Source organism: Lynx rufus, unplaced genomic scaffold (assembly GCF_022079265.1).
Source record: "Lynx rufus isolate CCGP_SWC_20201006 ecotype Redwood Valley unplaced genomic scaffold, mLynRuf1.p SCAF_2, whole genome shotgun sequence".
Taxonomy (NCBI): domain Eukaryota; kingdom Metazoa; phylum Chordata; class Mammalia; order Carnivora; family Felidae; genus Lynx; species Lynx rufus.
Genome location: NW_025814834.1, coordinates 136165333 through 136453690, shown reverse-complemented (window position 1 = coordinate 136453690; position 288358 = coordinate 136165333). Strand labels below are relative to the sequence as shown.

General features: G+C 38.0%; 4 protein-coding genes and 1 pseudogene across 21 annotated transcripts in view; 3 read left to right on the top strand and 2 right to left on the bottom strand.

Annotated features, from left to right (window-relative positions):
* Positions 1–14285, top strand: part of VCAM1 (vascular cell adhesion molecule 1) — a 17602-nt gene extending 3317 nt beyond the window's left edge. For 2 of the 3 annotated variants that reach the window (XM_047085981.1, XM_047085982.1), the window contains exons 3-9: positions 41–361; positions 1614–1880; positions 5521–5796; positions 7648–7968; positions 8847–9113; positions 10623–10889; positions 14125–14285. In XM_047085981.1, coding sequence (XP_046941937.1) covers positions 41–361; positions 1614–1880; positions 5521–5796; positions 7648–7968; positions 8847–9113; positions 10623–10889; positions 14125–14285 — 1880 coding nt within the window. The remainder of the gene's footprint in view (positions 1–40; positions 362–1613; positions 1881–5520; positions 5797–7647; positions 7969–8846; positions 9114–10622; positions 10890–14124) is intronic. The other variant, XM_047085983.1, reaches the window with a different exon arrangement.
* Positions 14286–126094: 111809 nt separating this feature from the next.
* Positions 126095–151326, bottom strand: EXTL2 (exostosin like glycosyltransferase 2). Of its 7 annotated transcripts, none has more exons than XM_047084099.1 (6): positions 151066–151326; positions 150199–150363; positions 147765–147842; positions 131595–132022; positions 130882–130952; positions 126095–127977 (listed from the first exon to the last, which is right to left on the bottom strand). In XM_047084099.1, the coding sequence occupies exons 3-6, from the start codon at positions 147767–147769 to the stop codon at positions 127489–127491; spliced, it is 993 nt and encodes a 330-aa protein (XP_046940055.1). In that variant the 5' UTR covers positions 147770–147842; positions 150199–150363; positions 151066–151326; the 3' UTR covers positions 126095–127488. The 7 variants fall into 7 exon arrangements, with proteins under 7 accessions (XP_046940055.1, XP_046940056.1, XP_046940054.1 ...); XM_047084100.1 differs by lacking the exon at positions 151066–151326 and adding an exon at positions 150873–151038; XM_047084098.1 differs by lacking the exon at positions 151066–151326 and having other exon boundaries at positions 150199–150559.
* Positions 151327–151438: 112 nt separating this feature from the next.
* On the top strand, positions 151439–232616 carry SLC30A7 (solute carrier family 30 member 7). The gene is made up of 11 exons (XM_047083409.1): positions 151439–151687; positions 151909–152010; positions 165420–165533; positions 169806–169893; positions 170552–170678; positions 179452–179595; positions 184270–184320; positions 188267–188402; positions 216718–216808; positions 223140–223289; positions 231906–232616. The coding sequence occupies exons 1-11, from the start codon at positions 151608–151610 to the stop codon at positions 231951–231953; spliced, it is 1131 nt and encodes a 376-aa protein (XP_046939365.1). The 5' UTR covers positions 151439–151607; the 3' UTR covers positions 231954–232616.
* On the top strand, positions 195216–199229 carry LOC124514966 (receptor of activated protein C kinase 1-like; annotated as a pseudogene).
* On the bottom strand, positions 229316–285303 carry DPH5 (diphthamide biosynthesis 5). 10 transcript variants are annotated; one of them, XR_006962707.1, is made up of 12 exons: positions 285018–285302; positions 284572–284723; positions 276081–276205; positions 268421–268529; positions 256447–256567; positions 253631–253670; positions 252089–252192; positions 247761–247886; positions 238491–238655; positions 236359–236634; positions 234712–234854; positions 232230–232387 (listed from the first exon to the last, which is right to left on the bottom strand). XR_006962707.1 is itself a non-coding variant. In XM_047083415.1 (9 exons), the coding sequence occupies exons 2-9, from the start codon at positions 284704–284706 to the stop codon at positions 229859–229861; spliced, it is 792 nt and encodes a 263-aa protein (XP_046939371.1). In that variant the 5' UTR covers positions 284707–284723; positions 285018–285303; the 3' UTR covers positions 229316–229858. The 10 variants fall into 10 exon arrangements, 6 of the variants coding, with proteins under 6 accessions (XP_046939371.1, XP_046939370.1, XP_046939367.1 ...); XR_006962709.1 differs by lacking the exon at positions 234712–234854; XR_006962708.1 differs by lacking the exon at positions 236359–236634.
* Between the last annotated feature and the right edge of the window lie 3055 nt (positions 285304–288358).

The window sequence follows — 288358 nt, the reverse complement described above, 5'->3', positions numbered from 1 at the left end:
ACAGAAAGCCTGCTCATGTGTATTTGTTTGACCTTTGCAGCTTTCCCTAAGGACCCAGAGATCCATCTGAGTGGCCCCCTGGAAGTTGGGAAGCCAGTCACAGTCACATGCTTGGTCCCTGATGTTTATCCATTTGACAGGCTGGAGATGAATTTGCTGAAAGGCAACCATCTCTTACAGAATAAGGACTTTGTAGAACCTATGGAAAGAAAGTCCCTGGAAACCAAGAGTTTGGAGGTAACCTTCACTCCTACCAATGAAGATATTGGGAAAGCTCTTGTTTGCCAAGCGAAATTACACATTGATGAAATTGACTTTAAGCCCAAAGAAAGGGAGACTACGAAAAAACTGCAAGTCTACAGTAAGTACTTGGGTGATGTAGTCTCGTCTTTATGGGAATTCAGTCTTGGATGTATACAGCATTAAACTTAGCAGCTAAAGTCAGGAAGGCATTTGTTTATAGTTTTTACTCCATTTTTATTCATTGAGAGCACAGTATTTGCCAACAGGATAATTCAATGAAAAGAGCATTGGATTTGGATTGGGAAGACTTCTGGCTCCATTAACTGTGTGAACTTGGGTTGCTTAATTTTGTTATTTCCCAGTCTATCAAAGGAGAGTAATAATACCACCTGGGTAGTATGTAGTAGGCTCAGAAGATAAAATGTTTTAAATTATAAGTTCTTGTAACATACCTTGAAATATTAAGTTATAGAGATTTTACAAGGTGAGCGCTTGTTCTGTGTGTGTGTGTGTGTATACACACATATACATGTGCTCACACACACATATATGCATTGGGCAGGAGAGTGGAGATGATTACCTTCACATTCGCTGAAACTGTGGGGGACTTGAGGCAAGCTTGTAGTCCCAGAATTGTGTAGGAGTGGACTCACTGTACTCTGTTCTAGACCCAAATGCTGTGTTTTTCTTTGCACACTACATTTAAAAGGAGCACTGTCAACTATAGCATGTTTAGCTGAAAGAGAATGAGATGGAAAGGCATTTATCAATATTTTGAAAAGAGTAGTCAAGACAGGGGATATTTTTCCTAGAGAATACAAAACTGGGAAAAGAGAGCTATCATTAAGTATTTGAAAGACAGTGGAAAAGGGACTTGATTTATTCTGTAACAGTGAAGGACTGAACTATGGCCACTGCATGAAATTTACTTACAAAGAGGAAGGTTTCAGCTCAATTGTTCTAGTAACTAGAGCTGTTCCCAAATCAAAAGGACTGCTTTTCAAGGCAGTGATTCCCTCAAGCAGAAGTGTTGACGCCAACTTATATGAGCACTTGTCAAGTATTCTAAGATAGGACTGCTACCTTATCTGGGAGATTGAACCACATTATTCTAAGGGTCTTTCTTAATTTCTGAGTATCTAGGGCCCTCTGAAAACACCAAACACCAAAAAAAGTACCTCAATCAGATTAGTCAGAAATTGGATCGACTGACTTTTGTGACCACACAGTACTAATTTTACACTAATTTGGCAGATTAAGTTTGTCAAATTTGTGAAAGCATGTAAATACAGACTTGCAGAGAAATACGTTATCCTTGTGGGATCAAGATGATGCCTAGCAGTTACTAATGTTGTGCCCTGCCTTTTCAGTCTCACCCAAGAACACAGTTATCTCTGTGAATCCCTCCACAAGGCTGCAGGAAGGTGGTTCTGTGACAATGACATGCTCCAGTGAAGGTCTACCAGCTCCACAGATTTTCTGGAGCAAAAAATTAGATAATGGGAATCTACAGCTCCTTTCTGGGAACTCAACTCTCACTTTAATTGCTATGAGGACAGAAGATTCTGGAATTTATGTGTGTGAAGGAGTCAATCAAGTTGGGAAAAATGGAAAAGAGGTGGAATTAATTGTTCAAGGTAAGTAATCTGTGAAAAATGAATGGTAAATGTGCCTTGATTGGGGTTTGTGCAATAGTGAAACAGCTTCAATGCCACAATCGCTTCCTTAGGTTTTATTGATGACCCATCTGATGTCATGTACTTTAGCACAATTGTATGTTCATCTTGCTCAGACTTCTCAGAAGTCTTTCCTCCCATGGCTCTGCTTTTCTGATTCTTTTCCATCTCTCACCATTCCTTCCCTGCTTCCTTCTTTGGCTTTCTCTTTTCCTCCCGCCCCTTGAATATTAGTATTCTCAGGTTACCACATCTGTCCTCATCTCTACTCACTCTGGACTCTTAGTATTTGGGCCACCATACTCTGCTTACTCCTAAATTCATGTTGCCATTCCATATCACCAAATCCTGTCCATTCTTCCTCAGAATAATCCTTAGAATTTGAGCTCTTTTTTTTTTTTTCAACCCTCTTGCCATTGCCTTAATTTATCACCTCTGACTTGGACTCTTGCAAGATGTTTTTAAATAACGGCATTCATTGAACACCAGCTGTATGCTAGGCACTTTACATATGTTAGCTATAATCTTCAAAAATCAACTAAACAGTAGGTATTTTATACTCATTTTATAGATGAGAGCATATTGTCTCATACTAATTAACAGAGGCTCCTACAGATCATACACCTGATATTTGCTGGGAATTCTACTTTCCACTTTATCTATGTTGTCTTCCTAGCCTTTACCACTACCTTATGAGGTGAATAAAAACTGGGGTTAAGCATAGTTCATAATTTGCCTAGGTCAGATCACTCGCTAGTGGCATTGACTGTGATTTTAATACAAGCCCATTTTAATCTAAAACTCCATGACTTTTCAACTAAATAGCTAAATTGTCTTCAAATGGTCATCCTGCTATCATTCTGACCTCAAGACAATCAATCCTGTGCAATGCTACCAGAGTATATACCTCAAACAAAAAAAGTGCTCATTATATATGACTTCAACCAAGCCCTAACTGCATGTAAATTAAAATTCACATTTAAAATAAAACTCTTGGGGCGCCTGGGTGGCGCAGTCGGTTAAGCGTCCGGCTTCAGCCAGGTCACGATCTCGCGGTCCGTGAGTTCGAGCCCCGCGTCAGGCTCTGAGCTGATGGCTCGGAGCCTGGAGCCTGTTTCCGATTCTGTGTCTCCCTCTCTCTCTGCCCCTCCCCCGTTCATGCTCTGTCTCTCTCTGTCCCAAAAATAAATAAAAAACGTTGAAAAAAAAAATTAAAATACTCATTAAAAAATAAATAAATAAATAAAATAAAATAAAATAAAACTCTTTATAATCTGGTCAGAAACTACCTTTATAGCTTCGGTGGTGTCCATGTTGTTCCTTCTGCCTGGAGCACCATTCCTTCACCTGGCAAAGTCATAGCCATTCTTCAAGACAAAGTTCATGTCAGCCTTCCAATTCCAGATTGTGTTAGGCAAATCTGGCTATTCCTTCCTTTTTCTACATTCAACACTTCTTATCGAAGTTTATGTACCTCTGTTAGGTCAGCATACATTAATTAAGAGCCCTTGTCCAAGAATCCAAGAATTGTGCTTGGTGCTGTGGGGGCAGACATGAAAAAGTTATGGTGGCTGCCCTTGAAGAGCTTATAATGTAGGGAGGAAAGGCAGGCATGTAAGTGATAATTTAAACATACTTTAGTAAGAGCCAAAATAATGTATTTATTTAAATGTGGCTTTCCATTAAACTTTAAGTCAAGAATCGTGTGCATGTGTGTGTGTATTTTAATATTTGGGTGTCTGCCACAAAATAGGTGCCCAGTATATGCCAGTTGCATAAACTATAAACATGAGCAACGCAAAATTTTAAAATATGAAAATATGATCTAAACGTGATGATTAAAAAAAATAAAATTGGAACTCACCATCAATAGATTAACTCAGTTGGGTGTTAGGTTACCATTCTCAAGAGACCAAGAAAGTATTACACTAATAAAATCATATGCAACTAATCACCCATCCTGGAAAAATTCCACCCATAATAAATTAGATCCCATTTCAGTGTGAAAAGAAAATGCCCTGTGGGGTTAGGGAGGGTTGTTTTGAATTTTGCAACACAGGATACTAACCACCTTAAGTACTGAAGAGAGAATGGAACTTTGAAAAGACCTTTCAGTGACCTAAGAACTACTCCACAGGGGAAAAGTGTTCGCCTGGTAATATACGCAGCCACTGGAAAAAAAAATGGTCTGAGAACACTTCACAGGCAGGAAGTGGGTCTATTTTCAAGTTCCCTTTTCTCACACTAGCATATGAGGAATTCAGAAACTCTGCTTATTGTTCTCGGTGATCTTTTTCAAAATCTAATAGCATATCAGTGTATTGAGGTAATTTGAGGAAAGCCTTTTTTGGAAGATACTACAATGTCACAGTGAGACAAACCAAACAGAAGAATAACTTCTCTTGGCACAGATGAGAACCTTGCAAAATGTGGTGTATTTGGATGACTTCTATGTTGAGAATTCTTTCCTCCCTCTCCAGTCTGCTACTTACAGGAACAATTTTAGTGATTTTCTGTGGAGTCTCAACTGTCACTCTCGGGATTGTCCAAACACTCCCAGTTTCTTCAGGGAACAGGGAGTGGAGATTTGAAATTCCCTTTCTCCCCAGACAGGAAGGATCCCAACACAGACTGTGTGTCCAGCAGGGATAGGACTGGCAGCCAAAGAGCTTTTGTGGATATTTGAGACATAGGACTCTGCCCTCCGATCTCAGTTTTCAACCCCTGAATTAATTCAAAGTAGTTTTGTATTTCATCAAATTCTAGAGGTGGTTTGTGTGTCATTTTCATGTTTAGATTTTGGCTTTGCTCTCAATGTGATTCTGTGTGCTTTCAATGGTATAACTATATTGTTGGCACAGAAACTCTAAGCACAGGTCCATTATGGCTATGGCATCTAATCAGAAGACATATTTTTGTAGCTGCTTTCACAACCTCTCTTAGATCTTGTTTTATCTCCTAGTGAGGATGATTTGATTCAGTTGTTGAAGCAACTGAAAAGCTAGGGTCTCAAATCAGACCCACCTGGCTCCAAGTCCTAGTTTTGCCACTGCAAACTAGATAAAGTTATCTAGCATTTCTGAGCCTAGGTTTCCTTAAGGAGAAAGAGGAGGAGGAAGAGGATGGGAGAAGGAAGAGGAAGAAGAAGAGGAAAAGAAAGAGAAGCAGCAACAGGAAGTGAAAGAGAAGAATTAATGGTAGCATTTCATGAAGTTGTGAGGATTAAATGAGATAATATATGCAGAGTGGCTTACACAATGCTTATACACTAGAACCTCTTAAATTATTTGCCGTTGTCCACTACTGCAGGGATTTGATAAACTACAATTGAGCAGAGACTGAATTACTATCGTGAAAAGATGTCAGCTTCTGTCCTAACAAGTCTTAATCCACATTCATTCTGTTAAATGAATGACTCAATGAACTCTTGTGGGTTTATTCTTTAAAAATGCCTTTCAGGATCGTCCCAAGGTAGAAAGGAGTGATATTTTCTTACACAGCTGTTAGCTGTAAAGAGATGAAAAAAAAAGACCATATATCGGAATGTGGTGAAGGAAGAAAAGGATCTTACCTTCTTTTTGTCTTGTTCTTTTTCCTCCAGAGAAACCATTCACTGTTGAGATCTCCCCCGGGCCCCAGATTGTTGCTCAGATTGGTGACTCAGTTGTGTTGACATGTGGTGTCACAGGCTGTGAGTCCCCATCTTTCGCTTGGAGAACCCAGGTGGACAGCCCTCTGAGTGGGAAGGTGAAGACTGAAGGGAGCAAGTCCACACTGACCCTGAGCCCTGTGGGTTTTGAGAATGAACATTCTTATCTGTGCACCGTAACCTGTGGCCGTAAGAAAGTGGAAAAGGGAATTAAAGTGGACCTCTACTGTAAGTGGTTTTCGGAATTGTTCGCTGTTTTTTTTTCCCCTCAATTCTATTGAAAGAAACAGAATGCAAGTATGATATACAATGCGATCCATGTATTTAGAAAGGGAACTTAGCATTGTGAATTGTTCCTAAATCTCTGGACCGGAATTTTTGATGCAACCTAATTGCCTAAATCTTAAGTATATATTACGTATGTACACAGCATCCACAATCCTTACTTTGTGTTTTGTCAATACTCTTGTCGTCATGCACTTGAACACACTCCATGTTCACTGCTTCCCATCGCCTGTGTGTATAGGGGGTATTCCAGAGGTGACAGTGAGCAAGGAGAGGAGTCAAGGCCCATTCATATGACTGCCCAGCTCTTTGAACAGAGAGTGAGGCCCAAGCCTACTGTTTTGAAGGCACATTTGGAAAGTTGATTGGCAGGATGGGAAAAAATGAGGCAGTGGGGAGCAAGACAAAGCCAAAAATGAAAATAGGTAGTAATATTGGCCATAGGGAATGGCCCGTGGCAGCAGCTCAGATGAAAAGCAGAGCCAGGACTTAGCACGAGATCTTAATACTGATTTACACTACATACACCCACCACACTCTTTCTTGGTGTTCCTGTCACCTTAATGAAGAGCCTTTACAACCTCGAACCTCTATGAATTTGACATTGCTAGAATTCTTCATTGTATAATGAATGAGGGACAAAATATTCAAAGTGCTCTGAAAATTGATTACGTTGAGAGAGTTATTCTGGCTTGTGTTATTCAGCAGAATTCAAGAGAAAAATAGAACATTCTCTACCAGAAAGCCTGCCCAAACTTGTGTTACCTATCAGGATTTTGTTCAGCATGAGTTAGAGTATGTCTGTAAAGGGATTTGAATGTCTCAAAATAAGGGTGAATTTTGTTGTGTTATCATATTACCTGGAGTCCAAGATCTGCTGATGTAGGCACATTCCCAGCAGAAATGAGAACCAGCAGTACAGTCTTACTGCAATATGGAAATAGGTGAGAATGTATCACTTTAACAGCATTTTGCGTAAGAAAAAAACTTTTTAGCATTGCTCTTGCTCTTGATAACTATTTTAGTCTTATTTTTATTGGTTGGCCTAAGATGCATTATACATATTATTCAGAATGTCAAGCTCATAGTTTTTTGTTAACTGCAAGTATTGCCTGAGAAATACTTAAAATTTGGTATCTACACTTGGCCATTGGAAATGAAAATGTCTAAATTGAGAACTGCACTGTGGGTCTTATTTGATACCCAGAGGCTTCACAGCTCTCTGGGTTTCAAGCTCAGAGAGATATGGGTTCTGATCTCAACTCAGTGACTTAACATAGATATGATGCCTAATGATGGTCTCTGAGCTTCTATCAGGTTTGTAAGTTTTCCTAGCTGTAAAATAAGTTCTTTGTAAGTTTTCCCACCTGTAAAATATGTTCACTAATACCTATTTTATCGGGCTGTTTTGAAGACTGAGGTAATAAACATTAAGGGATTAACCCATAGCTAACTTTCAATACAGCATGGGAAATAAACATTTAAAATACATAGCTAGAAATAAGATGGTGGAAACTCATGTTCCTTGAAAAAGATCAGTCCAGGCTGTCAGAAAGACTGCATCACTAAGAAGAGAAAAATAGGAAGTATATTTATTTCTTGATTAATTCAAGTGCTAAGTATTTTTGTTTATATTTAATATCACAAATGTTTATACTTGATGGCATTATTTATACATTGGTGATCATTCTATCCCACGTGAGTTAAAAATGTCATTTTGAGACCCTTGCATTTAATAGTTACATTTTCCTTTGAATGTCACATATAAACATCCGTTTTCTATGATATTTGCAGCATTCCCTAGAGATCCAGAGATTGAGATAAGTGGTCTGCCAGTGAATGGAAACCCGGTGACTGTAAGCTGCCGGGTTCCTAATGTGTATCCTTCTGACCGGCTGGAGATTGAATTACTTAAGGGGGAGAGTATTATAGGGAATAAAAATTTTCTGGAGAACATAGACAAGAAGTATCTAGAGACTGAGAGTTTGGACATGACCTTCATCCCCACCACTGAAGATACTGGAACCGTTCTTGTTTGTCTGGCTAAGTTACATATTGATGAAATGGAATTTGAACCCAAACAAAGGCAGAGTACACAGACACTTTATGTTAATGGTAAGTACATGTGTGATGTATCCACACCTGAATATGGGTTTCTTATCATGTTTGCCGGGCAATAGTTAACATGAGGTTAATAGTTAAAACCTCTGTGGAAAAAAAAATAACTGGAAAAGAAATTTTAAAATAATTATAACAAACCACTCCCAACACTTCAGACAGCAATCATTTTTTATCTCATGATTCTATGAGCTGGCAATTCGAGAAAGTTTCATCTGCTCACTGTGGTACCAGATGAACTCACTCATGCATTTTCAGTCATTGGCAGGTCAGCAGGGCATGGCTGGTCCCAGATGGACTCACTCATATATCTGGGGTCTCTCTGGGGGTTCTGGGCCTCCCTTTCTCCACGTGCTATTTCATCCTGAAGGAAAGGAGCACAGGCTTAGTCACCACAGTGCAGCATTTTGAAAGAGTGATAATGAAAGGAGGCCTTTGAGACTCAAGCCTAGAAGTCCTATGGTGTTACTTCTTCCATGGTACATTGGTCAGAGTGAGTCACAAGGCCAGCCAGGTTCAAGGGGTGGGAAAATAAACTCCACCTTCTCGCAGGAGAGTCAAATAATTTCTGGTCATGTTTAACGTACCATAAATGTTGATACACACTATCAGTGATCATCCATTCTTAGGTAGTCAGGGACTTTCTACGGAACTTATTTCTATTAGAAAATACCCATGCTGGGTTCATATTCTACTCTCTATCATTCTATACTTGCTTAAGTAAATGGGGACAGAAATCCTCCTTTGGTAAGGGTATCAACATTAATAAACTGTTCCAATCCATTGAACCATAGCTCAGTTTTGCCACATTATTAAAACTTTTTTGGAGCTCAAGGTATAAAGGGTCAAGCTGACAAGTGTTCCTGCCTTTTCAGTTGCCCCCAGGGATACAACCGTCTTCATCAGCCCCTCCTCCATCCTGGAGGAAGGTAGTTCTGTGAATATGACATGCTCCAGCAATGGCCTTCCAGCTCCAAAAATCCTCTGGAGCAGGCAGCTAAACAATGGGCATCTACAGCCTCTTTCTGAAAATTCAACTCTCACCTTAACTTCTACAAAAATGGAAGACTCTGGTGTTTATGTGTGTGAAGGGATTAACCAGGCTGGAATAGACAGAAAAGAAGTCGAATTAATTATCCAAGGTAAGTAAAACATGATTAATGAGTTATTTTCACTAGTATTATTTTGGTTGTCACCGGTTTTCAACAAAGCCCTCTCTGAAACCAACACTTTTACTAAAAACATATATTGAGGGTTTTGAAGAGCCCATGGTGTTTTCTATGCTTGGAAATTTCCTGGAATGGAACTTCCTCATAAACAATTCCACGTCAGTTATCCTAAAATTCTTTTAACCTCCAGCGGAATGCTGGCTGTGGGAACGGTGCCAGGAGTTTCTAATACCGGCACCGGTTATGGTGTGAAATAAGGGTAGGAAGAGGTATGTATGTATTTGGAAATTAGCTAAGGTTAAAGCCACCATATGTACTGAATTGGACTCTGAGTGGTAATCTCACAAGGCACATACTAGTATTTGCTTAGAAGCCCAAGAAGGCACGTAAGCCTTTTGTAAATTTTGAGGTTGAGTAGCAGTGACCATGCCCTCTGGTTCATCAACTTTGGGCATACAAGTTCCTTTTTTTTTTTTTTTTTTTTTCCTTCCTGGAGCTGTCATTTCCTGTCTTATTCCTTGGTATTATTTTCACTAAGGCATTAGTGACTTTCTTGTTACCTCACCTCGGTGATCATTTGTATTTTAAAGAAACGACCTTGGAAGGAAGGGCAATGCACAACTTTAAAGAAAGTCTTTAGGATAGATGTCATGGTACTACAGCTCTTGTCGGGGAAAGAATCTCAAATCAAGTCACAAAAATAGATGGAAATCTCACTTATAAAATGGTGATATGATACCTTCTTCCATGGGCTGTGTATTAATAGCGATGTTGTACTTTAAATACTTAGCCCAGTGCCTGGCACCTAGTGAATAATAGTCGTGGTTGTTAGAATAGTAAGAAAGCCATCTCTGTACAACTTGATCCAGGAAAATCCAACCCAAACTCAGAAGCCTGTAAAGACTTTTTACTTCAAGGAAAAACTGCACAACATTGTCACACAAAAAAATTTTTTTTCACATTTGAATTCTATTGCTGTTTATCAAACACCATTTTTTGGCTAGTCTGGGTAAAGAATTAGATTTAGGGACATGAGAGAAGTATAGACGTGTATTCTCTCGTTAAAAACATGGCCATTTATGTGGGCACCTGGGTGGCTTAGTAGATTAAAGGTCTGACTTTGGCTGAGGTCATGATCCCGAGGGTCGTGGGTTCAAGCCCTGCATCAGGCTCTGTGCTGACAGCTCAGGGCCTGGAGCCTGCTTTGGTTTCTGTGTCTCCTTCTCTCTCTGCCCCTCCCCTGCTTGCACTCTGCCTCTCTGTCTCAAAAATAAACAAACATCCAAAATAAATAAATTAAAGACACGGTCATTTACAAAAAAAACAGTCAATGCTTGACTTCTTTGCTTGCCTCTGTAAACATTTAATGCAAACAGTAAGCACAAATAGTTCCTTGACAGCTAATTGTTGCTGTCATTAAATTAATATGGAATTGGTTTATATTTCACCCAGTCAGAGGTGCATTTTAAATTCTCTTTACAGTTGCTCCGAAAGACATACAACTTACAGCTTTTCCTTCTGAGAGTGTCAAGGAAGGAGACACTGTTATTATCTCCTGTACATGTGGAAATGTTCCCAAAACTTGGATAATCCTGAAGAAAAAAGCAGAGACGGGAGACACAGTGCTACAGTCCAGAGATGGTGCATATACCATCCACAAGGTCCAGTTAGAGGACGCTGGAGTGTACGAATGTGAATCTAAAAATGAGGTTGGCTTGCAATTAAGAAGTTTAACCCTTGATGTTAAAGGTTAGTTAGAGTTTTGTTTTTATTTTTTGATTATTTTTTACAGTAGTCAGAGGTTAGATGGATTGTAAAGATTTTCTAGGATTAGGTGAATGAGTTGGCAAAATGGACCTGAATTCCATGTTGATTGTGGTTATTGCTCAGTGTTTCCTAAAATAATCATGCACAGCTGCCCTATCCTATGGAGTTTAGCCAGGAAGTTGACATTAGTCATTAGTGAGTACAGAATTCCCATTTGCTTTTCTCAGAGTTGACAATTCATCATTGGTCTCTGAAGTCTTGCGTTTCCTAAGCATTTAAACATACTTCTAAAACCTTTCCCTGGAGGTTATAAGGAAACTAAAGTAGGATTGGCACATGGAAGACAAAAGTTTCTATCCAGATTCTTGTCACTCCTATCACAAGAGAACGCTATTCTCTGGACATGGAGTAACTATGTATTTTCTGGATTGACTCCCTTCAAGATAACAATTAAGAGTGCCAATCTTGATGCTGAACAACATAAGAGAATCTCTAGACTATAGAATTGCCTTCTTAAAGATCCAAGCCCTTGTCCATCCTACCCTATTCTGATAGTGGGTGGGGGTGCAGAGCAACAGCCTCAGCAGAGAAACTTCGGGGGCCCTTTCATTTCCTACCCCCTCTTGTGAATGCCTGGTAGGATCTGCTGATCTTAATGGTGAAAGCAGAATATGTTAGCCTGTACTAATTAGTCTCCATGCCTTGTGTGCTAATGAGTTCTCACTGTGTGTTGGGAGCCAGGCTTGGAGCAAACAAATGCAAGTCTTGGAGCCTGTGGCCCTTGGCTATCAGAGTTTGCAACCACGGGTCAGTGTGAAGAAAATTTGAACTTAGGTCAGAAAATGGGTAAAATTGTTGCTCATCTGGCCAAATTTCTTGACATTTCAAGGCTTACCATATGTTTTCTGTTGTCACAGTACCATAACAATACATCTATCTAGAAGTGTTAAAGAATGGGAAAATACCATGATTACCTGTAAAACTTATAGTCATCCACCTGCAGTGATTATCCTGAAAAGAGTTGATCTGGCCAAAGAAATTACCATATGCTCAAAGAATGGAACATTTGCCTTGTGTCATGTCACTCAAAATGACACGGGGGTGTATGTAATCAGTGCTTGTAATGAGGTTGGGGATGATTCTGGATGGATTGGGATCTCAGTTATGAGTAGGATGAAGTCCACTCATTCCTATTTCTTTTAATCTTTGATGCCTCTAGTCCACTTTTAATTAAGCCTAGCCCTGGAAACTTAGACTCCTAACATTTTTGTGATTCTGTTTGTAGTTAATGATTCTCTTTTAAAGACATATCAAAGCGCTTTCTCTACTTTTTAACTCTCTCTCACACCTTGTCTTTTCTAATTGCTTTATTAAATTAGTGACTTACATATTTGCCATTTTTCACTCATTACTTACATGAACTATCCAAGCACTTTAGGCACTCAGCTAAGAAATTCAGGCCCCCAAACTATGGTTTAAAGTAACTGCAAATGAATGAAGACAAAAATTTGACATTTTTCCTTGGTATTTGAATTAGCTTACCTTTCTGTGTAGCTGCGTTTTAAAATTAATTTTGTTTTGGCTTGAATGTATTCCAGTGATATAGGAATGGTTGGGAGTCTTTAGGATTTTCAGTGTTTATACAGCTAATGAAAATAGTGTTTGAAGGTTGCCCTGGTAACCGACTCAACAGCAAATTTGTGTTTGACTGCAGATGCCTCAAGGAAAAACTAAAAGCAAAAGATAATATTTATTAAGTTGAAAAGAAAACAATAGGAGTATAAATACCATTGTCCATCATATTGTCAATATTGATGCCTAACCATAGTTATGATAATGGACATCCCATTAAAATACTATACTTTGACTAGTTCTACTCTAATAGGGAAAAGTAGAAAAATGAGGCAGTTATCATTATATTTAGGGCTAAGTGCTTTTATCATCAATAATTTGAAAAGATCAACTTCTCATCATCTGATTATCATGATCCTGTTCTACTTAGTTGACCTCCAGTGATTAGAAACTTCTAGAAGGAATGTGGTAATCGCCAAAGTCAGATTTCTTCAAAGACAGGAAACATACATGCTACTTTAAGAAATTTAATACTTGTGAGGTCATATGATTCCAGGCAAACATTAGTATAGATAGAGATGAGCCTCTAGTAAATTTCACTCTATCTTCCTCAGATGTTCTTATAAGGTTAAGTGTTAAATAGTATTGCAGTGATCACATGATTTTTAGTAGACTAGAAAGTAGTAATTTTTGCTTTTGTAAACTATTACCTTCTGTATCTAGTTACAACGCAATGACAAAGTGACAGCATGTAGAAAGAAATGCATTACTATTCAAAAAATATTTATTGGGTATCAACTACTCCAAGCAATGGGTCATTTACTACCTATTCAGTGGTGGACTAAAAAGAAATTGATAGGTGGTCTTATGTAACCTATAGACCAAAGTTAATAGATAATCATACAAATAAATGTATAATTACAAGCAGTGATAAGAACTATGAGAAGGAAATTGCAATGAGTTGTAAAAGTATATCAGGGTTCCTAATTTAAGCTGGGGAAGATGTGGGTCAGAGAATGCTCTGAGTAAGTAATATTCAAACTAAATATACTATTCAAAAAACTTAAGTTTATCAAGAGATGATATAAATGCTGAAGATGAATAACATATATTAAGATGTCCTACTTCAGAGATACAAAACATAAAGTTTTTTATATATCTCTGGAAAAGCCGTCAGCAAGAATTTTTTTTTTTTTTTTACTATCACACATGCTGTTTAACTATAATGATTACACTTTAGATGTTACAAAGATTTTCTTGGAGAACTGGTTAATTATTTCAGTTCATGGTCATCACAGTCCTAGTTCTTCAATAGATTTTTGTATTTTCCAAAGCAAACACTCCTCTCCAATTCTTGCTTTTGTAAAAGAGTCCTAGAATGTCATGCTCTTGTTTCCATTCTACAATTGAACCTGATTCTATTTGGATGCAACAACTGTCGTCTTAGACCCATCATGGCCATAGCAACAGCCAACTGAGTATTTGGATAATTGAAAGAAGTGTGTATTTGGTTCCTGTTAGCCCTTATCACTGCTTTGATTCATTCCTATTAAGAGAACTAGTTGTACTGTTAGAATAAAATATATAACTATCAAAAAATCTTTTTGAACTAGACATTAATTGCATCCATTTTGTTATTTTCCAGGAAGAGGAAATTACCAGGACTATTTTTCTCCTGAACTTCTCGTGCTCTATTGTTCATCTTCCTTAATAATACCAGCCATTGGAATGATCATTTACTTTGCTAGAAGAGCCAACATGAAAGGGTCATACAGTCTTGTAGAAGCACAGAAATCAAAGGTGTAGCTAATGTTTGAAATGTTCAACCAGAGCCACTATTTATCAGTCCACATTCTTAATACTGCTCATCATTCCATGAGAAAAACAACAAGCTCAGAGTCCAGACTTCCCTGAATGTAGTGACTTCTTGGAAAGAAATGGCTTCCTGTGTCCCATGCTGTGAGCAAGAGGCCAGAGGAAGACTTTCTGCCTAAAAAATAGGCACTACCATTGAGATGTGTTGACTGGAGTAGTTCCTTGATGTGTATATACAATAACATGATGTGTACATATGTAAAATAAAATTATGCCATAGCAAGATGGCTTGGAATAGCAGCCCTCTGTAGTCAGATCTTCAAAGTAATTTAATAGTGTTGCCTGGGCTGATTGTTATAACTGAATGCATCTTAAGAAAATTTAACATTAATATTGACTGGCAGCTGACCTATGTCACCTTTTTAATATTTTCTTTTCCTTAACAAAATTTTATTTCCATAAACTTGATTGATAATAACTTCATGTTTTGTAAAGATGCCAAGCTTTTATCTTTTTATAGGCAAATGATAAACCAAGAGGGCACTGGGTTCACTTTCAGGTACTAAACACTTCAACCTATGGTATAATGGTTGACTGGATTTCTCTGGATGGTACTTGCATGGTACGGAAATGTTTCAGGATGTTTATCAGACTCTTGTGTAACTTTTCTGATGTGGTCTAAAAATGCAACGTCTTTTGATTTTCTTTTGTAAATGTTTAGAATTTTTTTTTGTACAGTAAAGTGATAATATCTGGAATTGGAAGAATTGCGTGTTTATTTACTGTAAACTGTCACGTTTAATCATAGTGTTTAAAATGCCAAGTTCCAAAAGTATAGAGTTCAAACCCATAGAGATAATAAAAGATTGCACTTGAAGTACACTCCTCAGACTACTTCTATCAGAATCATTATGGGAACTTGATAAAAATTCAAGTATTTTAAGACATGCTATCCTATTGAAGTTAAATGTCTCATTTTGTGTCCTTGGGATCTGAAATGAAATTTTTTTGCAATTAAAAAAAATGGAATACACAAAAAGAGTGAATGCAGATGAATGTGCACATGTCAAAGAGTGACAAGCAAACACGTATGTACGTACCACTACGACCAAGAGACGGAGCATTACTATTCCCACCAGAGCCCATCAGGTCACTCATGCAGAGAAGTCAAGTCAGTTGTCTTCACGGGCCTTCTAATAAAGAGCTGTCTGTAAACCTTGTTTATTTTCCAGAAGGATGCCTAACTATGACCTGAGACTTCACTGAACCCCAGCCCTTGTCAGTAGCCCAGGCCACTTATAAAATCCCTTTAGGAAGAGTTGGATTATCTACTCCAGAAGTTCAATAATGACCTGGGGAAAAAACAGTGATTCTTTCTCCCCTAGAGACCAGAGAGGTCCCACCTCCTCTTCCTGATCTTGTTTGTGAGCATTTTTAAAGGCAAGTGGCAGAAATGAGATCAAAGATAGGTAAGGAAGACAGGTCTTACACCTTGAGAGTAGGTGCCAGATCTTTGGGAAGAAGGGAATTTTTCATCTGACTCCTGGTCTCTGAAGTGGGTGTGGTTTGTATTAGACACTACTTCCAACTTTTTTCTGGCTGACTGGCTGACAGTGAAGCATCAAAGGCAACTGCCAGGGCTTTTCCTCTCAAGTAGATATCCTTCCTATTGTCTATAAATCTGAATTTGAACTAACTCATTCATTTGCCTAATATTCTGGTGAGAAGGAAGCAAACGGTTGATTTGGGGAGGTACATAAGCACTTTCAGGATATTGGCAAACTTTCATTTCCCTCATAATATTTCATAGTCTGATTGTTTTAGAAATAGGTTCAAATCTGACTTTTGGTAGTATTGGTTCTCAGCAACCAGAACATTCTTTGAATTTCCGAGACTGGCAAGGTTGCCATCTCTTACACTGATACCGTGATAGTCAAACCAAGACTAATTAACAGGTTGAAAAAAAAATCAGGACAGTTCACCTCTGATAACCATACCATCATCTTTCCTGCTCTAGGTGAATGACATAGGGAAATTATGAAGTAGAACTGAAGATCATTTACAAATAAAGGTAGGGACTACTTTGAGGTCCCTACCAGCTCTCAAGCACAATGGTTCTTTGAAAATTTACGTGTGCCTTGGGTAATTTTTTTCACTTCTTTTAGAGACTCTTTTTGTATTAAGCTAAACAAAGACCTAGGGATCTTCTTTTTATCTTTTACTTGCTCAACTTTAACAGAACTAGAGACCAAAAACAAACGTTTAAATTAATCCCAACATTAGGAAGTAGTTTCTGCAAAGATTTTATAATAGCCACTCTTCCCTGCAAAGAGGAAAGGGACATTTGTAATGTCTTTTGAAATACCTTTTATTTTAGCCATAATGATAATGAAAATTTCACTCCTGAAAAAAAAATGTATGCGGTGGCTTTTCAAGCTTTGCTGCTATTGAAAAAATAATTTCTCTCAACAGACTAATCTTTAAGTCTTACTTGAGAAAAGTACAATGAATTGACTGGAACTCAGTGTTCCATTCTCTTGTCACTGGCAGGGACTCTTGGGGGTATTGCAAAGAAAAGAAAAGGTTGATTCAGTGATTGAAAAGCAATAGTTCAGAGGCACCTGGGTGGCTCAGTCTATTGGGTCTCTGATTTGATTTTGGCTCAGGTCACAATCTCACGGTGCATGGATTTGAGCCCCACATTGGGCTCCACTCTAGCAGTGTGGAACCTGCTTGAGATTCTCTCTCTCCCTCTCTCTGCCCCTCCCCTCCAAAATAAATAAATAAACTTTAAAACAAGAAACAGCAGTGGTGCAATCCTGAAAAGAATGAGCAGATGACACCAACTTGTGGGGCAAAGGCTGGAAGGTGAATCAGTCCTACTTTGAATTGTGTTGTGAAGAAATTCAACTCACCTTCTCAAATGAACGTTTCAGTCTGTGAAAAGGATGTTTAAAATCACAGTTTGTACTTAAGAATGCTATTACTATCTTTCTTTAGTCCAACTTGCATGCAACTAAAATTTATTTAAGTACCAGGATATTGAATACAACCATGCTGAAAACCCAAAAGCGGTAGTAAATACAGAATTTCGAACGCATGGCAAAAACGAACTTTAATGCTCCTGCTCAGGTCATATTTACTATTTAGATATTTAGAAATAGTCACGTGAAACCCACTTAAAAAGCAGCAGATTCAAGGAGTTGTTTTTCATAGAAATTTCTGTCATTGTTTTGTCAAGGTGTGTGGCTATTTTCTACGTTGCCATGAAAATCGCTTTATGCTCCCGGGCAGAAAACTGAACAAACAAGTTCATTTTTCCCTTGCTACAATCTCATAAGGGCCTGCTTCTCCTTATTTGTTTGAGTTCCTCTTATTTAAGTGGTCTAGTCATTTCAGAGTTAACCCTTAGTTTTCCACTTGCATGATCTATGGTGGTGTTCTAGTAGTATTTCCCAAACTCTCTTCATCATGAGAATTTCATAAGGAACTGTAAATACACAGAGTCAAGAGCTCTATCCCAGACCTACTGAATTAGAATGTTCAAAGTAAGACCTGAAAAATCCAAATTTTTAATGAATATCCCTGATGATTCTTATGTCTGTATCTGGGAAACATTCTTCGAATAAAACTATTTAGCTATTCAGTAGGTTTTCATTCCCAGAAAGCATTGACTGAACCCTGAATTTTTGGAAGAGTTTCTCCAATCTGCAACCATTTTTCTCACCTTTTCTGGAAACTTGGTCTATCATTCAAACACTTTTCCTGTCTTCAGCCTCCTACTCTACTAGCTCCTATAAGAGTCCAATCTCTTCCACCTTGAAAAAAAAAAAGCTAACAAAAATTTATTTCTTAATCCTGTATCTCCTGCTAGGCACAGCCTAATTTCACCTCTTTTTTTCACAGCAAGATCCTAGAAGGGATAACCATCTAGCTCTCTCAATCCCTGTGCAACAAACTCTTATCTGGCTTTTGAATCCGCTCCTATCAAAGTCAGTACTAATCTCTTCACTGATATAATGGGGGTAATTTTGAAATAAGAAACCAGCATGTTTTTATTTCTAATGATCTCTAATTCCTACTTGTCCCAGGGCTTCCCCTCTCAACAATTTCTTGTTTGTGGAGACAGAGAGAACCTAGGTGAGAAGAATGAATTATAGCTCAGTTTCAAATTTCAAGCCAGGTTTATCTGAATCCACAGGAAGACCATGGTTTTAGAAGGCAGACTATGTAGAGAAAGTAAAGCACTTTCCTGCATTCCAAAAATTCCCCTAACACAGCAAGAGCTTATAGTGTGTAGAAGACAGAGGATGGAAGGTAAGACCAAGGCACACAGCTGGGGGGAAGTCTGTCCTAGAGCGGAGAGGAGGAACCAAGAAAGGAATGGCAAGATATTGGACACAAATATCCTCGCCACTTTCTGCTTTGGGGTCAAATATTATAGGAGGATCACTACAGCAGAATCACTCAAATAAGAGTGCAAGAAAGAGGGAAGCATAAGGGTTAAGATCTCCCTTCCCCCGAGGTTCTCACAGAAGACGGGTTCAGCATTCTCTCATGAGGTGTGGGAGCGGAAGAGCAGCATTGGAAAAGAGGACTGAGGAGAGATTAGTGAACCAGAAGTGGCCTAGAACTGGAATTAGGGCAACAAAAGTGTGGGGATATTAGGACCAGACACAATGGCAGATCTACAGGTGTCAGTAGTTAATAACATGATACCTAAAAAAGACAAGGACCAGGTATACCAACTTCACTGAGCAAAGGTCATCCAGCAGACCTCCAGCCAAAAGGGACCAACCAACAGCATGGGGACCACAAGACACCTACTGCGTCCAAATGACACCAGAGGAGATGACAAAGGGCAGTCTGAAAGGCTGAGTAAATATGAAAGGACTTAAACTAAAAAGAAATGCTTTCAATTATTAAACATTTTTTTTCTGTTATCACAGAAATGGTGACTCAAGCGCAAGAGTAAATCAATATTAGATAATAAAGTTAACTTTTTTGTGCATGTGAATTATCGTATCAAAATCTCAGCCTTGTTACAGTACTAAATGGGGTGAAAAATTCAATCTCTTTTCAGCATTGACAGTTGACCATTCCTTAATTCTTAAGTCTCTTGTGGTTTGATTATATCACATCATATTGTTTTTCCTCCTATTTCTCTGGCTCTTCTTTCACATTTTTAAAAAATATTTTTTAATGTTTATTTATTTTTTTGAAAGAGAGACAGATGGAAGCAGGGGAGGGGCAGAGAGAGAGAGAGAAGGAGACACAGAATCTGAAGCAGGCTCCAGGCTCTGAGCTGTCAGCACACAACCTGATGCGGGGCTCGAACTCACAAACCATGAGATCATGACCTGAGCTGAAGTCAGACACTTAACTGAGCTAACCAGGCGCCCCTCTTCACGTTTTTTTTACACTATCTTCTTCCACATGGCCCTTGCAGGTTGTTATACCATGGATTCCATACTGACTCTTTTTTCATTTTAAATACTTTCCCCAGTGACCGCATCCTTCTTATGATTTATATGGTCATGATTTCGAGTATACATTCAAAGACTCAATCTGTTTCCTGAGGTCCACTTGTCATCTTCAGTAATATCTCTTAAGCGGTTCCATTTAGAGTTCTTCATATTTCTGTCTTCCTGTTCTATTGCAAGAGGGTTATTGAAATTTCCAATTATAATTTTGGATGTGTCTATTTCTCCTCTCAGTTCTATCTATTTGGCTTCATATACATTTAAGCAAAAGTATGCTTTTGCTGCACCAAACTAGTCTGCCTTCAGTTTCTCCCTCCTTTCATCCTACACTCTGCTACCATTGGTTTATGTTACTAATCTCTGAAAAGTTTTCAGTGATTCCACAAAACACACTGAATAGGGATTGCATTGAATGTGTAGATTGCTTTGCGTAGTATTAACATTTTAACAATATTTATTCTTCCAATCCATGAGCACGGAATGTTTTTCCATTTCTTTGTATCTTCTTCAATTTCCTTCATAAGCTTTCTATAGTTTTCAGCATACAGATCTTTTACATCTTTGGTTAGGTTTACTCCTAGGTATTTTATGCTTCTTGGTGCAATTGTGAATGGAATCAGTTTCTTTATTTGTCTTTCTGTTGCTTCATTATTGGTGTATAAGAATGCAACTGATTTCTGTACATTGATTTTGTATTCTGCAACTTTGCTGAATTCATGTATCAGTTCTAGCAGACTTTTGGTGGAGTTTATTGGGTTTTCCATGTATAATATCATGTCATCTGCAAAAAGCGAAAGCTTGACTTCATCTTTGCCAATTTTGATGCCTTTGATTTCCTTTTGTTGTCTGATTGCTGATGCTAGAACTTCCAACACTATGTTAAACAACAGCGGTGAGAGTGGACATCCCTGTCGTGTTCCTAATCTCGGGAAAGCTCTCAGTTTTTCCCCATTGGGGATGATATTAGTTGTGGGCTTTTCATAAATGGCTTTTATGATGTTTAAGTATGTTCCTTCTATCCTGACTTTCTCGAGGGTTTTTATTAAGAAAGGATGTTGAATTTTGTCAAATGTTTTTTCTGCCTCGATTGACAGGATCATATGGTTCTTATCTTTTCTTTTATTAATGTGATGTATCACATGGATTGATTTGTGAATGTTGAACCAGCCCTGCATCCCAGGAATGAATCCGACTTGATCATGGTGAATAATTCTTTTTATATGCTGTTGAATTCAATTTGCTAGTATCTTATTGAGAATGTTTGCATCCATATTCATCAGGGATATTGGGCCTGTATTTCTCTTTTTTTGCTGGGTCTCTGTCTGGTTTAGGAATCAAAGTAATGCTGGCTTCATAGAATGAGTCTGGAAGTTTTCCTTCCCTTTCTATTTTTTGGAACAGCTTGAGAAGGATAGGTATTATCTCTGCTTTAAATGTCTGGTAGAATTCCCCTGGGAAGCCATCTGGTCCTGGACTCTTATTTGTTGGGAGATTTTTGATAACTGATTCAATTTCTTCACTGGTTATGGGTCTGTTCAAGATTTCTATGTCTTCCTGTTTGAGTTTTGGAAGTGTGTGGGTGTTTAGGAATTTGTCCATGTCTTCCAGGTTGTCCAATTTGTTGGCATATAATTTTTCATAGTATTCCCTGATAATTGCTTGTATCTCTGAGGGATTGGTTGTAATAATTCCATTTTCATTCATGATTTTATCTAGTTGTGTCATCTCCCTTTTCTTTTTGAGAAGCCTGGCTAGAGGTTTATCAATTTTATTTGTTTTTTCAAAAAACCAACTTTTGGTTTCATTGATCTGCTCTACAGTTTTTTTAAATTCTATATTGTTTATTTCTGCTCTGATCTTTATTATTTCTCTTCTTCTGCTGGGTTTAGGCTGCCTTTGCTGTTCTGCTTCTAGTTCCTTTAGGTGTGCTGTTAGATTTTGTATTTGGGAATTTTCGTATTTCTTGAGACAGGCCTGGATTGCAATGTATTTTCCTCTCAGGACTGCCTTTGCTGCATCCCAAAGCATTTGGATTGTTGTATTTTCATTTTCATTTGTTTCCATATATTTTTTAATTTCTTCTCTAATTGCCTGGTTGACCCATTCATTCATTAATAGGGTGTTCTTTAACCTCCATGCTTTTGGAGGTTTTCCAGCCTTTTTCCTGTGGTTGATTTCAAGTTTCATAGCATTGTGGTCTGAAAGTATGCATGATATGATCTCAATTCTTTTATACTTATGAAGGGTAGTTTTGTGACCCAGTATGTGATCTATCTTGGAGAATGTTCCATGTGCACTTGAGAAGAAAGTATACTCTGTTGATTTGGGATGCAGAGTTCTAAATATATCTGTCAAGTCCATCTGATCCAATGCATCATTCAGGGCCCTTGTTTCTTTATTGGTCCTGTGTCTAGATGATCTATCCATTGTTGTAAGTGGGGTATTAAATTCCCTGCAATTACCACATTCTTATCAATCAGGTTGCTTATGTTTTTGATTGTTTCATATATTTGGGGGCTCCTGTATTCGGCACATAGACATTTATAATTGTTAGCTCTTCCTGATGGATAGATCCTGTAATTATTATATAATGCCCTTCTTCATCTCTTGTTACAGCCTTTAACTTAAAGTCTAGTTTGTCTGATATAAATATGGCTACTCCAGCTTTGTTTTGACTTCCAGTAGCATGAGAGACAGTTCTCCATCCCCTCACTTTCAATCTAAAGGTGTCCTCAGGTCTAAAATGAGTCTCTTGTAGACAGAAAACAGATGGGTCTTGTTTTTTTATCCATTCTGATACCCTACATCTTTTGGTTAGAGCATTTAGTCCATTTACATTCAGTGTTATTATTGAAAGATATGGGTTTGGAGTCATTGTGATATCTGTAGGTTTCATGCTTGTACACATTCAATGCAATCCCAATCAAAATGGCACCAGAATTCTTCTCAAAGCTAGAACAAGTATTCCTAAAATTGCATGGAACCACAAAAGACCCCGAATAGCCAAAGTAATATTGAAGAAGACAAAAGTGGGAGGCATCACAATCCCAGACTTTATCCTCTACTACAAAGCTGTAATCATCAAGACAACATGATATTGGCACAAAAACAGACACATAGACCAATGGAATAGAATAGAGACTCCAGAATTGGATCCACAAAACTATGGCCAACTAATCTTTGACAAAGCAGGAAAGAACATCCAATGGAAAAAAGACAGTCTAACAAATGGTCCTGGGAAAACTGGACAGCAACATGCAGAAGGTTGAAACTAGACCACTTTCTTACACCATTCACAAAAATAAACTCAAAATGGATAAAGGACCTGAATGTGAGACAGGAAACCATCAAAAACCTAGAGGGGAAAGCAGGAAAAAACCTCTCTGACCTCAGCCGCAGCAATTTCTTACTTGACACATCTCCAAAGGCAAGGGAATTAAAAGCAAAAGTGAACTATTGGGACCTCACGAAGATAAAAACCTTCTGCACTGCAAAGGAAACAATCAACAAAACTAAAAGGCAACCAATGGAATGGGAAAAGATATTCGTAAATGACATATCAGACAAAGGGGTAGTATCCAAAATCTATAAAGAACTCACCAAACTCCACATCTAAAAAACAAATAATCCAGTGAAGAAATGGGCAGAAGACATGAATAGACACTTCCCTAAAGAAGACATCCAGATGGCCAACAGGCACATGAAAAGATGCTCAACGTCACTCCTCATCAGGGAAATACAAATCAAAACCACACTCAGATACCACCTCACGCCAGTCAGAGTGGCTAAAATGAACAAATCAGGAGACTATAGATGCTGGAGAGGATGTGGAGAAACGGGAACCCTCTTGCACTGTTGGTGGGAATGCAAACTGGTGCAGCCCCTCTGGAAAACAGTGTGGAGGTTCCTCAAAAAATTAAAAATAGACCTACCCTATGACCCAGCAATAGCACTGCTAGGAATTTACTCAAGGGTTTTAGGAGTGTTGATGCATAGGGGCACTTGTACCCCAATGTTTGTAGCAGCACTTTCAACAGTAGCTAAATTATGAAAAGAGCCTAAATGTCCATCAACTGATGAATGGATAAAGAAATTGTGGTTTATATACACAGTGGAATACTACTTGGCAATGAGAAAGAATAAAATACGGCCTTTTATAGCAACGTGGATGGAGCTGGAGAATGTTATGCTAAGTGAAATAAGTCATACAGAGAAAGACAGATACCATATGTTTTCACTCTTACGTGGATCCTGAGAAACTTAACAGAAGACCATGGGGGAGGGGAAGGAAAAAAAAATTAGAGAGGGAGAGAGCCAAACCAATAAGAGACTCTTAAAAACAGAATAAACTGAGGGTTGATGGGGGTGGGAGGGAGGGGAGGGTGGGTGATGGGTGTTGAGGAGGGCACCTTTTGGGATGAGCACTGGGTGTTGTATGGAAACCAATTTGACAATAAATTTCATATTAAAAATATAATAAATAAAAAAACACACTGAATAAAATCTATAATTTTAACCTGGCATTTGAACACTCCTCCAAATCTCTTATTAGGTGCAAAATTGTTTTGAATTAGCATGTCCTCTTAATGAATTGATCTTTTAATTATTATGTAAAAGCCCTCTTCCCTTGTAATAGTTTTTTTCTCTGACATCTAATTTGTCTCACACAAACATAGCCACCCCAAGTGTCCTTTAATTAGTATTAGCATGTTATATTTTTTTCTATCAATTCTTTTTTTTTTTTTAACTTTTTTTATTTATTTTTTTGGGACAGAGAGAGACAGAGCACCAACGGGGGAGGGGCAGAGAGAGAGGGAGACACAGAATCGGAAACAGGCTCCAGGCTCTCAGCCATCAGCCCAGAGCCTGACGCGGGGCTCGAACTCACGGACCGCGAGATCATGACCTGGCTGAAGTCGGACGCTTAAGCGACTGCGCCACCCAGGCGCCCCTCTATCAATTCTTTTATCCATTTACTGTCAACCTACATTTAGAATGGATTTATTGCATTTGGTTGGGTCTTGCTTTTATTACCCACATGACAATCTCCTAATTGGAATGTTTAGACAATTTGCAATATTGTCAGTGATATGCTTAGGTCTAAATCTACCATAATATCATTTGTTTTAATGTGTCTTGTCTGTTTCTTTAAGTTTAATTTTATTTTAGTAATAAGAACTCCTAACATGAACCCTCTTAACAGATTTTAAAGTGTACAATATTGTTAGCTATAGGCACAATGTTGTACAGGAGATCGCTAGAATTTACTCATTTTTCATTACTGAAATTTTATACTCTTTGGTTATCCACTGACCATTTCCCCCTTGTTCCTGCCCCAGGAAATGACTGTTCTATTCTCTGCTTCTATGACTATTTTAGACAACTCATATAAATGGAGTCATGCAGTATTGGTTTTTCTATGATAGGCTTATTTCACTTGGTATTATGTTGTCAAGGCTCACCCATGTTGTCACATATTGCAGGATTTCCTTCATTTTTAGGATTGAATAATTTTCCAGTGTATGCATATACTATGTTTCATGTATCCATACATCTGTTAATGGATATTTTTGAAGATGCATATATAGCTTCAATAAAAAACAGGAAAGTTAATGATTAATAGATCGGAAATTTGGGGAAGCCTCTGAAAGACAAAAGGCACAGAGACTTTGAAGAAAAATCTATAATTTAGGATGCTTATACTTATTCTGTAGACAGTGGAAGGAAACACCAATACCAATACGGATAAAAATTAACAACCCCAAAACTAGGTACAATATGGTAAAATTTTAGGACATTTCAATAGAGGGAAAATCCTCAAAGTTGTCATAGACAAAACAAAGCTTATCTATAAAAAGGAAGAAAATCAGATGGACAATAGACTGACCTTAGTCTTTTGCTTAGCAATACTAATGGCATTAATATAATAAAGCAATACCTTCTGATAATAACCAACATTTATTGAACACTGTTGTAAGCATTTTTTTTCATTTAATTAGCACAACACTATTATGTAAGTACTGTTATTATTCTAGTTTTATAGACGAGGAACTAAAGCACAGAGAAGTCAAGTAACTTGCCCCAGATCACATAGCTAGCAGATGATATGACATGGAGTGGATGAAGTGCATCATACTAAGTCAGAATCCTGAATATATGTTCTTGCTGATAGTAGCTAACATCTCTTCCAGTTCTAATAATCCATACTTACGTAATTCTGCCATATTTAAGGCACTGTGGTAGGTGCTGTGGGCAATTAAAACTTGAATCAGACACTAACCTGAACTCAGAAAATTAAAAACCCACAGTAGAGTCTCCAAACTCCGGTAGTCAAAATGTGGTATATATAAAAAAAAAAAAACACTTAAAAAAACTTCAGTAGTTTATTATTTATTTTCACCTTCTACTTTTGTCAAAGCCAATTCACAAGGCTTTCCACTTATGAGAGGGATATAATATTTCATTAAAATGGATTTGTTGGAGTAAAAATGATGTAGTTAATCCTGCATTGAGTATGAAGATGTGTCCCAAATCATGCAGGTCATATATAAAACACTTGCTTTGAAAAGCTGAATTTGGGGGTGATTCTCCCCACTACTATATGTGGAATACTAGTATATACAACACACACTTCTCTGTTGGACTGCCAGGCTTTGATCAACACATAATATTAATTATTTTTATTTACTGTTATTATTACTTACTATTATGGTGATACTTTTCAACCATTCTTTGCTGAGTACATTCTGAGACAGGAAGCTTGTTAACTTGCTTACAATAAGAGCTAAGATGGATAGAGTAACATCAAGGCATATTTGTATTAGGTTGAACTACATGGAATTGCCAAAAACTGTCCAATATCAGCAATTCACATGCTTTAACATGCATATTGCTTAGTGTTTTTTTTTTTTAATGTTTCTTTATTTTTGAGAGAGAGAGAGAGAGAGAGAGACAGAGGGTGAGCAGGGGAGGGGCAGACAGAGAGGGAGACACAGAATCTGAAACAGGCTCCAGGCTCTGAGCTGTCAGCACAGAAGCGCAACACGTGGTTGAGTCCACGGACGACCAGATCATGACCTGAGCGGTAGTCGGACACTTAACCAACTGAGCCACCCAGACACCCCTAAAACTGTTAGGTTTATCTGCAATGTAATACACAGCAAAAATTCTGTGGTTTAACAACAATCATTATATCATGTCTACTGGTTCTTGGGCTGACTAGGGTCAGCTGCATGGGTTTGGATTCTTCTGCTTGAGGCACCACCGCCAGCAGGTCCGTCTTCGAGGGGCTGCACTACACATGAGTATTCAAGTTGATTCATCACGTGGCTGGGAGTTAGAGCTGGCTGTCATCTGGGGGCTCAGCCATAGCTGTCAAACACAGAACTTTGCTTCTTCCCTTTATAATGTGGGCTTCCCCCAACATGGTCTGGACTTGGAAGTCCCAGACTATGATTTCCACTGCATTCTATTTGTCAAAGCCAATTCACAAGGCCAGTTCAGTTACTGAGGATTGGAGGTAGGAGGTAGCTCCACATCTTGATGTGTGTGGGAGAATGTATGTATCTGTAGAGTGAAGAGGAAATATTGAGGACCATCTTTTTGGAGAACAGTCACCATAAAAAAAAAAAAAACAACCCAAAACCCACAACATTTCTCTGAGGAATATGGGAGATGAATCTGGGCAGTTTTTATTCATACAAGGACACATAATGTGATAAATGAGTAGTATAACTGTGGATGCTAATAATTCCCTAGTGTCTGTCAATATAAACTATAATGCTTGAGGTGCCTGAGTGGCTCAGTTGGTTGGACATCCAACTCTTGGTTTCTGCTCGGGTTATGATGTCACGGTTTATGGGTTTGAGCCCCACATTGGGCTTTGTGCCGACAGCATGGAGCCTGCTTGGGATTCTCTCTCTGTTTTTCTCTCTGCCCCTCCCCTGCTCACACACTCTTTCTCTCTCAAAATAAATAAATAAACTTTAAAAAAAGGGAATTATAATGCTCAAAAGGATACTGTGACACAAAAATGTCCACAAACTTTGATCCATAACGTGAGAAGAGTGATTAGACGTGTATCCACATAGTCATAATTCAAGTTAATTTGATACATAGGTAGAGATAAGAACTGAGAGGAAGAAAACATTCGCTCTGGCCAGGAGAACTTGAAGGAATTTCAAATAGCTCCATGGTGCTATTGGAGCTGTGCCATGAATCAATGGATAAGACGCAGACAAGTCACTATGAGGAAGAACAGACCTTCAAGGGGAAAGAGTGAGCATAGGTATGGAGGGAACAAAAGCCTTCAACTTCCACGTAGAAAAGAGTAAATTGGTCCATTTGGCAGAAATATGGGGGAGCGTAACAGAGTACAGTGAGAACTAAGGTTGGGAAGGTGAGTTGTAACAAATTGTGGAAGGCCCTGAATGCCAGACTTGGGAGTTTGGGCTTTGTTCAGGAGTAGGAGCCACTGAAAAGGACTAACAGGATCAGGAAGTTGGCACCTCATGTTTGTCTGATATTTTCTATCTATGTCTTTATCCCCTGACTATTTCCAGACTCTCTTCCCAACTTCCTGCCTTTAGTGGTAATTTCCTCTCTGATGTTTAGTTCTAGGGCTGCCCTATAGTGAGAAATAGAAGAATCATTTTTCTTATGCATGGATACAACACACTATTATTTAGCTATTAAAATAAAGTTTTGGGGGCACCTGGGTGCCTCAGTCGATTAAGCATCCCACTCTTGAGGTCATGATCCCATGGTTTTCAAGCTCAAGTCCCACACCAGGCTCTGTGCTGACAGTGCAGAGACTGATTGGGATTCTGTCTCCCTCTCTCTGCCCCTCTCCTGCTCCCTCTCTCCTCTCTCAAAATAAATAAATAAACATTAAAAAAATAAAAATAAAATTAAAATAATAAAATAAAAATAAATTTAAAAATAAATAAAAATAAAAAACTAAAAAATTAAAATTAAAATTAAAAATATAAAAATTTTCAAAACATATTACTTAGCTAGTAAAATGACACTTTCAAAAGATATTTATTGACATGAGGAAATGCCTATGTTCCATTATGAAATAATAAAATAACAGATTAATAAAAGAAGAATTAAAATTATATATAAAATTTGAAAGCATCTAGGGGCGCCTGGGTGGCGCAGTCGGTTAAGCGTCCGACTTCAGCCAGGTCACGATCTCGCGGTCCGTGAGTTCGAGCCCCGCGTCAGGCTCTGGGCTGATGGCTCAGAGCCTGGAGCCTGTTTCCGATTCTGTGTCTCCCTCTCTCTCTGCCCCTCCCCTGTTCATGCTCTGTCTCTCTCTGTCCCAAAAATAAATAAATGTTGAAAAAAAAATTAAAAAAAAAATACAATAAAATTTGAAAGCATCTTAAAAACTTGGACGCTCTGTGTCTACATGCATGTACTATAAATATATAGAAAGGGAAAGAAATCAAAGTGTTAGTATGGGTAGTGGGATTATGACTATTCTTACTTTCTTATTTGTATGATTCTCCACTTTCCAAATTAGAATGTATTACAATTATCATCAGAAAAGCTATTGTCTAGTATGTTAACCATAGCAATTAAGTCTTCAAGCAGCAACCAAGTAAAAATAGCCTTCTACCTGAACTTGAGACTTGGAATTCTCAAAGACCTATAAATATTCAGGACTTTGAGATCCAGACGTGGGGTGAGTTAGCCGCTTTGGCCTTCTGAGTATGTGAATGTTTGAGAGAATAAAAAGGAGGGAAAAGTACTTGAACAATCTTTCACCACTAAGCCGCCTCTGGAATTTCTAAATAAGGCCATAGGCCTTGGAGGAAGGGGGCCTGTACACCATCACTCCACACTGTCATGGGACCTGGAGTCAGGAAGAAACCGGCCATCACTGTGTGGTGAAAAGTCACACTGAAGTGAAAGAGTGAGGCTTAACCTCCAGGTTTCACTAGCCATCCAGCCCAGAACCTAGGCCTCCTGCAAATGTTGACTTTGTGTCTCAGGAATCACATGTTCACTCTCTTCCAGTCTTATGTAGTTTACTACTGTGGACATTTGGCAATACTTCAGCAAATAAAGAAGGATTTAAAAGGTCCTGAGAGGAGCTCCTAGGTGGCTGAGTCGGTTGAGCGTTCAACTTCGGCTCAGGTCATGATCTCACGGCTCCTGAGTTTGAGCCCCGTGTCGGGCTCTGTGCTGACAGCCTGGAGCCTGGAGCCTGCTTTGGATTCCGTGTCTCCCTCTCTCTCTGCCCCTTCCCGCTCATGCTCTGTCTCTCTCTCTCAAAAATAAATAAACATTCAAAAAAAATTTTTTTTAAAGTCCTGAGAAAAGAGAAAAACTGCCCCGTCATTATTTTAAATTACTGTATTTGAACAACTGGATTTATTAATTCATTTGATGTGCTCAGAAATTACTAGCCAAGTAGCTCTGGAATTTTTTTCTATGTATCTGACATAAGATAATGATCCTATGTCTCTCCCAGGTTCACCCTTGCTACCAAAGTCTTCTTCTTGGCCCCTCTTTCTGCCACGCAAAGGAACATGAGCTCCTCTAGGACTTATCTGGATAACTGTAGTCCTAATTTTTCCAGCTCTCCAAACAAGGTAAAGAAAGTTAAAAAAAAATTTTTTTTTAAATTTTATTTTAGAAAAGGAGAGAGTGTGAGCAGGGGAGAAGGGCAGAGAGAGAAAGAGAGGGGAGAGAGGGAGAAGAGAGAGAGAGAGAGAGAGAGAGAGAGAATCTTAAGCAGGCTCCATGTTCAGCCCAGAGCATGATGCAGGGCTCGATCTCACAACCCTGAAATCATGACCTGCACCAAAATTAAGAGCTGGACACTCAACCAACTGAGCTACCCAGGCACTCCAAGGAGAGAAATTTTAGGAGTCTTTCAAAAAAAGTTTTAATAGCTTTACCAGGAAGACAAAAGAGAAGCATGAATAATATGAATAATAGTAACAGAGAAAATATAAAGGACTAAGTCTTTTTTACTTTTTTTTTTTTTTTTTTTTTTACTGTTTGGAGAAATACATTCTCAGGATCTTAGGATAATGATTAGCATAAACCAACTTGTTTCTTCTTAGTCAATAAATGAGGTTGAAGCCAACATTAATGAAATGTATTGGGAATAAGGGTCCTGCTCAGTGGTCCCACTATGTTACTCCAAGGTATATCTATTATTCAGGTTGACCAAAGCTGGAGAACAAATCTGGTTGATGTGTCTGGTATATTTCTAATGGGACCTGATAAAAAGAAGGGATGCCTATATTTACTAAGAATTTACTACATTCCTATCTTGGATTAAGTACTTTGCATAAATTATTTTATTTAATACTCACAACAATCCAGCTAAGTTCTGTTATCTGACCAATAGGAAAACTAAACTATAATACTTAAGTAATTTCCCCAAGGTCAGTAATAGATGAAGCTATGGTTGACCCCAGTTTGTCTGATCCCAGAACCTGCACTGTTATTCTCTGTGCTGTGCTACCTTCAATTCATGGACATAAAATAGACTTCCACAAGCTTAGACATCTTTGAAGGACAGATGGCAAGTAATAATAAAAAAAAGACATTTATCTTAGGTCCTTGGTTTGTTATGGGAAGGAAGAAAGGCTGATAATATTGCCCAGATAAGTTCTTACTTTGTGTTTGTCTGGAGAGCATAAGAATCCCGGATTACTTATGCTAAATATCCAGTTTTGTTCACTGGACACTTATTTTCTTTCTGTTGAATCTAAAAGAAACATATGGGTTACTATGTTTAAACAGCCATCTGCCATCATAAGCAAATTCTTGAGGAAATTGCTTTGGACCTAAAGTACAATACATGTTTGATCTTTATGTCTTATTTGTATATTTTGATTTTGGAAACTTTCAAATAAGGAGGTAAAAAGGTATCAGGAAAGAAAATGGAACAGAAAAAAAAATTATTTTAAAAAGCAAAACGAGTGCTTTGTGGCATCTGATACTAGTGAGAGTAAGAGAGAAAGTATCGAAGCTGCCCAAATAGACCCAGCCTGATGCCAAATCGGCAGTATTGCACCAAAGAGAACAGGCAATAAGGCACAGATAGCAAAAATAATTAGTTAATGTGATTAGCTGAAACAGATTATTTTGGGAAAGAGATGCTTGGCCTGAATCCTTGTGTGGCAGGCTGAATAAAGACATCCCCCTCCCCCCACCCCCGAGATGTCCGTGTCTAACTTAATTCCTGGAACCTCACACGGTTAAAGGCATTTTTCACATATATGATTAAGGATCTTGAGATAGGAAGATGATACTGGATTACTGAAGTGGGTCCAATGTAATCACAAGGATCCTTATAAGGGAGACAGGAGGGACACAGAGGAAGGAGCCACAAGTCAAGGAATGCAGGTGGCCTGTAGAAGCTGTAAAAGGCAAGAAAATAGCTTCTCCCCTGGAGCCTCTGGAAGCAATGCAGACACCTTGGATTCAGTCCTCAAAGACTCATCTTGTACTTCTTACCTTCAGATCTGCAAAATAATACACTTCTGATGTTTTCAGCCATGTAGTTTATAATACTTCAGTACAGTAACTGACAGAAAACTAATATATATGGCTCAGAGGATTCTAAGGATTCCCAATGGGAAAAAGATCAGGAACTCCTTGGTCGTCTCTCTCACCCCTCCCATCTAGTTCACCACCAAACCCCACTCACTGTTTCTCACTCCCTGAGCATCTCTCCTTCCCATTATAGCCCTGTTGGCCCCTGTTCTTCACACTCAAAGGACTGTAGGCAGGTCTCCTGTTTCTTGCTCCCACCCCATTCAGGGTAACTGGAGTGCCCCACACCTACCACCAGACTAACATTAATAAGGTCTCTGCCCCAGACTGGGTTGGGTCCATTTTATCCATAGACAAAAGGCCCCAGCTTTGCACAGTGGCATCCCAGACCCTGTACCCCTCTATCTTCTCCCACTATGACACACACTAACTCCCAGTGCTGCCTCTATGTCTGTGCTCGTACTGGGACCTCTACCTGCAACGCTTTCTTCCCTCTTGGTTTCTCCCAACATCCTATTGGGTAAGGAGGAAGTGTGGGAACATGGAGAATAGTGTTTTGGTAGAGGGATTCTTGCTTGGGGAAAAAGCTGAAATCTTTTTTTCATATAAACAATAAATTAACACATGCCTGATAATGGGGATAAGGGAAAGAAATGTAACCATTAATGGAAGAGTAAAATGCAGAATTCCAAATTAAAAGGGGAAAGATAAGAGAGAGGGATGAAAAATAGCTCTGTAAAATAAATAACCATAAATAAGAGAGAAGGGTAAGTTATGCCGTTCATTACTCTAAATGTTCTAGACTGCTTAAGTCAAATGAACAGTATGTAGCATATGCCTTTTATAGGAAACAAACTTAAAACAGAGGTGAAAAGAGGTTGAAAACAAAGAGGTGACTAGGCAGGGATGTGAACAGGCAGTTCACAGAAGAGCAAAGCAAAATGGCAAACATTTATGAAAAGATGCTCAAACTTTTGTAGTCAGGGAAATGCTAATTAAGTAACAGCTATCATAACATTTCTATTGGATGGTAACAGTTGAAAATAGCTATAAAGCTATTGCTGGAAAGGATGTTGGAATAAAAGGAACACTCATCCTTTGCTGATCAAAATGTTATACAAACCTTTAGATGGCAAGCTATCAATATCTATTAAAATTAAAAATACATATTTTCTTCGACCCAACAATTCCATTCATGGGAATCTATTCCATAGAAATAAAAGTCTCTGGATACAAAGTCATGGGAAGAAAGATCCTTTATTACAACAGTGTTCATAATAAGAAAGCAGTAAAAATAAACTGAATGACCATCAACAGGGGATGAAAAATTATAAAACATCATGAGGGGATACTATGTAGCCATTAAAAAGAAGAAATTATAAATTAAAAATTCAAAGATAACATGATAAAAATGCAATTACAGTGGAAGACAGTAACAGACCACTATCAGAACCAGTCTTCTGTAATAGATAAAATATTAGTACAGTCACAGAGAAGTCTGATAGTTTTGTTGAAATAGATACAAATAAATTTGTATCTCTCAAACATAGAGGATACACTTGGCAGAATATTTACTAAGTTGGCCATGTATTTTTCCAAAATAACTTCATTCTGGAGACTCTCTACCATAAAAATAAAAGCATCAGTCCATGGGGCACCTGGGTGGCTCAGTTGGTTAAGTGTCTGACTCCTGCTCAGGTCATGATCCCAATGGTTTGTGGGTTCGAGCCCCACTTTGGGAATTGTGCTGACAGTGTAGAGCCCGCTGAGTCTGTTTCGGATCCTCTGTGTCCCCTTCCCTCTGCCCCTCCAGCATGCTCTCTCAAAAATAAAGATATTTTTTTAAAAAAGGCATCGGTCCATGAGGGCATATGTGTTAGGATATATGTTGCAACAGTATTCATGGTGGAAAAAGCAATAAATATACATATATAAAATGTGTGTGTGCTCTCATTCATCCATTCAGAAAGTGTCTTTATTGAACTTCTGCTACGTGCTTTGTTCTACATTAGAGACTATGAACTTTAATAGAAGGCCCCCACCCTCAGAAATCTCTAGTTGTAGCTGAGGAGCCAAGGCACGTGGGCACAGTTACATAACAGCACCAAACAGGATATTTTAGACAGAGGACCCTTTAAGCAAAGGCAGGTGGGGGTGGGCAGAAAAGGCAGGGTGTGTTCTGGGGATGGGGAATGTTATCTCATCAGAGAAAAGAATCACATCCCAATTACTAAAAAAAGAAAGAAAATCACTAATTATCACTAATTCTTGATTAATCCTACTGAATGGAAGCAGATTGCCAAACAGCATTGAATGGGGAGCTTGACATGGACCTTGTTAAGGTTCTAAAGCTTTTAAAATAAAAATAGAGCAGTAATAGCCAGGATTTGAAAGGGTAAAGAAAGTTATGCCAAACTAAATTAGTTTTCATATGTCACAAAACCTCTAGAGAAGAATGTAATAGACATGATTAAATCAATTTTCACAAGGGTTTGATAGTTTCTTTCACCTTTTGGGGGCAGATGTGAAACAGAGTAACTGATTTAATGACTACACTGGGTGAATGGGTCAGTTACCTACAGAAAGTTTCATCTGTGGGGGAATCTCATCCGTGACAGACAGACACACTGGCGCTTCTCAGTCAGTGTGTGTGAAAAGGAATTTGCTACTAATACTGAAAAGTAAATTGACATGGATTCCAGGGTCTCCCTTGAATAATCTTTCATTTATGGGCATTCAGATGGTTTAAGTGAACCAGAGAGAAGTGCGTGCTAGAATTAGCAGGAGAGACATGTTCCTAATCCTCAACCCCCCAGGCCCTCAGAACATCTCTGGTTCTACCCCCCAGCTATCTGCTGTGTTTCTATACAATTGCTGCAGAGAAACTAGTGAAAGCTGCCGGCCTCAGGGTGAGGCATGGTGCTCTCTGATCCCACATTCCTGATGCAGATCTGACATGAGGCTGAAGCTAAAGCAGGAAGCACTTAATACATTGATTCACAGCCTGCATCATGGACCAGGCTAGGCAAAATTGATGGTAAATAATATAAAAAACTATTCTAGTCTAAACTGGTCAGAACATAACTGGGACATTGTTTTAAAATTCTGTCCACCACCATTATAGAAAAAGGCAGTAATTAATTAATTTTTTTTTTCAACGTTTATTTATTTTTGGGACAGAGAGAGACACAGCATGAACGGGGGAGGGGCAGAGAGAGAGGGAGACACAGAATCAGAAACAGGCTCCAGGCTCCGAGCCATCAGCCCAGAGCCTGACGCGGGGCTCGAACTCACGGACCGCGAGATCGTGACCTGGCTGAAGTCGGACGCTTAACCGACTGCGCCACCCAGGCGCCCCGAAAAAGGCAGTAATTAAAATGAAGCTAATTAAAAGGAAATCAATCAGGCCAGGGACAGTAGCTAAAGGAACTGAGATGTTTAGATTAGAAAGGTTTAGGGATATGAAATCTGCCACCAAATGTTTGAAGTCCTATTATAAAGAATGGCAAAATACCAGAAAGAACATAGGGCTTTTTAACTCAGATAGGGGTTGTGCTGTTATGGACTTTAGGATTCCTTATAAACCTCAGCTTCTAGGAAATCTATGGTGAAATTTTACAATAAATTAGGAGGACTAGGTTCGGAACATCCTGGGCCCACCCCTCCGGTATCAAAGCCAAGGAATAGAGTAGAGCCCAAATTGCTGGGGTCAGTGCCAGCTGGGTTTCCTGTAGTGGTAATTCTAAAGAGGGCATCCAGGGGACAAGCCAAAGGGTTAGTTAACAAACAGGAAGACCGGGCAAATGTCATGATGATGAGAAGACAAAGCTCAAAAAAAAAAAAAAAAAAGTGGCAAGAGGCAACTTGAGAAGCCAAAAAATCAGGATAACACAATCATAGGGACTAAAGAAGAAGGGAAGTAAAATAATTGAGCTGGTGGTTGGGTGGGATGACAGAGTGACAGAGCAAGAGTCGGGTTAGGACCAGCATTACTTTCAGGTCAAGTCTTGTGTCATCAACAAGGATGACTTCTTGCCTGGCACAGAGTAAACACTCAACAAACATGAGATATTATCATTGTCTGAAATTTTGCCCTGATCAGTTGAGTTGGAATCAAATATTCACAATGATGGGGAACATGCTAAATTAGGACCCGAGCATGGAATGTCAGGTGGTATGGATGTTATTCTACAGGCAAAAAGAAACACAAAGTTATTTGAACTGGGATGCACTTTAGCAACATTTCTCACTCAGCACTGCCAAGAGTAGAAGGGTATTATAAGAAAGGAGGCAGAGCAATTAGGTAAGGCTTTTGCAAAAATAAAAAGGAGTAATGATGGCCTTAACTAGAAAGTGGTGGTTTGGGAATGGGGTGTATAAGAAAGAGCCTAGGGTGGGAATGTAAGGGCACATCACCTAATTGAATCACAGAGCTGGCTGTGTACAGAGTCAACATGATGAATAAAAAGATATTCCATGACATAGTTACCCTTATCCAGGATATGACAGAGCAGGGTGAGAATAATCATCCCTGTTAAACACTACTCATTCCAGCTGATCTCAAGGGAGACTCTTTAATGCAAGTTTGGTTCTTTTCAGGGCTTCTTTCTTCATTTGAGTACATTCAAGGAAAAGTTAAATTTAAAATTCTGCTTGAATCTGAGTTGATCAGGGCCCATCCACTGTGGAGGTAAGAAAAAAAGAAAAAAGGTTCTCACAGAAGCTAAAGGAAGAGGGATTTTTCAAGGATGGAGTGATCCGTCTCAGATACTATTGAGTGGTAATGTAAAAGACTGAAAAATTGCCATTCAAGATCAAGGCAGAAGGCCTACAGATTAATATGTTAATGCTACAATCATGAGAAATAATGTGAACCTTTTAACCCTCAGTGGTAAATAAAATCTTGTAATCATTATTGCAATTCAGATGGATGAAATTCAAAATTAGAACATAATAAAGGAGGGATATTTTTTAACATTGTAATAGACAACTTAATAGGGAAGAAAAAATTGTCAAGAAGATACACATCTGAGCAGATACCCATGGACCTAAAGGCAGAAGGATCTTGGAGAGTATATGGATGAGTATAAAGTGGATAATAAGTGATTTAATGAATGCAGCATTGGCCACTGACACATTCTTAAAAGAGCAAACTCATGGGAGACTAATTCATTTGTTTCCTCTTGCATTAACAAGCTGTGTGTGATGTTAAGGAATAAGAGTCTCTTCCCTTAAGTCGCTTAAAGCATACCAGAGACTCCAGAGATGGTGACACATAGGTTGGGTCTTGAAAGATGGCTAAATGGTACCAAATGAAAGAGGGTAGGAAGGAACCTCCAAGCAGAAGTCCCAAGTTAAAAGAAGTGGATGGGTAAAAGCAAGGCTATAGTGGTGAGGACTCTGGTTACAGATGATAGAAAACTAATTCAACCTGATAAAAGAGGAATTCTTTGAACCTACATTAACTAAACCTTGGGAAGATTAGGGCTAGATCACTGGAACCACAAAGTCAGGACTCTTTTTTCCATCTTTCATCTCTGCTCCTCTTTATGGGCCAAATTTCTTCTTTCAGATGAGATTCTCCATAAGATATGAGGCCTGGTTGACAGAAGCTCTGGGTTCAGTGGCTTATTGTATTCTGACCTAAGAGGAGAGACACTCTTTTCTTTCACATTTAGTTTGCAAATTCCTAGGAAGGAATCTAATCAATCCAGATTGATCCTTCCCTTACTACTACCCTAACACAGAGAGGCAGGGGCTTCTCATTTGATGTATAACTACCGCAAGAAGTGTATCTGGTCTCTGAAGGAATAGTGAGCAGGCATCTCTGCTTATGTCTATTCCAACAGCACATTCAGGCTACCATAAGTGATTCAGTATGACTGAATTGTGAAAAAGACTGAAAGCAGATATTCCAGTTAAGAAATTATTTCAGGGGCGCCTGGGTAGCTCAGTTGGTTAAGCATCCGACTTCAGCTCAGGTCATGATCTCACAGTTTGTGAGTTCAAGCCACACATCAGGCTCTGTGCTGACAGCTCAGAGCCTGGAGCCTGCTTCGGATTCTGTGTCTCCCTCTCTCTCTGCCCCTCCCCACTCCGGCTCTGTCTCTCTCTGCCTCTCAAAAAATGAATAAACGTTGAAAAAAAATTTAAAGAAGTTATTTCAGTATACAATTCAGAAGTTAGTTTAGTACACTATCAGAGAGAGACTGAGGGATGGATATAAGAAAATTTAGAAAGAAAATTTGAGTGGGTTAAGCGACTGGCTCTTGATTTCAGCTCAGTTCATGATCTCACAGTCATGAAATTGAGCCCTGGGTTGGGCTCCAAGCTGGGCATGGAGCCTGCTTAAGATTTTCACTCTCTCTCTCTCTCTCTCTCTCTCTCATTCCCCCTGTGCCCCTCCCCTCACTCATGTGCTCTCTCTCAAAAATAAATGAAAGCAAGCAAGCAAGCAAGCAAGAAAGATTTAATAGAAAAATTCCAAGGTTTGCATATTTGGACTTGACAAAGGAAAGATTGGGATAAGTCACTAAAATAAGAAATAAACAGGATTTAATTACTGGGATTATATAAATAAAAACACCTGCCACATAAGTGAATATACAGAGCAGAGTTAGGAAAGAAACCAGAGTTGAAGACATAAAACTGCAAGTCAGCAGCACAAAATGGTGGAAGAAGTTAGGAAATGGGTTTGCCCATCTCTTTCTCCCCTGATCACTCTACTTCAGTCATTCGTCTGCCTCTTCAAGTGTGTCTGGCTTGTTTCCATCTTGGATCTTTACACTTCCTCTTCCCTCCTCCTGGAAAACTCTTCCTTTGGATTATGTTGTGGTTTGTTTTCTCACTTCCTTCTGAACTCTGCTTGAATTAGACCTCCTCTGAGAGGCCTTTCCAATGCTACCTAATGTGGGTCTTCACAAAGCCGTGTACTCTTACTCTAACCTTTTATCCTGCTTTATCTTTTTTTCACAGCGCTTACTACTTGCTGAAATTATTGTATTTATTTACTTATGTGCTCTCCGACCACTCCTCAAGAACAGGAGTGTTGTCTTGTGTTATTGCTCTATTTCCAGGGCCTAAAACAAGTGCTCAATAAAGATTTATTGATTACATGACTATATTAAATATAGTTTTCCTATTTTGGGTTTAATTATCTACTGACCAATTAAGATGGGAAAACAGAATATAAAAGAGCCTTCAATTATCTTCATTTTTGCCAAATAGGGTTTTGTTACAGTTTACATTCTCAACTGCTAAACAGTATTGGAAAATATCTCAAAGAACCAGTCTATTTAGCCCAAGGAATCACTAGCCATGTGAATAATTTTTTGTTTATTGTAGAGAATGCTAAGGTCAAGTAGAACCTCCATGAACTTCTTATTTGGCTTTTTGCCCTTCAAATGAAAGAATATAGGAATTTTTTGCTTCCTCAGTTCACACTGAACTTCTTGTTTTCAGAAATGCTGAATTCATCCTGAAGTCTGCCCACTGAGCATTTTAGATTAACTGCCTAAGCAGTGGATTTATTATAAGACTTCTACATTTTATTAAAAAGGGCTATCTAGTCCACTCAGTGAGATGGCTTCCCTTAGGAACCTGTAATCAATTTATCTAAATCTAAATAATCATGTGACCCCTTCTTAAGGGATAGATTTTACTTCATTTACATAGTTTTGTATTTAATTTAAAAACTTTCTGAGAGTGGGAATTACTTTTTATATATGTACTTGTTAATATACATATCAGTGTTAATTAACTTTATAAAGATAAGCACTAGATTTTTATATAGTAGTGTGATATTGTTCTAAATATAAGTGACTAATTCACTGTAGCTTTTTGGGAAATAATATCTTTTCTAAGTAAACTATCAAGTATAAACTATAATGTAATGTGGATGGATATTTCAGTGGATCAGCAAGTGAAATTTACATGGTTAACTCTTAAGAGTCTGTAAGATTTCAAACCACAGTGAGTGTGTCTTGAAAATTTTCTGGCTTTAGAAAAGCCATTAGGTTAGATCCTACATCCACTTTTTTTTTAATCATTGATAGATTATCCATAGCTACCATGTTGACTCTGTTTATAATTTTTTTTATTTTTTAATGTTTATTTATTTTTGAGACAGAGACAGAGAGAGAGGACGAGGGGCAGAGAGAGAGGGAGACACAGAATCTGAAGCAGGCTCCAGGCTCTGAGCTATGAGCACAGAGCCCTGACATGGGGCTCCAAGTCACAAACCATGAGATCATAACCTGAACTGAAGTTTAACACTCAACCGAATGAGCCACCCAGGCGACCCAAGTCTGATCATAATTTTTAAATACAGAGGGTTATTTTTCTAATGATAAGAGTAATACATTATGGGAAATTTTAGAAAAAAATAACAAAGGATGAAAAATGTATTAAATTGCCAACCCCCAAATAACTAGAATTAGCTACTATTTATTCAATTATCAAACCATACATCATTATATTGATACTAAAATAACTTTATATCCTGTGTTTTCATTAAGCACTATATCATACGTCTTTTCCTATGTTAGTAAAAAGAAGTTCTGTAAACCTCAAGAAAAAATTTTTAGTATAGTTGACATACAATGTTACATTGGTTTTAGGTATATGACTTCATGATTTGACAAGTTCATACATTATGCTATGTTCACAAGTGTAGCTACCATCTGTCACTATATGACACTATTCTAATACCATTGACTACATTGCTTACGCTGTGACTTTTATTCCCATGACTTATTCATTCCATAACTGGAAGTCTATATGTCTCCCACACCCCTTCACCCATTTTGTGTGAACATTTTTAAACGTTACATAATATCCCATGGTACGTGTGCACCATAATATACTTATATTTTCCCCTCATGCTTGACACTTTGGGTGTTTCTAAATTATAGATATTTTAATGAATGCTGCACTAAATTTTTTATGCATAAAATTTTTTTTATCAATAGTTCCTATTTATTTAGAAGAGATTAATAAATTAGAGGTACTAGAAGAAAGTGTCTCGACACATATTACCAAACTGTTTTTCAGATAAGCATTACTAAATTGTAATTCTACTAATACTAGATGAGTGGACTCATCCCATCACACTGTCAGTTAGCTAAGGGTATAGCCATTAAATAGGCCATTGCTTTTCAAGGAAGCTCTTTCTTTTCCCACATAGATACAAAGGAGCCCAATATGAAAGGCTTGAGAATGAGGGGGCTTAAGACTGAAACAAAAGCAATTACCTCTATTCTGCAAAATAATGTGAAATACTAACTCCAAAGAGAAATACACACCTCACAAATTTGGAGGCAATTAAGACTATATTTCTGCTTCTCCCACATAGATAGTTAGTATGCATTCATGAGAATAAACAGGTGTCTGAGCCCTATTGGTAAGGAAAATTTTGAAGGGGGCTAAATTCAGAGTGCCCACCTATTCTCATTCCACCTGGCTTGTTGTGTAGGACTTTGCGTATCAACTGCTGTCACTGATTGTCCTATGCTACGGCCTCCTGGGAATGACGCAATTATAAAACCATCATTATGATAACAATTTATTTTCCTAAAAAAAAAAAAAAAGCCATGATGGAAGTTAGAAGGTGTTTCAAGAGATCTAAAACATGATGCTAAGGGAGACCGAGTCTTGTCCATGGATAGAGTCCCTCTGAGGCTTTCAACTCCTTGGGTTTTGTTTTCTCTAAACCTGAGATGAGCCATATTTAGCACACAGCATTCTGCTTTCCTTTAACCTCACTGCTTCAGTAAAATTTATACCCCCTGGGGGGCTGCTGTGGAGGACAAGGAGAGGGGGCAGCAAAGGGAAATGCAGCTGACTCCACACTAGTTCTTTCGTGGTTCATGTAAAACAGCAAGTAGCATCCTGTTGAAGGTTATCTAAGGGCTTCAGAGGGTGATCCAAAGAGAAGCACAGGCATTAAGATGTTCTGCTGACTAGATGTTTCTCTAGGAAAACCTTCGTTAATGAATATCTCCTCTTCCCCTACTTATGCTGGATGAGAAGTCATCCTTTAGTGTTGGGAGAGCAGTGCAGGGCTGGTGGAAATACTTGGGGCATACATGTTCAAATGTGCATAGAGTATGCACAGAACTGTTAACAAAGTGAGAAGTAGGTTGTAGTTGGGGAGGAAAAGTCACTTTCACTTTTCCATGGTTATCTCTGTACTGCTTGTATATGTGTGTGTGTGTGTTTATTTTTTTTAATGTTTGTTTATTTTTGGGAGAGAGACAGAGACAGAGTGTGAGTCGGGGAGGGGCAGAGAGAGGGAGACACAGAATCCCAAGCAGGCTTCAGGATCTGAGCTGTCAGCACAGAGCTCCACGTGGGGCTTGAACTCATGAACTGTGAGCCAAAGTCAGATGCCTAACTGAGCCACCCAGGCATCCCTATGTGTGTTTTGCCATAACCAATTATTGCTTTGGCAATTCAGAAGTATATAGAAAATTAAATACTATATTCCCCCCAGCCTGTTGTCTACTTTTTACACTCGTTTTTTATTTTTAGAAGTTTTTTAGGTGATATTTTTATTTTTATTTGCAATTCCATGCATTGCATTTAAACTTTCCCTGTCCACTGATCGGATTACTAGTGTGTATTTATGTTTATGTGGACTGCTCTCTGCCCTATGCAGAGTAAAAATTGCAGTAAAATACCATCTGGGGTCTGTCAAGCAATGTGTTTAAAAGCTCTTTAGCAAAGCAGGATAAAATGAGAAAGATACTAAGAAATGGACATTTGCGATTATAATTAATGGGTTTGGTTGTGCTCCAGTGACTCTACGCCCCCCCCCCCCCCCCGGAGTCCTGTGAGGAGCCTGTGGTCTCCAATGAAAGGTATTGTTTTGATGGCAACTCAGAGAGTCCTTTGTCATACAAATAGGAGATCCTCTTTGGCACACATCCTCTCCTTTGCCCAGGCTGCACTTAGAAAATTGGAATTAGGGCACTCAAGTCTACTGGTGATTGCTTCTTAGCCTCCTACCAACTCAACCTGTTTGCTATCTAGAGCAGAAACCAAAGTAAAGGAGGCAGCCAAACTCAGAAGTCAGCATTAGAACATAAGAAAAACAGCTCTGTGCCAACTATATGCTCTGCAGAGTGACCTCCAGTTTCTCTGACCATATGTCTCATTGCAAAATTTATGAGACTTCCCAGATCCGGGGTCAAATATTTTCCTGCTACTGTTACAAGCCTTCCTATCCTGCTTCTCTTTCCTTTCCCACAGTTTTCCTTCCATCTTTCTTTGTTTTGGCTTTTAAATTTGGAATTTTCTTTTTCTTCTCCTGAACCCTCTATCCCAAAGTCATTCTTCTGTTTCTGATTTTCTCTCCATGCTTTATTTTAAAAAAATTTTTTAATGTTTATTTATTTTTGAGAGACAGAGAGAGACAGCATGAGCAGGAGAGGGGCAGAGAGAGAGAGGAAGACCCAGAATACGAAGCAGGTTCCAGGCTCTGAGCTGTCAGCACAGAGCCTGACGTGGGGCTCGAACTCACGAGCCGTGAGATCATGACCTGAGCCGAATTGGATGATCAACCAACTGAGCCACCCAGGCGCCCCCTCCATGCTTTATTTTTATTTTAGTCCTTACCCACCAAGTCCCCATCAACACTGTCCTCACTCTTTTTTATAAATTCCCTTCTCTATATTCAAATTCTACTGCCAGTGTTTACATTATTGAACAATCCTTAAAATCAAATCTCATTCATTAGTACTGGATTGTAGGTTTGGCTATGAGGCGTTTTCAGCATCAAAAGGAAGCACTTTTAGTCATCTATTAACTAGAAAGCAATTTCAGGAACCAGTCCCATAGGCAGAGCTAATTTCTTCCATTCATCGTCTGAAAGATCCAATGATTATTTAGAATTATGAAAACTTCTGGTTTTAAGGAAAAGGCCTGATCATCCTGTGGGAACTGTCAGCCCTAGCAAATGACTAGTTTTGTTCTGCTAATAACACGCAAAGTAGAACGTGTCTGATATACCAGAGAGGTACAGTTTGTGCCTAAAGGTACTGAGCAAGTCTGTTCTTTAACGATTTCATGATTTGACTGGTTTTTCCTCAGAGGCTACTCTAGTCTATGTGTGCAGACACATCCAAGTCAACCCATTTCCTACCTTCTTGTCTTTCTCTGCTTTGAGAGCTTTGAGGGATTGTCTCTAATGGATTCCTGCTCCTCCTCACATGGTGTTCCTTTTACCCTAAAGATCGCATGATGGGTTTTATAAGGAAGGAGTCCCTCTATTTCCCTCTATCCTCTCGACACCAGTTTTTCTCATTTTATCCATAAAACCAAAATAAAACTCTGCCTTCTTGTTCCTCCCCTTAAAAGCAATCTTAGCACCTTAATGTAACCAAAAGTTCACACAGACTATTGCTCAAAAAAACCCTGTGGTGGGATAATATTGAGATCCCAATCTGACTCTTATTTTACCTTTATTTCCCCTTTTCCTTCCCTTTGTTCAATCTGATAACTGATTCTATTCTTTGCCCCAGAGGAGGCTTTTCATTGGGAGTTTCTTTCCTACTCCCTAAACCAAATCTCAGACTGGAGACGCCAGAATTAAATTTGGTCTACAGATATGCTTTATTGGGTTCATACAGGATTTTTTTTTTAAACCTGAGGCAGCATTTACTAATTAGACATGCTTTACATAGAAATCTGAATTTCTGACTTCTCTAGAAAATTGGAAGATCTAGCCATACCAGGCTGCTGTTTTCATGGGGCCCCAATTACCTGGAGTCTTGTAGAGGCTGTAATCTTATGTAGGTTCAAGCTTCCCATTTTTCCAGAGCTCCCTCGCTATCCTTTTCTTGATCTGGAAATCTTCACTCACTTATGTCACTCACTTATATCTTGCCCCCATCAGCTTTGCTTGACTCCTTGTTTAAATCCTTAAAGGAGATATACTAGGTGCCCTGGAGAGAGACACCTTAAGAAAAGATAATTTGTATCCATAGGCAGAGACTGTTATGATGGACCATCCATCATGCATTCAACAAGTAAGCACATATGTGCCAGTCAGTTTTTTGGTGCGGAAGATGAAAGCAATTAACAAAATAGAAATGTTTCCTGTTCTTATGGAATTTGTATTCTAGTAGATGATAGCAATAGACAAACACATATTAACAAGATAGTTTTGAGTAGAGATAAGTATATGAAGTGATACTTTATATTTCATAATTTAATATAATGATGAATATATGAAAGGAATAAAGCAAAGTTACGGGAAGGAGTGCAGTGGTGGGAGAGGATGGGGTGGATGATGGGTGACAAGTCCCACCGAGGAAAATGGGGCAGTGACAATCAATCAAAATATTTTATTTTCCAGAACCAAGGCATGGAATCAGGAGAGATCTGAAGGGACCACACAGTAAAGGATGGTGGGTTCTCAGCAATCACTTCAGTGGACAAAGAACCAGACACCACATAGGTTCCTCTCCCCACACACTCTGTGGGCATGATAGCACTTCACAAATCTGAGATTATGGGCTTTGGAAGGAAGACACACAGAAATGACTAAGGTCAGGTTGTCTGCCACTACAGCCGTATGGAGATTCAGAGACAGAAATTAGTTGTTCCAGAACTCATCTCCTTTCCCCATGAGACAGCTTTTGGGATATAAAATTCCCCCACAATGCAATTTCTGAAGATTGACTTATTCATTGTAGCTTAACCCATTGGTGGAGCGTTAACAAGATAGCTCAGAGTGATTTTGACTCTGAGAGTGTGAACCCCTTTGAAATCTCCCCACAATGTGAGATCCAGCAAAGAATAAGCCATACTGGTCATCCAGTCTAAGTCAATGAATCAAATACACATGTGGACAAAAACACTTCCTAAAGACATATATTTATTCTCGGAAACAGGGCAACCTAGTTTCAAAGATTAAAAAGGAAACATTTCCCCTACATGCAACAGAATCTTAGCAGACTCCTGCCTACAAAAGCAATACCCCTTACAGCATGAGCAAAGGTGTTGGCTGTACCTACTTGCTCATCATTTTGGTCATCATCTGGTTTCTAAGCTCTGTCCAGGGATAAATCTGAAAGAGAAGTGAACTCCTATTTCAAATCCATCTACCTATCAAAGACCAGGCAGAAACTGCAGTTAGCAAATTTTGCCACTTTGGGCCAAATAACATTTCTAAGCATAATCACACTCTGTGAGTTGAAGGGAGAGAATATGTATTTAGGAGCCCTGTACATGCAACGCCCCACTAATGAGTGGGGAGGAATTCTGTTCCTCCAGTTACATGCACATACATAAGGTTTTGCCAACTCTCACCAAGTTCAATGGCAAAATGAAGGAGAAGGAGAAGAAGAAGAAAAAAAGAGGAAGAAAAAGATGGACAGGTTGTTAAATATCATTTTGAGTTCAATCCTCTCATTTTTAAAGCTATAAAAATAGATTTTTAGAAACGTAAAGTTTCCCAAATCTCACAACCAAATTTCCCTGGACCTATAATGTAGGTCTTCTTACACCCAGTCTGCTACTATTTTACTTTTAATATAAAAGTTGCTTCAGGAATGCAGCTTTGATAATCCAAACTATATAGTAAGGTCTAATATGAATTTTTATTAGACAAAAAAAGACACCAACATGCCTTTCATCTTTTTCATTATGTGCATAATATAATATACAAATATAATTTGCAAATATATATACCTGAACTCATAAAAATGTAAAATCTCATCTTCTCCTAATTTCAGTTAGCAGGGAACTCGAATGGTGGTAACATGCACATGTGTGTTGTAACATTAAAATGCTGATAAGTCAGCACAGTGGGGGTGGGGCACATTCTTAATGCTGAACCGAGTAGATAACCTCAGAATCATGCTTGCTATCTAAGACTGCGTGTGTAGGAATGAAAAGCTATAAACAAGAAATAAACCATAATAGCTGTTAGGCTTGGGATAATACTTTGTTCCCAAATATTCTGGCTGTGTGTGCAAAGAATATAATCAGCTATGTAATTTTAAGGTTTAATTAGCTAAGTTTAGGCAAACTGTTGATTCTGAACTGCTACAGCAGAATGAGTCAATCCATATGTTCTCTGTTACTGGAATATGAGCATATAAACAGATTTGTCTACAAGGGGGAAAACTCACAGATGACTGATAAATGAATTTTGGCAGCGTCCTATTATCATCATTGGCAATCACTGGGGGAAATATTGACAATGGTAAGGACTGAACCCCTGGAAAGAGCGGCTCAGAGTCTACCTCATACTGCAACTGTGGCTGAGCAGTGGAAGCAGCTCTCGGGACCAGATAGATTTTCAGTTGGGCCTTTATGGAAGGGAAGAGGATAATAAATGGAAGCAAAATTTTCTAGGAATGTGTCCAAAGTAAATGACTGCAGATGTGTGTGGTTTTCTTACTCTTGCCATATATTTCTCTTCCTGAGCAGAGACTGTGTGTGTGTGTGTGTGTGCACACGCCTTGATCTTAATGAATATTCATGCACCGATGGAGAAAAGTGTTCTGTTAATGCAAAGCTATGAAGCTTATCTATCAAAATCCAGCACAAGAACTGTGCCATCTGTCTTGATTTGTTCTGAATCAGGACACTTCTTATAGTTGGGAGGCCTGCTCCAAGGGCAGCCGGGGGGACAGAAAGGCAAACAGCAGTGGTAGCTCACAGAGCTTAAACTCCTAAATCATCAGTGCCAGCACAGAGCTCTTGCTACATTGCTCTGGAGACAAGTGGGGGATGACAAGAGGCTCAAAATAGCAGTGCTGCTTACCTAGGTATTTGTGTCAAAACCCTACTGGAGAACGGCCTGGTTTGTTTCAGTGGAACACTTGCGAAAATTCAGTTATCAAAGGCACAAGTTATTGTGATGGGACTGCTGCATCTGTGTCTCATGATTGAGTTATCATTTTGGACCAGCAATTTCTGTGTGAAGGGGAGAAAAACTCTCTCCTTTTATTCAGCAAACAAACATCTTGGAGCATTAGCCATGCGCCAAGCACTGTGCAAGTCACAGGAACAATGCATAAGATATTTTGGCTCTGCTCCCAATGTAGTAGAAAAAGAGACCTATAAACAGCTAAGTTATAACACAGTGAAGCTGCTGCTGTAAGTGGGAGCAAAGTGCTTTGCTGGTCCCATACAGAGGCTGATGAACTTTGCCTGGGGCTTTCTGAAGAGCTGATATTTGAATTGGGTTTGAAGAATAAGTACAAGTTTTCTAGATAGAAAAGTCATTTCAGCCAGGTTCCAAATCAGGTAGACCTCAACAACCATGAGGTACTCTGGAAAGAGAGGGGGTCTGTGACTGACTTGCCAGGTGGCTGGTTGGAGCAGGAATGGGGGCAGGAAAGAGGTCTGGAATGGAGTGTCAGGAAAGGATGATCAAGAAGAAAGTGGGGACTGGATTGATAAGCAACTTCTGTGTTAGGCTTGCTTATTTCCTCCCTGTGAGTAGCAGAACGCCAACAAATACTTCTTTAAATGTTTACTTATTTATTTTGAGAGAGAGCATGAGACGGGGAGAGGCAGAAAAGAGGGAGAGTGAATTCCAAGCAGGTTCTGCCCCATCAGGACAGAACTTGACATGGGGCTTGAACCCATGCACTGTGAAATCAAGACCTAAGTCGAAATCAAGAGTCAGACAGTTAACTGACTGAACCACTCAGGTGCCCCGCCAACAAATACTTCTAAGGGTAAAAGAAATATAAGCAGATGTATGCTTTATGATGCAAATTAAGACTACACAATTCAGAAAATGCACCAGAGTAAAGAGATACTGATGGCATGGAGACCATGGCTTATGGCTGAGCCAATGGCAATGAGGACAGAGAACCCACCACACCTGAGAGGGAGGGACTATGGGTAGTTCCAGAGCAGTGTGATTCCAGGATGAGATCTATTTAGGAAACACACTATGGGAAAGCCAGCCTGAGGTACTGAATGTAAACAAAAGAAGAGTTTGCCCATGTCGGGCATGCATTCTTCTGCCTTTACAGCTCTAGCATTTGTTGAGTCTCTATCCTAAATCCAGTCGCATAGGGTCTGAGTTTCTCCATTTGCCTGCTTACATTGGAGGGGTCCAATTAAGTGAGGAGAAAAACCACCTGCAAGTCAAGATGAAGTGAATGTACTACCTGTACTACCAAAAAATATTCTCAGATGATTACATCCTCAGTCTCAGGGGTAAGTTGAATAAATGAGAGAGAAAGATTTAAAAATGCTGAATTAAAAGAGCAGCTTGGATCTAGTGCACAGAACGAGGGATGAAGATGCCTGATTCTTGGTTAATGTGTAATAATTGCTTGTGAAATAAATTTAGTGACTACCCGTACCACCGAATAGATGCTATGGTTGAAACAGAAGGACAATGGGGAAAATCTCACAGGAATAGTTTCTGACAAAAAGAACTTACTGGCTACTGTATTTAGCTTTGCTGGAGGTTTTCTTGGTTTCATACAAAAAATGTTAGTTATCTTGCCAACAGATGCTAGATTCCTAATGCTAACCCCTTCATAGCACCTGCTACAATGCTGAGCACTTACGGACTTTGAAATAAGACCTTGATATGAATCCATATCCATCACTTACTAGTGTGTGTCTTTGGAAATTCTTCTTAAACCCTCTGAGACTTAGCTTCCTCTTTGTGGACTTGCTGTGGTAAATAAATAAGTCAACATATGTAAAGCACCTAGCATAATGCTTTGCACATAAACACAATAAACTGTCAATATCACCAGCTCGGGGAGATCACAATACCTGTCCCATAAAGTTTTAAGAATTCATTGAGAAAAGTGTTTAAATCCAAGCACAATATACTTAAAAAATAAGTGGATTTTTTTTTATCTATAAGTTTGAACTCCTGAGTTTAAATATATATCTTTTTTTTTTTAATTTTTTTAACGTTTATTTTTGAGACAGAGAGAGACAGAGCATGAACGGGGGAGGGTCAGAGAGAGGGAGACACAGAATCTGAAACAGGCTCCAGGCTCTGAGCTGTCAGCACAGAGCCCGATGCGGGGTTCGAACTCACGGACCGCGAGATCATGACCTGAGCCGAAGTCGGCTGCTCAACCGACTGAGCCACCCAGGCACCCCAAATATATATCTTTTTTTTTAATGCTTATTTATTTTTGAGAGAGAAAGAGACAGAGCGTGAGTGAGGGAGGGGCAGAGAGAGAGGGAGACACAGAATCCGAAGCAGGCTCCAGACTCTGAGCTGTCAGCACAGAGCCCAACATGGGGTCGAACCCAAGAACTGTGAGTTCATGACCTGAGCGGAAATTGGACGCTTAACTGACTGAGCCACCGAGGCACCCCTAAAGATGTATCTTATATAATGTTTGTCTCCACCATTGTGCTGAGTGTGGAGTTGAATTAAATTCAGAACTACAGAGAGTTCACCTCAAGACATCAACATATTTTAACCACACTATTTTTAGGCATTACTATGTTATCTCTTGCACAGAGCCCTACTGGGAAGCTATCTGAAAAGCATGCGGAAGTATGCCACTGTTAAAGGAATCTTAATGCCAGTCTGAGCCAAGTGAAGATTGTGAAGAGCGATGTCTAACAATCTCTGTGGTCAGACATGTCCTTCAACTCAAGGTATTTTCCTTCTCCTGTTACATCCAACTAGTAATTTATAACTTTACTTCTTCATGAACATAGACATCAATAAAGGCAGGTTAGAATGACCTGGATTAACAATCAGCCCCAAAAGCTCAGTGGCTTAAAACAGCAAAGATTTATTCCTTGTTTGTGTCTCATGTCCATTTGGAGGCAGTGGGGTCAGGGTAGAGGGTATTCACCTAGTCACTAGTCATTCATCCTAGTCACTCAGAGACTCATGGTGATGGAATAGCCACTATTTTTATCCTAAAATTACCAATCATCATGCACAGGAAAAGAGAAAGATCTGAGGGTCTCTCTGTGAAAACTAAGTGTTCTAACCTGGAAATGACACATATCATTTCACTTCTTCACTGGGCAAAACTGGTCACATGATTTCCTTCCTACTAATAAAAGAACATGGAAGTGTAAGCCTACCATGTGCCCAAAATGGGGTAGAAACAGGAATATTTGGCAAATAGCACTAGTGACTACCACTATCATTGAACCTGAAATAAGATTAATTTCCTTGGAATAATGAACAACTAAGTTTGGCCACTTAAGAGAATCTGTTTCTAAAACTACTTTGCATGATTCTATATGTTCCTTATATTGATTAAGTAAACAGATTTTTTTCCTTTTTTTTAATTTAAATTTTAGTTAACATACAGTGCAATATTGGTTTCAGGAATAGAATCCAGTGATTCACCACTTACATACAACACCCAGTGTTCATCAACAGGTGCCCTCCTTAGTACCCATCACCCATCTAGCCCATCTCCCACCTACCTCCCTCTGTCAACCCATAGTTCATTCTCTATCATTAAGAGTCTCTTATGGTTCGTTTCCCTCTCTTCTCTGTATCCCTTTCCCATATGTTCATTTTCTTTCTTTCTTTCTTTCTTTCTTTCTTTCTTTCTTTCTTAAATGTTTATTTTTTAAAGTCAGAGAGAGCATGAGCAAGGAAGGGGCAGAGAGAGAGAGGGAGACACAGAATCTAAAGCAGGCTCCAGGCTTCACACTGTCAGCACAGAGCCCAATGTGGGGCTCAAACTCATGAACCCTGAGATCATGACTTGAGCTGAAGTTGGACATTTAACTGACTGAGCTACCCAGGCACCCCCATTTGTTTTGTTTCTTAAATTCCACATGAAATCATATATTTGTCTTTCTGTGATTGACTTATTTTGCTTAGCATAATACATTCTAGCTCCATCCACATCATTGCAAATGGCAAGATTTCATTTTTTGATGGCTGAATAATATTCCATTGTATATATACCACATCTTCCTTATCCACTCATCAATCCAAGGACATTTGAGCTCTCCCCATAGTTTGACTGTTGTTGATAATGCTGCTATAAACATTGGGGTGGATGTACCCTTTTGAATCTGTATATTTGTATCCTTTGGGTAAATACCTAATAAGCGCAATTGCTGGATCATAGGGTAGTTCCATTTTTAGTTTCTTGAGGAACGTTCATACTGTTCTCTAGAGTGGCTGCACCAGTTTGCATTCCCACCAGCAGTGTAAGAGGGTTCCTCTTTCTCTGTATCCTCACCAACACCTGTTGTTTCTGAAAGTAAACAGACTTCTGAAAGACTTTGCATGAAAGAGAGAGGTGAGAGCCACCTGAGATGAGCAGAGCAGTAACTATTTAGCCATGCTCCTCTAATGCTCCATTAATGGTGACATATTACAGAGAACTGCCAATACATCCGTGAAGGACAATTCTTCGGGTAACAAACCTGGAAGTAAAATACTGTCTGCTATGCATTGACCAAATATGATGCCTTAATGAAAACATCTGTGATTCCTTAAAATATTTCCATTGTCACCAACACCTTCTTATCAATACTTTCCACCACTTTTCATATTCCTAAATATTAAACCTATGAACACCAAGATTCTTGAAGAAGATCCTCTTAGAACTACCAAACAACAGAAGAGTAAAACAAGGAGAACACATACTGGTATTGAAAATGAGACGATGAGCAGTACCACAGAGGAAAGCTGGTATTTCACTAGGGAGAGGAAGACTGTGTTTAGAGTGGAAAATGGGGGGATGCTGAACTTGGGATTTTGGTGCTTGCAGCTCAGCTTTGTAAAGAAACTAACCTGCTTTGTATTTCCCCATTCCTCTCTCATTCCAGGCTAGACACAGAACATTTGCTATTGGGATGACTATTAGCTGCAGCCTCTAGAGAGTTTTGTCAAATTCTGCTGAAACAGGAATTTGTCAAAAGAGCTGACGAACATCCTTAGTGTGGTCCTAAGGAGGAGGATGGCTCACCTCATCTGCCCAATATCGATGTTCCCTTTGGTAGTCCAGTCCAAATGGGAGTGCACCAGTGCGGGTATACCAGACCAAAGTCAATGTCATGAGAGTGTCCTCGATCACTGATTATCTGGTGACTTTCTTGTAAGATAATTTGACACCACTGACACACTTGTACACAAACATCTTTCTCAGAGTGCCTCAGACCTTGACTGCTTTAAAAGCATTATGAGGGGCACCTGGGTGGCTCAGTCAGTTAAGCGGCCGACTTCAGCACAGGTCATGATCTCGCGGTCCGTGAGTTCGAGCCCCGCGTCGGGCTCTGTGCTGACAGCACAGAGCCTGGAGCCCGTTTCAGATTCTGTGTCTCCCTCTCTCTCTGACCCTCCCCTGTTCATGCTCTGTCTCTCTCTGTCTCAAAAATAAATAAATGTTTAAAAAAAATTAAAAAAAAATAAAAAAGCATTATGATAAAAAAGTTTTAAAAATATTTAAAAAAATAAAAAATAAAAGAATTATAATGTCTTCATTACTTTTATTGTTTTAATGATTTAATAAAGTGATTAAATCTGGTATCAACTTTTGAGTGTTCGTGTGTGTGGTATTTTTGTCAAACTGTAATATTTGTGAGTGAGTGACTCACAAATCCTTTGTCCTTTGAGAAGGGAAAAGAAGTTCAGTGTTTTCATTGTGGTGTTTGTTAATTTTTAAAAAACCACACAGCACTTACACACTACTGTTTATTTTTTTATACCTACATCGCACATGATTTGATGAGGGTAAAGCAAGGATGTGTTGGAAGAGAGAGAAGAATATGTGATGGCATAGACAGACAGAATACACTAAAATGTGCAGCTAAATTATACATAACCTGGTTTTTGAAGTATCAGATACTCAGGAGTACTTTTAGCACTAACTTTTCCTTTTTAAAAAAAAAAAATCTGCCTTGATACAGCCACATAACTTTAAAACATTCCTCTTATTTTATGGTTATTTTTAATTTGTATTCTGACCCCACACTGTGTTTTATGTTAGCATGTTTTGTTCCAATAACAGAGACCAAATAATTTAGTCAAATATGGTTCAGCTTTTACAGTTGTGTGATTTTTTTTTTTTAAAGTATCTTAGTCACAACGGGGCGCCTGGGTGGCGCAGTCGGTTAAGCGTCCGACTTCAGCCAGGTCACGATCTCGCGGTGCGTGAGTTCGAGCCCTGCGTCGGGCTCTGGGCTGATGGCTCAGAGCCTGGAGCCTGTTTCTGATTCTGTGTCTCCCTCTCTCTCTGCCCCTCCCCTGTTCATGCTCTGTCTCTCTCTGTCCCAAAAATAAATAAACGTTGGAAAAAAAAATTAAAATAAAGTATCTTAGTCACACCAAATTTCTATGGTCCAAACATTTGCCTGCCATTTGTTTTCTTTTTAGGTTTAGAGTAAATTTGCACTTTTAATCATACATACAGGTCATTTGAGAACTTGTTCTATTATACTTTGTTTTATTAATGAACTTATAGAAGAATTAATTTAAAAATTTAAAAATTCAAAGATTTTATTCACCTGAATTAGTTTGTGAGGGAACGAGTAGGATGTTACATGTCTTACACTGGTTTGAAGAAGAATTCAAAGAGTGGATGCATACACAGGCAATCAAGAATTGAATCTGTGAATTTGTTACACTGATGTCAAATTGGTCAACAGTGAGAGGCAATGATAAGCAACCATCCCATCAGACAATTACATACATTACTTTGGTTTTTCTGCAACTTAGAGTTTTGTTTTTTTCAGTAAATATTGTCTTATTTTATGAATAAATAATTTAAAAATTCTGAATTAGTACATATCTGCAAATTTATAAGTGGAAATTTCAATGAAAAAACAAATTTTATAAATACCACCAATTAGGTTGGGGTGCCTGGGTGGCTCAGTTGGTTGAGCATCTGACTTCAGCTCAGGTCATGATCTTACAGTTCATGAATTCAAACCCCACATCAGGCTCTGTGCGAGCAGTGTGGAGCCTGCTTGGGATTCTCTCTCTCTCCTCTCTCTCTCTCTGCCCCTCCCCGACTCATGGTTTCTCTCTCTCAAAATGAGTAATAAACTTTAAAAAAAAAAACACAAACCAGGCCACATAAATGTCTCTTCAAAGAATGAACAGGTTCAAATGCATAAAGAAATGACAGTTTCTTTTTTCTTCTAGTCCTCGGGGAGTGTATCTGCTTTCATGCAAATGATAACACCTAGGGACATATCAGACACTACCTACCAGGACACTTAGTATACCAGTCACTGCATTACTTCACCCAGATGCCCTCAGATTCCTTTTATGAATTCTGGGTATCCATCTCCCATTTCTGCATGCTTTACTTCTAAAGGCTGGCATGTGAACGTCTTCACATGCTCCTTAGGCTCCTGGGAACCCTTGTCCAGCTTCCCTGAGAACAGGAAGTGCCCAGCAGCCTAAAGCTAATAACTGCTCAGTGCAGAAATATGAAACTTCAGCTCTTTTACCTCAAACTGACCAACTAGCTCTGGCCCCAGGGAGACCAGAGGAGAAGAGATGCAAAGCCAGTCATGGTAGGGCTGTGGGGGTGGATATGGACAAGGATGGACACAGAGGGAGGGGAATATCTAGCAAAACACAGTTTTATCTCTCCCTCCCAAATGACTTACACTATATGATTCATAAAGTATCAGGCTGGAGCCATTTTTTTTTCAGAAACAGAGTGTCATATTTTTAAGGTTTCAAAGAATCAGGCAAGTTGAGGATGTACAGTTATAAGAATATTCAGAACACCAATTACCCAGGGGAAGGACTGAAGGAAAGGATTGTTAAGAAGGTCAGAACTAGCAGGGTAATCAACATTAACACACACACACACACACACACACTTTGAGAATGACACGGTATTTGGGGCACAGAGGCAGAAGTTCTGAAATTTAGAAGACATGCTAGTCAAGTCAACAGCACTATGAAATGAACCTGATTTTGAAGCTAGGTCATCCTTAGGTACTTGACTACCATAGCAGGACAGGTGCACAGACCTTGGGCTCAACTCCTGAAGTTATGCCTCAACAAGATCTTGTACCATTTCCCACCTTTCAACTAATGAAGATTCAAATAACCACTGAATTGCTGGAGATGCAAGGGAAGCTCATCAGAGCCAGAATTTCTATGAAGTTTCAGTATTTGTTGGTACTTCACACTACAATTGTGTGACACAGAGCCTCATGTAGGAACTAGTACAGAATACTGCTTGTGAAGTGATTTGTATGGCTGTATTTTTATCTAAACATATTATTTACGTTTATATTAAGTTAAATTTAAATTTTTTTCCTAAGCAATCACATTAGCCCCTGAGTGTTATAAAGACCAAATAGTTACTGGTGAGAATTATATTACTTGTGATAATCAATTTATTTCTGTTTAAAACAATCTTATACTTGTAGCAGGCCTGAACACAAGGATGCCAACATATGCAATCCTTAGAAACTAGTATCATTTTCTATATTGAAAGTATATATGTGAGAGGTAAATATAACCAAGTTCAAGGTCTGTAAAGTTCAAATGAACAGGAGAAAACACATAAAAATAGACCACACAGGAATTTAAAGTCAAGGAAAAGAGATAGAAAGAAGGAAATATGCCCAAGAAAACAATTACCATTGTTACAGTGATGGAAAATTAAAAAGAAAAATAGAAAATAAGAAAGAACAAAATAAGAAACTTAATAGAAAAGTAAGAAATTGTGATCCTTTTATGTAAGATTGAAGTCACACATAATTGTCATAGAGAAAATAACTCATAAGACCTTACTAATATGTATTAAAAATAGGAGTAGGCTATTTCTGAACATATAAATAAGCCAAGCCAAGACTATCTTGACTGGTATTGACAAGAATGTCAATCACTGGTATTTACTAAATCCATTTTTTATTTTTTATTTTTATTTATTTAAAAAAAATTTTTTTAATGTTTATTTATTTTTGAGACAGGGAGAGGCAGCATGAATGGGGGAGGGTCAGAGAGAGAGGGAGACACAGAATCTGAAACAGGCTCCAGGCTCTGAGCTGTCAGCACAGAGCCCGACGCGGGGCTCGAACTCACGGACCGCGAGATCATGACCCGAGCCGAAGTAGGACGCTTAACTGACTGAGCCACCCAGGCGCCCCCTAAATCCATTTTTTAAATGACGAATTGAATGCTTTTGGTAAAAACCTGCCTCTGTATAAAACAGAAGTAAAAACTACATTTGTAGCAGATTTCATTGGGGGATATTCTGCTTTGCAACATGTTGAAAACCAGTTAAAAAAGAAAAAAATAATGACCTACTAACTAAATCAGGTCAATACAAAATAAACCAGCAAATAGACCAAATAGATTTTAAATATGGAGTTCATTATGAAGGACATTTAGAATCCAAGGAGAATTATCAGACAAATTTTGAGGCTGCCGGGTTGATTTCAAAGAAATGTAGTATCAGAGTTTATATCTTTTGGCCATTCATAAATAAACAATATAACTTAAATATATAATTTAAACAATATAATTTGTTCATTCATAAATGAACAATATAATTTAAAGGAAGAAACTTATGATCTATGCTTGGTTTTATATTTTGATACTTGGTTTCATCTAATTTCATGTTACTACTTCTTCATAACATACATTTCTATAGAAGAGATGCAGAAATTGAGCCCTCCTGAGTAGAGGAAAAAGACAATAATCCTTGAGATTTTTGTCATTACTCACAGGTCTCAACATGCTTTAACAGGATTACAATATTCACCTGTAGAGTACACGACCTATATTGCACATGACATCTATGTTACCAGAAGGGATTTGGAGAAGACATCACAGCTCCCAATTTATATATGCCACAAGGACCAACTCTCCAATTATGAGCTTTGCTTTCTTCTCTTGCCTCTTATTGGATGCCACATTCCATTCTCCCTCTTAGAATCAGAATCCCACCCCTCTCTGGTATTACTCTATTCAAACTGGGCTAACTGAAAGTCTAACCATTTCATAGCTTATGCTCAAAATCATGAATAAGTGTTCATGTTTTTTAAGCACATCCTGCCTTAGTAAGCAAAAATAAAATCTATAATGGGATAAGTATTGGGTTTTCCAGAAGTGGTGATGAGATCATTCGATCCAGCCCTACCCATTATCCAATCACAGAGTATCAAAGGCCTAGATACCCAAGAGGCCTTAGGTTGGGACAACATAAACATAGAACAGAAGGAAGCTTGCAGGGGTGTTAGGAGAAAGGGTGCTAATCCTCAAGCACAGCTCATAAATACTTACTTTAACCAATAGACTTAAAGGAGACAGACTGAGGGTGACAATGATGACATAAATGTGTCATTACTATTTCTAGGAAGTGGTGTGTTTAGAAACAGCGATAGAAATATTAATAAAGACAAAACCCATCAATCCTCTCATCCACATTCTAAATTAATAAAAAATATTAGCAAGTTCCTTTGAGCAAGCATTGACTCCTATTCCACAAATGCTCTCTCATATCATACTTTGTTCTTCATTCCTGTCTTTCCTTATCTCTCTCTGCTCAGCACTCACTTTCTTATTTCTGTTCTCTTGTTCTATTCTCCTCCCTCCTTCCTTCTCGCTCTTTTCTTCTGAAACACAAATGTTTTCTACCATTTGATGCCAGTAGCTCTCATGAAGCATGTCTTTGTCACGTCTGAAGGACCACTATTACCTCAACTTCCTCAGCCACAGTATGTGCCCATCCTTACATGTAGGACAGAGGTGGTACCTAACAAATTAATAGGACACATTTGAACATAAGCCACTTCACAAGATACACATTTTAACAAATCAAAGCCACACTAAGATACCACCTCACACAGTCAGAGTGGCTAAAATTAACAAATCAGGAAACTACCGATGCTGGTGAGGATGTGGAGAAACGGGAACCCTCTTGCACTGTTGCTGGGAATGCAAACTGGTGCAGCCACTCTGGAAAACAGTGTGGAGATTCCTCAAAAAATTGAAAATAGATCTACCCTATGACCCAGCAGCAGCAGTGCTAGGAATTTACCCAAGGGATACAGGAGTGCTGATGCATAGGGGCACTTGTACCCCAATGTTTATAGCAGCACTTTTAACAATAGCCAAAGTATGGAAAGAGCCTAAATGTCCATCAACTGACGAATGGATAAAGAAGATGTGGCTTATATATACAATGGAATACTACTTGGCAATGAGAAAGAATGAAATCTGGCCATTTGTAGCAAGGTGGATGGAGCTGGAGAGTGTTATGCTAAGTGAAATAAGTCAGGCAGAGAAAGACAGATACCATATGTTTTCACTCATATGTGGATCCTGAGAAACTTAACATAAGACCATGGGGGAGGGGAAGGGGTAAAAAAAAGTTACAGAGAGAGAGGGAGGCAAACCATAAGAGACTCTTAAAAAACCCTCAGAGAAAGAACTGAGGGTTGATGGCGGGGTGGAGGGGGGGAAGAGGGGAAAGTGGGTGATGGGCATTGAGGAGGCCACCTGTTGGGATGAGTACTGGGTGTTGTATGGAAACCAATTTGACAATAAATTATATTTAATATAAAAAAGATACACATTTTAGCTTAAAAGAGTATATCTGTTTAGCATTGCCTGAATTGCACCTGAATTCTTACCACTATCCTTATCCTTTCTTTTATCTGCTTTTTTATCTGTTTTATCTGCTTCTTTTCTGTCTGCCAATGAGGATGTCATTTTTTATCTGTTTTCTCAGTTTCTACTAGTGCATGTGGAACAGCCATTTCCACTTAGAGGCAGTACAGGGTAGTGGCTGAGAATACAGACTCTGGAGGCAAAGCTTGTGGATTTAAACCCCGACTCCATCACTAAGCTAAGCACTGTGTGACTTCAGACAAGCTACCTTAATGGAACCTATTTCCTATAGCTATGGGGGGATTAAATGAATTAATACATGTAAACCTGAGCACACAGGAAGAAATCCCTCTGTATATATTCAATGTTACTCTGTAGAGGTAAAAATACTGAGTTGAGGGATGTAGGATGGTAGGGACTTTAATACTACAATAAGCCTATAAAGTAGTATAGGGTTGTTCAAATGAAATCCCATGTAACCTGGATTCAGTAAGCAAGACTAAGCCATCAATATACAATTTAGAACATGAAGCAGAACCTGGGGTACTTCGTAAGGACCTGGAGCTAGGCATAGGTGTGAGGGGTGATACAGACTATTTGAAGAGTTACAGAATGTATAATAAAAGACACTGAAAGGACATATGGAGGCCACATCTAGATTCTAGAACCAACCGGAAAATCCAAATGAAGAGTCATTCTGAAAAGGAGGGAGACAGAACTAGCCTCAGACCAGCAGAAAGCAATCAACAACATTAAGACCAGCAGGAAGTGAAAGTAAGGATGAAACTTTGAGAAATTATTTGAGACCCTGAAGTAAAAACTTTGGTCTCATCCATTGATGAGGAAGTGGTTGGAAAGATTCTGTGCCCAGAATCAGTGTTCTTTATAGTATTCCAGTTCTGATATTGCTATTAATTAGCTACAAGGCCATGAGCAATACAAGCAACCATCCTGTGACACAATTTCAAGATCGATAAAGTCTCTTCCAACTGCAATGCAATTCATTCATTCAACAAGCATGGGTGGGAAATGGTGCCAGCCAGAACACTGCCTCTCAGGGCAGAGCTCCTAGAAGCAAATAATCTCTGCCCTGTGTGGCCAAGGCATTTTTCAGATTGCTGTTTCAACACAGTTCTACGCCTGGGTTATCTGCCTGCCTTCTTTCCAAGAGCAGCACAATGTCCTCTAGGCTCTATCCCAGCCAAGCCTGCTGCCCTTTAACACTCCAGTGGTGTGAGCAGGGGCCTGAACTGGTCTTCTGGGGTCATGGGGGGCACCACACTGGGACTGAGTCAAGCTTGACTGAGAAGGGCAGTCCCACCAGAGCACAGTCGGGTGGAGCTTCCTATAAGCATTCTGGCAGCCAGTGTTGTCATTGTGTTGCCTCCTGCCACTGGCTCAGTGTTTATGGTGAGGGGTGGGGAAGGGAAATGGCACCAGCCACCTCCACTATTACGGGAGAGGCATCTCCATGAATGTTGCCTTCCAGGGATGCTTTACAAGACCAGCGAATAATCTCCCCACAGTGTGCCACAGGCATTCCTCAGGTCACTGTTTCCATCCTGTCTGCCCCAGCGTGGTTTGCCTGCTTTCTCTCCAGGAGCAGCACAGTGCCCTTCAGTCTCTATCCCAGCCAAGCCTGCGGGCTTTGATTGCAAGAACTCATAAGATTCAGCCCCTCTCATTTTCCTACCCAATGGCTTTGGAGAAATGTTCTCCTTATGTGTTCTCCTGTGTGCTCCTCTCTCATTTGCCCTTCTCTGTGACCATGGCTCCCCCTGACCCCCCACAGCACCCACGATCTGTGATCCGTTTCTCCCCCAAACCATGTCTGCGCTTCCTACCTTCTTCTATGGGCCTTTTCTCTCCCTCCAGTTGTGGAGTGTGTTCTTCAGGCCAATTTCTGGGGTATATAGGATGATCTGATAGTTATCTAGTCATATTCGTGGGATGAGATAAGCTCAGGGTCCTCCTACTCCACTTCATCTTTTCCCTCCTCTGCACCTTAGAATAAACACAGAGCCACCTGAAGGAAGCATCTCAGTGCCATCACTGGCTGCCTACCTTGTTTACATCAAGTCCTAGCACCCCTACACCCACACTCAGTCCCCATGTTGCAGGCCCTTCCCCCAGAAGACTGGCACAAACCCCTGTCAACACCACTTCTCCCAACCAGAGAGTTCTTCAGGGCCTCAATTCTGGTGGAGTTGGTATCAGGTCTCCTTTCACAAGCAGACAAGAGCACACCTAGTTAAAACTCACCACATTCAGGCCAGGGACCAAACACTCCTCACAGCAGGCACAGAGAGCCTCTCTCTGCAGATGACTGGCCTGAAGGGTAGAGTAGCCAAAACACAACAGCAGAGCACAGGCAGCACATACCAGAGACTCTTCCTGAAGCACCAGGCCCTGGGCACAACATGCCCTCTTCTTCATAAGGCCATTACTCTCAGGAGCAGAAGACATAACTGGCTTTTCTAATATACAGAAGGCACAGAGACTTAGACAAAATGCTAAGATGGAGAAATTTATCGGGAATGAAAGAACTAGATAAGGCCACAGCCAGAGATCAAAGCAAAACAGATATAAAAAACATGCTTGATGGAGAATTTAAAGGAATACTCACAAGGATACTCACTCGGCTTGAGAAAGGAATAGAAGCTAACAGTGAGACCCTTACCACAGAAATAAGAGTTAGAAAAGAATCAATCAGAGATGAAGAAAACAACAAATGAGATAGGAAAAAGGCTTGATGCAATGGAGAGCAGGCTGAAAGAAGCAGAGGAATGAATTAGTGATCTAGAAGACAAAATAGGGGCGCCTGGGTGGCGCAGTCGGTTAAGCGTCCGACTTCAGCCAGGTCACGATCTCGCGGTCTGTGAGTTCGAGCCCCGCGTCAGGCTCTAGGCTGATGGCTCAGAGCCTGGAGCCTGTTTCTGATTCTGTGTCTCCCTCTCTCTCTGCCCCTCCCCTGTTCATGCTCTGTTTCTCTCTGTCCCAAACATAAATAAAAAAAAAAAAGTTGAAAAAAAAATAAAAATAAATTAGAAGACAAAATAATAAAGCTGAACAAAAGAAAAAAAAGAAGAATTATGCAACATAAGAATAGATTTAGGGAATTCAGTTACTCCATCAAACATAATAATATTCATATTATAGGAATCCCTGAAGAAGAAGAAAGAGAAAAGAGGGCAGAAAATTTATTTCAAGGAATAATAGCAGAGAACTTCCCTAATCTGGAGAAGGAAACAAACATCCAGATCCTGGAGGTATAGAGAATTCCCATCAAAATCAACAAAAGCAGGCCAACCCTAAGATATATTGTAATTAACTTTGCAAAATATAGTGATAAAGGAAGAATCTTAAAAGCAGAAAGACAAAAGAACTCTAACTTACAAGGGAATACCCATAAGGCTAGTTGGATATTTCTCAACAGAAACTTGGCAAGCCAGAAAGGAGTGGCATGATATATTCAAAGTGCTGAATGGGAAAAATCTACAGCCAAGAATACTCTATCCAGCAAGGCTGCCATTCAGAATAGAAGGAGAAATAAAGAGTTTCCCAGACAAACAAAAACTAAGGGAGTTCATGACCACAAAACCAGCCCTGAAAGAAATATTAAAGGGGACTCTTTGAGTGCAAAAGAGAGACCAAAAGTGACAAAGCCAAGAAAGGTTCAAAGAAAAACTCCAAATGACAACAAAATAGGTAATAAAATGGCAATAAATACATATCTATCAATAATCATTTTGAATGTAAATGGACTAAGCATTCCAATCAAAAGACATAGGGTGTCAGAATGGATAAACAACAACAACAACAACAAAAACAAAAACCAAGACCAGTTTATATTCTGCCTACAAGAGACTCATTTTAGACCTAAAGACACCTGCAGACTGAAAGTGAGGGGAGGAAGAAACATTTATCATTCAAATGGATGTCAAAAGAAATTTGGAGTAGCCATACTTATATCAAACAAACTAGATTTTTTATTCTTGTATTGTTTTTCTCCTGTTTTGGTATTAGGGTAGTACCAGCTTCATGGATGATTTTGAATGTGTTCCTTCTATTCCATTATTTGTAAGATTTTGATAAAGATTGTCATTAATTATTTTTTTAAATGTTTGGTAGAATTCACCAAAGAAACCATGTGGTCTTGGGCTTTTCTGTCCTGGAAGATTTTTTATTCCTAATTCAACTCTCATTTTTGTCAGTGGCCAAAGAAGATTTCATATTTCTTGGATTCAAGATTCATGATTCAATCGTGGCAACTTTGTGTTTTTAGGAATTATATGTTTTTTTTTCGAAGCTATCTGATTTGTCAGCATGTAAGTATTTATAGTAATCTGTCATCACACTGTAATTCTGTGGCTATCTATTGTATTATTTTCTCTTCCATTTCTCATTTTGGTTTTTGACTGTTCTCTTTTTTTCTTAGTTAATGTAGTTAAAGCATTGCCAATTTGTTTACTTTTTTTTGGAAAAACTGGTCATTACACTCAGTGTTGTGCTATTGTTTATTCTGGTATCTATTTTATTTATTTCTGATTTTTCTTTGTTATTTCCTTTCTCTACTAAATTTCAGCTAAGTGTCTTCTTTTTCTAGTTCTTTATGGTGTAATTTTAAGTTGTTGATTTGAACTTTTTTCTTAATACAAACATTTATAGCATAAATTTCACACTAACATCTGCTTTTGCTTCATTCCATAGGTTTTAGAATATTGTTTTCTTTTTCTTTTGTTTTGAGACATATTTTGATTTGCCAGTTGATTTCTTATTTGACCTATTGTTTGTGCAGTAGCATGTTGTTTAATGTTTACATATTAAATCATGAGTGGAGTGAATCAGGTCCTGAGCTGGGCACTAGGAATACTGCAGTGAACAAGACAAACATTGCCCCTGCCTCCCCAAAGCTATAGTCTAATGGGAGGGATTAGGCTCCATGTTTGAAAAATGGAGCTTATGATGGGGGTGGTGGTGGGTAAACCTCCCTAGTCCAAGGAAGCTTTTCTTGAAAAATTGACATTTAAACTGAGAACTGAAAGATTATAACGTTTAGAGCAATGATAATGCTCTAGGTAGAAAAAGCAACAAATAAAAAGGCCCCCAGATGAAAGAAGATTGAGACATTCAAAGAATTGAAAGAAAGCTAGCAAAGATAGAACACAGAACAAGGAGAAATGGAAGGAAGTGAGGCTGGAAAGCAGTGTCATCCTAAGGGTGCTGTCAGCCCCACATAAATAGGAAAGGCAATATGTTTGCTGTTTTATCACATCTTCTAAAAAAGTCTCTTGGCCTCACTTTCCACATCAATTCTCCTAATAGAACTCTAGAAACACAATTGCCAGAGTGGTAGGCAGATGTCTGGAGGATCTCAAAGGTTTTGTGAGTATTTAGGTCCTTATCCTAATAGCAATCAGCAACCATTAAAGTGTTTTAAACAGGGGTATGAGATGATCACATATTCACTTTAATATCATTTAACAGCCCTGCAGAGGATACATCGGAGGGGACATAAGAGTAATTAGCAGTATCATGAGCAATAGATGATAGTGATATAGATCAGGGTAGTAGCTGCAGAACTGGAGAGAAATGGATGGAGTATAGATGGACATAATCAATTTTTAGTATATGTGCTGCCGAAGCAAGCACCAGATGGACATATTCAAGAGGTACAAGAATAATTGATTCAGTGTGGAAGATAGGGGATGTAGATGATTTAAAAATATTTCCTGAGGCTCCTATTAAATAAAGACTCCTGTTTTATAAAATTATTCGTTCATCTTAATTTATTCAACCAAATCTTTTCAGTGCTCTATACATCTAAGGCATGGTTCTATCATAGTATAATAATATTATACAAGCTAAACTTAAGAGTAGTAGCCACTGATCTAGTCTGAGTTCACATCAGAAATAGGGATCACCAAAGAATAACACTAAGAAGTTCCATAACCAAGGGCTTAGAAGAAGGAAGTACAAAAGTGTTCTATCTACTGTATCAATTTGACTGAATGGCAAGCTGCAGATGGATGGCCTGTATCAGATAGCTTCTGCTGCACAGATAATCTAAGAATAAAATATGCCTTCTTAAAATAAAATTTTAAAAAAGGTTAATGACTTCCAACTTTGGTCTCATTAATACCCAGATCTAACCAAAATGGGTTAATCATGCTGGGAATTGATTGATGACTGATTTCAATTTGGACAGTTTCCATTTTAGTGAGAGAGACTCAGCAACATTTTATTTGGTGAAGACTATCAGGCTAAATATTAATTTTTAATAGGGAAGATTAAAATAAATGTCTCTAACATCTGACTATCAAGTGGAAATCAAAACTTCTAAGTATAAACCCAGTGTCACAGTTTGGTCCTGTGATGAGTTCCTAAGGGAGACTTTATGATCTTTCAACTGATCCTTGCTTCCAAGTTGATTCCAAGTGTCTGACTGGTCTCTTCAAGGGATGGGGCTGAATATGGGGCACAGTTGCTGGAAAGTTGGACATTTGACAGCAATACTACCTAGATCAGCTACTGAATGGGAGCCACCTAAGCCCTGCACATAAGCCTTCATCACTGTCATGTCTACTCCATTCACATGTCCATTGCGTTAGCCTAGGAGTGGCTGTTGACAGGCTGGATGATGCCAACTGATTGAATCATTCAATCTCCTTGGTCATTTAGTGCCTCTTCTGTAACAGGTAATCTCTGTTAGATGCTAATATGTGATAAAAAGATCTTCAGATTTCATACTCACTTCCTTAGGATATCCGCATGCTTCTCCTCCAGACTTCCTTATTCCTGATTTTCAAATATTTCTTTTTCCAGGCCGTTAAATATGCAGCAAAGCAATTCACCATTATCCATGAGTCTATGTGTACTCTTATTTGGGGCCACTTCTACACAAAGAAAAGTATGCACTTCACAAAGCTATGCCCAGTGGGAGGGTTTCCCCTGGTTGCTGAATGTTAGGGCCACCCCTTAATAGGACCTAGGGCTTCCATAGTCCTTTTTTAGCTCATACCCACATGTTGAGCCAACATATCCATAAAGGGAATATCTTATCCCTCCACCTACTGTGGCTATAGATGTAAGGTTAAGGCCCACGCAACAGTGTTTAGTGATATAAGGCTGTGGGACACTTAGTCATGTACTTAGTTGTGCCCCTGACCCATTCTCATGGCTGCTTCCAGATGGTCTATTTCTATCTTACAGTGAATTGTTGCTGGGTCCACTTGATATTTTGACTTGGTGGTTTTGACAAAATTCAACTTGTGACAAGCAGCTCTGGCTACCTGGTTACTTGTTGCTCCATGGTCAGATCCTCTGTCTTTAGTGTGTCTGGTAACATGCTTGGAGCTGTTTTCTGAATGATGTACAATTTCCCCTGTTGATGGCATGATTTTGCTATAGAACCGTAGGGCTCTATGTTAAGATTCTCCTAACTCTGGTACAACAACTCATCAGAATAACCACAAGGGATATTTTATAAACATCTCTTTCAAACCAAAAGATGAATGTAAGAGGTTAGCTTTTTTATTAGATGGGTAAAACATGGATCTGGTATTTTATACTTGCATATAGGCTGGCCACTTTACAATGAGCAGTATTTCAATATTTGGACAGTGTCAGTTAACACTGAATTTTAACTTTTGTATGATTAAACTCATTTTCATAAATGTCTAATGTTTTTGTCTCTCTTCCAATTACCCCCTTTCAATCCCGTAACCTACCACCAACACCACCACCATCACCATTATCCTATTTGTTAAAAGAAATGGAAAAGTATGATTTTATCTTAATTTTATGCTTCAGCAGTTAGAAATTGATTTGTATTTAATACAGAAATTTTCATGACAATTTGATGTTATTGGTTAGGTGGTGGTCATTTTTTTTTTTGTATATGCCTAGGTATGATGGTTGCGATAACAACAGAACAAGAAGCAGAAACATAGATTTTTAACAGATTTGCTGACGCTTATGAAAAGGCCTTATGGGACAAACTTTCACAAAAAAGCTCATAGGCTTAATTATTTAAATTGTTGGGTATTTGTAGGAATAGGCTGTGACTGTATTCCATAAACGTGAAGGCAGTAATCAGTCTGTCACTAAGGGCTGAGCACCCATAGCTCTATTCTAGGCTTATAATTCCTGAGTTATTTTGTACAATTTAATGGAGTTCCAGTGATTCAGTACTGACTGATCCCTGTTCATGAGGGGTAGTCAGGATCTCCCCAAGTGCTCTTTGAGGATTTTAACAGGAAGAAAAGAGAAGAGGAATTGTAATTAATTTTCAAAAAAAGATGATTCTTTTAGTAAAGTAGGAGCACATAAAAGTTTAAAAAACACAGCATAAAAAGGAGTTTTTTGTTTTATGATGACTCTGAGATTCTATTCTGTGCTAATTTCCCTATGCATGGCTTAGAGCATGAAAAAATGTGTAGAATTTTTATATTTGAAGAAATCATGATTTCTTCAAGGAAAGAAATGGGTGTTGGGCACTAAAGAGAGTGTGTGTGTGTGTGTGTGTGTGTGTGTATACATGTATATATATGTGTGTATACATATACATATATATGTGTATATACATGTATATATATGTACATGTGTATATATATATGGCAGGCCCCTTGATTTCTTAAGAGACTACTTTATGCTGTTTTCATATCACTTAGACTTCAAAGTCATTTCTCCCTTTTTTTCTGTCAATTACTGATAATAGAGGTATGGATTTTCTATATATTGTAAACATGTTGAGTAATTAAATATCTTACTTTGGTCAGTAATATCATGGTTCCTAAAATAACCCTTATTGGGTGTCTCTGGGAAATGTTCCTAGGGCATCAAAATTCTGTCATTCACCTTTTATAGAAAAACTATGAGTCTGGCACATACCAAAAAAAAAAAAAAAGCAGCAAAATAAAAAGCTGATGAATGTTCAATTTAGTGAGAGTTATTACTACAATATTAAAATCAGTGTAAAAGTTATTTTATCACCTGGCAGTTCCTTGTTGCTACTACAGATCAAGCTTGCAATCTGGTGGTAGATGTAAGATATAGTTTATGGATAAGAAACTAAGGAAGAACACCTGGATGGCTCAGCCAGGAGAACATGCAATTCTTGATCTTGGGGTACTGAGTTCAATGGAGTTCCAGTATTTCAGTACTGATTGATCCCTGTGCATGCAGGGTAGTCAGGGTCTCCCTAAGTGCTCTTCAAGGATTCTGACAGGATGAAAAGAGAAGAGGAATTGTAAGTAATTTTCAAAAAAGAGATGATTCTTCCAATAAAGTAGGAACACAGAAAATCTAAAAAATCGCAACATAAAAAAAGGTGTGTGGAGTAGTAAGAGATGAGACTTAAGCATAAAACATTTTAGTGGTATTTAGAAGATGCAAAGTTTATTTTAAAAAGATGAAAATGTGTAAACAGAGAAGAGGACAATCAGAAGAGGATTGTGCCATGAAAGACAAAGTAAGAGCAAAAAGATGAAAAAGTATTACCAGAGGCAGGATTAGTGGAAAAGGAAGAGAAGGTGCAGTAATTATTCAGGAAATAATCAAGTGATTACTGTTCCTGGCTCTAGTGATCTTCCTTCATAAGAAGCAGGTCTGATTCCAGTACCAATTAATTAAGAATCCTTGGGGGAGGAGCCAAGATGGAGGAAGAGCATGGAAGTCTTTTGTGTGTCTCAAGTCCATGAAATAAAGCCAGACCAACACTAAACCATCCTACACACCTAGAAAACTGACTGGAGGATTAACACAACAATCTGCACAACCTGAACCACAGAATTCAGTAGGTATGTGGTGCAGAGAGGTGAACTTGGGGAGAGAGAAGCCGGCGGCAGGCAGGGAGCCACCTTTGCAGGTGGAGAGAGGATGGAGACCAGGGCATGAGAGAATACAGGAAAAGCACCCCTCCCCAAAAGCAGGTGGAGAGAAAGTGGAAAATTGGAAACAGCCGCAGGGACTAAACTAAAAAGGAGAAAGAAGAAAGGAGAGGGTTTAAATTCCATTAAACTGTAAACAAGGGGACCACAGTTGGCAACTCCACAGCTAGATACCTGACGGTGCTCTGATGGGAAAGGTGAATCTCCAGGAACAGAGTGGGATCGAGGAAGTTGTCAGGCCACACAGGGAAAAGCAGTTCCACTGCCAGAAAGACATTTGGTAGAGACTGTTGAAGCCATCTGGTCCCAGCAGACCCCAGAAAACAGCCACATTCACTGGTGCTGGAATAAGGTCCTTAAGGGTGAAGGCTGGTGCCAGACATGTGCCAGATTTTCCATAGTCCCTGGAACACTGCTGCTACACTATCTCGTGAACTTTTTCTGGGGTGGTCTGGCACCTGGCCACAGTCTTGGGGCACCAGCAGCAGCAGGGTCCATCAAGCGTTCCTGGGTGCAGCTGACATTCGGCCATTGCTCATTCAGCCATTGCTCGGTGAGACCCTCCCACAGAGGGGCGGAACAGGTCAAAGCCACAGTGCTTCAGAAGTAAGGGGCCGGGGAAAACAGCCACATCTGAGACAAAACTCGGAGAGAGTTACTGCCTAGGGCCTGATCATGGAGAGTGAAAAAGCGGGGAGTGGATGAAAGCTGAAGACAGAGGTCAGGTGCATGATTACTGATCCGGGAGAACAGAGTTCCAATATGGGTGATGCCATTTTCACCACTCCCATGCATGCGCATATGCACCTACGAGCGCCAAAACAATCCATCCCAGTAGGCTGGCAGTGCCATCTAGTGGAGAACGGAGCTGTTACACAGAGCCCCGCCCAACTGGGCCAACCTCCCTCTTCAAGAACACAAGTCTCACCGCCTACTTAGTTTATGGACTATAAAGTGCTACATAGTCTGGCTTCTAGGGGAAAAAGAAATAATTTCAGTCCTATTTCAATCTGTTAGCAGATCCATCTATTCAGTTTTCTATTTTTTTCTCTTTTACACTATTCTTTTTCTTGAATACAGAAAGAGAAAAAAATTCATTTTTATTTTCAATTTTTATTAAAAAGTTTTTTTTTAATTTTTTACTATATTTTTTTACTTTTGTTTAACTTTTTTCAATTTCTATCTTCCATCATATTATTTTAGTCTACTTCAGTGTATTCACCTTTTCAAATATTCAAACGATTCCTTGTTTTCTTTTTTCTTTTTCTTAATTCTCTTTTTTGTGTCTTATCTTTTTCTTGAATGCAGAAAGTGAAAAATTTCATTTTTACTTTCAATTTCTATTAAAAATATTTTTCTTTAATTTTTTTCCTATATTTTTTGATTTATGTAAATTTTTTCAAATTCTATTTTACTCCCATCATTTTATTTTAGGCTACTACAGTGTATTCACTTTTCAAATTTTTAAATGATTTCTTTTTTTTCTCTTTTCCCTTCTTTTCTTTTTCTTGAATACAGAAAGAAAAAAATATATTTTTATTTTTAATTTTTATTAAAAATATTTTTAATTTTTTTCCTACTATATTCTTTACTTTTGTATATATTTTTTCAAATTCTATTTTACTCCCATCATCTCATTTTAGTATCCTTCAATGTATTCATCTTTTTCAAATTCTCATATGATTCCCTTCCTCCCCCCCTTATTTTTTCTCTAATCTGTCAAACCACTTTCAACACCCAGACAAAACACACCTAGGAGGACCTAACATCATTTATTAGATTTTTGTGTGTGTGTATTTTTAATTTTTTAATTTTAATATTTTTTTTAATTTTAATTTTTTTAATTTTAATTTTTCTACCTCATTAATACCTTTTCTCCATTCAAAATGACAAAACAAAGGAATTCACTCCAGAAGAAAGAGCACGAAGAAACAACAGCCAGGGATTTAAAAAACACAGATACAAGCAAGATGTCTGAACCAGAATTTAGAATCACGATAATAAGAATACTAGCTGGAGTCAAAAATAGATTAGAATCCCTTTCTGCAGAGATACAAGAAGTAAAAAATAGCCAGAATGAAATTAAAAATGCTATAACTGAGCAGCAATCATGGACGCATGCAGTGGCGGCAAGGATGGATGAGGCAGAACAATCAGCGATATAGAGGACAAACGTACAGAGAATAACAAAGCAGAAAAAAAGAGGCATATTAAGGCAAAAGAGCACTATTTAAGAATTAGACAAATCAGTGATTCATTAAAAAGAAATAACATCAGAACCATAGGGGTCCCAGAGAGGAAGACAGAGAAATAGGGGTAGAAGTGTTATGTGAGCAAATCATAGTGGAAAACTTTCCTAACCTAGGGAACAACACAGACATCAAAATCCAGGAAGCACAGAGGACCCCCATTAGATTCAACAAAAACTGACCATCAACAAGGCATATCATAGTCAAATTCACAAAATGCTCAGGCAAGGAGAGAATCCTGAAAGCAGCAAGGGAAAAAAAAGTCCCTAACCTACAGGGGAAGACAGATCAGGTTTGCAACAGACCTATCCACAGAAACTTGGCAGGCCAGAAAGGAGTGGCGGGATATATTCAATGTGCTGAATCAGAAATATATGCAGCCAAGGATTCTTTAACCAGCAAGGAGTTCATTCAAAATAGAAGGAAAGATAAAAAGCTTCCCAAACAAAAATTAAAGGAGTTTGTGACCGCTACACCAGCCCTGCAAGAAATCTTCAGGGGGACTCTGAGGGGACAAAAGATGAATATAAATACATATATATATATACATATATATACACATATATGTATACATATATATACATATATATGTATACATATAAATATATATGTAAATATACATATATATATATATAGAGAGAGAGAGAGAAATAAACAAATACCAAAAGCAACAAAGATTAGAAAGGACCAGAGAACACCATCAGAAATTCCAACTCTACAAGCACCATAATGACAATAAATTCATACCTTTCAGTACTCACTCTAGACATCAATGGACTCAATGCTCCAATCAAAAGACCTAGGGTAACAGAATGGATAAGAAAACAAGATCCATGTATATGCTGTTTACAAGAGACCCACTTTAGACCTAAAGACACCTTCAGATTGAAAATAAACGAATGGAAAACCATCTATCATGCTAATGGTCAACAAAAGAAAGCCAGAGGAGCCATACTTCTATCAGACAATCTAGACTTTAAAAGAAAGACTGTATCAAGAGATGCAGAAGGGCATTATATCATAATCCATGGGTATATTGACCAAGAAGACCTACCAATTGTAAACATTTATGCACCAAATGTGGCAACACCCAAATATATAAATCAATTAATCACAAACATAAAGAAACTCATTGCTAGTAATACCATAATAGTAGGAGACTTCAACACCCCACTCACAACAATGGACAGATCATCTAATAAAAAAATCAACAAGGAAACAATGGCTTTGAATGACACACTGGACCAGATGGACTTAACAGATATGTTCAGAACATTTCATCCTAAAGCAGCAGAATATACATTCTTCTCCAGTGTTCATGGAACGTTCTCCAGAATAGGCCATATATGGGACACATATCAGCCCTAAGTAAGTACAAAAAGATCGAGATCATACCGTGCATATTTTCAGACCACAATGCTATGAAACTCAAAATCAACCACAAGAAAAAATTTGGAAAGGTAACAAATACTTGGAGACTGGAGAACATCTTACTAAAGAATGAATGGACTAACCAAGAAATTAAAGAGGAAATTAAAAAGGATATGGAAGCCAATGAATATGATAACACCACAACCCAAACCCTCTGGGATGCCGCAAAGGCGGTCATAAGAGGAAAGTATATAGCCTTCCTAAAGAAGGCTTTCCTAAAGAAGGAAGAAAGATCTCAGACACACAACCTAGCCTTACACCCTAAGGAGCTGGAAGAAGAACAGCAAATAAAACCCAAAACCAGCAGAACAGGAAATAATAAAGACTAGAGCAGAAATTAATGCTATCAAAACAAAAACAAAACAAAACAAAACAAAAAACAAACAAACCAAACACAGTAGAACAGATCAATGAAACCAGAAGCTGGTTCTTTGAAAGAATTAACAAAATTGATAAACCCCTGGCCAGTTTCAGCAGAAAGAAAAAGGAAGGACCCAAATAAATAAAATCAAGATTGAAGAGAGATCACAACCAACACAGCAGAAATAAAAACAATAATAAGAGAATATTATGAGCAATTATATGCCAATAAAATGGGGAATCCTGAAGAAATGGACAAATCCCTAGAAACATATACACTACCAAAACTGAAACAGGAAGAAATAGAAAATTTGAACAGATCCATAACCAGTAAGGAAATCAAATTAGTAATCAAAAATCTGCAAAAAATCAAGAGTCCAGGGCCAGATGGCTTTCCAGGGGAATTCTACCAAACATTTAAGGAAGAGTTAACACCTATTCTCTTGAAGCTGTTCCAAGAAATAGAAATGGAAGGAAAACTTCCAACCTGTTTCTATGAAGCCAGCATTACCTTGATTCCAGAACCAGACAGAGACCCCACTAAAAAGGAGAACTAGAGACCAATTTCCCTGATGAACATGGATGCAAAAGTCCTCAACAAGATATTAGCCAAACAGATCCAACAATACATTAAAAAAATTATTCACCACGACCAAGCAGGATTTATACCTGGGATGCAGGGCTGGTTCAATATCCGCAAAACAATTAATGTGACTCATCACATCAATAAAAGAAAGGACAAGAACCATATGATCCTCTCAATAGATGCAGAGAAAGCATTTGACAAAATACAGCATCCTTTCTTGATAAAAACCCTCAAGAAAGTAGGGATAGAAGGAGCATACCTCGAGATCATAAAAGCCATATAGGAACGACCCAACGCTAATATCATCCTCAATGGGGAAAAACTGACAGCTTTCCCCCTAAGGTCAGAAACAAGACAGGGATGTCCACTCTCGCCACTGTTATTCAACGTAGTATTGGAAGTCTTAGCCTCTGCAATCAGACAACACCAAGAAATAAGAGGCATCCAAATCGGCCAGGAGGAGGTCAAATTTTCACTCTTCGCAGATGAAGTGATACTTTATATGGAAAACCCAAAAGATTCCATCAAAAAACTGCTAGAACTGATTCATGAATTCAGCAAAGTTGCAGGATATAAAATCAACGCACAGAAATCGGTTGCATTCCTATACACCAACAATGAAGCGGCAGAAAGAGAAATCAAGGAACCGATCCCATTTACAGTTGCACAAAAAACCATAAAATACCTAGGAATAAATCTAACCAAAGAGGTGAAAAATCTATACACTGAAAACTATAGAAAGCTTATGAGAGAAATTGAAGACACCAGAAAATGGAAAAAGATTCCATGCTCCTGGATAGGAAGAACAAATATTGTTAAAATGTCGATACTACCCAAAGCAATCTACATATCCAATGCAATCCCTATCAAAGTAACACCAGCATTCTTCACACAGCTAGAACAAATAATCCTAAAATTTGTATGGAACCAGAAAAGACCCCAAATAGCCAAAGCGATCTTGAAAAAGAACACCAAAGCAGGAGGCATCACAATCCCAGACTTCAAGCTATACTACAAAGTTGTAATCATCAAGACAGTGTGGTACTGGCACAAGAACAGACACTCAGATCAATGGAACAGAATAGAGAACCCAGAATTGGACCCACAAACATATGGCCAACTAATCTTTGACAAAACAGCAAAGAATATCCAATGGAATAAAGACAGTCTCTTCAGCAAGTGGTGCTGGGAAACTGGACAGCGACATGCAGAACAATGAACCTGGACCACTTTCTTACACCATACACAAAAATAAATTCAAAATGGATGAAAGACCTCAATGTAAGACAGGAAGCCACCAAAATCCTCGAGGAGAAAGCAGGCAAAAACCTCTTTGATCTTGCCCACAGCAACTTCTTACTCAACATGTCCCTGGAGGCAAGGGAAACAAAAGCAAAAATGAACTATTAGGACCTCATCAAAATAAAAAGCTTCTGCCCAGCGAAGGAAACAATCAGCAAAACTAAAAGGCAACCAACGACAGAATGGGAGATGTTTGCAAATGACATATCAGATAAAGGGTTAGTATCCAAAATCTATAAAGCACTGATCAAACTCAACACCCAAAAAACAAATAATCCAGTGAAGAAATGGGCGAAAGACATGAATAGACTTCTCCAAGGAAGACATCCAGATGGCCAACAGACACATGAAAAAATGCTCAACATCACTCATCGTCAGGGAAATACAAATCAAACCCACAATGAGATACCACCTTACACCTGTCAGAATGGCTAACATGAACAACTCAGACTCCAGGCTCCAAGCAGTCAGCACAGAGCTGACTGGTGGTGACGATGCGGAGAAAGAGGATCTCCTTTGCATTGTTGGTGGCAATGCAAGCTGGTGCAGCCACTCTGGAAAACAGTATGGAGGTTCCTCAAAAAACTAAAAATAGAACTACCCTACGACCCAGCAATTGCACTACTAGGCATTTGTCCATGGGATACAGGTGTGCTGTTTCGAAGGGACACATGCACCCCCATGTTTATAGCAGCCAAAGTATGGAAAGAGCCTAAATTTTCACTGATGGATGAATGGATAAAGAAGTGGTATATATATATACAATGGAGTATTACTCAGCAATCAAAAAGAATGAAATCTTGCCATTTGCAACTACGTGGATGGAACTGGAGGGTATTATGCTAAGTGAAATTAGTCAATCAGAGAAAGATAAAAATCATATGACTTCACTCATATGAGGACGTTAAAGACAAAACAGATGAACATAAGGGAAGGGAAATAAAAATAATACAAAAATAGGGAGGGGGACAAAACAGAAAAGACTCATAAATATGGAGAACAAACTGAGGGTTACAGGAGGGGGTGTGGGAGGGGGGATGGGCTAAATGGGTAAGGGGCACTAAGGAATGTACTCCTGAAATCATTGTTGCACTATATGCTAACTAATTTGGATGTAGATTTTAAAAAATAAAAAATAAAACAGGTTAATTAAAAAAAAAAAAAGAATCCTTGCAAGGACACCCTAAAGAAATTCATCAAGTTTTTATGGCTTGTGGCAGTAAAGAGATCCTAAAAGAAGAGTACAGTTGACAATCGAACAATGTGGGGTTTGGGGTACTCACTCCCCCAACACAAGGTCAAAAAGTTTTGAAACCTCAAAAACTTAACTACTAACAGCCTATTTTGGTCAGAAGCCTTATCAATAACATAGTTGATTAATACACAGATTTTATGTTATGTGCTATATTCTTAAAATAAAGTAAGCTAGAATAAAGAAAACGTTGTTGAAGAAAATCCTAAGGAAGAGGAAATACACTTACAATTACTGTACTGTAAAAAAAATCTGCATTTAGGGGCACCTGCCTGGCTCCATCAGTTAAGTGTTGGACTTCGGCTCAGGTCATGATCTCACGGTTCATGGGTTCAAGCCCCACCTTGGGCTCTGTGCTGACTGCTTGGAGCCTGGAGTCTGCTTTGGATTCTGTGTCTCCCTCTCTCTCTCTTCCCCTTCCCTGATCATGCTCTGTCTCTCTCTCTCTCAAAAATGAATAAACTTAAAAAGTTTTTTTTTTAATCCGCATTTGGGTGGGTCTGCACTGTTCAAACCTGTGTTGTTCAAGGGCCAACTGTAATGACAAGAATCAATATCAGTTATGGCTAAGAAAGTGAAGATTTGAGGAGGTAATACTCCTTCAAGCCAATTTGTAGATGCCTCACTCGGAAACTTTTGGTAAAAGGTGATGAGTACCTGTCTCCAGAAAAGTGCATGCACGTGTGCACGTGTACACACACACACACACACACACACACACACACAATTTTGCTTGTCATTTCAGAGGATAACTAGCATTCCAGAGACTCTCCCTCCACCAATGGATCAGGATTTGGATGATGAACCCCAGTCTTCTGGGACATAAAATGACTTAGGCTTAGTGATTGCTCCCTGAAAACTCACAGTTTCTTATTTTAACAATCTTTGCTTTCTTTTTCCATCTCTATTCTCGTTTATGCTTAAGTGACAAATTTTGCACGATGTTTTCCTAATTATTGGTAATAATAAACCAACAAGAAAACATAAGAATAACCTTTTTCTGTCTTACTGTGCCTGGTCTTCTAGTGGTACATTAACCAGCAGTAATAGTTCAGCTCTCACAGTTGGGATTGGCTTTCCACTTAAAACTAATTACCACATTACAAAGGAATAGATGAATATAAAAATAAAGACAGCAGACATGCCGAGCGTCATACCACACTCAAGGAAGGGCACAGAAGTGAACAGACAGAACTGCTAAAAATAGTTTTAAATTTAATGATAAGATGTGGGGAAGGTTTTTACCGTGTTCATTAAAGTAAAAGGCTTAACACTAACTTGTTATGTTTCTCATATTAAAAATGCGATTAAAGTGCCACTCATGACATGTATTTGTTAAGAATACACTAATAACTAAGCTAAACTAAAAAATAACTCCCACTGCTCAAAGCATGATATGGCTAATCTCCCAAGAGTTAGGACTTACTTACATTGCGTTTGCTTGGGTGGGCTGGCTAATTATTCAAAGAAATGTGCATGTAAACAGAATTGACAGTAGAAATTGACAGTAGAAGGCAAAACTTCAGATATCAGATTACCCAGGAAGAATTTTTTTAATATAGTTGCCTGGGCCCCTCTACTTCAGTTAAGTCGGAATCACTGTGGGTGAGCCCACAAGGCAGAGTTTATTGATGTTCCTCTGGCCATTCTAATGAGTAGCCTGAGTTGAGACCCATCAACTTTGGATTTAAATGTGGTCATTTTGATGGTCTTTGTGATTGGAGCCCCTTGTTTGCCCTTTAGGGGAAATGGTGAAAGCTAAATCTTATAGCCTTTGTTTTTGTAATAATTTGAAGATAGAGGCTGTGGGCCATCTTACAGGCATGTCCTGTTATAAAGGCTATTTTTTAATAGAGACTGTATGTGAAAATCAGTCTACTTGCAGATAAACAAACTTGAATCTACTTGAAATAAGTCTCAAACTCTATGCAAATGGGCTGGATTTTCCACATGAGAAGTAACCTGGACAATAGTTGATATTCAAATGACTCTTGGCTTTCTCTAGTTTTCTCTTTCCTGCTTTGATTCTATCCTTACCCTAATAGATTCTTACCATAGGCTCTGTTTCCTATCATTTTTCATGACATACATTTTCCTTTACATTTAGAAAAAATAATTGTATTCAATCTTTATCTATTATTTAATACCCATTTCCTTTAACTCTCTTTTCCTGATAGCTTTTCACCTCCTTTTTTCTCAGCTCATGTCAACTGACATTGCTTGAGGTTTTCTTTATAGATTCTGCCTCAAAAAAATCCTATGGGTTACAATTAAGCATCTGTTCTACAGACTTTGAGTCTAAAACAATTCGCGGAAAAGTTATTTGTGTTCAGTTTGTGAAGGTTAAAGGACTCTATGCTTTAAGAGGTGTCCAATGACTTATTCAAATGAAAAATAAAGTTTTAAATTAGAGAGAAGGTATTATTCTCCAGAGTGACAGTCACCCTATGAACCAATAGTTTGTGGGGAACCAAGTTTACAGCTAGCAATTGATGACATTGATAATGGGTATAGTTGAAGTATCTGTGTCACTAATTAAAGAGAGACATTGTGATGCAAAGAGAATCAGACTGGGACTCTTATGATTTGTTTTCAAATTCTACTCTGCTGCTTCCCAGTAGTGTCACCTTGGGCAAATTCTTAACTTTCTGGGTGCAATTGTTTGGAAATAGCTCTAGAGTTGAAGGCAGAAGATCTGGGCTGAAGCCATAGCTAGTCCTCCTACAGACCTTGTGACATAGAGCAAGTTACTTAAACTCTCTGTGCCTGTTGAGAATAAAACCGACCTTACTTCACTGGGTTGCTGTAAAAAAACTGAATGAGATAATAAGGAACGAATGGAACAGAAACTCAGTAAATGATTGGGGTTATTTTAAAGCATATCACTTTGCAGTGCCCATGGACTAATTAAAACAAAGAACATATTTGGAGTCAAGGAGAAATGGACAGCTCTGCGTGTTATTTAACTTCTCTGAGTTTGTTTCCTCTCTAATGAGAACTAATGAGAATTATGTAAAAGCATTATGTATATCGACCTTGATCTCATTGGTATGTGGGAATGAATGAAGTCAAATTATGAGTATATTTCATTAGCTCTTGCCTCCACCTGCTTCCTCTTTATAGCATCCATTCTTCATGGTGGCAGAGATCTATCTACTCTTCCACAGCCCCTGGCTCACTTGCATTTAGGCAAGGGTATAGCACTTCTTCTGACCATTGGCTTGGAAGTATCAGTGCCATGTTTGTTATGACCACCTACCCTCTCCTAACTAATACACTCATATTTTTGCCTACAAACTTTCTGGGAGTAATAGTGAATTTCTAAGAGCACAAATGAACATCTCCAGTCAGTTATCATGAGACATCCAACAGATCCCACTGTTACTTCTTACATGTCTGCTACATCTCACCAGAGGGCTATAGTCACTTGTCATTCACTTCTCCCTCGGTGTGCTAAAACTATTTGTTGGATTGTGCTAAATACAGGCATACCTCTCTTCTCTGTTTTGTGTTACGCTGTACAGAGGATGACAAATACTTTGTTGAATTTTAGTGGAAAAGCTCTTTTCATGCATACTCTCCCTTGGCTCTTTCTCCCTGACCAAAAAGGGTCCATGGGCAAGGCAGATATCTAAGTAACACAGTAGTCAGTACTCACAGTATTGAGTAGACTCAGACTGTCTCCTCTCTCCTTTTCTTCTGATGATCAAGCCTTGATTCAGCACATAATGTCTGGCTTTTTCTTCCCTTAGGAGAAATTGTTTTCCAGGAGGATCTTCAGCACCTTCATGAAAACAGATTTGCCAAGGTCTATTCCAATACACCTGAACTGCTTAGGTGGATGCACTTAGCCACAAGCTGAGCTATCCACTTGTGCACACAAAATGTCATGTATGTAAAATATCTATTGGAGCACTGGGGACCAGATGACACGGTGGTGTCACAGGTAACAGCTTGAGTGGCAAATTTATTTTTTTCTTGTTTCTAAGGTTTAAAAGCTTATTTCTTTCCTCTTCACCTTCCCTACTTCTCATTCTTTTGTTTCACTATTGTCAGAGAGTTTATTTCAGTTTATTTCTCTAAACCGAGTTATTCAGTTTATTTTTATGCAGAAAAGTGTAGCCCTTCCTGGCTGCTGGGTTGGATTTATTTTTATATCTGATAGCAATCAGGTCAAAGAAGATGGTCTCAGAATGTCTCACATCCGGACCAACTCACCCACTAAGATTTTAAACTTTGTTCTTTTGAAATGTTGATAAACACAAGTGTTAGGGGATTTTCTTCCAGTTTTCATCAGATCTGAATCTTAAGATTTTTTGAATTCCATGAATCAGGGGAACTTCCCGAGAAAAATGGGAGCTTTTGAGGCTACAGGGATTTTAAAAGGGTTTTGATCTTTCTTTCAAGATACTCTTCAAGGAATATGATGTGTGGAAGCTTCACTTGGCTGATTTATTACTATCAAGGTGAATTGTTTCATTTTTTTTAGACAGCCCAAAAATTCCCAAAAGGGAATTTTTTGACACTTTTAAGTGATGAAAATCTAAAAACAATGTGTCTCAGTATAATAAGGATTTGGGTGTTACTCTTTCCTCTGTTAAGAGAATAAACAAGTCCATTCACAAGCTGCCATTAAATGAAAGTATTAATATCAGTGGAATTTGAAACTGAGTAACAATAATAATTGACATAATGTTGCTTTTCCTGATATTTTCTGGGCTTCTTTGTTGATTGGAAGTTTTACTGCAAAATGCAAGCCTAAATAATAAACCTATTTAAGGAGAAGAAAATTTATTTAACCAAAGTGACTTATATGTAAAAAAAAAAAAAAAAAAAAAGAAGCCGAAGCCCAGAGAGTTTACATTTACCCAAAGACACAAGGCTAGTTATTGAAAGACCTGCATTCCTAGTTTCTATTCAGTAGTACATAAATAGCTGTTTGCAATAGGCATTGGTTTGTGTTGTAAACATTTATAATCACACAAAACTTAGCAGTAAGTTTGGAAATACTGCACATACACTGTGAATATGTAACAAGTCCAGCCTACCTTTCTTTGCCACAATGTTGTTACAGCTGCAATGATCCTCCCCTCTTGCTAAACATGAGTTAAGAAAGGGAAAGGGGTAAGAGTTATAAGACAAGAAAAGTGTCACAACCTGCATTTAGGAGAGAAGTACTAGGAAACTATCCAAGCTCAAAGAAGCCGTCCTCTTTTCTGAGACTCCCAAAGGTCCCATGCTGTCGACTTTATGGACTCTGTGTTTCACACCACCAAACGAAGAACATTCACAATTCCTCCCAACTTCACGGGGACAAGTTGCACTTTTTACAGCAGCAGAAGCATCAGCCTCCTTACCAACTACAGAGGTTCAACTGAAACCTGAAATCATCCCAGACTAAGGTAAGGAACAAGCTTTGATGAGAAAAAGTGAATGTTACAATAACCCTAGCAAACGTGATGCCATGTATTTGAGGACATTGTTCTGCAGGGATAGAGAATTACAAAATTTTCCCTTGATATCCCTTCCCCTAATGTACTGAGCATAGCCAGAGCGTCCAAAAAGCACACTTATTATGGAATGCTGTGCTGGGCGCCACTTGGGCACCATTTCAGACCCTCCAGCATCACCTCCCCATTCAGCCGCTGCTGCAGCCACCCGCCCAGGGTCTGTGTTAGCCAGTTTGGCACAGGAGCAAAATTTCTTTCTGTGTGCCTCTCACTGCCTGCCTTGCAAGAGCTTTTCTGCCACCTCAGGAATGGAACACCTATGGAAACCTGCTCAATACTTGTACCGGCCAGGGTTCAATCAGAGAAGAGCCATCAGGAGGTTTTATAGATATTTCCATTTGTTCCAAGGATTTGGCCTTGTGGATGCTGGTTAGTCTGTCACTGTAAGGCCATTGATCTCATGTCGGGGCTGATGTTTTCCTGTTTCTTTATTTCTCATTAAGCTGTCAGTGCAACAAAGGCAAGATCTTCACCATGTTTTTGATATATTCATTAATGCATCTCCACCATCAAAAAAGGTGTCTGGTAAAAAATATTTGCTAACTGAATACATTAACGTGTGTGAGTTGATAAACAGGTCTAAACATCACAACTTGAGGTAGAAATAAACACTAACTTAAAAAGGATATACAGTCAACCCTTGAACAATGTAGGGGTTCAGAGCACTGACCTGGTAGAGTAAAAACTCCATGTAGAACCTTTGACCCCCCCAAAACTTAACTACTAATAGCCTACTGTTGACCAGAAGCCTTCCCAATAACATAAACCATTGATTAACACATATTTTCTGTTACATGTATTATATACTGTATTCTTATAAGAAAGTAAGCTAGAGAGGGGTGCCTGGGTGGCCCAGTCAGTTAAATATCTGACACCATCTCAGGTCATGATCTCATAGCTTGTGAGTTTGAGCCCCGCGTCTGGTTCTGTGCTGTCAGCTCGGAGCCTGGAGCCTGCTTCAGATTCTCTGTCTCTCCTCTCTCTGCCCCTGCTCCACTCGTGCTCTCTCTCTCTTAAAAATAAACATAAAAATTGTTTTGAAAAAAAGAAAGCTAGAGAAAAGAAATTGTTATTAAGAAAATCATAAGGAAGAGAAAATACTGTTATAGTACTGTACCATAAAAAACCCACATAAAAGTGGACCCACGCAGTTCAAGCCCATGTTATTCAAGGGTCATTTGTACACAGTGGTTCTCCAAGCTTAAAAACTAGAACTGTTCTCCCTTACCATTTTGACAAGTAATCTGAGAAAAAAGAGATCATATTGAAATTTTCTGGATTTTCAGAAGACATCTAGCTCTTCCTAAAAAATTGCAAACAAATGAAAACAAATAGTATAAAAATTTTAAAGCTGTGTATGAAAGAAAATCAACCCTATTTTCTCCTATGGACAGATGCCAGATAGTGCAGTAGAGAAAAACCGGGAAAGCATAAAGCATCACCTGTCATCAAAGAGGGACCCAGAGTTGGTATAGACTGACCAAATGGGACATCATTCTAGTGTATTGTTCTGCCAAAATGGCAAACTAACCGCTAAACTTGGTTACGAAGGAAGTTGGAAACCATAATGTTGTTGATGGGCTACTCGAATCATTTTGCTTTCTTTTTAGAACAAAAGCTTAGTCGTGGAGTGGCGGGCTGCTTGACAATTATTTTCCAGACCTGTGGTACATTCAGTAGAGAGGTGTGCTTGACCAGAGGATATGTCCTCAGATATGGACAGACCTGATTATTCCAGTCTCTCTCGTGTACGTGCTGGCTCACCCTGTCTCGATGATGGCACATGTATAGTACCTCATTTATAATGTATTTGAAGCAACTTTTTGTTGAATTATGGTGGTCTGGGAATAGCCTTATAGTTTTTGGTATCAGATATGAATTTGGTCTTTGGGCATAGGCATGGCCACTGCTGAGTATTTCCTAGGTGATGAAGGAGAAGGAAGAGGATGAGGAGGAAAATGAGGAGGAGGAGAGAGAACAAGGAGAAATTGTACATTTATTGTGTTCCTTAGAGTTATCAGAGACTATGCTAAAAAGGTAGCGTTTATTATTTTGTAATGTTCTCTATAAGATATGTATGTGATTATACCCAGTTTACAGATGAGTAGGCAGACCTTAGACAGCTAAAGAAACCTGCTTAAGGTGACAGACTAACAATTATGGAACAGAGACGCAAACACAAGTAGCCTGATTCCAAAACCTTTTATCTTAAACATTGATCTTTTCAATAGTGAACATTTAAAAACTAAGAAAAAATGTAGATTGATATAATAAACACCTATATGCCAATTACCTAGAATGAACATGTATTAGTTCATTGTTTTTGAAAAATCTTAGGCCACTCTTTTCTCAAACATGGTTGTGTGTTGGGGCACCTGGGAGTCTCAGTCAGCTAGCTGAGTGTCTGATTCTTGATTTCAGCTCAGGTCACGATTCCAGGGTTGTAGGATCAATCCGTGTGTTGGGCTCCGTGCTAAGCGTGGAGCCTGCTTAAGATTCTCTCTCTCTCCCTCTGCCCCTCATACGCACACACTTTCTCTCTCTCAACAATTAAAACATGTTTGTGTGTCCCCCTGTCTCTCCCCTCCCTTTCTGGGACGCCAATTGCATGCATATTAGACCATCTGGTATTATATCACAATTCCTTATACTTTGCTCATTTTCTAAGATCATTTGTATCTCTCTTCCTCAATTTAGATAATTTCAATTAACTTATTCTTGCACAAAGTTCTTTCACACCCAGTTGCATTTGATGCAAGTGGATGTCTCCTCAGAACATTTCCTAACACTACACTCTTCAGTAGCTACTACCATTTCTCCTACTTAGATTTGAGATTAAATCCATTTGCCATCTCAGACAGTTGTCTGATAATTGAGACTACAATTCAGAACATTTCCTAGGCACTGGTATCAATAGGTACTGAAAATTTCTCAGATTAAGTGATATCAGAGACACCTGTTTAATTGCATATACCCAATCTTGTTTAAGGAATGTAAGATATTAACATAGTAATAATAAAAGCTCCCATTTATTGAGATTATGAACCAGGTGCTATACAATTTATTTCATATTTTCCTTATTATATAATATAATCCTTATTATATAATATATAATCCTTATTATAATCTTGTTTTAGTATTACTACAACCACTTTTTACAGATGGGAAATTTTTTAAGAGATTTCAACCAACTTTCTTAGGGCCACCCAAAGTGCAGATTCTAACTTCAGTCTGTCTCAACCGTCACGATGTCCTAGCTTCTAAAAATTTAAGAGACACAGTGGTGACTTTCTAGATCATTTCTTCAGGGCTTACACACTTATCCTCCAGCTGCTGGAAAAATCAGTTACTGACTGCTCATAACTGCCTCTCTCCCTGGGTACTGTCTTGCTCAGGGTTCTGCCCCTCAGGGGGTAGCCAAGGGCCAATGAAACCCCTCTCCTTAAGTACCCCCTCTCCTTAATCCACTACATCTCTGAAGAGATATCCTGCTCCACAGCTCTTCCTAAGATTGGCTGAAGCCTCAGTTCAACTATATTCCTGGTCAGTTTTCCCTTCTGCCGAGTCCTGATTCTTCACTGCCTTGTAACTATATCTCTTTAAAACACTCCCCCTAAAACCCTCTGCACAGCATCCCTTATGGACTGAATGTCTGTGTCCCCCAAAAATTCATGTGTTGAAAGTCTAACCCCGAATGTGATGGTATCTGGAGATGGGGTCTTTGGGAGGTAATTAGATTTAGATCAGATCATGAAGGGTGGGCCATTATAAGGTGTTAGTGCCCTTACAAAGAGAGACACCAGAAAGGTTGCTCTCTCTCTCTCTCTCTCAATTCCCCCCCCCCCCCACTGCCCCACTCTCTTTGTCACCATGGGAGGACATAGTGAGAAGGCAGCCATCTGCAAGCCAGGAAGAAAACTCTCACCAGAACCCAACTACACTGTCACCTTGATCTCAAACTTCCAGCCCTCAGAACTGTGAGAAAATAAATTTCTGTTGTTTAAGCCACCCAGCCTATGGTGTTTTGGTCTGTTTTCAGACAGTTCAATTGAGGATATACCCACTTGGTATTGTAGGTCTTGCTTTTGCTTTTCTAAATAGAATAAACTATTAAGAATAGTAATAAAAGTAATACAATTATACCTTATATGAAATAAAATAGCAATTTAAAGGAACAAGAAAACGTTTTTTTAGCCATTTTATAACTGCATGGGTTAACTTCCCTGTCCCATGCCCTGCCATCTTGCTCTTTTAAAAAAAAATTTACCCTTTCATTAAAAACAAAAACCTGAGGCTCCTGGGTGGCTCAGTTGGTTAAGCACTGAACTTTGGCTCAGGTCGTGATCTCACCATTTGTGGGTTTGAGACCGGCATTGGGCTCTGTGCTGACAGTTCAGAGCCTGGAGCCTGTTTTAGATTCTGTGTCTCCCTTTCTCTCTGCCCTCCCCCGCTCACACTCTGTCTCTCTTTGTCTCTCTCCATCTCTCAAAAATAAATAAATGTTAAAAAAATTTTTTAAAAACCAAAAACATTATGATACAATATTTTATGTAATATTTTATATGTACAAATTATGTAACATGTATTTAAATTATAAAGCAAAATAATAAAATAAACACCTGTAAATCCATTACCTACCCTCAGAATTTTACTATTACCAATATCATTGAAGGCACCTGTTTTTCCCTTCCTGGTCCTATTGCCCTGTCTCTTTCTTTTTAGAGTTAACCAGTATCTTGAAGCTTGTGTTTACTTGCAGGCTTTCTATGGTTTCACCACAGAAAAACACATATTTTTGTTTTTGAAATGCATAAAAGTGACATATCACACTGTACAAATTGCTATCAGCATATCCTCACTAGAATGTAGGCTCCATGAGAACAAAGACATTCATCTGTTTTGTCCAATGATGTATCCCCAGTGACCACAACAAGGCCTGGCACAGAGTAGAGGCTCAACAAATATTTGTTAACTGAATAAATGAAAAGCTGACTCTTCTAAAGATTTTCCGTCCTTCTCTTCCTAGCTGAAGTTTGACAGTTGAAGTTTGATAGTTAAGCTTAATTGTATAACCGATTGGGTGCTGATTGTCAGATGCTATTTTTAGTAGCTTACCACCCTCCCTAATGTAGATGCTTCCCTGGCCTGTGCATGAAGTAAACTGTTGTAAATAAACCCATTTCTTCCTGCTTATCTCCACTGTTCCATTATAAGTAGCCCAAGCCAGAAATAATTCTCTAGTACAATGCATTTTCCCCTAGTCATTGAAGTTCTTAGGATAAGACAAAAATCTGGATTTCCTTCCTTCTGCTGCTAACCCTCAGATTCTCCTATGCAAGAATACTTACATAACCCAACAGCTCAGTGGTTCATAGATGTGGCCAAATTTTAGAGTTACTAGGGACTTGTAATATACATGCTGCTTTCAATGTGCCATCACTGGCATACTTTATGCACCTTTTACGTAATTCATACTGCATAATTTCCCTGAGTCACATTTTTACTTACAGAGAGCTACTTCAGAGGTTTTTTTTTTGTTTTTTTTTTTTTGTTTTTATTTTTTTTTGGTTAATGTGTATTTCCTATGTTTACTTTTCTTTATTTGTTTATTATAAATAATGTGTATTTCCTATGTTTGCTTTTCTTTGTTTATTACATGTTTATCTTTTCTTCCCTATTACTGGCATGAAGTCAAGTCCTGTGTGAGAAAACCTTCAACATATGGAATTGGTATTTGCTAAAGCATTTAACCCTAACCACATTTGGATACAATTCAAAGTTTTTTTGTGAGAGAATTGTACAGTGGAGGAGTAAGGTTGTTTCATGATTGTAGCAGTTTTTGGTTTTGGTTTTTTTACTGGTGTTTTGTAGTGTTGTCATGGACCTCTATTCATTGACAAGCCATTCTGGTACACTGTGCTTCACAAAACTGGAAATTCCCAAGAAATTTCCAGGAAAGCTTAATGCCATACAAAGGAAAAGAAAACTGAAACCAGGGAGTGTAATATGTGGGAAAAGAACCTAACAAAGTGGAACTGTGCTGTTTTTTAAAGGTTCACATGAGTTTGAAAGATATAACGACTTTGCCTCTTGGACATAAGCATACCAATTGTTCTCAGTGTTGCTTTTTCTTAGTCTTTCATCAATGAGCAGGTATCTCTTGAATACTATTTGCTTAGCACTGCTTGTGACACTGTGGGGTATTCTAAAGAATAATCAATGTAGTCCCTGCCCTTCTGGAGCCTACAACTGAGTAGGAGGAATAAAATCAATACACTTAAGCCACAAGACAAAGCAAGATGGTACTTAATTACTGTAAGTGCTAAATTATGAGGTACAGACTATTAATACTGTAAGGTTGATTGAGAAGGGATGCATGGGAGCAGAGGGCGGGCTCTCAGGGTTCTAGCAATATTCTATTTCCCATTTGAGTGATGATCACCAGGGTGTTCTCTTTACAACCATTTGTTAAACTGTACACATAACTCTTATTTACTTTTGTTTGTGATTCACAATAAAAACGATAAAAGAAGAGGAAGGAGATGAACAGAGCCTAGAATAACTGGGACAAAAATGGGTGGAAGAAATAGGACTTAGGGTGGGCTTTAGAACTGGCCCACAGGAGAGAGCAGATAATACAAAAGCAAATGTGGCATGGTCGTGGGTGGGCAAGGTGCAGGGAGAGAGGGTACCCAGTGGAGAGGACCTGGGGTTTGGGGGTGGGGGCGGTTGGGAAGTGCAGTTGCTAAAATAAAGCTGTGTGCTTTGAGAGTCAGGGGTTAGAGGGCTGGAGGAGAGGACTTTGAGATGGGGGCAGAGGAGGTTAGCCTCTGGTGCAGCAGGACATCAATACATTGCACGTTTTAAATTAGATGACAAACTGATAGCAGAAGAATTTGAGAAAAATTTAGTATGGCTGTGGCATGCCTTTTAGAGGCTGGAGTGAAGAAGGGAAACAGTTGAATCATGACAACAGTGAAGGCCACCTGTTAGTGTTGCTGGACAGGAGGAAGTAGATGTGAGAAACACTGTGGAGGAGAAATGTGCAGAACTGGGCAGCTGACAGGTGGGCGGAGGGTGGGCAGGATAAGTTAACCTCAGGGAAATGATGGCACCAATGATAGAGTAATTGGTAGAAGTAGTTGGTTAAGAAGAGGGGGGGTGCACCTGGGTGGCTCAGTTGGTTAAGTGTCTGACTCTTGGTTTCATCTCAGGTCATGATCCCATGGATAGAGCCTCCAGTCAAGCTCTGTCAGCACTGACAGTGCTCAACCTGCTTGGGATTCTCTCTCTCCCTCTCTCTCTCCCCCTCCACCCCACATGTCTCTCATTCTCAACATAAATAAATAAATAAATAGTTAGAAAAAAAAGAAGAGGTAATTTTAGGTTTCGAACACAGAATTTGAGGTGAGAAGGACAACAAGGCAGTGGCAGTGTGGGGACAGATCAAAAGCATATGGAGAAATTTTGGTAAAACATTTTCTAGTATAAGATACCACAACAACCAGAAATGAACCCACATCTTGTGTTATGTAATATATCTCATAAATCACCTAAACAATGCTTCTCTCACATTGAAGATAAGATGAAAACTCAAGGTGATTTCCTCTTCTTGAATATGATAGCTATGCCCACCAGTATTTCTGTCCCTTTCCATTTCTGACATTTCTGTGAATACCGTCATTCAAAAGCAAGACTTGTATATTTTATTGGAATAAAAATATTCTAGCTGATTGCAATTTCTATCAAAGATGAACTGTTGTTACCACCTTTTGAATCTTTTTGATTATGTGTCTTTTGAACAAATTTGGGGAATTATACTATAGAATTGCAAAACTCCAAAACTCCAAAAGGCAGATAGAATCAGAGGCAGATTTTGATTCAATAAAAAAAAAAAAGGCACTTTCTAAAAATACAAACTACCCATAAATGGAAAAAGCTAATTATATTCCCTCTTCTGGAAATATGTTAGCAAAAGCCTGACTATCTGTAGAGATTCTATATATAGGATTCTTACTTTGAGTCGATGAGTGGACTAAAAGACATCTACAACACTTTTTATACTTATTCCTTTCCTCTTGCAGATTGAGGATAGGTGAGAAGAGGTTTAAATCGTACCAATGGATTTGTTCATTTATTCATCCAAGCAGTTTTTGTACTTTTCCTATGAAACAGGCACTGGTCTAGGCTCTAGGTTGCAATAGTGAAATAGACACTGACTGGGGCTTCAGTGAGTAGTCTAATAAGGGATATAGTGAACAGAGTGTTAAATGCTACCATAGAAGGTAAATACCTGGAACCCTGGGAGTGCAGAGTTCACTCTTATGGGCCACAGAAGACTTTAGGAATAAAGAACATATAATTTGAAACATCAAATGTTATACTGAACTAGATTTTTTTTTAATTTTGGGGGTTTTAATGTTTTACTTTATTTTACTTTATTTTACTTTATTTTACTTTATTTTATTTTATTTTACTTTATTTTACTATTTTATTTTATTTTATTTTATTTTATTTTAGAGAGAGGGAGAGAGAGTCCCAAGGAGGCTCCATGGTGTCAGGACAGAGCCCTATACAGGGCTCAATATCACAACTATGAGATCTTGACCTGAGCTGAAATCAAGAGTTGGATGCTTAACCAAGCGTCCCTGAACCAGATTGTTGAAGACAGAAGAGGCTTAAGTTACTTCCTTGAGTATACTCGCCCAATGTGCACTCTCTGAACACAAAAAATTCTACAGTTACGTGTATTTTCAGAAAATAAAGCTTAATAGAAGGTCTTTTAATATGATGATGAAAACTGTGCTCTTAGAAATGTGTTTTGAGGGGCGCCTGGGTGGCGCAGTCGGTTAAGCGTCCGACTTCAGCCAGGTCACGATCTCGCGGTCCGTGAGTTCGAGCCCCGCGTCGGGCTCTGGGCTGATGGCTCGGAGCCTGGAGCCTGTTTCCGATTCTGTGTCTCCCTCTCTCTCTGCCCCTCCCCCGTTCATGCTCTGTCTCTCTCTGTCCCAAAAATAAATAAACGTTGAAAAAAAAAAAAAATTTAAAAAAAAAAAAAAAAAAAAAAAAAAAGAAATGTGTTTTGGGTTTCCAGAAAACCTACATCCAGCTGAGGCGGAAATATTTAAAAATCTAGATAAAATCCCTATGTAGTGGTATGATATTGCAAAGTATTCACTGTTTGCCCCCATATTACTCTTACCCCGAATCTCCCCTATCCAGGTTGCTAGCCTGGATTGTTCCACTGTGGCCAAAAAGAGGGGCAAGAAGGAAGGGAAGGGGAGGGTGCTGCAGCACAACCAGAAAATAAGGACATCAAATTCTTGGCCAGCTAACTAGCAAGAGGTGGCTGTATAAATGTAGGAGAGCAGATACAGCCTGAGATGCTCCTAGTGAGGGGACTTTTGCCATAGGAACTAAGTTGTTACAGAAAAATAAAATTATTTTCTTAAATTCTCAGATCTGTGATCTGAGAACTTCACACTCAGTACTCAATATATATGAGAAGTTTGATGGTTAATGCCCCCAGATAACAATTGAAATGAAAATTATAACTACCAATCACTTACAGGTTTCTTTTGAGGGGAGAAGTGATGTTTTATAATGTTGTGTATTTCATATAGGACCTTGCACGGTTCTTAAAAGAGGCTGGAGGATTCAACACTACCTCAGGTCCTTTTGGAAAATGAAAATTTGAAATGCTGTGAAAAAGATGAATCAAAGTCAATTAAGAGTTTTACTTCAATCCTTTAGAGAAATAAATTAATGCAGAAAAGTACAAAATGAAGGAAATCAGTTCATGGAAGGAAGGAACTAATATATTTTGATCTCCCACTATGTGCCAAGAATCATAATAGGAACACAATATATAATCACCCTAACCTTCCCAGCAACCCTGTAAAATAGATTAAATTATCCTCTTGTTACAGATGAGAAAAAAAAGACTAAGATTAAGTGGCAGAGACAAGATTTAAATTCAGATTTATCTGATTACAGAGCCAACGTTTTCTTGTAAGTGAAGATAAAAGATCCAGAGAATAATAGACATCTTGAGATCAAAGTTGTGGGGTTACCAATGCCAAAACATTATTCACAACACAATAATAGTAAGGGCAGTTATCAGAAAGAGACATGAAGCAAAGAACACGAAAGATCAGGAAGAAAACAGAGAAAGAAAACTAATATTTATTGAGGCACCTGGGTGGCTTAGTTTGTTAAGCATCCAACTTCAGCTCAGGTCATGATCTCATGGTTTCATGAGTTCGAGCCCTAAGTTGAACTCTGTGCTGACAGCCTGGAGCCTGCCTGGGATTCTCTCTCTCTCCTTGTCTCTGCCCCTCCCCCACTGCTCTTTATCCCTCTCAAAATAAATAAGCTTTATAGTAAAAAAATAAAACTAGTATTTATTTCTGTCTACTATGTATCAGGAACTGAACTAGAGCCTTAATATTCATTTAATGCTCACAGCAAGAACCTCACTGAGCAATCCTGTGCGGATCACTTTGAAATACTAGTTTTAGAAAATATGTATATGCAAAGTATTAAAAGAAAAGTGCTCCATTTTGCATATCTATTCTGAATGATAATAGCTAATACTAACTGAATGTTTATTATGTGTTGAGTACTATTTTGAATACTTATCTATATGAATTCACTTACTGCTCACAAAAATCCTATGCAGGGGATATAATTATTTTCCACAGTCAGTGATTGAGAACCTGGGGCTCAGAGAGTTTATATCATCATTTGCTCAAAGTCACACAGCTAGGAAGTAAGGGAACCAGGATGTGACTGCAAGCAACTGGTTTCAGAGTCCTAGGTGCATTACTAATGCCCACAGCCCCTTTTACTCATCCATCTGAGTATAGTGTATCTATTATATGTATTTGTCTGCATTACCCTCTGATGCACAGAGAATAACACAAGATGTATTCTCTTTTTTTTTTTTTCCAGTTAGATAACATAGAGTGTAATATTAGTTTCAGGTGTACAATACAATGATTCAACACTTCCTTACAACACCCAGTGTCGTCACAAGTGCACTCCTTAATCCCCATTGCCTATTTAGCCAATCCCTCCACCCACCGTCCCTCTGGTAACCCTCATTTTGTTCTTCCTAATAAAGAGTCTGTTTCTTGGTTTGCCTCCGTCTCTCTTTCTCCCATTTGCTCATTTGTTTTGTTTCTTAAATTCCACATATGAGTGAAATCATATGGTGTTTGTCTCTCTCTTGACTTACTTTGCTTAGCATAATGTTCTCTAGCTCCATCCATGTCATTGCAAATGGCAAAATTTCATTCCTCTTTTATGACTGAGTAATCCATTATCTATCTATCTGTCTATCTGACTTCTTTTTTATCCATTCATGAGACAACGGACACTTGAGCTATTTCTGTAATTTGGCTGTTGTAGATAATGCTGCTGTAAACATTGGGGTGCATGTATCACTTTGAGTTACTATTTTTGTATTCTTTTTTTTTATATGAAATTTATTGACAAATTGGTTTCCATACAACACCCAGTGCTCATCCCAAAAGGTGCCCTCCTCAATACCCATCACCCACCCTCCCCTCCCTCCCACCCCCCCTCAACCCTCAGTTTGTTCTCAGTTTTTAACAGTCTCTTATGCTTTGGCTCTCTCCCACTCTAACCTCTTTTTTTTTTTCCTTCCCCTCCCCCATGGGTTCCTGTTGAGTTTCTCAGGATCCACATAAGAGTGAAACCATATGGTATCTGTCTTTCTCTGTATGGCTTATTTCACTTAGCATTACACTCTCCAGTTCCATCCACGTTGCTACAAAAGGCCATATTTCATTTTTTCTCATTGCTACGTAGTATTCCATTGTGTATATAAACCACAATTTCTTTATCCATTCATCAGTTGATGGACATTTAGGCTCTTTCCATAATTTGGCTATTGTTGAGAGTGCTGCTATGAACATTGGGGTACAAGTGCCCCTATGCATCAGTACTCCTGTATCCCTTGGGTAAATTCCTAGCAGTGCTATTGCTGGGTCATAGGGTAGGTCTATTTTTAATTTTCTGAGGAACCTCCACACTGCTTTCCAGAGCGGCTGCACCAATTTGCATTCCCACCAACAGTGCAAGAGGTATCCCGTTTCTCCACATCCTCTCCAGCATCTATAGTCTCCTGATTTGTTCATTTTGGCCACTCTGACTGGTGTGAGGTGATACCTGAGTGTGGTTTTGATTTGTATTTCCCTGATGAGGAGCGACGTTGAACATCTTTTCATGTGCCTGTTGGCCATCTGGATGTCTTCTTTAGAGAAGTGTCTATTCATGTTTTCTGCCCATTTCTTCACTGGGTTATTTGTTTTTCGGGTGTGGAGTTTGGTGAGCTCTTTATAGATTTTAGATACTAGCCCTTTGTCCGATATGTCATTTGCAAATATCTTTTCCCATTCCGTTGGTTGCCTTTTAGTTTTGTTGGTTGTTTCCTTTGCTGTGCAGAAGCTTTTGATCTTCATAAGGTCCGAGTAATTCACTTTTGCTTTTAATTCCCTTGCCTTTGGGGATGTGTCAAGTAAGAGATTGCTACGGCTGAGGTCAGAGAGGTCTTTTCCTGCTTTCTCCTCTAAGGTTTTGATGGTTTCCTGTCTCACATTTAGGTCCTTTATCCATTTTGAGTTTATTTTTGTGAATGGTGTGAGAAAGTGGTCTAGTTTCAACCTTCTGCATGTTGCTGTCCAGTTCTCCCAGCACCATTTGTTAAAGAGACTGTCTTTTTTCCATTGGATGTTCTTTCCTGCTTTGTCAAAGATGAGTTGGCCATACGTTTGTGGGTCTAGTTCTGGGGTTTCTATTCTATTCCATTGGTCTATGTGTCTGTTTTTGTGCCAATACCATGCTGTCTTGATGATGACAGCTTTGTAGTAGAGGCTGAAGTCTGGGATTGTGATGCCTCCTGCTTTGGTCTTCTTCTTCAAAATTCCTTTGGCTATTCGGGGCCTTTTGTGATTCCATATGAATTTTAGGATTGCTTGTTCTAGTTTTGAGAAGAATGCTGGTGCAATTTTGATTGGGATTGCATTGAATGTGTAGATAGCTTTGGGTAGTATTGACATTTTGACAATATTTATTCTTCCAATCCATGAGCAGGGAATGTCTTTCCATTTCTTTAAATCTTCTTCAATTACCTTCATAAGCTTTCTATAGTTTTCAGCATACAGATCCTTTACATCTTTGGTTAGATTTATTCCTAGGTATTTTATGCTTCTTGGTGCAATTGTGAATGGGATCAGTTTCTTTATTTGTCTTTCTGTTGCTTCATTGTTAGTGTATAAGAATGCAACTGATTTCTGTACATTGATTTTGTATCCTGCAACTTTGCTGAATTCATGTATCAGTTCTAGCAGACTTTTGGTGGAGTCTATCGGATTTTCCATGTATAATATCATGTCATCTGCAAAAAGCGAAAGCTTGACTTCATCTTTGCCAATTTTGATGCCTTTGATTTCCTTTTGTTGTCTGATTGCTGATGCTAGAACTTCCAGCACTATGTTAAACAACAGCGGTGAGAGTGGGCATCCCTGTCGTGTTCCTGATCTCAGGGAAAAAGCTCTCAGTTTTTCCCCGTTGAGGATGATGTTAGCTGTGGGCTTTTCATAAATGGCTTTTATGATCTTTAAGTATGTTCCTTCTATCCCGACTTTCTCAAGGGTTTTTATTAAGAAAGGGTGCTGGATTTTGTCAAAGGCCTTTTCTGCATCGATTGACAGGATCATATGGTTCTTCTCTTTTTTTTTGTTAATGTGATGTATCACGTTAATTGATTTGCGAATGTTGAACCAGCCCTGCATCCCAGGAATGAATCCCACTTGATCATGGTGAATAATTCTTTTTATATGCTGTTGAATTCAATTTGCTAGTATCTGATTGAGAATTTTTGCATCCATATTCATCAGGGATATTGGCCCGTAGTTCTCTTTTTTTACTGGGTCTCTGTCTGGTTTAGGAATCAAAGTAATACTGGCTTCATAGAATGAGTCTGGAAGTTTTCCTTCCCTTTCTATTTCTTGGAATAGCTTGAGAAGGATAGGTATTAATCTCTGCTTTAAACATCTGGTAGAACTTCCCTGGGAAGCCATCTGGTCCTGGACTCTTATTTGTTGGGAGATTTTTGATAACTGATTCAATTTCTTCGCTGGTTATGGGTCTGTTCAAGCTTTCTCTTTCCTCCTGATTGAGTTTTGGAAGAGTGTGGGTGTTCAGGAATTTGTCCATTTCTTCCAGGTTGTCCAATTTGTTGGCATATAATTTTTCATAGTATTCCCTGATAATTGTTTGTATCTCTGAGGGATTGGTTGTAATAATTCCATTTTCATTCATGATTTTATCTATTTGGGTCATCTCCCTTTTCTTTTTGAGAAGCCTGGCTAGAGGTTTGTCAATTTTGTTTATTTTTTCAAAAAACCAACTCTTGGTTTCGTTGATCTGCTCTACAGTTTTTTTAGATTCTATATTGTTTATTTCTGCTCTGATCTTTATTATTTCTCTTCTTCTGCTGGGTTTAGGCTGCCTTTGCTGTTCTGCTTCTATTTCCTTTAGGTGTGCTGTTAGATTTTGTATTTGGGATTTTTCTTGTTTCTTGAGATAGGCCTGGATTGCAATGTATTTTCCTCTCAGGACTGCCTTCGCTGCGTCCCAAAGCGTTTGGATTGTTGTATTTTCATTTTCGTTTGTTTCCATATATTTTTTGATTTCTTCTCTAATTGCCTGGTTGACCCACTCATTCGTTAGTAGGGTGTTCTTTAACCTCCATGCTTTTGGAGGTTTTCCAGACTTTTTCCTGTGGTTGATTTCAAGCTTCATAGCATTGTGGTCTGAAAGTATGCATGGTATAATTTCAATTCTTGTAAACTTATGAAGGGCTGTTTTGTGACCCAGTATATGATCTATCTTGGAGAATGTTCCATGTGCACTCAAGAAGAAAGTATATTCTGTTGCTTTGGGATGCAGAGTTCTAAATAGATCTGTCAAGTCCATCTGATCCAATGTCTCATTCAGGGCCCTTGTTTCTTTATTGACTGTGTGTCTAGATGATCTATCCATTTCTGTAAGTGGGGTGTTAAAGTCCCCTGCAATTACCACATTCTTATCAATAAGGTTGCTTCTGTTTATGAGTAATTGTTTTATATACTTGGGGGCTCCGGTATTCGGCGCATAGACATTTATAATTGTTAGCTCTTCCTGATGGATAGACCCTGTAACTATTATATAATGTCCTTCTTCATCTCTTGTTACAGCCTTTAATTTAAAGTCTAGTTTGTCTGATATAAGTATGGCTACTCCAGCTTTCTTTTGGCTTCCAGTAGCATGATCAATAGTTCTCCATCCCCTCACTCTGAATCTAAAGGTGTCCTCAGGTCTAAAATGAGTCTCTTGTAGACAGCAAATAGATGGGTCTTGTTTTTTTATCCATTCTGATACCCTATGTCTTTTGGTTGGCGCATTTAATCCATTTACATTCAGTGTTATTATAGAAAGATACGGGTGTAGAGTCATTGTGATGTCTGTATGTTTTATGCTTGTAGTGATGTCTCTGGTACTTTGTCTCACAGGGTCCCCCTTAGGATCTCTTGTAGGGCTGGTTTAGTGGTGACAAATTCCTTCAGTTTTTGTTTGTTTGGGAAGACCTTTATCTCTCCTTCTATTCTAAATGACAGACTTGCTGGATAAAGGATTCTCGGCTGCATATTTTTTCTGTCTAGCACACTGAAAATCTCGTGCCAATTCTTTCTGGCCTGCCAAGTTTCAAAAGAGAGGTCAGTCACGAGTCTTATAGGTCTCCCTTTATATGTGAGGGCACGTTTACCCCTTGCTGCTTTCAGAATTTTCTCTTTATCCTTGTATTTTGCCAGTTTCACTATGATATGTCGTGCAGAAGATCGATTCAAGTTACGTCTGAAGGGAGTTCTCTGTGCCTCTTGGATTTCAATGCCTTTTTCCTTCCCCAGTTCAGGGAAGTTCTCAGCTATTATTTCTTCAAGTACCCCTTCAGCACCTTTCCCTCTCTCTTCCTCCTCTGGGATACCAATTATGCGTATATTATTTCTTTTTAGTGTATCACTTAGTTCTCTAATTTTCCCCTCATACTCCTGGATTTTTTTATCTCTCTTTTTCTCAGCTTCCTCTTTTTCCATAACTTTATCTTCTAGTTCACCTATTCTCTCCTCTGCCTCTTCCATCCGAGCCGTGGTGGTTTCCATTTTGTTTTGCATTTCATTTAAAGCGTTTTTCAGCTCCTCGTGACTGTTCCTTAGTCCCTTGATCTCTGTAGCAAGAGATTCTCTGCTGTCCTGTATACTGTTTTCCAGCCCAGCGATTAATTTTATGACTATTATTCTAAATTCACTTTCTGTTATATTATTTAAATCCTTTTTGATCAGCTCATTAGCTGTTGTTATTTCCTGGAGATTCTTCTGAGGGGAATTCTTCCGCTTGGTCATTTTGGATAGTCCCTGGTGTGGTGAGGGCCTGCAGGGCACTTCCCCTGTGCTGTGGTGTATAACTGGAGTTGGTGGGCGGGGCCGCAGTCCGACCTGATGTCTGCCCCCAGCCCACCGCTGGGGCCACAGTCAGACTGGTGTGTGCCTTCTCTTCCCCTCTCCTAGGGGCGGGATTCACTGTGGGGTGGTGTGGCCCGTCTGGGCTACTTGCACACTGCCAGGCTTGTGATGCTGGGGATCTGGCGTATTAGCTGGGGTGGGTAGGCAAGGTGCACGGCGGCAGGGGGGCAGGCTTAGCTCGCTTCTCCTTAGGTGATCCACTTCAGGAGGGGCCCTGTGGCAGCGGGAGGGAGTCAGATCCGCTGCCGGAGGTTTGGCTCCGCAGAAGCACAGAGTTGGGTGTTTGCGCGGAGCGAGCAATTTCCCTGGCAGGGACCAGTTCCCTTTGGGATTTTGGCTGGGGGATGGGCGGAGGAGATGGCGCTGGCAAGCGCCTTTGTTCCCCACCAAACTGAGCTCTGTCGTCCGGGGGCTCAGCAGCTCTCCGTCCCTTTGTCCTCCAGCCTTCCCGCTTTCCGAGCAGAGCTGTTAACTTATGACCTCCCAGACGCTAAGTCGCGCTTGCTGTCGGAACACAGTCCGTCAGGCCCCTCCGCTTTTGCAAGCCGGACTCGGGGGCTCTGCTTGGCCGGCGAGCCGCCCCTCCGCCCCGGCTCCCTCCCTCCAGTCCGTGGAGTGCGCACCGCCTCGCCGCCCTTCCTACCCTCTTCCGTGGGCCTCTCGTCTGCGCTTGGGTCTGGCGACTCCGTTCTGCTAATCCTCTGGCTGTTTTCTGGGTTATTTAGGCAGGTGTAGGTGGAATCTAAGTGATCAGCAGGATGCGCAGTGAGCCCAGCGTCCTCCTACGCCGCCATCTTCCCTCCAATCTCCAAGATGTATTCTCTACCCCAGCTTACAAATTAAACTATATGGTTTAGTCTACCTTTAAAAAATGTGTGTGTGTGTGTGTGTGTGTAATTATTGTGATCTTCACAATTTCCATTGTTATGATTACCTACGGCCATTTTAATGGTGTTCTGAAATAAGACCAGTGTAGGTCCCTACACAAGACTGAATTTATCACTTATAGCAATAGAGATCCACTAAATTTATTTTGGACCTATTCAATATGATCATATAAAAAGAATCATGTGAATCATAATGCTTAAATTTATTTACCTACACTTACAACCAAACATATTAGCAAAAAAATGACACTTGAAAAATAATAAATATTTTCTAAATATTATAACACAATAATAAGTAAAATAATTGAATGTACCCAGATTTACCAGTCAAGCTGCTCTTAATTATAAAATATTAAGGGACTTGGTGTACATATTTTCTAATCCATTTAACATGGGTTTTGAAGAATCACTGAGACCTGGGAATAATCCCCATGACTAAAAATTGTAGTATAGCTTCCTAAAAAAGAAAGAAGACATCTTTGGTCACTACTTTTCTTCTGTGGATGATATGGGATATGTCTTTAAAAACAAAAACAAATATAAATGGCTGATTGGGGATGGAAATGACAACATAAGAAAGTAGATCTTTTTAAAGCATAAATCTGATGATGGTCTAATGGCTTCAATGTTTTCCACAAAGGAGAAAGAAATTCCTTTCTGTTGGTGAGTGGAGAAGAAACAAACTAAAGGCTTGAGCAGAAAAAATAAAGCTACTGGACATTTTCTGAAAAAAAAGAGAGAGAGAGAAAGAGTGAGAGAGAGAGAAATACAGCTAACCTTAGCTCCAGAAAGGAATGGTTTGGTAAACAGTATTGCATGCCCAGCAAATTTAGAAAAAAATACTTACAGAAGGGACCATTGTATGATTGGGAAACTTTCCTCCTTGAGAATGTAGCTGCCTGAATAGAATAGCAGCAGAAGTCTTTTTTAGGGTTTCCAGCTTTGGGGCATTTTCGGGCAGGGTGGGTCCCTGGCAAAGAGACAGAGTAGTTGTATAAGCTATTAAGAATACTTTAAATAATTAATGATAAAACCCAGGCGGGGTATGAAAGGTCAAGAGGTAATAGAATACAATGGGAGGAGTCTTACAGACCTGGAAGGTTCCATGAAGTCAAACAAAAATTCTGTATGCTTTCATCCTTTCCACAGTTCAAACATAAAGGTCACCTAAGTTCCCTCTTGTACAAAAAACCCACCAATGCCTTTTGATATGAAACCAAATTCCTACCACAAATTACTGTAATCTGTAAAGGGTGCTAACTGAGCTTCTCAAAATTAGAATTTGTTTATATAAAATTCAACAAAAGCTTTGGTATATCGGTAGAGTATCCAGTAAAATTGAAGAAATCACCTTGGCTAAGGTCCTCATAGAAAATAACCTAAGTGAAAAAAGCAAAACTATGTGTAAGAAAGGTAGTAGAGAATTTCTATAATTATCAAGAATAATGTCTCAGCATGCCATTTCTTTTTCCAAGTCTGACAGAAGGAGGCAGATCTTTAAAGTCAGATATTTTGGAAACAGTGACCATGGGCCAGTTTCTTTACTTCTCTAAGCAGGAGTAACCTTCTAGGTGTGTACAACAAGTTCATGTTTGCAGAGCACTTTGCCTAGTGCCTAACATATGGTAGGATCAATAAATATTTTATGAAATTCCTACTTTAGCAAAAGAAACTTGATCATAGACTATTCTAGTGATTTTATTTTATTTTAAATAATGAAAATATACAACAAATTTTATTCAGTGATGGAATAGAGGAATTGAAAGAAGTCTCTTTTAAAAGTACTTCACCTGTTGGGATGAGCACTGGGTGCTGTATGGAAACCAATTTAACAATAAATTTCATATTAAAAAAAATGTTTTAACCTACAAAAAAAAAGTACTTGCCCTAACCGCTTGTGCTCTCTCTCCCTCAAAAATAAATAAACATTGGGGCGCCTGGGTGGCTCAGTCGGTTAAGCGTCCGACTTCAGCTCAGGTCACGATCTTGCGGTCCCTGAGTTCGAGCCCCACGTCAGGCTCTGGGCTGATGGCTCAGAGCCTGGAGCCTGCTTCCGATTCTGTGTCTCCCTCTCTCTCTGCCCTTCCCCCGTTCATGCTCTGTCTCTCTCTGTCTCAAAAATAAATTAAAAAAACGTTAAAAAACAAATAAATAAATAAACATTAAAAAAAAACTTTTTTTTTTAATGTTTGTTTTTCTTCTTCTTCTAACTTTTTAGGTTGCATGTACAGCTTATTTATTCATTCTTAATATGAGCATTTAAAGCTAAATATTTTTCTCTAAAACTACTTTTGCTGTCCCCTTATATTTTGATATGCAATATTTTTATTATTTTTAGTTATAAATACTTGTAATACACACCTTAATTTCTACTTTCCAAGTATATAACAATTTTTTTCCTTGTCTTTTATTGTTGACTTTTCATTTAATTAAGTTGTATGCAGTAAACATTTTTTTTTTAAGTTTTTTAATGTTTATTTATTTTTGAGAGAGACAGAGACAGAGCATGAGTTGGGGAGGGGCAGAGAAAGAGGAAGACACGGAATCTGTTGCAGGTTCCAGGTTCTTGAGCTGTCAGCACAGAGCCTGACATGGGGCTCAAGCCCACAGACTGTGGGATCATGACCTGAGCTGAAGCTGGACACTTAACCAACTGAGCCACCCAGGTGCCCCTGAAGTAAACATGTTTTGAAAAAAATTGAAATTTGTCAACCTTTGCTTCAAGTCCTAGATTGTAGTCAGTTTTTGTAAATGATCATCGATAAGGATTTAAACAGAGATGTCTAGCAAATTAAAAGTTTCTAAAGTTACCTACTAGTGAAAGAAGACAGAACTAGATAAAGAGACATGTAAAATATAAGGTATATCAGATAACAGAGTCCTAAGCAGAAACGTGAAGCAGAATAAAGGGACAGCAGGACTGGGATGGCCTCACTGGTAGGAAACGTGTGAGCAGGTGGAGGATGCCAGCTATGCTGATATCCAAGGGAAGAGCCTTCCTGGGAGAAAAACAGCCAAGATAGGAGCTAGCAGTTGGTTTGATGTGTTCAAAGAACAGCCCAGGTCTAGTGTGGCTGAGGCAGGTAAGTGTAGCATAGAGTGGTAGGCGATAAGGTCAGGGAGGGAGGAAGGACAAGATCCTTTAGGGACTTATAGGACACCTAAAGGATTTTATGTTTTGAGTAAGCCAGAAGACCTCTGGGAACTGTTACAAGAACTGTGATATGTCTGACTTAACATTGTATGTATGTATGTATTTATTTTAGAGACAGAGAAAGTATGTACATGTGCCTATAGGCATGAGCAGGGGAGGGACAGAGGAAGAAGGAGAGAGAGAATTTTAAGCAGGCTTCATGCCCTGTGCCCAGCACAGAGCCTGATGTGGGGCTCCATCTCAGGAACCATGAGCCAAAATCAAGAGTTCCATGCTTAACCGACTGAGCCACCCAGGCACCCCTGTTTTAACATTTTAAAAGTTTTCTCTGTTGAGGTCATGGTCAGAGGTTTGATGAGAGAAAGGTGAGAACATGGCATTTCATTCATTTGGTTTTATTTGCTTCATTTAGTACATGCTTACTGGGTGTTAGGAACTGTGCTGGCTACTTTGCATACATTATTTCATTTGATTTTCAATTGCTCTATGAGGGAGATCATAATAACAACAACGACAACCATAATAGTAATAGCTGACATTTATTGATCAGTTACAATATGCCAGGCACTATTGTATGCTCTTTAATCACTTAATCCACCCAGAACCTATGAAACAGATGAAATTATTGTCTCCATATCATAAATTTAGGAAGCTGAGGAGAGATGCAATCACTTGCCCAGAGTCACCTGGCTGGGTCCAGGCAGACCAGCTGCAATATTGCCTCCCTTGAGATAAGCTTTATTTTGAGAATACAGAAATTTAGGGCTCACTGAAGTTAACAAACTTGCCACGTTCACATCCTACTGAGTGGTGGATATGTATTTGAACCTAGGTCTATCTGACTCTTGAACCCGGGTTTCCTGGTGGTAGAAGATACCAGCCGATAGCCTCTCTGCAAAACGCTGTTGGTCGTGAGGGGTCAGAGTAAGAAATCATCAGTGGAATCACCTTAGAATAGAAAGGTTAGAACATTCTGCAGTTTGTGTGTTATTTTCTTTTTGTTCCACTCTACCCCTAAGATAGAGGTCTTATACTCTGTATTCTCCATAACACTCAATATATTGCCTCTTTTCCATTCCTTAAGAATAGTGACCATTTCTAATCCTCTTTTGTATGTCAAGCATCTAACACAATGGCAGGCAGAAGGTGCTTAATAAATGTTTATGGGAAGCTAAATGATTGCTTAAACTCTTTCCTAGAGAAGAAGAACCAAATACATAGGAGCTACTGCACATAAAAGAGGATGCTAACTCACCCAGTGTTAAGTAGAGGGCTCATCCTAGTCAATATATTTTATAATGACTGAGAAGCTAAAGAATATGTGGTAAAAATTACTCAAAATGAGAGTCAGAGAAAAAAAGAAATTAAATAAGTGGTTCTAAACTGCTGAGCATTACTGATCTTTCATAAGTTCTTAAACGTATCGGAAAAGCTAAAAGTTATTTTTTTTTAAATAGCTTTTAATACTGGAGCAGGATTAGAGTGGTTAATGGCAAGTGTTAGGTAAATATTACTGAAACAGAGAGATACAGAACAAACCCAACTTTCCACGTGATATACATTTATATCAGCACTGCTATCTGCAAATTCATCAGATCTAGCAATTGTCCAGTCCTCGTTCCCTTCTACCCAGTATCTTCACAAAAAAAAAGAAAGAAAAGGAAGAAAGAAAAGAAAAGCAAGGCCTAGAAAATTGACAAGCCCTAAATTTTTTTTTAATTTTTTTATTTTTGAGAGAGACAGAGTGCAAGCAGGGGAGGGGCAGAGAGAGAAAGAGAGAGAGAGAGAGAGAGAGAGAGAGAGAGACAGAGTCCAAAGCAGGCTCCAGGCTCTAAGCTGTCAGCACAGAGCCCGACATGGGGCTCAAACTCACAAACCGTGAGATCATGACCTGAGCCGAAGCTGGACACTTAACCGACTGAGCCACCCAGGTGCCCCTAAAATTTTTTCTTAAATGATGGAAGAAGGGGAGTCAAGAGTATGGCTGTCAACTATTATCAATGAGGGGCACTCAATGGAGCATTTTGTGTGGTGGTTCTGACTAGAGGGACCTGTCATATTCACATTTAATCTGTAACTGCAGTCATGTGGTGAACCACACTGCTGCCAAGAATAGCAGTGAGCCGAATGCACGGTTGGGAGTCAAATTACAAAGGCAAATCTGTATTCTCTTCAGATCATCTGTCGAGGTCTTCAAGAACCTCTTTCTGGACCCTTGCATCTCCATTGCAACCAGAGTGGAAGGTGGTGGTAGGAGGAGAAGTAGAATGTTTCCTTGTTAGAGGTAATTTTCATCCCTTTTCAGAACTCATGATTGTCCCACTGGGGGGTTGGAGGCTGAGGGCAAATCACACACTCTACCCTGTTCCCTTTCCAGTGTCTTAATCCCTCTCCACATGCCCTCCCTAGCCCATTTGGATAAACAGATAAAATGGGTTTAAGTAAGCCTCAAGGAGAATCTTGAAAGAGAAAAATCACACAGGAGCAAATTGTACCAATCAATTATATGCATTTTTAATGAACCTCAGGTGATTTTTTTTCCCCCAGCATTACCTCCATTTACTCCCACAACTCCTCTTGGAATTGCTAGCATTTTTGGCCTTCTGAAAAGAGTAGGGAAATTACAAAGCCCTGGTCAGGGCAGTGTTTTTCATTAACCATAGCCTGAGTAGGATATAATACACTAGTTAAGAATATGTGCTTTGGAGTCAGCTGACCCAGCTTTGAACACTGTCCTTTTACTGTGTAGCTTTGAAGAAATTAATTAATCTCTCTGAGGCCTAGCTTCTTTATCAGTTGATTAAAGATAATAATGCCGATTGCATAGGATTGTTTGAGAGTATTAATATATATAAAGAGTATTCTGTAAAAGAGGATGCATGCTATACTGTACATGATCAAGAAATGGTAGATGTTAATATCGTTACTATGACATTTTATTCATTCAATAGAAGTTACTAATTATGAATCCAGAAACTGTACTGACTATACTCACTTTAAATTTGTGACTGCAAATCTCAAATTGTTCAAAACACTATTAGACCATTCTATCTCATTTCCATGGTAACTTCATCATTTCTCCCCTCTCCAAGTCAGCTATTTCATAACATCTTCCCTTCTCAAATCTCTAGTATCTTTCCATCTCTCTCCCTCTCTCCCTTCCTCCCTCTCTCCTTCTCTCTCTCTCTCTCTCTCTTTCACACACACACACACACACACACACACACACACACACTCAACTGGTACTCATATCCAGACTTTAGTTCATAAAGACAACAGGGCAATCAGAAAGGAGTTTCTCTCTTTCCCACTACAAAATCCACTCACTTGTCCACATCCCTGTTCATGGACTTTGCTTCCCAACTTTTTCAGTGGAAGAAATGTCCCTGCTCCTGTGGCCCCCCTCCCCTGAGCTTGGCATACATCCTCTCTGGCCTTCCCAAGGACCTCACTCTTGTCTTATGTGTTGGCTATGTCTCTTCTCACGGGACTTGCAATACTGTGTGATTCATGGCTCTGCCAGGTCCTTCTTCCTGAATGATTTTACCCAGCCTCATAGCTTTAAATATCACCTATGCTTTAATGAGTCATCCCCAGTGTTCCTCATCATAGTACATATTACCAATATCCACCCTACTGTTCAGGCCCCAAACCTAAGGGCCCACATCCAATCTGTCGACAAGTCCTGGTTCAGCTTACTGGCAATCTCCAAACGCATCTTAAGGCTACTTCTCACAACCACCATTAATAACACCCAGCCAAAACATCATCATTACTCTCTAGATCATGGTTTCTCAACTTTGGCATTACCAATACTTTGGCCAGACAATTTTTTGTCATGAGGGGCTGTCCTGTGCACTGCAGGCTGTTTAATAGATTGTAGGCTGCTCTGTACCCACTACATGCCCGCTCCACAGTTGTGACAACCAAAAATCTCTCCACGCATTGCTAAATGTCCTCTGGGGGGTCAGGGGTGCAAAAGCACTCCCAACTGAGAACCACTGGTCTAGATCATTGCCAAAAATGTCTTCACTGTTCTCTCAGAGCCACCAGTGCCCTTCTAAAATCTGCACCCCAGAGTGATCTTATTAAGGACATAAATCATAACATCTCCAGCCCTAGCTTAAATATTTCAATGGCTTCCTTTGCTCTTAGAACACAGTTCAAACTTCTGACATTCCTTCTACTGTCACCGCCAGTCACTGCCCTACATTCACTCTGGCATTCTTCCTGTCTCTCAGACTTGCCAGGCTCATTTCCACTTCAGGGCCTGTGGCTCTGATGTTCCCTGTGCTTGAAATTCTTCTCTTCCCACAGATCATGCATTGATACATTTCATCATTCAAGTAGCATCTCAAATGTCTCCTCCAGCTTTCCTTGAACCCCCAGCTAAAGAAGTCCCCTAAAGCTGCTCTCCATCAATTACTCTGTTTTATCAGTACTAAAATTATTTTTTTTACCCATTTGTTTGTTTGTTTTTATGTACTTATTGTCTGCCTGCTAAAATGTCAACTCCATCAGAGAGGCTTTATCTAGTCTTGTTCACTACTGTATCCTTAATTTATTGGAAAGTCCCCGAGCAGAATAAACTTTTGGAAAATATTAGCTAATAAATTGTTAGCTGAATAATTGGCTGATTAAACACCAATTGTGATTTCACACCAATTATGTGATCCTTGTACTGGGTTTGGGCAGCGGCTAGAAAAATGGACAGTGGCACATGGTTTCTGCCCTCAAGGAGCTTGGTCCAATGGAGATTTCAGAGAAGTAAAAAAGTAATCACAATACAGAATGATAAGTTCTATAATGGAGAAGTCTAGGAACTATAACAGTATTAATGGCAGAGGCCCTTAACTCAGACCGGGGGCAGCAAAGGAAGACTTCCCAGAGAGTGTGGCGTTAACCAATGAGTCAAGAGAGGTGAGTTGGAGTTAGCGGGGAGAGTGTGTACTATGGGCTGAAGTGTGTCCCCTCCCCAATTCATGTGTTGAAGTCCTAATCCCCAGTACCTCAGAATGTAATTCTACTTGGAGAGAAGGCCTTTCAAGATGTGATTAAGTTAAAATGAAGCCTATGGGGTGGCCCTAATCCAATCTGACTGTGTCCTTATAAGAAAGAAGTTTGAACACACAGAGAGACAGCAGGGATGCATGCACACCAAGAGACCATGTGAGGACGCCCAGAGGCAGCGGCCATCTGCAAGCCCAGGAGAGATACACGCAGAAGAAACCACTCTGCTGACACCTTAAATCTCAGACATCTAGCCTCCAGAACTGTGAGAAAATAATTTCCATTGTCTAAGCCACCCAGCGTGCGGTACTTTGTTAAGGCAGCCTGAGAAGACCCGCACTGTGCAGTAGAAGAGGGAAGTGTGCTGATGGAACGAAAAGCCCCTGAATGTGGAGTGCAAGCTGGGCGGTGGCAAGAGAAGCATCGGAGAGGTAAGCAAGGATGAATTCACGAAGCCCAATGGAGGAGTTTCAGCACTATGGTGAGGTGTCTCGAGAACACTACAAATTATAGGCAGCAGAGTAAGGCGATCAGATTTGCCTGTGAAAGGAAGAACTTCAGTGGTACCATAATGAATAGATTTTAGGAAGGCCATCCACCCCGGACGCTCTGAGGGCAATAAGGAGACATATGGCTTTGGAGTCCAACAGACCCGTGCTCTGATCCTGACTCTGCTATTTAAAAGCCCTATGGGGGCGCCTGGGTGGCTCAGTCGGTTGAGCGTCCGACTTTGGCTCAGGTCACAATCTCACCCTTCATGAGTTCGAGCCCCATGTCGGGCTCTGGGCTGATGGCTCAGAGCCTGGAGCCTGCTTCCGATTCTGTGTCTCCCTCTCTCTCTGCCCCTCCCCTGTTCATGCTCTGTCTCTCTCTGTCCCAAAAATAAATAAACGTTAAAAAAAATTTAAAAAAATAAATAAATAAAAGCCCTATGGCCTTGGGCTAGTTCTTCCCCTCTCTTTGCTTCTAATTTCCCCATTTGTTATTTTAGGTAGAGTAATTTTTACCCCATGGGGTGATTTGAGAATTAAATAAAAGAGAGTATGTAAAAACACTTGGCATGGTACTTGGCACATCATAAGCAATGATTGGTAGCTATTAAAATGTCTAAGACAGTTATAGTAGACATGGGAAAAAATGGACAAGCCTGAGAGATCTTAAGATAGGTAATCTGGAAATTTTGGCAATTATTTTTATGTCTGGGGGTAAGGGAAAGGATGAAATCAAAAAGAGTTTCCAGATTTTTGAATCTTTGCATTATGGTGCTGATTTGCCCAAGTAGGGAACATAGGGAAGAAGCAGGCAGGAGATGAGGATGAATTTGATTTTGGATGATATAGTGTTTGAGGGACCCTGGTACATTTAGAGTTGTGTCATAGATAGTTGGATATAGGGTCTTACGTTCAGGAAAGAGGCTTGGCCTGCAGGTGTAGACTAGATTGATGAGACCATCCAGAGTAAGTGTGCAGAGTGAGAAGAGGGGCAGAAGGTTGGTGGAACTCCCAGCATGCAGCCACAGGATAGGAGGTTGAAAATCAACCCAAGAAAGTATGAGAAGAAGAAAGTAGTAAGCCAAAAGGGAAAGAAGTTTTAAAAGAGAGTAGTCAACAGTACAAAAGCTGAAGAGGAATCAAATAAGGTAAGGGGAAAGACACACCTAATGGACTGTGTTGTGTCTGGACATCAGGCATGACTTGGGAAAGGATGATTTCATGGAGTGACATGGGTACAACCCTACTGTAATGGGGCAAAGATTAAATGAAAAGTGAGGAAGTAAATACTGTGAACGAACTTCATGCATGAAAAGTGAGAGAGAAGACTACTGATAGAAGGAAAATCCTTTTACTCCTGCAGACTTCATACTCCAAAATCTCTACCATTTTAACTTCCTTTGGCCCAGGGTTCTTGACCTTGGGTCCAAAGACCCTCTCAAGTGGTTCATGAATAGAATTTAAAGGGTCTATGTATTTAGAAAGGAGACAAAAGTACAACTTGAATTCCACTAGACTGAAATTTAGCATTTTCATCAATTATGAAGGTAGGCAAAAACTACAAAAGATTAGCAGTAACTGTGACTGTCAAAAACATATTTTCTTATTGTATTACAGTTGTCACAGATTTCTCAAAATATCATTTACGCTCATCACTTTTATGAAATTATTGTAGTTATCAAATATACTCCTGGATCTCATTAATAAATCATTTAAACATATTTTGAAAACTGTATTTAAATGTTACTAGTTTTCTTTATAATCATACATATTTTACTTTGTTTTTTAAAAGCATGATTCTGAGAAGGGATCCATAGGCTTCCCCAGATGTTAAAAAGGCACTGGGCACAAAACAGTTAAGACTTCCTGTTAGTCCATTACATGGCCATGTACCAACTCCATTATCCCAAATTTTTGGTTTCTATATGGCACTGCTTTTATTTTGTTTGATAAGCCACAATTGTCCCAAATGTTCCTCCAGGGAAAAGAGCCATGTCTCTCTCTGAACTTTTCTATTGATCTGACCATCTATTGGTCCTTTCTCTTTTCATCTGGTCATCAAAAAACCACTGTTCTGGAGATGGTAAAATTGGTTCAAGTATTTGTTCACTTCTTTGTTCACCATTGACAAACATCATTCAGCACAGGTACTATGCTACATACTTGGGGATGTAGCACAGGTACCTCCTAGGAATTTGTAGTTTGGGGAATGGTCAAAAAAGAATAGAGATAGACCTATCCATAAAGAGTTGCTTTATTAGGATATATAAAGGTTTATAGTATATGAATTGCCAGGGGAAGACTTCATGCAGAAGGTGACATTGAAAGTAAAGAAAATGCCAATAAAAAACTGAATTTTCCAATACAGGATGAATAATGTTCATGAGCCATTACTCGGTTTTCTAAAAGTCTTGGAGCATTAAACATAATGGAGTAAAAAAGGTTTCCATCTTGGCATATAGATTTAATTACTACATTTGATTAGAGCTGAGAAAAAAAATTGAGAAAAAGATGAATATTCAGGACACTTTCCTTCCTCTAAGCATTTTTACAGAGAAACAATATTCATAATCACCACAGATGAAAATACGAGGCAAAAATTAATTTGAAAAGCATTTTGTTATGAAGAATTGTCAGTTTTCCCCAGATGAGTGCATGACACCTGCTGGCCAAATTATATAATTTCCCTTTCCAAAGGAATGGTGAGTAATAAAGCTAATTTTATTAACTCTGCTTTGCTACGAAAGGAATTACATATTAGACCTGGGCTTTCCTTTAATGACCAGCAAGGAGGAGATTTTTCCGTATGGTAAATGTGGTCCTTGTTTTGAAAGTTCAAGAAGGTCGAAGAATTTAAATATTTAAGGCAATTTCTCTAACAACGAGTTAACTGAGATTTGGAGAGAAGTCATGCTTCACTCAAGGTCACATGCACGTGGGTTGCCCATTTGATACTAGAGCCCTGGTTTCTGTTCTGCATTCCCAGATGAGGCAAAATATCCCAAGGCAAGGGCTTGGGTTGTTAACTTCTCTTCTATCTCTTGTTAATGCAATTTTTCATGAGTTTTACTGCTAATGACATTATTAATGTTTTGTATGGGTCTTATTGCTTCTTCTTGGCTAGTTGCTGTGGTTAGGACTTCCAACACTATATTGAATAAAAGTAGGGAGAGTGGGCATCCTTTTCTTGTTCCTGATCTTAAAGGAAAAGCTTTAAACCTTTCACCATTGAGTATGATGACAGTGGAGACTTGTCATCTATGGTCTTTATTATGCTGAGGTACATTCCCTCTATACCCACTTTATTGAGAAGTTTTATCATAAATGGATGTTGAATTTTGTCAAAGGTTGTTTACTTTTTTTAAAAAAGAAGTCTAGTTTATTGAGGCAAAATTTATATAAAATAAAATTCACCAATTTTAAGGGTATGGTTTTAAGAGTTTTGATAAATATATTTAGTCACATCACCACCATTACCACAAACAAGATCTAGAATGTTTATATCAGCCCCCAAATTTCCCTCATGCTCTTTGTTCAGTAAATTCTCTCCTCCCACTCCTAGGCCCTGGAAAACACTAGTATATTTCCTGTTTCTATAGTTTTGCCTTTTCTAGAATGTCATATACATGGAATCATATAGTGTGTAGCCTTTTGTCTGTCTTCTTTCACTTGGTTTAACTGATTTGAGATTCAGCCTTGTTGCTGCATGTGTCAAGTAGTCTGTTCCTTTCTATTGCTGAACAGCATTCTAATGTATGGATAAACCAACAACTAGTTGTTGGAAATTTGAATCGTTTTCTGCTTTTAATGTTTATTTATTTTGAGAGAGAGAGAGCATGAGCGGGGGAGGAGCAGAGAGAGAGGGAGACACAGAATCTGAAACAGGCTCCAGGCTCTGAGCTGTCGGCCCAGAGCCCAACGGGGGGCCCAAACTCACAAACTGTGAGATCATGACCTGAGCCAAAGCCAGACGGTCAACCGAACGAGCCACCCAGGCGCCCCAATCATTTTCTGCTTTTGATGCTTATGAATAACGTTTCAATAGACATTTGTCTACAGGCCTTTGTGTGTATATATATTTTCATATATCTTGGGTAAGTACTCAGGCATGGGACTGCCAGGTTATATGGTAAGTGCATATTTAACTTCATAAGAAACTGATGCGTTTTAAAAGCAATTTTACACATATTTCTTTATTTTATCTTTATTTTAGCCTAATTCTAATTGTGTCCCATATCATTGTTGTAGGAATCTTTTGTGAAAAATATAGCTTTAAATCCAAGTGTCATGAGAAAGCAACAACGAAAGGCTATTTATTTCATGAACCTCTTCAATTCAAGCTCATGAAACAGTATTTTTAGAGGTAAGAGTACTGCATTAAGAGAAGAATCTAGTCTTAGAATCAACTGCAGTCTGTCATTTTGACTTGCTGTGCAACGCTTATTTATTAGGAAAATTACCTAACCTCTCTGAATATCAGTTACTGGACACTCACGTGTGTGATACAGGTGTCTACACTGCAGGGTTACCAAAATTTCATGGGCTAATGTAAGTGAGTGTTCCCCACATAATAGGCGCTGCATTACTGCCATTAGATTAGCAGCTTTTGCTAAAAGCAAAACTCTATATTCCAGAAAATAAATGGTATCACACTCTATAGATATTTTAGGGTTCATTAGGAATTAATGTGTCTCTTCAGGGGTTTTAAATATGCCACACAGAGACAAATGAGTTTCATTGGCTCTACTGTCTATGATATGGGAATTATAAAAATACTGTTCCTACACTTTACAACAGATTAGCATTTTGTACTTAATTAAGATCATGTTTTTTAATGGATCATTGAGAAATGCTATTGTCATATAAATTAAGATGATAATACCAACGTGTTATAACTTACATAATGTGATTTACCTAGGCCAGGGCCTTTTTAGCTTAGTAACTTCTGAAGAACTGACATTATTCTATAGCTTCACTGAAGAAGATATTCTTAATCAAAAACATTGAGAGTTTTTAACTTCGCTATTTTAAGACTCTTCGCTCAGTGTACTGGCAGGTACTTAAGCTGCTAAAAATGTTAATTAGCTTGCACTGACATCTGCTGGTAACACAGTAAATTCCATACACTGTGTTTTATAAAATTCAGTAGAATCAAGTAGTTTAATCAAGTCTGTAGTTTAAAAAATTATTTTGGGAGGAGCTAAGATGACGGAACAGCATGGAAGTTTTTTGTCTTGCAACCATGAAATACAGCCAGACCAACACTAAACCATCCTATACACCTAGAAAACTGATTGGAGGACTAACAACAATTTGCACAACCTGAACCATGGAATTCAGTGGGTGCGCGGCGCAGAGAGATGAACTTGGGGAGCGGGAAGGGAGGTGCTTTGTGGGCCGAGGGAGGATGGAGACTAGGGCAGGGGGAATACGGGAAAAGCACCCCTCCCCAAAAGCAGCTGGAGAGAAAGTGGAAAATTGGAAACAGCCACAGGGACTAAACTAAAAAGGGAGAAAGCAGAGGGTTTACATTCCAAAAAAACTGTAAACAAGGGGAGCGCGAAGGCTGCAATTCCGCAACTCCATACCTGATGGTGCTCTGGTGGGAAGGGCGAATCCTCAGGAACAGAGTGGGGTCCGGGAAGTTCTCAGGCCACACAGGGAAAAGTGGTTCCACTGCCACAAGGACATTTGGTAGAGACTGTTGAAACCACCTGGTCCTAGCAGACCCCAGAAAATGGCCACATTCGCTGGTGCTGGAACAAGGTCCTTAAGGGTGAAGCCTGGTGCCCAATGCGTGTTGTGATTTTCCATAGTCCCTGAAACACTGCTGCTACACTATCTCGCGAACTTTTCCTGGGGCGGGCTGGCACCTGGCCACAGTCTCAGGGTACCAGCAGCAGCAGGGTCCAGCAAGCGTTCCTGGGTGCAGCTGACATTCGGCCATTGCTCATTCAGCCATTGCTCAGTGAGACCCTCCCGCAGAGGGACGGAACGGGTCAAAGCCACAGTCCTTCAGAATTAAGGGGCTGGGGAAAATGGCTATATCTGAGATAAAACTTGGAGAGAGGTACTGCCTGGGGCCTGGTCACGGAGAGTGAAAAAGCTGGGAATGGACCAGAGCTGACGACAGAGGTCGGGTGAGTGATTGCTGATCCGAGACAACAGACTGGGTAGATGGGTGGCGCCAATTTCATCAACCTGCACATGCGCTTATGCACCTACGAGCCGAGCAACAATCCACCCCAGAGGGCTAGCAGCGCCATCTAGTGGAGAGCGGAGCTGTTACACCGAGCCCCGCCCAACTGCGCCAACTTCGCTCTTCAAGAACACAAGTCCCACCGCCTACTTAGTTCATGGGCTATAAAGAGCTACATAGACTGACTTCTAAGGGAAAACAAAGCAATTTCAGTCCTACTTTAATCTATTAGCAGGTTCGTCTATTCAATTTTCTTTCTTTTTTTTCCCTTTTCTCTTTTACAATTTTCTTTCTTGAATACAGAAAAAGAAAAAATTCATTTTTATTTTCAAGTTTTATTAAAAATATCATTTTTTAATTTTTATTATTGTATTTTTTACTTTTATGTAAATTTTTTCAAATTCTACTTTACTTGCATCATTTTATTTTAGTCCACTTCAGTATACTCACCTTTTCAAATTTTCAAACAATTTCCTTTTTTTCTTTCTTTTTCTTTTTTCTCTTTTTCATGTCTTTTCTTTTTCTTGAATGCAAAAAGAGAAAAACTTCATTTTTACTTTTAATTTCTATTAAAAATATTTTTATTTAATTTTTATTACTATATTTTTTGCATTTATGTAAATTTTTTCAAATTCTATTTTACTTCCATCATTTTATGTTAGTCTACTGCAGTATACTCACTTTTTCAAATTTGCAAACGATTTATTTTTTTTCTTTCTTTTATCTTTTTTATTTTTCGTTTCTTTTCTTTTTCTTAAATACAGAAAATTTAAAAATTCATATTTATTTTTAATTTTTATTAAAATATTTTTCTTTAATTTTTTCTACTATATTCTTTACTTTTGTGTATGTTTTTTCAAATTCTATTTTACCCCTATCATCTCATTTTAGTCTACTTCAGTGTATTCATTTCTTCAAAACTCGAACGATTCCTTCCCCACACCCCATTTTTTTTCTCTAATCTGTCAAACCACTTTCAACACCCAGACCAAAACACACTTAGGATCTAGCATCATCTATTTGATTTGTGTGTGTGTGTGTTTAATTTTTAATTTTAATATTTTTTTAATTTTGATTTTTTTAATTTCAATTTTACTACCTCATTAATTCATTTTCTCCCTTCAAAATGACAAAACGAAGGAATTCACCCCAAAAGAAAGAGCACGAAGAAGTAACAGCCAGGGATTTAACCAACACAGATACAAGCAAGATGTCTGAACCAGAATTTAGAATCACGATAATAAGAATACTAGCTGGAGTCAAAAATAGATTAGAATCCCTTTCTGCAGGGATAAAAGAAGTAAAAAATAGCCAGAATGAATTAAAAATGCTATAACCGAGCAGCAATCATGGATGGATAGAGTGGCGGCAAGGATGGATGAGGCAGAACAGACAATCAGTGATATAGAGGACAAACTTATAGAGAATAACAAAGCAGAAAAAAAAGAGGGAGATTAAGGCAAAAGAGAACGATTTAAGAATTAGACAAATCAGTGACTCATTAAAAAGAAATAACATCAGAATCATAGGGGTCCCAGAGAGGAAGACAGAGAAATAGGGGTAGAAGTGTTATGTGAGCAAATCATAGTGGAAAACTTTCCTAACCTGAGGAACACACAGACATCAAAATCCAGGAAGCACAGAGGACCCCCATTAGATTCAACAAAAACTGACCATCAACAAGGCATATCATAGTCAAATTCACAAAATACTCAGGCAAGGAGAGAATCATGAAAGCAGCAAGGGAAAAAAAGTCCCTAACCTACAAGGGAAGACAGATCAGGTTTGCAGCAGACTTATCCACAGAAACTTGGCAAACCAGAAAGGAGTGGCAGGATATATTCAGTGTGCTGAATCAGAAAAACATGCAGCCAAGGATTCTTTATCCAGCAAGACTGTCATTCAAAATAGAAGGAAAGATAAAAAGCTTCCCCGACAAACAAAAATTAAAGGAGTTTGTGACCACTAAACCAGCCCTGCAAGAAACCTTAAGGGGGACTCTCTGAGGGGAGAAAAGATGAAAAAAAAATGTATGTATATATATATATATATATATAGAGAGAGAGAGAGAGAGAGAGAGAGAGAGATAAATAAATAAATTCATACATATATACATACCAAAAGCAACAAAGATTAGAAAGGGCCAGAGAACACCACCAGAAACTCCAACTCTACAAGCATCATAATGACAATAAATTCATACCTTTCAGTACTCACTCTAGACATCAATGGACTCAATGCTCCAATCAAAAGACCTAGGGTAACAGAATGGATAAGAAAACAAGATCCATGTATATGCTGTTTACAAGAGACCCACTTTAGACCTAAAGACACCTTCAGATTGAAAATAAAGCAATGGAGAACCATCTATCATGCTAATGGTCAACAAAAGAAAGCCAGAGGAGCCATGCTTCTATCAGACAATCTAGACTTTAAAAGAAAGACTGTATCAAGAGATGCAGAAGGGCATTATATCATAATCCACGGGTATATCGACCAAGAAGACCTACCAATTGTAAACATTTATGCACCAAATGTGGCAACACCCAAATATATAAATCAATTAATCACAAACATAAAGAAACTCATCGCTAGTAATACCATAATAGTAGGAGACTTCAACACCCTGCTCACAACAATGGACAGATCATCTAATCAAAAAATCAACAAGGAAACAATGGCTTTGAATGACACACTGGACCAGATGGACTTAACAGATATGTTCAGAACATTTCATCCTAAAGCAGCAGAATATACATTCTTCTCCAGTGCACATGGAACATTCTCCAGAATAGACCATATATGGGACACATATCAGCCCTAAGTAAGTACAAAAAGATCGAGATCATACCGTGCATATTTTCAGACCACAATGCGATGAAACTCAAAATCAACCACAAGAAAAAATTTGGAAAGGTAACAAATACTTGGAGACTGGAGAACATCTTACTAAAGAATGAATAGGGGCGCCTGGGTGGCGCAGTCGGTTAAGCGTCCGACTTCAGCCAGGTCACAATCTTGCGGTCCGTGAGTTCGAGCCCTGCGTCGGCCTCTGGGCTGACGGCTCAGAGCCTGGAGCCTGTTTCCGATTCTGTGTCTCCCTCTCTCTCTGCCCCTCGCCCGTTCGTGCTCTGTCTCTCTCTGCCCCCAAAATAAATAAACGTTGAAAAAAAAATTAAAAAAAAAAAAGAATGAATGGACTAACCAAGAAATTAAAGAGGAAATTAAAAAGTATATGGAAGCCAATGAATATGATAACACCACAACCCAAACCCTCTGGGATGCCGCAAAGGCGGTCATAAGAGGAAAGTATATAGCCTTCCTAAAGAAGGCTTTCCTAAAGAAGGAAGAAAGATCTCAGACAACCTAGCCTTACACCTTAAGGAGCTGGAAGAAGAACAGCAAATAAAACCCAAAACCAGCAGAAGACAGGAAATAATAAAGACTAGAGCAGAAATTAATGCTATCAAAACCAAAAACAAACAAACAAACAAACAAACCCAAAACACAGTAGAACAGATCAATGAAACACAGAAGCTGGTTCTTTGAAGGAATTAACAAAATTGATAAACCCCTAGTCAGTTTGATCAGAAAGAAAAAGGAAAGGGCCCAAATAAATAAAATCAAGAGTGAAAGAGAGATCACAACCAACACAGCAGAAATAAAAACAATAATAAGAGAATATTATAAGCAATTATATGGCAATAAAATGGGGAATCCTGAGGAAATGGACAAATCCCTAGAAACATATACACTACCAAAACTGAAACAGGAAGAAATAGAAAATTTGAACAGACCCATAACCAGTAAGGAAATCAAATTAGTAATCAAAAATCTGCAAAAAACCAAGAGTCCAGGGCCAGATGGCTTTCCAGGGGAATTCTACCAAACATTTAAGGAAGAGTTAACACCTATTCTCTTGAAGCTGTTCCAAAAAATAGAAATGGAAGGAAAACTTCCAACCTGTTTCTATGAAGCCAGCATTACCTTGATTCCAAAACCAGACAGAGACCCCACTAAAAAGGAGAACTAGAGACCAATTTCCCTGATGAACATGGATGCAAAAGTCCTCAACAAGATATTAGCCAAACAGATCCAACAATACATTAAAAAAATTATTCACCACGACCAAGCAGGATTTATACCTGGGATGCAGGGCTGGTACAATATCCGCAAAACAGGGGCACCTGGGTGGCGCAGTCGGTTAAGCGTCTGACTTCAGCCTGGTCACGATCTCGCGGTCTGTGAGTTCGAGCCCCGCGTCGGGCTCTGGGCTGATGGCTCGGAGCCTGGAGCCTGTTTCCGATTCTGTGTCTCCCTCTCTCTCTGCCCCTCCCCCGTTCATGCTCTGTCTCTCTCTGTCCCAAAAATAAATAAAAACGTTGAAAAAAAAAAATAATATCCGCCAAACAATTAATGTGACTCATCACATCAATAAAAGAAAGGACAAGAACCATATGATCCTCTCAATAGATGCAGAGAAAGCATTTGACAAAATACAGCATCCTTTCTTGATAAAAACCCTCAAGAAAGTAGGGATAGAAGGAGCATACCTCGAGATCATAAAAGCCATATAGGAACGACCCAACGCTAATATCATCCCTCAATGGGGAAAAACTAAGAGCTTTCCCCCTAAGGTCAGAAACAAGACAGGGATGTCCACTCTCGCCACTGTTATTCAACGTAGTATTGGAAGTCTTAGCCTCTGCAATCAGACAACACAAAGAAATAAGAGGTATCCAAATCGGCCAGGAGGAGGTCAAATTTTCACTCTTCACAGATGACGTGATACTTTATATGGAAAACCCAAAAGATTCTACCAAAAACTGCTAGAACTGATTCATGAATTCAGCAAAGTTGCAGGATATAAAATCAACGCACAGAAATCTGTTGCATTCCTGTACACCAACAATGAAGCGGCAGAAAGAGAAATCAAGGAACCGATCCCATTTACAGTTGCACAAAAAACCGTAAAATACCTAGGAATAAATCTAACCAAAGAGTTGAAAAATCTATACACTGAAAACTATAGAAAGCTTATGAGAGAAACTGAAGACACCAAAAAAAGGAAAAAGATCCCATGCTCCTGGATAGGAAGAACAAATATTGTTAAAATGTCGATACTACCCAAAGCAATCTATGTATTCAATGCAATCCCTATCAAAGTAACACCAGCATTCTTCACACAGCTAGAACAAATAATCCTAAAATTTGTATGGAACCAGAAAAGACCCCAAATAGCCAAAGCGATCTTGAAAAAGAACACCAAAGCAGGAGGCATCACAATCCCAGACTTCAAGCTATACTACAAAGTTGTAATCATCAAGACAGTGTGGTACTGGCACAAGAACAGACACTCAGATCAATGGAACAGAATAGAGAACCCAGAAATGGACCCACAAACATATGGCCAACTAATCTTTGACAAAACAGCAAAGAATATCCAATGGAATAAAGACAGTCTCTTCAGCAAGTGGTGCTGGGAAACTGGACAGCGACATGCAGAACAATGAACCTGGACCACTTTCTTACACCATACACAAAAATAAATTCAAAATGGATGAAAGACCTCAATGTATGCCAGGAAGCCACCAAAATCCTTGAGGAGAAAGCAGGGAAAAATCTCTTTGATCTTGCCCGCAGCAACTTCTTACTCAACATGTCCCTGGAGGCAAGGGAAACAAAAGCAAAAATGAACTATTAGGACCTCATCAAAATAAAAAGCTTCTGCACAGTGAAGGAAACAATCAGCAAAACTAAAAGGCAACCAATAGAATGGGAGAAGATATTTGCAAATGACATATCAGATAAAGGGTTACTATCCAAAATCTATAAAGCACTTATCAAACTCAACACCCAAAAAACAAATAATCCAGTGAAGAAGTAGGCAAAAGACATGAAGAGACTCTTCTCCAAGGAAGACATCCAGATGGCCAACAGACACATGAAAAAATGCTCAACATCACTCATCGTCAGGGAAATACAAATCAAACCCACAATGAGATGCCTCCTTACACCTGTCAGAATGGCTAACATTAACAACAGATGTTGGCGAGGATGCAGAGAAAGAGATCTCTTTTACATTGCTGGTGGCAATGCAAACTGGTGCAGCCACTCTGGAAAACAGTATGGAGGTTCCTCAAAAAACTAAAAATAGAACTACCCTAGGACCCAGCTATTGCACTATTAGGCATTTATCCAAGGGATACAGGTGGGCTGTTTCAAAAGGACACATGCACCCCCATGTTTATAGCAACACCATCAACAATAGCCAAAGTATGGAAAGAGCCTAAATTTTCACTGATGGATGAATGGATAAAGAAGAAGTGGTGTATATATATACAATGGAGTATTACTTGGCAATCAAAAAGAATGAAATCTTGCCATTTGCAACTACTTGGAACTGGAGGGTACTATGCTAAGTGAAATTAGAGAAAGACAAAAATCATATGACTTCACTCATATGAGGACTTTAAGAGACAAAACAGATGAACATAAGGGAAGGGAAACAAAAATAATATAAAAACAGGGAGGGGGACAAAACAGAAGAGACTCATAAATATGGAGAACAAACTGAGGGTTGCTGGAGGGGTTGTGGGAGGGGGGATAGGCTAAATAGGTAAGGGGCATTAAGGAATCTACTCTTGAAATCATTGTTGCGCTATATGCTAACTAATTTGGATATAAATTTTAAAAAACAAAAAATGAAATTAAAAAATAAGAAAAAGGGAAAATTTTTTTTAAGTTTAATTCAGTCTTTTAAACTTGTAAATACAAGTTTTCTGAATTTAACCAATTAGCAGCTGCACCCGATCATTTCCAATTCACAGTTCGATTTGATTCAAGTGGTTTATTAACCTGTTACGTCTCTTTGGAATCTTCAAGAAGGCCAGTAGCAACAGAAGCTTGGTTGAGAAGTAACACACCTTTTATTTTTATTCCTTTTTTATATACTTATTTATTTTTGAGAGAGAGTGTGTGAGTGGGATCAGGGGAGGGGCAGAGAGAGAGAGAGGGAAAGAGAAAATCTTAAGTAGGGTCCATGCTCGGCAGAGAGCCCCATGTGAGGCTCATCTCACAACTGTGAGATCATGACCTGAGCTGAAATCCAGAGTGAGACAGATGCTTAACTGACTGAGCCACCCAGGTGTCTCCAGGAGTATCCCACCTTTTAAATCATAACCTCATCTAGTCAGTGTTTACCACTGAACAATTGCATCATCATCTTTCTCATCCTCAGCACATCATGAACATGACGTCTTTTGGCTCTAAAACAGTAAAACTGTAATGATGTTTATTAATTGAATTTGTAATAATTGTATTAGTATTGAATTAGTATTCACTTTGAGAAAGGACTCCCGGGAGATAGACGGAGGGTGTAGGGAAGATAGGAAGCTCCAGCAAGGCTAAACTCCAAGGAATGATTTTTTTCTTGTCAGGAAGTATAACCTGGTTGCTTTAAAACCTACCAATTCAAAACTGATTTGGAGTCATGGCATTTTACAACTGGAAAGAAATTTACTAATCATTTAGTTCATTTCTCTCTTTTATAGATGTGAACGCTGTGACCCAGATAAATTTACATAACCTAAATCATCACCTGGCTGATAGGAGAAAAATGTTTCCTAAATCTCACACTGTAGGATTCTCTTCTATGTAAATTGTCTTTCCTAGCTATTTATTAAGCTTATTATTTAAACCAAAAATACTTGAACACTCAAATATGATTATTTGAGAATTTGTATTTAGCTTACATTAACTCAATCATCCTGACTTTCTCTAACTAGAGAGGTGTTATTAAAATATACACTGTATTGTGTAATATTGCCCGGTAGTGATTCAGAAATAGGTATTTGTCTATAGGTCCTTCCCAGAGAATGAAGCTCCATTTCTTCAGATGGGAAAATGAAGACACAAAATGTGGATCAGAAAGAAAAAGCGGGCAGAAATAAACGTGAACCAGAAAAATTTCTGGCTTTTCCATCAGATTTGGGATAACAGAATTATGCACCAGATGTCTTATCAGTAATAGAAGTATGTTCCCCGACCCCTTAGTTTTCTGTTCCAATAGGCACTGTTATACAGGATAAAACCACAACATTGAAACTTGCGCTGTGATGAAGTATGTGCTATACAGATAAATTACCCAATATTCTATAATAGAATGTCAAGCACATTTTCCCTCAACTTCAGCACTATTGACATTTTGTGACACTTAACCCTTTGTGTTGGGGGCTGCTGCTGCATCCTCACTAGAAGCCAGTAGCATGCCTGGAATTTTAACAACCAAAATGTCTCCAAACACTGCTGTGTGACCCCTGGGGGGTGGGTGGTCAAATCAGACCGAGTTAAGAACCACTGCTGTAAATTAAAGCTGCCTCCTTTAGGTTTAACTACTTAAAATATTCTGTTCCAGAATTTCATTCTTTTTCTTTTCAAATAAAATATTGACGTATGAAAAGAAAGCATGGAGTCATTGCTAGTTTAGATAAATACTTCATCTAAATATTCAGTTCTGAGCCAGAGTTAATAAAATGGTTTCCTTAAATTGTTTCCAGTAGTTGAATAGTCACTCTTGGTTCTTTATGCTCTAAGGCATAATTTTGACACAGCTAACTCATGACCAGGTTTCTTGAACTCTTGGCCAAGTTGCTCTTCCTTTATCTGTAATGGCTTTTTAAAAAAGTCTCATGTTTTCTTGATGCTATGAAGTTCTCTCTACACATTATGCCCTAATGTGTAGATTAAGTGGAGCCAGGACTCAGTGCGTGTTTCCAAAATGTATCAAATGTTTGCATTTCATCTACAGTAAGTATGTTTTTGAAAACTTTGGGTTTTATATTGAGAGAGCCTTTATGAAAGAAGAAAAGGAGGAACGGGGCACCTGGGTGGCTCAGTCGGTTGAGCATCCAACTTCAGCTCAGGTCCTGATCTCACAGCCACGTGCGTGGGCTTATGAGCCCCGTGTCAGACTCTGTGCTGACAGCTCAGAGCCTGGAGCCTGGTTCAGATTCTGTCTCCCTCTCTCCCTGTCCCTCCCCTGGCTCACACTCTGTCTCTGTCTCTGTCTCTTTCTCAAAAATAAATAAACATTAAATTTTTTTTTTCAAAAAGGAAGAATGGAAGGGAGGAGGGAGGGAGGAGAGAGAGAGAGAGAGAACACGAAATCGGAGGAACTCTTGCAGAATAAACACTGGTTTATGAAATAGCACGGGGTAGGGGATGATCACCTCTCACCATTGAAGCCCTAGCAGCCAGTGAGATTTGGCACCTCCCTGTCCTTCCTCCAACACAGCATGATCCTCCACTCCATTCCCTCCTCCCCATTCCCTCTACCTCCTGTCCTCCCCGCCTGCATCCATAAGTGTGCATGAGTGTGCACACATTAGCATGCACACACACCTTTGGGTCAAAACCTTGGGTCTTTCCAAGAGGTACAAGTGTGAGCATTTTTTCTGTTGTTCCTCCCAAATTTTTTCTTGCTGGGACCAGCAAAGTGTCAGAAATTCCTTGCCTATACTTCAAGCCTGAGAGCAAAAAGTTTCTAGACTCACTTCAAAGTTTCCTAATGCTTACACTGCCTTTGAATCTTTTATTTGACAGTTGACTGCCTGTTTTTCAGCCTTAACAGAGTTCTTAATATAGCCAAGTCCTTCCAAATCCTGCAACATTCATGTGTTCTGTACATAGAAAAAGGAAAGGAAACTTTAAATAGTATGCAGTGTTGGGAAGTCTGACAGGAAACAGGTACCCTCAGATGTGATACTAATAGTGAGTTATGGAAATGCTTCTGGAAGGATATAGCAATATGTATCAAAAACTCGAAAAACACACATACCTTGTAGATCCAGGTATTGAAGTTCTTGGCCTTATTATAAATGAATCATTATAGATGTGCTCAAAGGCAAGGGCACTTACCCAAATATTGTTATAATAGTAAGAAGTCAAACAAAATTGTAGTATCATTGATTATATATAGTTTATCCATCTAATGAAATGCCAAATAAATTATGCTCTTAAAATATATGCCTAGGAAAGTCAGGAGGAATAGACACAAACATGTTTAGCCATTGTTAATGTCGTGGTGTGCTTGTAATTTCTTCTTGACGTTGTTCTGAATAAGTCAAAATTGCCAGTGAATAGGTGGTGTTTTAAATTTTTTTTTAATGTTTATTTATTTTTGAGAGAGACAGAGACAGAATGTGAGTGGGTTAGGGGCAGACACACACACACACACACACACACAAAATCCTAAGCAGGCTCCAGGCTCTGAGCTGTCAGCACAGAGCCCGACGCAGGGCTTGAACTCACAGACTGTGAGATCATGACCTGAGCTGAAGTCAGAGGCTCGACCGACTGAGCCACCCAGGCGCCCCTGAAGAGGTGTTGTTTTAAGAAAGAGGGCATTTGAAATAAAGAAAATGACATGAAAATTTCCTTGGTTGTCTGCCCATTGTTATGTAGAAATAATTTCTTGAATATCTCACCTGGTGTGTCCAGGGGCCTAATACCTAGGTGGTGAGTTGTAGAATTAACTGCACTTACTATCAATAACACACCCCAACAGCTTTCATTTATTGATCATTTAAGATGGGCAAAGCATTCTCCTATATTTATACAAGGTATCTCCTTTACTTCTCAAAACAACCCCCTCGGTAGATATTACTCTCATTTTTGCAGATGAGGAAACCGATGCTCCAGGAAGTTAAGTAAACGTGAGACTAAGGAAGGACTTGAATCCAAGCACTCTCCTGGCACCCTTCACCTCTGAGCTACCTTGTTTTCCTCATGCAGTTTCAAACCCGAGCATCCTCTCTTCTCCCGATCATGTGGAGCCAGAGGTGCCCAGAGAAAAACAGTTTTAGAATTCCAGCCACAACGCAAGGGTGCCTGTATCAGAGATTGACCTTCGCTTTGTTATCACATTTGCTCTATAATGCCTGAAAAGCATGACATGATTAACTTATGTGATGCCTCCGACAAGTTTGAGAACACAAAATAGGAAATAAAATCTGGGAATATTTTCCCACTGAAGAATCTCCCCCCACCCCGCTCCCCCTAGAGAATGTAGCTAATGCCTCTGCCTTACCCTGAACAATATATTAGAACATTTAGCAATTGTAAAAATACCAACCACAAAAATGTGAGTCTGCTTAATTAACAGAACATCTTCATGGTAGAAGTTGATTTTATTTATCTGCCAGTGGAATCCCAAGAGGCAAAAAAATCACTACCAAGGTTGACCAAAGCAGATAATGAACATTATAGATTTTTAGTGAGGTTCTGAGTTCTACTGGCTTTATCTGACTGCATTAAGACACATACACATGCCAAGGTAAAGAAACAACATGTACTGAAGTGATTGCACAAAGACTTCATTGTTGGAACATTAACCATGATTATAACAATGTTTTCACAGCTTTGCAATTGTGAGAATATAATGACATTATGGGAGAAGAAGGGGGAGAAGAAGAGGAGGTGATGAAGCTTAATTAAATATTCCTTGCTACTAGTATGAACAAGGACCCAAACACGGACACTGTGTGGAACACAGATACTAATTCACGCAACAGAGTGAGCAATTCAACAATTTACTGATGCAGACTCTGTATAAAATTCCTCTGCTATGATTCAGTTCTCTTATATTTTTCCTGTATCCATGTAATCAAAATTTCATCACGATGAATGGTGCCTCGAGTCTTTTTGGGGGGGAAATTGAAAGCAGCAGCAGCAGCTCTGAATACAAGAAATTAACTTTGTGTATAATACACGTAACTTCAGTATCCATGAGGTAACCTATGCCCTAACAACAAATATCTCTTGACACCAAGGGTTTTAACTTTTGCCAGTTCCTAATTAAAGCATTCTTTTAGAAGATTATTTTAGAAGTTTCTTAAACAACAATGCATGGTTTATGTAAAATATAAGAATCAATGTATACTCTCAAGGTCAGATTCAGGGCCAAAATGCACTACCTGAATCTAGTAACACATTTACTCCTTGCTGCATATAGGTTGCACATGAGAAACACAGGCTGCACTTTTCTGTGATCCATGCACTAAATGTTCACAAAAACCAAGTGATCAATGAGACATCCTTCAGCTACTAAAATGAACACTTCCAGTCACAACAGACTTATCAATGAAAATAAAAGCAGTGATTGATGCATCGAAACCATGCCAGGCCGAGTTAGTGCTGGAAAGACCACAATGAAAGCATGGTAGTCATGAGTTTTCTACTTGTTTTTATAAGGGATTGAGATTATCCTCGCCTCACATGGCTTTTCTCTACACCACAGGCTTTTGCTAACGAGGCATCTCAGGCTTCAAATGAAAACAATCATCCTTTAATGAAAAAGCTGAGAAATGCTTCTCTGGAGTTTCTGATCCTGGAGACAACTTGCAATAGGTCCTTAAGGCAAATGCCATGAGTCAACGAAATTGTAGAAGTCTAGAAGTCTCAGAATGTAAACATTAAAATCGCTGGCCAAGGAGTTCTCTCTGCAGATGAAAACTCCTCACAAGAAGACCTATCTAGAGAGTACCAGCTTCTTGGCTTTTGAAGTTCATGTGACTTTTATGTCCTAGCACTGTACATTTTCTCCTTTGTAGAGACTTCTGTAGTGGATAAAAGTTCATGATGTTGCTTAAAAAAACAAAAACAAAAACAAACAAAAAAACCACACCAATTGTAGCGCAGAGAAGCTACTCAAATACAAAGCAGTTTTGAGGTTTGATTTTGTTTGTTTTACTCTCATATTTTACTTTTGTGGTTGGCATATGGAAAACCAAACTGAGAAATCATAATGTTGGAGTATTTTAAAGGCATGCTATCATAGATATCAACAAGCTTATTTATACAATAAGATCTCTGCAGGAAGTGCTCAGCTCGATGCCACATTCCAGGATAGCCCCCATTGGTTTCTTTTTCTAGATTGCCCATGTTTACAGGTTTCACGAATACCCCTGAAGTCTTCCCAGTGTGTTTGGCAATGATAAAATTCATGGCAATATCATCACAGTTTTGGGTTTCATCTATCAAGGCATGGACAGCTGCAGGTTGCCTCTGAAAGAGGTCAAGGTATTTGCTATTGAAGAATGAGGCTCCAATCAGCACCAACGAGTACTGGTCACCATTTCCAAACCCCGGTGTTTGCAGTTCAAAACCTCCATAACTGTAGATACCTGATGAAGTAGACACATGCTTTCTAGGAACAAATCCTACAATTTGATCAGGAAATTGCTGAAAAGATGGAAAAAAGAACAATTAAGGGTGGCATTTCTTTAGAGCAGACATGGTAAAAAAGGCAATTATTTATTACAGAGAGAAATGAACTGATTTATCAACTTCATTTTATTCCTGGTTTCTACATCTCAATTTCATCTGACTCCAACTTGATAAATCTATGTCCTGATCAGTTGTAGGTCAAATTCCATCGCAACCCAAATACCTAACAAAATTTCTAACCTTACAAATGTTCTTTTAATTCAAATGATATCTGATATTAATAAATTCTAGTCACCAAGGAGTCTGGTTCTTTAAAGTTTGCTGCAGGAGAAGCTGACTGTGTGAGTGCTATTCATTATAGCAGATAAAAAGATACAGTGTGATTATTTTGAAAAATGGTTTTAATCTCTTAGGAGTACATAATATTATGGATCTACATGTATGATTCTACTGTTTTTCCATGTTGATTTCAATGTTTTTGAAAGTCACTGTTGATCTTAAACAATGTTATATTTTTCTCCCTTTCAGCTTGGGTGTTTCCTTTTTAAAAATATGAGAAAAAAAATATGAGGTGTCTGGGTGGCTCAGTTGGTTGAGTGCCCGACTCCTGACTTTGGCTCAGGTCATGATCTCACAGTTTGTGAGTTCAAGCTCTGCCCTGGGCTCTGCACTGACAGTGTGGAGCCTGCTTGGGATTCTCTCTCTGTCTCTCTGCCTCTTCCCTGCTTGCTCTCTCTCTCTCAAAATGAATAAACTTTAAAAAAAAAATACAAGGAAAACTATATAACGAGATGTCATCAGGATCTTTGAAGAAAAGATAGCAGTAAAACAATAATATTAAGATGAGAGTAACTAACAATAAAAATCACCAAACCAGAGAAAACCAGTGAAGCATGGAAAAGAAGTAAGAATTTATAGAGTTAAAAGGTTTAGTTCAATCTCATAAGTAATTTGTGTTTCACTCACTTACTGAACAGACATTAAACGAGGGACACACACACACACACACACACACACACACACACACACACAAATCAGGTGGGTTAATTCCCATTTCAAAAACTGCATAGTCTGGGGAGGACATGATCCAGATATGTGAACAAAGGATTCCCATACTACGAGATGCTTGTACACACAGTTGAGTAAACCTCTTGGAAGCACCGAGGACAGGGTGACAGCTGTATTGCTGGGAGGCAAAGGGGAATAGGGGGTCAATGATAAAGGATGGGAGGCTTCAGAGAGGATGTGCCATTTACCTAATCTAGGAGGATGAGTGAAGTTCCACAGATGACCAGAGGAGGAAAAGTCACAGCACTAAGCAGATAAATACAAAGGCCTGATAGATGTCCATCCCAGCCTTGCCTGCCTCTCTCGCTCACATCACTACACCATGCAGGGCACTGATGGGACTGACTTTGGGAGTCGGGTTACCTTGGGCAATGGATTGAAACTGTTCTTGCTTGTTCTTCTATGAAGAAAACCTAAAAATCATATTTGTCCATCTTTAATTATGGTTTACTTGGATTGTTCTAATTAACCATGGTTCTATTTACCCCGACCCCAGACATTTTAGGTAAATTGATGTTCTACCTGAAATAGAAATTTCACAGCTGGAGTGTTACATTAGAATTTTTTGCCTAAAGAGCTTTTATTTACAAGGCTGGAAAAAGCGCTGATGGGGAAAAAAAAAAAAAACTTGATCAGTATACTCAGCATGAATTTTGAAACTGAAGTTTTGAGAGCAGTGGTATCTACAGGGTACTGTGACCACTTACCATTAATATCTAATGTTCTTATATCCCAAGTAGCTAATTAAGGAGAGGTACTATAGTGCAAATTAGACCAGTATTGGGTAGCACAGTGTTTAATTATTTGACACAGCTCAGATTATTGGTATGGGGCTCGTTCTGGTTTCAGGTAACTGTACTGCAACTTGTTGTGTTCTGAAGTTTGTTTATTTTGAGTGAGAGAGAGATTGAGAGAGAGAGAGAGAGAGAGAGAGCATACACATGTGCATGGGGAGGGGGGCAGACAGAAAGGGAAAGTGAGAATCCCAATTAGGCTCCATGCTATCAGCGCAGAGCCCCATGAGGGCTCTCTCTTGTGAACTGTGACATCATAACCTGAGCCAAAATTAAGAGTTGGATGCTTAATCAACTGAGCCACCCAGGTGCCCCAAAGATTTTGGATACTACATGGTACTTTTATTTATTTATTTATTTATTTTAAGTAGGCTCCATGTCCAATGTGGGGCTTGAACTCATGACCCTGAAGTCAAGAGTCGCATGCTTTACCAACGGAGGCGGCTGGGTGCCCCTGAACTACAACTTGTAAAAGCCAAGTACTATTAACACATATTCACGAGCAAAGAGTTGTTTTTACAGAATGACAAGCAATTTATGTCTGTTTATTCCAGCTATGATTGAGGAAAAGACCTACATAAACAAATAAATAAAATGGCCACCACAATGATGCACTGGAATTTCTGTTATCACTAATTTCTAAAAAGGGGTTCCAGAATTAGGATTAAATTTTGTCGGTGTAAAGTGCTTTTTTTAAAGCAAGTTATATACAATATTAATACAGAGATACACTTCTCTTTTGAGATACAGATCTGTGGCCTTGTAGAAAATGTCCCTCGATTCCAGTCTTGGCTATATCAGATAGTTTCCTCATTGTTCTCTGGAAAGTAGTTCCAGCTCTTCTCCCCAATATACCAAATATAAATCAAATACAGATAAAAGATAACTTAACTTGCAGGTTGGCTTAACTGAACACAAGAAATCTTGATTACCATTCACCAAACTTTTCTTTTAGATAAATAGTGTCTACACTGTTTGAGGTGACTCCCACATTAATCCACACTACCCTGGGTAGACCTTCATGCTGAGGACTTCGTAAAGGAAACAGCAACATTACCTGCCAAACCGAGAAAGCAAAGACAAGGTCTTGGGCACTAATTAGTGTGTCATCATCTACCATTAATACAGCTGAAACGAGAGAGAGACAAATTTGAATCCAACAGTTTGGAAATGAAAACAAAACTAGTATCTAGACGGTGTCTAGATAGATCATTCAAAGGAATACTTTTCTGGACAAAATAAGTGAACAAGAAATGTATTCTTGGAGACATTTGTCTTGTAGAAAAAGCGTGTGTTTGAATTGTAATTGATTTCATAATTGCCTGACTGGGAAATGATCATGCAGTTATCAACCACTATCCTAGAAATGAATGATCACGCAAATAAACAAGACTGGGGGTCTTTTAAGCAAATTGCAATGCTCAAAAAACTGCTCTGAATGGGAGGAAAAGGGAGGTGGCAAAGAAATACATTAAGCATAAGCTGAATGCCATTTTACTACTTTCTCTGATACAATATGTAATTATAGTGTATCTTCTTTCACAACATTAACCTCTTTGTCACTGTTGCAAGACGTGTGATTTCTTCCCAAGGAAACTGCTTCTTGACATCTTGAAAATTGGCCCCTTAAGTTTTTCAAAGTGTTTTCTTTTGATTAAATTTTCCTACTTTCTCAGCATAATTAGGACAGAAGGCCGGAAATACACATGCCCGCCTCCCAGCTCCGGTTAGCTGCAGCCCTTGCTGGCTAAGAACCCAGCTGCAACTCACCATTGGTTTCCAGTTCAGGAAAGACCTGGAGTCGATTTCTCATCCTGTTTGTTGTCTGTAGTTTGAAGATCACAGGGACGGGGTGAGGCCCTAGAGAATTCCATAACTCATCCGGTCCCTTCTCCCCAATGTTGTTCCACACCACGATCACTTTATGCAGGTGTGGCACTGCCTGATAATGATTTAGAAGTCTCAGTAAGAGGTCTGTTCTGTTGTATGTCTGCATTATCAGAGTAAAGGAATCCAGGGTGGACTTGCCCGGGGATTTTATTTCCCTACGCAGAGTGAGCATCTTGTCTTCTTTAATATTTGGAAGTAAAGTGGTCAGAGCCCCAGCTACCAGCAGCAGCACAAGGATGGCCACCAAAGAGAAACGAAGCACTCGAATCCCCATCACTCTTCCAGGAAGTTTGCAGATGTGGCAGCACCTGGAATAGAAATGGAAATAAAATACAGAGTGTTAGCATTCTTACTGGTTCCCAGGTTTTTGTTTTTGTTTTGTTTCTTTTTGAGAGAGAGAGAGAGGGCACACGAGTGAACAGGGGAGGGGAAGAGACACACAGGGAAAGAGAGACAGAGAGAACCCCCAAGCAAGCCCCATGTTCTCAGTGCAGAGCCCAATGTGGGGCTTGAACCTGAGAACCATGAGACCATGACTTGAGCCAAAATCAAGAGTCAGAGGTTTAACCGACTGAGCCACCCGGGTGCCCCTTTGTTTTTGCTTTTTTAAGGAGGACAGAAGTTAACTTTATTTTAGTTGATTAAAATTTTTTTTAATGCTTATTTATTTTTGAGCGAGAGAGACAGAGCATGAGCAAGGGAGAGGCAGAGAGACAGGGAGACACAGAATCTGAAGCAGACTCCAGGCTCTGAGCTGTCAGCACAGAGCCAGATATGGGGCTTGAACTCACAAACCACGAGATCATGACCTGAGCCGAAGTTGGATGCTTAATCGATTGAGCCCCCCAAGCGCCCTTATTTTAGTTGATTTAAATTCACAGTTCTCCTGGCCTCTTAAAGGTAAAAATAAAAGGTACAGTGAACAAACCTCCTGGGCCTGTTTGCAGTTATGGACAAAAGATCATCTACATAGAAGCCGAAAGAATTAAGCAGTGCCTTCAAAACTTTGTCTTCCTTTTAATGTGAAATATTTGGAACTGAGATTATTTTTTCAAATGGGATTACATTTCTCTTAGTAGTGTACTAATTCTTTAAACAGCTTTACTGAGATATCTTTGACATAAAAATTGTATATATTTAAAGTGTACAATGTGATGTTCTGCTATGTGTATACTGCTGACCCTTGAAGAATACAGGTTTGAACCACATGGGTCCACTTAGAATGTGGAGTTTATTCAATAAATATAGCAAAGTACTTTCAATGGACTTTCTCTTCCTTATGATTTTCTTAACAACATTTTCTTTCTTTTGGCTTACTTTATTGTAAGAATACAATATATAATACATATACAAAATATGTGTTAATCTACTGTTTATATTATGGGTAAAGCGTCCGGTCACCAGTAGGCTATTATTTGTTAAGTTTGGGGGTAGTTGAAAGTTACGTGTGGATTTTCAACTGTGCAGGGTGTTGGTGCTCCTACCCTCACATTGTTTAAGGGTCAATTATACTTCAGTGCACAGATTTAAACTTACTTTTGGTCGCAAACTTTTTTCCAAATGAAATCATTTGCAGAACCCTAATATAAGAAACAGATGATGATGGTAGTAGCAGCAGCAACAAACAATTACAGTGGGTTTACTACTTATCAGGTCCTGTACTAAGAGCTGCACATGTCATAATATGTACTTACTCGCTCAATCAAATAGACAAACAGTTATAAGCACTTATTGTGCCAGGCACTGTTTTCGGATCTGTGGATACAGTAATGAATAAGATGGACAAAGTCTCTGCTGTTAGAAGGAGAGGAAGCAGTAGAGAGGGGCAGACAAAAAGTAAACTCAAAGATAATTTAGAATAGTGGTAATGCAGAGAATAAATCAGAGTGGCATAAGCAAGGACCAGGTTATCGGGGATCTTATCAGCTGATGAAGGAATATAGATTTGTTTTTAAACGTTTATTTATTTATTTATTTTTACATTTTTTTCAACATTTATTTTTGAGAGACAGATCATGAGCGGGAGAGGGGCAGAGAGAGAGGAAGACACAGAATCTGTAGCAGGCTCTAGGCTCCCAGCTGTCAGCACGGAGCTGGATGCGGGGCTCGAACCCATGAACCATGAGATCATGACCTGAACCGAAGTCAGATGTTTAACTGACTAAACCACCCAGGAGGCCCTAAACGTTTCTTTTGAGAGAGAGAGAGAGAGAGAGAGAGAGAGAGAGAGAACAAGCAGGGGAGGGGCAGAGAGAGAGGGAGACACAGAATCTGTAGCAGGCTCTAGGCTCCCAGCTGTCAGCACGGAGCTGGATGCGGGGCTCGAACCCATGAACCATGAGATCATAACCTGAACCGAAGTCAGATGTTTAACTGACTAAACCACCCAGGAGGCCCTAAACGTTTCTTTTGAGAGAGAGAGAGAGAGAGAGAGAGAGAGAGAGAGAGAGAACAAGCAGGGGAGGGGCAGAGAGAGAGGGAGACACAGAATCTGTAGCAGGCTCTAGGCTCCCAGCTGTCAGCACGGAGCTGGATGCGGGGCTCGAACCCATGAACCATGAGATCATAACCTGAACCGAAGTCAGATGTTTAACTGACTAAACCACCCAGGAGGCCCTAAACGTTTCTTTTGAGAGAGAGAGAGAGAGAGAGAGAGAGAGAGAGAGAGAGAGAACAAGCAGGGGAGGGGCAGAGAGAGAGGGAGACACAGAATCTGTAGCAGGCTCTAGGCTCCCAGCTGTCAGCACGGAGCTGGATGCGGGGCTCGAACCCATGAACCATGAGATCATGACCTGAACCGAAGTCAGATGTTTAACTGACTAAACCACCCAGGAGGCCCTAAACGTTTCTTTTGAGAGAGAGAGAGAGAGAGAGAGAGAGAACAAGCAGGGGAGGGGCAGAGAGAGAGGGAGACACAGAATCTGTAGCAGGCTCTAGGCTCCCAGCTGTCAGCACGGAGCTGGATGCGGGGCTCGAACCCATGAACCATGAGATCATGACCTGAACCGAAGTCAGATGTTTAACTGACTAAACCACCCAGGAGGCCCTAAACGTTTCTTTTGAGAGAGAGAGAGAGAGAGAGAGAGAGAGAGAGAGAGAGAGAGAGGACAAGCAGGGGAGGGGCAGAGAGAGAGGGAGACACAGAATCTGTAGCAGGCTCTAGGCTCCCAGCTGTCAGCACGGAGCTGGATGCGGGGCTCGAACCCATGAACCATGAGATCATGACCTGAACCGAAGTCAGATGTTTAACTGACTAAACCACCCAGGAGGCCCTAAACGTTTCTTTTGAGAGAGAGAGAGAGAGAGAGAGAGGAGAGAGAGAGAGAACAAGCAGGGGAGGGGCAGAGAGAGAGGGAGACACAGAATCTGTAGCAGGCTCTAGGCTCCCAGCTGTCAGCACGGAGCTGGATGCGGGGCTCGAACCCATGAACCATGAGATCATGACCTGAACCGAAGTCAGATGTTTAACTGACTAAACCACCCAGGAGGCCCTAAACGTTTCTTTTGAGAGAGAGAGAGAGAGAGAGAGAGAGAGAGAGAGAGAGAACAAGCAGGGGAGGGGCAGAGAGAGAGGGAGACACAGAATCTGTAGCAGGCTCTAGGCTCCCAGCTGTCAGCACGGAGCTGGATGCGGGGCTCGAACCCATGAACCATGAGATCATGACCTGAACCGAAGTCAGATGTTTAACTGACTAAACCACCCAGGAGGCCCTAAACGTTTCTTTTGAGAGAGAGAGAGAGAGAGAGAGAGAGAGAGAGAACAAGCAGGGGAGGGGCAGAGAGAGAGGGAGACACAGAATCTGTAGCAGGCTCTAGGCTCCCAGCTGTCAGCACGGAGCTGGATGCGGGGCTCGAACCCATGAACCATGAGATCATGACCTGAACCGAAGTCAGATGTTTAACTGACTAAACCACCCAGGAGGCCCTAAACGTTTCTTTTGAGAGAGAGAGAGAGAGAGAGAGAGAGAGAGAGAGAGAGAGAGAGAGAGAACAAGCAGGGGAGGGGCAGAGAGAGAGGGAGACACAGAATCTGTAGCAGGCTCTAGGCTCCCAGCTGTCAGCACGGAGCTGGATGCGGGGCTCGAACCCATGAACCATGAGATCATGACCTGAACCGAAGTCAGATGTTTAACTGACTAAACCACCCAGGAGGCCCTAAACGTTTCTTTTGAGAGAGAGAGAGAGAGAGAGAGAGAGAGAGAGAGAGAGAACAAGCAGGGGAGGGGCAGAGAGAGAGGGAGACACAGAATCTGTAGCAGGCTCTAGGCTCCCAGCTGTCAGCACGGAGCTGGATGCGGGGCTCGAACCCATGAACCATGAGATCATGACCTGAACCGAAGTCAGATGTTTAACTGACTAAACCACCCAGGAGGCCCTAAACGTTTCTTTTGAGAGAGAGAGAGAGAGAGAGAGAGAGAGAGGACAAGCAGGGGAGGGGCAGAGAGAGAGGGAGACACAGAATCTGTAGCAGGCTCTAGGCTCCCAGCTGTCAGCACGGAGCTGGATGCGGGGCTCGAACCCATGAACCATGAGATCATGACCTGAACCGAAGTCAGATGTTTAACTGACTAAACCACCCAGGAGGCCCTAAACGTTTCTTTTGAGAGAGAGAGAGAGAGAGAGAGAGAGAGAGAGAACAAGCAGGGGAGGGGCAGAGAGAGAGGGAGACACAGAATCTGTAGCAGGCTCTAGGCTCCCAGCTGTCAGCACGGAGCTGGATGCGGGGCTCGAACCCATGAACCATGAGATCATGACCTGAACCGAAGTCAGATGTTTAACTGACTAAACCACCCAGGAGGCCCTAAACGTTTCTTTTGAGAGAGAGAGAGAGAGAGAGAGAGAGAGAGAGAGAGAGAGAGAGAACAAGCAGGGGAGGGGCAGAGAGAGAGGGAGACACAGAATCTGTAGCAGGCTCTAGGCTCCCAGCTGTCAGCACGGAGCTGGATGCGGGGCTCGAACCCATGAACCATGAGATCATGACCTGAACCGAAGTCAGATGTTTAACTGACTAAACCACCCAGGAGGCCCTAAACGTTTCTTTTGAGAGAGAGAGAGAGAGAGAGAGAGAGAGAGAGAGAGAGAGAACAAGCAGGGGAGGGGCAGAGAGAGAGGGAGACACAGAATCTGTAGCAGGCTCTAGGCTCCCAGCTGTCAGCACGGAGCTGGATGCGGGGCTCGAACCCATGAACCATGAGATCATGACCTGAACCGAAGTCAGATGTTTAACTGACTAAACCACCCAGGAGGCCCTAAACGTTTCTTTTGAGAGAGAGAGAGAGAGAGAGAGAGAGAGAGAGAGAGAGAACAAGCAGGGGAGGGGCAGAGAGAGAGGGAGACACAGAATCTGTAGCAGGCTCTAGGCTCCCAGCTGTCAGCACGGAGCTGGATGCGGGGCTCGAACCCATGAACCATGAGATCATGACCTGAACCGAAGTCAGATGTTTAACTGACTAAACCACCCAGGAGGCCCTAAACGTTTCTTTTGAGAGAGAGAGAGAGAGAGAGAGAGAGAGAGAGAGAGAGAACAAGCAGGGGAGGGGCAGAGAGAGAGGGAGACACAGAATCTGTAGCAGGCTCCAGGCTGACTGCTCAGCATGGGGCTTGAACTCATGAACCATGAGATCATGCCCTGAGCTGAAGTCGGACACTCAACTGACTGAGCCACACAGGCGGCCCTAGAGTTTATTCTAATTGAGATGGAAAGCCATTATAGGGTTCTGATCAGGAGAGTGACAGGATCTAGTTTATTTTTTACTGTAGCCTGGGTTAAATATCTTTCTCAATATTACAAAGCAACTAAGAAATGGATGTGGAATCTACACCTGGGCAAATCTGCTGCCAGAGCCAGGCTGTTCATCATTATGAGCTAGGAATATACTGCTGAATTTCAATTCGGGTTGAAGTCGGGGAGGGCTTTGGAGCTTCCAAATCACCCTGTCTCACAGTACCCGAGGGTCAAGATGTACTGTAATCAGCTATGTACTCCCCTATCCCTCATGGTACCTGAAGGATGTGCTTAAGGTGGCTACAGAATAGTAGGTGAACCCCCGATTCGTGTGGCCTGGACACTCATTGGCCAAACACGTTTGTCTGCTCAGACCTCTCATTCGCTTACATCAGAAAAGGCTGAATCTCACAAACAGTTTTACAGAGATGTGGAGCTTTGATGTCCTAGCCTCCAATACAGTTTCACTCTGACCCCTGCCGCCTCCTTTGGGAGCACTGCTGACTTTCAGTTTTTGCTGTTTTGTATTCTTCTATTTCTGCTTCTGATTCCAGACTTCCCTTACTTCTCCACAAGCCTCCATAAGCCTGTGAGGGAAGTCCTTACCGTGCATTTCGGCAGCTGAGCCTTCCTATACATCTTAGCATATATCCTAGATCCATTTGACTGCTCTGTTCAAGTACAAAAGCCAGAAAATGAGGAAAACAGATATTCCTTTAAAGGACTGAAAACAAAAATCAACCAGACATTTCTAAATACTTAAAAAATCCCTTTAAGAAAAACATAGATTTTAGAACTGCAAAGAATGAGGTTTCATTATTCTTGATGACTTTAATGGATCCATAGTCTACCCTTATTATATTTTGGTACAATTTCTCTTCTTAGGCTATACAATAAATGAATACTCTCATCCATTCCACAATACAGACAAATATGATAAAGTTAGAAGAGACTTCTTACTGCTCCCTCACAGCTGTGGTATGTTAACTGTACCAAGCCACTGTCGCTGTCCTTCTCTGTGTAACACTGCCTCTGTACAGTTGGGTTTTTGTTTGTTTGTTTGTTTTTGGTTGTCTCCATCTCCTTAGAAAAGCACAGTGTTTGTGGATACCTAAGCTCTTGACTTCACACCCTGTGGTTTAACTCAGCATGTGCTGCCACACTACCATTTCACAGGCAATCCTGACACTGTGGTGTAAATCTTCCCATCCTACAGATTGGATTCCCACCAAAATCTCACTTTAGTTTCCAAGTGATGTTCAGTCAACCTTTTGTTTTTCATTAAGATTTAGCAGCGGTGGAATTCAAAGGACAATCCCATTCTCGTGATCTTGTTTCACGCGGTAGAGTGTTTTCTAATTGTAGAAACGATTTATATATAGTTCAGCAAGGACATAGAGAGACCATATAGTCCATGACTTTAACATCTCCCTTTGAAGTTTATGAGAATGGGGAATGGAGAATTCCAAGGGGGGTGGGGAGGGGCATACGCTCCATGATTGTACAGTGGGCGGAGGCATGTGCAAGCAAAGAAAGAGGTTATTCATAAGATCAGGGGGATGGTCATTGTCATTCAGCAGCTCTCATTTTCAATAGTCCAGATCTGTAAAGCAATGTTACCTTGTAGTAACCTTTACAGAGATTTTTCAAAGATACTCTCTCCAGGACCTTCTCTGCAGCCTGTTCTGTTAAGAAAAGCAATTTTGTGTTTCTCCTTTTATCATGGCCTCACTCAAGAGATGAATAAAATGAATTTACTTTTGAAATAACCTTAGCTTTACTATGATTATTTCTTCAAGGACAGTAATTTAAGGCTTTAGAATACAATGTTTTCATTACATGCACCCTCTTACTAAAACACATACTATTAAAGTAGTCAACCAAAAACCATTATGAATTAATAATCTTGGTTCAAAGGCCGTGAAAATCCTTCTAATATATTGAATCAAAAGCAGGTCTCATAAAACATATTTTCAGTTCTGCATAAAAACGGCTAGCTATAAACAACGAGAGCGAAGAATCATCCAGCAACTGCATTAAAATATACCCTGATTAAAATCTTTGTGTTCATTTTCCACAGCTGACAAGGAATAGCATATTGTAAAACTTACACAGAAGTGTTTCTAGCTTCTGAAGTAGACACATAACTATCTGGCGTTTTAGTCTAGAAAAAGTAATGAAAATTAATTACTGTAGCCTACTATAAATATACATTGTCAAAGACACTCATGAGTATTTCACTTTTGTCTAGACTTTCAAGCAGGATTTATCCCCATGCCCATCATAGAAATTTCCTCAGAAAACTTCCAATCCCCTATTTTACCTGTATCAAAATGTTGTGGGAGATATGAATAATTTATCTTTAGAAATACAGTGTAAATATTTCATGTGGTATTTATTAAACAATGCAACCCAATAAGCTAATGTAAGATTTTTAGTCTGTCTAGAAAAGCAAGAACTTCAGGGGCGCCTGGGTGGCTCAGTCGGTTAAGCGTCTGCCTTCAACTCAGGTCACTATCTCGCAGTCACTGAGTTCGAGCCCCGCGTCGGCTCGGAGCCTGGAGCCTGCTTCCGATTCTGTGTCTCCCTCTCTCTCTGCCCCTCCCCCATTCATGCTCTGTCTCTCTCTGTCTCAAAAATAAATAAATGTTAAAACAAAATTAAAAAGAAAAGCAAGAACTTCATAGACCGCGGTGCAAGTGGCACGTGTGTGCTTCGAGAGCAGGTGGAGTCTGGAGCCCCACTGCAGGCCCACCAGAAACAGTTCCAGATCCGTTCGGAGAAGAACGAGGAATTCACTGGCTATTTGGATTCCAGTTTATGGCTTTCTTCTGTTCTTTTTCTAGAGAAATAACTTATCATCTAATTCACAGCTTTGAGCTTTGAACAGGAGATACGAGAAAGAACACATCTGGATTGTCTACATCTTCTGTGCAAAGAACCAAGAAGGTACCTCCTAGCTCTCTTGCCCTCAATTCCTACACCTTCTTCTTAGATTTTTTTCTTATTTTTTTTTAATGCCTGTATAGATTTACTGACACCTTGTCTCATTCTAAAAAGGATCTGACAGCTCTTAGACTATTCCTCCTCTGCCTTTCTCCAATCCGTGACTACAGATTAAATGTGACCTTAATAAACAAGGTAAATGTCAGCATAACACAACAAAAAGTCCTCCTCTTCTCCTGATTATCTGAAAAATCAAAGATTCCCAAATGGTATTTTTTTGCACATATGTTGTTAGTTCTTCATAGGTAGAGAGCACATCCGTTTGGTTATTTTCATATTGTTATTCTAGCATCTTCTACACCAGGAATTTTCAGCTGGGGATGACTTTGTTCTCCAGGTGACATGTGGCAAAGACCAGAGACATTTTTGACTGTAGGACTGGGGAGGAGATGCTATCGAGTGGGAAGATGTCACGGTTGCCGCTAAACATCCCGCAATGGACAGGATACCCCTCCAAAGGGAAGAATTATCCAGCCTAACATGCCAATAATGCTGAGGTTGAAAAACCCTGCTCTACATATATTTTACCTAACAAGACCTACTTGAACATGATTGGGGGAAGGAGCGCTAGCCAAGTGGCCTCTGAAAACCCCAATGCTTTGGTTATGAACCATAAGTGATAAAGCCATGGCTTCAAAGCTGCCCCAATATTTACTGCACAAACACATAAACTCAGAAAGCTGAAAGAGAGCTCAGAGCTCTCCTAAGTCAACTTCCCTATTTCATTAAGAACCCAAGGTTCAGCATAAGGGACTTGCCTAGGTTCATGCAGCTACATGCGGCACACCAGCAGCAGAACCAGGGCAAGAATCTAGACCTCCTGATGGCACAGTCCGTGGTGACCCTTTCCACTGTGTTATAGTAAATTCTGCAATCATGTATCAAAAAATCAGTATGCAAGACTGTCACTGTCTGTAAGATAATATAAAAACTCATACTTAGTATGCTGGAGTATTTTTTTCCAACGTAAGATTTATTTCCAGGGTGCCTGGGTGGCTCAGTCAGTTAGGCATCTGACTTCACCTCAGGTCACGATCTCGTGGATTGTGGGTTTGAGCCCTGTGTCGGGCTCTGTGCTGACAGCTCCGAGCCTGAAGCCTGCTTCAGATTCTGGGTCTCCCTGTTTCTCTGCCCCTCCCCTGCTCACACACTCTCTCTCTCTGTCAAAAATAAATAAACTTCAAAAAAAACAAAAAAACAAAAACAAAACAAAAAGATTTATTTCCTATACCATAAATTTCACACACTTAAAGTACAATTGACTCTCAAACAACACAGGGATTAGGAGCACCAACCACTCCACCCTGCACAAAAATCCACGTATGACTTTTAACCGCCCCCCCCCCCCGACGTAACTACTAGTAGCCTACTAAGGAGCCTTAGCGATAACATGAACAGTTGATTAACACATATTTTGAATGTTATCTGTAGTATATACTGCATTCTTACCATGACATTAGCCAGAGAGGAGGAAATGTTATTAAGAAAATCATCAGAAGAGAAAACCCATTTATAGCACCGTACCGTATTTATTGAAAAATATCTGCGTGAAAGTGGACCCGTGCAGTTCAAACCCATGTTGTTCAAAGGGTCAACTAAAAGGTTCAGTGGCTTTCAGTATATTCACAGAACTGTGTAACCACTGCCACAATCTAACTTTAAAACATTTTCAACACCCCCAAAAGAAACTCCAGACCCCTCCATTAGCAGTCACTCAACATTCTCCTTTTCCCCAACCTCCCCACCAGCAGCAGGCAACCACTAATCTACTTGATCACCATAGATTTGCCTTGCCTGGACGTCGCATATAAATGGAAATCGTACAGTACATCACCTTTGTGTCTGGCTTCACTCAGCATAATGGTTTCAAGGTTCACCCATGTCATAGTATACATCAGGACCTCATTCATTTATTTTTTTTATTGCCATGTAACAATCCATTCCCGTACAGATAGAACACATTTTGTTTACCTGTTTATCAGTTGCTGGATACTCGGGTTGTTCCCAGTTTGCTATTATGAATAATGCTGCTCTGAACGTTCATGGACAGGTTTTTATGCGAACATGTTTCCATTTCTCTTGGGTATATACTTAGCAGTGGAGCTGTAGGGTCACTATGTCAGAATCTTAAAAAAAATTTTTTTTAACATTTATTTATTTTTGAGAGAGAGAGGGAGAATGTGGGTGAGTGGGAGAGGGCTAGAAAGAGGGAAACAGAGGATCTGAAGCAGGTTCTGCACAGTGAGCGCAGAGCCCAATGTGAGCCTCAAACTCATGAACTGTGAGATCATGACCTGAGCCAAAATCAAGAGTTGGGTATTTAACCGACTGAGCCACCCAGGTGCCCCAGAAATTGTTTAATATCTGAGAATTGAACAGCTTTTGGAAGAGTATTATTTGAAATGTTAAAAAAAAAATCTCTTACATGTAGGTAGAAGAGTAAGAAAGTAAATAACACATAGTTTATAAAGCAACAGTTGCCCATTCTCTAATGCGTGTCTCTAAATGGACCAGGAAATTTGAATTGTCAAAAACCCACTATTCAGTGGGATATTTACTTATATCATCTACCAAAATTCCTTAGAAGGAAGGCTGCTAAATGTTGAATGAATAATTCTTTTCTCAGGGCCAGTTCCTTCAGACTGAAAAGGCAACAATTATCCAGACAGAAGATGAAAACAAATATGCCAGAGCATAGTATGAACAAAGATTAGTTATGTCCTCTGACTCAGAAAGTAGAAACGCAGTGAGCAGCCTGACGTCGTACATTGAGAAGCTGTCATTTTCATTTTGATGCCACAGATGGCAGAGGAGCAATAATTATTCTGCCATTTCACTACTAGATTTGCCTCATATTGTACAGATTGTTTTCTCCTCTGGTTCATCCTCCAAAATATGTACTTGCCTAAAAACTGATGATTATAGAATATAGATGCTCAGAAAAGGGCCCGCGGCTGCCAAGAGATAAAATCATTTCCAAAGTGGAATGCAGAAGCCAATTCAGAACCTGGGCTTTCCTTCCATGAACATGTGAGAGGGGTTGGAAGAGGCGGCTATGATGCAACTGATGAGCAGCCTCTGACCAGGTTCATGGTCACATGGACACATATTGCTCAATCTGAGGCAAATTCCAAAAGGACTCTTCTTTTATGATATCCGACAGTCAGTGTGCTGGCTTAGGACTCCATGTGTTGGTACATGCTATTTTCACTACCTACAAAGCCCTTCCTGGTCCCCACCTGACAAACTTCTTTCTACTCCCGTCTGTCCCCTGCCAACTATCTTTCAAAAATCCCGTCCCCTGCGAAGGTTCCTCTCAAGCTCTCTAAATCTCAGTGCTCCTGGGAACTGAGAACACACCGTCACAAGGCTTTGTTTCCAGGTATTACGACCATGAGCTATGCTCCCTCTGGAGTGTGACATTATCTAGAGGGCAGTTTCTGTTAGTCTCTGTAATCCACAACAGCGCCTGGCCCATTTCAGTAAGTGCTTCCAACTCTTTATGGTTAAATGACACGGGGGAATCTATGTTTAAATTGTCTTCAACAACACAATGGATAAGAAATGCCTGAAACTAACAGAATGAACTTAAATTAAATGTAAACAAAGGCCCCCTTAAGCCTATACAGTACCCAAGAAAGCCTTCCCTATGCAAAAAACCTGGGTTATCCCCCATTTGGCGACTAGAACAGCCAGGTATGAAATGTGGTCTCAAGCACAAGCCACCTTTCTACCATCAGTTTGGGGACCAAGCTGCCTGATAAATACAAGATGTCCCACAACTCTCATTTCTCCCCCACATCTTTTCAAAGATATTCTGCATTGAAATACCTTTGCACATTCTTGTTTCCATGGAAGCTCTAGGAGAAGACCCGATTTGCCTTGGGGGAGTCATCACTCGTTAGATAAGATCACCCTTGTGAATTTCCCCAAACCTTTAGGGACTAACAAAAATCAGAAGCTATAGGACTCCATCTGGCAGGCACTATACACGATTAACCAACAGACAATACAATCTTACCTAGCTGAGAAATGAAAATTTAGTTTCGATTCAGAAACTGACAAAAAAACAAACAAACAAAAAAAAACCAAACCCTTAGACTTCAGGACAATTGGCAGAAAAAGAAAACTAAGTGAGAACACTGCCCCCAAGTGTCATTCACTATTGCCCGGAGTAAGCCTCTTGCATTACAATTTCGAGCCACGCAAACTAGAATTTACTTCATGGCAAAACATAGAATGCTAGAAATAGTACATGAAGGTCACTTTTCTTCAGAAGTCTTTTCCAGGTGCTCTACGGTATCCTGGGAAGTTTGGCTGTTAGTATTTTCCCCATATTCAAGAAATTCATTCTTTTCACTGCTATTTTTTTAAGTGCCATACCACTTTTCTCATCCTTTTCCAACTTTTTTTTATGTTTATTCATTTTTGCAAGACAGAAAGAGACAGCACAAGCAGGGGTGGGGCGGAGAGAGGGGGGGGGGGGGGACACAGAATCTGAAGCAGGCTCCAGGCTCTGAGCTGTCAGCACAGAGCCCGACGTGGGGCTTGAACTCATGAACCATGAGATCATGACCTGAGCCGAAGTCAGATGCTCAACCGACTGAGCCACCCAGGCGCCCCTCCTTTACCAACTGCTATTCTCTGCTTCCTAAATGATTTTCCCTCACTTTTCCTCCTGAAGAACCCATCTGTTCTTACAAGGCTCTTCTTAACTCCCATTACTTTCTTCATAGGTCTAAATACATCAAAATAAGTTATTTTGTGTTATTAATAAATATTCTGTATTTAGGAATAGGAAAAACTGGAGTGGGAATAGACTTATAGTCATAATAAATGATAAAAGTGTCCACAGTGTCAGATTCATCTTGTGATCATGCTGTATTTAGGATCAATGGTACAGTGTTCTGAATGGACCATTCAGATGACCACAATCTAGATCACCTGTGTCATGGACTGGCTGCTAGCATGAACATGATTTGTCTTTTTTTATATTCACAGTCTAACTGCCGACATATATAAGATCCCTGACAGCCAATTTAAAGCCTGTCTTTTAGAAGGCTTAGTCCTGCAGTCACTTCATTCTGAAACTGTAGTTCTGAAACAGACGTGCTAAAGCAGATTGATAAAGAGCTACCTTTACTGCAAGACCACATTTGAATAGATAGATGCTGCAGCTACAGGTCATTTCTCACTACAAGCTGTAAGCAATTTCTGTACTGGGTACATTGAAGAAGATCAAGTCCTCCTGTAGGCAGCCTGGCTGAGTGAGCCATTCTTTTATAGGTAAATCAAGGTTGAGTGAATACCAAGGGCAGCATTTAAAACAGGGATAACAGCCAATAAGTACCTGTGTTTCCATTTCCCTCTCCAATCCTACCCCATATCCATAGCAAAGGTTGCCCAAGAGTCCTGGCATTTTTTTTTTCCTCCTAAGCCTCTACAAAAGCATCATATTCCTTTTAATACTTCCTCAGACAGCTACCGTCGATTAACTGGATTTACTTAATCATCACTCATTTAAGAGGACACAATATATAAATATTTTGTGTAAAGTTTTTTTAAAAGTACTGCCTCCTTTAATACAGCCATATGTTAGGGAGGCAGACAGCGAGGTCCTCTCTACTCTCAAAGTGCACAGGTTATGCTAGATAAAATTATGCTAGATAAAAGTTTGTTTTAGCCTTGCAGCCTTCTCCCGGAACTGCCAATTAATTGTAGCTATGATGAAGATGATGATGATGATGATGTTTGGAGATGACCAATTCCATGGACATGTATTAGGGTCAGGAGCAGGAATGGCTTTATTTCTAAGAGGAACATCCACAACTTGTAAGGATCCAAGGAGTCAATGCATCCTAAGAAGAAAGCCTAGAAATAGAAAAGCATTTTTAGCTCAGTACAGTGCCATGCAAAATTAGTTCCAGAAATGGGTCAAAAAGAAACCAAGTACATTTGCAAATGTATTACTTTTACCATTCTAGGATAAGAGAGCTTTTCATTTGAACTTCTGTTTCAGTCACAGGAAAATGGAGGGAAGGCAAGACTGTCAGGCAACAGATCTCTGGAATATTCTATGGAACCTTCTTTCTGTTACAAAATCTGGTTTTCAGCAATAAACTCACATTCCAAAATAGCTCTCTAAGAGAAACAGATTTCATACGTATGAATTATAATTCATAAGTAGTTTCAGATATCAAACCTAACATCAAAGCAATCCTAATTCGTATAAACTTTCTAACATTATCAGAGGAAGGCCGAAATACCATGGTAAATATTCATCAGTCAACATTTACAGGCCCCTCCCACCTGCACCAGACCGTCAGGCCCTAGGGATGGTAGTGCCCAGACCACCCAGTCCCTGCCCTCAGGGAGCTCAGCAACAGTAATGAAAATCGTCAGACCTCTGCCTTCTGTGTGCTACAGAATATCTCAAATCAGCAATGTTTCAAACTTTAGAGAAGGAAATTAAAACGTATCCACCCCCATTTTGTAGATGGGATAGCTAAGACTGAGCATGTTAAATGATTTTCCCTGATCACAGTAGGTCCCATCAAACTCCAAACTCTCACACGTGAGTCACTTTGCATTTTCAGTGTTCTCTGCACAGTCTCTTATCTTCGGCTTTGTTCTAGTACCAGAGTATTTCAACTATATGGGTATTGGCTTTATTCTGTAAGCTGAACTATTTCAATGGATAAGACTAAAAAGAGGCCTTACAGTATTTTCTAACAGACCCCGGCTCAAGTAAGAACTTTTATTTCCAAGGAAACAAGAGTACCTCTATAGGAAATCATTTTTCTCAGATAAAAATATTGGTACTACACTTATGTTCACAGCAGCATTACTCGCAATAGTTAAAAGGTGGAAGCAATCCAATATCCAATAACAGAAGAAAGGGTAAACAAAATGTGTTATATACATACAGTGAAATATTATTTAGCCTTTAAGAGGAAGGAAATTCTAACACATGCTACACCATGGATGAATCTTGAGGATATTATGCTAAGTGAAATAAACCAGTCACAAAAAGACAAATACAACATGATTCCACTTAAATGAGGTATCTAGAGTGGTTAAATTCATACAGATAAAAAGTAGAATGGTGGTTGCCAGGGGCTGGGGGAAGGAGGAAATGGGCAGTTGGTTAATGATACAGAGTTTCAGTTCTGCAAGATGAAAAAGTTCTGGAGATTGGTTGCTCAACAATGTAAATATACTTAACAGAACTAAACTATACACTTGAAAATGGATAAGATAGCAAATATTATGTGTACTCTACCACATTTAAAAAAACAAAAAAAAATACTGGCACTTACCTCATTATAGTAAAGTTTTAATTTTTTAAAAATTTCCTTTATGGCTTCTGTAATTGATAGGAACAGGATCTCTTGGCACTATTAGGGGAAATCAAAGAATTTTCTGTGATGTTTTTGTCAGTCATCAGGAGATTTTTAAAACTGCTTTTAATGCCATTGTCTATAGGCTTCAAATTATTTTTAGAAATTAAAATTAGGTGTTCTGTGTTTTAAAAGTTACATTTAGGGGCATTCACTTTTGAATGTACCTTCTCTGTAAAGAGAGCTTTCCTACTATTCTTACTTTTGAATCTTATATTCTAATAAACTTTTGTCTGCTGCTCAATAAATAAATAAATAAATAAATAAATAAATAAATAAATAAATAAATATTTAGGCAGTGAGATAGAGAATGTCTTCCTGTGAGGTTGCAGCTAACGCTGCTGTATTTTTGTCTTCATCTTTGGGACGTATGCAGAGGCAGAAAAAAAAAAATCACATCATCCTATCTAATGGGTTTGCACAACTGAAACCTATATGCCATATATATGTGCCATGGAGCAAAACCATGGAATACCATTTGCACTTATGCTCGATTTCTAGATTTTTAAGAATCTGTAGTTTTATACACCATCACAGTTTCTTTTTTCACTCGAGGTTCACAGGGCATTCAATTTGAAGCATCTAAAAAAGCATGGGGTCTAAATTGGGCTGCAGATAAATGCCAGGGTTGATCACTGAGGAATGACGGATGGCATCCTTCCTATTCCTTAGTGACAACTGTCTGAAAGGAGCTGGAACCCTGACTGGAGATAAGCGTCTGCCCCTTTATTCTCTCTGCTTTCATTTCTCACAGTCCTCACTCACATGTCTGAGAAGCTGGGGGCTTTCTCTGTTGCTTAGTGCAATGCAATTAATTAGTGGAAGAAGATCTAAACAAATGTTCAAAAGTGCAGGATAGGAATCTACTTATTAGTTTTAAATGTTCATTACTATATCTATTTTATAACCTTAAAAACCCATTTAATCTTTTAAGACATGAAGGCATTAAGAATTATGGTTGGAGTCTTTCAAAACCCTGCCTCTGTAATGACCATCTGAATTGAGCTGAAGAATCATTTTTTGGTTTTCTGAAATAATGTTCCTTCATGATACAAGTTATTGAAGGGACAATAGGATGGCTGGGACAAAAGGCTTGATACATACCAAAAGACTCTCTGAGTGACAGTTGTGTCCCTTTGCTACACCAAGGGCATACCTTGTACACATATTAAACATCAGACAATTCTAAAATCCTAGACTGATTTGCCTGCCACCCTCTCTCCTCACATCAGCTTCTTCTTCCCAAAAAATTCTTCTGGGGAAAGAACTTTTGACCTAATTGGCTTTTCAATTGTTTCCCTCCAACTGTCTTGTGTCCAGCACAGAGCCTAGCAGATAGCAGACAATAAATGCTGAATGAAAGAAACTAACTTTAACTTTGATAGGACAATATATATTGGTCAACATATATAGAAGAAATATTTCAAGTGACAAAAGAACTGAGACACAAACATTTCCCACTCCTAGAACTTTTCCTGATTTAACTAGTGTCCAGTTTGTATTTCCAACAAAGTGACTTTAGTATTGAAGTTGGTAATCATGCCATCCAAGACTGAAAGATGTGAAGTAGGACTGTCACTTTTTGAAGGGAGAAGGCCCTCACGGGAATATCTGTATCCTTCCGGGTGGGGAATGGGGCAACTGGGGAGTCCCAGGAAACCATTGTAACTGAAATCAAACTTCAATTTCTCCAACTTGTATTTGAAAGGGATAATGCAGATTTCTCCATAAACCAGCTGAGAAATTTCTTATTTGTAGCAATATAGGATAAAATGCAGAATTTATTTTCAAAGGCAGAATACAAAAACACAGGTTCAAATTGCATCTGACCTTGATGAATTAAGAGAACACTGGAAATCAGTTACTGAAAGCTGGTTATTTGCACACATCTCCCCCTCCTCTCCCCACTTGATCATATTGAAATAAAGCCGTTTGGAGAAAAACCCAATTACCATGGAAATACTTATCTTTAGCCTAGTTTGCACCCACTTAATGTTTCCCCAGCAGTGCAGTAGAGTAAAATTCAAAGTCTATGGCTAATATAAAAGCTTCCTAAAAAATATATGTAAATTCTACTGATTAAGAATATTTCTATGTTTAAGTTAAAATAATGAAATATATGTCCAAAAAGGCAAAGAGAAAATACTCTTTCCAGAACTTAATTTCTGGAACCTAGATGTTCTACACAGCAATTTTAATTAACATGAACACTGAATAAAATTACATTTTCAAAAATAAAGCCAACGAATCCCTATCTCACTCACGCACAAAGTTCCAAGAACCAGAGCAAAACATGCATATATCCTTACTGCAAAAATTTTTTTACCACAAAAGCATTTTGCTATTTCCTTACCTCGAGTGCAGACGATTGCAGTGCGAACAGCAGATTTACTTGCTTGCAGCCTGGTTCTCATAAAACGGAAGGGGCCTCTCGCTTGCTCATTTTTTGTTTTTGTTTTTGTTTTTTTCTAAACCCAGCAGCGTGCATCCACCCAGCCTCATTCGCTGGATTGATAACCTGGAAAAAACACCGCCCGCAAAGTGAGCGCCTGAAGCAGGGGACAGTCCCCGGGGGGCCGCCCCTCCCTTTCGGTGACGCTCCACTTCCTGTTAGACTAAAAGGCAGTTCCCAAGAAGCTCGGTTTTGTAGTTTCTAGCCCACTTCCAAAAGCCAGCCCTCCTTTCTCGCATTTCTTCCCCAAGGTAACAACTTTTAATCATTCACGTGATGGACCACCTGACCTCACCCAACCAAACAATTTTCCGGAAAGGCGCCCGCAGGAAGGTTCCAACCACTGTGGGTGACTGGGGCAGGCCCGAGGGCTCGTCTCCCTACGCCCCGCGATCCCTCGCATCCCACCGACCGGCCAGCTCCTCTAGCATTTCCCTCAAATGCGCAGGGCGGCTCTGACAAGAATTACAGCCGCGGCTGCGGCCCTCAGGATGACCTGGAAGTGAAGAGGGACCTGCACGAACTGAATTTCGGGTGGTTCGCGGGCTGAGATTGTCCGGGAAGCAATGCCTTACCCAAACCTCAATTCCAACACGGTCTCCTAGGAGTTTCCTTTAAAGGGCGTCTTCTGATACATTAAACATTCTTTAGAAAGACACTTATTGATTGCTTCCTACTTGGCAGTATGGAAGGCCAGGCGCTGTTTTGGGAGACCGGATTACTAGGATTTGGGTGCCCCAGAGTTCACCCAGTAACACCATCACTTACGCTTCTTGCGGGCTGGCAGCAACGCGTTCTGGGTTTTAAAGCACTGCAACCTAAAGCACCGGGACTTAGTTAAGAGGGGGCAATGGTGAAAGGGCAGGCGCTGGACACCAGCGCATCCGGGAACATCAGTGGTAGGCGGTCGGGGTGGGCGAGAGCAGGCTCTCAACCAACCAGCCATCCCAGTCTGCGGGTCGCCACCTCAGGATTTTTTCGTTCCATCCCAGGCCAGCGCCTTAACTACCTACTAGTTGCCACCTTTTTCCGCCCCTACAGCTCCCCCGCCGTAAGCTCCGCCCCTCACCGCGCAGGTCCCGCCCCCCAGCCCCACCTCCCCCCTTCGCGTCCCAGGACTCGTTGCGCGGCCCGGGCCGGAAGTCGGCGAGTTCCCGGGTGTGTGTCTGTGTCTGTCTGTGTCTCGAAGCGGCACGCGGCCCGGGACAAACGCTGGGGAATCCCACCTGAGGCGTCGCCGCTGTCACTACCATCACCCACGGAGCCACTACTAGAGGGGAGTAGACCCGGCCCTTCGCCGGGCAGAGAAGATGTTACCCCTGTCCATCAAGGACGATGAATACAAACCACCCAAGTTCAATCTGTTCGGCAAGATTTCGGGCTGGTTTAGGTGCGGGGTGCTGTTTTTGCGGGAAGGGGGTATCCGGACGTAGGGGAGAAGGCCCAGACCTAAGGATGGCCCGAGATCCAGGGAGGGAGCATCAGGGACACCTTCCTTCGCTGTGAGGAAAGGAGCGTTTGGGCTGGGAGGGTCTTTAAACCGGGACCCAGCCTCCGGGTCCTGGCACCCCTTTGACTCTCCCGCCTCTTCTCCACTTTTATCACTCCCAGGTCTATCCTGTCGGACAAGACGTCCCGGAACCTGTTTTTCTTCCTGTGCCTGAACCTTTCTTTCGCTTTTGTTGAACTACTCTACGGCATCTGGAGCAACTGGTAACCAAAGGGAAAAGGGTTTGGGCGGAAGCAGGGGGTGGGGGAAACGAAGCACTGTTTGCTTAATGCCACGTAGCTCCTCACCAGGAGGTTCAGGTCTTTGCTGTTCAGCTCTGCTGCTGAGTTGCTTTCTCATATCCACAGCAATCTGGCAAGGCTACGTTTAAGATCCGGGGCCCATCACGTGCAGCAGTTATTAAGATTTGGGTCCCCGCCCCCATCCCCCTCCTGCCCCCCGCCCCGTCAAGTAAGAGTGACCAGTCTCTTCATTTTGGCCGATGGAAAGAGTCATCCCTAACTACAAACCTTAGCTTTGCCCACTTTCTTGGAATTAGAAGAAACCTGTTTCCTGCTTCTTTGGGGTGGGAGTGTTCCTTGCTTCTTTCTGGGGGAGTGGCATCTGGATTTCACCCTTAAGATCTGAGAGGGAATATCTTAGATGTTCAACCTAATTTATTATTAAGAGCTTTATAAAGAAGCTATCCAAAGAAATATGTGTCATTCTCTTCTCTTTCATTTTATGCTGCAACTGTCTCATGATTTTTCTCTGGTCTTGATTGCAGTAAAAAATCCGGTACAGTTTTCTAAAAACTTACAGGCCCTGAATTGATGGGTTTTTGTGCCATCTTTGGGCTTTTTTGTTTTTGAACCTGCTTTGGGAAGAGGTAAATCCAGGAACTCTGGAAATGAAATATTATTATTTCCAGGTATTTACTGTTGAATAACTTAAGGTCTTGTAAAATTGTGCAGCTAACAATAAGATCGTTACATTTCTAAGTGTGCAGATTCCTCTTTAAATCTCATACTCATTTGAGAATCTGATAAAAGCCAACCCTCAAAATTTTATGTAAAACTTCAGGAGTGATACGGAGTTCCTTGAAATAGATTTGAACCCTAGATTAAGAACCTATGCTACTTATGCTTTATTTTCTGTTACTTAGAGTTAGTCTCTTTCCTCTATAGTCCATTTTTAGAGAGAATTGCTGTCCTTGATCTTTATCTCTATTGAGATTGAACAATGACGTTAAATAAGATCACCATTTTTTGTGACATTTACATTTTTATATGAAAAAGTGGATTTCTTTTCATTTCAGATGTCAACTCAATTTTATAAAAAATACTCAGCACATTATGAAGGTTATTGATTTAGTCACTACTTTAAAAGGAATATTGAGACATAGTAAAATCTTAGTGTATGTAATAACCATTTTGAACCCTCTGAGAAGCAGATATATGTATCCTGTAATATTAATATTCTTCAATGTATTATGCATGTTAAAAGCACTATGTTATAGTATAATAATCATGCTTTATTATAAATATACAGTATTTGTAATATATTTTGCTCTTCTTAAATTATGCCATATTGTGGCATGTGTACTGATTGTATTCAGGCTATAACTTGGTTTATATATGTACACTTTACATTACAATACATTATCTTTCACTGTGGCCTTTTATGGCATAAATTACTATGGGAAATGTCTTGTTCAGGGGAATTATATTTGAAGTGCCCACATCACTTCTTTCGTGGAAAGTTAGGTATAAAGTAAATTTTTTGATCTGTAGAGATCTATTGAGGAAATTACAGTTGACCCTTGAACATGGGGATTAGGGAAATGAACCCTGTACAGTCAAAAATCTGTGTATAACTTTTGACTCCCCAAAAACTTGACTTCAAATAGCCTGCTGTCCACCATAATCCTTAGCGATAACATAAAGTTGATTAACATGTACTTTATATATTATGTGTATTATGTACTGTATTCTTACAATAAAGTAAGCTAGAGAAAAGAAAATGTTATTAAGAAAATCATAAGGAAGAGAAAATACATTTCTGGTACTGTACCAAATTGAAAAATAACTGCATATAAGTGAACAAGCCTGCATTGTTCAATCACTGTACTAAAACCATTGTTTTCCAAGCCGTTTGCCATTAGTCACCAGTACTGAAGGAAAACGTCAGTGGTACATGACTTTTTCTTCTGCCCTTTGGTGGCTTGTTTTTCTAACCTTAGGATCTCTTTTCCTACAATTTACTCTCTTTGTGTTATTATATCTTCCACATTTGAAATCTAGCTCTGAGCTAGTGTCTGTCTTACCTAAATCATTTAGTAGGTATTCATCATTATACTAACATCCATGTCCACACCACTTACCGATATTAATTTTTATCAGTGAGTGGGAAGTACAAATACATTGCTATTGAAGCCTTGACAGGTTTAAAAATTGCTTGGGCCTTTTCATAATCTGGATTTCTGTGTCTTATTTAGATATCGCAGTTTTCAGTCCCTTTTGTTGACTGGTCAACAATTTCCTTATATAATTGGATTATCTTTGTTCCTGAAGTTTCAATTAGATTTTAAGTTCCTTGAATAAATGTCTCACCAAAATTTATTTTGTTTGTCATAGTCATTTCTGTGTTCATTTTCATTCTATAAAAATTAAGTTTCAAGATGTTATGAACATGAAATGTCAAGAATTTTTTTCCATTATAGAATTAAAAGGTGAATAAAACATGCTGTCTTCACAAATAAAGGTTAATAGAAACAGTTGTTGATCTAGTTGCAAAAAATAAATAGTTCTGCTTCTTATTTAGAGCCTTCATTATTTAAAGGAAGGACTTGGTTCATATTTTTGATGGTGAGAATGTGTCATCGGTGGAAGAATAGCTAAGTTCTTTGTGTATTTTTCCACCTTTAAATATCCACTGCCTTTTACTTTTCTGCTATAATGTAAGCTTCCTTAAAGTAGAGATCTTTTCTATCTTATTCAGGTACCTTAGTACATGGCACATAGTATGGCTAATGTATATTTGCTGAATGAAGGAATGAAGGAATAATGAATGTATGGAATTAATCTACCGACACTAAGTGTATTAACTGCCCTACTAGAGAGGAGGAAAACCTTACAACTCCTCTTTTCTCTTATTCTTTGAAGTTAAGAAAATGATGGGGATACCATATGTGATCTTTCCTTTTAAGATTCTTTTCTTTCTATCATTTTATTTTCTTTTGGTATTATTGTTGAGTAACTACTTCATCTCGAGTTAATATAGTATAAGTATGTGGTTTTGTACCATCTAGGATTAAGTGCTTTTTCAAGTTACAGAAAAATCCCCAAATAATGATTTCTTACATATCACAAAACTTTTATTTTTACGATGGCTGTCATTCCAACTATCCCTAGCAGCAGATTGTCCAAAACAGAAAAAGAGGTAAAAAGTGTATATAGTGTCTTTTAAGGAGATTTATCTGGACACACATAGAACACTTACAGTTCAGTGCTAAGCCTTTATCTTATTGGTCATGCCTACTTGCAAATGTCATCTTTGTTCCAGTCAAACAGGTATTCTGCTGAAAGTTAAGGATTCTTTACCAAAAAAAGAAAGGAAATATATGGATACTGTAGGCTCAGGAAGTGAGACTAGAAAGAGATAAGCTAGTCTGACTTCTATAGATAGAAAACTGAGGCCCAGGTTTTTTTTTTTCCCCCAGAGTAGCAGTAAAGCCTAGAAGCACCTGTCGTCCAGGGATTTTTTTTTTCTACTATACTGTGATTTTTTTCCTAGTATTCCACTATAGTTTCCTTTGTTCTTATGCTCTTTTAACTGTACTTAGCTGTTTGTTAGAAAACTTCAGTAATATTTTTTACCAAAGCTGTTGCAACAATTTTCCCCTTAGACATAGAAGGAACTCATATAACTCTAAAGGTAAATGTTTTTGTATTACCAAAGTAAATATTTGTTCAGGAAATGTGTGAGGCCATACTAGACATGGATTTGTTCCTACTTCTGTATAATATGTCATATATTTGTAAAGTAACTCGGTAAAGAAAATGCTTCTATTAATCGCATTTTTCTATAGAATTAAAACATAGTTGTCTTTGTCTTTTATCAACTTTTCTGTTCTTAAAAGACACTGTTTACCACTTTATGGTGATGACTCCTGCTTTCCTGTAGTTTTGTTATTCACCTTAAAAATGCAGGCAAATATTCCACTTTGCTGAAATTAAACAAAAATTTTTTTTGATGTTTATTATTTATTTTTGAAATAGAGACAGAACATGAGCAGGGGAGGGGCAGAGAGAGGAGACAGAATCCAAAGCAGGCTCCAGGCTCTGAGCTGTCAGCACAGAGCCTTATGTGGGGCTCAAACTCACGAGCTGTGAGATCATGACCAAGCCGGAGTCGGATGCTTAACTGACTAAGCTACCCAGGTGCCCTTTGCTAAGAATATTTTTAAGTAAGGGATTATATAATGGAATGTAGTAGAGTTGTGGGTTTTTTACCATAACTGTCATTAGTTTAACAACTTATGCAAATGACAGGATTCTAATTTCTTCCTAATAAATTGGTAGTTAAGTTTTTATACTTTCCATCTCATGGAAACTTATCGTGATTATTCCCTGTCTTCAGTTTTGAATTAATCTTTAGCAACACACTATAGATATACTGTTAGCTTAGTTACCAGATCTTTTTAAAATTTTTTATTTTGGAAAATTTTAAGCATAAGGAAAAGAGAGTTTAATGGACCTCATGTTCCCATCATTTATCAACATGTAGTCTATTTCATTTCCTCTGTGTTATCTGTCTCACCACTGGATTATTTTAACACAGATACCAAATATAATTTCCTTCCTAACTACTTCAGTATGAGTCTCTAATAAGAAAAGGCCCCCCCACCCCATAATACTACCCAGTGCCATTCTCATCTTTAAAAATTAGGAATTTATTAATATCAAATGTCCAGTAAGGTTTCAGATGATCCTTATTGTCTCAGAAATTCTTTCTACAGTTAGTTTTGTAAGTCAGAATCCAAATAAGATCTAATCCAAACAAAATCATACTTGGATCCAAACTCCTATCCAAGCATATTTGGTTGATATGTCTCTGAAATATCAATTTATGGGCTCTCTTTCTCCCTTTTGTTTGTTTTTGCCCCAATGACCTTAAATAAAATCTTTTTTTGAGAATTTCTTTTGCTAAATGTTTTATTTACATTTATTATATTTTGTTTCAGTGATCAGGTTTCTCTTTTATGTTCTAAGAAGTTTTCCTTATTAAAATATCTTTAGAAAGTAGTCACTTAAAAAAAGTTTACAAATTAATTTTAGAGAAACTGACAGTGTTTAAAGATGGGAGCCTAAAACAGGTATGCTGCTTTTAACAACTAATTGTTCTTTATTAGGTTACATTTGGTATGTAAATCATATAACCTGAAATATTCTTATGCTGTCTTTATTTACAAGGAAATTTATGCCATGCGGTTTAAATGACAATTCATAATAAGAAACATTTGCTAATATTGAAGATGAACAATAAAATTGACGTTCCTCATGAGTAGGGTTTTGATGTATGATAGAACAGAGAACTAGAAGTAGACTCTTTCATTTGAGTTTGTCTATATAGTTGCAGCTGAGTAATTTTCAAATCGTGATACCAGGTTTAAAAAAACATTGCAATGCTTTAAGAGAACATGATTCCACTTTAGAAGAGGGAGTGGTTTTTCAGGTAGAATCATATTTTATAGTATACTAAAAGTGAAATAACATTTGGGGGCACAGGAGTGGCTCAGTCAGGCGTCTGACTCTTGATTTTGGCTCAGGTCATGATCTCATGGTTATGAGAACAAACCCTGCGTGGGACCCCGCGCCGAGCGTGGAGTCTGCTTTAAGCTTCTCTCTCCCACTCCTTCTGCCCCTTCCCCACTTGTGCGTGCATGTGCATGCATGCACTCTGAAAAAAAAATCTTTAATGAAAATTAAATTTACTTAAAATTTAAATAAATTTAAAATCTCATTTTGATGAGTATTAAAATTGCCAAGCTATATTTAAACCTCTTGAAAAGGGAACTTAATTGCTGTGGTGTACAAAAGAGGTTTACCATTTCCCTCCCATGTAGGCAGTGTTTAGTGTCCACTAAATATGTTTAAAATAAATTTGTTGTAAAGAAGATAGTGCTAGTGTGTATTAATTTGCTAGGGCTGCTGTTACAAAGTACCACAGTAGAAAGTTATTGTCTTGTAGTTCTGGAAACTAAAAGTCTAATATCAAGGTATTGGTAGCGTTAGTTCCTTCTGAGATCTGCATAGAAGAATCTGTTCCATGCTTTCTCCTAGCTTCAGTTGCCTTGCTGGCAATCTTTGGCATTCCTTGGCTTGTAGAAGCCTCATCTGGTATCTGCCTTATCTTTTACTTAGTAGTCTCTCTGTGTGCATGTCTGTCTCCAGATTTCCTCTTGTTATAAGGACAATAGTCATATTAGATTAGGGCCCACCTTGCTAAACTAATCTTAATAAATTATGTTTGCAGTGACCCTGTTTTCAAATTAGCTCACAGCTGAGGTACTGGAGATGTAGGACTTCAACTTAAGAATTTAGAAGAGGACACAATTCAACTCACAGCAGGTTTTACTAAATATATGTGTACATCAGTGTATCATTTTCATTTATATTTATTTAGAATGAATACCCTGCCTTCTTCTACAACTAATTTATGGCCATTTAAGATAAAAGTAACATATATAATAGAATCCTTAAGTTATAGAAATAAAAACATGAAGAATCGTGTATAGAGAGGAAAAAAGTAAGCCTACTAAAAGTGTAAATTAATGTAGTTACTGAAATTGACTTTTAAATTTAGTTATAAAATTCCATAAAGTTAAGGCACGATGGGTAAAAATTCTCATTGTCAGGTTTTACTACAACACAACTACATTTTATCAGAATAGAGAGAGAATTTTCTGAAACTAAATTTTATTTTATTTTTTTAATTTTTTTTCCACGTTTTTTTAATTTATTTTTGGGACAGAGAGAGACAGAGCATGAACGGGGGAGGGGCAGAGAGAGAGGGAGACACAGAATCGGAAGCAGGCTCCAGGCTCTGAGCCATCAGCCCAGAGCCTGACGCGGGGCTCGAAATCACGGACCGCGAGATCGTGACCTGGCTGAAGTGGGACGCTTAACCGACTGCGCCACCCAGGCACCCCTGAAACTAAATTTTAAAAGTAACTTACCATATTAGTTCTTTATCATAGAAGAGAAAACAAAATAAGAAGCAATGTCTTTATTGGTGGTTTTGTAACACAGTACAGAGATAACTCTTCAAATGGGGCATGGCTACCCTCCCCCACCGATCCCACCAAGCTGCAGACTGCTGTTTTTTGTTCTCAGTGCTATGTTCGTGGTGAGAGCAAAGGGACGTTCATTAACTTAACCCAGGCCCTTATGCAGGCGCCGTGAGCCTGGGCCCTGGGAGTAGGTTTTTTTCTCCCCCCAACATTTTTGCCCCTTCTGTGAAAGCAAAACTCTGCTCTGTACATGTGGATGGTCTTGGGTGAGAGTAAGTTTCTTGCTCCTTTTCCAGTGGTAGCAGGACATGTGTTTTGTGTTGGTGCAGAATTCTATGCCCCTTTTTTTAGTGGTTGCTCTAGCATGAGTAATATGAATTTTTAAGTTAACCACAAATAATAATATGTTTATCTTACAATATTACACTTCCATTTCCTTCTGTCCTATGTGCCATTATTGTCATACATTTCACTTTTTACGTGTTTTAAACCCCATAATACAGTACCTGTTTTTGCTTTGTACCAGAGGTTAGCAAACTTTATCTGAACAGCAGATGGCAAATATTTTAAGCTTTAAGGGCCATAAGGTCTCTGTCACAACTTCTCCATTCTACTGTAAAAGCACAGAAGCAACCATAGACAGTATATAAACAGATGAGTGTAACTGTTTTCCAATAAAACTTTATTTACAAAAATAGATGGTAGTCTGGGCCATAGCTTGCTGATTCCTCCTTTAGATAGTTATCATTTTTTAAAAAATAGCTTTATTGAAATATAATTTATATACCATACAATTTACCCATTTAAGGTATACAAATGAATGGCTCTTAGTATGTTCACAGAGTTGTAAAACCATCAGAACAATCAATTTTAGAAGATTTTTATTACCCTGAAAGGAAGCCTTGCACCCCTAGCCATCGCCCTCTAATTCCCTTATCCCCTGATTTGCCCTAATTCTAGGCAACTGCTAATCTACTTTCTGTCTCTTTGTATTTGCCTACTCTGGACTTTTCATGTAAATGGAATCATATAGTGTATAATCCTTTGTGACTGGTTTGTTGCACCCAGCATAATGTTTTCAAAGGTTATCCATATTCTACGTGTATTAGTATTCATCTATTTTTATTGCCAAATTAAATTCAGCAGTGTGGGAGAATTCTGATTTTTCTACATCCTCACCAACACTTGTTATTGATCTTTCTGATTTAGCTGTCATAGTGTGGTTATGAAGCTGTTTCTCATTGTTTGACCTGCATTTCCCTGAAAGGTTGTTAATGATGTTGAGTATCTTTTCATGTGCTTTTTGGCCATTTGTGTGTCTTCTTTGGAGAAATGTTTATTCAGATTCTTTGTTTCATTTAAGAAATTGGATTACTTATCTTCTTGAAGAGTTTTTTAAAAACATTTGTTTATTGTTTTTGAAAGGGAGAGCAAGAATCCCAAGCAGGCTCCGTGCTGACAGTGCGGGACTAGATCTCATAGACCACGAGATCATGACCTGAGCTGAAATCAAGAGTTGGTTGCTTAACTGACTGAGCCACCCAAGCGCCTTATCTTTTGGAAGAGTTTTAAGAGTTCTTCATGTAGGGGTGCCTGGCTGGCTCAGTTGGTGGAGTATGTGACTCTTGATCTTGGGGTTGTGAGTTTGAGCCCCAGGTTGGGTATAGAGATTACTTAAAAATAAAATCTGAAAAAAAAAAAAAAGTTCTTCATATATTCTGGATACAAACCCCTTGTCATATATAGAATTGGTAAATATTTTCTCCCACCTGTGCATTTTCTTTTCACTTTCTTAATAATATCCTTCGAAGAAAAAAAAGTTTTAAATTGCAGTGATATCCAGTCTCTATTTTCTGTTTTCTCATTTATTGCATGTGATTTTGATGTCTTCTATATATATGAAACTATTGCCTAATCCAAGGTGGTAAATATTTTAGCTTTTATGTTTAGGTCTTTGATCTTTTTTTGGGTTAATTTTTTGGGTTAATTTTGTTTTGGGTTAATTTTTGGGTAATTTTTATAATGTCAAAAGTCATTTTTTGCCTGTGGATATCCAGTTGTATCAACACATTTGTTGAAAACACTATTCTTTCCACTGTTGGAATGTCTTGACATCCTTGTCAAAAGTCAGCTGACCATAAATGTGAGGGTTTATTTCTAGATTCTAAATAGTATTCCGTTGCTCTATTTGTTTATTTTTGTGCCAGCACCATACTATTTGATTAGTGTAACTCTATAGTAAAGTTTTGAAATTGGGAAGTATGAGTCTTTCAACTTTAGATTTCATTTTCAATATTTTTTTGGCTATTCTAGGTCCCTTGCTTTTCCATGTAAATTTTAAGATCAGCTTGTCAGTTTCTTCAAAGAAGTCAACTGGGATTTTGATAGGTTTGAGTTGACTCTGTAGATCAACTAGGGAAATATTGGCATCTTAACAATGTCTTCTGATCCATAAACACAGATATCTTTCCATTTATTTAGGTCTTCTTTAATTTTTTTCAACAATATTTTATAGTTTTAGAGTATAAATTTAACACTTTTTTTTGTAAAATTTATTCATAAGTATTTTATTTTTAAAAAAAAAATTTTTTTAACGTTTATTTATTTTTGAGACAGAGAGAGACAGAGCATGAACAGGGGAGGGGCAGAGAGAGAGGGAGACACAGAATCGGAAGCAGGCTCCAGGCTCTGAGCCATCAGCCCAGAGCCCGACGCAGGGCTCGAACTCACGGACTCACGGACCGTGAGATCGTGACCTGAGCTGAAGTGGGACGCTTAACCGACTGAGCCACCCAGGCGCCCCATAAGTATTTTATTTTTTGATGCTATTATAAATGGAAATCTTTTTTTATTTTTTTACATCACTACTGTTAAGAATACAGTTCATGGGGCGCCTGGGTGGCGCAGTCGGTTAAGCGTCCTACTTCAGCCAGGTCACGATCTCGCGGTCCGTGAGTTCGAGCCCCGCGTCAGGCTCTGGGCTGATGGCTCGGAGCCTGTTTCTGATTCTGTGTCTCCCTCTCTCTCTGCCCCTCCCCCGTTCATGCTCTGTCTCTCTCTGTCCCAAAAATAAACGTTGAAAAAAAAATTTTTTTTAAAAAGAATACAGTTCATTTTTGTATGTTGATCTTGTATCCTGCAACCTTGCCAAATTCATCTATTCTAATAGGTTTTTAGTAGTGTCCTTAAAATTTTGTATATATAAAATCCCCGTCATCTGCAAATTGTGATAGTTTTACTCCTTCACTTTTTATTTTTTATTTTTTATTTGTTTTTTTAATTTCTTGCCTAACCGCCCTTGTTAGATCCTCCAGTGCAATGTTAAATAGAAGTAGCAAGATGAGACATCCTTATACCCGATCTTAGGGGAAAGTCCTTGGCCTTTAATGGTGCTCTGGGTTTTTGGTAGATGCCATTTAAGAGTTGAGAAAGTTCTCTCTATTCCAAGTTTGTTGAGTGTTTTTAATATAAAGGGGAGTGTTAAATTTTGTCAAACTCTTATTACACCTGTTGAGATGACCATGTGGTTTTTGTCTTTTATTCTGTTGATATGATGTGTTAGATTGATTGGTTTTCATATATTAAATCAACCTTGGATTGTTGGTATAAATCTCACTTGGTTGTGGTATGTACTTTTCAAATATATATACTTGGATTTCACTTGCTAGTGTATGTTGAAGATTTTTGTGTGTATATTTGCAAAAGATTAGTCTGTTCCATTTCTTGTGATGTCTTTTGTCTCATTTGGTATGAGGGTAATATTGCTCTTACACGGTGAATTGGGAAGCATTCCTTCATCATCTGTGTTTTGGGAGAGTTTGTAAGGGATAGTATCTATTGTTCTTTAAATGTCTGGTAGAATTTTCCAGTGAAGCTGCCTGGGAGTGGGCTTTTCTTTGTTGGAAGTTTTACAATTGTTCAATTTGTCTGCTTGTTAAATTCGAAATTTTTTTTTTTTTTAGTTTTGCAAGACTGTTTCTAGGAATTTGTCTGTTTCCTCTATGTTATCTAATTTGCTGGCCTATAATTGTTCATAGTATTTTCTTATGATCCTTTTTATTTCTGTAAAGTCAGTGGTAATTTTTCTTTTTCATTCCTGATTTTAGTAATTTGAATCTTTTACCTTTTTTCTTGGTTAGTCTACTTACAGGTTGTGAATTTTGTTGATATTTTCACAGAACCAGCTTTTGGTTTGTTTATTTTTCTTTTCTTTTTTTCTTTTTTTTTCTGTTCTCAATGATCATTTAAAGATACTAAAAGTGGAAAAATTATCTTTTTTAAAAAAAATAGGCTTCATGCCCAGTGTGGAGCCCAGTGCAGGATTTGAACTCAGGACCCTGAGATCAAGACCTGAAATGAGATCAAGAGTTGGATGCTTAACCAACTGAGCCACCCAGGCACCCTGAAAAAGTATCTTTTTTATTTACTCACATATTTATCATTTTCAGTGATCTTCATTTCTTTGTGCAAATCTGTTTCCATCTGTTATCCTACTTCTGTTTGAAGAACTTCTGATTCTTTTAACTCAGATCTACTGGCAGTGAATTGTCAGTTTTGGTTGTCTGGAAAAATCTTTATTTTGCCTTCATTTTTCAATATATTTTGTTAGATACAGAATATTCGGTTGGCATTTTTTTTTTCAGTACTTTAAAGACATTGCTCCATTATTCTGCCTTGAGTAGTTTCTGATGAAAAATATACTAATAATCTTATCTTTGTTTTTCCTTTTACTGTTTTCAAGATTTTCTCTTTTTTCTTTGGTGTTGGGCAGTTTGTGAGGTATGTCGGGTTTTCCCCCTGCTTGGGGTTTATTAATTTCTTAAATATGTGGTTTGTTTTCAAAAACTCTCCAGCATTTTCTCTTTAAATACTTTTTCTACCCTATTTTTTTCCTCTGTTACTGAGAATCCAAATATTTGTATTTGAGTCTCTTTGATAGATGTGACAGATTTTGAATGCTCTGTTCTGTGTTTTTTCTTTCCCCCACTCCTTTAATTCTTTGTGTTTTACTTAGATAATTTCTCTTGACATGATTCTTTCTGTCTGTGTCCCATCTGCTCAGAAGCCCACGTATGTTATTATTTCTCTTCAATATTGTGATTTTTAAAAAATGTTTTTGTCATTTCCATTTGATTCTTTTATAGTTTTATCTACGTGCAAGTCCTCAGTTTGTTCATGAATCTTCAACAGCTTTATACAACATCCTTTAACATAGTAATCATATTTGTTTTAAAGTCCTTATCCTAGTCCAGTCTCTAGGCCTTTTCTGGTTCTGATTCTCTTGACTGCTTTAGCTCTTGACAGTGGTTTTTGTTTGTTTGTTTGGTTGGTTGGTTGGTTGGTTTTTGCCCCTTGATCTTATTATGTGTCTTATAAATATTTATTGAGTGCTGGATCTTATGTTTAAAAGATTAACAGCGACCAAGGTTGATAGTATCTATGCCCAGAAATGTGTACCCCTGTTGTTTTGTCAGGCTATTAGTGTGGGGTTTTGAGTCTCTGATCCATAGTTGGCTAGTTGGGTTTTGTGTTTTTTGTTATTGCTGGTTAGTTTCAACAAGCTACCAACTTCAAATTTTTTTAGTGGCTTCTACCACCTTGTCTTTAGTGTAGGGTCTGGGGCCCTGGAGGGTTTTCTCAGTGTTCTTGCTCTACTCTCAGCTTTCAACAAGTCATGCTCACCTGTTCCATAGGGGAGTCTCTGTGCTCTTGCTCAGCTCTCAGTGGTAGATTGCTATTGTTTTGTACTCTAGTCAAGGCTTTGGTTGTGGGGAGAGAGAATTTGGTCCTCCTGCTGGAGCTTTAATTTTAGGCAGTCCGTTGTCACCTGAGTGCCAGAGTGGTTATTATGAGCGTTCCTGCCCCTTCTCCCACCTCTCTCCGCAGCCTTGTATCAAGAGAAGGAATGATGGTCTTGCTCCTCTTCCAACAACAGCAGACCTTTGCTTTATATCAATGTAAGATCTTGGGCCCAAGCTGGCTTCAGACTTGCCCCTGACAGTGATGGCTGGTTTTTTTTTCTCTCTTTCCATGGTGGCTGACCTTTGTCAGCGATCAGAGAGTGGGCAGATTCCTGCTGCTCATCCAGTAGCAGCTAGCTTTGTTTCTAGAAACCCCTCTTTCAGTAGAAGCTTGGTTTTTTTTCTTGGGCAGGGGGTGTGAGGGTTTCCTTCTGAGATGTTTAAAACTTATCCTCAATGTCTTTCTGTATATCATATTTCAAGGTTGTCTGTTTAAAAGATTGTTCCTGATGAGCAGAAGGATATTTAGAGAATTTATAGAAGGATGCCTACTATTTGGTTACTATTATAATATGCCAATATGTCTGTTCTTTTACAGCTTAGGCTTGATTTCCGACTCTTTTCACATGTTTTTCGATAGCACTGCCATTTTGGCTGGATTGGCAGCATCTGTTATTTCCAAATGGAGAGATAATGATGCTTTCTCTTATGGGTAAGACCTTTTAAAAACTTTTTTATCGAAGTATAAGAAATACAGAAAATAAATCTTAAGCATAATGAATATTCACAAATTGAACACATTTGTATAACTTGAACTCTTGAATTCCCCCTCATGCCTCCTTCTCGTTCCTTCCCATGTCGCTCCCCAAGAGTAACAAGCACTTCCCTAACCTGGTGGATTAGTTTTAAGCTGTTTTTGAACAGTATGTAATTGCAATCTACAGTATATATATATTTTTTGTTTTTGCATTGAAGTTCTTTTGCTTAGAGATAGGACATCTTGGTTTTGCCAGAAAATTTTAAGTGAAATTTTTTGCTGGATAGGGGACTTCCTCAACTCTTAACCTAATTTTTTTAAGAAGAAGAAAAAATATTTCAGTTTATGAAAATGGTCGTGTTTGCTTTTAAAGAGATACTTTGCCGTTAATTTATTTAAAATCATTATTTTCTAATCTGATTTTATATTACCCTCTGCAGTTCTGCTTTTATGAAAAATACTTCTTTTCATACTCTTGCTGAATTTGGATAGCTAATCAAATATTTGGAGAGTTTTTATGCTGAAGAGACCATATTGGCACATCTGGTCTCACTTCCAAGCCTCGTACCCTTCGAGGCAGGGTTTGCCTTTTGTCCATCTCTGATTGGGGGAAGCAATGAAGTTTCTGATGTTCGAGTGATCTGCCTGGGTGTTTTCTTTTTTGAGTTCATAGAGTATTTTGCAGTGTAATTGTATTTACATGTAACCAGTACTCAGAGGTAGTACCCTTTTTCTCTGTCTCCCCATCCACTTTCTCTTTCCTTCCTGCTCCCCCCTTGCCTCTTACTTGTTGACTCTTGTCTAGCTCCCTTGTGAGTGCTCTCTCACATTCTCTCCTTTCTTCACTCTTTCCTACTTTTTTTCTCTTTCACTGTCATCCCCATCCTCATGCTCACTGTCATCTCTCTGGAACTCCCTAACCTCCTCTCTTATACTTTCCAGTTCCTTGTGCCTGTGCTCATGGTCTTTGTCTATCCCTCAGCCTTCCACCCTCTCCTTCCTCTCTTTCTCTCTCCCGCACATCTTTGTTTTCTCCCTCTACCCTTGACTGCTGTATCTCTCAGGTCTTCCTTATTCCCTTCTCCCTCTCTCTCAACCTTTTCCGCCCTAAGTCTTTCTTCTCTCCCTTTCCCAGTCTCTTTCCTTCTCTCCCTGATCCTCCTCCTGGAAGGCTCTCTTTCCTTTGCAGCATCTCTCATTCTCTCCTGCCTGCTCATATCCACTCTCTTAGCGCACTGCCTCTTATTCCCCTTGTTCTTTTACTCTTGTTCCCTCACTGCTTTCCTCTTTCTTTCCACCTTTTGCTTCTGTTCTTGAACAAGCAAGCACACACTGTCTTTCTTGTACATGCTCTTGTTCTCTTCAGAGGGCCCACTGTGAGTCTAATCCTTTGCCTCTTATAAAGATGAATAAGATATGTCTTCTGCCTTGGAGGAACTTGTGGTCAGATGGAAAAATGGTTCAGTAAAAATACCATAATGACTGTACATTGTGACAAGTGCCAAAAGAGAGATATATGAAATTCTGACAAAACTTGCTGATTTGGGGTATAACTGAAGTGATATAATTATTTGTAAGATTATAAAAACGAGGCAGAAACACTAATTATACTGTTTTTATAGACTAGAGTGAGAGATCTGTATATAAATAAATCCAAACAGCTCAGAAGAGAACATTTTCCATGGCATTGTGCAATCAAAAGATTCTTAAGTGTGTTTTGAATCATTAAAAATTGTATGTAAAGTTCTAATTTTGTGTTGGAAAATTAGTAATTCATATATATCATATATCAAAAATCTGATTAGAGTATCTTACTGAACAAGTTTTTGGGATAAAGAATAGGTGACTATAAAAGTTCTCAGTTCTTACACGTTAGGATATCTGTTGTTTTCTGTTTAGGTTGCGTAGTCTCCACTGTAAGATGGTTTTTAGGCATAACTTTGATACCTTCAGTACCATAGCGGTTTTAACTGTGCAACTTCAACTCATTTATATGAGGGAGTAATATTCTTGCCATCTTTTTATCTCTTATTCTATCTTTTCCTTGTTTGCCTTTTTTTTTTGAGAAGGAAAAAATTAGGGAATAAAATCTGATGCAACATTTGAACCTATTAATGATTGCTATAGTAGTAAGCAGTAAAATATAGGTACCAGTACATCAAAATGACACTGGATAGACTAAGCCTAGGGATGAATCTCCAAAACCCTGATTCAGTATGATCGCAATAGCAGACTGACTACAATAGAAGATTAGGAGGAATCTGAGAGGCAGAAGACTTTTCAGTATTTCTCTATAGAAAAGTCATTTTTGTATCTGGTCACACTATTTTTGAAATAGCGATGCCAGTATAAAAATAATATATGTCTGTTGGGTAGATACGTATGTACATGCCTTCACACATATGTATATGTACGTGTATCCTTTTTTGCCTTGGCTAAAGAATCCAGATGTCATCATACTTAATTAGGCAATAGCACGTTCATGAATTATATGTTTTAATTCCAAGACTCACTCTGTTGAAGTAAACAGTTATTTGTAGAGTCAAGTATGTCTGGTTTTCACAAAATTTTCACTTGATTCCTGCAAGCAAGGTTAGCAAATATATTAAGCCTAATTAAATCACTTGAGTCCAACAGCGGATCAGAATTTATTAAGCACATACTAAGCTAGGCACTAGAGAGACAAAAAGATGCCTGAAAAACATTTCTACCTCTGATCTTGAAATCCAGTGGAACTCAAGGACAAAAGGCTTGCAATCAAGCATTAGCTTTGGGAATAGAAGAGTGGGTTAAAAGAAAGTGCTTTTTTTATTTTGAGGTTAGTAACCCTGCTGATAGATTAGGTAAATTCCTAAGTGTTTACTATGGAAGCAGGCTGAATTTAATGAATGTTTTCTCCTGAAAAATAAAAAGGCATATGCTTTGACAAATATGTAAATCTAATTCATTCGTATGTATTAGAAGGTAGAAATCTGCATTCTTTCTGAATGTAGAAATACATGCTATGTTGGAATGTACTGAAAGAGCGAACTTCAACATAACTACAATGAGTACATTTTTTTAATGTTTAATTATTTTTGTGAGAGAGACAGAGCATGAGCTGGGGAGGGGCAGAGGAAGAGGGAGACACAGAATCAATCCTAAGCAGGCTCCAGGCTCTGAGCTGTCAAGACAGAGCCCGATGTGGGGCTCGAACTCAAAACTGTGAGATCATGGCCTGAGCCAAAGTCGGACACTCAACTGACTGAGCCACCCAGGTGCCCCTGAAACGAGTACATTTTAAATAGTTTGTTCTCTTTAAAAATGTTTTTTACAGTAAAGCTTGTATAATTTAGAAGTTGACAAAGCTAGGAAAAGCAGAATTTTTGATGTTCCTATTATATTATTTAAGGACCATAGTGATTAACTGCTCTCAGCACCCTTTGAATCAAGTTAGGACATGTAAAACTGCCAAGTTGAAGTTTCTAATGACTTTACCTAAGCCACATATACCTTAACAGAAAAATAGAATCTTTCCCTGATGCTTCATGCAGGTAGGAAGCAGAAAGCTTCAGAAGTCCATAGAGAAAAAGTCAGGCATTTAAAAAATAGTTTAATTAAAATTATGTGAAGCCAGGATTGATTCTAAAAATAGGTGATTTAAAAGTTTTTGTTAAATGTATTAATCTTAGAAAAGAGTGATTAGGAATGTAAATCTTAAGTTGGCTCTAGGATGATTGTGTTTTCCTTCAGATCAAAGTTCCATTTTCCAAAGATTTCAAAACTGAAAGTTATAAAACAAAAAGTATAAGGAGTTTTTAGAAAAGAAGCAAATAAGTTATTGAACCCCTCTTTCAGAAAAGTCCTTTGCTCCTACTTTTTATTTCTTAGATCCTTCCTTCTTTGCCTCCTTGTCCAGTCCAATTTTTCCTTCTCCAGGGGCAACTTGAAATTTAAGTTTCTGTGCAGGGTCTTTCTAAACGTACTTACTCGAGGAAGGTCTTTTGATTGGCTTGTAGAGATGGATGTGATTTATGGCATTTTGCTATTATACATAATTCATAATAATTAAAGTCATTTCCTCATTTCTACAGTATATATAGAATAAAGCATACTATACTATAAATACTAGGACTTTGCTGGCTGCTTTTAACCATATAATATGGTTTAGAATCTCTGAATGTATATAAATGTATGATTTGATTTTTAAGAAATAATAATTCATTTGTTTACTTTGCTCTTCTTTAGGTATGTTAGAGCGGAAGTTCTGGCTGGCTTTGTCAATGGCCTGTTTTTGATCTTCACTGCTTTTTTTATTTTCTCAGAAGGAGTTGAGGTATTGTAGATAATGATTAGAGTCAGTAAATTACATTTCTGCAATGAAAATGTTTATGAACTAAAGATACATGTATAAAGCTGTCTTCACACTGTTATTAAGTATTATTGAGGACAGTCTTAGATTAGGTAAAATATGTAAGAGGAGCTTACAAAATAGTGGAAAAATTAAATATATGTGAAACTACTTGAAATTGAAAACCATTAAATGATAGTGCTTTATAAGCTATGAATGAATTGTAGACGCTGTGAAAAGTAAAGGCACGGTCTGGGTAGTGAGGTCAGCTGGGAAGAGTTCTTAAACAAATCCGAGAATTTTGTCAGTGAACCTGTAATATTTGGCATATTAAAGAAATATAAAGAGAAAATTGAAAGATCAATGAACCTGAAATGAATGGCAGTATTTTATGATACCAAAGAGGGGTGGTTTTTAGACAAAAGTCATGCTTTTAAATATTGGTGTGTATTTAAAAATAGTAATTACTACCTTGTCTGCAGTATGTGAGCACTATTTTTTTTTCTAGAAACTGTTTTGGTATATATTTATAGAGTACTTTTAATTCTGAAAATAAAAATTTTTAAAGATTGCTTTTTGTTTTTACCAGTTGATCACTCAAAAATTATATCAATGCTGTTTGTTTGTGTTATGTGTTTTCTAGAGAGCATTAGCCCCTCCAGATGTACACCATGAGAGACTGCTTCTTGTTTCAATTCTTGGGTTTGTGGTAAACCTAATAGGAATATTTGTTTTCAAGCATGGAGGTCATGGACATTCTCATGGCTCTGGTATGATGGTTAGAACGCTTTGTTTCTTCATTTTCTCTTTTCATCATAATTATCACTTTTGAAAATTGATACATTTTAAAGTTAAAGTCTATGTTCGTTTTTTTTTAAGTTTATTTATTTTGACAGAGAGAGAGAGAGAGAGAGAGCAAGCTTGAGTGGAGGAGGGGCAGAGAGAGAGGGGGAGAGAAGAGAATCCTAGGCAGGCTCCGCCTTGTCAATGCAGAACCCTATGTGGGACTCTATTTCACGAACCGTGAGATCATTACCTGAGCCAAAATCAAGGGTGTGATGCTTAACCGACTGAGCCACCCAGGAACCCCTATGTTGATTTTTAACAACAGAAATAATATGTTAATAGACACTTATTAATGTCTTCTTGAACCATCACTCCCACTTCTCCATGTGTCTCCATCTCAGTGCCATCTCAGAGTTACACATAATCAAGTTTGGTTATGGATGCTTCCACACCTCTGTAGCTGTGGACACCATTTATATAAAACCAACAAATAAACGTTAGAAACAATAAAACCAATCTAGTTACTAAAAATTACAGTACATGTGGCTATGAAATTTATTATACAATCTGTCTCTGAGATCCTTCTATTTGGTATGTGTCAGTTGGCCTTCTCTTGTTGACACATAAAACTCCATGGTGTGGGATACCATGGCTTATTTAACTGGTCTTCTGTATGTAGACTGTAAGTCATTTCCATATGAAACGTATCCTTGTGAACATATGCAGTTGTTTTTCCAGAGTTTTGCTGTCCCATATAGTAGCCATTAGTCACATGTGGCTATTTAAATTATGGTTAATTAAATTTAATAAAATTAAAAATTCACTTCTTCAGTTACACTAGTGACATTTTAAGTGCTCAGTAGCCACATAGGGCTACCATATTGGACAGCAGATACAGAACATTTCCATTGTCACAGAAAGTTCTTTGAGTTGCACTGTGCTGGACTATAAGTAGAGTTGCTGGAACACAGGAAATACAGTTTTTAGTTTCAGTAGACAATAGCAAATTGCCCTCAAAATTACTATCATTCACATTTATCCCAGCAATGAATGTCAGTACTAATTTCCTTCCACTCATATCAAAACTTATTATTACGATTGGAGCTCCTGGATGGCTCAGTCTGTTAAGCATCCTACTCTTGATTTCAGCTCAAGTCATGATCTCATGGTCAGGAGATCGAGCCCCACATCAGGCTCTATGCAGATAGCACAGAGTCTGCTTGGGATTCTCTCCTTCTCTGTCTGCCTCTCCCCGGCTTGTGCTTGTGCATATTCTCTTTCAAAACAAATAAATAAACTTAAAAGAAAATTTTAAAAAACACAAAACTTATTATTACGGGTTTAAGACTGTTTTGCTAATAGTTTGATAAAAATGATATCTCATTTTATTTGTTATTTCTTGTTTAGTAGTGAGGTTGAAAATCTGTATGGTTTTAGGACATTCAAGTTTATCCTCTTGAACTGTCTATTTATTTATTTCTGCTTGTTTTTCTATCCTCTTCTTGTTAATCCATTTTTAATAATTTTTATATATTTTGTATACTAATCATTTGTTTTATGTGTTGCAAACATCTTTTCCCAATCTATGGCTTATCTTTAAACTTTTATGTAGGTGTTCTTAATTTTGATATAGTCTTAGTTTTTCTGTCTTACATTTTTTTCTGGTATGTTTTCTACTTTGAGAAATTTCCATTTTCTGAGTCATAAACATGTCTCATATTTTAATACCGTTAAAATTTAGGGTTTTTTTTCCCAATCCATTTTGTTCCTTCATCTATATGTAATTTGTTTTTGTGGTAGGGTGAGTTAGGACTTAACTTTTTATTTCCAGTGTGAATAAGCAGGTTTTCCAAGCACCAGTTATTAACCTGCCTTTTACCCCATTGATGTAAAACAACACTTTTAGCCTATATTAAGTTACCTTTTAACATTGTTTGGGCCTGTCTTGCCCATTTGGTTTTTTCATCAGCTTGTCAAGTTGTATGAAAATCTTTTTGGGATTTTGATTGGGAATGCATAAAAATTTTTTTATGTCTTTTACTAAATTATCTTAGCTATTTTAATAAAGATCTTTGTATTTTTTGATCAGTTTATTTTTAAGTAGTTGAATGTTTTTATTACTATTAAGAATAGAAATTATTATTCCTCTTGTCTTATTGTATAGCCAGGACCCCTAGCATAGTGTTGATTAGATATACTTAAAGTTTGTATCCTTGTGTCAAAGTGGATAGTCACCTGAGTAACTTAAAAAAAAAAAAACCTTAATGCCCGGGTTTAATTGCAGAACATTTTTATCAGAATCTCCAGAGGAAAATGCAAACATCAGCATATTTTAATATGCATTCTTCATTGATTTAATGAAGAATGCTACTAAAGTTTTGTCATTTGGTCTGATGTTTATGGTCTATTTCTGATGAAACTGTCTTATCAAGTTAAGATATTTTTATTCCTGCATCTATTGAAGTAATTATTTTTTCTTCCTTAGTTAATTTAAAATTTGTAATTACATTGATAGATTTCTCATAAGGAACCATCCTTAAATTTTGTGTCTATATTTTGGTCTACATTTGGGTGTGTGATCCATTTTCAGTCAATTTTTGTATATCATGTGAGGTATGGGTCCAATATCATTTTCTTATATATAGATATCTGGTTGTCTCAGCACCATGTTAAAAAGATTATTTTCCCCCCATCGAATTGTGTTGGCACACTTGTCAACAATCAGTTGACTATAAATGTGAGAGTATTCTGGACTCTCAGTTCTTTTTCATTGATCTATATGTCTATCCTTATGCCAGTACCCTACTGTCTTGTTTAATGTACATTTGAGGTAGGTTTTGAAATTGGAACATGTGAGTTATCCAGCTTTTTCTTTTTTTAAGATTATTTTACTTATTTTGGATCCCCTCTTGCGTTTCCATATAAATTTTAAGATCAGCTTGTCAATTTCTGCAAAAAAAAAAAAAAAAAGACGGTTGGGATTTTTATAGAAATTGTATTGAATCTGTAGATGAATTTGAGGAGCATTGTCATCTTAACAATGGTAAGTCTTCTAGTCCATGAACATGGGATGCCTTCACATTTATTTATAGCTTCTTTAATTTCTTTCAACATGTTTTATAGTTATTAGTGTACATGTTTCACACTTAACTTTACAGTTAGGCTTTCTTTTTTTGTTGTAGGTAGTATAAGTGTGATTGTTTTCTTAATTTCATTTTTATATTGTTCTTTACTGATGTATAAGGATACAGTTCATTTTTGTATACTGATCTTGTGTCTTGCCACATTGCTGAAATTGTTCCGTATTCTAATAGGTTTTTAGTGGATTCTGTAGAATTTTTTAGTGTCCTGTCATCTGTAAATAGAGATAGTTTGCTTCTTCCTTTCCATATGAATGCCTTTAAAAAAATTTTTTTTTCTCTTGCTTAATTGCCCTGGCAGATCATTCGGTACAATATTAAATAGAAGTGGTAAGAGAGTACATTCTTGTCTTTTTCCTTATTTTAGGATGAAAGCATTCCATCTTTCTTCATTAAATATGCTGTTAGCTGTGTTTGCTGTGAGGAAGTTTATTTCTATTCCTAGTTTACTAGGTGTTTTTATCATGAAAGGGTACTGGGCTTTGTCACAACTTCTTCACTTTTTGAGATGATAGTTGGTTTTTATTCTTTATCCTTTTAATATGGCATATTACATTGCTTGATTTTTGGGTATTAAACCACCTTTGCATTCTTAGGATAAATCTCATTGGCCATGATTTATCTTTTTTATGTATTGCTTTATTTGGTTTGCTAGTATTTTGTTAAAGACACTGTGTCTATATTCTTAAGGAATTTTTAGTCTGTAGTTTGCAGGGTATCAGGGTAATGCTGCTCTTATGTAATGAGTTGGGAAATGTTCTCTTTTCTATTTATTTTTATTTTAGAGAGAGAAAGAGCACGAGCAGGGAAGAGGGGCAGAGGGAAGGAGGGAGGGAGGGAGGGAGAGAGAGAATCTTAAGCAGGCTCCACACTGCATGGAGCCTGATGTAGGGCTCTGTCACACCACCCTGGGATCATGACCTGACCCAAAATCAAGAGTTAAATGCTCAACCGACTGAGCCACCCAGGTGCCCCTCTTCTATTTACTTATTTATTTTTAAGGGAATTGGTGGGGAAGAGTACGGAATGTTTGGCAGAATTCATAAGTGGCAGAATTCAAAAGCCTGGGCTTTTCTTTTTCAGGTTTTAAATTCTTATTTTATTTTATTTATTTATTTATTTTTTGCTTACTATAGGTTTGGTCACATTTTTATTTCTTCTTGAGTCAGTTTCAGTAGTGTGTACATTTCTAGGAATGTTCATTTGTGCATTTGTTGTCCATTTCATCCAAAGTATCTTCTTTGTTTACTTGTTTATGGTATGTTTTTTTAAAAAAATTATTTTATTTCCATAAGGTCAGCAGTGAAGACCTTTCTTTACCAGTTTTAGTAATTTGTGCCTTCTGTCATTTTTTTTTTTCTTGATTAGTTCTGTTAAAGGTTTATCAATTTTGTTGATTTTTTTTTTTTTAAAGAGTGCCCTTTTGGTTTTATTGATTTTTTTTCCCATTGTTTTTCTCTCTATATTAAATTTTATTTCTGCTTTAATACTTTTATGTCCTTATGCTTTGCCTTTAGTTTTTTTTTTTTTTTAATTTCTTAAGATGGAAAATGAGATTATTAATTTGAGGGTTTTTTTTTTTTTTTTTTTGCTTTTTTTGTTTTGTTTTTTTTGTTTGTTTTTTTGTTGTTTTTAGCATAGCCAAATTTTTTTCTAAGCATTGCTGAAATATGATCCGTAAGTTTGGTAGGTCATGTTTTCATTTTTGTTCATCTCAAAGTATTTTTCTTTTTTTTTCTTTTTTTTTTTAATGTTTATTTTTGAGAGAGAGAAACTGAACATGAGCAGGGGAAGTGCAAAGAGTAGGGGAGACACAGACTCTGAAACAGGCTCCAGGCTCTAAGCTGCCAGCACAGAGCCCGATGTGGGGCTCAAACTCACCAACTGTGAGATCATGACCTGAGCCAAAGTCAGATGCTCAACAGGCTGAGCCACCCAGGAACCCCTCAAAGTATTTTTCAATTTCCTTTTTGATTTCTTCTTTGACTCATTAGCTATTTAAGAGTGTTACTTTTGATTTTCTTTTGTCATTGATATCTAATTTAATTCCATTGTGATCAGATGACACACTTTATATGATTTCAGGGTTTTTTTTCAATTTATTAAGTCTTGTTTTATCACCTAGCATTTGGTCTCTGTGGACAGTGTTCCATGTGCACTTGAGGAGAATATGTATTCTGCTGTTCTGCAGATGTTAGGTGTAATTTGTTTATAGTTGTTTAACCTTCTGGGGTTTTTTTGTTGATCCTCTGCTTAGTTGTCTATTTATTATTGAAAGTAGGTATTTAAGTTTCCAACTATAATTATTCAATTGTATATTTTTTCAGTTAATTATTTTTTGCTTCATGTATTTTGGAGCTATATTGTTCAGTGCAATATGTTTATAATCATTATATCTTCCTGATAGATTGAACATGTTTTTATGTGATGTTGTTTTTGTCTCACAATAACTTTTGGCTTACAGTTTATTTTGTCTGATATTATGATAACCATTCCAGCTCTCCCCTGCGCGCTCTCTCTCTCTTTCTCTCTCTCTCTCTCTCTTTCTCTCTTTTTTTTTTTTTTCCTGCTTGCATGGTGTATTTTTCTTTCTTTTTACTTTCAGCTTGTGTCTGAGTCTAACGTGTATCTCTTATAGACAATATAACTAGATCATATTTGTTTTAATCAGTTCTATCTCTGCCTTTCAATTAGGATATTTAAACAATTTGCATGTAATTACTAAGGTAGGATTTACATCTGCCATTTTAATATTTGTTTTCTGTATCTTCAGTCCTTTTTGTTACTCTACTTCTTGGTTTTTTGTTACTTGTTTTCTTGTTACTCTCTTATTTTTTAAATGGATACTTTCTAATGTACTTTTTAATTCTGTTGTTTCTTTTACTGTATAGTTTTGAATATTTTCTTAATTGTTCCCCTGAGGATTACAAGTAGTATCTTAATTTAAAATGATTTAGTTCAGATTAATAGTAATTTAGTAATACACAAAAATTTTGCTCCAATACACCTCCACATTCGCCTGCCTTCCTTGTACTATTATTGTCAGACAAATTACGTATTTTTATGTTGTAAGCCCATCAGTACAGTTTTATAATTATTACTTTATGCAGTTGTCTCTTAAAACCTACAGTAGAAATGAGTCACCAATTTAAAAATACATTCATCCTCTTTTATAATTGCCTTTACCAATGCTCTTTATTTCTCTATGTGTATTTGAATTACTGTTTAGTGTTCTTTTATCTCATTGGCAGGTAGTGTTTTTGTTGATGTGGCAATGTCTTATATGTCCTTTATTTTTAAAGGAGAGAGGTGAATTTAGATATCTTAGTTGAGTCTTTTTCTAACATTCTGATTTTGTCGTCCCACTGGCTTTTGACTTCCATGGTTTTTGTGGAGAAGTCCCCAGTTAATCTTATGCAGGTTTCTTTATACATGGTAAGTTATTTTTTATCCTGGTCTCCAACTTTCAGTGTCTCTTTGGCATTCATCAATTTGACTATGGTGGTTCTAGATATGGTTCCATTTGAGTTTATTCTTTGGATATTCTTTGGATTTTCCTAAGTTTTTTGAATGTGTGGTTAATATTTTTCATCAAATTTTTTTTCTGTCTCCTACTTTCTTTTCTTTTTTTGAGATTCTTTTTGTGCTTATTTTGGTACACTTGATGTTTCCACACATCGAGGTCTCTAAGGCTGTTTATTTTTCTTCATTTTCTTTTTTTCTGCTCTGTTGGAAAACCAGAGTGGAAAACCTCTGTTGATCCATGTTCAGGTTTACATTATTGTAGCTCAACTCTGTTGTTGAGCACTTCTAGTAAATATTTTATTTCAGTTATTGTATTTTTTCACTCCAGAGTTTTTGTTTGGTTCTTTTTTATAATTTCTCATCATTGATATTTTCTATTTGGTGAGTCATCATTGTTACACTTTCAGTCTTTAGATATGGATTTCTTTATTTCTTTGAACATATTTATAATGGCTGGTTTAAAGTCTTTGTCTATTAAGCCCAAAATATGGGTCCCCTTGAGGAACATATTCTGTTGGTTGCATTTTTTCATGTGTGTGTGGCATACTTTCCTCTTTCTTTGCATGTCTTATAATTTTTGTTGTTGTTGAAAACTGGACATTTTATATTATAATGACTCTGGTATCATTACTTCAACCTCTCCCTTCAAAGTTTGTTGTTGCTGATACTGTTGGTTTCTCTTGTTGCATGATTTTCTTGGACTAATGGCTTTCCTGCAGCGTGTGGCTGTTAAATTTTTAGAGCTGACCTCTGAGTCTAATAGTCACCACATTGAGGATAGAGATTTTTCTAAAGAATTGCAAGTTTGTACAAAATACTGACTGTGCTCTGGAGATGGTGCTTTCACAGAGCTCTGGAAGAAATCGGATCTCTCCATTGTCTACAGTGCTGCTGGCTTTTTTTGGCTGCTTTCAGCTGAGCTAGGGCAGGAGGTGAAATGGGAGTAGCCCCAAGTAAAAACAGTAGAAACTCTGTAGTCCTACTGAGGTTTGGTAGTTTCTTCTTGGATGGGTGCTTTTTAGTTCATTTTGTGGTTTTGGTTAGTTGCTAGAGTTCTGATGTTGATTTTTAAATGTGTCCCTTGTATTCTTATTGTTTTAAAGAAAGAACTAATTTGCCAGTATCCTCTCTCCACCATTTTGGGAGTTGATCTCCCCATTATTCGTGATTTTCCATATAATGCGATGCTGGATTTAGTTTACTGGTATTTAAGATTTTTGTGAATATTAGTGATATTTTTGAATTGGGTAACATCCAGTGTTCTTATGTGCTTTGCAATAGCTTGTATAAGACATTTCTTTGATGGTTTAGTAGTTTTAGGTCTGCTATGGAGAGAGGATTCTGCACTATTTTGTTTTTTTCTGAGTATTCTACTTGCTATAATGTAGTTTTACTGATCCTTTTTTTTTATTATTAAAAAATTTTTTTTTAATGTTTACTTATTTTTGAGAGAGAGAGAGACAGAGTCCGAGCAGGGGAGGGGCAAAGCAAGAGGGAAACACAGAATCTGAAGCAGGCTCCAGGCTCTGAGCTGTCAGCACAGAGCCTGACTCAGGGCTGGAACCCACAAACTGTGAGATCATGACCTGAGCCAAAGTCGGACATTTAACTGAGCCACTCAGGTGCCCCTACTGATCCTTTGAACAAATACAGCAGCTTCTCTGCCTCAAATGACCATATGCATACATTTTGTCTTATCTTTGTGAGTATATGTAGTGGTACTTTGCAAAGTTTTAGCCAAGATTTTTTCTGTGCTCTTCACTTTATCCCCAGTGCCTAAAACAGTGCCTATAACATAGTGTGTTCCTCTTGTATGAATGAATAACAGTATCTGTAATCTCTTTAAATATTTCTGTGTACTCCTCACTTTCATCATCAATAAAGTCTACCACTTGCCTCTGTACTTTTATTTCCTTCCTATACTCCATGGTAGGAGGAATCAGTATTGTTTTAACACTGTAACACTTCTTGCAAGTAAATGTTTATTTAATTAAATCTCTTTTTAGAGCCAGTTCTTTTCACTAATATCAGTGTTATTGTAATCATTTATGTAGTATACGTTTACATACCTTTTGTTCTAACTACTTTTTAGGCCATGGACACAGTCATTCCCTTTTTAATGGTGTTCTGGATCAGGCACATGGCCATGGAGATCATTGCCATAGTCATGATTTGAAACATGGTGCTTCACATAGCCATGATCATGCTCATGGACATGGACACTTTCATTCTCATGGTGAGTACAGCCAGAAGATTTTCAAATGGATAGCCTTCCAAACACAGAGATTTTGTGTAGATTACTCTTTTCATTGAAATAGTCTCTTGAAAGGGTCTTGTAATCAACTTCCTTTCTAATGAATCGGACTAAATGGTTCACAGGGCTAGTTCATTTTTAGTATATGATGAAATTAACTCAATATAATGCAGTGGATATCGCTTTTTTTTCAGTGAATATATTATACTATGTGCCACTGTTTTAAATGAGTGTCAGTGAATCAGAAACAATTGTTTTTTAGCAAATGAAAATCATTTTTTTTAAATATGATAAAGCCTTTTGTGCTATATGTGGGCTTATAGGGGTTTTCAATTTTTTTCATTTTCATTGCAGAATTTTTGATTTGCCTCCTTGTTCTCTTAGAAATCTTGTGTGCTAACTTATATAGCATTGGGTATTAAGTTATAAGGTATTTATCAACTTAATTTTTATTTTTAAATTATATTTTAAATAATTTATCTGTGAAATTTCAGAGTATAGATTAATATAAGCTGCTCTAACAACAAGTTATATGCTTAAGTATTATCTGTACTTGCCACATAGAATCCTCAAACTTTTGATTTGATAATTAAAAAAGTTCTTAGAGATTGAATATTAAGTCCCTAATTTTTCAGTCTCTAAAATTTGCTATATTTTTGTACTATTATACTGGTATGTTTTATTTAGTATTTATTTATTTGTATTTTAATTCCAGTATACTTAACATACAATGTTAAATTATTTTCAGGTGTACAATAAATACAGTGATTTAACAATTTCATTTATTACTCAGTGCTCATCAAGATAAATGAACTCTTAATCCCCTTTATCTATTTTACCCATCCTCCAACCCCACCTCCTCTCTGATAACATCAGTTTGTTCTCTAGTTATAGTTTAGTCTGCTTATTGGTGTGTCTCTTTTTTTTTTTTTCATTTGGTTATTTGTTTTGTTTCTTAAATTCCACATATGAGTGAAATCCTATGTTATTTGTCTTTCTCTGACTGACTTACTTAACTTAGCATTATGCTTTCTAGATCCATCCATGTTGCAAATGCCAAGTTTTCAATCCTTTTTATGGCTGAATAATATTCCATTGTATGTATATATACTACATCTTCTTTATGTATTCACCTATCAATGGACACTTGGGCTCCTTCCTTTATTTGTTGTAAATAATGCTGCAGTAAACATACAGATACATATATCCTTTCGAATTAGTGGTTTGGTTTTTTTTTTTTTTTTTGGATAAATACTCAGTAGTGCAATTACTGGATCACGTGGTAGTTCTGTTTTTGAATTTTGAGGAACCTCCATTCTGTTTTCCACAGTGGCTGCACCAGTTTGCATTCCCAACAACAATTCACCAAGGTTCCTTTTTCTCCACATCCTTGCCAACACTTGTTGTTTCTTATGTTTTGTTTTGTTTTTTTTAATTTTTTAAAATGTTTTTATTTATCTTTGAGAGAGAGAGAGAGAGAGATAGTGTGCAAGCAGGGGAGGGGCAGAGAGAGAGGGAGACACAGAATCCGAAGCAGGCTCCAGGCTCTGAACTATCAGCACAGGGCCTGACGCGGGGCTCAAACCCACGAGCTGTGAGACCATGACCTGAGCCAAAGTCAGATGCTCAACTGATTGAGCCACCCAGGCACCCCTCTTATGTTCTTGATTTTACACTGGTATGTTTTAAAACCTTGCTTTCCCAAGATTTTGCTTACATGCATCCTGTAATAATTTTGAAACATTGTGTATTCCTCACACAGTAAGATGATTCCTAAAAAATTACTTGTTTAAATAATGGCAAGGAATATGATTTCAGGTATCTTATTGATAATATTTAGAATGAAACTTCTGTATTACTCTGAAATATATTCATTGGACTCTAAATAACTTAGTGATTTGAGACCCACTCTCACTCATGCAAAAACAGGTAAATAGTTATAAATTTTATAACATCCTGTTTCTCTTTGAAGTTTTATTTTCATTCCAGAATTTTATACTAATGGATTATATTTGTGTGATTAATTGACCTCGTATTATAGTTCTTGGCAGTAAAATGTGTATAAATTAAAATTTTTTATGTCCTAGAAACATAAGACTTAGCATTTATTTTGGATGGAGTTACTGTGGTTATTACTAAAAGTCAATCAAAATAATTGTATTTTAAAAATTTTGATAATACATAATCATAAAAAGCAATATTTTTCTTGAAATACATATATTAATGAGATGATTTGAGCTCCTTGTTTCTCAATTAGTATATGGATAAATGACATCAGCATAAAACACGTTTGGGCAATAGTTCTGTTCCTATTTTCTAGCTTTATAATGTAAGTACTAAGAAACTTTAAATAGAAGAAATTCTGTTTGTAGCAGTTTCAGTCTATTCTTTGAACACTTCAGAATTACATTCCAGGGTTGCCTGGGTGGCTCAGTTGGTTGTGTCTGACTTCAGCTCAGGTTGTGATCTCATGTTTGTGGATTTGAGCCCCGCATCGGGCTCTGTGCTGATAGTTCAGAGCCTGGAGCCTGCTTCGGATTCTGTGTCTCCCTGTCTCTCTGTCCTCCCCTGCTCGCACTGTCTCTATCTCTCAAGAATAAACAAACATTAAAATTTTTTTTTAAATAATTACATTCCAAAAATTACGCAATGATCTATTATCAAAAATTATTTTTGATGATCTATAAATTGGCAGTTTCATTAGCTAATCCCTACATTTTATTAAAAAGTAAAGAATTGGAATTTGTTGCTTACAAAAGGATTTGCTAGGTAGTATCTACAGTTATTACTTTTCTGATATTAACACCAATATTTGCAATTTACCACTTGTTTGTTGCTCTAGAATTTTTTTTATTTATGCCTTTGGCAATGCACTGTAGTAAGATTCTAAATAGGTGAAAGGTAGCCTTTTTTTTTTTTTTTTTTTTTTTTTTTTTTTTTTTTTTGCCAAGGGGAGAACATAAGTGGCAAAGAAGAATTTATAGGACATCATGGCACATGGATATCATAGTAACTAGTAAAAGGAAATGCTAGGCTTCAAACACAAGGAAATCTGACTCCAAAATCTTCTCTTGACTATTATTTCTGCCTTCAGTATATATTAGTCAATCTGAGGATATGAAGGTAATAGGGCCATGATTCCATTTTGCCTGTGAGAGACATTGTAGTCTCACTGGGAAATACTGTGAGCCTCATATTTTTTGGAATGCTTACTGTCAGTAAAGCTAGCTGGTTTTTAACTTGCTTGCTTTAACTACTCATGTCTCAGTGACTCAAGCAGTAAAAGTTTATATCTTGCTCTTGGGTTGATGGGGTAAAGGAGGATGGATACTGTTTCTCATTCAGTCTAGAGATCCAGGTTCCTTTCATTTCTGGGATTCTTGACCTTTGGAATCCTCCCATGGATTCTCTGCATCTACCTGGAGATAAACTACATAGAAGATCATGTGGGACATTCTTTTTTGGAGGCGGGGGACATTCTTACAAGCCTGGAAATGGTTTACCTCTCATATTTCTTTGTTTAATACTCAGTCACATACATCACATAACTCAATGGAACCTGGGAAATGTAGTTTAGTTGTTTACCAAAGAAGTGGGTGATAAACAACTACCCAGTCTCTACCACAGATAACAAATTTTATGTCCAGAAGTACTGTCAGATTTTACATAGATGGGAGTTAATTGTTTTACATAGCCATTATATTAGTATAGTATTATATACCTTCCAAATAATTATGTCAAAAATTACTGTCCTTATCTAGACCTACTACCTATAGACAAATCCCTTGCCTTGATTAGGGAGCTGGAGTTTTGGAATAGTCAACACTTTTGACTGTCAGCATGATTTTTTAAGGTGGCTGCATCTTCCTGCCATCATAGCAGTGCCATATCCACAGAGAAATCATTGTGCAGCTTTAGGCTTTTATGCCTTTTCTGAAGCATTGTTACAGTCTCTATCAAAGCTGTAGTAAGGATATGTCAGCTCTTAGGTACTATGGGCCAAGAACCATGACCCCAGACAAGCTTTCTGTTAGACATGATCAGAAGGCTTATCAGTCCTCCTCATGATCTCAATATTGCTGATTGTTTACCTATATTTTCTGCTTTAGTATCTTCAGAGTAAGTATAGAAATTACAGTATTGTTAAATTTTTTTCATCATAAAGTCTTAATGAAAAAGTATTTTTATCTCTTCTCTGTGAAAAGCTTGCCACATCCATTTAGAAGCTGTTAGAAAACTATTGTTTGCCACAGTTCAGTTATCCTGGATGCTGTCCTGGCTTCATTACTTCGACTTCTTGTAACTTCAAGCAGTAGATTTGTTTTGTCTGAGTTTTCCAGTTGTAATATTAGTGTAGCAAGCTGTAGTATAAGGTATGTTACAAGTAGTAGAAGACTTTCACAGTGTTTTTAATTTACTGTCTTTTATTAGATTGCTTAATATAATAATGACCTAAATACTGTGTATTTTTAAAATGCCCATGTCTATCTCCATTCAGTTACTACATTAAATTAAAAAAATAATTTTGTAGGTCTGATGTGGCTGTATAGTCATGCATCCTTCATGATATACTTGAATGAAAAGTTCTCTGAATTGCAAAAGTTGAATCAGGAATTGAAGATATATTTTAAAATAATTTAACTTAACTCTCTACAGATGGTCCCTCTTTAAAAGAAACAACAGGACCCAGCAGACAGATTTTACAAGGTATGACAAGCAATTTGTATATTTCTGTTTTATGAAATGGATTTCATTGTGTTGATCTATCTGGAAATTTCCTTTAAGAAAAGTGTATAATGTAATATTTGTGTCTAAAATATTAGCTTTTCTTCTGATTTTTAAAATATATACTATTAGGTATATTAGCAGATATTCTTTTAACTGTTACTTTTGCCTATTTTCTTAGATTTAATAAGAAGATTAAAATATTTAGTACTGTAGGGGCACCTGGGTGGCTCAGTTGGTTGGGTGACCAACTTCGGCTCAGGTCATGATCTCGCAGTTTGTGACTTTGAGCCCTGTGTCGGGCTCTGTGCTGACAGCTCGGATCCTGGAGCCTGCTTTGGATTCTATCTCTCTCTCTACTCCTCCCCTGCTCACGCTCTGTGTCTCTCTGTCTCTCAATAATAAATAACATTAAAAAAATTTTTTTTTTAATATTTAGTAGTTAACTATAAATTATACCCATGCCAATGGCTATAGTAACACCATAGTAATATATTTGCCTTCATAGGATGATTAAATATTTTTTCCAAATTCAGTATTCAGTATGTATTTACATTGTGGAAAAATTTAGAGGAAAAAATGTAATGCATCCAAACCCTTAGAATGTATAACACTAAGAATGAACCCTAATGTAGTTGGACTTTGAATGATAATGACATGTCAGTGTAGTTTCATTACTTGTAACAAATGTACTTACTACTCTGCTGGGGAATTTTGACAATTTGGAATGTTATGCCCAATACAGGGGTGTATGGGAAATATGTACCTTCCATTCAGTTTTGCTATGAATGTGAAACTGCTCTAAAAACTTAACTCTGTTATATTAAAATATGCATGTAATGCACAGTGAGACCTTTGTCATATTCATAGGCATCAAATGATGATACCTTACAAAATTTTACAAGGCAGAGAAAATCAATTTTGTCTATGAACTATGATAGTTTGTTTTTGAGATGTGAGCCAATCTTTGGCTCTGAGTTTCCATTTAGACTTCATTGTCAAAGTTTCCAAATTCCCAGCTCCCCACCTTCCTGCTTTTAGTAACTTTTGACTTCAATCTGACTTTCCCAATAGCTCGTGATCCAATCTCTACTGCACCTATTTTTCTTCACTATTTCTTGATAGAGCTCTTGCTTTTTATTTTTTCACTGTGAATATGCTCCTTCATACTGAGGAGTTTATTTCAGGAGGCTTAAATGTGTCTTCTAGTCACTAGTTTTCCATTTGCAAAATATATAGAATTGGTTTAGAACAGCATTTGCTGAAATAGCTTGTAATCATGCATATGTAATGCATCTATATCCAATGCTATAAATTAGCCTTGATAATATGAGTTTATTTTTAGTTTTGGAAATCATCACAAGTTGAGGGAAGGGAGGTTAGATTTGCCTTCCTAATTATCTTTTATACAAGCTGTTAGGAAAATTACTTTATATTTTCTGAGTATCCATCAATTTCCAATGGCTGCCGCAGCCCAGTAGATAGCTGAAGGATAGAGATAACTGGCATTAAAAGTTTCCGTGTGGCTACTCACACATGAAAACTCACATAACCAAGTTGTTTGGTTATTTGCGGTTTCTTCAGTATGAACTCTGGCTTTCTATATTCTTGGACAGTTAACATTTCAGTATCCTACCAGGTCTTCTAAGGCTTTCAACTTTTATATAAGTTAAACATACTAGTTTAGATTTCTCTCTTTAGTGATTATTCTTCTTGAAACAGTCACTACAAAGTAAGAAGGGCTTAGGAAATTCATGACACTTCCTAATAAAGTCAGTTTTGTGGCGCCTGGATGGCTCAGTCAGTTGGGTGTCCCACTTCGGCTCAGGTTATGATCTCACAGCTCGTGAGTTCGAGCCCCGCATTGGGCTCTCTGCTGATAGCACAGAGCCTGGATCCTGCTTCAGATTCTGTGTCTCCCTCTTTCTCCCCCACTCACACTCTGTCTTTCTCTCTGTCTCAAAAATAAGTAAACATTAAAAAAAAAAAAGCCAGTTTTTAGGTCAGAACATAAGATGTAGTCAGGGACTTTTTAGTGGAAGAGAAATCAAGAACAAATGATACTTTTTTTTTTCCTTTTAGTATTTAGAGTCATTTTTACATCTGATCCTACTAAGACACTAATTAAAGAATATAAAGGCTTGACATCACATGTCACGTAAGAGTTTTGAAGCTTAGGTACCTTCAATCTACTTTGATGGACACTTTTCTCCATTTTTTTTTTTTTTTAACCTAATGTGGGCTCGACACTTATTAAATTCTTTGCTATTTGGAACACCCTAGAGCAACAGATTTTTTTTTTTTCTATGAGTATGCTTTGGCATAATATTTTCGTTATGGGAAATAGAACCATTAGCTTTTTGAAGAGTAGTTATAAAGGTCTATATATGAATGAAAAAGTATATATTAAGTACTGAGGGATGAATTATATTTGGTATAATACTTGATATAAAATTATACAGTAGTAAATGAATTGAAGCATATTTTCCTATAGCACATTAAGATTTGATTGGACTCAGTGATAGTCTGTTTCTAAATTATTAGAAAGTGTTTTCAAGTTTAATAAATCTATGGTATATACCTAAAAAATAAATGATTTGCCTTCAATTGTCCAGTGAATAATAAAGAAGTAGAATAAGTATTTCTAATGTAGACATATGCTTTTTACATATTAAGTATTTCTTTTCAGATAGAGCAAATGCTATTTCAAAATGTTCTATTTTTAGTAACATGGTTTAAGCTTGTTTCAAGAACAGTGTTTTGCTGTACGGTAAATTTTACTTATTAAAGATCTGAATGTTGAATAACTTATTGTTTTGTTAGTCTTTTTAAGAAATAATGTATTTTAAACTTACTTCTTGATACTTTTTAATAGTTTAATAATCAAATGTCAATTATTACATGTTAACATTTAGAAGTGGGTTCTGGTTCTGATCCCACATCTGACCTCCAACTAAGATTCTGTGCACAATTCCTATGGAAGAATGAAGAATATACTCTCATACCAGCAAGCAATTCTCTGATACCTGGAGGTCAGAGGTCAGTGGCTTGGGACTGGAGGTTCCAATCCTCTGATCACAGGACAGATTGGCTCTCCTGGCAGCCAGCCCCCATCCTCAGGTGGGGTCCAAAAGTATGTTAACATTAACAAGAGACACCTTTGTTGCTGTCACTTGGGAAGTTCCAGGGCTTTTCTAGAAACAGGGATGAAGGCCAAATATGTATTTCTTATTGTAAATCACAATGTCACAATATTATATCTAGGTTCTTGAACGGTTAGAATATCAGTATCCTACCAATCTAGTTTGTATTTATTGAAAGTTTAGAAAATATATTTACTTTAAAATATTCAGATCTCTACTTTCTTCCACATCAGGTTTGAGCTTAATGTGTAGTTTTAGGTAACAAAACCCTCAGGATAATTAATAAGTATGTCAGGATTTGTAGAGTTATGATCCAAAGGAAATTCTTGTCTCAAGTAGTAATAATTTTAATTACCAGCAGAGGGCTCTGTGTGTACATGTATTCCTAGTTGTAAACAATGCTACTTGAACAATTCTTTCAGCCTAATGCAATTTTTTTCTAACAAATTGTTAATTAATATATGGACTCTCTTAACCAGAGATGAATGTGCTTAAAATCAACTTGTTTCTGTTCTTCTTCATTTATGTTGTACCAAAATACTAAGAATCATGAAAAACAAGTATGATTTATGAATCAGCTATTTTAACCCCTGGTGATTTGAAAAAGTGAAGATTATTTCAATTCCCTATTATTCACTACTAAACAATGAATCTACGTTCATCCCGATTTTCTAATTGGTATTTAGTTTTTTATATATATAATGAAGAATATAGTTTTAAGAAATATTTGTATTTTTCACTGATCAGAAGATACTGTTTTGATTTTAATTATGCTTTGTTTCCAGGTGTATTTTTACACATTCTGGCGGATACACTTGGGAGTATTGGTGTAATTGCCTCTGCCATCATGATGCAAAATTTTGGTCTGATGATAGCAGATCCTATCTGTTCAATCCTGATAGCCATGCTTATAGTTGTAAGGTAAGTGTTATACATTACTTTCAGATATTAAAATGAGAGGTGATTAGTGTGCTACTTAAATTACAGATCTAAAAGACAAATTGTTATTATATTGGTTTCTCTTTGGCCGTTAACAAACTCCGATGTAGATTATTTCTCTTCTCATCTTCCTATTTTTTTCTGTTTGCCATTTATGTCTTGCCTAGGTTTTGACATTTCTTTTGGGTATTTAGCCATTAATCTTTTTGGCTTGTAATTCAACTTAGTAGTAATTTTTTTAAATCCAATATTCTATCTGTAGAGTAGAACATTGAAAATATAAAATGTTTTAGCTATACTTAGAATCTGATTCTATATCTTATGTTATCAGATGCAAAAGGATGTTAAAGTCTCTTCTACAGCTATTTAATTCATAAAGTCATCTTATCATTGCCGAAGTCTTATAAAAATGCTTATTGAGGTATACATATATCTGTCTCCCAATTAGACTTATAAAATTCTTTAGGAAGGATCTCTTAGTTGTTTATTGCCTACCATTTTTCTAATGTATATGTAAAAGTGTGTGTGTGTGTGTGTGTGTGTGTGTGTGAATTCTCAGTAAATATTTGCTAAATTAGATTGTGTAATATCTCAGATTTATCTCACTCTGAAATAGATTTTATTATTTAATTTTTATCAGAATAATGGAATAATATGTGCCTTTATTTCAGTCTTGAATTATTTAATATATTTAGTAATTATGTATACATATACCTTGATTTGACTATTTTTGTTTTATTTATCCATAATAATTTTACTGCTGGTAAAACTTGATTTCTAATGATCACCAGAGGACAGACTATGATTTTTATAGCTTGCGGTTGAATAGAATATACCTAATTATGATGGAATTCTAATATTGTAAATTAGTCATAAATATTAATTTTGAAGTTCTTGCCTTAAAAAAAGGATATAGATTTTAAATATGCAGCTTATTTTTTACATTTCTTCAAATTATTTGTACCAGGAAGCAACTCTGTTATGTAAAAGTCTTTTATAAAGTTCCGAAGTTTTTTCATCTTTGGAAATCTTAACTATACTTCCTTGAAAGTTCAGCTGATATGTCACATAATTCTATGAAACTTAACTCCTGATAGATTTGGTAACTTATATCTGTATCTCTCTATTTGTATGTTCATTTTGTTTTGTATTATAAGTTTTAGTGGCTTTTAATGCTTCCTAGAGTAGGATCTTAATAATTGCTTCTTTTTGGCCACATTATTACTATCCTAATTCTCCTATCAATTATTACTTCGAAGAGGTTGACTTCTCTGTCTCCCTCTATACTTTTCTCCGTCCTGTGGCCACAGTGATCTATCTTTCTTTCTTTCTTTCTTATTCATTTATTTTGAGGGGGAGAGAGAGAGAGAATCCCAAGCACATTCCATACTCAGCATGGAGCCCAACTCTTGGGGCTCAGTCTCATGAAGTGTGAGATAATGACCTGAGCTGAAATGAAGAGTCAGAAGCTTAATCGACTGAGCCACCTAGGTGCTCCCAAATGATCTTTCTTAAATGAAGATTCTGGTGCATGGAAATATTATCTTGCTTTAAATTCTTCAGTGGTGCTTTCTTACCCTCAGGATGAAGTCCAAACTCCTCAGTGGGGCATCTTGATAGCCTGTTTACTTCTCAGTCTTTCTCTAACCCTTTCTCAATTTATATTCTGCTCTCCAGCCACAGCAAATTACTTTCAGTTTCCTGAAAATATGTTATGAGCTGTCTGGATTCTGTGCTTTGACTATATTTCCTTTCTCCAAAATACTCTTATGCTGAGTGCCTGTCTCCCTCTCCCCCGCAAGTACATCCATCACAACTGCTCATCCTTCAGATCAGATTTCAGTTTTAAACTGCACTTCCTTCAGGAAGGATTTCGGGATTGTCCACCTCCCAGGCTGAGTTAAATATGCCTACCTGTACCACCTTTGACTGTTCCTTTCACTGCATTGACTCAACAAGTTGAAATAGCCTGTTTATTCTTTCTTAAGCTCTGTGAGGGCAAATGTTTTGTCATTGTTGTATAGTCAGTACCAGACTCTGCCAGGTTTTTAAAAGTTTGTCTATTTTGGATTTGAATCAAAATAAATTCATGTTTCTTCAACCTTGGAGAATTACTTTCTCTGTTCCCAAATAGGGAATTCTTACTTAGTTCTATTCCCATTCCGTTAGCCAACAGATATGAATAAAACTACATACACACAACTTTTTTTAGTGAAATATAACACGTTAAAAACAACTGCACAAATCAGGGGCACCTGGGTGGCTCAGTCAGTTAGGCGTCTGACTTTGGCTCAGGTCATGCATAATCTCATGGTTCATGGGTTCGAGCCCCCACATTGTGCTCACTCCTGTCAGCCTATCAGTGCAGAGGCCACTTCAGAGCCTCTGTCCCCTTCTCTCTGCTCCACCCCCACTTGTGCTGTCCCACAAAGTAAATATATGCTAAAACCAAAACAAAGCAAAATTGCACAAATCCTTTTCAACAAATATTTATTAAATAGGCCCTGTCACCAGAGTGGTAATAAGATACTGTTTCACAGTATCTTACATTATAGTTGGAGAGAGAGAGAGAGAGACAACAAACAAATTAATAAACTACACAAACATCAAGTAGTTATTTGTAGTGTGCAGAGAGTTAAGATAGGATGATAGTGATTGGCTTGCTACTTTAGATTGAGTGATAAAAGAAGTCTTCTGAAGAGGTAGCATTTAAACTGAGATCTGAATGTCACAAGAAAGCCTGTCAGAGGAAGAGCATTCTGTAAGGAACAGCTAGTATAAAAGCCCTGTAGTGAAAACAATGTTAGCCAATATGACTTGAATCATAGGGAGTAAGAGGAAAGTGGTTTGAGATAAAGTTGGGAGAGATAGGCCTAGGAAAATGAGCCAGGGTAGGAGTTTGGGTTTTATTTTAACTGCAGTGGGAAACCATAGTGGGGAAGTGACATTATTATTAGATTTGTATTTTTAAAAACTACTTTGGCTGATGTGTAGGTAATGGGTTATTAGGGGGCAAGAGTACAAAAAGGCAGGCCAACTAGAAAGCTATTAGTGTTAATAAAATGAGGGACCATGGTGGCTTGGTCTGAGGTACTCATCTAGGAGTTGGAGAGATACAGATGAAATTAGAAAATGCTTTGGGCTTAGAGCTAATAGAATTTGCTTATGGATATGAATGTTTAGGGCATGGTTAAGTGAGGGAGGAATCAAGGATAATTCTTAGAGTTTCTACATTAGCAACCTAGTGAATGAAGGTGTCCTTATGAAAGAAGAAGGACTAAGGGAAGAGTAATGTTTGTTTGGGTTTTTTTGAAGAGCACTGCAGACCAAAAGTTCTGTTTGGCTTGTGACTGAGTTGAGATCTCTCATTAGACCATTGTAAAGAGATCTCAAATAGGCAATGGATGTACAAATAAGGAATTCTTGGGAGATCTGAGCTAAATACAAAGAATTGAAAATAGTACGCATAAAGATTTAAAGTCATGGAGTGGCATTTATCTGGCAGGAATCACAAGTCCCGCCCCTTCCATTTTTCTGGAAAACATCCTTCTTTTCTGCAGAACCCACTTTAGCTTCAGGGTCCCTTTCAATATAGTGTTTCAGGCAGCCACAACCAATCAGCTACAGTTGGCTTTCAATATAAAGTCTATATATCATTCTTGTCTAAGTTCTACTGATATGTTTATAAAACTTTTTCTCACTAGTTTAAAATATATAGTCTCAAATTCATATAATTTGATTCTTTCTCATTGTTAAACTTTAACATTTTTATCTGTTTCCTTTGTTCTGATGACACAAGTGATTTGATTGAAAAACTCAAGTACTACTGAAATGTGCAACCTATCTATTGAAATGTTCTCATAATCTCACCTCTTGGAGATAAAGCAGAAAACTTTAACATATCTTAACATCATTCAGTAAATGTTTTAGACAGTAAACACCATAGGCAAATACCCAACCTTATGGAGCTTATGTTCTAATAGGGGTTCTAGTCAATAAAACAGATGAACATACAAATAGATAATGTAATATCTTACCGGGGTGAGTTCTGTGAAGCAGGGGAAGGGGGTGCTATTTTAGAAGGGCTTGGAAAGTCCTGCATAAAGTGACATTTGAACAGAGACCTTACAAGCGAAGGAGTGGGTCAGGGTTCTGATCAGAGGAAGATTATTCTTGGTAGAGGGAACTTCAGGTAAACACAGTACAGTGGGAACCCGCCTGACGTGTGTAAGGAGCAGTGAGAAGGGCAGTGTCGCTAAAGTGCAATGTTCAGGGCACAGCGGTAGAGTATCTAGAGTTTGGGGAGGAGGTGAGCATGGAAGATATAGCTTTGGGTGTCAGCTGCTTATGAATGGTACTTTAAACCATGAGATCAGATGAGTTTTCCCAGAGAATGAGAACTGGTAAAGAGAAGAGGAGGTCTGAGGACTGAACCCTGGAAGGTGGAGCACAGGAGGTAACTCCAGCTAAAGGAGTAGAAAGTGGAGTGGCCAGGGAGATGGGAGGAGAGATGCAAATGCACGTCGTCTTAGGAGCCCTGTAAAAAAAGTGTTTCAAACAGGAAGGAGTGATCAGCCCTGTTATGTGCTGCTGTGACTGATGATTGGTAACTTAGACAAGACACTCAGAAGGGTAATGAGAAGGAAAGCCTGTTCAGAGGAGCTTCAAGAGAGACTGGGGAGGAAAGAAATGGAGGTAGCCGCTGTAGTCAACTCCCTTTTAAGGCTTTTTGCTGTAAAGGGGAGCAGTGTGATTGCCTGGCAGCATCAGGGGCCCACTCTGAAGTTTGGGGTCCTGAATTTAAAGTGAAAACAACCAGCATAGTGTGTTTTTCTCTAGTCTTGCTCAGCTACTTGGTCAAAAGTGTGGGATAGGCAGCCAGATTCATCTGGTTTGGGGTTTTGTCAGACGAGTACTGACAGAGTGAGAAAGAAGCACGGCAGGTATTACAGAGGTGGGAAATGAAGATTTAAAGGTGGTAATGGATGCTGAAAAAGAGACGAAAAAGTGAGATTGTTAGCGGGTTGGAGCTCTAGTAGGAGGGTGAGTGAAGTGAGCAGGGGAGGCTCGGGTTGTGAGAGGCTTGAACTTGGGATGTGCAGGTGTAGGGTATGACTGTAGGGGTGGATCCAGGATAAACCCATCATATAGAGGCCAAGTGTGCTGGATGGCTTGCCCACCTGGGTATTTAAACTAAGAGTAATGAAAAAGGTAGAGGTGGAAAGAGAATAAGCCCATGACTACACTTTTTAGTGACCAAGGGGACCTATCCAGGATCGTAGCACTGGTAGTCAAGATGGAGAGAAGGTGAATAATCTGATGGCCTGGGTCTTAAAGGAACTATATTTTGGGGGGGGGGGGAGTAAGAGGAGCAAAGATCTAGAAGTGGAAGTGATAAACAAGGAGGATGTTTACCTCACCATAAACTCCTGTATTACACGGAGTATGGGAGACAAAACAGCGCTGTAGGGGAACAGTGCCCTCATAGGATAGCCAGTTTTCACGTAGAACAGGAACATGCTGTGGCTATTGAGAGAAGAGGCTGAAGAATTTAGTGAAAATTGTGAATTTAAAAGTATTTTTTTTAATAACGGAAACAATTCTATTGACAAGAAATTTGGTATAGAAAAGGATAAGGGAAAAAAAGTACTCATAGTTCCAATAGCTGAGAGAACCATGTTAATATTTTTGCAGGTTTTCTTATGGATTTTTCTTTTATTCTGAGCCCTTTTTTAAAAAACAGTGTTTTTTGTTTGTATTATGTATACAAAATTGTATTGTTAAGAAAATTTGGGGGCGCCTGGGTGGCTTGGTGGGTTAAGCATCTGACTCTTGATATCCACTCAGGTCATGATTCCCAGGGTCATGGGGTTGGGCTCTGTGCTGAGCAAAGGGCCTGCTTGGGATTCTCTCTCTCTCCCTGTCTCTCTGCTCCTCCCCTGCTCATGGTGTATCTGTCTTTCTTTCAAAATAAACATTAAAATTTTTTTTTAATTTTTTTCCAATAATACATAGTCATTATAGAAAGTTTGGAAAATGATGAAAAATATAAAGATGTAAAGAAAAATCAGTCAGGATCATAACACCTAGAGGTCACATTACCACTGTTAACAGCATTTCTTTACAGTCATTTTTAGACCTTTTTTTTACATTGAGTTTCTACTTTATATGCTGATTGTTAAGCTTGGTCACAGTATTAGAGCATTCAAAGGTTCTAGATGAAAGATGTAATGATTTATTAGGTAGCAAGGCCTTAATTCAATGGTAATAAATAAAACAAGGTACAGGGCAACACGTAGAATGATTCATTATTATGAAGAGTCTATATCTAAGGTGTATATTTCTTTTTACATGTATCAGGGGAAAATTAATTAGAGTACACACACACACACACACACGTGTGTGTGGGGGAGTGGTACAATTTTATTTTTTACTTGATTTTGGGGGGGTGGTGGTGCAGTTTTAAAATTGTGCTTCTTTCCTAATGTCTCTAAGGCAAGCTAATATTTCTGACTTTACCTTAAAACCTAACTTTTTAAAATGCAGGGCAATTAAAAAAAAAGTCGCTCCAAAGAACAAAATAAAGACATTCCAGTTGTCTATTTTTATGTTAAGAAAGCAAACTTGGAGCACCTGGATGGCTCAGTTCAGCGTCTGACTCTTGATTTCTGTTCAGGTTATGATCTCATGGTTCATGAGTTCAAGCCCTGTGTTGGGCTCCGTACTGATGGTGTGGAGCCTGCTTGGGATTCTCTCTCCCTCTGTCTCTGCCCCTCCCCATATCACTTACTCTCTCTCTCAAAATAAATAAATAAACTTAAAAAACAAAACAAAACTTAATTTACTTTTAAGTTCATATGATAATGAAATAGTTGTAAGTAGAACACTCCTGAGATGTTTTTCAAATTGGCTAAAAGTTTGCTTAGTTATCCAAAGCTGATTTTGGAAATATATGAAAATTCTTACAGACTCAACAAAATAGAGTATAGAGAAGTAATTTTCCTTACCCTTCATTCTTAAATATATTTGCAATTCACCAAGAGCAAAAGAAATAATAGGGCTTCATATGTTTTCTGGGACTAAATATTCCTTGATTGAGAACATGTTGTGGAAATAGACATCTCTCTCTTATAAGCTGCCAGTGTTCCGTTTTCACTTTCACAGTGACAGTGATTTCTTAGAAAAAGACAGTTTTTCTCTCAGCATTTTCTAACACAGGCAAAAGGTGCTATAAATTGCTCAGTGAAACTGAGTTGTGCTGTGATGAATTTTGTTTCCCAATGAAAAGTAGGAGATTGAGTATAATAGTGAGAGTGTAATTTTTTATCTTCTGAAATACATTTCTTATAACAGGTTTCAGAGTCGTTTTTCTCCCTTTTTCTCAGTAGTTCAGTTGGAATGGAAAGTGGATTCATACTTAGCGTCAGAAATCTGACCACTTAGTTATGGCTTTGAATCATACTGTGATTTATGTAAAAGTGATGCCCTTTACGTAGATCTGTAGCTTGATTTTTAATTCACTTAAATAAAAGAGGTACTTATGCATGATGGGAAAATATACATAAACAGGATGCAGAAATAATCTTTGTTTCTGGTGTGGTATTTTTGAAGCTGTGCTGGAATTTTTTTTTTTTTTTAATCCATTTTCTGCAGCTCAGAGTTACCACCTTGTAGTGCTTTGTACCTTTTTACCATGATCATATGTAAATATACAGAAAAACTTAAACAAAAGAAATTATCTTTTTGTTAGGTGTAAAAGTTTTTCAAGTAATATATTTGTTTCTTACAATTTGAAGAAAAAAGTCCCCCAAATTGTAGAGGCAAACACCAGAAATGACAATTATGTCTATAAATAGTGATATAAAATGAAAAAGAGTATGCATTAATGAAAACAAAATTTTAAACTTGAAATTCTAAATCATAGAAGATCATCATTATTAATGAATACAGGATTTGGAGCAGATACTGATTTTGATAAATCTTGTGGATTCTGTGGTTAAATAGACAATTATTTGTGAACTATATTAAGTAAAAAGTAGCATTTTTTTTTAACATATAAGAAGCTACCATATCTTCAAATACTCCTATATATGAAAAATCATGAAGATTTTTTTTTCAAAAATGGTTTTGGGTGTTGCCTAATAATTTCCTTTGTGGCTGGGCTATCAAACGGTTATAATTTATGAACTGTACTTCTAGGGGGAAGTAAGTAGTTTCTTAAGATTTTAACTTGTTGTTTGCGTATGTATCTGTATTGTAAAATTGAACAAATGGGAACATTATTATATAATAATTGTATTTTTTAATCATATATAAAACCATAGTGAGAGCATTTATAAATACTAATTAGTCTAACAGCCTTTTTCAACCAGCATTCTGGGAAAGAATGCCCTAAGGCATTCATTTGTTTGTAAGTATTAACTTGTCACCTATATATCTAGAAAAGTATTACTTATGTTACTATCCTTGGGGGAATTCAGAAATAGTCACTCAAATTATTTTGTGTGTTTTTGGTAGTTCAGATTTGGAATTTTAGTTAAGAAAGGGTGGCAGACAGTCTTAGAAATATGAGAAAGAGCAGAGGACGTGTAGTAATGTATTAGTGATCATTAGCTACTAACTTTAGATAAGAGAGTATTTGAGACTTAAAAATTTGAGACAAGGGATTATTCTTTTATGTAAAATCTATGATTTTATTTCTGTAAAGCTCATGAAAATAATAGAAAAACTGTGACAAATATAATTTAGTAAGGTCACAGATATAAAATTGATGTACAAAATTAATACCCTTTATACATAAGCAAAATCCAGTCTGTAGATAAAATGTGTAAAACTTGTGTGAGGAAAAGTTTCCTTTTAAAAAACTCAAATGGGCTTGAACAGAGAGCCTCTTGTTTTTGAAGAATCACCATCATAAACAGGTCAACTCTTATGTTTATTTATACACTTGAAACTATTCTAATAAAAATACCAACAGATTTTTTTCTGGAGGGTGGTAGTAAAAGTTGACCTTGAAGTTTACAAGGAAAAATAAACAGGAGGAATGGCCAAGAAAACCCTGGGAAAAAAAAAAAAATGTAAAGCCTTTATAATTAAAATAGTGAGGTGCCTGAAGAAGCAAACTAATGGAGCAGATGAGAAAATCCAGAAATAGATTTATGTGCAAATATAAATTTAGTAAGGATAAAGGTGGCCTTTCAAATCAGTGGGGGGAAGATGGGCTCTCTAATAACTAGACAGTCCTTTGGAGAAAGATAAATTTGGAACTGTAGTTCATGCTATATATACTTGAATGAATTCCAAATTGATTAGAGCTCTCAAAACATGAAACCATGCTAATACTAGGAGAAAGTATGTCTGAATTATTTTATAGTGTGAGAATATTAGGGGAATAACTATGGCTCAAAACTAGAATCAGTAGGAAAAAAGATTGATGAATTAAGTTACAGGAAAAAGAACTTCGGCATGGAAAAGAAAGCATCAAAAGGAAGTCAAGCTCTTTTCTTCAGCAGGGCCATGGCAGGAGTGGCTGTGGTGCTAGTCTTTCTGAGCTGTCCAACTCCATTCTTGCTGACGCAGCGACACCTGCACACACTGCTGCCATGACTGACCAGATGACACTTTGTGGCACCCTCAAAGGCCACAATAGCTGAGTGACCCAATTCGCCACCACTCCCCAGTTCCTGGACATGATGCTACCTGCCTCTCGAGATAAGACCATCATCATGTGGAGGCTGACCAGGGATGAGACTAACTATGGCTGCCTCTCAAGATAAGACCATTATCGTGTGGAAGCTGACCAGGGATGAGGGCATTCCACAGCATGCTCTTCAGGGTCATTCCAACTTTGTTAGTGATGTGGTCGTCTCCTCACGTGGCCAGTTTGCTCTCTCAGTTTGTTCTTTGTCTTTGGGGTCTCACAACATGTACCACCACAACATATTTGTAGGCCATACCAAGGATGTGCTGAGTGTGGCCTTACCCTCTGACAACCAGCAAATTGTCTCTGGCTCCTGAGATAAAACCGTCAAGCTGTGGAGTACACGGTGTGTATACAAATATACTGTCCAAGATGAAAGCCATTTGGAGTGGGTGTCTTGTGTGTGCTTTTCACCCAGTAGCAGCAATCCCATCATTGTCACCTGTGGCTGGGACAAGTTGGTCAAGTGTGGGACCGGCAAACTGCAAGCTGAGGACCAATTCTATCAGCCACACTGGCTCCCCGAACACTGTGTCACTCCAGGTGGATCCCTCTGTGCTACTGGGGGCAAGGATGGCCAAGTCATGCTGTGGGACCTCAATGAAGACAAGCCCCTTTATATGCGAGGTGCTGGGGACATCCTCATGCGCCATGCTTCAGTCCTAGCTGATACTGACTCTGTGCTGCCATGGGCTCCCACATCAAGATCTGGGACTTGGAAGACAAGATCATTGTAGATGAACTGAAGCAGAACGTTATCAGTTCCAGCATCAAGGCAGAGCCACCCCAGTGTGCCTCTCTGGGCTGGTCTGCTGATGGCCAGACTGCCGGCTATGTGGACAGCCTGGTGTCACAGGGTGGCAGGTGATCATTGGCACCCTCTGGAGACATATGGCAGAGCTTTAGAAATAAAACACTGGTTTTCTGACTTAAACAAACAAAAACAAAACAAAAGTGAAGTCGAAGGTGTAATAAACTGATAAGTATTTGCCACTTACAACTTGAAAGGCTAACCTCCCTAACATAGAGCTCCGAAAAAAAAATTAAGACTAATAGCCGATAAACAAATGGGCAAAAGTGTAAGTTCATTTAATTTACATGAAAAGAAATACAAGTGACTTTTAAACATATAAAAGTAGTTCGGCCTCACTCATTAAAAAGAAATGCAAATTAAAACTACCTTGAGACACCACCTCTTATCTATCAGGTGGATAAATAGTCAAAGTTTGCATAATCTTTTGTCAAGACTATAGGTAAAATAGGCAGAACATTGCTGATAGAAATGAGAATGGTATCTCTGCAGAAAGAACATTGACAGTATCAAGCATGATTAAAATAAGTTGGGGGAGGGCAGTGACATTAGCAAGATGGCAGGATAGGAAGTGCTAGATTCTCTTTCTTCCTTGGAGACAGAAATTTAACACAACAAACTGACAAAATACATCTGTAAAAATCCTGAAACTGGTTCAAGGGTTCCTGCACCCCAGGCTAGTGGGAAGCCAACTACATGGAGGCTTGGTAGGAAATAGGTGATACTTTCCACTCTCATTAGCACATTCCCGCTCTACCCCCACCCTTCACACATTTTGCGAGGAAAACTCCAACTACCATATTCTCCCTGGAGAGGAAAAGGAGTTGAACATACTTCCAGCTGGCTTTTGCAGGGTAGGGGGTGCTGCCTGAGAGTGTCATTCTTGCTTGTATGCATGTATGGACAGAAACAGGGTGACAATTTGAGCACCCCTGAGAACAGCAACAGTGCATTAGAGTCTGCAGTACCATAGACAGACACTAGATGGAGTCCCTGGACTGTGATTTCGTGTAGCCAGCCATTGGCAACGTTACAGACACACAAGGGAGAGCTCCTGAGCAGAAGCCAGCAAACATCTTCAAATAGGACAGATTACTTGCAAAAACACATAGAGGACACATACCTGGAAGAGACCTTTGAGGTGTCCAGAATCTCTAGCATGCTGAATAGAGAAAGCCATCCTTGTATGAAGCCAGACTACAAAGTCTGAAGAGTTGGTCGATTCTTCAGATCCCCAAGTCCCAACAACAAAAAACAAGACCTACAGAGAAACAGCCAACTATAATATGTTTAAAGGAACAAATTAGATCTCCAGAAACCAAATCTAAGAAAAAGGAGATGTGAATTGACAGGTAAAGAATTCAAAATTACCATCTTAAGGATACCTAATTAAATTAAAAAAAACAGCACAGATAGACAAGTAAACAAAATTAGGAAAATGATGCATGAACAAAATGAGAGTATGAACAAAGAGATAGAAACTATGAAGAAGAGCCAAACAAATTCTGCAACTAAAGAATAACAGTACAAAATTGAAAAATTCACTGTCAGGACTCAATAGTAGATTTGACCAGACAGAAGATAGAATCAATGAACTTGAACATAGGACTTTCAAATTTTACTGAAGCAGGGGAGCCCAAAAATGAAAAATGAAGAGAGCTTGAGAGATTTATGGACCAGAAAAACAATATACAAATTATGGGAGTCTCAGAAAGTAAAGAAAGAAAGGAACAGGGAATCTATTTGAAGAAACAATGGCCAAAAGTTTCTCAAAATTAAGAAGAGAAATGGATATACAAATTCAAGAAACTCAAAAGAACTAGGGTAAATCTAAAGAGATATACACTGAGACACATCATAACTATACTGTCAGATGTCACATGTAAAGTGAGAGTCTTGAAAGCAACAACTTGTCACATGCCATGATAACCACGAAGAAAATAGCTATAGGATATTTATACAGAGAGGGAAATGAGAAGTGAATCAAAACATGTCACTATAGAAAAATCAGTGAAACACAAAGAAAGAAAAAAAAATGACAAAAAGCTAAAAGACAGAAAAAAAGGAACAAATGGCAATTGTAAGTCCTTTCATACAAGTCCTTACATTTAAAGTAATTACTTTTAAATGTAAACAGATTAAGCATAGCTATTAAAAGGCATGGACTGGGGGCGCCTGGGGGGCTCAGTCGGTTAAGTGGCTGACTTTGGCTTTTGTCATGATCTCACAGTTTCTGAATTCGAGCCCCGCATTGGGCTGTGTGCTTACAGCTCAGAGCCTGGAGCCTGCTTCAGATTCTGTCTCCCTCACTCTCTGCCCCTCCCCTGTTCACGCTCTGTCTCCCTCTCAAAAATAAATAAACATTAAAAAAAAAAAAGACATAGACTGGCTGAATGAGTATTAAAAAAAAACAAATGAAAACATGATCCAGTTTTGTTTTGCTTACAGGAGATTCACTGTAGATCTAAATTTATAGACTAAAAGTGAAAAGGTAGAAAAAGATAGTGCAAACAGGAACCTAAAGAGATTAGAGTGGCCATACTTATATCAGAGAAAAGGGACTCTAAGACAAAAACTACAACAAAAGGCAAAGAAGGACATTGTACCTCGTTTTCAGTTACAGATAAAGCAGTCAAGTAGAAGATCAATAAGGAAAGAGTAGTCTTGAACAATACTGTAGACCATTTGGGCTTAAGAGACAAATACAGACCGTTCCACCCAATAATAGCAGAATGCACATTCTTCTCAAGCAAACATGGAACAATATCCCAGGTAGACTACATGTTAGGTAACAAAAAAAGTCCTAACAAATTTTAGATGGTTAAAATTACACAAAATATCTTCTCTAATCACAATGGAATAAAACTGGAAATCACTAGCAGAAGGAAAACACAAAAATCCAAAATTATGTGGAAATTAAGTAACATACTCTAACAACCAGTGGGTCAAAGAAGAAATTACAAAGGAATTTAGAAAATATCGGGGGATAAATGAAAACAAAAACACAACATGTCAAAACTTATGGGATACAGTGAAAGCAGTAATAAGAGGGAACTTCATAGTGATAAATGCCTACATTTAAAAAAACTCAAGTCAACAACCTAACCTTACATCATAAGGAACTAGAAAAAGAAGATCTAAACTGAAAGTCAGCAAAAGAAGGAAATAATAAAGATTGGAGCAGAGATAAGTGAAATAGAGAATAGAAAAACTACAGAAAATGTCAACAAAACCCAGAATTGGTTTTTTTGAAAAGATCAACAAAATTGACAACCTAGACACCCTAACTAAGAAGAAAGAAGACTCAAATATCTAAAATAGAAACAAAAGAGGAGACATTATAACGGATATCACAGAAATAAAAAAGAAATATAAAGAGCTACTGTGAATAATATATGCCAACAAATTGGAAAACTTATAAGAAATGGATATATTTCTAGAAATGTCCAGCCTACCGAGACTGAATCATGAAGAAATAAAAAAGTCTGAACAAACCTATAACTAGTGAGGAACCAGTAATTAAAGAATTGAAGCACTAATAAAAAACTTCTCAACAACAGGAAAAAGCACAGAACCAGATGAATTTACTGGTGAATTCTACCAAGCATTTAGAGAAGAATTCAAACCAATTCTTTTTTAAACTCTTCCAAAGAATTAAAGAGGAGAGGAGACTCCGAAACTCATTCTGTGAGACAAGAATTGCCCAGGTTCTGAAACCAGACAAAAACAGGACAGGAAAAGAAAACTATAGACCAATATTCCTCATGAACATTGACACAAAAATCCTAAACAAATATTAGGCAAAATGAATTCAACAGCACTTTAAAAGTGTCTTACATCATGAGCAGGTGGGATTTACACTTGGAATGCAAGGATGGTTCAACACATGAAAATCAATTGATGTTACATATCAAATGGACAAAGTGAAAGAAAAAAGACATCATCTCAATCAATGCAGAGAAATCATGTGATAAAGTTCAACAGCCTTTCATGGTGGAAACATTTAACAAACTAAGAAAAGAAGGAAACTACCTCAGTAATAAAAGCCATATATAAAAACCAACATCATACTCAGTGGGGAAAGACTGGAAACTTTTCTTCTAAGCTCAAGAACGAAATAGGCATGCCCAATTTCACCACTACTATTCACCATAGTACTGAAAATTCTAGCCAGAGGAATCAGACAAGAAAAAGAAATAAAGGCATACAGATTGAAAATGTGTAATTATTAATTAATAATTAATTAATCAGGAATTTAATTAATTAATTAATTTAATTCCTGTAATTAATCAGGAATTAAAATGATCTGTTCATACATGATTTGTTCTTCTATGTAGAAAACCCTAAAGATTCCATCAAAAAGCTGTTAGAGCTAATAAAAGAATTTAGCAAAGTATCAGAATACAAAATCTACACTGAAAACTCAGTTGTTTTTCTTAAATACTAACAATGACCAAGCCAAAAATGAAATTTAGAAAATAATTCCATTTATTATAGCCTCAAAAAGGATAAAGTACTTAGGAATAAACTTTACCAAGGAAATAAAAGACTTGTACACTGAAAGCTACAAAACATTGGTAAGGAAATCAAAAAAGATAAGAAAAAGGAAAGACTTCTTGTTTATGGATCAGAACTTAATATTGTTTAAATGTGTATACTACCCAAAATGATCTACAGATTCAATGGATTCTCTATTAAAATCCCAATGACATTTTTTTGCTGGAAAATAGTCCCAAGATTTGTATAGAATCTCAAAGGACCATGACTAGACAAAACAATCTTGAGAAAGAAGGAGGCATCACACTTCCACATTTTAAAATGTACTACAAAGCAACAGCTATTATGTGGTCCTGGCATAAAGATAGGCACATAGACCAATGGAACAAATAAATAGCCCAGGAATAAACCTTTTCATACATAACCAAATGATTTTTGGCAAGAGTGCCAAGATTCTACAGTGGGGAAAAGGCAGTCTCTCTATAACACACGTTGAATGTGTTGGGTAGGCAGTCTTTAAAAAGAAGGAAATGCTGTCATGTGCTAAAACACAGATGAATTTTGACTTTATGCTGAACAAAATAAGCCAATCCAAAAGAGGCAAACAATATATGAGTCCATTCAGATGAAATATGTAAAGTAGTCAAAATTATAGAAACAAAGTAGAAAGGTGGTTGGCAAGGGCTGATGAGAGAGGAGGAGAAATTAGTGTTTAATGGGTATAGAATTTCAGTGTAACAGCATGAAAAGTTACAGAGCAATTTTGCACAATGAAGTTAACACTCCTGTTACTAAAAAACGTTTAAGCCGATAAACTTAATGTTATGTGTTTTTTATCATAATAATAAAAAAAGAATGAGGAAGACCTCTATATGGTAATATGTGATTTTCAAGATACATTTATTAAAAAAAAAAAAACTTGAGGGGCACCTGGGTGGCTCAGTCAGCTAAGCGTCTGACTCCTGATCTCCTGGTTTGTGAGTTTGAGCCCTGCATCAGGTTCTGTGCTGACAGCATAGAGCCTTCTTGGTATTCTCCTTCTCTCTCTTTCTCTCTGCCCCTACCCTACCTGTGCACACTCTCTCTCAAAATAAATCAATAAACTTAAAAAAAAATGTAAAAAAACACTTGAAATGTAGTACATGCTGTATAGGTGTATAGTAAAAGACATGTAAAAGGTAGCACTGCTACCTTTCTTATAAGAAGGAGAAGAGATACATGTATAATGTGCATGTTTTCTTATAAATTTCCAAAAGAAACTCCAGAATAAACCTAAAGCAAATATAATATGTTTACTTCTAGGCAGAGAGAAGGAATTAGAAGTGAGACTTTGAATATATTTTTTTAGATATACTTTTGACTTTGGAATTGTTGACACTTTTAGCCTTTAAAAAAATTAGGGTGGGGGGATTAAGAGTACACTTATGATGAGCACCGAGGAATATATAGAATTGTTGAATCACTATATTGTATACCTGAAACGAATATAACACTGTATGTTAGCTAACTGGAATTAAAATAAAAATGTAAAAAAAAATACAATACAAACTATAAGTAAATTTTTTAAATAAAAAATATTTATAGACTGTCTACTAAAAATCCCAAGCATTTAAAACATAACAAAACTTTTCCTTCTTATTTCTGCCATTGGGAAAAAAAAAATCAGAAGCAATCTCTTAGCCATTTAATCTTCATGAAGTTTTCATGGGTTTTGTTTTTATGCATTCATGAGGTGGCTATGCTTTTGTTAAGTTCACTTTTAGTTTGCTTTATTTTCTGATTGTGCATTCTGTTAAGAGGAGGAACATATTCAGAAAGTGGCATTTGTCCAGAAGAAGGGGAAATGGATCTCTGGTGGAGTTAGACAAGTCTTCCTTGTAAGGAGAACAGGTTGGTTTGTAGCCTCTGAGCAATTTCCATCTTCCTACAAGATACTGTTATATCTGTATCTCTTGCCCTGAAATGGCAAATTTTACCTTCCTATTTGTTTTCTGTGTGGTAAAGCTACATTTCTATCAGGCTCCTTTGTCTTGCACTTCTAGTACATCACATGCAGGGGACTCTTCCAGGAAGCAAGGGGCAATTACCAACCTTTTCTTATCTGTAAGCATTTGTTTTCTTGGGGTTATTTTGTCTGACTTGATCTCATGTAACAGATTATAATTGTTAATGGAAAGGTAAACAGTTTCTAAACTCTAAAAGGTGGTCAGCATCATATACAAGGACCAGTTATCGATATGGATTACAGTGTCTTCCAGGAGTGGAAAGTGGGTAAAGTATTGTTTCTTAGTCTTTGAAGGATTCTGGATTTGTTCTGTTTGGGTAGCAATATATTTATAATTCAAACACTGTTATTTTTCATTCTTGTGTGCCTCGTATAGTTTTTTTGTTTGCTTTGTTTTCTGGGGTTTTTTTTTGTTTGTTTGTTTTTTTTTTTTTTTTGGCGGGGGGAGGTTCAGCGTAGAATTTAGTGATTCATTACTTACATATAACACCCAGTGCTCATCCCAAGAAGTGCCCTCCTTAATGCCCATCACCCATTAGCCCATCACCCCACCCTCCTCCCCTCTAGCAACCCTCAGTTTTTTCTCTATGGTTAAAGCCTCTTATGATTTGCCTCCCTCTTTGTTTTTATTTTATTTTTCCTTCCCTTCTCCTATGTTCATTTGTTTTGTTAAATTCCACATATGAATGAAATATATTTGTCTTTCTCTGACTGACTTATTTTACTTTGCATAATACATTCCAGTTCCAAGTACATTGTTGCAAATGGCAAGATTTCATTCAAAAAGTAAAAGTAAATTTTTAAAATGGAAACCACATGACGTTTTTTCAACTCTGATTCACTCATTCACTCTTACTCTTTTTTTTACTATTTTTCACTTGTTGCCAAAAAAAAAAAATAATAGTCCCTTTTGGTTAATTTTAATGTTCATTGTTAATTTGTGTGTAGTCAATTTCTAACTCTCCTCTACTAGCTATAGCCTGCACTTAAGTTACTCTGTTCTCTTGCTTAATTAATGCTTGCAAAACATGATTTCTATCCCTGTCTCAGCAGCTAAGTATTTTCATGTAGTCAGCATGCAGCATAATGTAGCAATTAGAAACCTACCTTGAGATATTCAATAAAAGGTCTGTTCTCACAGTGGTATTTTAAAAGTTTAATTTGGGTAAACAATTAAATAAAGGTCCTTTTGCCTTTGCTCTGTATTTCCCATGTTTGGTTTACTTCTCACAAACACGTGACTTTGGAAGTTATCATTGAAGATGGGTCCATAATGGTAACTAGGGATTTGCTTCTATTTAAATTTTGACAATACCGGTCAGCAGTAACATTCATATCGTTACTACTGTTCGTCTTTTCCTGAGCTTTTAAATTTCTTTCTGTGGTCCAGACATCCTGTACGCTTTGAAGATCAGCTTTTCCTAGAGTCAGAACTCTCCTATAGGCAAAGGCACTTTGTGATCGCTAGCAAAGCCACTTTGATGACTTCATTGGAGGAAATAATGCAGAGTGGTTAAGAGCATTTGCTATGGAGCCAAAGTGCCTGGGTTCAAATCCTCGTTTCACCATTTAGCTGTGTGACCTTAGGCAAGTTACCTAGCCTCTCTGTTCCTCAATTTTTCATCTTTAGAATGGGGTTAATAGTAATACCTACCTCATAATTTGCTATGTATGGATTAAATGGATTAAGATATATAAAGTCTAGAACAAATTGGCAAAAAAATGGGAAGCACTGTATGAGTGTTAATTGCCTGCCTACCTTCCTTCCCCAAAGGAATGCTGTTGGATAGCAGGCACCATTCACTTACATGGTTTCTCTCCTATGATGATAACATGCCCTTCCCTCTCCCCGCCCCCCCCCCCCCCCCGCCACCCTTAACTGACCCTCATTCATTCATTATCAACTAGGGGAAAAAGAGAAAGGAAGGAGAGAATAAAAGAAATACAGTTCATTGTATGGACTGCCTCCATCATTTAGGAGGGCACAGGAGTTGCTGCATGTTAACAGTGCCCCTTTTTACTTCTCTGTGGTATCCTTCCTGGCTGCTAGATTTCTTCAGAGGAACACATTCAGCCATCTAGAGGCAAAGCTCTATCACTGTATGGTGAGGAAATGTTAAGGTTTGAATACCACATAGATTGAATCAGTTACAGGTATACCATTTTTTAACTTAAACCAGACAGACCCATTTTAGCTCAGATTCCTAATAGTTTTGTTGAACCTAGAGATAATCAGCACTTTGGTTCTATTCCTTTTGGATTTTTCTTGCTGACCACAAGGCCTTTTTGTTCTCAGTTAAAACTTGTGATCACTGAAGCTATCTGAATGATAATTAATTTGATTTTAATAATTGTGATCAATATTTCTTGCCATCTTATTTGGTTTTTCTAAACAAGATCCTGTGTCTTCACTTATATACTGTTTTAAAAATGGGGGCGCCTAGTGGCTCAGTTGGTGGAGCGTCTGACTCTTGATTTTTAGCTCAGGTCATGATCCAAGGGTCATGGGATTGAGCCCCACATCGGGCTCTGTGCTGAATGGGGAGCCTGCATAGGATTCTCTCTCTCTCACTCAGCCTCTCTCCCCCAGCCTCTCTCCCCTGCTTGTGCGCTGTCTCTTTCTCTGTCTCTGTCTCCAATAATAAAATTTTTTTAAATGCAGATTTCCTTGACGTACGTTATCTCTTGCTTTTGCCCATCCTAGTCTAGCTACTGCTTTAAATGGGTTACAGAAGTAGTGGGGCGGTTCTTCCAGATCACATTATCTTTTCAATACAAATGTTACCATATTTAATACAAATAATGTGAATTTTTTCAGTCTTCTCAAAAGTCTTCTCAAAACTGTATATTTTGTAGAACTTTTGCCCTCTTACTTCATTGATTCTATTGTCTCGTCCCAATTCTCAACCTCTTGACAGGATATCAGTGTGAATTTGCATTCATTTTTCTTCTTTACCTACACCTTTGTTCCTTATAGATACAGAATAGATCATTAATAGATCATTAATATTTTTTTCTTATATTGCTGGTGTGATTTTAGTTTCTTTTTCATGAAAATGAAGAAAAGAACTTGTATTAAGTTAAGAAATTACAAATCAAGAATTGGGAATGGTGATTGCTCCTGCTCAAGTGTCATTCTTTTCTCACCCGTACTTGAACAGAGAATAAGAAACTTTTGCTTCTATTTATAGAAATTCTTCTGGGGAATAACTAAGTTGAGGGCAACTTTATTCTTTTCCTATTTATCTATTACTTTGACGGGTTGAAAGTCACATCAAACAAGGGCTATTCTATATTCTTATTATCTTCCACTAGTGTTTAAAATTTTTAAACACATTAAACATTCAGCAGATATGTGTTCAGTGCTTATTATATTCCAAGTACTGTGCTGGGCACTGGGAATAAAAAGAACATGCCATGATCTCTGACCCTGGAGGACTAAGGCATCACAGTGCCGTGCAGAGAGCGTTAGTGTTAGAATCAGCACATCCAACTCTGCCTCTTCGCAGTGTGTAACAGAGAGCGAGTTGTCTTAACGTCTCTGAGCCGGTTTCCTCTTCTGTAAAATGAGAGAGTTGGCCTAAGTGATCTCTGCATCTGACATTCGATTATTCCAAAATGGGATATTTTTCTTAAGGTTACTAACTTAAGGCTGGTGTGAGGATCAAATTAGAAAAAATTTACGAAGGGACTTTAAAAACTATTAGGTGTTGTCTAAACAAAGACATTACTAATTATTTACTGATTTGGCAGTATTTACTAATGCTTTTGGTCCAAAGACCAGATGCATTAGGTGTTATAATTAAGTTCCAGAAGTTTAAGAAATAAGGGATGACCTTTTCATGACTTTGGCTCTGAGTTCTAGGCATATTTTAGGGTATCTTATTATCACCATTATTGAGTAAAGTAGGTACTCTGTAAATGTGCATTGATTTAAGCCATAGGTTTTGAAATTCTGTATAATTATAAGGTACACCACAATCCCTGTGGTTTGGGATTATCTCTTCTATATTAGGCTTATGGAATTCTGGGTTAACTAAGGTAATTGTTCATCAGTATGAAATAATTGTTTTTAGGCAAATATGACTGCATATTTACAGCTTGCCATAGGACTACTGTGTCGAAACATAGAGTACATTTCAATTTGGGGTCAGTTTTCTTTGGCTATTTGTCCAGTAAATATTTTCAAGTGTGTGGCAAATACCAGACCTTCCAATGTATGGGTTCTTCAAAAAGTGCAACTATCTTTTTCTATGTTTGTAGATTATAAGAACCCCTGATAATATGCCCAAGGACTGAGCCCATAAGCCAATTCAAAAAGTTGAATCAGTAATTATGTTTTAATTATTATTATAGGTGTTTATTCTCAGATCTAAGTAATAGTTTCAGCCCTCTGAAATTTTTTATTGCTAAGCATTATGATTATCACTAGTCTGTTCTTCAGAAGTTTTCATAATGTATACCCTTTTATTTTGTTTGGCTTATTCATAATTATGGCTAGATAATTTACTGTTGAAATGGTGAGACTTTCACTAAAAGCTGCTTCCAAAGTAAGATTTGAGTATATTTTCATTTGCAAAGTTACTGGCAATAAAGAGTAATAACTATTGCTTATTTAATCTGCCAGCATTTAAATTTTCACATTAATTTTATGTTTATGACTATATGATTATAAACTTGATTTACCTTCAGCTTTTGAAGAATAAAACCATTACCCTGTTTTACTGGTAAACTCATATACCTAATGACTCATGCCTTTTATATATGTTAGGAAAATGGTGTTTCATTGTTAAAGTTAGAATTGAGTTAGTCAACCAGAAGTGAACCTCTAATTGTTTCCAAATGCTTCCTCTTTGGGTTTGGATGAAACTCTAAGTGTTAGCTCAGTCAGGAATTTGCTAAGCTTGTCTTTTTCCCAGTATCCTTTCATTATGGGTAGATAGATCCATGCTAAAATCTGTTTTATGATTTCCCATTACGATAGTTAATCAGAAAAATATGGGCGCAAACTCCTGAGCTAAACACAATTTTAAAAAGCAAAAATAAAGTTTCTGCAAGTTTCTTTTACATTCTTATGATCTTTGAAATTGTTACAGAAATTGACCTTGGTTCTGAATTGCTGAAAGGTTTAGCAAGTACCTTTCTCCCTCTTCCACAGTTTCATGACCTACTTCTAGTTACCTCTGAAATCCTTACACGATTTTAGAATTCCTATTAGACAAAATTAGTGTGACACATCCATGTGCTTTGGCGAAATGCTTGCTGCTGTTGAATATAAACATTTTATTAAATGTCTACTGAAGCAGGCAGCCATTTCAAATCTTATAATATAGCAATATCAATAAACACCTCATTGGCCATTACCAAAAAAAAAACTACTGTTATATATTATTTCCTTATACCATTGATATCTTTTATTTAGTTATTTTAAAATTAATTTTATTGGGGCGCCTGGGTGGCGCAGTCGGTTAAGCGTCCGACTTCAGCCAGGTCACGATCTCGCGGTCCGTGAGTTCGAGCCCCGCGTCGGGCTCTGGGCTGATGGCTCAGAGCCTGGAGCCTGTTTCCAGTTCTGTGTCTCCCTCTCTCTCTGCCCCTCCCCCGTTCATGCTCTGTCTCTCTCTGTCCCAAAAATAAATAAACGTTGGAAAAAAAAAAAATTAAAAAAAAAAATAAATAAAATTAATTTTATTAAAATGTTTATTTGCATTATGATTCTTAAATTGAGTGTTAAAGTAAATGATTTCTAAATTCCCTATTAATTCTAATAGTGTGTTATCTGTGATCATGGAACTTCTTCACCAGTTCTAGAATCCTCAAACTAAGCCACCTGTAAATAAATGAATTTTATGAGAAAAGAGGAAATACTAGTCCATCCATCCTTCCTTCCTTCCCACCCCCCTCCTCCTCCTCCTTCTTTTTTAAACAAATGTGATGGCAAGGCATAGCTGGCTTTGGGAAGCAACATACATGGAATATAGACATAAAAAGTTGAACAAAGGTTTGGATAAATTTGTAGATGGTTGTTCTGGGTGCCTTATTAAGAGACTGTGTTGGGGAAATGTCCTTAAGGTTTTAAGGCTGATCTCTTCAAGGATTATTATAGATTAGACTCAGTCATCTCTTACTTATTGTGTTTTAGCTAACACAAAAATTAGAAAAACTAGACTATGCCTAGGTATTCTAAAACATTATATTTTAAAAAAAAATTTTTAATGTTTGTTTATTTTTGAGAGAGAGAGATAGAGTGTGAGCAGGCAAAGGGCAGAGAGAAAGGGAGACACAGAATCTGAAGCAGGCTCCAGGCTCTGAGCTGTCAGCACAGAGCCTGACACGGGGCTCGAACCCACAAACTGTGAGATCATGACCTGAGCCGAAGTCGGACCCTTAACCGACTGAGCCACCCAGGCGCCCCCTAAAACATTATATTTTAAAAGTCATTTGCAAAAAGATGTTTCACATCTGCTGTTTAATAATATCATTGCTCATAGTGTTTGCCTTCTGCTACAGTAAGGTCTGTATTTTCTATTTTTGCCCATTTTTCTCTATTTTAAAAGGGATATTTAAAAGTAAGTTACCAACACATTAATAAAGAAAGCTGTTCGCCAAAATTTCATGGGAAATGAAAATGGATACAGACATCGTCTCTAGTTGTTTTCCATTCATATGTACCTTCTTCCAAATGCTGGGCCCTGAATGAGTGTGTGTTGCCTGATTTCCAGTGACCTCTCTATAGGCTTTTTCAAAAGTTGTGGATTCCATTAAAGTAGCTATTGTGTATTATTTATCGTTTTATTTCCAGTGCCTAGCACATGCTTGGCTCATAGTAGGCATATAATAAATGTTGACTTGAACTTTTCAAAATTGAATTTGGAGTCCAAAGTCTTGGTCTTTTTATTCTAGCTCTCCTACTCACTAGCTGTGTCCTTCAGCAAGTTCCTTTGGTGTTCTAGACCATCATTTCCAAATCTAGAGTAAGATTCCATCTAGTTCTAGGAAATATGATACCAAATAGTTCAATAGTTGCTTATTCATATTGATTGCTTAATAAAATTCATTTGCAGGAGTAAAGCAGTTTGCCAAGTAGATCTCTCCTCATGTTGTGATGCTTGATATACGTATATACAGATGTATATATACGTATACATATATATATGTAACATTTTCTTTCATTTCCAAATATATTCTTGCACTAGTATTCCTTGTAGTTTGACCATTTTTTTCCTTATGGAATGAAAAATGAGGATGGAAGGAATTGCCTAGATATTTAATCCGCTTCCTCATTTTACAGATGAGAAAATTGCTGCTCTGGAAGGCTACACAATTTGTCCAGAGTTATTTAATGGCAGAATTAGAACCCAAGTATCATGAGTCCATTTTCTACCTCAGATATCTTTAGGCATTATTAGCAGTTCCTTGGGATAAAGATTGAAGAAGAAATGATCAAAATAGCTAAATTTTTCTGTGTGGTTCTAAGAGGTACATAGAAAAAAAAAAAAACCTCTTTTTTCTCAAACTTTCATTATAGCAGAACCATTTTTGTGCCTCACTTTCTGAAAAGTACAGTAAGGAAAGTAGGAAAACATAAAAATTGTAAGTTAGTTTGTAAAAATATTCTGTGACTGGTCCTTTCTTTTTCTTGAGAAATGATGGAGAGGGGAAAGAAAAATGTTATAATGGTTGAATTGTAGCCTGTGAGTCTACCAACATGTTTTTCTTTGCCTTTTTTATAAACCCAGGGCATCCTCACCTGTATAATAATAACAGCACAGTAGATAGAAACAGACACTGCTCTTCAGGTTACATGAAGGAATAACCAGTATTCTTTTGCTGTAAAAATCCTTAACCCCACTTCTAGTTGCTCTAACGTTGCCATAGGTAGCGCAGATTTTTTTTTTTTTTTTTTTTTTTTTTTTTTTTTAAGGAGCACAGACAGGACATTTCGTACAGTTGAGAGAAGAACAGTTTGGGATCAGGAAATATACCCTAGAAGGGGTGACACTTGAGATTTTAGAGAAGGAATAGAAGCCAGACTACAAGGCAGTTTAGGGACATTCTAGGCAGAAGTGACAGCATGAGTAAGCATGAAAAGAAGAAACAGCTAAAAGTAAAGTGCAAGTATGTTTGGTTTGAGGGCTTAAAATGTGAAGCAAGGATTGATAGGATGTGAAGCTAGGCAGGGCAGATCCAAAAATATACCATGTTGAAGAGCTTACATTTAATCCCCTAGGCAGTGGGGAGCTTTTAAGGGATTTTTTTTTTTAATGGGGAAGGGATAATAGGGTCAGATACTGATTTTAGATAGATTAGTCTAATAGTTTTAAAAAGAATGGTTATATTAGTTATCTAAGAATGCATAACAAATAAAAAAAACCTAGTAGCTAAAATAATGGGCATTATCTTATAGTTTGGGTTCAGGAACCTGGTCATAGTCAGTGAGGATCCTTGGCTCAGAGTCACTCACAAGATGGCAGTCAAGGTGTCAGCCAGGGCTACAGTCATTCTAAGGTTCATTTGGGGGAGAATCCACTTCTAAGCTCACTGAAGTGGTTGTTGAAAGTACTGAGTTCCTTTTGGACTATTGGACTGAGGGTCTCAGTTCCTCCAAGGAGGCATCCCTCAGTTGCTTGTCACTTGGGCTTTTCCTTAGAACAGGTCACAACATGACAGCTGTGAGCAAAGTGAGAGCGTAAGAGAGCAGGGTGAACAAGAGTCTTTTAACCTGATTTTAGAAGTGCCATGTCCCACTTTTGCTGTGCTGTATTCAAGTCACTAGGTCCAGCCCACACTCAAGAGTAGGGGATTGCACAAGAACATGAAAAGTAGGGAGGCATGGGCCATTGGGATCCATCTTTGAAGCTGCTTATCACAATGGACTTGAAGTAAGACTAGAGGCAAAAATGGCCCGCTAGGAGGCTATTATAATAATCCAAGTGAAGATGTAGAGATTATTGTAGACAAGTGTAGTAGAATGACAAGGATGGAGGCAAGAGAGATTTAGGATGTTAAATCTTGAGAACTTAGTGATTTAGAGCATGGGGGTTTAAAGGGAGAAGAAGGAATTAAAGGTGGCATCTAATTATTCGTACTTAGCTCTTAATCTGACTAAAGAATATTTTCACTTGAATGTGACTTAACCTCCTGTCTACACTGAGTTTTCATCTTCATACTGCCATTCCCTCCATGCTTTTTGTCTTTTGGACTTGTCCTTGGTGTCACTTCACTGTTTCTTCACTACATCCAGTTAGACACCAGTTATTTCTCTCCATATCTGTTTAATTTTCCTAGTTATCTCTGTTCCTATCTTACTTTCATTATCCAAGTACTTATCACTGTGCACTTAACTTGTGGGAACAGTCTCGTAATTGCTTCCTTCTGCCCATTTCCTATCTTTAATCTAGATTCTAAAACATCTAATATTTGCTTATCTATCATTGATTTAACCAACAAGTATTTATTGTGGGCTGACTTTGGAACCAGCACTTTACTAGGCCTCCTTGGGAATTGTGAGGAAGACAAGCATCCTCTCTGTTCTCATTGTCTTTGTTCTTTGAATGTCTCCTCTTCCTTTCCACCTGTCAGAAACATCACTAATTTTGGGGGGTGCCTGGCTGGCTCAGTCAGAGGAGTACATGACTCTTGATTTTGGAGTTGTGAATTCAAGCACCACATCAGATGTAGAGATAACTTAAATAAAAACAAAACTTAAAAAAAAAAAAGAAATATCACTAATATTTAAGGTACATTTCAACTTCTGCCTATCTTGAAATATATGTTTCTTTTGTCTCTGTCTCCTACAGCTGTAACTAGAAGGGATTTTACTTTGGAAATTTTGAGATTGTCCACATTTAAAAGAGAGCACTGGCTTAAGTTATTAGTGCAGTGAAGCTTTTTCTGACCTCCTCTCAGTCTGCTTCAAGCAGTAGAGCTGTGCCTGGCCACCCTGACCCACTGGAATCATGTGGAGAGCTTTTTAAAAACATATGCCGTGGAATACCTGGGTGGCTCAGTTGGTTGAGTGTCCACCTCTTGGTATCGACTCAGCTCATGATCTCACAGTTTGTGAGTTTGAGCTCCGTATTGAGCTCCGCACTGACAGCATGGAGCCTACTTGGGATTCTCCTCTCTCCTCTCTCTGCCCCTCCCCTCTTTGTGCTGTCTCTCTCTCTCTCCCCCCCTCAAGATAAATAAATAAAAACTTTTAAAAATAGTAAGCAAATGAGAACAGATGCCTTGACTTCCCTTCAAAGATTCTGATTTAATCTGTCAGAAATGAAAACAAATAAGACTCTAAGGTGAATTTGATGTCTAGATAGTTAAGAGAACTGCTGCAGTAGAGTCACCCTCATCATTGTACTGTTAGTTGTTTTGTGGACATTTAACCATCCAAAGAGCTTAAAGTAGTGATTTCCAAATACTGGTGGAGGACTGGCTGCAGCAATACACACAGACATTCAGACCCTGTCACTAAAGGTGCTGATGCACTAGATCTGTGGTTATATCGAGGCTTCTCTACTTTTTATTTTATTTAAATTTTTTAAATCTATATTTGTTTATTATTATTATTATTTATTTATTTTTTTGAGAAAGAGACAGTGTGCGAGCAAGGGAGGAACAGAGAGGGAGACATGGGATCTGAAGCAGGCTCCAGGCTCCGAGCTGTCACACAGAGCCCAACGCAGGGCTCGAACTCACGAACTGTGAGATCATGACCTGAGCCAGAGTCAGACGCTTAACTGAGCCACCCAGGCACCCCTCCCTTCTATTTTTTAAATAATGAAAGATATATAGCTGGTAACGAAAGATATATAATTGATATGTAATTGGGCTGTAAAAATATTGGATGAATGGACTAATATACCATATTAATTTTTTTGTATTTTTCCTTACAATACTATTCAGATACATACATGTAATATTTGATAAACAATAAGGACCAGTTGGCCATTGTATATTTTATAGATTACATTGGAAGATTCTGGTCAATTGAAATAATGCTTTAAATAGCAGTTGAATGACTCCTATGTTTAGATTTTTGATGCTTCAATACTATTCAGTAGTATAGTTCAGTGTTTCGTATGTTAGTGCATTTTATCTAGCTCTTTTATTTTTAATAATAACTTACCGATCACAGGACAAATTTAGAACAATGACTAGATTCTTTCTTCTTCATATTATTCTGATAAATCTTACTATGTTCTAGTATAGGGAGGTATGTTATTACTTTCTTGCAGAATGGGATTGTCAGAATGGATTTAATAAATGTTTTCTTCCTTTTCTTTAGCGTTATTCCTCTTTTAAGAGAATCTGTTGGCATATTAATGCAGAGAACCCCTCCAGTGTTGGAAAATACTCTGCCTCAGTGCTATCAGAGGGTAAGTTTCAGAGCTTCCAGGCCATTAAATTTTATGTTGTTTCCAAGCTGTTAGGGTTTTTAACTTTTACAAATATGGGTAGCATATGTATATAATTTAGTATTTCTTCAAGATTGAATGCTGACCATGAATGCTATTTACACAAACCAGAATAAAATCATTGGAAAATACTGAACTTTACTAAGGAAAATGTGGTAGAACTTGTCCCTGTTTAGAATTTGAGCAGTTCTTTTAAAATATAGGTATGAATAGCAGATGATATAAGCATTTATTCAACCTGTATCTTTCGAGCTCCTACTTTGTGCCGGGTATTCTAATAAGGTACTAAGGATATAAGAGTAAGCAAGACAGACAGTGTCTCTGTTCTCGAAGAGTGTACGGTCTAGTGGGGAAAAACAGGCACTAAATACCTTGAGACGTAAGAAAATATCCATGACGTTACTATAATAGAAGTAAAACAAAGTGATGTGGTAGACATGGATGGTTACCTTAGATTCACTAAGGAAATTATATTCAAGGAAATCGAAACCTTGATGACATGAAGGAGCCAGCCTTATGAAAATCGTGGAGGAGAGGGTTTCAGGCAAAGGAACAGTTTATGCTTAGCGCAGAAGTTCTGTGGCTGGAACTAATTTTGAGTTGTGAGGAACAGAAGAAAAGGCTACTGTGGCTGGAGTGTAATCAACAAAGGCATGAGTGGCTGGAAAGGCTGCAGAGAATGGTAGGGGCCAGATCATACAGAGATTTTGGTCTTACCAAGAAGTTTAGATTTAATTTTAATCCAGTGGGAAGCATTAGAAAATTTTTAGGCAGGTACAGTGTCCTAAAACTTATGTTTTTAAAAGATTATTCTGCTTGCTACTGGAGAACAAATTCTAGAGAGAACGAAAGAAAGAAAGCCAGTGATGAGGCTGTTGTTATCTATGTGGGGAGAAATAGTGGCTAGGACTAAAGAGGTAGCAGTGAAGATGGAGGTAAGGACATATTTGGGATACATTTTCGGAGATGGATTATATATTAGTGGAGAGGAGAAAAAGTATTGCCTCTCAGCTAGGTAGATGCTGATACCATTTGTTAAGATTAAGGTTGTATTGATGTAGGTTTGAGGATGGAAAATCCCCCAAATCAAGAGTTCTATTCTGCATATGTTAGAATTGAAACACCTACTATTGGTATAGGGGAGATATAAATGCAGTGGTTGGATATGCAGATCTGGTGTTCAGGGACAGATTAGGTAGGACTAGAAAGAGTTTTGAGACATCAATATATGAATATTTAAAATATTAGGATTATATGAGATTACCTTGGGAGAATTAAGCTCTCTTCTTTTTACCCTTACTCTCACCTCCAGATTTACAGCACAGGCGGTAGAAAGCCAGGAAAAGGAGTGGTTAGTAAGGGAAATGGAAAACCAGAAGAGTGTAGTCTCTCAGAACTGAAGAAGGAAGCAGTAATCAACTGCCCTGAATCTTTCTGAGGGGCAAGCAGGATAGGAACAGAGAAGTTACCATTGACTGGCATCATGAACATCGCTAATGACCTTGATAAGACCAGTTTCAGAGGAGTTTGGGGAGGAGAGCATGATTTGAGTAGATTAAGGAGAAAATGAATTGGGGAAATTAGGGATAGTAGCTAAGACTATTTAAGAAGTGTTGCTATAAAACCCAATGTTTGTAGCAGCACTATCAACAATAGCCAAAGTATGGAAAGAGCCCAAATGTCCATCGATGGATGAATGGATAAAGAAGAGGTGGTGTATATATATACAATGGAGTATTACTCAGCAATCAAAAAGAATGAAATCTTGCCATTTACAGCTGCATGGATGGAACTGGAGGGTATTATGCTAAGTGAAATTAGAGAAAGACAAAAATCATATGACTTCACTCATATGAGGACTTTAAGAGACAAAACAGATGAACATAAGGGAAGGGAAACAAAAATAATATAAAAACAGAGAGGGGGACAAAACAGAAGAGACTCATAAATATGGAGAACAAACTGAGGGTTACTGGAGGGGGTGTGGGAGGGGGGATGGGCTAAATGGGTAAGGGGCACTAGGGAATCTACTCCTGAAATCATTGTTGCACTATATGCTAACTAACTTGGATGTAAATTAAAAAAATAAACTAAATAAAAATTTAAAAAGAATAATAAAAAAAATTAAAAAAGTAAAAAAAAAAAAGAAGTGCTGCTGTTAAAAGGAGCAAAGAAATGAGGTGACAGCCTGGTATGGATGTAGTATCAGGCAGTATCAGTTTTTAAAATAAGATATTTTAGAACAGTGCTGTCCCATAGAACTTTCCCCAGTAATGGAAATATTGTATAATCTGCACCATCCAGTACAGAGATCAGAAACAGCATGTGGCTATTGAGCACTTGAAGTATGGCTAGCACAACTGACTTTGTTAATGTATTTTAATTCTCATGTAGCTAAACAGGCATATGTGTGTAGTTATTTCTGTATTACACAGCGTAGTTCAGGAGCATGTTTGTTATTGATAGGAATGGGCCATCCTAGAGGAAGAAATCGATGGTATGGTAGTAAAGGTGGTTATTGAAAGAATGAAGTTCTTAAGAAGAAAAAGGATAGAACTGAAAGCCCTATGGGGGAATTCAGTGTAGAAGGAAGCCAGGGGTACTGTATCCCTGGAGGGGGGGTGCAGAAAGTGCTGACATAGGGTTCAGTCAGTTAAGCATTGACTTTGGCTCAGGTCATGATCTCATGGTTCCTGGGTTCAAGCCCCGTGTCGGGCTCTGCCCTGGCAGTGTGGGGCCTGCTTGGGATTCTCTCTCTCTGCCCCTCCCCTGCTCATGTGTTGTCTTTCTCTTTCTCAAAATAAATAAATAAACTTAAAAAAAAATGTGCTGACATAGATGAGGGTCAACTGGTGGATTTGGTGGTATAGGATAAGGGATTTTCTATGTACTTTTATTTTCTTTATGATTTATAAGGCAGTGTAATCAAACAAAAAAGCTTAGAAAGCCAGAGGAAAAAAGAAGAAGGTGTAAAAGGGGGGTTTTTTTGAAGGAGGGAAAGTGAAGTGTTGCCCATTTTGACATTTGTGGTTATGATTGTAAGGTAGGATAGTCATCATAATTATGGAAGAGAAGGGAGCAATTTATTGAATGTTTAATATAAAGCTGGTTCCTGTACTAAGTATTTTACATATATTGTTTCTGGTCTTCACCATATTTATACAGGGTAAGTTTTATCGTCCTTTGCATAGGTAAAATTGAGGCTCAGAGAATTTAACTCATCCAAGGTCACAAATGCTAGTGGCTGAACCAGCATTCTACTCCTTATCCATCTGACTCCAAAGCTCATGCCCTTTCTGTTCTACCACACCATCAGAGTAGGAAAAGCAACACAGATTTTCATCTGTAACTACAGTTTCCCCGTATTTTTTAATGTGAGGAGAGTTAAAGTCAGTTTGTCTAGGAATCATTCCTTAGTCTTACTACAAGAGTACTTGCTTTCTTAGAGGTAGAAGAAATCTGTTCAGTTGGTTATTTCACTCACAGTATATCCCCTGAGGATGCCATTTAGAAAAAATGTAGGGTGATAATCAGGTTCTAGCCACTACATCATCAGAGTCCTGAAAGAGGAAGAAAAAGTCCACCTTGACCTCTTTTCCCAGTAAAAGCAGTTTTTAAAAAGGGCATGGTGGGTAGTGTCTCAAATTTCCTACCAACTGTCTTGGAGTTTATAGAAAATAATGCCTACGTTCATCAAATTCTGATAAAAATGAATGTTTTTGATAGATCTAAGTTCCACTTTTTCTTAATTAACATCCCAAATGGATTACTTAAAAATCAGAGAATCTCAGAATTGAAAAGGATCTTGTCTTTTTGCTAATAGGCATTCTAACAGGTGTAAGGTGGTAATTCATTGTGGTTTTGATTTGCATTTCCCTAGTGATTAATGAGTTGAACTCCTTTTTACCTATCTGTTGGTCATCTGTATGTCTTCTCTGGAAAAATGTCTATTCTAATCCTCTGTCCATTTTTTTTTAACGTTTATTTATTTTTGAGGGAGAGACAGAGCATGAGTGGGGAAGGGGCAGAGAGAGAGGGAGACACAGAATCCGAAGCAGGCTTCAGGCTCTGAGCTGTCAGCACAGAGTCCAACATGGGGCTTGAACTCACGAACTGCAAGATCATGACCAGAGCCAAAGCCGGATGCTTAACTGATTGAGCCACTCAGGCACCCCTGTCCATTTTTTAATCAGAGAGTTTGGTTTTTTGCTATTGAGTTGTATGAGTTATTTTTATATTTTGTGTATTAACCCCTACATATTCAATTTTTAATGGTCCTTTCCCACATTTACTTTTTTCTCATATTACAGCATTTTCTGTATTTCCAAAAACGTATCCATTTTGTTTAGGTTTTCAAAATCATGTTTTTATTTTGTGTGTGTTTATGTATATATATTATACACACACATAGACACACACACAATTTACTGAGCAACTTACTTGGGGCAGGAATTGTTTTTAGGTGCTAAGGATACAAAACATAAAAAAACAAAAATACATCCCTGCTCTTATTGAGCTTAAGTTCTGCTGGAGAGACAGGCAATAAAAATTATAAATAATATAAAGGAGTAATGCAATATGTGACAATATGCTCTAAAAAGGAAAAAAAAAAAAGGAAAAAAAAAAGCAGAGAAACATGAAAGTGAAAACATTATTTTAGATAAAGTAACAGAAGACCCAGAGCACAGAGTTACAGTAACTTACTGAGATGACATTTGCCTAAAAACCCACACATAGTCGAGCGAGTAGAAATCAGGAAGGGAGGTACACTGCAGGCAGAGGGAACAGCAAATACCCGGAGGCGGGAGTGTGCCAGACTTTTCAGCCAGTGGTGAGGACGCTGGTTTAGCTGGGGAAGAAGGAGCAAGGCCAGCGCAATAGGAGGTGAGGTGGTCAGGTAAAGGGGGGGGCCATGTGACACGGGTCCGTGGAAGTCATCGTGAAAACATTGGTTTTTGTTCAGTGTAAGATGGGAAGTCCTTGGAGGATTTTGAACAGGCAAGTGGCAGCATCTGACCCAAACTAACAGGATCGCACTCGGGCTACTGTGATGAGAATAGATGGAAGAGGTGCAAGAATAGAAATAGAGCAGTTATTAAAATATTTTATTATTATTATAATTATACTGGAGATAATAATACTTGATATATACTGGAGATATATAATTGAGATATACTTGAGATATAATCCAGACTTGAGATAATGCTGTCTTCAGCTAGGCTGATAGCAGTGGAGATGGTGAGAAGTGTTTGGATTCAACTTTTAAATCTGTTGTGTGTAGTTGGTTTCCCTTTTCATTCTTTTTTTTTTTTTTTTTTTTTTTAAACCTCCATCAGAGGTTGTCTTCCCAATGGTTGTCAGCTTAAGGACAACCTTAAGGAGCCATTGGAAAAACTTAGCGACTTCTCTCTCTTTTTTGTTATCACATGATTCAGAGAAGGGTTTGTGTTGGCATTTAGCTCCTTGGGGGCTTGGGGATGCAAAGGTCTTGTAGTTTCTGGCACAGTGAAGAACTGTCCTGTCCAAAATATGCCCCCTTTAAGAAATACTGACTTCTCTACTTCACTAATCTTTCAAGGAGCTACTTTTTTGATACTGTGAATTCTAACAGTTTCTAAATCTCTGGTTCATTAATTTCTGTCCTTTATTTACTTCCTTCCAATTTCGTGGAGTTCACTTTGTTGTTCTAGTTTCTTAGCTCATTTGTGTTCTCTGATCAATGTATTTGAAAATGTAAATTTCCATCTAGGTGCTCTGTTAGCTGTACCCTACATATTTTGATAGGGCTTCATTCATATTTCCCAAACACCTGCCACAGCACATAATGAGTACCCAATAGGTATTTGCTAGTTAATTCAAATATCTCCAGCCCCTTTTTACATTATTTTTAATGTTTATTTATTATTGAGAGAGACAGAGACAGAGTGTGAGCAGGGAAGGGATAGAGACAGAGGGAGACACAGAATCCAAAGCAGGCTCCGGGCTCTGAGCTGTCAACACAGAGCCCGACGTGGGGTTTGAACCCACGAACTGTGAAATCATGACCTGAGCCAAAGTCGGACCTTTAACAACTGAGCCACCCAAGCACCCCTCTCCAACCCCGTTTTTGAACCAGAGAATAGAATCCATGTTTACTGAAATGCCACGTAATAATATGATAATATTATGGTTAATAATTTAAGTAAGAGTTTCCTGAACTGTTGCATATAATAATAATAAAATAACATACATAATAAAATAAGGGGGCCCTTGTGCTTGATTACGATGCTAATATCTGTCCTTTATATTTCAGGTGCAGCAGTTACAAGGAGTTTACAGTTTACAAGAACAGCACTTCTGGACCTTATGTTCTGATGTTTACGTTGGGACCTTGAAATTAGTAGTAGCACCTGATGCTGATGCCAGGTGGATTTTAAGCCAAACACATAACATTTTTACTCAGGTATGACTTCTTTTATTAACTTCTTAAGGATCTTTGAATTTATCTACTAGCTTAAAAAATATTTACTATTTAACAGAGTAAATACTTATATCTATCCTATCCTATGAGGAAAGTATAAAGGTACTTTTTTCACTCATACTGTCAAATTTGGGATTCTAATTTTAGTTAATACTCTTAAGGAAGATATTCCTATTTACTCATTATTGCACTAATTTGAATTCTTTTAAGAAAAAGTAGATCCTCCTTTATTGTATACTCCTTACAAGGCATATTAAATGCTTTTTAAAGCCAGGAACTAAAATAGCATTTGGAATAAGAATAATGCCTTGTCAGTGGCTTTAGCTAAAAGTAGACTGTGTTAGCAGTTTTGTATGATAGCAAAGCCATAGTTCTGTGTTGATGTAAAAGCTTAATATGCTGTTGTGTTTGGGTTCATAAATTAGTCAATGCATGCCTGCAACCAAATTATTTCATTACATTAATGCTTAAGCCATCGTGGGTTGACATAGTCATGTGACCAATAACCATTGGAGGAGTGATTACTGTGTTCTTCTCTTATCTATTGGGAGAATAAGAACATCTAAGGAGAGAGTGAGAAAATAGAAATTCTTCTCTCACTCCAGTTTGCTGGAAACGTTTGGCAAAATAATCTAGATGTTGACACTGCTGCCAAAATTATCTAGCACATAGATCTAGTGAGGAACTGTTTCCATGCCTTGAAACTGTGTGCTTTAAAACTGGCACATGCCTCCTGGTGTGAAGCAGTGAGAAGCATATAACACCACCTGTGTGGTATTCTTGCCAGAGATGGTTAATGTGAATCTAATCACTAGCAAACAATCAGACAATCCCAGCTTGTAGAAACTTCTACAAGACTGTTAGCCTGCATTGTTACCAACTGTCAGTGTCAAGAAAGGGGGAAAATAACCACTAGGGGATTATGCTAGATTAGAGACTACACAATTAAATGCAATGCATAATCCTTGGTTGAATCTTGGATTGGAAATAAAAAAACAGGCACAGAGGAAATTATTGGGTGATTGGGAAATTCGAATATGGACTGCATAATAGTTCATAATAATTGTGTAGGTGTTAGATTTCTTGGGTGTGATAATGATATTGTGGTTATCAAAGAAAGTTCCCATTCTGAGCAGATACATGCTGAAGGATTTAGCGGCAAAGGATCAGGATGTCTGATTTTCAAATGGTTCAGCAAAAGTGAAAAGATTCCTTTTAGAGAAATAAAGGAAATGTGGCAGAATGTAGGCGATGGGTAGATAGGTATTTATCATAATATTCTTTTGATCTCAAAGTTTTTCAAAATAAAAAAGTTAAAAAATAAAAACTTTAGAGACTCCTCATTGCCACCAGGATAAAACCCAAACTTCAGCACAGCCCAATTCAGTTTTCAAGCCTCCTGTTCTTCATTCCCATGTACTTCATATCCCTCTAGACTATTTACTTTCCTGTGTGGGACAAATTGTACTCTAATCTAAAGGTCCATTTCAATTGTTACTTTCCCTCTGAAGCCTAAAAACCCCTCCAAGCAGCATTACTTTATCCTGTGATAATACATATTTATCTGCAGGTTCCTTCCAGACATCATGATTTTGCATTCCCAATACTTAGAAAAATGTACATGTATAATAAATTTGTTGAATAAACAAATTCTTAAAATTGTATTTGAACAAAACTGTCTTTACATATGCTAAGTATGGAAAAAGTATGGTTGGGTTCTCATTGGTCTTTTTAACCACAACACAAAAATACGGTCATGATATATACAGACACACACACACACACACACACACACACACACACACACAGAAAGGGAAAGAGGGAGAGAAAAAGGAAGAGAGGGAGAGAAACATCATTATCTTCAGACATGGACAAGAGAACATAATATGCAGTTTAGTTAAGTTCAGGACCTTAGTACAAATTAAATGACATCTCAAAAAAAATAGGAAAAGAAATGAAATGATTTCTCTTCTCTAATAATGAGAAATGTATGTTAATGTTCCTTGGGGGATAAGTAATTAAATAATTTTATGTATAGGCAACAGCAAGACTTACTCTAGTATAAAACAGTCTGCTGGTACCACTTACTCTGGGATCTGAAGAACTACGTGTCTTTTCTTAACAGACACTATAATAAGTCTGTATGATTATGACTTTCATGTCATAATGAAGTGTGCAAGACCTTCACAGTACGTCTGAATCCTTCTCCCACCTCCTTCCTGTGTTAGAGGCCAAAGGAGAATGTGGCTAGCAATAACTTTGCTCTTCCCCCGTTATTTGTAGATCATCATTCTCTCCTTTACCTTTTTCTTCTGGTTCTACCATGTCCTTCCACCCCCATTGTATGAGCCCCTGTTGACCTGTAGGACACACTGTACTCTTCTGTGACTTGGGCGCTTAGTCACGGTTTTCCCTCTGCAAAGGAAATGCCACTTCTAGGTTTAGAAATGCATAAGCAGCTGTGTCTGTGCTTAGGAACTGCTGAAGTTGTAACTGAAGTAGGTGGAGGACGTTCTTCTGGTAACCCTGGAAATCTTGGCTTTTCAAATGGCTGAAGCTGAAAGTTTATTCAGCTGCTTCTTTGGTTTTGGAGACTGTATTTGGGTTTTGAAATTTTTAAGCTCTGAAAAATATTTTAAGCCTTTTCATCAGCCAGGGTCAAGTCACCCTGTTCCACGCTCAGCAGACACCAGGGATTTGCAGTGAAGATGGTTCAACACGTTTTTTCTAGAGGGGAGCGGGGGTCACCCTACTGATGTTTCATTCCATCCTTTAATTATTGTACAGTTGTTTGGTGATCATTGTTTTGGTTCTGACGTAGCAGAAATTGAAGTTCCAAAAGACCGAGAAGGATCTTCTCAATAATAAGTTACACTTTTTGGTTTTATGACATTTTCAGGTGTCTTTCTTACAGCTGATCTTAAGTCAGAATTTAAGTAATAGTTTTTGGTTAGTGAGTTGTTCTTGCTAAACTGTATATGAAGTAACCTTAAACTGAAAGGACCAACATCAGTCTGCGAATTATAATTTTCCATTCTGGTGATAAAACTGTAAGCTTCATGACTCTTTAGAACTGTATATTAGGCATGTTCTTTTTCTTCTCATTTTCCTTGGTTATCAATTAATCTTTAATGGCCAAAGGAGTTGGCTTGCTGTGCATGAAGAGAGAGTAAAACAAGTGAATTGGTGAACTTAGATTCCTTAGGGATTTTTAGTTAAGGGATAATACGATTTTTAAACTACAAGGTTTTCTGTTGGCATAAAAAAAGTTCTCTCTCCCATTCTCCCCTGCACTAACTTTTAAAAAATGAGTTATCATTTGGCAATTGAGGAGATAGAAAACTTATTTTTTATATTTGGTGTATGAACAGGAAGAGAAAGGATACTGGATTAAGACGGCAATTTAACATTTTATGTTTCTTTAAAACTTGCTGATATCATCTGTTAATTTTTTTAATATACTGTTTTGTTAGAAATAATGTTTGAAGAAAAAATCTCAAATATGCTTCAGTTTCATTGCCCTCTTCAGTTCCACAAAGCACTGAAGACAGTCAAGCTTAAGACGTGCTCTTTATTCAGTGATAGAACTTCTATCATGATTTCTTTCATCTTTTCTACTCTCCTGTGTCTGTTATGCATATTAAGTCCTGAACCCCCGCTTCCTGCTTCAGCTTTTTGTGCTGTATTCTCTAGCCTCAAAATAGAAGTTCATACTGATAATCCAGGAAGGAACCAGAAAGCCTCTTCACATGCGCAAATGGGAGTTACCCACGTTTCAGGAACCTCCCCATCCCTCCATGCTCCTGATCCCTCCCTGTCTGACCATAGACCTCTCCCAGCCTCATGTCTGCTGAAGGGTAAGGGTAGTGAGTGGGAGAAGCTACCTACCCCTTTCCTGTTTGTAGATGGTTTTAATCTTAATTTTCATGTATCAATTCTGCTTCCCAACTCTTCAACTTTTCCTTATCCAACTTTACATTTTTTTCATTGTATGTGCACCTTCTGAGGAGGTTGGAGTAAACAGCCGTAGGATGTGAGGCAGACAGGTCCCTAGGTTTATTGTTTTTAATTAATCCACAAGGTTTAAGCTTTCATTGGTTGGTTGATGGAGGGCAGAAAATAATAGCAGTAGCAAATCACCTTTACTGAGAGCCCACCAGTGCCAAGCATTTTGACAGGTGCTTAACATAATAATCTAGCCTTACAAAACAGGTTCTATTATTTGCAATTTTTAGAAGAAGGAACCCGGGCCCAAGTTATTGCTCATGACTTACAATTTCATCACATTCACCAGGGTGCCTGGCTGGCTCAGTTGGTTGGGCATCCGACTTTGGCTCAGGTCATGATCTCACGGTTCATGAGTTCAAGACCCGCATCAGGCTCTGTGCTGACAGCTTGGTGCCTGGAGCCTGTCTCGGATTCTGTGTCTCCCTCTCTCTGTGCCCCTCCTCCACTCATGCTCCGTCTCTCTCTTTCAAAAATGAATAAACGTTAAAAAAAATTAAAAAATAATTTTATCATATTCACTCGCTGTTTCACTAATTCTGAAATGCTTTAGTTTTATATGCAAGAGTAAGGCAGTTTTCAACACTTCAGTTTAAAAGGATAAAGTCAGGGGCTGCTGGGTGTCTCAGTCAGTTAGTTAAGTGTTCAACTTCGGCTCAGGTCATGATGTCATGGTCTGCCAGTTCAAGCCCAGCACTGGGCTCTGTGCTGACAACTCCAGAGCCTGCAGCCTGTTTCAGATTCTGTGTCTCCTCTCTCTGCCCCTCCCCCACTTACACTGTCTCTTAAAAATGAATAAATGTTTAAAAATAAATAAATAAAAGGATAAAGTTAATATTATATATTCAAAAACTAAAAAGTAGAAAGCTTCTGTAGAATTTGGTAGAGAACACAAACCAGAATTTTCTGTAGCCATTTTCCTGTTTACTTTCCTAATTTTTAAAAGTATCTGAGTCATTTGTCTTTCCACAACAGTGAGTATTTATTGAGGATTTTCTAAGTCTATGGCACCAGGTTAACATTTATTTTCTTAGCAGTGCATGTGTGTTAAAAAATAAGTCTTAGTTTTAAAAAGTGTTGACTGAATTCTGGTTTATATTACTCTCATGATATAAGATACAATGAGTATTATATAGTTTTCACTTTTTATTTTTATTTTTTTTTTTTTATTTTTTTTTTCAACGTTTTTTATTTATTTTTGGGACAGAGCGAGACAGAGCATGAACGGGGGAGGGGCAGAGAGAGAGGGAGACACAGAATCGGAAACAGGCTCCAGGCTCTGGGCCATCAGCCCAGAGCCCGACGCGGGGCTCGAACCCACGGACCGTGAGATCGTGACCTGGCTGAAGTCGGACGCTTAACCGACTGCGCCACCCAGGCGCCCCTAGTTTTCACTTTTTAAAGACAATCCCCTGCCAGGCTATGACTCCTGGTGCCATCCCAGTGGTAGAATGTTTTAATGTAACCAAGCCCTGTTTTGATCTGCTAGAGTATTTGTCCTCTCTTTATGGTGAGTAAACTGTATTGAAAACCTGGTTTGCATTCAGGGAGTACATGACTCAGTGTAGGATTCTTTGGCAATTCTGCCTCTCTACTTTGAAGGAAACGGAGAAAGGAACATGGGAAGCTGGAAGACTTGAGGCTGTCCCCCTCAGGACAGCTGGATGAAGCAAAATGACTGCTTCTGTTAGACCAAGCTTTTATGTAAAGCTGTAGCCTCTCAGGGGAAAGATATAAGCTTGAGTAATTAACTCATGATTATGCAAAGATCAATTTACCTAGCCTCTTTGTTTTTCCTCTTTTTTTATTGCCTTGGGCTAACCTCATTTCTTATTACCATTTTCACTGTAGTAGGGCTGGGAGTGAGGAAAGTGACAGGGCTAGTGACAGGAGCCCAACTTAGTTTGCCCATTTTACTTTCATTAAGAATTTGTTAAAAGAGACAAGAAATTAAGCCAGTTATTTGGGCCGAAGTTGTTTTTTTAAGGTCAAACATACGGGAATTTTGCAGAAGAGTTCCTTTATTATTTCAGAGGCCATCTGGGTTGAGTAAATCAAATACACTTACTTAGAATGAATCATAATAATTTGTTTCCGTAGACTTTAATAGCACATGAAATCCTTTCTTATATGTTCACATATGTTCCTTCCAGTAGTGCCTGGTATGGAACAAGGCTTTATTAAACATTTGTCAAATACTGGATGAACATGTAACAGTTTTGTGAGATGAGTAGGCTTGGTATGTATCGACGCTTTTACAATGAGACAGTTGAGGTTTGTTCTAAATGTTAGCCCCAAATCCTTCTGTTTTCTGCCAGAAGCCTCTTTAAGGAGAGGCTGCTATTAAATGTATTTTCCGGAAATTTGAATAACAAATAACAATTTTGAATAACAGTTTTAACTTGACCGCAGCAAAGATTTATTTTATTATTATTTTTTAATGCAGCAAGAAAGCTGAAGGGTGTTCTGTGCTGGGAAGCTTCCAGGTCTCCCCAGTGTTTTATCCCATCAGAGTCGCTCCTGCTCCTGCTCCTCCCACACACCCATCAGTGCCGTGCAGAGCCCTCCGCCGTGAACGCTAGGAAATAAAGTCATGCTAGAAATTACCTCAAGATGGTAGTGTTAATAGATTTTTATCCCCCACTCTGGCTCTTTTCCTTTCCATTAATATTCTGATTTACCTTTCATTCTGTGGTACTGACAAGAAAATTCTTAAACTATTGTATGCTTTCATTTAAACAATTATTTTTATTCGAAAGAAGGAATTTAGTAGAATTTCTGTTCATCCAGTAAACATTTATTGATTACTTACTCTGTGCCAGGCATTACTTGAGGTATAGAGGTCAGCAGTGAAAAAAAAGACAAAATCCTTTTTTTTTTGGAGAGATCACATGATAATGGGTGAGCAACAGTAAACACAGCAGCATAGCAAATGCTAAATTTTATAATGTGTCAGGAGGTGGTAAGTGTTGTGGATAGGGGAATCAGGGTTAGGGAAGGGTAGGGAGCATACTTGTTGGATAAATGAACCGAATGCATTTTATATAGGGTAGGCCTCACTGGTGTCTGACCGGAGAGGGAGCATGTCACATGGTTATCTCAGGGAACGCTGTTAGTGGCAGAAGGGTCAAGTGAAGCTGGAACAAGGGGAGAGGAGTCAGAGAGGTAATTGGGACCAGGTCACAGGGGTTTGTAGGCCACTGTAAGGACCAAGGAAGATGAGCAGTTGTAGGCTTTGAGTGCTGGAGTGATACCACTGCCACTGTTCTGCTGCACGTAGACCGAAGGAAGGCAAAGGCAGAGGGATGGGAACTAGATCAGAAGCCATTACCAAATCCAGGCAAGAGATGAGAGTGCCTCATGCCAAAGTGGCAGCAATTGGAGGTGATGTGAAGTGGTCAGATTCTGGGACTGTGGTGTTTTGAAAGTGAGGCAAACAGTATTCCTAATGGGCTGAGTGTGAGAGAAAGGTCTTTCAGTTGTAACATTAAGGTTAGGATTGAACCGTAGAAGATGCAAGAGCACCAGGCTTTGAGGGGAGGCAATAGTGTTCAGTTTGGCTGTGTTGTAATATTTGTCAGACATCTAGCTGAAACTGACAAGTAGACGGTTGGTAGGTTCCAATGTGGAAATACAAATGTGGGAGGATGAGCATATACCTGGAACTGAAAGTCTGGACATTAGATGAGATCAGCTAGGGAACAGTGCAGAAAAAGAAGGAATCTGAGGACTGGGCCTTTGGGTAGTTAGTGCTTAGTACTCCAAGTTAGGAGAAAGAAGCACCAAAGGAGATTAAGGAAGACTGATAAACGAGGTAAAAAGTTACCAGTGAGTATTCTCTGGAAGCCAAGAGGGGAAAAGCGTTTTCGTTAGGAGAGGAGATCGCCTGTGTCCTTGCTGATAGACTAACTGCTAAGAGGACTGACAAGTGAGCACTGGTCTGAGCACCTTGGAGGCGACCCTGACCAACAGCTTTGCAAAGTGGTGGGTGGCAAAAGTTCAGCTGAAATGTGTTCAAGAGAAGAGAGAAAAGGAATTGTAGGCGGCAAATACACAAAAATTGGTAATGTAGGAGAGCTAGTGGCAATTTAGAGAACAGTCTTTGAATAGTGAGTTCATATCCAAAATGGAAGAGAGGAGTAGAATGTATTTAAATGACCAACAGATGGTCATACGTAAGTGTTTACTAATCATCTGTCACAGGGAGATGGGGCCTGGATCGATTTATGATTTTAGTAGCCAACTAAGCAAGCACTATGGTGTTCTCTGGCAGAGTAACAGTACACGGGTAACCTAATTGTTCCAAATTTCGCTGGGACATGGTTTATAATCAGTAGCATGGCTTTCTTCCCTAGAGGCAAATGAAGGATGTTTTTTGCAACTTGTCACTATGCTTATTTCTAAAGTAACATTGCTGGCCCTTTATGATGAAAAATAGAGAATTATTGTTCCAGAGGCAGAAGAGAAAAGTAATGCTTTCCTTTAAAAAAAAAAAAAAAAAAAAAAGTTTTTTTTTTTTAAATTAATTTTCTGAAATGTGTAGTGTGTTATTGGTTTGATTTTCTAATTTTTTTTTTTTTTTTTACTTTTCAGGCTGGAGTGAGACAGCTTTATGTACAGATTGACTTTGCGGCCATGTAATGAATGAAAAGAAATTGTCCTTTTCGGGGGATCCAATATTTCTGGTACTGTACAATCCAAAACACTGTACCTAGCTTTTTAAGACGGAAATCGTCACTACAAATCCCCAGCTCCAAGTACACCAGGTAGCGTCAGCCTTTTGTGCTCTGCCAGGACTTCACAGCTGAGGGATCAGAGTTAAGAGGGTCCCTCCTGGACTGTTGGTCTTGTCTTTTGTGCTCTTCCCTCCAAACCATTTTGATTTCTGAGGTTTCTAGTTTTGTTCCAGGATGTTAGTTTTTGTTTCCTTTCTTTTCTTTTTCCATTTCAAAAATGCCCTCACTCCCAGTTCTCCTCCTAGCCAGTAAGAATTCGGACTATGGGCCTCCAGGCATCTGAATGTCTTCACTGAAGCTGATGGAAGCCACTGCTTCCTTTCCACAAAACTAGTGTTACTAAAAAAACAAAAAAAAAAAAAAGAAAAGAAAAAAATCATTTTATATGTAATGTCACGATTGTTGACGTTCTTCAGTATAATCATATGTTTGTAAAATTGTTTGTACCTTGCAAACTTATGAACCAAACCATATTGGGTTTTCAAAGTGCCTTTGTATCAGAAAATGTATTTGCCAGCATAAAAATGTACCATCAAAGGTCATGCATATGTTTTTTAATGGGTAATTCTGTAATCTGTACAAGGTGGAAGACTCTTGTTAGTGATGTATACAGATTGTCTTTTCGTGTCTTTCCAGCATAGGTTTAAATATATGAAAAGTTTCCTCTTACTGCTTTACCTCATCAAAAAACAGGTGTTATTTTGCTTTTTAAATCAAATTCAGTTATCACATTGCATTATTCCATGGACTGTATTTTCAAAACTTTGCAAAGCATTTGTTTTACAGACGGTTGTTTTGACTAACTTAAAACATCTGCTAAATCCCAAATTTCTCTAAAAGCTACTTGTCTGTGATAACCTTTGCTATGTCTCCTCACTGTTGATGGATTTTCTTAATGAAAGGAAAGGCAATGTAGAGTGAAGGCAGAAATGGTTGTGACAATGTTATTGTGTTTTTTCATTCTTCAAATGCTAAGTCATACAATTTGTTTTCTTGTGCAAGCCTTGCACAAATACAGTTGCTTTCAGAAATCCTAAAAGCAACATTTTATTGAGTTTGAACTATTGAAGATACAGATCAGTTGTGATAAAACAGGTGTCTTAGAAGTAATAAATAAGTTGATTTCTGGGTTCTGGTGTATTTGAAAAATAAAATCGTGATTTGAGATGACAAGTGCTTGAACACTCAAAGATTCTCTGTGGTTTATGAAGAAATATTGATCTGGATAGACATTTACCCATTGTTCTTTGTTTTATCATAAGGTATCTTCCCTTTTAACTTTAAAAAACTGAATTCTTGGGGGAAAAAACCCTGCAGGATGGAAATACTTGTTTAGAATGTAAACCAATAATAAGCACTTTTTCACTGATGGGGCAGAAATCGCTGTTATTTTGTCTAAGTTATAGAGTATCTTTCTCCCTATTTCTGATCTACAGTTTATGAACTATAGTAGGAAAACTGGACTACTTTATGCTTTTCTAAACTGCTGCAGATTGCTATGAGTTGTTGACAGTCTCCGTTTTGCAGATTAAGCAGTATTTTCAAAGCATTTCTACTTACTGCCAGGCAGTTCTGAAGCTAAGAATTCCTGCAACAGAATATGTTTGACGAAAACAACTGTTGAGATGTTTAAGGAGGGAAAGTATAAAAGGAAACGTCCTGATAAAGTACTGCTTTTTCATTATAAGTCTAAGTAGTCATTTGGAAGTTTTCATCCACTACCAAGCCTGATAGAAGCCTGGGGTGTTCTGTGGGTTTTGGCATATTGTGGAAAATGTGAGTCTAGATGAAGGCAGGAATTTTGGTTGTGTGCCTTTAAAAACTAATATTATATGTAATTGTACTGATTGTTCACATGTGGAGATAATATTTGCACTGGCCTGTAAAACTGACCAGTGCATTTGCAGATGCAGTTCTGCCTTTCACCAAGCCCTCCACTCCAAGTGAAGTTTTGCATCATTTTAACTATATTCTCAATACACAAGTGCATGCGTATGTATTTTCTTTGATAAGGCATTGAGCATACACATTATTAGACTGATGTGGAACTCTAATTTTGCACCTGTTACAAGAGGTTGCCAGCTTGTATGATTTAGCAGGTTGGCATTTACATTTATGCTTTAATTAAATGTCCTTAAACCTGTGTGTGCAGTAAGGACAAATTAGTGTGAAAAACAAATTTGTTCTCACAAATACTGTTATAACAAATACTCTGTCTCATCTGTGTTTTTGGCACAGGTGTACTGCTAAAATAGATAATTCCACTCAGAAACGTTACCTGATTGTTGTTAAAGATTTGAGATGTCTTTATTATTGAGCTAAGTAATTCTTGGGGCTCAAGGAAGGGGGATGAATCTCTGAGTAGAACTTTGCCAATTTTTTAAAAACCAAAATATTCTCTGGAGAACAAATTTGTTTTGCTCTGGGGCAGTTTACTTAGCAAGGTAAACTTCCCCAAACTGAAATTACCTATATTAGTTTTGCGTTTTGAAATCTAGATTATATTACTCAAAGGGCTTACTGTGTGTGTTTTATTTTGCTGACTCCCTGTGCACTTTTGTGAGGGGCAGTGTGTAATCTGTAGCTCCGTATTCTTCTCATTGTCGCCAAGCTGTCTTGTGCAGAGGCATAAAGAAGTAGTAGGTAGTGGCACTGGGATTTACCTTGTATCTAGATGCTTCGGCATTCTTCAAAGCCTACATGTATATGCCAGGAACCAAAATACTGTGACTTGTGCACCTTTGTAAAGTAGCCCAGTCAGTGACTCCAAATGTAGTTGATGAGAGTTCTATGATGTTTTTACCTACTATGGGATAATCAATTTTGTATAGATTATTAACATTGTGGCATGCTCCTACAATGCTGGGATTTAAGAACAAAAAGATTTCATTGCGTAACAGAATTTTACATCTAAGGGACTGTCCTTAAAAGCAGTCTCATTCTACCTCTCATTTTAGAGATGAGAAAATTGAAGCCCAGAAATGCTGTCATTTACTCAAGGTCACAGAGAGAATTAGTGGCAAAGCCAAGACTAGAACCCAGGTCTTCTGACTCCAAGTCAAGTTCTTTCTACTCTGTTGTGCTGCCTCTCCAGTGTAATATTTGCCTTTCTGTAAATGTGATGAAAAATCATTTGTAAATAAAGGGAAGCTGACCTCCATTTTTGGTACATTAAGGCACTTTATAAATGGAGTTTTATTGTCTTGTTTTTCATAAGTAATTATGAGATTTAGAATATTATTTCCATACTTTCATTATGAGGTTTAGAATATTCTTTGTGGAAAATATAATTTTTGTACTCTCTTTTACTTTTTTACTCTTATGAAACCAGTTCCTGATTTTTAAAATACAATGACATCTGTGCTTTTGGATACTTTTAACTTGTGAGTGAAATTTTCTGTTAATTGCTCGAGGCTAAACCCAGTTTAAGGATTGCTTAGTTTCTTTATTTTGTTTATATTCTCTGAGCTGGTACTTTTCAGAAACTAGGCTAATTCTCACGGGTTATATATACCATTTCAGTTTTGACACTTGGTAGTTTTATTACTTAGGGAGCTTTTGAGTTTTTAATATTTGTTCTCAGAGCCACACAAAATTGGGCATTAAATGAAATACAGAACCAAACAAGTTTTTTAAATCAATAGGGTGAATTTTTGAGGTCTTACCTGAACCCCAAATATTCAATTGCTTACTTTCCACATAAAAGCATTACCTTGATAAAGTTAAACTTTTTTCTTTCTGTTACCATCTTCAAAACAAATTATTTTACAGTTCACAAGAAGGTTGGCAAAAATAAATAAATGTTATTCTTTGAAGCTCACCAAAAGTTTTATTAATGGAAAAGATGGTTTCAAGACATGATCCACCAGAAGCCTTAGTCATCTAGATCTCTACCATAGAATCTAGACCCACAAATACAATGAAAAATTACGTATCAAAAAAAAAACATTTGCAGAGAAGTATAGTTAAAAGCTAAATAGATGGGAGTCTTTTTGATGAGACCATCTTTTGGTTTATGTTTAACCATTTCCTAACTACAGATTAAAACAGAAAGATTGGGGGTCAACGTATATTAGTATTTCTGTGTCAGGTTCTTTGTGTGGTCTTTTCCAGGTTATCACATTTGGAATCCTCATATTTCAATAAAGAATTTTGCATGCTTTTATGATTGATAGAGCATTTTCAAATCCCACCCCAACCCCAGCTCTGGGGAAGGAATTCTTAACTGCATTTTATTTTACAGATGAGGAAGCTGTTTTGGGAGACTTTAAATGACTTGCCTGAGGGATAGCCAGTGGTAAGGTACTGACCTTTTTAAATCCAGTGTTTTTCTGATGACTGCTGTATGAAGTACTTCATTCTGCTGTGGTTTAAAGACCCAAGAAGTTGTAGCTGACTTAAACAGACTCTCCAGTAAAATCAGTGAACAATTACCATGACAAAATAGATTATGGTGCAATAGTTCCATATACATTGCTTAAATTCATTCCTTCATTCAGTGCTCTCATGCGTATTTCCTACCTTTGCCACTGAATTTAAACTGTGCAGCCACCTCGCACCACCTCCTTGCCCTGCAGGGCCCTTTACTAAAAAGAATAATCAGAATCAGTATTTCAAAATCTTTAGGAAAAAAAAAAAGTTTTACTAATGCTCAGATTAAGCTGCTTAAAAAAGGGAGGGATTCAGAAGAGAGCCTATGTATGAGTAAGGAGAACCTGAACTCACCCTGGCTAAGAGAGAGGTTAACTTAATTGATGAGGGAATTCTCTTCCAAGAAGTACAAATAATTTGTGCTGCTGGAGAGGGATCTGAGGATTTGATTTACAACATTACATTGTACAGACACCTTTTCAAGGAAGAACTCTTTCTTAATTAGTAGCAATCTATGCTTAATAATAATACTGAACTTTGAACTCTTCCTGAGGCTTTGAAAATTTAGTATTTGCAATTCTGGTAATATTGGCAAGTTTGTAAAAAAAAAACAACAACAACAACAAAAAAAGTGTCTCTTCATCCATCCCATTATCCCCAAATTTAGCACGAGCTTATATGCTCAGTAAATGTTTGGTTAACTAGTGAGTAACTCTTGTAGATGGTAGTGGATACAAAAGTAAGTATGGGCTGTGGACAGAGAGAACCAGTAATTTATTATTACAGAAGACACCTCAACTTTTCTTTGGCATTTTTGCACAAGTAAGTGACTTTGTATTCACTTTGGCCATTTTTTTTCAAGGAACCCTGTGAGCTGCTTCTCAATTTTAATCCAGGAACAGTAGACCAAGTATAGAGATGTTATCCATGTTGTTGGATAGGAATTTGGCAGAACTGGGACCGTGGAAGCTGGGTCACTTGAATTTTTACATTATGTATTGCCAAATGAGAAACCACATTGCCTCCTTGGTTTCTATGGAAAATTGCCATATTCCTATTACTTTAAGGATCTGTGTATAACATACTTTGTTTCATTTATCCCCATATGTAGGACTATCCAAAACTCTTAGTGGTATATCCTAAAGGTGCTTCCAAAAAAACAAACACTACGTGTATTAAGTGGTTTAAATATTTCTTAGCTTTTTTTCCTTTTTTCCCCTTTCCCCTCTAAATCTTAAATTTTAGTAGAGCTTCTCTATATTTCTTATTTTTCATCTCTTTTAATTAATTGCTGCTGCCACGGTAAAATTTCCCCTTTTTACTAAGTGAAAAGAAAGCTTTATTTTTAATTTTAGTATTTGAATTTTGTTTATGTACCACGTATCATGCATTAGTTAGCCTCAATGAAGATTTGGTTTTGAACTAGAAGTATCCTGTCAAGAATTTGCTAAGTAATCCCATTGCTTCCTCTGATAGCAAAATTTCAGAGATATTTCTTCCCAACTGATACTTTGCCCCGACATTGGTGAGTTTGATCAGTAAACAGAATGGATCTTTTTATATCAGAAATACTGTGAATTAAAAATTGCCAAATCCCTTCTCAGTATATTCTAAATACCCCTACAACATTTTACCTCCCTGTCTTTTCCTGCCAAGTTTGAATTTGGGTTTGATTCCTATGGTGAAGATTATGGCATCAAAACATTTCTAAACAAATGTTTGAGGACAAGGCTAGATTGCAATGTCAAATTTCAGACTGTTGTACTTTGGTTTGAATATGCTAAAGTGAACAATTATGATTTGCCTAAGTGTAATACAATAAATCCATCCTGTATATTTCACTTTTTTCTACTTGAAGACATTCATGTATATATTTTAACTTCAGATGTATTTAAAAAGAATAAACAATTGTAACAAAATTCTTCCAATAAAATTTGTTTCAAAACCTTCACCTGAATTGTGTCTATTAGTTTGACAAATTGAAAGGAACACTGTGAACTAAACAAGTATTGGAATCAATTCTAGAAGTCTTAAAGAATGGTGTTCAAGACCAAAAAACAAGAAAACTCACCAGAGAGAGGAGATGCTTGGAGATTGGTAAGGTCTTAACATGTGAAGGTCCTCATTGTGGCTCTGATTATTTTACCTGATGAACACCATCTCACAGTATTTGTTTCCAGATATTTGGATTAACCCTGAATTGTTCTTTCACCTCATTCCCTGTGTAGGATATCAGCTTACAAGAAATAAACACCAAAACCAGACATGAGCCTCTGTTATCTTTCCAAATTTTTTCCCTCTATTCAGAAGCAGTTAAAAAAAAAAAAAAATCACTTCTCCACAAAATCTAAGATCCCACTCATCCCACCTTCTCACACATAAGTCTATTAAAGCAGCCTCTTTACTATTAATCTCTGTTCTGTAATAAGGGCTTTATCTTTAGTGTGTCTACTGTTGACACCTTTTCTGTGGTCTGCATGTGCTTCTAATGTGTCCTTTCTAACCATTTCCATAGCTCCTGCTGATACGGCTTTGCTCTTCTTTATATTTTAGAAGTTAATCAGAGGCCATCGTGGCTTAATTCTGGTTACATTCATACATCTCAAAATCAACAAAGAAAAAAAATGTATTTTTTTTCCCACTCAAATCTCTTCTCAACTACCAGTTTCTGTCAGACTCCCTTACATAATGCTTGGAAATCAAAACACTGCTTTTGCCACCTCCATTTTCTAAATTCCCTATTGCAACATCCTTCCCTTCATTCCTTTGATATCTTTTAAATTCACCTTTTCCACTTCCACTGCCTTATTCCGGGATGTCCGTGATGAGTACATGCATGTGAGACTACCTAGCTTCCTGTCTTTTTCATGCCCAGCTTGAGCCACCTCCATGTCAGTCCCTGCCCCCCAACCCCCGCCTCCCCACATCACCACAAACACAATTCTGGCCATAGGCAGGAAGTACAAGGGATTTCTGCAGAATCAGACTTTTGCCCAAGCATTCTGAAAACATTCCCCTACCCTGGCTTCCTGATTACTTTCTGTTGGCCCTTCTGTACCCTGGACTTTGACCTGCTAGATTTAGAGCACCTGCCAGGACTCCCTGCCTTTCCTGTGTTCTCTAGAATTAGCATCTGAAACTACAGTGGCCCATCACCACGCCCTCAGAGCAGCCTCTTCTGTTTATATACTGGTGTAAGCAAATTATTTACTACAATACTCCACTACCTCATCTTTATCTAGAGTTTTTGTTTCCTTCCCCACAGAAGCCACCCTGTTACTGTACTGACAGACTAAGTGCGCTTCTCAGTTTTCAGTATCAGTCCTCCAGCTCAGGAATCTAGTGGCTCCCTAATGCTCATCAAATACAAATTCTTCTGAACAACTTTAGAAACTCATAATGCTTTTCCTCTCCTCCCTGTTCAATGTAATTACCCACAACATGGCAATAAGCAAAATAATCAACACTCTAGACCAGGGAAAGAGCAGACAGGGAGAGACCAGCAGGCCCAACATGCAGATAGAATGACAGCAATTCAGTATTTTTCATTCTGGAAAAACAAATGAAGGTAGGAATGGTGGGAGGGAGGAAATAAATGAAAGAAAAAGAAAACAGCATTTCAATGAGATTCTAGTTCATTCAAACAATCTGTCAGCTCATCCAGCCTTATTTCCAGGTTAAAAAAAAAAGGGTTTAAAAAAAAGTCTACCGTATCTCAGACTTAGCACATGCTATTAACTTTAAATGTACATTTCAACGTTATCTGCTAAATTTCTATAACCAAGAGAAGTAATAATGGTAACGGTAAGATAATACTCAAAATGTATGGAGTCTGGCACACTTTAGGCAATCAAAATTTATTGGGAAAATTGATTAATTTAATATGAAGTTTAATTCCTCCTTGGAAAATGTTTCTGTATACACTGTCAAGTAAACTGCAAGCCACTGCTAAAATCAAAGAATTAAAAACAAAAAAATTAAAAAAAAACAAAAGCATTTGAAAGTATTTCCTGAATGTAGGCAGATAACAGTATTTTAAAAGAGTGACACTATAAATAAACATGAAATTCAGATTCATATCTAATCTTAGTACAGTTTCACATCAATTAAAACCCTACTATTTGGCTTGGACTTTTGAAAATAACATACCACTTCCAAAATGATAAATATCTATCTGATTAGCCATCACTCTTCCCACCCTAGGCATTAAGTGAGGTCAGACTGTTGTCCAACTTTACAGGGGTTATCTGTCCTGTATGTGCATCATACTACTTCCCCTTGAGCAATACTTTGTACACAGATGATAGATTTCTACAGAACTTCACAACAAAACAAAGTTACTACACTTGTAATAATAATAGTTGAAGCAAAGGCTTCTTATTGGCTTCCAGAGACTTCCTCCAAGCAATTCTGTAGTGGTGACCAAAAACCATGGAAATCCACAATAGCTACCAGCAAGAGGAGGGAATTTTTCTCTGTTTCCTAGACCTGTGGTTTCAAAAGCATAGAGCAACCCCCTGTTGCTTTTTTTTCTTTCTGTCCCTCCACATGGGTCAGGATGTAGGCTCAATCATGAAGCTCTGAGACAGACAGCAACAGAATAGAGTAACTAGAACCCCAAGTTTCTGGCAGAGGACTGAAAATGAGGAAGTGGCAGAGAGGTCATGGAATGGGAGGGGCACAGGAAAGCAATCTCATAAAGTTGTTTACAAACCCCAAGGGACATGCTCAAGTCACTGATGCTCGGATCTGCTCCTACTCAGCATACCAAAACACCTTCAGAACTAAACTATCCAATCAACTAGGTCCCAGACTGTCTAGGTCCCACACTGAGTAGCAAACTTGAAATAGATCCAAAGAGAACCGCAATCCTTGAAAAGTGAACTGACACTGGAACCATAGACCACAGGTAGATTGGTTATTGCAACCTGAACCTAACCAGGTTGACTGCCTGTTAGAATAAATAGACTGGCATTCTCCATAGAATCTAAGCAAGATCTAGAATGAATCTTCTAAAATAATATTTACAATGTCCATACTATAATCAAAAATTACCCTGCAAAGTGCCACAAAAATTTCAACTTATGTTAGAAAAGTAATAGATGAGGCTGAGATGACATCAATATTGGAATTATCTGAGAAAGACTTTACAGCAGCTATTATAAAAATACTTGAATAAGCCATCAGAAATAATCTTGCAATAAATATTAAAACAAAATAGAAGATATAAAAAAGAAACAAATGGAAGTATTAGAACAGTAGCTCAAATTTAAAAACACCATACAAATGGATTCAACAGCAAATGCAGTAGAGGTAAGAGTTAATGAACTTGAAGACAGATCAATAAAACTTATCCACTCTAGGGATGTCTGGCTGGCTCAGTCAGAAGAACATGAAACTCTTGATCTTGGGGTTGTGAGTTCAAGACCCACACGGTGTAGAGGTTACTAAATAAATCAATAAACTTAAAACAAATTATCTATTCTGAATGGCAGAGAATAACAGCCGGAAAAAAGAAGGAAGGAAGGAAGGAAGGAAGGAAGGAAGGAAGGAAGGAAGGAAGGAAGGGAAGGAGGGAGGGAGGGAGGGAGGGAGGGAGGGAGGAAGGAAGGAAGGAAGGAAGGAAGGAAGGAAGGAAGGAAGGAAAAGAGCTCAGAGATCTGTGGGACAATAAGAAATGTCTAACACTCATGTTATCAGAGTCCTGGAAAGAAATGATTCTGCATACAGTGCTGAACCAGACAGTGCTGGAAAAATATTTGAAATAATGGCTGAAAAGTTGCCAAATTTGGTGACATTAACCTATAGATTCAAGAGGCTAAGCAAACTCCAAAAAGGTCAAACCCCAAAATATCCACACCTAAATGCATCATAATCAAATAAATGCAATCAAAATCTCATGGGTTTTATTACAGATGTCAACAAGTTCATTCTAACATTCATACGGAAAGGCAAAAGAACTAGAATAGATCAGTTTTGAAAAAAGAAGAAAATTAGAGGAATCACACTACCTATTTTTAAGATTTACCATAAACCTAAAGTAATCAAGACAGTGTGGTATCAAAGAAGGGAGAGACATAAATCAACACAACAGCAAAAAGATCCACACAAATATGGCCAACTGATTTTTGACAATGGTGCTAAAACAATTCAACGGAGAAAGGAGTCTTTTTAAAAAAAACTAATGGTGCTGGAGTAATTGACATCTATATGCAAAAAAAAAAAAAAAAGGATCCTTTCCATTAAAACTTACACTTCATACAAAAATTAACTCTAAATCTAGATCTAAATGTAAAATGCAAAACTATAAGAAAGCATAGGATAAAATGTATGTGTCTTTCAGTTTGATGATGGGTTCTTGGACATTGTAACAAAAAAATATGATCCACACAAGAAAATACTGATACTCTCTATTTTGATTTCATCAAAATGAAAAACTTTTGTTTTTACTAAAGACATGGTTGAGGGAATAAGAGGACAAGCTATGGACTTGGAGAAAATATTTGCAAATCATGTATCTGGCAAAGACTTGTGTCCAGAATATGTAAAGAATGTTTAAAACTTAACCATAAGAAAACAATCCAAATTAAAAGTAGGCAAAAGACATGAAATGGATGCTTCATTAAATAGGATACAAAAATGATTAATAAGCATGTGAAAAGAGGTTAACATCATTATCCACTAGGGAAGTGCAAATTAAAACTATGATGACTGGGTCATAGGGTAGGTCTATTTTTAATTTTTTGAGGAACCTCCACACTGTTTTCCAGAGTGGCTGCACCAATTTGCATTCTCACCAACAGTGCAAGAGGGTTCCCGTTTCTCCACATCCTCTCCAGCATCTATAGTCTCCTGATTTGTTCATTTTGGCCACTCTGACTGGTGTGAGGTGATATCTGAGTGTGGTTTTGATTTGTATTTCCCTGATGAGGAGCGACGTTGAGCATCTTTTCATGTGCCTGTTGGCCATCCGGATGTCTTCTTTAGAGAAGTGTCTATTCATGTTTTCTGCCCATTTCTTCACTGGGTTATTTGTTTTTCGGGTGTGGAGTTTGGTGAGCTCTTTATAGATTTTGGATACTAGCCCTTTGTCCGATATGTCAATTGCAAATATCTTTTCCCATTCCGTTGGTTGCCTTTTAGTTTTGTTGGTTGTTTCCTCTTCCCAGTAGTTGCTAGGAATTTACCCAAGGGATACAAGAGTACTGATGCATAGGGGCACTTGTACCCCAGTGTTTATAGCAGCACTCTCAACAATAGCCAAATTATGGAAAGAGCCTAAATGTCCATCAACTGATGAATGAATAAAGAAATTGTGGTTTATATACACAATGGAGTACTACGTGGCAGTGAGAAAGAATGAAATATGGCCTTTTGTAGCAACGTGGATGGAAATGGAGAGTGTTATGCTAAATGAAATAAGCCACACAGAGAAAGACAGATACCATATGGTTTCACTCTTATGTGGATCCTGAGACACTTAACAGAAACCCATGGGGGAGGGGAAGGAAAAAAAAAAAAGAGGTTAAAGTGGAAGAGAGCCAAAGCATAAGAGACTGTTAAAAACTGAGAACAAACTGAGGGTTAATGGGGGGTGGGAGGGAGGGGAGGGTGGGTGATGGGTATTGAGGAGGGCACCTTTTGGGATGAGCACTGGGTGTTGTATGGAAACCAATTTGACAATAAACTTCATATATTAACAAAACAAAACAAAAAAAACACAACTATGATGACATACCACAACACACTTACCAGAATAGCTAAAATAGAAAATATTGCCAGTAAGAAATGCTGGCAAAGATACAGAGCAACAGGAACTCTTTCATAATACTGGTGGGAATGCAAAATGATAGAGCTACTCTGCAAATCGTTTTCGAAGATTTTTGTGAAATTAAATGTGCATCTACCATATGACCAGGAATCCCACTCCTATCTAACTCCAGAAAAATTAAAACTCATGTCACATAAAAACCTAAATGTGAATGTTTTAACATTCGTATGTATGTATGTGCATATATCTATATCTATATCTATAATTGGTAAGAAGTGGGTGGGTAGAGGCATTAATATATAGGTATAGTGGGAAGAAGTTTTTTTGGTGATGAAACTTTTGTGTCTAGATTATAAGGGTGGATTCACTGAGAATTTAAAGAGCTAAAAACTAAACAAATGAATGTAGTGGTCAGGTGTTTCTAATTTAACTACCAAACACTGGGATTTCATGACAGACCAAAAATAGTATTGTTCCTTTTTCCGCTGATGAATAATACACATTTTTCATTTTACAATTTCATTTAAATTGAGGTGAAATTACATACAGAATAGTGTCACCAGATTTAGCAAAAATAAAAAAAAAATAAAATAAATAAAGGATCCCAGTAACATTTCACTTCAAATAATCATTTGTAGTATAAATGTGTCCCAAATACGGAATGGGACATACTTGTTCTGAATATATATATACACACCTCTGTGTATGTACACACAAACACGTTTATCTGAAATTCAATTTAACTGGATTATTTTATTTGATCTGGCAATCCTAATACAGAAAAATGCACAGATCCTAAATGTATATATTTGAATGAATTTTGGTAAATGTTTATACCCATACAACCAACACCCAATCAAGATACAGAATATTTCCATTACCTCAGGTTCCCTATTACCCCCAGCCAGTCAATCTTCATTCTCTCCATGGGCAAATACTATTTTCTTGTGACTACTTTTCCCTGTTGCTAACATGTTTTTACACTTGATCTTAGCCAAAAGGCCGAGAAGCGATGCTAACATGTTTTTAAAATTAATTCATGTTGTAGGAGTCAATGGTTCATTCTTTTTTATTGCTAATTAATATTCCATTGTAAAATACAGCAAATTTTAAAATCTATTCTCCTAAGGGACACATGGCTTGGTTCCAGTTTGGGGCTATAAGCGAATAAATATATAAAGTTAAAAGCATTCTTATGCAATTGTTTTGTCAATGTTTTCATTTCTTTTGGGTAAATACCTAGAACTGATTTTACTAGTTCATGGCTTTAATTTATAAGAAACTGAAAACTACTTTCCAAAGTAGTTATGCCCATTTATATTCTTCCCAACAGCAGGCAAATTTCAGTTACTCCATATCCTTGCAACTTTTACTGTTGTTAGCTTTCAAAATCTTTGACATTCCATTGGCTTTGTTAACCATTTGTTAACATTTGTTTGACCATTTTCTATTTCACTGATTTCTGCCGTGATGTTCAGTATTTCCTTTCTTCTACTTAGTTTTTATACACTTTTTTTTCTAGCTAAGATGGAAACATATCATTGATTTTAAAACTTGTCTTCTAATATAGATTTCCAAAGCTATAATTTCTAAGAACTGCTTTACCTGCATCCCACAAATTTTCATATTTAAGATTGTTTTTATTCAGTTAAAATAAATGTTATTTCCAAATATTTGGGACTTTTCTAGACATCTTTTTGTTAGTGATAGTGATTTCAAAAATTGTTTTCTTAATGTTTGTTTTTGAGAAACATAGTATGTGAATGGGGGAGGGGCAGAGAGAGAGGGAGACACAGAATCCGAGGCAGGCTCCAGGCTCTGAGCTGTCAGCACAGAGCCTGACGCGGGGCTCGAACTCACAGACTGTGAGATCGTGACCTGAGCCGAAGTTGGACGCTCAACCGACTGAGCCACCCAGGCGCCCCTGGTGACTTTCAATTTAATAGCCAAGCATATGGTCTACTTTGCTGAATGTTTCATACATGCTTGAAAATAAGGTCTATTCTACCACTATTGGGTGTAGTGATCTTTCAGTATCAGTTGAGTGCAAATGGTTTTTGTTCAAACTGTCAGTATTTTTGCTAATGTTTTGCCTATTAGTTGCCAAGAGGTTGTTAAAATCCTCAACTCTGATTGTAGATATGGCTGTATCTCCCTTTTATTAGTTTCTGCCTCATGTACCTTAAAGCTGGTATTCAAGGAATATACCTTTAGGATTTTGTCTTCTTGATGAACTATCCTTTCTTTATGAAAAGTCCTTTTTTATCCCCATTATACTCCTTTTGAAGTCTATTTTATCTTCTATTAATAGAGCCACTTGTTTTCTTTTGTTTTCTGTTTGTATAGTCTGTTTTTCCCCCATTCTTTTACTTTCATCTTGTGTCTTTACACTTAAAGTTTAACTCTCTTATAGACAACATATAGTTGGACCTTTAAAAAAATCTAGTTCTTTTAATTGGAGTGTTTGGTTTACATTTAACTAATTACTGATTTTGTTAAATTTAGGTCTATCATTTTGCCATTTTTCTATTTGTCCTATATATTTTATACCTATATTTCCTCCTTTCTTGCCTTTTTTTTGATGAATCATATATCTTTCAGTATTCAATTTTAATTCCTCTAATTTTTTTTTTTTTTACTTCTGCCTTTCTTCTTTATTGCAGTTGCCAAAAGATTTTAATACATAACCTACATAGACCTGATCAGTCTACAATTAGTATTCCGCTGCTTTAAATAAAATGTAAGAACTCTGCCACTCTGGACTGATAAGATTTGGTTTGGTTTTACTTTTTAATTTCAGTACTTTACAGATGTCCTTCTTTTGTCTCATGACCTCCACGGTTTCTGAGGTGAAGCAGCCCAACATTTATTGCTCCCCTGTGTGTAGTGGGTTCCCGACTACCACTCTTGGTTGCTTTTAGGATTTTTCTCTTATCTTTGGTTCTCATCAGTTTTAGCTATGATGTGTTAGGTCTTGTTTTCTTTACATTTATTCTGTTTGGAGTTCACTGAGCTTACTGGATCTATGTACTGATAGTTTCACCAAACTTGGGAAAATTTTGATCTTAACCTACTCATAATTTTTCTGCCCTATTTTCTCTCTCTTCTCCTTCTGGGAATTCAATTACATATGCATTGGACTGCTGAATACTGCCCCCCATGACTTTGAAGCAGTGTGCTGTTTTCTTCTTTCCAGTTATTTTTTAGCCTTTATTCATCAGGACAATTTCTATCCACCTGTCATCTGCACTCTGCTGTTAGGTCCAACCACTTGGGTTTTTGCTTCCATTTCTCTGACAGCACTCATCTATATACATTCATTACAACTATTGTTCCTAGTCACTGTTGATATGCTAAAGAGACTCAATTTGTTATCATGCCCTAGAAGTGTTAAGATTTGTTCCAGCAGGCAGTTAAATTATGGACTAATCACCTTGATTTCATGGAGGATTGATTTTACATTATGTTAAAGGTTTTGTCTTTAGTTTTAGGCAAATCCTTAGTCCTGGGCATGGTCTCTTCTAATACACAGCCATTCTAGAGATTTGACAGAAAGCCTAAAGTGCTTACCAAGCCTTCTAACTTGACGGGATTCAAACTCAAAACTGTTTTCCCTTGCAATACAGAGCAACAAACTTTGCTCAGATTTTTCAGCCTTCCAGCTATGGCTTTCCACCAGGTTCATGGAGTCTTCCCCTGTACAAAGCATAATTCAGCAGTTAGCCAAAGAATTAAGAGGAGATTCGTATACAGACTGTAAGGCTGGCTCCTCCTTCAGTGCCATCTCCACTTCTAGAATTTCCTCCTCACTTTACAGCTCCTCTAGCAGCCCCCAATTTCTCTGACACCTCAAGCCAATAAGACTCTTGAATTCTAGCCTTCTCTTGAATTCTAGCCATCCCTTACCAGACAGACTGGGGAATGGCCTGAGGGAAAAAGCTATATATAAGTATAGTTCTCAGCCTGCTTTTGGTCATTCCCCAGTGTCTTCAGACAGTTATGTTTTTCCCAGAGTTTATATAATTGGGAGGGCTTGTACATTACAAGCTATTCCACCATTACCAAAGCCAGAAGTCCTTCCTTATATAATTCTTCAATGCTTGCTTTAATGCCTCAGAAGAAAACAACACAGAACTGGTACTTAAATGTCCTTGGCTCTCTCCCTTTTTATGTAACAGATTAAAAACAGAATATTTCATATATATTTAAAATACCTTTTATCTCAAATGAAATAAGAATAATCTCTTGTTAATTAATGCTCCCAGGAAGTAGGGAAGTATATGTTCAACTTCCAATGAATTTAACAAAATTTAAGCTATGGTTGATTAAGCCATGGAAATATTTAGAGTTAGACCAACCAAACTAGCATCTAGCAAAGCTATTTCTGTTATGAACAAAAAGTACAAGACTCTACAGTAGTCATGAAATATTATAAATGCAGAGCTGTTTATAACTAGGAAAAAGAATGTGACTACTTACATACATACGGTGGCATATTACTGAGTTAAGTGATATGACAAATCTTGCCTAACCCAATGTCTTCAAACTTAAATTTTTTTAAGCCATATTTTATAGTCATTAAGTTTTCCATTTGTCCACTTGGATGTGAAAGATGCTATTTAAAACCAAACAGCAACTGTCCATGGCTGGCTGAACATTTATAATTCAACAATTATATAACCTCCAAAATACAGCAGAATATGAACCACATAATTAGAGTGTCAGCTAAACAAGACAAGGCAATTCAGAAAGATGTCATTTTGTGGCATGTACTCAGCTGAGCTTTAAGTAAGAGGACGGTTGGGTGGTACTTACTCTTCCCACCTCTGCTTAAAGCACTAATACCAACTACTGTCAGGACAATTCATCTTGTGGTCAGCACAGCTGACTTTTAAAAAAGAAGAAAGTTCCACATCGTATAAACTCATTTCATAAGTAAAAACTGCTTTTAAATAACAATATGAATATCTGTCCGCAAGTTTTCAGGCTTGGTCTGCTCCATGTGTGTACATCCTCAAAAATCACCAAAATAGCAGCAACAGATGATGATGTCATAAGGAAAAAACTCACTGCCACAGGAAACTAAGTATTATTGAGTCAAGATCTTTCTTCTTGGTCACTTGTTTTATAATTATTAGGTACACCAAAAGAACTGTTCATTATACAAATACGGGTATGTGCATATATGACTGAAACTAACATCTAACAATAGAAAATGTCTATGCTTCCATTCCATCAATGCTTTAGGATTCTGCGCTATTTTCTGGTATGGAAAACAGACTTAGCATCTCCATCTCCAATGGATGCATGTTGTCTCCTGTGATAATTAAAGAGTGTAACGGTCCTCCCAAGTCCACAGTACACATTTGCTGCAAAGTGCCTGCTGCAATTTTCTGGTCCTCAGCTCCAACCCTGGCTAAGCCAACACAGAGTGTCTTCTCGGTGACTGCTATTAAGAAGAAGAAGAAAAAGATACTGCCATTCAAATCAGCAATTGCATTATCCTGTCCAACATTAAAATGAACATTAGTACCAAAAGTACATTTAAAGAAGCCCTGAATATTTTAAATCTCCTTAGTCACATATTACAGACCAATTATCTATTGATTTACCTAAGGCTTTTCTAAATTATATGCACTACCTGACATATAAAGCAGTTCTTCCTAACTTTACCCTTTTGGAATTCCAAAGGCTTGCCCTAGTTTAAGTTTTCAGGATTTGATAAACAATTGCCTATATCCATACTCTTTACAACTGACTAGCATTTGTCTTTATTTTGTTTTTAATGTTTATTTATTTTGAGAGGAGAGAAAGAACATGTGCACATGAGCAGGGGAGGGACAGAGACAGAGGGAGACAAGAATCTCTGGCAGGCTCTGCTCTGTCAGCGCAGAGCCTGATGCAGGGCTCAAACTCATGAACCGTGAGATCATGACCTGAGCTGAAGTCAGACGTTTAACAAACTAAGCACCCAGGTGCCCCAGCATTTGTCTTTATATAGCTTCTGAGTGAACAATGTTTATTATCTGCCCAAATATATATATATATATATATATATATATATATATATATATATATATATATATTTTTTTTTTAAGGCACTTATGAATATTTAAAGTTTATTTATTTTGAGAGAGAGAGATTGGGGGAGGGGCAGAGAGAGAGAGAGAGAGAGAGAGAGAGAGAGAGAAAATCCCAAGCAGGCTCTATGCTTAATGTGGAGCCTGACATGGCTTGATCTCAAGAAACATGAGATCATGACCTGAGCTGAAATCAAGAGTCAGACACTTAACTGACTGAGTCACCCAGGTGCTCCAAACCTGCCTATATTTTTAATAAATTGCTTGATATATGTTCCCAGTGACCAAGGTATATTAGAAAAACAAGAGGAGTATGAGATAAATACACAGATTTGAATTTTTGCTTGGCCACATAATCACCTATGTCAAACTTTAGTTTTCTTTTCATTTTTCAAAACATAATACTATCTTTCTTAAATGGCAGTTGTAAGGGATGAGATAACAGACATGAAAGTATTTAATAAACTACAGAGCCCTTAACAAATAATGGGCATAATGACATTACTTATGTTTTTAAGTGCTGACCTTTTCATGATTTTGTTTAGTTGGGAAAGCTGTCTTGATTGAACAATGATCAAAATGGGGCAAATGAGGGGCACCTGGGTGGCTCAGGTGGTTAAGTGTCTGACTCTGGATTTCAGTTCAGGGCATGTTCTCATGGTTTGTGAGTTCGAGCCCCAAGGTGGGCTCCAAGCTGGCAGTGCAAAGCCTGCTTGGGATTCTCTGTCTCGTTCTCTCTCTGCCCCTCCCCTGCTCACTCACTCTCTCTTAAAATAAAGAAATACATGTTTAAAAAATGGGACAATGATATCTACAAGGACAAGCAGGCATGCAAGTTTAGGCTTAAGTGTACAAAATTATGGATATGGAATACCCTTGCAAATTATTTGTTTCATAACTTTAACGAGACCTACTAATGAGAAAAAAAATAAGCAACAGTCATTCAAGAATCTCTTCATGTATTTTTTCTATCAAGAGATTGGTGCTCAAAGGCAGTCAGCAACTTACAACAGAATATAATGACAAGTTCTTTTAAAAACCTCTCAATAAATGGAGCACCTGGGTGGCTCAGTCTGTGAAGGGTCTGACTTTGGCTCAGGTCGTGATCTTGCGGTCTGTTCAGTTCGAGCCCCTCATCGGGCTCTGTGCTGACAGCTCAGAGCCTGGAGCCTGATTCAGATTCTGTGTCTCTCCTTCTCTCTGTCCCTCCCCAGTTCTCACACTGCCTCACACACACACACACACACACACACACACACACACACACACACAAAGTAAAAATAAACATTAAAAAAAAAAGAATCTCTCAATAAAGATTTACTGATGACAAACATTTTATTATATACCACGTACTGTGTCTAGATATTATGAATATAAGGATAAATTCTCTTGTTTTTATCCTGAGGAAAACTACTCCCAGTCTCAGTGAGAACAAAGAGAAAAAGCAGAATAAGTATATTTTTGCAGGATAGATCTTACCATAAATTTAGGCTAAAAAGGAAGTTCTGCATTTTACCTATGTATTTATTAACATGTTTACATTAAACCTGATTTACTGTTAACTTGTGAAAAATCCTCACTTTCTTGAATGGTATTAATGTTCCTAGGAAGAACTCCATTATTTTTCCTTCAGTACTACTTTTAGCCTATGAAATTTAAGTGAAAACTGAAAAAAAAAAAAAAAAAAGACAAGAAAAAGTACTATGCAAGCACACTGAACCTCACTTCAGAAGTGGGGGGTGTGTGTGAAGTTATACCATGTGCACATCTCAGTACAGCAGTGGGGAAACATGAGAACCCTTTTAGGGCCTTGAGTACCTGGCTCTTCTCCTTGTACTCGTTGATTCTGAACAATCTCCAGAAGCTGCCGGGCTGCTTGGTTTACACTCATATACCGAGGAGGTTCATAGATCTTCCTTCCCCTGTAAATATAAAACTAGATGCCACTGTCCTCAGCCATGAAATTACATAACACATTTTTAATGCAGTTATTCCCCCAGGAATCCTCAGGTACCACAGTCTACATGGTTTGAAGCATTCACACGTTACCCATTTAAGTATACACTAAAACATGAATACCATAATTGTTTAAGCTTTTTTCATTGTTCTACTTCAAGTGTCCTCTGATCTCCCCGAAATGCTGGCAGAAATAAAAGTCCAACAACTTAATGATAAATGTCTAAATCAAAGTTACTTTTATTTAAAGTGATAACCCAGGCAAAAACAGTTCAAATTAAGCAGCAATTTGTTCTAGATCCTGGCTTAACCAGGTTCTATCGTGTTCATTTTTATTACCATGTTTAAACCACATATTCCTCTTTTCACTTCTTTCTCTAAGAAAAGTAAACTAAAGTGGTAAATATCTAAAAATCTTGGAGGGTTAGATATGTTTACTTCTGATACCTCAAAGCCTACCACATCTGCCCATGATCATAATAAAAATACTGTTTTCATAGCTTACAAAACAGTTCATACAGATTATCTTACTGACTCCCCAAAAAATTCTCAAAGTCAGCACTGTCCAAGAGAAATATGATGCAAACCACAGAGTTTTAAATTTTCTAGTAGTCATATTAACAAAAGTAAAAAAAAAAAAAAAGGCAAAATTAATTTTAACAATACTATTTTACCCACTATATCCACAATGTTATATTTCAACATTTACTCCTATAAAAAGTATTAAAGAGATTATTTTTGTACTAAGTTTGTGACATCTGTTATTTCATACTTATAGCATTAATTCAAGTGTTAAATTTTCATTGGAAATACTTAATCTGTATTTAAATTTCATAAAATTCATGGTTGCAAAAGATTTACACAGTGAAGTTACTCCAAATATACTTTTCTAATAACTAAGTTGAGTATTTTTATTAATTAAAATTAAATTATAAAGGCAGTTCCTCAATTACATTAGCCATTTTTCAAGCGCTCATTAATTATATGTGGGTAGTAGCTACTGTACTGCACATTGCCTCGATAAGCAAAAAAAGGATTTTAGCACTCATCACACATAGGAGGCAAAGTAGACTCAGAAACCAAAGTACCTTGCCTAAGAGCACATAACCAGAGGCAGACTCAGGACTCAAATCCACGTCTTCTTCTGACCACCAATTCATTAATTCACACCACAGATATTTACAGAGTGCCTATTAGGTGTCAACCACTGTCACGGTCCTGAATCCATGAGATCTATTGCTGTTTCCACTCCATCACACTGCTTTTCACGTCATAAGATGAGGTGATTAATTTTTACCAGTTAAGGAAAGCTAATTTTCAACAATCTTTAGAACCCATGTCCTTTAAGTAGAATTGTATAAGGAATTAGAAACAGACATAAGCATTCTCAGAATAAGAACTTACTTGATTAGATTTTCCAAAGACTGCTCCTTTACTTTGATGTCTGTAGGAAGTGAAAAATAGTTCTCTTTTAATTAACTACTTTATCCACAACCCCGTGTGTCAACTTCGGTAGAGTTATTTAAATTTGGGGGAAGCGTTTTTGTCAAGTCTCCAAAATATTAATTTCAGAGCTCATGTCATTCTTCCGCCACACTTGTATCCATCTACTTTTTTCTAGAAATATACAGAAGAATGGAAGCTTGTGGTGTGTAAAGGTCATTAGTTAGAAAACAAACATGAGGTCGGCCCTAAGACCATCCTGAAAGGATCTAATTTCCTCTTGGAAAAGAAGACACAGGAAAGAGTTAGATAAATATTGGCATATACACTACCTAACAGCTAATCCAAATCTTTGTGTTCATTTCTACTAGCTGGTAAGTACACAGACCCAGCTGAGAAGTCTTCTTATGTTCCTATTCTTAACCTATTTTTTTCAGGCACTAGAACGTAAGCTTTAATGCATGTAATGTAACAGAAAACTTTCACCACATTTTGAAAAGAAACCTTTGCTCTCTTGTGAATGGTTAAGACATGTCTAATAACTTGTAAATAAACCCTTTAATACCCAATATTCATAAACAGCGCTTTCCCAAGCACTGACTGCCAGGTATGGGGCTACCACAGAGGCCAGAACACACATAATCTCTGCTCTCATGAAGCCTGAAATGCAAGTGTCACAAATCCTTGATTCTTTTTACTTCTTAATCACTGATGCTCAGCCACACAGTTTGGTAAAAGGTAAAAAAGCACAATCACTCCACATCCTCACAGGAACTCAGTATACAACAGCAAGAGCAACAGCTGCTTCCTGTTCTACATGCTAAAAACAAATGGTTCAGCCAAAGTCTGCTTTTGCAAAAATAAATACACTGCAACTGAAGGGTCTTTTTGTTGGATTTCTACAGCTTTCCTAAGTGATTATCAAAGTTTTTCTTATGAAGGAGACTAAAGAGTTTCCTAGGAAAGTACAGCAGAGGTTAAGCCCTTGTAAGTATTTGTAAATGTTCTTGGAACCAGTGGTGAATGTACCTTTCAGGTTCGAAATATCATTATTTAATTTTTCCACGTGTCTAGCACATATAAGAAAAAATGCATATCAGTTATTGAAAATGGCCTGCAATACAATTAACAGACTTAGACTTCCTTTATATGGTACCTGCAAGATTTTTAAAAATTCAACACATTCATTTAGTTCATTCACCTTGAGGTTCTGAAATGTTGTTGAGTTTTTAGTATTTTAACTTTTTAAATGATCTGCTCTATAGAACCTGGTTTTAAGTATGAAGAGGCTGGGGAGAATTTTTACAGGCAAATGCTTTTTGATCGAACATAAGACTACATTATGAAATATTTAATATCAAGCCAGACCAGTCTTAATACTTCTCCCTTGTCTTCACACAGGCCAGAATTATTCCTTTCTACTTCTACTTGCTAAAGGTAAGCGTCTCCTTTTCACTTTAGTGCCAGCACCCTGCATAATGCAAAGTACCCAACAGATATTCCATAAAAGTCTACTGAATCAATTTATTCATGTGGCTCTACTATTACCCACACACCAGCCTATCTTAAACTACCCCTGAAGTAACATAAGTCCCAACTCCTTCATAAAGCCTATGTTAACTTCCCCTCAAAAGCTCTTTGTTCTTTGAAATATCTATATAGTTATTCTTTAATTACATCATATATTTGTTAATCTTTAATTACATCATATATATCTGGTCTTTTCAAGTAAATTTTAAATTCTCTGTAGTATCCTAACATGGTATATTCTCACTAATCCCTACAGGGTCTGGACCACAGCAGGCATTCAATAAATATATACTAATTTAAATGATGAGCATGCCAGATGATTAAATGATGAGATGTACGGTTTGAGGATTTGAAATCATATCTTATACTTCACACCTTGTTCCTGTTTTTGTTAATGGAGCAAGGAAGATATATTGTTTAGCCTTGTTTGTCTTTTCCCAGGAAAGCCAAGAAAAGGGGGAAGCTCTTAGAAAGAGAAATCGAGAGCCAAAGTTCTGGTTTGTCCTTCCTGCCTCTTCATACAACAGAACTTAATTGTTCTTTAAACTTTTGTGTACATAGCAACTAAATTTCAAAACCCTGAGGGCAGGACGCATGTCTAATACTTCCTTAGTATTCCAAAAAACCCTAACTCTACAATGGGCATAAAGTACAGCATGATATAGTAAAAAGCTGTGAATGACAGGTTATCTGGATTCTACCAATTCCACCACTGATAAACTGGGTGACACAGGGGGAAAACGATTAAATATCTCTGGGCCTCAACTTCATCTGTAAAATGGGCTTCAATAACATGATCTTCAGAGTCTCTCTCAGATCTGTAATTCTGTGATTCTGATATCAATACTGTGGTATTCAAAAAACATCTCTAGGAAGACAAAGGATGGCACTTGGTAAGAATAAATGCTTAATACAGGTCTGCTGAATTGCAGTAAACTGACAAGAACAGGGTTTTGATGGATAAACGGGTAAGATAATAGAATGCTGGAGTGGATTCATGAGGGCATAAGAAGGGAGTAGCACGAATTATGGTATACACAAGGGAATAGCCAGGTGGTATTTGGAGCAGAAAATGCGTTATCTCCCTGAGAGTAAGGGAAGTATGTGGCACACAGAGCAGCTAGACCAGGTCGTTCTTTAATCTCTAGCTAGTTATGCACAGAACAGCTTTACCTGAACACAAAATCAAAATGACAATAATACGATGACTCCATATTGTGACTTTAAGGAAACTCCAAAGCCCTCACCTAGTAAGCATAACGTGTGCATGCCGTTTTGTCTGTTCTTCTTTACTTTGTCAAAGAAGCTTTCTGGTCTCCAAGTGTCTGTCCAAAAAACAATAGAAACCGTCTCTCCAAACTTATACAACTAGAAAAAGTAAAAACATTAATTAATGATAGAACAATTCACTGCTTACTCTTTCAAAGTTAACAACCAAAACATAAAGTGAGACCCAGACTTGAGATGAGTGGGGGATCAAATCTCTCACAAAATACATGTTCTCTTTGGTCCACAGCAGCTGGTGTCTCTCTGATGCCCTTTACAGTAGTGCTCCTAGTAGTTCAGCATTCAGTATAGCAACATATGTAACCAGTTCACGATTTAGCTATGTAGTTGCTAAAAATACTGAAACAGAACCCAGAAGGAAATAAACAAAGACGTTTGAGCAGTCAGAGCAGGGACTGTTCACTAGGTTAATTTTATTATCCTCACACTACAGACCACCAAGGCTCAGAAACATCAAGCTCATCTGCCCAGGGTCTCACAGCTAGTGAGTAATGAAAAAGACTCAAACTGAGGTCCAAGAAATGCTCCTTTCCACCATGGCAGCTCAGAACAATTCAGACAGTATATTCGCTGTAGCTATTTCTTAAAACCTACCCCCTTACTTTACCCACGATTTGATTCCTCACTATAGAATTCAATGAAGGTTTGCCCAAACCTCCTCCTTTCCCAAGTGGCCTACCCACCCCAGCTGGCCATCACACAACCAAGAGGCTTGCTTTGTTCCAGCTTGCTTCCAGTCTGGCTGCACAGTTCGCTGAAGTGAGCCCAACTCCACATCTTATGCTAAGAAAACTCAGTTCTGAATCCTAGTTCTGCAACTTGGTAGCTGTGTGACATTGTTCCTTCTAAATCTCTAAAATAGGGATAGTAAAAACATACTGTCCTTCCTATTCACGGGGTTGTAAACATGTAAAAAGTTATTCAAACTGTGAAGTAATATGCTAATATTAGTTCTTATCTAGTCACTGTGCAAAGGACAATTAAATTCAAATTTTTTTTTTTTCAACATTTATTTATTTTTGGGACAGAGAGAGACAGAGCATGAACGGGGGAGGGGCAGAGAGAGAGGGAGACACAGAATCGGAAGCAGGCTCCAGGCTCTGAGCCATCAGCCCAGAGCCCGACGCGGGGCTCGAACTCACGGACCGCAAGATCGTGACCTGGTTGAAGTCGGACGCTTAACCGACTGCGCCACCCAGGCGCCCCGTAAATTCAAAGACTTAATACATGGTAAAACATAAAACTAAAGTTGTTAGGTAAAGATTTAATTATTCAATTGAAACAGTGCTTGAAACAATTTATAAGAGCTGGAAAGCACTAGACACAGGAAATCAAGTCTAGTCCTCTGCCACAAACTGTGCACAGGACAGTACTGAACTTTTCTAAGCCCAAGGTTTTTCATTTTTCAAATGAAGAACTGGTCTGCAGAAGGGATTATCATCCTGAGGCTTCTCCAATTAGTTTTCAGAAGCTGCCGCAAGAAGTAAGGGGGAGGCAGAAAGAACAGAAACAGAAAAGCTGGAGCATTCAAGGCCCTCTATCCCTCCACCCCAGGAAAGCTCAAATTTTCTCACTTTTTGTACACTGAGGCCTAAAACCTGTAACTGATACTCTTAATGGTGACTTTGAGTTCTTTTTTTTTTTTTTTTTAATTTTTTTTTTTTCCAACGTTTATTTATTTTTGGGACAGAGAGAGACAGAGCATGAACGGGGGAGGGGCAGAGAGAGAGGGAGACACAGAATCGGAAACAGGCTCCAGGCTCCCAGCCATCAGCCCAGAGCCTGACGCGGGGCTCGAACTCACGGACCGCGAGATCGTGACCTGGCTGAAGTCGGACGCTTAACCGACTGCGCCACCCAGGCGCCCTGACTTTGAGTTCTTAAGGGAAAGCTCATCAGGTTCCTCACATGGCCACAACTTCCAACTCACCTACCAATGAGCTTTATTCTCAAAGTCCACTTGCAAACTGTCTAAAAAAGATATATGGAAGCCATGCCATCCCCTGGCAAATTCTCAGATCAGTATAGCAAGAGCCATGTAACTGCAGGAATTCAGAGTCATGAATCTTCTTGCCACGCATATAATGTTTCCCTGTGAAAAATGCATCCAGCTGATGAGTTCCAATGTATTCCAATGTGGGATTCCTGGAATACATTCACCCAAGCTGCAAGAGATAGGCCTAGCCCTGCTGGGGGTGGGGGTTCTGCTACTGTTATTGTTCTATGAGAGGCAAATTTATCTAAAAGATATTTATTTTAGATCATCCACTATGTGCCACACATTATGCTATGCACAGGTATAAAGTGAGAAGCCAATCTGAGCTCTGGCCCTCATGGAGAATGCAGTCTTGCATATACCTCACAGAGCAGGCAAGAGCTCTGAAGTCACAGCGCTGGTTCTTAATAGATGGGCCACCATGGGGTGCCTGGGTGGCTCAGTCAGTTGAGCATCTGACTTTGGCTCAGGTCATGATCTCACGGCTCATGAGTTCGAGCCCCGTGTCGGGCTCTGTGCTGACAGCTCAGAGCCTGGAGCCTGCTTCCGATTCTCTGTCTCCCTCTCTCTCTGCCCCTAACCCACTCACATTCTGTCTCTGTCTCTCTCAAAAATAAATAAACATTAATAGATGGGCCACCGTGGACAAATAACCTTCCTGACTTTCAAGAGAAACTCCCCGGGAAAATGCGCATAACTATAAACCTTATAATGTGATTTTTTTAAAGGATTAAATGACATAAAGTGTGTAGAATGCCTAATACATTGCACACAGTAAAAACAATAAATGTTAGGGATTTGATGATATAATAATATGTTTATAATGATGATATAAAAATGGTCTAAAATGCTGTGTCTTGCTATAGTCCAACTGCTTTCCTTACTGGAATGAGCTCAAAAATATTACCAAATATTTGAAAATAAGTTTATGATTTAGCTCTGATAAGTTCAACAGTTTACATTCTAAAAGGGATTTTTGGCATCTCTGATCAGACTTTGAAATATTGCTATTACTCTGTAAAAAATAAAACTATTGAGGTTAAAGAAAATTACGTATGCAACCATATATAAACACTCTAAATGGGCCTTCAGTATTTTAAGAGTCATGGAAATATACTCATGAAGGTAAATTCTTCATTCAGAAAGAAAGGGATAGATGATTTCTGAGAGAATTGAGATGCTAGTCACATATAAACACTAGCTGCAGCATGCTGTAGGAAAGCTTCTTGGAATTGTCTAATTTGGGGGATTAAAAGAAAGCCTCACATAAGCACTGCTTTCTAGGACCCTGATTTATAGACTGTAACCATTCCCATGGTTGTGCTGCAAACTTCTTCAATGAGTTCTGGAACATTATGCAAAGAGTTTCACCATTTAAGATGTCAGTCCCTCAAAGAACAGAAAGATCAGTGCCATGTTTCACAATCCAAGGACTTACCAGTAAACCATAAAAGAAACTGGAGTAAAACAGTGTCGAGAACTGAGGCTGCAGAAGTCTAAGCACTGTCTTATACATGTTAGCCTTTGTACTGTGATCATTTTCCCCCAAAACAGTATTGATGCAAATCTAAATTTAGAGACCATAAAAAGAGCTGTTTTCTAAGAACAGTAGATAGACACAGGTCTTTTTGTTTGTTTGTTTTAATCTGAAGCAAGTTATAAAGAAAGCAATTTATCCAACTTGATATTGGATCGTGTTTTTATCTGTTGAAGATAAAAACTCAAAATGATCTAATTAACATATAAAGCAATATCTAGTTAAAGCAAGAAGATGCATAAGAAAGATAAATATTAGGTAGTAAATAATAATTCTAAAAAATGAGACATAGACAGTACTGAAGGAGTTCAGCATTACTCCCACTTGGAAAGCACCTGAAGACAACTCCTGAAGACAGGATATAGGCTGGACCTTAAAGGGTGGAAAAGATGGGGGAACTTGATCTTGGGGGAAGAACAAGATGGTAGGAACAACTTAACAGAGGTGGGAACTGTTGGGCAATATTTAGCATGGTATTAAGCAATTATCTAGAAATAGCTGCTGCCCGACTTGCCTCTAACAAGTATCTCTTAATTCCCGACAGCTTTACCATGTGCCAATTCCTGTCAATGCCAGCTCTATAATATATCTAGAACTGACTTCATTTCTTTTATCACTACCTTAGTTTGAGTCCTTAATGCCACTTGCCTGAATGACCTTAATAATCTTCTAACTCATCGCACTGCCACCAATGTTTCCCTCCTTTCAGAAGCACAGAATGCTTTGTAAAATCCATTTTTATAATTAGGATTTAATACTTTTGTCATTCTACATTCAAATAAAAAATAGTTTGTGACTGGGGTGCCTGCGTGGCTCAGTCGGCTGACTGTCCGACTCTTGCCTCGGGTCGCGATCTCATGGTCATGGAAGCCAGCCTCATGTTGGGCTCTGCGCTGACAGTGCAAGCCTGCCTGGGATTCTCTTTCCCTCTTTCTGCCCCCTGCCTCAAAATAAACAAACAAAAAAAATAGTTTGTGATTTTCTAAGTTAAAAAATATCTTCTCAACATACAGAAAAATCAGAAAATTGAACTTGCTATTAAGAGCTCTGTGGGGCACCTGGGTGGCTCAGTTGGTTAAGCACCGACTTCGGCTCAGGTCATGATCTCACGGTTTGTGAGTTCAAGCCCCGTGTCGGGCTCTGTTCTGACAGCTTGGAACCTGGAGCCTGCTTCGGATTCTGTGTCTCCCTCTCTCTCTGCCCTTCCCCCACTTGTGGTCTGTCTCTCTCTCTCTCTCTCAAAAATAAAATAAACATTAAAAAAAAATTTTTAAACAACTCTGTGAAGCCCCACATGTATCTTTTATATATAAACATGAATCCTAAATCAGATCACTTAAATCTGTGAGGTAAAAGAAAGCTGAGCCAGCAAAGATGTCAAAAAACACACCACAAACCACATAATCAAGAGTTACTAGTTTTCTATACAGAATATCGGTCTTGGAGTTGTTTTTTTTAATCTCCACATGCGTTTTGCTTAACATTTATGTAACACTGATTTTGCTGACACTAAGAAAAATCATGCACATGCCCACTGTATACAAGATACATAAAGTTGAAGACAAAAGAGCTATAAAATTTATGTTATCACACATAAATGAGAGAATCCACATGTGAATTAAATGAAAGAATTTTAATTTAAAGTACATAATTCCAAAAATAAACCAACTTGGGCTGGAGTGGGAAGGATAAGTAAATAAGTAAGCAATTCAACTCAGCAAATATTTGTTGCATATTGATTATATGTTTTGGCACTGTGATAAAGCACAAAGGGAGAGGTGAAGATGAGTAAATCAGGAAGTTTATGTGCCCAACACATAAACACATAAAGTAACTGAATATTCTGTATGGGATGACGATGTATCAGGATTGTGCAAGTAGAAGAATGGTACAATCATATCTGCAATTTAAAAATAAAACTATTAAGTGGGAGAGAAGATGGCTATTAAAATATTGACTAAAAACAGTTCCAGTGGAAATGGAAAGAAAAACATTTTTAATATGCCCATGATTCCGCAGGTGGTCAAAATAATTCCAAAGTGACTGAAAGAACAGGAAGCTTCCTCAGATGCGTTCTTCTAAGGTTACGTGGCAGTGTAGAGTGTGGATCCCCTTATTACCTAGTTTAGTGTTCACTGTACAAGGTTAGACTTTATCATTTCTACATTAGTCCCTGGACAACAATGAAATCAATTCAATGCTTTTGAAAACTAACAGTAAGAACTACTACAAGGTCAAAACAATGCTGATTATCACAATGAGTCTTGTGCTATGAAAAAAAGGAAGGAAATGAGTTGTTACTTTTTAAAAGTAATATACATATTTTCCAAAGTAGAAATGTATTATATAAACAGAGAAACATATGGCAATAATCAAGGTCACTCATGCAACAGCCAGAGAAAGTGGAAGCATTTCGTAATGATGAGAAAATTATACAATCTTTTCCCTGAAGTCAGCTGCAACTGATAATGCAGTTTTTATGCAGAAATCATTGCTACCTGGTTTCACTGAACTGTCTCATTTATCTGTCCTTTAAAATGTCTCAAAACCATTTCAGTCACCAAATTTTAAAAAAAAGATTCATTCTATCACACAAATGACTAACAAGAAATGATAAATACCACATAAAGAAAGTGTGCCAGAATTTGTAATTTCTTCTTTCTTTGGCCTGTCATCTTCAGGTCAATGTATCCAGGTAAGAATTGAATAAAAAGAATGAAGGAGGGGTGCCTGGGTGGCTCAGCTGGTTAAGCGTCTGACTCTCGATTTCGGCTCAGGTCATGATCTTACAATTCATGTGATCAAGTCCTGCATAGGACTCTGTGCTGATAGGGTAGATGGAGCCTGCTTGGGATTCTCTGTCTCCCTCTCTCTCTGCCCCTCCCCTGCTCTCTCTCTCTCTCTCTCTCTCAAAATAAATAAATAAACATTAAAAAAAAAGACTGAGAGGAAATATACCAAACTAGTAACTAACTATGGTTACTTCCAGGTAGTGGGACTTCAGATATTTTCTTCCTTATACTTACTATATTCTCCTAATTTTCTATGAGTATATATGTCACTTATCATCAAGAAAAATAAAAATATTTTTTAAAAACAGTTTTTTCTAAAGCAGAGACAATGGTAAATGAAAAAAATTCTGGTTCTGCATGACTAAGGTGCCAAATGTTTAACCTTAAGAATTCAAGAAAAAGACTCTGTTCTTGCCGTCTCTGTAGTGAGAAAAATCCCTGATATTTCATTATCAGGAATGCCTAAATACAACCAACTTGCCTGGCTCTACACAAATAAATGGATTTTCCTTTGATTAGAAAAATCCTCAAAATACAAATTTCACAAGTGTTAGAAATATTTGTTACTTAGGAATTTCAAATAACATGATTTTAAAGTTTATATGTTTATAACTAGTATATGAATTGGGAAAAAACCTAAGATTTACTCAATGAAAATTTGAGCATCTAATGTATCTTGGTTAAGGTAACCTTTGCCTGAAGTTAGAAAACAGGCCAGGTTTTTTGGCTTCTAAATCTAGAGGACATTAGAATTGATCTCAGTTAGTATTCTCCATACTTTTTAGTGCCAAGTCTTTTTTTCCAAATAAATTCTTAAATAAAACATCAATAGGGTTAAAGATCAAGGCTCCCTGGGGATTTATTCATTGCTATTTGGTCTCAAGTACTTCAATTTCTGCAGAATTGCTGAAGCAGCTTCATAAATCCTGGTACACTTTGAAAACCATTGATCATGTCCGGTGTTCCTCCCTGTCCCCACATCCCCTTACAGTTAGGAAACCTGAGATCCAGAGAAGTTAGAGGACTCCTTAATTACTGCCTGAGCAAAAGTAAAACCAAGAACTTTTAATCTGCAATTAAACTCAACCTTTTCCATTATTACTTTTTCTTTACCAGTTCTACTCAATATATAGTCAGTTTTTACCCAACATATATATTCTCAGTCTTGTGTTAATTAATCTCTAGGTAACCAAGGTTTCTGTGGTACATATGTATGTATTCATTGGTGTCTGTGTATTTCTATAATACCTCGAAGATTCCAAAGTGCTTCATGACTCTCTTTAACTGTATAGTTCCCTGTGTTGGGAAGGTATCTTCCTTACTGTTCATTTAGCAAACCTCTTATAATTCATTTTTTAAAGTACTTTATTGATACATAATGCACATACCGTAACATTCACCCATTACAAATGTACATTCAATTTTTAGTAAACTTACCGAATTGTGCAACCACATGTAATTTTAGAAAATTTTTATCACTTCAATCAGATTCCATATGTCCATTTATAAGTAATACCTGTTCTAAACCCCAGCCAACCAATAACTACTTTCTATCTTATAGATTTGCTTTTTCTGGACATTTCATATAAACAAAATCCTACAATATATGGTCTTCTGTGTCAACCTTCTTTCACTTAACATACATGTAATTAATATCTATGCCAGGACTACTAATTCTTCACAAGACAAAAGGAAAGACTTCAGAGTCTGAAGTAAATTAAACCTAATCACACTCTGCTACATGATCAATTCACTACAAATAAAATCCAAACGGCTGACGTTGGATTAGAGAGCCTAGTGATCCAACCCTATCTACCTATCTGACCTCAGACCACTTTTCTCCTGCCTGCTACTCTCCAATAAGCCCTTCTTTGGTTCCTTCAATGAGCCAAGGTCATTTCAACTTTAGAGTCTTTGCACAAACCATTCCCTTTGACTGGAATATGTTCACTCTTTCTTGATTCATGTCTAATCTTAAGTAACACCACTTTAGAGAGGCCTCCTTTGACCACCCAATTACAACAGAGACCCAGCCAAATCTCTAACATATATCAGTCTACTTGAATTTCTTATACTTCCCACTACCTGACGTTTATTTTCTTGTTATTGCCTCTCCTTCCTACTAGAATGTAAGCTCTTTGAAAGCAGAGACCTTGTTAGACAGATTTATCAGCGTATCCAAGGCAAGCAAATAATAAATAGGCAAACGATATTTGTTGAATAAATGGATCACTAAACCTCTTAATGATGCCTAACTTGGTAGCCTTTACTACACATTCCCTTTAACAAGAAACATTTTCATAGGAATATGGGGTTTGCAATAAAAAAAACTATTTTATGGCATGCCTATAATAGAATGTGTATCAACTGGTTTTGTGTGTTTTGAAGTGTTAGTCTACACACCTACTTACCTTCATTAATACTGATAATCAAGGGGCACCTGGGTGGCTCAGTCGGTTGGGTGTCCGACTTCGGCCCAGGTCATCATCTCGCGGTTCATGGGTTTGGGCCCCACGTTGGACTCTGTGCTGACAGTGCAGAGCCTGGAGCCTGCTTTGAATTTTGTGTCTCCCCCTCTCTCTGCCCCTTCCCTACTCATGCTCTGTCTCTCAAAAATAAATAAACATTGAAAAAAAAATACTGATAATCAAGAGTCTAGTTAATAAACTACAAAGTTGATGAAAAATACTCAATAGTTGATTCTGAGCTCTCTATGCTGCTTTAGAAAACAATGATAAGATAGGTTCAAAAGGGGCTAACAAACTGATAGGCTTAAAAAAATCTGTGCCCATTATTTCCAGGTTAGGAATTCCATACTGCTACTCTTTAACCTAAGGTAAAAATGTTGTAAAACATATACTATTCAGGTCTGTCACATTACCCAAAACAGTACTTCTGTTCAATAACTTGATGGCTGTTTTTGAACTCATGGGAAAGCTTTCACAGAGATGACAGAATCTCTTTCGAAAGTGGTGCCCACTTCCCTTTTAAAAAATTGAGAAAGATAGCATGGCAAGGTAACCTGTTAACATTCTACATTTAGCAAACATATTTCTGAGAACTGAAATCTACTCTTTCAATTAGGCCATGCTAAAAAAAAAAAAAAAAAAAGCACAAGTTCATTAACTTTCTAAGAAAGTTTTTATCTGTCTAGTTTGGTGATTCTCAAAATGTACTAGCAACTTCAGCATCACCTGAGAATTTGCTAGAAATGCAAATTCTTAGACCCCCACCCCCACCCCAGATCTACTATATCTGAAAATTTCAGGAGAAGGCCAGCAATCTCTTTTATAAGCCCTCTAAGTAATTCTCATGAATACTAAAGTCTGAGAACCACTCGTGTAAGTTATTGTTTTTCCCATAAATGCTAACCCTAAATGCTTAGAAGAAAAAGAGCAGCTACTATAAGGAAGGGGACTTTGAAAACCTTAGGTATTATGCAGGGTATCTATACATTTGTTTTAAAATGTAAAAGTGCCATGAATATAATGACTGTATTTTTAATGCCTTTTATCTTAGAACACTTAGAAACAGTATCAATAATTACCTCTTTCTCCTAGAATATAAATAACTTGGGTGGTACAAAAAGTATACTTTCATAGAAATTTCATCAAATACCTAAGGCAGAACCTAAAAAGGCACTTCCTGTTTTTCACACAAGTAGTAAGTCATTTTCATACCCAGATTAGAGAATAGAACCAAGATGGGGAAACAGTGCTTTGTAGCTGCCCAGAAAAATCCTATATAAAACTGAGAGAAAGCTGAATTGTTAAAAATAATCTATGTAATATGGATATGATCTTAAGGGCTTCTATGGAGACTGTCAATTCTCACAGTAAATTTCCTCTCAAATACCTTCATCTATTTCAAACATGAGAACAATAACACTATACCTGTCTATCAACCTAGAGGATCAGGAGGAGGACAGGGTCGCCCTAATTTAGTTCCTGCCAGTCTCAATAACAGATATGCATGTGATGAAGACACAAATTTTTGAAAAGTTTTATGTTTAGAAAGAAGCAAAAAACTTTAAATGATAAGTCATGATAATTTAGACCAAAATATGATGGAAAGGGGCTAGGTAACTTTCCTCACCAGAAATCAAAATAAAACCAATATGAAAAAAATATATATACTCCCTTAGCTTAAGGTTTATTACACATCTTTGTGTATCACATGATTAATTTATTCTTCTCTTTTTTTCCTTTCTCCTGGCAACCATCAGTTCTTAAAAAGTACATGGTCTACAGGAAAGAATACTGGACTATGAATCAGGAAATTCCATTCACTTACTCCAGCACAGGAATGTTCAAGAGGGTTTTTAAAAGTGTAAAAAAGAGGGGCGCCTGGCTGGCTCAGTCAGTTAATCATTGGACTCTTGATCTCAGCTCAGGTCATGATCTCATGGTTCACGAGATAGAGCCTGGCCTCCTTGAGATTCTCTCTCCCTCTCTCTTGCCCCCTCCCCTACGTGAGCACAGGTGCACAAACACTCTCTTTCAAAATAAATAAACTTTTAAAAAAAAGTGCAAAAAGGCCTTGAATTGGCAAGGTTTTTTAAGTATGCATTTTATTAGAAGACAAAAGAGAGCAAAATTCTTTGCCAATTTAAATGTAATAACTAAGTGCAAGTAATGAATACTAAAAGGTGAAATCATTTGTATCTTTTCTCTGATTCTTCAGAACCAAAGGCAATATTTCTGAGATGACTGGCTAGCATGTCAATTAAATTTGAGATATTCTTCCTAGGTAACGCAGAAAATAAAGACACCTCTAAAGCAACAGACACAAACTGGTGTCCAATGTAAATGTATCTTCTTGTTGTAAATATCTATTTTAAATTATGCTTTCCAGGAAGACACACTGGGGATATCTCATTTCATAGATTCTAAGATGTACATTTTTTTTCTATTAAAATATATCTGAAATAGGAATAAGTCCTAACAAGGAATTAAGTCTTAAAACCACTGCTGGCCATGAGCAGTCACAGTTGCCATAGATCATATATGTGTGAACATCAGAACACAAGATACCAAACTTCAGCAGCTTGGAAGAAAACCCCAGAAACAGTTATGGAGCACTCTTTTAACTCCTCAAAACTAAGACTGTTGGGTTAAAAATAACCAATACACTGAGATAATTACATAGGTGGCTTAAAAGCCTATCATGATTGGCTTTTGGCTCTTTTACAGATTCCTTTAAGAAATGCTGTATCACGATGCTCGTGATGGGACAGAAAATAATAACCATATGGAAAAACATGCATCAGCGATGCAGAGTAAGTTATTTGGAAGAGTGTGAAAAGGCTTTAGGAATACAGAACCAATTTAATTAGATTAAATTTCCCTCGTTTTGTATGCGAAAGTTGGATATAAGATTAAAGTCTTTCTGTAGCTAATTTCAGTGGTCTATTCAATGAGGGGGAAAAAGATCTAAGTTCTAGGGAAATAGTACAAAATATTTAATATTTAAAAATTTAGTACACATTAATGTATTACATAAAATAACATCTTAAAATCCATGAAATATAACAAAATCTACCTGCAATTTGTAGTTTTCTAAAACACTTTTGCTAACTACCATTAAGAAAAAAATCTTCGTAGCATTACCTGTAAACCACAGCAGCCTACAGCATTCATTATGGAAGCATTGTGAATAACTCGGTAAGAGATTCCCAGTTTTGTTGCTCTCAGAATAAGATCGCTGTGTGTGGTAGCCCTGTAGTGGAAAAAGATCAGGTTGGATTAAAGTAACACTGACTTTTTAAGAGAGTAAAGGTATAATATTTCATGAGTTCAAGCCAATCAAAGGGTTATGGGGGCTCCTTTTCCTCAATTTGGGGGCTTTCTGACAAGAAAAATGTTAAGTCTACACATGCCCTTCACGGTGCTAAACTGCACTTGTTACCCTTTAGAGCAGCCTTGGTAGCTACAGAGAAAAAGGGAAGTTGTACTTACTCTTTTGTCCCTTTAATACCTGCAAACACATCTGTGGAATGGAAGTTCAGCAAGTGAACTCCTGAGCAGCAATTCTCAAACTTTTTGGTCTTAGGACCCCTTTAAACTCTTAAAATGACTGCTCTGAGTTCTAAATGATGACACAACTAGACCTACTCTATACTTTCTGCTCTATTTTGAAGGTTTCTTTTTTTGTATTTTGAAATACTACAGAACAGATGATAAAGAACATTTTTATAGGCTATCAAGTTCTGCCTTTATATTAGGGTTCTATCTGACATAATCGTAGTTGCATTTTACATCTGTCTAGCAGTGATTTTATTTATAACTGTTTTCAGTCTGGTTACTGTATATAATTGTATGTGTGCATGTGTATGTGAGTGCACATTCTGCCTGTTGCCTTTCCTTTGTTGAGATAAATCTAATGATTATGATAAGATAAGACTTTGGTGGAGAGAGAATATATGTAAATGCAAGTATGGATACTATGAAATGTAACCCCACATCAATTTAGAACTGCATTATTAAAAGCCTTTTTCCCCTGGATGAAAACTCCAGGTCCTGCTGGGGAAAGCAACATTAGCATGTTTGAGAAACTACATACAAACCAGCAGAACCTGTCAACTGGTCAATGCATACCAAGTAGGAAGATCAAGGGCTTTCACCCCATGAGGCAGTCAGAAACAGATTAACAAATGCCCACCAGGGAAGCCTGTTTTTAATCACACATAAAATAAAAACTAGTATGAAAAACAATCATTAATTTGATTTAGAGCAAGCTTTTAAAAAATAACATAAATGACAGTTATAAAGAATGTTTTTAATATCATCTTCAACAGAATTTCACTACTTAACACTAAGATTAAAGAATATTGAATTAGTTACTTGGTGAGTTATTTGAATAGATGAGCAGAAAGAAAACCTGGTTTACAATTATACCTCTCTTTACCACAACTTCATTTAAAATGACCAGATGTGGTTGGTATACTATGAAGATTTAATGACCTGACAAAGTGATCTGATTTTGTGAAACTGCCATGAATGTGATTAAATGAGTCCCTCAGATTTCTGCTATGAAAAAATTGGTATTTTATCATCATGATTACCCAAATTATACTGCTTCATGCAAAAGAAAAAACTGGCTTGAAACACAGGTTTAAACCATCATATTGGGCATTCCTTCTAGATCACGAATCATGAAAATGCTTCATTTTGGTGACTGGAAAAGTGTGTGTGTGTGTGTGTGTGTGTGTGTGTGTGTGTGTGTGTGTAAAGACAAATTTATTACTACTTCTGGGCACATGGCTCTATCCAAAATCACGTGTGTATACGTATGTATATATGATTTTGGATAGAGCCACGTGCCCAGAAATAGTAATAAATTTATCTTAATAATATTCTTATTACTTGGAATTGCTCTGAAAGCAATTTCAAAAGAGATTCAAGAATGTTCTGATCAATGGAAGCAATAAAATAAAGAACATAAAGATGACCAATTTAAATGTGTAAGACTTGGTATGTTTATTTTATAATAACGTTAGTTTGCAGATACAGTACTGCCACATTTGACAGTGCTATGGCTTGTGATCTGAAAGTTCATTAACATTTGTAATGATATGCTGAAAGTGATGTTCTCATAAACTACTGGAAGCATTATAAATTGGTACAGTCCTTTGAAAAGTAATTTGACAATACATGCTTGAAAATATCCATGTTCAAAACTTTTGATTTTTTTTTCTTTGGTATTAGAAACTTTTTGGAGAAAAAAAATCCAAAATGTAGGGATGAGAGAATGGAAGGAGGGGAAAAGGGTCATATACATTAATCCATACATGGCAGCTTTACTTATATTGGAGAAATAAATGGACTAATGATAATAACGTTGACATTTATTGAATAGCTACTAGATGCCAAGCACATCCATTGCATGGAATGGAAAAAAATCAAATGACCTACATTAAAGCAAACAGAAGACAAGTGAATAAAGATATGTTTTTATGTATGTGTATGCCATGAAGGAAAAGGCACACGACATAAGGATAAAAAAAATTATGTGTTCATTGCTTATAAAATATACATGGCTACAGAGCATACTAAAATAAAGAATGGAATAACAAAATGGAATCACCATTAAAATTTGTTTAATCGTGACCTTGGTCAACTAAATTCTTTATGGGGATAGAAAGCTTAAGACTGTCATTGCTCACATGACTGGGTCAGATCTATTGACATACAATTTTTTTAGAGTCATTTACATTCTTTATGTGATTAACTTCCACATTCCTATCAGTAACCTGGATAAAAGAGAAAAAGATGAGAACTATATCAACTGACTTAACTGACTTTCAATTACCTTCTTTCAAAATTTAAGAGTGGATGATGGTGATGGCTGCACAACAGTGTGAATGTACTCAATGTCATTGAACTGCACACTTAAAAATGCTTAAAATGGTTAATATTATGTTATATAAACCTTATCACAATTTTAAAAATATTAGAATGAAGAATTTGAGATTAAGTACTTTTCAAAGTTTACATTCAGATAAGGGGAAAGGGATTTAAAAATAAAAAATTTTTGTGGTTGTACATAAGGAAGAATTTTGGTGCTTTGCTGCATTCCGTATTTTCTTCCAGGTTTATGCATTTAATGCACACAAATCCTAATTCTTCAAGGCCCAATGAAAATGTACACATTCCCCACCATTCTGTCTGCAAGTACCATATCTCAATAGTAATCCAGTGGGTAAATTAAAAATAACCAAGGTACAGTAATTATTACACAAATCTGAATGTAAGATTATGCATGATTATTGGTCAATGACATAGAGCAAATTAATTGCCCAGGAGTTTAAAAAAAAAAAAAAAAAAAAGCCGCCCTCATTCCTGAATAAAATAATGGAGGACTCATGGAAGAGGTGGCATCTGAGCTGGGTCTTAAAGAATCTACTATTTTACTGAACAGAAACTGGGGATGACTACAGTTGACACTGCTGTACAGTGTATCTGAAAGTTGTTAAGAGAGTAGATCTTAAGGTCTCTCATCACAAGGAAAAAACTTTTTTTTCTTTCTCTTTTTTGTATGATAGATGTTAACTAAACTTACTGAGGTAATCCATTCAAAATATGAGTCAAGTCATTTCACTGTTTACCTTAGACTTACACAGTGCTGTTATGCCAATTAAATGTCAATAAATTGATAATAAAAGAAACAAACTGGCAAGAAAAGTCTATTTTAAGGAAAAAGTACGAGCAGCAAAAACATGGTAGATAAATACTGCAAAAACACTTACGAAATGGCAAAACTGTACAATCTGACTCTAGCACAATAAAAACAAAGAGTAACCAAAGAAGAAAGTACATAGACTATTAAAAGACTTAGGCCATGAAGTCAACTTCAGTGTCTACTCAAGGTTTTTGAGCAGGGTAGTAATAGCATCAAGGCACTTTAGGCCTCAATTTTTCATGTATGTGGAATTCTCCCTTCTACCCCCTGAGTCCCACAGAGCTCCTCCACAATTTCCACCTACTGAATTCTATACAGACCCAGCTCAAGCACCAACTCCTCCATAAAACCACCACAGAAAAACTCCAAACTCTCTGCCTTTTAATTTACACTTTTTTATCCTCATCCTCGACCTAATCTTTCAGCAGTGTATCAGAGTTCACCACTCTTTCCTCTCTAAAGTATCTCTTTTCTTGGCTTCTGTGACAACACACTCTTGGTTTTCTTCCTCCTCTGGCTCTTGACAGACCACGAAATACAAGTTTCCTAAGGCTTGATCCTAGGTCTTCTTTTCCCCTTGTTCTTTTCTAAAGTGATTTCAGGGGCGCCTGGGTGGCTCAGTCGGTTGAGCGTCCGACTTCAGCTCAGGTCATGATCTCACAGTCCGTGAGTTGGAGCTCCGCGTTAGGCTCTGTGCTGACAGCTCAGATCCTGGAGCCTGCTTCTGCTTCTGTGTCTCCCTCTCTCTCTGCCCCTCCCCCACTCATGCTCTGTCTCTGTCTCTCTCTGTCAAAAATAAATAAACATTAAAAAAATTAAAAAATAAATAAAGTGATTTCATCCGTTTCTCTAGCTTTAAACACCGTATCTCTCCTTCTCTCCCACCCCATATATACTCATGAATTCAAAAGCCACATATCCAAGAAAACCCCTTGAGCTCAAGTAGCAGATATCAAATTGCTTATATGACATCTCAAATTTAAAATATTTCCAGAACCAATTCTTGTTTTCCCCTACAAGTTTTCATCATTTCAAGAACTGGCACTATCGGGGCGCCTGGGTGGCGCAGTCGGTTAAGTGTCCGACTTCAGCCAGGTCACGATCTCGCGGTCCGTGAGTTCGAGCCCCGCGTCGGGCTCTGGGCTGATGGCTCGGAGCCTGGAGCCTGTTTCCGATTCTGTGTCTCCCTCTCTCTCTGCCCCTCCCCTGTTCATGCTCTGTCTCTCTCTGTCCCAAAAAATAAATAAAAATGTTGAAAAAAATAAATAAATGTTAAGAACTGGCACTATCAACTACTCAGTCACTAAAGCCAGAATTCTGGAAAACTTGCTTCTTTCCTTTTCCTCACCTACATACATAATACTGGCATTCCTCCTTCTAAATTCTTCCCAGTTTGCCTTTTTCTGTCTTCCACCAGAGCCACCTTGTCTCCCTAAATCCCTTCATGCAAGCATTTAGAATGATCATTTAAGAATGTCAATCATTTAAGACTGTGATTCTTTCCTGCTTAAAAACCACCAAAGATGTGCCAGAGTACTTCAAACAAAACCCTACCCCCACCAAAGCCTTACAAGCTCTGGGTCTCACTCACTTTAACTCCCTCTCATTCCCTCTCCCTGCTACTCCAGTCACTTTGGCCTTCTAGGTCTTTGAATACATTTTTGCTGTTCCATCTGCTTACAATGTTCTTCCCTTCTGCTATTCCTTTCATCTTTCAGACACCTGTTTAAATATTACCTCAACAAAAAGGATTTTCCATATACCCTGCACAAATTAGCCTATTCCTGCGAGTCCTTTTTTTCCTTGACAGGCCTATCAAAATTTTAATTTGTTATTTTTTCTTTCATTGATGTCAGCCTCCCTTACTAAACTGTGAAGCCCGTGTTTTATCATCTAACATATATCCAGCATGTAGGAGTGCCTGTCATGATATAAGTGTTCCAAAGATATTTATTGAATGGAGAAATGTCAGTCTAAGATATGCCTCATCTTCCTTTGTGACCCCAGGCAAAATATTAAACAACTCTTTCCATTAATATTTCATTGATATCTACTATATTGTGAGGGAAACTAGGGAGATAAAATTGTGAAGGACAGCCTACAAATATAAAAGGTAGAGGTATATATTTATTAAAAAAAATGCATTGTGAGGCAATGTATGAAAACTCATATGAATAATACTTCAGCAGTTAGAAACAGAACTTCTCATCTGGGTAATAAAAGACTGCATCACTGAGAATATGGTGTCTGAGTTAGGCTTCAAAAGATGGCTGGACTCTGACAATCAGAAATATACCAAAAGGTATTATAGATGCAGGGAAGAGTTTGAACAGATGTACAGAATGAGAAATCAAGATGATGGTGGAAGAACAAACTGGTTGGCATGAGTGTGGGCAAACCAGTACAAGAGAACCAGATACAGTTAGAAGGGCAGGCTGGACAGTACCTTTCATGTCTGGCCAACAAAGCTACTAATTCCCACTTGAGCTCAAGTAAGATTTTCAAATTGTGGTTTCACAAATATAAATTTGACTACAACATAGGTAATGAAATAAGAATCTGTACCTGGACCAGCAAAAGGCTACTATATTAAACTAGGGAATAAAAAAGATATAAAAAATTTTGGTTAAAAAAAAGAAAGGTCAAAAGCAGTGCTTCTCATACTAACTAGTAAAAGGTCAATACTTTAAGTTCTAAATGGTCATGGAACAATAGTTTTGTAAAATGCAATCAAAATTAATGATTAGGAAAATAAAATATAAAATACAAAACATAAGCTCCAAATTATGAGATTCAGCAGAGATAAAATTACTTCTAAAAACTGCTATAGAATTTCTAAATGCTTACTCTCAATTTCTGTAGTTCTCATCATGGACTAGTAAATTTGTGGGCTGGGACCAGTCTGTAAACCTCACATTGAGCAGCACTGGTTTATTGGGCTCTGTCAGTGACCAGATGCCATGGAAGTCAAAAGTAACTCTGAGATTACTCTTTTAGGTGACTGTAAGAATTGTTATACCATCAAGTAAGAAAGTTTGGTGAGTTCAGAAGGTGTCACTATAAAAAAAATATGGAATTTTGGCAGGAATCCAGTGCAATAATGAGAAAATCCTACAAGAGTTTCAAGACATTTTATACATAGAATTTTTCATCACCTTTATTTTATTTTACTATTTTCTGGCTAAAAGAAATAAATAAAAGAAAAATAGGTACTGCTAATTTGGAGGAAGACTTACAGAAAACAATGTCATAGGCTAAAACAAACTGTTATTTTTAAATGTGTGATTATACAATGTCATTTGCAACCAAGCATAATAAGGAAACATAATCTCTGGCATACCATACTGATGTAAATTACTTTTTTTTTTTTTGACAGACACATGCACATGTAACTCCATTCTTTTTGAAAAACATCCTTGGTGGTGAGTTCATAGTGCTTTAATTGTCCTTATGTTCCTTAAATCTGTGACATAAATCTTGGGTCACCAGCTGGAGACAAAGAACTCCTCTGTTTTGCTTGACATTAGAGATTGATGATGCTTGACTAGACAAGTAGAAACCCATCTTTTTAGTAATGGGGAAAGAACAGAGCTCCCAAGGGATATAAGAAATTGAAATCTGAGGCTTGACAGATTTTTAAATTCAAGGCAAGTAAAGTGACAATGTTGATAAATATGAAGTGATTAAAAAAGAAAAAAAAAAAAGCCTAGGATAAAGGAATCAGAAGATGCTTGCAATTTACCTGAAAAATAAATGGTAGGTATAACTCTTGATAATGTAATAAACTTATTAATAATGATATACTAGTTAGGTCATTTGATGTCCTAAGTTATCTTCTAAAAGAATAGCAAAAGCAATGATACAAACTTTAGAACAGACCCTTAATAACCAATGTAAGAGTTACATATGATGACATCCTTATCAAGCAGATTTTCTTCACTAATCTCAAAGATAATGAAACTTTATGAGATTTTAGAACCTAGGTAAACACAGTCCTTTATTAGGACCTGGCAAGTAAAAGTTTTAAATGGAATGATTCTTACCGAGTTAAAAACAAGCAAATAAATTAAAATATCTGCTTTGACTTACCCAAATGGATCACCAACCACAAGGAATGCAACATCACAGATATCAGCATCCTTTAAAATATTATCTGCTTCTTGTTCCACTTCTTCTCTATCAGCAAGAATCAATTTTCTTCCGTAGAACTCTTCCTACAGATTTAAGTCCAATATCAAAATGAGACAGCAGGTGACCATTTACACACACACACACACACACACACACACACACACACACACTAATCTCTGTCTGGGGCTGGTGCAAATTTTGGCAACCATCCAGACATCCATACATAGATCACTGAATAGGACTCATCAGTGAGCTAGCACTCTATAACATGTTGCAATTAAACTCTGTCTTTGGGGCTATCTTAATATCCCAAGAGGAGGTAGACCTCCTAACATCTGAGACTTTCTGCATTTTAAATTTATCTAAATCTGAGTCTAACAGACCAGGCAGAATACTGTAGAATGAACAGAGAACATGTTTGTACGAGCCTTACTTCATAAACATACTAATAAAAAGGAATATATTAAATAATAACTATAAACATACGTGGTAATTTGGGTTTAATTAAATTTTCCATAGGAAAACCTATAGGACTCTGGCTAAAATAAAAGGTAACTTCAATGAGAAATAATAGAAAATTAAGATTCAGTTATTTACAGAACCAGCAAACATTCCTATATAATTGCAGGAAAGATTGATTGAAAACTGTATTTCTGGGGTGCCTGGGTTGAGTGTTAGACTCTTGGTTTTGGCTCGGGTCATGATTCTAGAATCATGGGATGGGCCCCACGTCAAGCTCCATGCTGAGCCATGAAGCCTGCTTAAGATTCTCTCTCTCTCCCTCTGCACCTCTTCCCCACTCATTTTTTTCTCTAAAATAAATAATAAGAAAATAAAAAAATAAATAACTGTATTTCCTACTTCCTGCTAAAAAGGCAGAGATGCAGGGGAGAGAAAAGAATTCTAAGTATATAGGAAGTCTCAACACAAACTGCTTTGTGAACCAATTCCCTGAAGTTCAACTCTAAAGAATAAACCCAGGAGGCTGACCTTACTGGGTGGCAGCATGTAAGTACAGAGAGTGAACTGGTTGTGCCAGTGGTCATATGGCAGTGGTTACAAACTATTATGCAAAGTCATGAATCTTATTAACTGATTTCCTGTGGAATAATATGTAATTCAAATATAGTAAAAGTGGATTCATAGACAAATACTATTTCTTACATACTGAGAAGTTTGAGCTATAAAGATTATATTAGAAGTCAAACGTTACAAGGACTGCTATAATAGAAGCGTTATCTGGTACTCAATATCTGTCAAGCAAAAGAGTAAATGAACAAATGATTAAGCATTTGAAGATAAAGGCTATAGTTCCAACTCTGATAACTATTTCTTAATACTCAACTAGAATCTGTTCTTGAAAAAAGATCCCTTCCCTTTCTCTGCATATCTTTGCAGAGATGTTCCAGAAGTTCCCAATGACAACGACGTTTTTACAGATAAAAAGTGTTCTCTTTATTTTCACTTCTATATTTTTTCTTAATAATTCATTTGCATATCACTTCCTTTAATTTCATGAGCCCAGAAAACTTATCAGTGGTAGAACATTTATATTCACATATATCTAAGACATACACATGATTACTGAAAACTGAAGGAAATTCTTTTTTTCCTGAACTTCTAACATCTTTTAATATGAAATTTATTGTCAAATTGGTTTCCATACAACACCCTGTGCTCAACCCACAGGTGCCCTCCTCAATGCCCATCACTCACTGAACTTGTAACATTTCTTTAAAAAATTTTTAAAAAATCACACGTGACTAGCTTAATGCTAGCAGTAATTTTAAATCCTATTTAATACTTTATGATTCAACAACAGAAAACCCCACTCTTCTCAAGACTTCTATTATGTATCACTCCATATTTATTACTTAAGAAACATTTCATTATCTAATTGAAACACAATATTAAAAAAAAAGTATCCACATATGCATAACTGTGCACATACACCCCAAACACTCCATTATAACCAAATAGCTGATCCTTTTGAAAAAAAATGTAAAAAAGGGAAGAGATAATAAAAGTAGTAAGAAACTGGTATTACATTATTCTTAATTTACCTACTTGTTTATTCATTTACTCAAAGAATATTTCTTTTTTTAAAAATTTTTTAATGTTTATTTATTTTTGAGGGAGAGAGAGACAGAGCCTGAGCAGGGGAGGGGCAGAGAAGGAGGGAGTCACAGGACCTGAAGCAGACTCCAGGCTCCGAGCTGTCAGCACAGAGCCCGACACGGGGCTCAAACTCACAATCTGTGAGATCATGACCTAAGCCGAAGTCAGATGTTCAACTGACTGAGCCACCCAGGTGCCCCAAAGAATATTTCCTATACACAACCTCTAAGCCAACCTCTATGCTTGTTGTCGGCAAATAGTGCTGAATGAGACATACATGGCCCCTGTCCTGTGGCTTATAATGTCTAGTGGGGAATTATCTAACCACATCATTAAGTGCTATAGAAGCATGGAATCTAATAAGAGTCAGGGAAGGGGCAGGAGGGAAAAGCAGTATTATTTAACAAATAATTTTAAATTTATATTATACATTATCAAATGACTCATTAGCCAGTTTTTGCATAGCATCAGCCCTAATCTCCTCCATGAAAATGAAGGTAAAACTCAAAAAACTCATTGCTTTAAGTTGAAAGCAATGTTTAAAGCTTCTTGCTTTAAGTTGGCAGGTTTTGTATAAGGAGGGCAAGGTAAAAACTCAAAATTAAAATTACTTTTGGGTATTCCTGGAAGGATACATGAAAAATTAGTAATAACTGCCTCTATGAAGGGGAACTGGGCTAGAAATATTGCAATGTATATACCATTTAGTATCTTTTAAATTCTTTTTTAAATGTGTATTTATTTTGAGAGAGAGAAAGAGAGACTAGGGGAGGGGCAAAGAGAGAGGAGAATCCTAAGTAGGCAAAGAGAGAGAGAATCCTAAGCAGACTCTATGCTATCAGCACAGAGCCCTACATGGGGCTTGATCACACAAACCGTGAGATCATGACCTGGGCCAAAATCAAGGGTTGGGACCCTTAATCAACTGAGTCACCTAGGCACCCCTAATATCTTTTGAATTTATACCATACAATGTATTACCTAGTCAAAAAAAAAAAAATAGAAAAGTAGAGGCCAGAAGTAGAATGTGTAAACAAACAAAATCTTAAGAAAACAAAATCTTAAACACACACACACACACACACACACACACACACACACATTAACATTTAAAGAAAGAACAGAGAAACAGGGTTTACAAAAGGGACTGAGAAAAATGGAAAAGTACAAATAAAACCAAGAAAAAGTCATGTCTTAAAAGCCAGCTTCAAAGAGTGAGCAAGTATGTCAAAAGCAGTAAAACAGGTAAGAATTGAAAAGTATCCTCTGGCATTCTCAGCTATTAAATAATTGCTCAACAAACAAATATTTCAGAGGAATGGAAATCAGCTCACAGGAGTAGGAGACATGAGTGAAGTAGGGACAATAAAAGTATGCTGCTTTTTCAAAAACTTTGGATAAATAAGAGAATAGTAACTATGGCGAAAAGATGTTTAAAAGTGGAGAATTTTGGGGTGCCTGGGTGGCTCAGTCAGTTGAGCATCTGACTTCGACTCAGGTCCCGCATCAGGCTCTGTGCTGACAGCTCAGAGCCTGGAGCCTGCTTCAGATTCTGTGTCTCCCTCTCTCTGCCCCTCCCCGACTCGCTCTGTCTCTGTCTCAAAAATGAATAAACATAAAAAAAAAATTAAAGGAGAGAGTTTTCAAAAGAGACAATACCTGAATATGGTTTCAGGTTCAGGAGAGAAGCATATTAAGACAGACTGAACATAAAGAAGAAAGAATAATTGATGGGAATAAAGTTTCAGAGGAAGGGAGAGGAAGAGGTTTGAGAAAAACACATCTACTTAGCCTTGAACAGGAAGAGAACTTCAATCTAACAAGCCATTTTCTTTTTTTTTTTTAAGTTATTTATTTATTTATTTATTTTGAGAGAGAGAATACAAGCAGAGGGGCAAAGAGAGGGAGACACAGAATCTGAAGCAGGCTCTGTGCTGACAGCGCAGAGCCCAATGCAGGGCTCAATCCCACAAACTGTGAGATCATGACCAAAGCCAAAATGAAGAGCTGGACACTACTGACTGAGACACTCACACGCGCCTAACAAGTCATTTTCTAAGACTGGAGGGAAGACAGATTCAGATTTAGGGCAAGGACAAATGGGAAGTTAATGGGAAGTTAATGAAGGTCATAGCTGGTTGCCTCATCTTTCTCAGTGGGAAGGCCTTTACTGTCTTCTCCTCTATCCCTCCAATATCATTCCACAGCTATCAGATAGGAAGACAGGAACTAGAGCGAGTTGGTACCCAGATGAAGTAGATTAGGAAGAAAAGGGAGGGAACACACATACTGGAAGAAAATGAAAGTTATTTGAGTGATGCCCAAGAACAAGTATAGCAAATTATTATGCTTGTTTTTTCCATGCTTTTGCTCATAATTATTTTTTCTTCAGTAAAGAACACTATGCTCTTTCTCTTCCCTTTACCAAATCTTATCTATAATAACTGTCTCTTTCTCTTCCCTTTGCCAAGTCTTATCTATAATAACAACATTTATAGTATATTTACATTAGGATCACTCTGGGGTCAGGCATAGTTCTAAGAACTTACGCCTATGAATTCATTGAATCTTCGTTATAATCTATGAGATAGCCCCTATTTTTATCCCCGTTTTAGAGATAAGAAAAAGACCACAGAAAAGTTAACTGATTGTCCAAAGTCACAGAACCTTGGTTGATTACAAAACATCACATGTATCATAAATAAGCCATAGACAGGCAGAGCTTAGTGATCTCCTCTGCTTTTTACAGGGTGGCTACAGCCCCAAAGTTAGCTCCTTTTGGCCATAGCTGCTTTCTCTATTTACCCTGCGGAGCCGTGCAAATATTGCCATTTTCAATCTAGACTATGAAAACAAAAGAAATAAAACAAAAACATTGGGATGCATTATTTTAAGACACAGCTTAAATTCCATCTATTCTGTAGTCTCCCTTGACCACCATGGATTGAAGTGATCTTTTTTTTCTTTTTTTAATGTTTGTTTATTTTTGAGAGAGCGCGAGCAGGGGAGGGACAGAGAGAGAGAGGAAGACATAGGATCTGAAGCAGGCTCTGCTCTGACAGCAGAGCCTGATATGGGGCTCAAACTCATGCACTGTAAGATCGACCTGAGCTGAAGTTGAATGCTTAACCAAACTGAGCCACCCAGGTGCCCCATGAAGTGATCTTCTTTCTTATATGGATTTCAATTAGAATTAATAACTAGTAATTATTTATTATGTAAGGCAGCTTCTCCTAATTCATGAAAACAAGAGCACTGGCTTAAGTAAGATCATCTAAGTTCTTCCCAGCAATATAATTTTATAGCTTCTTTCACTGTTGTCATGAATTGTTATTTAAATCTTCCTTTATTATTTATGTTTTCCTGGGTATAACACAGATAAATCATGAACCACTTGAGAACAAAGGCCATACCTTTTACTTCTTTGTATGAGGCAGTACAAGTGTATTACACCAAATCGGCATAGAAGATCATAATTTATTCACAGAAAGCGCCTAAAGAAATTCAAAGTGTGGGGCGCCTGGGTGGCGCGGTCGGTTAAGCGTCCGACTTCAGCCAGGTCACGATCTCGCGGTCCGGGAGTTCGAGCCCCGCGTCGGGCTCTGGGCTGATGGCTCAGAGCCTGGAGCCTGTTTCCGATTCTGTGTCTCCCTCTCTCTCTGCCCCTCCCCTGTTCATGCTCTGTCTCTCTCTGTCCCAAAAATAAATAAATGTTGAAAAAAAAAAAAAAAAAAGAAATTCAAACTGTATATAACAAAACTAAAACTCTTCCCTAGATTCACTGTCTCTAGTTTAATGAACTTTTGAATACTACAGAACATATAAACAATACTACCTGTTTGGCAATTTGAAAACAATAGCTTTCAATGTAAGAACAGATAAGTTCCAGATTTGTTTAGTAACATCTATATATGGCTTTCATAATTTTGTGTGATTATTGATAAAAGAAAGCACATGTTCACTGCAGAAAATAGGTTTTTCCAATCTTTTTTTTGCACTGTGTAATAATTATCCAGTTATTGAGTCCAGATTGTACATACAGGTGTGAGCACGTGTCAACAATTTTTAAAAATCAATTTGTTTAAAGAAAGAAAGAAAAGGTAGAAATGAAAAAACAAAAAGGAAGTCACTGAAGAAAAAGTGGCTCTGACATTTTACTGGGCAATATAAGGCATGAATTTATTTATTTATTTATACCTTAACTTATTCTAGAAAAGAGTCACTAAAGGTGGCTGATGTCACACAGAAAGTTGCTCAGGGAAAAACATGAACTAAAGACCTGGAGAAAGTCATGAAGAACAGACTGATGGAATTTTGTGATAAGAAGATTCAAAATTGACCATTTTGCTTGAATGCTACCTTTCTCTGAAATTATTATTCTGTGAAGCTATGATCTATCCCTGAGTATACAGAGACACTGTATGTTACAAAGGTGAAGAGTGGTGGTTCTCAACTCAGGACGGCCTCGGCTCATATTCTCGTTCTATCACTCATTATCTGTATGACCTCGGGCAAGTTTCTTTGTGCCTATAAACTGTGAACAGTAATTATAGAATAATAATCCTGTTCCACATATAAAGCACTTAGAACAGTACATAGTATTCTATTAATATTAGCACTTATTATTGTAGAGAAATGGATATTCCAGCACCTTAACAAAGAACACATAATTTACCTGTAGGTGAGGTTGGGCCCAGCCCGAATTCTACATTTTTGGGAAAAGAATACTTGAAAAAATTACAGCAACCAACATTACCATTTAGTTAGCACTTAAAATTTACAAAGCACTTTCAAATATATCATCTTTTTTTAAGTTATCTTTTTAATGTTTATTTATTTTGAGAAAGAACTCAAGCAGAGAGAAAGAGAGAGAGAATCCCAAGCAGGCTCTGTGCTTACAGTGCACAGTCTGTGAGACAGAGCCCCGAAATGGGGCTCTGACAAACCGTGAGATCATAACTTGAGTGGAAATCAAGAGCTGGACGTTTCACCAACTGAGCCACCTCAAATATATCATCTTAATAAAACCCTACCTTAATAAAATCTCCAATTGGTTATTATCTCTATTTTCACAAATGAGATAATTGAGGTTTAGATAAATCCAGAAATGTGCCTATCAACAACTACCATTTCTGGAGACTTTCGTGACAGGCACTACATTAAGAACCTATGAGGTGGGCATTCTTATCCCCATTTCACAAATTAAAAAACTAAAGTTAAAGGACTTGTCCAAGGTTACATGGTAACATGTAACAGAGAAGATTTAAAGTCAGGTCCAAACTTTCCTCTATGCTAAATCCTGACATCTTACCCTAAAAAATGCTGATTTGTTTTATTTGTCTCTACTCTCTTAGATGAATTTAAGTCCATTCTAGTTTTCCTTAATTACTGGTAAGAGAGGAATACTTATTATCTTGAGCTTAGACACTTTGCTTCCATCCTAACAAATCAGAGTCAACAAATCAAAGCTGGTTGTTAGATGCAACTTTCATATCAATACCAATTCAAGTAGCAGTCCTTAATTCCTTATAACTCTGAGACCAGAATTCCCTGGGCTGTGAATCTGAGAGGGCATTAGACCTGAAATTCTCTAGGTCATTTTTTTTGTTTAGAAGCCTTGATAGACCAGACAATTCTAAAATCCTCTCCCTCCTCCTATAACACGTCCAACACTCTGTTCATCGTAATTTACATTCCATTTGGAGTTTGACAATGGACATGAACTACTTAACCCCTCCTCCAAAATGTACTGAGCCCTTAACAAGAGCCAGCTAAATGCATGATAAATTAACAAATCCTAAGTTTATTAAGTCCCAGGCTTATTCAGTATACACAAGAGTATGTGTATAAGCCTTACGGGGAGTCTTTTTAAAGGTAAGCCGTCTCTGGATAGGATACAGACAGAAAGGCGATTACCATTCCCTATGGAAATACTTCAAAGGGAGAAGCTTTCAGCGTGGTTTCTGAATATATATCCAACTCATTAAGGCTATGTCAGTACCTCATTAGCACTCAACTCAGAAAAAAATGGACTATCTCATGAAATAAGGGATTTTGAGAACTATCCCCAGGAGTGTAAAGTAACTTTCCTTTCCTATTTACTGGAGAAAACCACAAAATTAGACTTGTAAAGTAAGACAAAAGCACCTTTCATTTTCCAAGTCACTTGGTTGTTGTATTATTTCCATTCTTGTACTCCTCAGATCCTTAATGAGCAGGGGATGGGTTTTAAAAGGTTTCAACAAGCAGACCTGAAAATTGCGTTCAGCTTAGTGTAATGAAAATCAGCTGTTAGCTTTCTTCCCAGGACTGGAGATCCTTAAGCACCTACCAAGACTTCCTTCCCTACAGTCAGGATTGAGGTATAGGCTTCCAGATACACCCGACTGCAGCGTCTAACAATTTCCAAGCCCTTGACTGTGATGTCCTTGGCATCGCCCAGGCCCAGGCCGATCAGGTAAAGCATTTCAAAGTCCAGGGAGACTGCAGGACGAAGCGAACAAGAAAAACATGTGTCAGCTACACCGAGGATATCTAAAATCTAGTGATGAACATGGAAACTGAAAACCAAAACAGCCGGAGAAGAGACGGCAAGTCACGAGCGAGGTCTGAGAACCTCACTCCACGCCTCTTACATACGGATTGGAATGAATGTTTGTGAACAACCCTACCCCGCATTTTCTCGTTACACCAACCTAGGAGCACACAATTACCCTAGAAAGAATTGTAGTTGGGTCCCCAAAAGCCTAAAAGCAGCCTTTCCGAAAATATAGCTACCGAAAGCGATGATTCGCGCACAGAGAAAATCCACGCCGCCGGCCTCACCGACGGTGCCGCAAAACGTCAGCGCCTTTACTGCACTTTACGACTAGCTGGAGGGGCGGGCAAGCCGGCCTCTGCGGGTGGGGTGGGAGAGATCTGCCGGCTGCGCCAGAAGTGACCCGCCCGCTGCTAGGGTGGGGAAGCGAAAGGTCAGTCGGTCGGGCAGTCTGTCTAGAGTCCCTAGCATGGCCTCTGGGAAAGGACGAAGAGCACCCGCGATCCCCTTAGCCAGTGGCTTTACACCTCCCCAACCTAGGACAGGGTAAGGAGCTGGACCCGAGGTTGGGTAGCGCAGCGCGGCGCGTTACGCCTTTTCTCCTTCGGTCACGAGAACGGGTGACGTGTGGGAGGGACTTCCCTAATTTACTCGGGATCGCCCTAGTGCCGAGATTTCCATCCTCGCCTTTGCATTCCGCTGCCGTTTAACCAGCTACCTCCCTGATGAGGTGTCAGTGTAGCCAAACCCGGCCATCAGTGTGATTCTGATTTCCTAGCGGGGCGGTGATTCCTGGGGTTTGTCCCCAACCCCAAGACCTCATTCCGGAGTGCCCCGAGGGGCGTGACTGGGATATGCCTCAGCCATCCTCAGTGTCGGGAAGCCCAGAGCCGCCCTCTCGTCCCCCCCCTCCCCCCCCGCCCCGTGCCTTTCCAAGTGACCTTTAAGAGTGCTCAGGAATTTCAGACTTAATGCTTCCACAGGGGGAATTCCTATAAAGTAGTTAGTTAGATGTAGTTCCGATATCGAAATGGTTTGTTTTGACTGTAAATGCTGTTGGTAAGGTCACTAGTGACCTCATCCAAGTTAAGAAGACAGTTTCCATTGTTTATCTTAGGCAGTGTTGATTATTCAGAATTTTCCTGCTGGTTCTCAGACAATGCCTTGTGTCTTTTTTTGCCCAATACCTGTTACTTAACCCTTAATTTTATGTTTTTTCCTCGGCTCCATCCACCCTTTGCACTTCACATTCAATACACTCTTCATGACTGATTCTATCCAGTTTCATTACATCCATCCATTCTTCATACCATGAACAAAAATTAATTCAAATGGATCATAGATGTACATATAAACTATATGGAAAACAAAACAATAAAACTTCCTAGAGAGAGGATAGGAGAAAATATTTGTGATCTTATTTAGGCAAAGACTCCTCAGGTGCAACACCAGAAGCATGATGTAGAAAAAAAAAAAATTGAGAAATTGAAGTTCAGAGAGATAAAACATGTTCTTCAAAAGACATTGTTGAAGCCACACACTGGAAGAAAACATTCGCAAAACACGTATCCGGTAAAGGATTTGTATCAGGAATGCATAAATAACTCTCAAAAGGTAAAAATAAGAAAACAACTTAATTTTTTAAGTAGGCAAAGAATTTGAAAAAATCTCCCAGAGAATAAGGTAAACAGATCCCCAAAGAGGATACACTAACATCAAATAAGCCATATCATTAGACATTAGGAAAATAAAAATTAAAACCACGGTGAGAATCTAGTATATTCCTATTAGAATGGCTGAAATTGGAGGACCTGGGTGGCTCAGTCAGTCAAGCATCTGACTTATCAGTCAAGTATCCGACTTTGTCTCAGGTCATGATCTCACAGTTTGTGAGTTCAAGCCCCGCATCCTCATCCAGTTTGCTGCTGTCAGCACAGAGCCCACTTGAGATCTTCTGGCCCCCTCACTCTGTGACCCTCTGTCTCTCTCTCTCTCAAAAATAAAAATAGTAATAAAAGAATGGCTACAATTAAAAGCAAAAACAAAATAAAACCCTGAATATTCACTCTCAATAATTTGGGGTATCTCTAGTATTTTGCTGACTCAGATTTTAATCTCCCATTTAGACCTCCCCTTCAGCCTCCTATATTTAACTGTCTGCTGGAAATCACCTAGATAACCCAGAGACATCACATTCAAAGCTGAATCCATCTTCTTCCCTTTCAACTTGGCTTTTCCTTCTGTATTATCTACTTTGGATGGAAGGCATTATCAACTACAGACTTATGCAAGCCAGACACGTGGAAGTTACCCCCCATTCAGTCTAACATATCTGCCTCTCTTGGTAGAAACCTTACCTACTGTCACAGTCTTTCTTTAGGTCTTCATGTCACTCCTGCAGCTGGTCACCATGTCTCCTGCACATTCATACTTCTAGGGGCCAGAGAGATCTAGCTAGGATACAATCTGAAAATGTCATTCCCTTCTAAAAATCCTTTTGAGGCCAAGAAAAAGTCCAGGCTCTTCAAAATATCCCACAGGATCATCCCTGGAGTGACCTCTGCCTACCTCTCTCTAGCCTCATGTCTCTCCACTCCATACCACGAGCTTTTACTCTGGCACTACTCTTCTGTGCCCACAACATTCTCCCTTTGTGCCTCTGTGACTTTAGTCAGGCTGCCACCTCTACATTGAATATTCTCTCCCATTCTCTCCTATCTAGGCCACTGCTCACTCTTTAAGACTAAGTTTAGGAGTCCTTCCCAGAGATCCCTGAGGTAGGGTTGAGTATCTCCTTGTAATTACAATAATACTGTATGCATATACTTATCAATCAACTTAAGTGTTTTATAATTGTCCATTTGTGTATCTTCCTTAACCAAACCATCAATTTCATAAAGTTAGGGCCTGTATCTTATATTACACAATTACACAATTGTTTTTTTTTTTTTTTTAATTTTTTTTTCAACGTTTATTTATTTTTGGGACAGAGAGAGACAGAGCATGAACGGGGGAGGGGCAGAGAGAGAGGGAGACACAGAATCGGAAACAGGCTCCAGGCTCTGAGCCACCAGCCCAGAGCCCGACGCGGGGCTCGAACTCACGGACCGCGAGATCGTGACCTGGCTGAAGCCGGACGCTTAACCGACTGCGCCACCCAGGCGCCCCCACAATTACACAATTGTATCTTGTATTACACAGTTACCCAGGATACACTTAGTGCAGTGTCTGTCACATAGTAGGTATTCAGTAAATAATTATTAAATAGATCATTTATGTATACACTAGTAGCTGAGCAATTTCTTTGAATTATGGTGTAGTTTCCTATCTTTATGAAATAAATGCAGGGTGTGGTATATTTTAGATGACTCCCAAAAAGTCGTTGATGGAATGTCAAACAAAAACAATGCCTCACTTATGCCACTTCAGAAAGTTATTTACGTTAAAAGGTTTATGACACAGTTCACGTATACTTCATATGCACCCTGTTGAGTAGGTAAGCTTTCCAATGTACTGATCATGTTTTTGTTGTCAGATTTGCTTTGGGTAATTCCAGGTAGATTTACAGTGAAAAGGCAAC

What these genes read in the sequence shown, in the direction of transcription:
- EXTL2 (XM_047084104.1), bottom strand. Translation starts at nt 138,101, where the DNA reads ATGGATCTAGGATATATGCTAAGATGTATAGGAAGGCTCAGCTGCCGA. An exon ending in CTCAGCTGCCGAAATGCACG is followed by an intron (nt 132,023 to 138,045) that starts GTAAGGACTTCC and finishes TTTCTATTCCAG; the next exon opens with GTGCTGCCACATCTGCAAAC. An exon ending in TCCTGAACTGGAAACCAATG is followed by an intron (nt 130,953 to 131,594) that starts GTGAGTTGCAGC and finishes CTCTCGTTTCAG; the next exon opens with CTGTATTAATGGTAGATGAT.
- SLC30A7 (XM_047083409.1), top strand. Translation starts at nt 151,608, where the DNA reads ATGTTACCCCTGTCCATCAAGGACGATGAATACAAACCACCCAAGTTC. An exon ending in AAGATTTCGGGCTGGTTTAG is followed by an intron (nt 151,688 to 151,908) that starts GTGCGGGGTGCT and finishes TATCACTCCCAG; the next exon opens with GTCTATCCTGTCGGACAAGA. An exon ending in CACATAACATTTTTACTCAG is followed by an intron (nt 223,290 to 231,905) that starts GTATGACTTCTT and finishes TTTACTTTTCAG; the next exon opens with GCTGGAGTGAGACAGCTTTA.
- DPH5 (XM_047083411.1), bottom strand. Translation starts at nt 284,706, where the DNA reads ATGCTTTACCTGATCGGCCTGGGCCTGGGCGATGCCAAGGACATCACA. An exon ending in GTGGTTGGTGATCCATTTGG is followed by an intron (nt 268,530 to 276,080) that starts GTAAGTCAAAGC and finishes TTTCCACTACAG; the next exon opens with GGCTACCACACACAGCGATC. An exon ending in TAGGCTGCTGTGGTTTACAG is followed by an intron (nt 256,568 to 268,420) that starts GTAATGCTACGA and finishes TACTTTTTCTAG; the next exon opens with TTGTATAAGTTTGGAGAGAC.